This window comes from Leptodactylus fuscus, chromosome 4 (genome assembly GCF_031893055.1).
Source record: "Leptodactylus fuscus isolate aLepFus1 chromosome 4, aLepFus1.hap2, whole genome shotgun sequence".
NCBI lineage: Eukaryota > Metazoa > Chordata > Amphibia > Anura > Leptodactylidae > Leptodactylus > Leptodactylus fuscus.
This window is the reverse complement of record NC_134268.1, coordinates 102,852,539-103,140,896: the sequence shown is the minus strand read 5'-3', so window position 1 is coordinate 103,140,896 and position 288,358 is coordinate 102,852,539. Positions and strand designations below refer to the sequence as shown.

General features: G+C 40.4%; 1 protein-coding gene across 7 annotated transcripts; it reads left to right on the top strand.

Annotated features, from left to right (window-relative positions):
- The first annotated feature begins 52,442 nt into the window (after positions 1 to 52,442).
- Positions 52,443 to 208,471, top strand: NFATC1 (nuclear factor of activated T cells 1). Of its 7 annotated transcripts, none has more exons than XM_075270919.1 (11): positions 52,443 to 52,939; positions 69,518 to 70,595; positions 91,475 to 91,634; positions 102,257 to 102,459; positions 105,197 to 105,369; positions 105,815 to 105,955; positions 131,076 to 131,131; positions 131,767 to 131,899; positions 160,171 to 160,553; positions 191,219 to 191,256; positions 206,660 to 208,471. In XM_075270919.1, the coding sequence occupies exons 1-11, from the start codon at positions 52,810 to 52,812 to the stop codon at positions 206,664 to 206,666; spliced, it is 2,502 nt and encodes an 833-aa protein (XP_075127020.1). In that variant the 5' UTR covers positions 52,443 to 52,809; the 3' UTR covers positions 206,667 to 208,471. The 7 variants fall into 7 exon arrangements, with proteins under 7 accessions (XP_075127020.1, XP_075127016.1, XP_075127021.1 ...); XM_075270915.1 differs by having other exon boundaries at positions 160,171 to 160,860; XM_075270920.1 differs by lacking the exon at positions 191,219 to 191,256.
- The last annotated feature ends 79,887 nt before the right edge of the window (positions 208,472 to 288,358 follow it).

Here is a 288,358-nt window from a genome sequence, read left to right as displayed (position 1 = left end):
ATCAGAATGGGGTTGAAATAGAAAATCTCCAATTGCAACAGTTTCTTCCGAGTTTTTAAGGTGTTTACTGTGTAGCATAAATGACAGGTCACTATATTGTGAGGAACGATTGATCATGGCGGCATCAAAATTGATGTCAACCAAAAAGTCTATGAGTTGCCATATTCTGACCCCATAACACTTCATTTTCTCACAATATGTTAAATATATTTATATGTTTATAGTTTGGGAATTTTCAGAAGGGATAACTAACATATTTATGTTTGTTTATATTATATGTAAATTAGGGAAAGTGGGGGATTTAAAATTTTATGGGTTTTTAAATATTTTTTTTATTTATTTTTTTACATTTTTTTTACTATTGTTTTTAGACCTGATACCATAGGGAGTCTGATGGGCAATAGTACATTCTTCATATAAATTCAGCATTCAGGTGGATATGTGAGAGTTTTACTAGCAGAGATTGTTATTTCTCTATGAATAAAACTCATACGTTTGCAACATATCCGTCTGAGTGCCAAGTTTATATGAAGAAATGATAACGTATACTAGGAAGACATGCAGCTCTATCTCCACCCATACAATATACTGCAATACTTTGCCTTTGGCAGCATGTAATAGAAGCATGGTAAAGACAGAACTTCAAGTCTTCAATAGGCTCCAATCTGACATGGTAATGAACCACCACACCCAGGACTTGCTCTAGGGGAAAGAGAGCCTACTCATCATGAAATTTCTCCAGATGCTTTGGTTGCTTTTGACTGAGGCTTTTTACATAGTTACATAGTAGGTGAGGTTGGATAAAGACATCAGTCCATCAAGTCCAACCTATAACCCTACAATCCCTACAGTGTTGATCCAGGGGAAGGCAAAAAAAAACCATGAGGCTCGTGCCAATTGCCCTATTTCAGGGGAAAAAATTCCTTCCTGACTCCAAATCTGGCAGTCAGTATAAAACCCTGGATCAACGTGTCCTTAAAATCTATAGACCATAACCCATTATATTTTTCTCTTCAAGAAAGGCATCCAGGCCCACTTTGAACTTGTTCAGTGAATCCGCCATCACCACTTCCTGGGGCAGAGAGTTCCAGAGTTAAATGTCTGCAATTAGATATCTTTTGGTTGCAGACACTGCACTACGTAAAAAGGCAGAGACCTAGCAGCCATTTCGCCTGCACAACAAGCGCCATATTTAAAATCCCAACATTTGCCATACATGTACAGTAGATGTGTGGAAGACGTAAAGAAGTCCTACAATAGCTGTTTTCTTACTTTTATGGCCAATTAATTAGATAGTTAATAAAACTTAATTAGTTACAGCTCCAACATCTGTAATCTCCACCATTTCCAAGAACAAGTGATACAAGAAATCGATGTCCGCCGCTTCTATGGTCCAACAATCATTATACTCTGGGTTCTGAAAAGTCCGTATTCACCTATAAGCACAATGATATACCTGTAGTTCACATAAGTAAAACACTTATTCTTCTTTCTGGTGCTACCGTTACTGAGCTTTTATCCTGATATGCTAATGAGCTGTTTGGTGCAATGAGGGTGTCAGCGTTGCTCTCATCACACAATAACTATCTCCAGGCTATGACTGACAGTGTACACGGGAGGGAGCGATGGAGGGACTGAGTGCTGGAAAGCAATGAAAGCAATGGTTATGACCAAAGGCCTATCTTAAACCTCCTGGGCCCGAATGCAAATTCTAGCATTAAATTAGCATATTAGGAATAAGCTAGTATCTCAGTAACAGAGGCACCAATTAGGAAGTGGAGAAAAAGGATTTTCTTCATGTAAACCCTGGCTATCTGCTTATAGTTTACTCTAAGAGGAGTCAGTTCTTCAAGGAACTTAAAGTAGGATAAGTCAAGTTTGCAACTAAATGGAGAATATACCTCAATTTGTTTCACTGGCAATATAACATACAATGGATGCTGGACTATAAGCTGTGCATCTATATCCTAATGCACTGAACAAAGTGAATTTTAAGGAATACTTCCAATTATAAGACTACATTTCATAAATGAACAGTAAATGTAAGAAGCATAGTAAAATATCTTATTAAAGAAAAATACTCAGTTCTTCATTTATTCTAAGACTATGGAGAGGGGAGAAGGAGGAGGAGACTGAAAAGACACACACATACTCCATCTGCTAAACTGCGCTACACTTTGTAACACAGAGCAAAGTTATGCAGACTCAACAGCACCCAAATGTCACATGAAAAAACAATCTTGTTTATTCCACATAAGTGTCCATGCGGCATTTTAGCTCCATCCTTTCGCAACACACAGGGAGGAATGCTGGAACCTACAAATGCCTTTGCTATTTTACTATGTAAGATGAGATATGATCCTAACAAAACAACAATGAAAGTGCTTTTGACAGTCTTCATACTGCCATGTTTTTTCTGCCATAGCTATGAGCTTTGTTCATTCTGTAATTTAGAATGACTTGATCGCAGAGTCAAAGAGTGTCTGAGCTGAAGGCTGGTTATAAAGAAAGACTGATAGGATGAATACACCTTTGGGATAATGGAAAGGGAGCGCTACATCTCCCAAGCATGGAAACTGCTGTATGCCATGACATTTAAAATGATTGCAGGTGGGAATCAGTCTGTAGAGATGTCCAGGGAAGAATAAAGAGATTTCTTACAGACAGACTTGCATCTCCTTCCTATGTATTTATATACTACAATGTAGCTAGAGATATAGAATATCCCAAATATCAACATTGTTTCAGGTTTCTTTTAGGCGCTTTTATTGGTCTAATAATAATGTTTTATGAACTATTTGTTTTTGTAGAAACTCAATATAAACAAAAGAAACAGTGTACAACTAGTATTTAGATACTTAAAGGGAGTCTTATGGGTCTAAAATGCCTCCCAATCCATGATAGTGTCATGTAAGGGCCTTTAAAGAGGATCTTACGTGTCCTCATGCATATGAGATTTTATATACCTCTAGAAAGCCGACAGTGCTCTGAATTCAGTGCACTGTCGGTTTTTCTGTTACGTGCCTGGAGCTGGAGGTATCGGTGCGTTGATTTCAGCACTGATCTCTCTCCACTGTCAGAAGGGCGTTCCTGACAGTCTAGCATCATCGCTGGGCTATGAGGAACGACCTCCCCCAACAGTACTTGTCCATAGACTTGTACCGGGGGAGGCATTCCTCAGAGCTCAGCTTGGTCGCTTGGTGGTACAAGGTTATGTTAGAGTACTGTTGGGGGTGGGGGGCATTTCTCACAGCTCAGCAATTATGCTAGACTGTCAGGAACACCCTCCTGACAGGGAGGGGGGGGGGAGATCAGTGCAAAAATTAATGGCACCGATATATCCAGCCCCTGGTCACATAACAGGAAAGCTGACAGTGCGCTGAATTGTCAACTTTCTAGTGGTACATAAAACTGCATATGCATGAGGACATGAAAGATCCTCTGTAATAGATGCAGAATCTGTGAGGTCACAGACTGATGAAGCAATGCAGCGATAGTTATCTTTTATGGATATCAGTCCGCAAGTGCATTGGGTCTGGGACCAGATTGCTACATTTGCATATAGATAGCTGTGATGCAAGCAGATGCTGAAAATATCATACACTGTGTGATGATGAGAGCCCCAGTTATGTATTTCTAGTCATGTATTTTTTACTTGGGGTAATCTAACTTATTCATATATACCCTTTTGGCTTCAGAAATACAGTATTTCTGGTCTGTAAGCAAGATCTGTCTGTTGTATCAAGACCCTTTTGTTGTTCCAATAGCATACCCATACTAATCTCATTATCACAAGTGGAGTTTCCCGGGATGATGTGTATGGTGACCCTCATTAGCACACAAAACCTAGACTCCATATCTTTTACCAAAACTACAAAGGAAATATGGTGTTATGACATTATTTGCCCAGGAGAACCTCCCACAGTTAAGTTCCTCTAGTCTACAAGATGAAGACGAACGATTCAAATCCAGACATGTTACTGTGGGGCACATGGAAAAGGTCCAGCCACTGAACTCATTATCCAAATGGGATTGGGGTGTCATCCTTGGTGTCTACACAATGGAGGTCTCTCCACAAACCCTTTACCTGACACTACGGTCATCTGGCGGGGAAGTATGACTTTTCTTACTGTTTTGGGTTTCAGGATGGAGGGCTGAGCTTCCCCCCCAATGACATCATTCAGGAAGGAGACTGGGAGTTATATGGTCTCACTTGAGGGGACAAGGGGAGTTCTGTTTCTGGGAAGGAGGTAAGCACATGCTCAGTTACTGACTGAAGATAGCACCATGAGGCCTAGGAGTGAGGCCCCAGCGAACCAGACCATAACTTTGCTTGGTATTATTCTTTTCTATTCTTGTATTGCCTTTATATTTTCTGTATTATATTATGCTTTTACCTGCATTTGCTTGACATCCACTGATATGTATTTCTGTAGATGTTAGTGTCTAGTACCAACTCACTTCGGTTAATAAATATATAAAATTTATAAAGCTTGTTTCATATGAACTATAAACTCAGGCACTCACGGGGCGTGAAGGGAAGGTAAAAATGGTGATCACAAGTGTACCAAGCAGCTTGGCAAATTGAGGTCTTTCACACACTGCTAAATGGGTGAAATTGGGCAGCAATTCTAGGGAAACCAAATTGCAAAGCTGGTAAACCAGGCCCTGCCCCATGTGCTAGCTGCTTATTTGCATATCTTTTGTTCTTATTAAAGACCCCTGCACATTACTACTATTGGTCTGGGGGGCACTTTAGACTTCACAAATTCTCTTTAAAAGGACTAAATACAGAAAGGTAAATTGAAACATAAGATAATTGTGAGACACAGCGGTCCGATTGAAAACTACAAGATTTCAGCATTACTTTTAAATATAGATGGTGACTTTGATTTAGGAAATAGATCTCTTTCTGGTGATATATTAATTATTATTATTATTTATTTATATAGCACCATTAATTCCATGGTGCTTTACATTTGGGGGTTACATACAATACACAGAATATACAGGTAGATATAATGCTAACAATGACCGACTGGCACAGTGGGGTAGAGGGCCCTGCCCGCGAGGGCTTACAATCTATGAGGGAAGGGGGGTAGAGACAGAAGGAGAGGGGGAGACTGTACAGATGGGGGTGCGGTGATAGTGTTATTGGAGGTTGTAGGCCTTCCTGAATAGGTGAGTCTTCAGGGCCTTCTTGAAGCCTGTGATTGTGGGGGTCAGTCTTATGTGTCGTGGTAAGGAGTTCCAGAGTATGGGGGATGCACGGGAGAAATCTTGGAGACGGTTGTGTGAGGAGCGGATGAGAGCAGAGCGGAGTAGGAGATCATTGGAGGATCTGAGGTTACATGTGGGCAGGTAGTGGGAGATTAGTTCAGAGATATATGGAGGGGACAGGTTGTGAATGGCTTTGTATGTTAGCGTTAGTAGCTTGAACTCAATTCGCTAGGCTATAGGTAGCCAGTGGAGGGATTGGCAGAGGGGAGCAGCCGATGAAGATCGGGGTGTGAGGTGGATTAAGCGAGCAGCGCAGTTTAAGGTGGACTGGAGGGGGGCGAGGGTGTTTGCTGGGAGTCCATGGAGAAGGGTGTTGCAGTAGTCTAGGCGGGAGATTATGAGGGCCTGGACAAGCATCTTGGTAGTTTCCTGGGTGAGGAAGGGGCGAATTCGGTGGATGTTCTTGAGCTGGAGGCGGCAGGAGGTGTTGAGGGCTTGAATATGTGGCTTGAAGGATAGGTCAGAGTCCAGGGTTACCCCAAGGCATCGGGCCTGTGGGACAGGGGTAATTGTGGTTCCATTAACTTTGATAGATGGGTCAGGTATATTCTCTTTAAAGGGAGTCTGCCAGTAATGAAATCACTAGTAAACCAGCCCCAGTTAATAATCCACATGCCTTCATTTTTACTAATAGTTGTTCCATTTCTTTGAATATTGTGGCAATGAATATAAAGTACAAGGGGTAGATGAGAGCCTGGATGAACTCGTTTTCAGCTTTGGCTCTCCCCCAAAACCCCACACAGTGCTGCCCTCATACAGTTGATTTACAAGTTCTTCAGAGGTAAGGCTGATCACTAGTATTTCTTAGCTGACACATTCTCTACGCAGTCTAAGAGAACACAGAGAACTTCAGGTACTGTACCAGGGAATGCTAGCAGTCAGCTTCAGAGCTGATAAGGCTGTCAATCATTGGGAATTCCAGAACTATTTAAAGAGGACCTTTTACCACCCCCATCAACTCCAAATCATTGCATCATTCAATAGATACCACTCTGCTGATTCTGAAGCAATTGGAATTTTTCTTCTAGCCCCTACCATTCTTGAGCAATCATTTCAGTTAGTTTCCTCACAATCATACCTTCTATTGTCAGGGGGGTGGTCCTGGGCTGCTGAAGAAGGACAGGGACCACCCAACTAACAGCAGAGGGCATAACTGTGCTGAAACTGACAGCAATGATTGCTTTGGAATGGTAAGGCTGGAGAAATAACAACTGTGTCAAAATCAGTGACGTAACATCTTATGGAGGATACAGAGTTTGAGTTGGTGGAGTATTTGATTCTTTTGTGTCCAAAAGACAAAAGTGTTGTAAGTATGTAGTGTCTTTTTTTTTTACACCAAAGTATCACATATTGTAAGACACTATTTTTCCTAGTTTTGGTGGCGGTAATAATGAAAGGTCCAATGTTGCAATGAGATTGCTGTTACCCTTTGTGCTGCAACTGTTAGGCTAAGGCCCCACAGGCCGTATCCGCAGCACTAAAGCGCTGCGGGAAGAACCGCTGCGTGAACACATTGTGGTTCTTTCTGCAGTGCTTTTAAGAGAAGGTTCACAGAGTTTTCCTTAACATTATACAGTCCTATGAAAAAGTTTGGGCACCCCTATTAATCTTAATCATTTTTAGTTCTAAATATTTTGGTGTTTGCAACAGCCATTTCAGTTTGATATATCTAATAACTGATGGACACAGTAATATTTCAGGATTGAAATGAGGTTTATTGTACTAACAGAAAATGCAGGATTGAAATGAGGTTTATTGTACTAACAGAAAATGCGCAATATGCATTAAACCAAAATTTGACCGGTGCAAAAATATGGGCACCTCAACAGAAAAGTGACATTAATATTTAGTACATCCTCCTTTTGCAAAGATAACAGCCTCTAGTCGCTTCCTGTAGCTTTTAATCAGTTCCTGGATCCTGGATGAAGGTATTTTGGACCATTTCTTTCTACAAAACAATTCAAGTTCAGTTAAGTTTGATGGTCGCCTAACATGGACAGCCCGCTCTCAAATGATCTGAAAACAAAGATTGTTCAACATAGTTGTTCAGGGGAAGGATACAAAACGTTGTCTCAGAGATTTAACCTGTCAGTTTCCACTGTGAGGAACATAGTAAGGAAATGGAAGACCACAGGGACAGTTCTTGTTAAGCCCAGAAGTGGCAGGCCAAGAAAAATATCAGAAAGGCAGAGAAGAAGAATGGTGAGAACAGTCAAGGACAATCCACAGACCACCTCCAAAGAGCTGCAGCATCATCTTGCTGCAGATGGTGTCACTGTGCATCGGTCAACTATACAGCGCACTTTGCACAAATAGAAGCTGTATGGGAGAGTGATGAGAAAGAAGCCGTTTCTGCACGTACGCCACAAATAGTGTTGCCTGAGGTATGAAAAAGCACATTTGGACAAGGCAGCTTCATTTTGGAAACAAAAATTGAGTTGTTTGGTTATAAAAAAAGGCGTTATGCATGGCGTCCAAAAAGAAACAGCATTCCAAGAAAAACACATGCTACCCACTGTAAAATTTGGTGGAGGTTCCATCATGCTTTGGGGCTGTGTGGCCAATGCCGGCATCGGGAATCTTGTTAAAGTTGAGAGTCGCATGGATTCCACTCAGTATCAGCAGATTCTTGAGAATAATGTTCAAGAATCAGTGACGAAGTTGAAGTTACGCCGGGGATGGATATTTCAGCAAGACAATGATCCAAAACACCGCTCCAAATCCTCAGGCATTCATGCAGAGGAACAATTACAATGTTCTGGAATGGCCATCCCAGTCCCCAGACCTGAATATCATTGAACATCTGTGGGATGATTTGAAGCGGGCTGTCCATGCTCGGCGACCATCTAACTTAACTGAACTTGAATTGTTTGTCCAAAATACCTTTATCCAGGATCCAGGAACTGATTAAAAGCTACAGGAAGCGACTAGAGGCTGTTATCTTTGCAAAAGCAGGATCTACTAAATATTAATGTCACTTTTCTGTTGAGGTGCCCATACTTTTGCACCGGTCAAATTTTGGTTTAATGCATATTGCACATTTTATGTTAGTACAATAAACCTCATTTCAATCCTGAAATATTACTGTGTCCATCAGTTATTAGATATATCAAACTGAAATGGCTGTTGCAAATACCAAAATATTTAGAACTAAAAATGATTAAGATTAATAGGGGTGCCCAAACTTTTTCATAGGACTGTATCTATGGGAAAGCTGCCAGTGTTTCCGTAGATATAATTGACATGCTGCAATTTGCAAAACCGCAATGGTGTCCACGCTGCGATCTTTTCCACAAAGTGGGGATGGGATTCGCATGAATCCCATCCACTTTGCCTGCACTGTACAACGCCGCAATTTTTCCCACAGCGTCTCCACTGCGGGCAAATCGTGGCAATTCCGGTCCGTGGGGCCCCGGCCTCATAGGGATGTTCAATTAAAAAAAAATAAAAATCTTTAAGTACATTAAAATAGAAAGTTTGATGCTTTGGTTAAACAAAGTATCCCAATGTCCAGATAGATATGCCTACTCAAGTCCCAACACCTACATTTCCAAACTAGGAGAGCATTTTGAGCAAAGTGTCCACAGTCAACACATAACCAGCTACTGAGGCTTAGGTATCGCATTGAGTCAGTCTGCTTCACACACAGCAGTGGTCATGTGCAGACACAGAAGACACTTTACTATGTCAACTACAACCAAGAAGAGAAGGTACAGGGAGCTGGGTAGGAGCAGAAGTGTAGCAAGTTATTAAAACCTACTCATTTGTGCTTTTCAAGATTTTTTAAAAATGATTTAATAAATTTTCAACAGATTGCATAAATAAATAAATTCTATTTAACAATTTTTTATCAGTTTCCTCTTCAGAATTCAGTTATACATGCGCTTGTGGGTAGAGACTAGTTGCCTAAGTACAAGAGAATCTGCTTTATAACTGTCTCTCTTACATTAATAAACAACCCCAGGAATATAAGGGCCAATTCACATGGGGGGGCGGATTTTGGCACCAAGAGTGACGCGTGGAGCCAAACCCGCCTGCCACGACTGTCGCAGTTGCGTCTCCCCCTTCAGGAGTCGGGTCAAATGAATGGGCCAACTCCAGAGGTTGCTGCCACCAGGCGGACACCGAGGCTTAACAAGCCACGGAATCCGCCTGAAGATAGGGCTTCTTTTCTCCGCTAGCGGCATGTTGGGAAAAAAGAATGCTAGCGGTCTCTATAGACCACCATTGTGAGGGGGCGGATTATAACGTGGATTACGCGCCATAATCTGCCCCCTCTGTGCCCATGTGAACGGGCCCTAAAGGGTATATATAGGGAATTATTTACTTGTACTGATTTGAATTAAGTGTTTTGATTGTGATAGGAATCCCCCTATTTAGCTCCAGTATCAGTCTAAGCCGGTATTACTTCTCATACCTCTCACTTTTCCTGCTCACTGCTCCATCTTTCCTCTCCATAGTTCGTTGATAAACACTGTGGGTAGACATCTATTACCAGTGAGGCATTTACCAGTAGTGTAACAAGTGTCTTGTGGGCCTTGTAAAAACTTTCATTTCATTCAGGGCTCACCCCCCCCCCCCCCCCCATGCCCTTTCGACCACCCCGACCCATCCCCCGCACGCAGTATTACATGCCCAGCAGTGCCCCCCCCCCCCTCCACAGTATTATACGCTCCCAACAGCCCCCCTCCACTACAGTGCTATTATTATACTCTGGTGCCTTCTCAGTGAGGCCCAGGGAAGGTGAATAAAAATAACAAACACTAATACTCACCTTGCCTCACCTTTCCTGGGCATCCTGGCTCTGACTGTCTTCAGCCATCTTCCTGACATCTCTGCTGAGGTCTGTGATTGGTCCTCAGTGGTCATGTGGGGGCTCAATGACATCATTATACTGCCACACCCCATGTGACTGCTGGGGCCTAATTACAGGCTTCATTCCTGAGATGGAAGAGCGCGGGAGAGGACGCTGAGCCCAGGAGAGGTGAGTATAACTATTTATTATTTTATGTCACCTCCCCTCAGCTAGTATGTATAGAAGTCGGGGGAACTAGGCTTTCCCTGACTGCTGTCATAGTTGTACAGGGTCCCAGCCACCTCCAGCTGGCCATGGCCCTGTACCTTGCCGGGCAAGTCATGATCGCACTCTCTGCTTCCACAATCATTACGCCCCTGGCATTTACATCATACTTGGTGCTAATTTTGATTCGTAAATTTCCCAGTTTTAGTATTCAGTTTGTTCAGTTAGGAATACTTGTGACAATTTGTATTGACTTTCCCTAAAGACAACATATGCAGAAAGTTATCTTGTAATATTACTATTAAGCACATTATGGGGCTTTAGTACTGTAAAAAGACCAATATATCTTAATTTATGAGGCAGACCGGAGCTAAACAGATAGAACCTATACCATGTTAAATGGGATCTGAGACTCATAAGAGGGCCTGATGACAAGTCTGGAAAATGTTGGTTTTTTTTCAACACTAGGGGCTCAAAAATAATATTTGGCTAATGACTTTAATAGGGAATTACAACTAGATAAAGTTTCTGATATTCCATGTAAACGGCATTCTTCTAATCTTACCACTAGCTGTCGTTTAAGTCTTGAGAACATTTTCTTTATCGATTTGGCTCGCTTTATGACATTAATTTTTTTTTCTACCGCGACCATTAATAAAGCATTGGGACATATATACAGTTATTTAGGGTAATCATTTCTCTCAAACACGTATCTTCCTTTTCAATGAACAAGCAATGTGCAGCTCCTACTGGCAGACTGTATGGAAAAAGGGATCTGTTACTATATATAACAAGCAAAGATTCATCATAAGAACAGATAGAGAAGCCAGCCAACTGGAGCTAAGCCTGAAGTTAAGTACTTTCACAGGTCAGAGAGCAATTCTGGACTCAGATGCTTGTATAGAAATATACTTTTCCTGATTTTTTTTATTTAGTTGGGTACATAACTTATATTGGGTTGTGCTCTTTGGACAAGCCCTACCTGTTAAAAGGCATCCTTGACAAAGGGCTGATCAGAAAGGGTTCTCATGGTGGCACCCCATTGACTAATGTAAGCTGTGGAAAAACCTTGCAGTCATTGTTAAATTCCCCAGAAGGGCCAGAACAGAGAAATTAAAGTATTACACAGTGCCCATTGAAATACACTGGGATGATGTACAGAATAACAGATGCTTTCCTCTCTGGTCAAGAGGCCAGATCTTGGACACGGGACCCTTAATCTTACATAAAGTGCTATCAGCCTATGAATAATGAATACCAATGCTGGGACACAACTAGCATATGAGTAATAATATACTCAGAGACAAATCACACTTGTAAATCGTTGTTTTTTTTAAGTGAGTAATTTATTTTAACGGGATTGTCTATTGAAATTTTAGATGTCATTTAGGGATCTCCATGGAGGATGTCTACAGACACAGAGCTTAGATTTAGAATATTCTACTGACTTTTATGCTCTTTATTCCCTTCCAGGGCACTATAGAACTGTATAGTCCAATCTATGAATTAATGTGAATTTTAAATTGGTGCCTCTGTTACCAAGATATCGCCTTTTATGTCAATATGTAAATGAGATCTTTGGAGCAATGACAGCGCTTACTGTTTTTTGGAGTAACAAAAACTACAAAACCTATAGTGATATATTGGCAATGGAGCACCAATTTGCATGGGGAGAACAACATTTGATTCAGGTGACCCTAAAATGTCTATCTGCTGTCATCCTGGTGTGTCAATATAATGGAATTATTGTCAACTGAAAACCAAATGGGTGTCATTTGGGACTAATTTTCCAGAACTGTCTACAACAAGTCACTGCCAATTTGCTTTATAATTAGAGATGGGCAATATATCTGCCATTAACTACTGTAAGGGGGTCCAGCTCACACGGTTGGGGTACAGCAATGACACAGTTCAGACAGGCAGTAGGTTTAACAATCCGGAGTGTTTCTTTTAGTTTCTTCAGCATAAGGGCCCCTTCACACGGCGTAAGCGTTCGGCTCATTCTGAGCCGTACACGCGAGCGCTTCTAAACACTTCCCATTCACTTCAATGGGAGCACGTGTAAATGTTTAGAAGCGCTCGTGTGTACAGCTCGGAATGAGCCGAGCGCTTACGCCATGTGAAGGGGCCCTAAAACACAGCGCCAGCAAAGCAAAAGAAACAAAACCTAAGCCTGTCTGGCTCTAACTGAACATCAGGATACCTCTCTAGGCTAGATCAGGTCAAACATATCATCAAATATAGAGGCCAAACTATACATACCGTGCCAGGAGAACTTTCTCTCACACTCTGGCTGCAAACACTGTCAGCCATCATTTTATCAGGTTTCCTTCCTCAGTAATGGCTATGAGGAAGCCTCACCTGTGAGTGCCTGGGTCTAAGAGAAAAAACCCGTGGTGGAGTAGGGGTGTGGACTGGACGGCTCCCACTACCAACCTGCCCTCCAGTCTAGAAAAACCAGCCCATGCTTTGGTAAACAAAGGACCTAGCAGACTACGTTCTGATAAAGCAGCATTTATCCTTCTGGGCTACCTTCACCTCGTCTGGCTGAGGAAACCAGGCTAGATATACACCCCCTCCACCACTTCACCACACTAAAAGACATCATTCTACACTATATCTCTGCCATTAACTACATAACATAACCATAAAGTATTACTGAAATAACAATGAAAAAAAACTCACTGGTTTATGTCTGAATATGAGAGTTAAGATAAATTCTGTTTTACAGGCACACTGCCACTGTAAATCCTTATTTCAAGGACCTAGTATCTTTGAGGACAAAATGGCAAAGTCTGCAATGTTAGTTTTGCCCAATTTTAAAGCTAAGGCCCCACATTGCAAAAATGCAGCTTTTTTGTTGCATATTTTGTTGCAGTATTTTGAACCAAAGCCAAGAATGGCAAATACGTGTAGTTCAAAATAAAGAGCTAAAACTTAACATTTATTGTGTATCACTCATAAAAGATACATAAATAGAATAATAGTGTCATAAAAGCCTACAATTCATTCAGATATATTGACAACAGGATGCTAAGATATATTCCACTTCCCACCTCACATACGGGATTGTTGCTGCTAACTATCACCTGTATCCTTTGCCTGAGTCTGATTTGATAAGATACAGGAGTTACTGGCTGTCGGTACTGTAGTGTAATTGTTCGTTAGATCGGTGATCCCACCTGTAATTACTCATAACAGGTAGGTCTATCACTACCCCTCACTGACTAAACAAACGGTGATCACCTCTGCAACCTGCAATAACCAAAAAACATGAACAGGGACTCTGGAAACTACCTTAACAGCCCTAGTGAGCCTAATACTTGATGAATGCCTGATGTTCATTACCACAATGTACAACCATAAACACGGAGTATAGCTAAACACCACTGCTAGTGGACCTAGGAACACTATGATGGTGTTTCCATCAATACACAGACATTATTTTTGCAATACTGCAAGACCATTCTGCAGGATGCTAGAGGTAATCAACTTTTTGATGACTCTGAATATCAATTTATGTATCCCGGTATAAACCAGCTGGCTACATTTTACAGTATCCCCAAAATACACAAGGGGGTGCGAACGCTTACAGGACGTCCGATCATGTCCATAATTGACAATCTATAATATAAAATAACAGTCGTACCTCACACTCTTATAGCAGAGTTGTGGTGCTAGCAAAAAAAGGTCCTTCGACCTACGTAATCAAGTAGAAATAAATTTTGCTGTACACACTATATTTGCATTGGGAAGGTGTAGTGATTTATTTTACAATAGAACAAACGCCATTGACACAGTGCAAAGAAAAAATTGAAAAAGGCAAACTAGATCAATCAATGTTTTGATGTTTCAGTCGTTAGACCTTCATCGGAATAAATCTAGTGCATAGCATGGCAGGGAGAAGTGTCAGGGCTTTCAATGTGATACGCGTGTATCACATTGAAAGCAATAAGTAAAAAAGCCTCCCAATGATTTCAATGGGGAGCGCCCATATGCCAGCACCCATTCAAGTCAATGGGATCTGTTTTTTACGCCGATCACTCTGAACGAGTTTTACGTTTAGAATGAGCGAGTGTAAACTCCGTGTGCAGGCTCCCTTAGTGTGCTTAGAGTATTCTGTGGGTCTTTGGAAAACTCAGCAAGTCAATTATACCTACTGAAAAGCTGGCGGTTAACATATATGTATAATTGAAGCAGAAAGTCTGCAAATGAAACTTCTGCAAACCTTCTGTGCAAAGTGCTGCAGGAAGAACCATGATGCGTTTTTTCCCACAGTGCTTTTTCTGCTGTGAGACGCCACGTAAGGCCTAAACCTAACTTTAGCATTTTTTAACTTTGCTATAATGTAAATGTATACAATAAATATGCATTGTATAAAATAATGTATATATGAATTGTGCATTAAATCACATGAATTTTGACAAAATTTGGTTTTACCTTAAATTTAAATCATCTTTTTTTGTGTCCAAGGCAGTACAGATGGGTCTGTATCCCCACCTTTACCTCCTAGGACCAACCCAATTATGTAGCAGTGAGACAATTGATAACTGATAGTATAACCCCCCCCCCCCCCCCTCCATTCCACTAATTCTATGCTGTGCTACCTTGGACTCAAAGAAAGTTAAATTTCAGGTAAAACCAAATTTTGTCTTTCTTATTCATCCTGTGGCAGTACAGAGGGGTAACATCATCAGTTGGAAACCGTTTTCAGTGCTACTGAGCCCAAGGGTGGACCCTGGGGTAACACAGTGGCTCAGTGCTTAGTACTGCAGCCTTGCAGCGCTGGAGTCTTGGGTTTGAATCCTGCCAGGAACAATATCTGTAAGGAGTTTGTATGTTCTCTCTGTGTTTGCATGGATTTCCTCCCTTTCTACAAAAAGACATAATGATAGGAAAAAGAAATGTACATTGTGATCTCTATATGGTGCTCACAATCTACATTAGAAAAAAAAAGAGTGCAGACTATAATAGAGGTAGAGGAAGAGCTCCAAGAAGCAGCATTACAGATATCCAGGATAGATATTTGTGTATTTTCAGCCTATGAAGTTGCTGTGGAACGTGTAGAATATGCCCTTGGTGTAGCTTTTAAAGAGAGTCTAATCTGTAGGCCTCCAGAATAGTAGACTTGATCCAACTGGCCAATGTGTCTTTAAAGGATTTTATCCCCTTCCTGGTGTCTGAAAAGATACTGAGGAAGAGGCCCATGTTCATTGTTCTAAATTTGCGACAATAGAAGAAACCAAGCTCTCTGGGGCCAGAACAGTGCTATTATTATTACTGATGGACCTTCCATCAACATTTTCTGCAGAAGTCTCTGGATAATCTGCACTAAAGGAAAGACAGAAAGAAATTTGTTTTTCCAAATCAAGGAGAATTGTCTACTGCATGCAGGTGATCTTGAGGATTCAGAGAACAGAACCCTGGAAGTTTTGCCTTGCTAATGGTTGCCATGAAATCCATCTGTGGAATTCCCAATCTGTTTGTTAGAAGATAGAAATATTGGTGGTTTATTTCTCACTCTGATGGTCTGAGAATCGTCTGACTTTTATATGTAGAGCTTTTAAGTCCAGCAAGGCAGATTCAGCCAATTGAAAAATCTTTTTGTATTCTGTCATCAACAATTTACATAGAATCCCACCTTGCTTGTTCATTTAATAGGCCGCTACCTGGTTGTCTGTTTGAATTAGTACAGCTTTGTTCTGGATCAATGGTTTGAGATGCAGAGGTACCAATCTGACAACTTTCATCTCTCAAAAATTTGAAGAGCAGCATCTGTCGAATTTCTCCCATAGGCCTTGTGCCCATAAGGTTTGTAGATGAGCATCCTAACCTCTCTGGGAGGCATCTGCAGTTATGATGAATGGCTCCTTGAGCTGGAAACTTTTTAAATTTTTCAGGTTGTATGGGCTGAGCCACCATTTCAAGTCCTGCCTTGTGGCCTGGTCTAGACTTATCTTTGGATGCATCCTATTCACATCTCCATTCCAATGGCGAAGCATATTGTCCCGGAGACACTGACTGTGCACCATAGGCCAAGGTACATTCATAGAGGAGATTTGACTACAATTTTTACTGCAGCTTGATTTTTTTTTAATTCTCTGTTGAGACAGAAAAATAATTTGCAACTCTGTGTTTATTATGTGGCCTAGAAAAAATCTTGAAGTTTCTTTGCAATAACTGGGAGCTTCCCTGATTTATCTGGAACCCAAGTTCTCTGAGGAGAGTGATCGCTACTTGTAGGTGATCTTGCAGAATAGATGAACATGGAGCGACTATCAGTCAAACATCTAGATAGGGAAAAACTTGAATTACTTCCAACCCCAGAGCTGTTACTACTACTACTGCTACTTTGGGGAAAACCGTTGGAGAGGAGGTTAGATCAAAAGGGAGTGCTTTGAATTGGTAGGAACTGATTGATCTTAAATGATTGACCGCTATCCTCAGAAATTTTCTTGAAACAGGATATAGAGAACATGCAGGTATACATCTTTCATGTCCAAGGACATGTGCTAGGACTTGGCCTCTTTCTAAGGCTTCTATAACTATCCTCAGCGCGCACATCTAATGAAGCGAGGTGAGGTGCCAGCCTCAGGTGGCGCTCCAAAGAGGGCGGCAGCTGCAGCAATTTTTTAAATTTTTTTATTTTTTTCCCTAAACTGACACAGGAGAGCGGCTGCTCTTAAAACAACCCGAGCAGCCCCTCTCCAGCGCTGGTTTAGACCTCTGCATCTCAGTACAGGCGGCGTCATCACGACACCTACGCTGAGACGAAGACGTCTTACTGCCGGGTGAAGCGGAGGCGGCAGCAGCGACGAGGTTGGTTAGTAAAATTACTTTTTTTTTTGTTTTATAATAGACCGCTACCTGCTGGAGTATCCCCAGCAGGTGGTGGCCTATTTACCCACCTCCCCGAGCCTGCTTACTACCGCTCCCACTTCCCCTTCTACTATAGGCCGTAGAGGGCGGCAGACGTGAGCCCAGGCCACAATCCCACTACTGCTATTATTATACTCGGGAGTCTTTTCAGAACCTGAGTATAATAATTGGAGCACCAGGGGCAGTAAGGGAACATAATAAACAGTGTTACTCACCTCTCCGGAATCCGATGTTAATCCTAGCAGGCCTCGGGCCTGTATGGTAATGTCCCAGACGTACATGGTATGGGATATTACCATATAGTCCCAAAGCCTGTGCTAGCAGTACCATATAGGCCCAAAGCCTGTGCTAGTAGTAATAGCCTGTTACTGCTAGCACAGGCTTTGGGCCTGTATGGCAACAGGCTGTTACTGCTAGCACACTTTTTGGACCTATTTGGAAATATTCCAGACCACATGACGTCTGGGACATTATCATACAGGCCCAAAGCCTGCTAGGATTAACATCGGATCCCGGAGAGGAGAGTAACAGTGTTTATTATGTTCCTTCACCTTCCCTGGGGCTCAGATTATTATCCTTGGTGGGGAGGGGGGGGGGCATCTTTCGATTGTCCACCTCAGGCAGCAGAGAGGTTAGGTTCACCACTGACTAGCCTTATTATTTCCATCTTGAATTGAAGCTTCTTCACGTAAGGATTCAAGCATTTGAGATCTATGATCAATCTCCAAAAACCGCAGACCTTTGAAACCATAAAAATTCTTGAATAAATTCCATAACATTGTTCCTCTTCTGGAACTTCTTTTATGGCTTTTTTTGCCAGAAATTCTTGTATCAGAGGAAAAACATGAGGAATTTCTTGCTTGTTCAGAAGAAAATAAACCTTTGGTTTGGGGAGAATTTCTATTACATAACTTTTTTTTACCCACTTGTCTGTGGTGATACTGCACCAAGCAGGAAAAACATTTTGTATACAACCTCCAACTTGACAACTTCTGATGTCAAAAAACCTGTTTGCCAAATCCTGTGTCCTCATGTTTTTTCTTCAATTTCTCTGAGATAGTGGTTCTGAATTTCTGACAAGGTCTACCCTGGTCAATTGATCTATTATTCCCTCTTTTTTGTAACAATGTGTAAATGCAAATGAGGCTTAAAGCTTCTATTGATCTGAGGAAAGACCAGGTCTCTTGCTTTCTTATTGACTTCCAAAAGCTGATCCAATTTCTCCCCAAAAAGTCATATGGGTTCAAAGGGTATGAAACATAAATTATATTTTGAGGCAGCTTCTTCTGTCCAAGGCTTTAACCATATGCCTCTTCTTGCCGCATTGGTAATTGCTAGATATTTAGCAGTTATTCTTATTGTATCTAAGGGAAAGTCAGAAGAAAAATCTGCACAAGTTTAAGGGAATAAAGTTGCTCCATTAGCACTTCCCTTGGAACACCATTTTGAATGTTTCTGTTAAAAAAAGGATTTTCTAGAGAGGTTTGCTACTGGTGGATCAACTCTGGCAGGCTCTTCCCAAACGTCACATTCCCCAGGATCTAATTTGTACTGGGTTTTAAACCTGGAACCAAGCTCAAAAATTCTACTCCATCTCCATAATGGATTTCAAGATCGGATGCCCTGGAAGGACTTTAACCTTCCTTTTGGGGAAATGAAACAAGTTCTCCTTGTCCAGAGAGGATGGGCAGCCTGTCCTGTTGCCCTATTTTTTTTTTTTTTAGCATTAACTAATTTTACAGAATTTTCTTTTCTTTTTTTTTTTTTTTTTTTTAAACAAATAATTATCTTCAGAATTTGCCATGTCTGAATTTGATACAGTATGCATTTGTGTAGTGTTTGTTTACTCATGTGTATGTGTACAGTGTATTAATATGTGTAAAATGTGTACTGTATTTGTATAGGTGTGTGCTATATAGTTCTAGATATTTCTTGCCAACTTGTACAGACATGTAAAAATGTTTTTTAAAAAATATTTAAATGTAACATTTGATATGGCATTGTGTATGTGGTATATGAAATTGTATCACACATTCCTGAACACCTGATCTATCTATGCTGGGATGTTGGCCCCCTACTGATCAGATATTTATGGGTTATCCTAGGGATTTGAGAAACTATCTTTATCAATACTGTACCACCCTAAATTCACAGATTATGTAAAACTAAGACATACAGAGTATAATGAACTATCCTGTATACCAAGAGTCAGCAACCTCAGGCATATCTACCTGGCGCATTGTTGGAATGTCTCTCTCATGGACCATGGCATTACACTCAGGGTGAAAGAGGTGATGTCCTAGTGTCCAGGAGTAAGCTAGTTTAGTCACAGGACAGCAGGACAGTTCATTTTTTGCCATTACACAACTGCAAGAGTATAATATGGCAGCTAAACATGCTAAAACGGGCATTTATTTATTTCAACAACGCTGTACAGATTTGTATGAATGTGTGTTAGGGACATCCTCTGCCCTGCTTACTGCAGACCCATTGAAGTCCTGTGTTTTAGCTATATGTCATATCCATCAGAGAAGGATCACTTTTCCAATGTAATTCATTTGTTGCAATTATAGTTTGCATTATATGACTTTAATATAGGGCCACCATTACAATTAATGCATGGCACACTGACTGCTTCAGCTTGGATTAAAAAAACACTAAAGGTTGCCGACCCCTGCTGTATACAATTCACAATCCTTTTAGGGATCCGTGTATCAGTATTGCGCATTAGCAATACAATACTGAGCTGGCAATAAGATTACAGGCTCTCTCTGTAATATAAAGAGTTTTTTAGAACATGTTGAAATAGAATTTAGTCTGAAGAATTTAAATCTGATAATAAAGTGATACTATCTTTTACTGCATCTCTACCCAATAATTTTTAGCAAAAGCCAAAAAAACCCTGCAGTTTTGATGTGTTTTTAGCTCATTGTGTGACTTTGCAGCTGGAAAATAAATTTGTTTTGCTTCTAAATTTGGAAAACCTCACCAAAAACCATTTCACAATTGCATGATTTTTTTTTTCTGATATAGTTTGATGCAATGGTAACTTCATTTTTACATTGTGTATGTATTCTTGTATATGCAATTCCCGTTGAATGTAAGGACAATGTAGATAAAGAGGCTGTAAAGTATAAGACAGTATTAACACATGATATGTCAACCTCCAATCACATCAATAATATATGAAGAAGTTAGTCTTTAATGTTGTTCTAGTTGTGTCTGCCAGTACCACCAATATAGGAACTTTCCAAAATGACCATGAAATATTCATCCTATACTTCTTCCAATATGGTGACAAGCTTGCTGGTGTTATGTGAACACGTTTGTCCAATGACCATGAGAATGATTTACAGTTTGACTGAAGTTGTGATTTTCTCCTTGGGGAGTGATTAGATTTGTGAAACCAGACATATATCTACACCCAAAGTCACAGCACTGGCCTCCACCATAGCCTCTAAAAGAAAAGCCAAAGAATAATGTTTTCATTGCACACAGCTGCATAAACAGTGGCAGAGAAAGATAGAGGCTCCAGTTTACTAGAGGCTTCCACTCCAGATGATATAAGAAGATACAAAGAAGCCAAAAAAGTGTCTTCTCCATTGTGATGTAGCATTTATACTACAAAGTAGGAATCTCTGACAAGAACTGGGAATTAAGAAATGCTGGGGGGATTCTCATGAATGGGAGGAGAAAGATATGAGTATTACATGAAGACACAGTTTGGTTGCAGAAAACTGATGGGAAAGTATAGGACAGGGAAGACGAAAGCTGCAGACAACTCCTGCAGACTACAGAGAAAACTCCCTTGTGAACTGGACCAATGCCATGGTGCTCCAGGCAACGGCATTAAACAGGAGGAAACAGACTGGGGATTCCGTCATTTCAATGGAGAGAAAAGGGAAGGCATTGAGAACAGACAGGAAAGCAAAAAATATATATCTGTATAAGAAACCCTTTGCCCTTGACATTGCCTCATCAAAAGAAAACAAATGGGACTAGTCACATAAATGACACCGTTTACATACATTACTTAACACATGTATGCAAACCTAGTGACAAGAGCTGAATTATTCTGTCTGGGCACAATGTCACTGCTGTTTAAACACAGGATACAGAAGAGGGGATCCAACAGGTTAAGGGTCCTTTGTATCATTGACTGATCAGTTCCCCCCTCATTTATCAACATCATCACTTATGTTTATGTGTGCCTTCTGTATACAGATCCTTCATGGAAGAGCACTTGTTTATAAACATGAAAAAACATATGTGACATATCTGTCCATTATATCTCTATTAAAAATATTTATACAGCATGACTTATTCTATTGATAGATAGATAGATAGATAAATAGATAGATAGATAGATAGATAGATAAATGATCTCCCACTCTTATTTTTATGACCCCATTAAATTCATATTTCCCTAGTATTCCCTTTGATGCCACATATAATAAGGCCCAGAACTGCCATACAAAATTTAAATAAAAGTTCTACTCACCTGTCTGCGATCCCTTGCCTAACAGAGCCGCTGCTACCGGTGGTCTCTTCACGTCTTCTATACAAGTCACCATCAGCCTAGACAAGACAACTGCGTCCAGTGCAGGAGGAGCAATGCTGTGAAGTCATTGCACCGTTCTGGGCGTAGACGTCTTGTATGGGGTCACGGAGTCTTGTAAGTGAGCAGTCCTGAAGTGGCATAAGGATTAGAGTGGCAGAGCAAGAAGCCAACAGCTTAATTCTCTACCATTCATTTCAATTGTATTGGTACACCAATATAGTTGAAAGTACTCCATATGTTTATTGAGGCCCCGGGGTAGGCCCCACAGAACCAGTTCCACCAAAACCCTGCCCCCTTCCCCACTAGCTATTCCTCTGCAAGTGGTTCTTCAAAGGAAAATATGCGAATACCAGAAATTCTAATCCAAAAATTGTAATCTGAGGTGGGATACAACTAGAATTTCTGAAGTACCTGGAGGTAAATACATCAAAGGTCCCATTTTATATGAAAGCGGAGCTGAAGGATTTGTGATGAACCAATTTAATTATGTATCATATATTCCACTGAAATTAACATAGACCCTGGATGAATTATGGTCCAGGGTTCATAACGTACATTCTAGGCATAATGATCCTTTTACTAATATAATCCATTAAGACACAGATGATACCACACAGCTGGGAAGCATCAGTGCTCCGAGCTACATAGTTACGAAAGACGGAGTTACAAGACTGGAGCAAACAGAAAAATTATGTCTGCCATTTATTCCCAGGATCTGTTTTGACTGCAGTCTCTGTGACTACTGGAAAAAATCCAATCCAAGTCCAATATCAGGTGCTAAGTGCCAGGAACAGAATATCTTAACTGGTGGTAGATTTTATGCTCTAACAGACCAATCTCTTCATCAGTCCAATTGTACAATGATGCAGTAAACAAAAGTGAAGAATCCTATTAAATATACAGTAATGCCTAGTGATATGACTATACCTACATCTAGTAATGCTATGACATCTCTGGTGCCTCTGCTGCACAAGTACTAGTGTTACCGACAACTGCAGAAAGACAGACAGGAAGCCTGAGAGCCACTTGTGGTTCCTGAACCACTGGCTGGAGAACATACGTTTATAGGAAATGATTTTTTTTTATGTAAAACAGCCTGGCTAAAGGATATTGAATAAGCTCACATAGTACTGGTAGGCGTTAAAATAAAGAAAGAGGGGAAATACTGTTTTCCCTTGATGCTATTTGGATACCTAAAGTACATTTATGTACGGTGTTATTTATGGGAGGGTACCTGGAATGAAATCAGTGGGTAAACTGCTGTAATATTAGAACTGATCTTCACATACAGATGTAGCAGAGTTAACCTGAAGCTTTGCAATTGGTTAAGCTGCTACAGTGTGATATTTTATCACAGAAGACAAGGTATTCTCAGACACGCAGTCCTCCAGGATTCTAGAATTTGTTCACAAGAGTTCCATTGCAAGCAAATACCAAGAGAACACATCAGATATTATACTACACATGTACACAAACCTTCCTAACTTCAACTGTTCTCTTTCAGTCACTTTCACTCCCTCTCAGATTCAACAACCACATTAAAGATTTGGTTATATAAGCACCCAATGTGTACTGTATGTTTTTTTTCCATTCTGCACAACATTTGGATTTATATTGATATTTTCTACAGTGGTAATTCACAGGCAGGGATATAGCTATAGTGATAATAGTCATAGGTGGTCTCAGTTGCCTAAGGTGAGACTAATAGACCACTATGGTACATAGGAAGACACTAGCATTATAAATGGAACATAGTGAATGGCGGGGCCCCGTGGTGAACTTTTGACATGCCCCCCCCTTCCCGTGCATTCCTACACGCATTATTATGCCGCATAGTGGCCCCTGCACACAGTATTATGCCCCATAGTAGCCCCTGCACACAGTATTATGCCCCATTGTGGCCCCTACACACAGTATTATGCCCCATAGTGGCCCCTGCACACAGTACTATGCCCCCCTGCGGACCATCCATGAACAATTATTATACTCAGGAGTCTAATTGGAGACCCAGTGGAGGATACAAACATATAAAACCCTGTTACTTACCTTTCCTGGGCTCTCGCGCACTACCGCTGATGTTGGCCATCTTCATCGATGTACAGGATGTTAAGTGTGCAGGGGTTTGTGGTGCAACACATAAAGACACAAGCCTGGTCAATGTGACGTCTGTGACGTCACACAAGTAGGCCTGAAGAGGTAAGTAACTGTAAGTAAGCCAGGAGAGGTAAGTAACAGTGTTTTTTATGTTCCCTCACCTCTCCTGGGCCTCCAATCATTATACCCCCCCCCCCCCCGAGTATAATTATAGTGTTTGTGGGGATCGCGGTCCCGCGGCCTCATTTACTGATCCCCCACTTGGGATCACAGCCACAGAGATGGAAGGGGAATGTTATACTAGGGCAGAGATGGCAGATGGAGGGGGGGACATGAAATGGGGAAAATAAAGGGGGATATGAAACTGAGGGAGAAATGGAGGGAGGGGGGGACATGAAACTGGGGGTAGATGAAGAGGGCACTTAGACTGGGGGGGACATTAAACCATGGAGATAGCTGGAGGGGGACCTGTCTGCCTCTAGTTGCCCCCAGTTTAATGTCACCCTCCAGCTACCCCTACGGTTTAATGTCTGCTTCCCGATTTTAATGTCTCCCTCTAGTTGCCCCCAGTTTCATGTCCCGCTCCAGCTGTCAATTTATTGCCCTCCTCCGATTACCCCACTGTTTAATGTCCCCCTCCAGCTGCTTCAGTTTCGTGTCCCCTCTAGTTTCCACCAGTTTATACTGGGGCACCAGGAGAGGGACCTAATACTGTGGGGCAGTTGGAAGGGAACATTACAATGTGGAGACATATAATGTACGGGTGACTGTAGGAGGATTATACTTTGTGGGGGCACATGGAAAGATGATTGGGAATGGGCGGAGTCAACGTAGAAGTGGGTGGAGCTAAATTTGCCGTGACGTGGCCCTCTAGCATAGTTTCAATTTCTTATGCGGCCCCATGGGAAAATTAATTGCCCACCCCTGATCTAGATATTTCTTGCCAACTTGTACAGACATGTAAAAATGTTTTTTTTTAAATATTTAAATGTAACATTTGATATGGCATTGTGTATGTGGTATATGAAATTGTATCACACATTCCTGAACACCTGATCTATCTATGCTGGGATGTTGGCCCCCCCACTGATCAGATATTTATGGGTTATCCTAGGGATTTGAAAAACTATCTTTATCGATACTGTACCACCCTAAATTCACAGATTATGTAAAACTAAGACACACAGAGTATAACGAACTATCCTGTATACCAAGGGTCAACAACCACAGGCATATCTACCTGGCGCATTGTTGGAATGTCTCTCATGGACCATGGCAGTACACTCAGGGTGAAAGAGGTGATGTCCTAGTGTCCAGGAGTAAGCTTAGTTTAGTCACAGGACAGCAGGACAGTTCATTTTTTGCCATCACACAACTGCAAGAGTATAATATGGCAGCTAAACATGCTAAAGCGGGCATTTATTTATTTCAACAAGGCTGTACAAATTTGTATGGATGTGTGTTAGGGACATCCTCTGCCCTGCTTACTGCAGATCCATTGAAGTCCTGTGTTTTAGCTATATGTCATATCCATCAGAGAAGGATCACTTTTCCAATGTAATTCATTTGTTGCAATTATAGTTTGCATTATATGACTTTAATATAGGGCCACCATTACAATTAATGCATGGCACACTGACTGCTTCAGCTTGGATTAAAAAAACACTAAAGGTTGCCGACCCCTGCTGTATACAGTGCACAATCCTTTTAGGGATCCGTGTATCAGTATTGCGCATTAGCAATACAATACTGAGCTGGCAATAAGATTACAGGCTCTCTCTGTAATATAAAGAGTTTTTTAGAACATGTTGAAATAGAATTCAGTCTGAAGAATTTAGATCTGATAATAAAGTGATACTATCTTTTACTGCATCTCTACCCAATAATTTTTAGCATTTGGATTTATGCGAGTATAATTATAGTGTTTGTGGGGATCGCGGTCCCGCGGCCTCATTTACTGATCCCCCACTTGGGATCACAGCCACCTCAGCAAAAGGGGAAGTGCCGGCGGCTGTGAGCAGGATCCAGGATTGGTATGTAAAAGGGCCTGTTACTTACTGGAGTTACTCCAGCTGGTAATGGCCTATTAAAAAAAAAAAAATCTGCATCGGTACCCAGTGGCAGCTGCACCCAGTGGCAGCTGCTACCGCTGCTAACCCAGTAGTTATGCCCCTGGTTATAACTTTGGTTGCAGACATCTACACCAGGAGTTGTTGCACAATATTACTACATACCTTAGCGCCTCCCATCATGTTTACCTTTGTGAATAATACATGTATGTAAGTTTTGGGTCTTGCAAATCTGGCATAGCTTTGGCTCTTTTGTCTTAAGTATCTAAGCCTAATTTCATTTGACAAAGCAATAACATATATTTTCTTTAGTACTCCTCCATTCTTTCATTCTCCAGTGATTTCATAATATGTAGCCAAACCTAAACTTTAAGCATATTCTGTTCTCACTTTCATAGGAAAGACACCAAAGCTAAAAAAAAAATGCCAATATCTCTGTAAGTATATGCAAGTACATTAAAAACACTTTGGCTGCTTCTATAACTTCTAATATATGGTCGTTTGTACATTTTGGGAACTTCATGACTGCAATTGACTGGGTCCTAAATTCCATCATGCATTTCTCTTTTTGATTTGATGTGACCTTGTGTAAGAAATATTCTTTGTACATTCGGAGCATTAATCATCATGGTTTTGGTTTTCATGCAGATTTGTGACTGAAACTTGTAATACAGTTCTAACTAAGCAGTATTACATTAAGGGCATACAACACATATCCATCACTGCACGCCTCTCTTCAACAAGAAAACTATTGTACACCAGACCAGGGCAGTAGAAAATCTTAAATTAATATCATAGCGTTGCCTGCATGACACAAAATGAAAGGATGCACTGTGTTTTCCATAAGGATGCTATTTAACAATCAATCATGATGCTAAAAATACATACATTAGATTAAAAACTGTAACTATTACATATGCTATGCAGTTTTAAGTGATCTCTCTGCTCAAATCATCAGAAAACCGGAGTTGTGTATCCCTAGACTTACCTTACTGTACTGCTATGCTACTTCGAGAACACGACAGTACACTATGCATGCCCAGCTAGTCATATTCCAGGCACCTCCACTTACAGGAGTTACAAGTCACAAGGTCAGAATAGAAGTTCCTTTTCCCTGCCGCACTTTCAGCCAGACCACAACCAGAATGAATGTAGGTGAGTGTTGGGGGTAGCGGAGAACTTTACTTTACTAAAATGACATTAACAAAATATGATTATGTGTCTATATGAGATCTCATTTAAGTCCGTACTTAAGATGTGACTATGTGCATTGGCATAACGACTGGCCCTGGTGGGCTATGGGGGCCTGCAGCTGGCCGGAGATGGCCGGGGCCTCGGATCACTATGATACCGATTGGGGAAAGCCTAGTTCATAACATAGTTCAACATAAGAAAATTTGCAATGTGTTATATATATTTGGCTGTGTCTTGCTATGTGGAGCCTTAGCCTAACAGACCTTTTCTGTTCACGTCCATTAGGGCTAGTTCAAACAGAGTTACATGAATTCCGCGTGTACTCATTCTGTCGCAGTTAGCATTCCGCTCTGTATTAGGCCCAAATTAACTGGCCAGAGCCTCGCGCCGCGGACGCCGCCTTAACCGTGGGAAATTTGCAGCAAGATAGGGAAGCTCACTTCTTTTTTATGCTGCTACCCATTGAAGTCAATGGGAGCCAATTTTGGCAGTGGATTTTCAGGCGTATTCCGCGTCAAAATCTGCTGCCAAAAGACTCCGTGTGAACTAGCCCTTACACTTCCATCACTGGATACAAACACATGATTGTTTTTTTTTTTAACTGACATTGAATAACATCTGTTAAAAAATATGACATCTCCTATTTTTGACCATTTTTTCAGACTGATGGCCCCAATAAAATTCTCTGTGTCAGATTTTAACTTCCTTTTTTTGGTAATGTTTCAGTTTTACTGAAGTTAAAAATGGATAATTGGATGAAACATGGATAAAAAGAAATGACGTTCAACAAAAAATTACATTCATTGTTTTTTTTTCACTGACATTTAAAAATGGATGACAAACTGGTGAAAAATGTATGCTAAAAACTGATACACAGCCAGAAAACTGATGAAAAATATGAGACAAACAGATGGAAGACGTTAAGAACTGTCAATTTCATCTGCTTTTAATGTCCATTTTTTTTGCTGCGGTGTATATAAAGCCTTAATCTGCAGCTTGTCAATTATATGCTGTGGGTTTTCATTGCAGATTTTACCCATTAGGCTGGGGCCCACGTGGCATAAATGCCCTGGCAAAAACTGTAGTGTTTTACAGTCACTACATTGCAGAAAAATATTTGCAGCAGAAATACTGCGATTTCCAAAATTGTTGCGGTTTTGGAAATCACAGAATGTCAATTATTCTTATGGAACTGCTGGTGCTTTCTGTATAATGGAAGCAGAAAGTCGGCAGAGAAAACCTCTATGGACTTTCTGTGAAGAGCTCTTTGGGAAAAACTGCAATGTGTTTCTGCTGCGGTTTTTCTTGCAGTGCTTTTATGCTGTGGCCTGCGCCTTAGGCCGGGGCCCCACGGAACAGAAACACCGCGATTTTCCCGTGGCAGAAACGCTGCAGGAAAATTCACGGCGTTATACACTATCTGCAAAGTGGATGGGATTCATGCGAATCCCATGCCCAATTTGCGTTTCAAACTGCAGCACGGACACATTACGATGTCCAAAACCAGTGCGGTTTTGGTAATTTCAGCATATCAATTATATCTACGGAAATGCTGGCAACTTTCCCATAGATTTAATGGTAACAGAAAGTCTGCGGACAAAAACTCTGTGAATTTTCTGTTTAAAGCGCTGTGGGAAGAACAGCAAAGCATCCCCGCCGCAGTTGTTCTTGCTGCGCTTTAGCGTTTCTGGCCCGTGGGACCTTAGCTTTAAAGTGCAAAGGGTAAAAATCGGCAGCAAAAGTGCACAATTTTCTGATGCAGATCTCCAGCAGATATACAGAAGGTGCATAGGCATACCCATACAAACCCTGTTCTGTGCAAAAGTATTAGGCAGGTGTCGAAAAACAATGCTGCAAAATAAGAATACTTTCAAAAATCAAATTTAAGTTAATGAACAAAAGAGAAAACTAGATCAGATAATATATGGTGTAACTGACCTTTGCCTTCAAAAAAAGCATCAATTCTCTCAGGTCCACTTAAACACAGTTTTTGAAGGAAATCAAAAGGGAGGTTGTTCAAATCATCTTAGAAAATTTACCACAAATCTTTTTCTATAGATACAAGTAAAGGCTTGCTGAAATCCTTCTGTTGCTTCATGTAATCCCAGACAGACTCAATGATGCTGAGATCAGGGTTCTGTAGGGGCAACCTTGTAACTTCCAGGACTCCACCTCCAAAGGGAGCTCACACCAAATATTTATTTGATTTAGATTTTTATTTTGTTCATTCACATTGTACATTGTTAATTGATAAAAATAATCAAAGTATTAACCCTTCTATTTTTTAAAAGCATCTCCCAGTCTATAACTTTTGCACGTTACTGTGTAAGGAACAGTCGGAGACAGCTCATCAGAATTGCTGCCACATGTGAACATAGGAAGAAATACAATAAATCACTAACATATATGTATCTCAAAAAAAGTCTAATGCATAAAAAACTTCAGCTTGTCCTGCAAAAAAATGAGATGTTACACAGTCATGTTTTAAAATGGAAAGAAGTTATGGCTGACAGCAAAGATGTAACAACGTAGTGCACCAAACAATTTAGGTATGTTCTGGTAATCCTTTTACAGTAATATTGTATGTAATAAATCAGCTACATTGTTTGTGATGAGTGGCGAAACCTTCAAGAAACTTTGATAGAATCTTCTAGCATTTTCTCATATTATAAGTAGAAACGTAATGCAAGTTTATAGCCTGTCTTTACCTGTCCCAAGAAGATTGTAACATAGCTATAGGAGAACGGTGCTCATGGAAGAAATTTCTGGTAGAAAGGGAAGCAAAATTATAAATGAAGGGAATAAAATATTTTATGCATATCTATAAACTTTTCATTTAAAAGTGGTAAAAGCGGCTTGTACTTGTATAGTAATTTGTATATATTTATGTGGCTATATAGTGATGTGTAGATGTGTATTTCCCAGTACACAATTCCTAATATGAGAACCATGACTTTAAAAAGTTTTTTCCAAGGTGCTTAAAGAGGACCACCTCCACCAACTCCAACTCTTTGCATCCTTTAATGGGGGCAACTCCACAGATTCCAAAGAAATTGGATTTTTTTTTCTCTGACTCCCACCATTCCTGACTAATTGGTGCTGTTAGTTTTAGCACCTGATATACTAATTAAACTTGGTCAAGTGGGCCGTCCTGGAGCAAACAGCCCAGACCACAACTAACAGTAGATGGAAACCTGGCAGACAGTGTCTGCCAGTGAGTACCCATGAGTGTTTTGTGCTCTCCGCAGCAAAACCGGGGTTTTTTAACCGAACACAAAGTCCTGCATGTCTGACTTTGTGTCCGGTTAATAAAAACTGTTTCGCCGCGGAGAGCACAAAACGCTCACGGGCACTCACGGATGGACATTTTCCAAACCCATTCAAATGAATGAATATATGTTTTTTTAAAAAAAATATCTTATACAATGTGATGACAGAAACCCCTCTTTCTTGTGAGAATGAAATATTTGGGGCTAAATAGATGTTTATTGGGAAAAAAAATTATTTTACATTTTCACGTTCCAATGGTAATAAAATCTGTGAAACGGGGCCACACGGTGGCGCAGTGGTTAGCACTGCAGCCTTTCAGCGCTGGAGTCCTGGTGTTCAAATCCCACCAAAGGCAAAAAAAACCATCTGCAAGGAGTTTGTATGTTCTCCCCGTGTTTGCATGGATTTATATTCCAAAGACATACTGATAGGGGGGGGGGGGAAATGTACCTTGGGAGCTCTATGTGGGGCTCACAATCTACATAAAAAAAATAAATAAATAAAATCTGTGAAACAACTGTAGGGTAATAATGCTCACTATACCCCTTGATAAATTCTGTGAGGGATGTACGGTAGCTTCCAAAATGGGGTCACCTTTTGGGGTTTATACTGTATTAGTACTCTAGGGGCTCTGCAAATGTGACATGGCACCCAAAGACTACTCCAGCAAAATCTTCCCTCCAAAGCCAAATAGTGCACCTTTCATTCTGACCCCCACCATGTACCCATACAGCAGTTTATGACTACATTTTGTTGTGTTGATGAGAAATTGTGCAATGGACTGTGGGATTATTTTTTTTCTCTTTTAACCCCTTGTGAAAATGAAACATTTGGGGCTAAATAGACGTTAATTGGAAAAGAAGTAATTTTTCATTTTCACATCCAAATGTTAAATAAAATCTGTTAAACAGATGTGGGGTCAAAATGTTCACTATACAACTTGTAAAATTCTGTGAGGGGTTTAGTTTCCAAAATCTGGTCACTATTTGGGGGGTTTATAAAGTATTGGTATTCCAGGAGCTCTGCAAATGCAACATGGCATCCAAAAACTATTCCAGTAAAATTGGCCTCCAAAAACAAAATAGCACTCTTTCCATTCTGAACCCCACCATGTATCCATACAGCAGTTTATGAACACATATGGGGTATTGCCATGTTCAGGAGAAATTATTTAACAAAATGTGGGGTGCATTTTCTAGTTTAACACCTTGTGAAAATGAAAAATGTGGTGATAATTTGGCAACCTTTTAGTAATTTTTCAATGCCATGCCCCAATGTTAAAATATGTGAAACAGCTGTGGGGTCAAAATGCTCACTATACCCCTTGATAAATGTTCTTAGGTGTGTAGTTTTCAAAATGAAGTCACTGTTTCAGAAACTGTTCCAAAACTGAAAACTATTCCAGCAAAATCATTTTTTTTTTTTATACGCCATGGGGTGTTCCATCCATTTGGTGCACTGCCATGTGAACAAGCAGTAGTTTGGATATTTCCATGCTCAGGATAAATTGCATAACAAATTGTGAGATACATTTCCTACTTTAACCTTTAACTCTTGTTAATGTGTAAATTATAGGGCTAAATGAAAAAAAAAAGTCTAAACTTCCCCTCCATATTGTTTTTTTTTCTGTTAAAAAATTAAAAGGTTAACAAATTTCTCAAATATTGTTTTGAATTATTTAAGGGGTGCAGTATTGAAAATGGGGTGATTTATGGGTCATTCTAATATATAGGCTTTTAAAACCCCCTTCAGAACTGAAGTGGTTCCTAACAAATGGGTTTAGGAAATTTGGAAAACTGCTGTTAGGGCCGTACACACAGAGTAAACTCGTGTGTATTTTAGCAACATACACATGTAAAAAAAAAACACGTGTATTTTGGCATGTATTTTGACGTGTTTTTTTACGTGTAAAAAAATGTTATTGAAGTCAATGGAAGTCTTATTTTTGCACATGTATTTTTTACACATGTATTTTGTCAAAATAAACGCACGTTTACTCCGTGTGAATGGGCCCTTTAGGGTCCTTTCACATGGAGGAAAATAGTGAGGAATTTGGTGTGGAATTTCAGCACTGAAAAAAAAGCGTCCCATTGACTTCAGTTGGTTCCTTTCTCTGCTAACAGAAAAAAAAAACCATTGAAGTCAATGCGAAGCTTTTTTTTTCAGCGCAGAAATTCTGCACCAAATTCTTCACCATTTTCATTCATGTGAATGGACCCTTAGGGTGCATTCACACTGAGTAAACGCTAGCTTATTCTGAACGTAAAACACGTTCAGAATAAGCGGCGTCTAAAGCAGCTCCATTCATTTCTATGGGAGCGGGGATACGAGCGCTCCCCATAGAAATGAATGGGCTGCTTCTTTCCCTCCGTGCAGTCCCATTGAAGTGAATGGGGAGTGCCGGCGTGTACGCTCCGGCATGAGCAGAGCTTGCCGTATACGCCGGCACTCCCCATTCACTTCAATGGGACTGCACGGAGTGAAAGAAGCAGCCCATTCATTTCTATGGGGAGCGCTCGTATCCCCGCTCCCATAGAAATGAATGGAGCTGCTTTAGACGCCGCTTATTCTGAACGTGTTTTACGTTCAGAATAAGCTAGCGTTTACTCAGTGTGAATTCACCCTTAGACTTGTAAGCCTTCTAAAGTTCAAAATAAATTAAAGGAGGATTAAAAGATTATGCCAATTTATAGCAAAGATATGGCAGATATTATTTATTAATGTATTTGGGCGAAATGAATGAAAAATATTAAACATTAAAGTATAATGTGTTATAAACTCAAAATCACTTGGGTAGGTTAAAGCATCTCAAAGTTATTGCCACATAACGTGACACTTCTCAGTTTTGAAAAAACGGGGCTGTGTCCTTAAGATTAAAGCCCCAAGTTACGGAAAAGCTGGGTGGTTTTGCTGCATTTTAATTTTAGCCAAAGCCAGCAGTGGCTACAATCAGAATCCTATTAATATTATAAATGTGAAAGTTTGTGGGTTTGTGAGTTTTGGATGTTCGGATGTTTGTTCCCCAATCACGGAAAAAACGCTCCACCGATTTGGCTGAAATTTTCCACAAACATAGTCACTACACCCGATTGCGCAATAGGCTACTTTTCTTCACAATAGCGCACATACGTTTGTGCCAGGACCCCCACAAAACCCAAACTCACACCACCATCTCTGCAATCTCACACACTTTAGACCATAGCAAGCCCCAAAATTCATATTGCCCTCTACAGCCTCGCCCCTAACCCCACACAATCACATATACATATACTTTACCACCTTGCCCCTCCCCTTAACGATACTCCAGGAGGCTCTCTTTAACGCTCCGGAGCAGCCATGTTTGCCGACCCCCACCGCTCTGACAATCCGCGACACCGCCCACCCATGTCAATACCCCTAGGCGGTCTAATAAATGCAAAAAAAAAGTTTAAAAAAAGTAAAAAAAAATATAAAAAAAATAAATAAAAAGGATTAAAAATTCAAATCACCCCCCTTTCCCTAGAACACATATAAAAGTAGTTAAAAACTGTGAAACACATACATGTTAGGTATCCCCACGTCCGAAATCGCCCGCTCTACAAAGCTATACAAATATTTTTCCTGTTCGGTAAACGCCATAGCGGGAAAAATGGTCAAAAGTGCCAAACCGCCATTTTTTCACTGTTTCGATTCAGATAAAAATTTGAATAAAAAGTGATCAAAGCAATAACATTTCCCCAAAATGGTAGAACTACAAAGTACACCCGGTCGCGCAAAAAAAGACGCCCTATACATCCCCGTACACGGACGTATAAAAAAGTTAAGGCTGTCAGAATATGGCGACTTTTCAAAAAATAATTTTTTAACACAGTTTTGGATTTTTTTAAGGGGTCAAAATGTAAATAAAACCATATAAATTTGGTATCCCCAAAATCGTAACGAAACACAGAATACAGGGGACATGTCATTTTGGTTGCACAGTGAACGCCGTAAAACCAAAGCCCGTAAGAAAGTCGCAGAAATGCATTTTTTCTTCAAATCCACCCCATTCTGAATTTTTTCCCTGCTTCCCAGTACATTATATAGAATAAATAATGGCGGCATCATGAAGAAAAATTTGTCCCAGGAAAATTAAGACCTCATATGGCTCTGGGAGCGGAGAAATAAAAAAGTTATGGGGTTTAGAAGGAGGGGAGTCAAAAACGAAAATCAAAAAATGCCATCGGCGGGAAAGGGTTAACTTCAAATACCTCTGTCCCAAAGTCACTATGTAAAGTTTCTCACAACACCGTATAGCAGCTCAAATACAAAGTAACTTCAACACAAAAGTCTCACGTATTCTCTGATTGACAGCAAAAACAAGATACAAAGTTACATTTCATATCCCATACCTTATACACACTACGAAATCCTTACCCGCGCCTGTATATACCCACTGCTACAATCACCGCAGACGAAGTCGCGGGTACCAGCTAGTAGAAAATATATATGAACTATTTATATTTCTACCCAATTTTCTCCTGACTTTGGCTCAAAAAAACAGCAGCAAAATCTGCAACAAAAGCATCTGCTTTTCTGCAATGTGGGGCCTTAGCCTCAGGTGGTTTTGGCTGTGTCATTAAGGAGTTAATATCCATTTTTGTCAATACAAATTTGCTAATATATTACATAGTAAATCTGAGCATGTGATGTTTCACGTAATAAATATTAAAAATGTTTTGTATATATGGACAATCAGACTTAAATACGGACCAGAGATGGTGGATTTTTTTTTTTTAACTTGGCTTGTATCATACATCAAATCGGCTATCATATATAAGCACACAGGTGGAATTTAGAACATAGAAGCCAAACATTCCCTCCATATAAACTCTTGTCTATTCTGAAGTGGAAAGGGTTTGCTACACACCAGGGAGAAGAGGGACTAGGAAATAAGACAGTTGCCAGGAGATGGGACACTGAGGGCACAGACAGAGAAGGAGAATCCAGCAGTAATCATACAGACCAGGTCATTAACTCACAGAACGAAAATAGAACCACCTAACAGACAGAAGCAAATTCAGGGATGACAACAGGCAAAAGAATTGAATGAGCAGGCAAAATACAAGGGCCATTAAGATGTATGCTTAGTCATAGCAAACAACAATTAACAGCTTTATACCAGGTTCACACAGGGCAGCTTGGCAAAGTTTTTTAATGCATTTTTATTTAGCCAAAGCTAAGAGTGGATCCTAAATGTAAGAAAAGTTTAACCCCTTAAGGACAAAGGGTAGTTTGTACATTAATGCTCAGCGATGTTTTTCCTAGCTTTCCTCCCCGTCTTCCAAAATTCATAACTTTTTTTATTTTTCTGTCGACATAGCTATGTGAAGTGTGAAGGCGTATGCTTTGCGTGATGAAATGTACTTTCATTTGCCACTATTTTGGGGTACATATAATTTTAATTAGCTTTTATTTATGTTTTTGTGGGTCCATGTGAAATAACAAACAATTCTATTGTAATTTTTTGCATTTTGTTTTTACGGTGTTTACGCTGTATTAAAAATGACATGGCAGCTCTGTCCGGCAGGTCATTATGATTACGACAATACATATTTATATTGGTTTTTATTATGTTTTAACATGTTTCCAAATATTTTCGTAGGGTCACCGTATTCTGACTGCTAAAACTTTTTACTGTACTGTTGACAGAGATATGTCAGGAGTCTTTATTTGCAGGACAAGTTGTACTTTCTATTGGTACTAATGTTTGGTATGTATGACTTATTGATCACTTTTAATTGTTATTTTTTGGAGAAAGTAAAGTTAATGTGCACATCGCGGTATATTTTTTCTCACGGCGTTCACCGTATGGGATAAACAATGCTATTTTTGGATAATCCCCCACAAGGGGACTTAAAGCTGGAATCTCGCATCCCCAGTGTAATGTCCTGTAATAGATAATAATGCAGAACATCGTACAGTAGTTCCTATGGGAACCATGCATAGGCAGTCAGGAGGCTGTGGCCCGGCCTCCTGGCTACTGTGGCAAACCCTTAGAACCTGCAGTATTATTGCAGGGGTTCAGGGGGTGACTAGGGGGGTGATCATGGTATCCAGGGGCTGTGTAAAACAGCCAAGAGCAGGAAGTAATGCTACAGACACAGCTTCTTACAACGCTTACAGCTATATGCTAATCATGACGTAAAATAGTATGAAGCAGAGTGAAAAGGGGTTAAAGGGAACACTTACATCTGTAAATCGATACTCTATAAATCACCTGTACAGAATCTTTATTTTTCTGACTTAGATCATTGAATTCCTTGCATATAGGGTTAAAATTATATGATGATATATGATTAAAGTTATATGAACGATCAATGATAGAACTGTAGCTGTCTGCTGTCACAAGACAGGATGTATTCATAATAATAATTTACATTTTATTTATATAGCGCCAACATATTCTACCCACTGTGTGACTTGACTATTTCTTTGTAATGTATCTTTTTTGTCTGTACTTGAATCCTTCAAATAATTTATTTTGTATAGGCATTAGCAAACTCCCACTCAAAAGTTTACCATGAAACATAATTCTAAATTTAACTCATTTTCAACCTTTCCTTAACTATTTATTCAGAGCTTTCCTCCTCTTTTCCTGTTGTGTGGATGGGCAGCAGTGCTGAATCAAGTGACCAATCTCGATTTTTATTGACTTAGGAGTGCATTGCAGTTGGGATCATTGTTATGCCACCTGGTTTTATCCTGGTGTCTCCCCTTCAATGACCTGCATAAAAATAGTCCCCCACATGATCTATTAGAGCCCTCTGTCATCCATCTACCTTTGCATTTATGGTCCATTCAGGGACCTTGCTGGGTTTGCTGATACATGCACTGAGCATGCTACCCTTTCAGGACCCCTGTAATAGGGCAGATGCAGGCTTTTCCCCCACTTAAAGGGGTTGTCCCATCACAAGGATCCTATCTATACTGCTTGATAATGTGAATGACACATCCCTTGACTTATCTAGTCATAAGTCAAGTGATGTATCTGCTGCTCTGAGGGGGGAGGGAGGAGGGGCTAAGTGCACGGGAGCGAGCCTGGAGGGGGGGGAGTAGTTAACCCTTTGGGGGGAAGGGACCGCCAATACAGACTGTGCCGGCGTCTACACTCCCCGGCATCCGCCTCTCTATTACAGCGGATGCCGGGTCTGTATTCACATATGCAAAGCCAAGCGGCGAGATGCCGCTGGCCCTGCGTTCACGCTCATAGACAAGTCTAGCCTTCACAATGTGAATACAGACCCTGCATCCGCTGTAATAGAAAAAGGCGGATGCCGGGTCTGTATTCGCATTGTGAAGGCTAGACTGGTCTCACTATGAGCGTGCATGCAGGGCCAGCGGCATCTCACCGCTGGCTTTGCATATGTAACCCCGCCCAGCAATGACGCAACAAAGCAGGAAGACAGAAGATTTCACAGCAACGAAGACTGGTGAGTATGCGACGTGGGAATACCCCTTTAAGGACCTAATTAAATGCTAAATAGGGACCTTTTCTATTAGTGGGAGTCTCTTCTTGGATAGCATAAAGTGAGCTTTGGTGATTGCATTGCTCAAGGTTTCCTCTGACATTGGGCAGCTTTGCATGACAGAGCTTTATGCAGTATACCTAACATTATTAGCTAGCTACAGTTTACTATATGAACCTACATGCTAGAAAAGAACCAATTCCTATCTAAACATCACAAAAAATCTAAAAAACAAAACAAAAATTTGCAACATGTGATGTTGTGAAGTTTATAATCATGTAATGTATGAAAAACATTGTTATCCTTAGAAGCTGAATGCTAGATATAGTTGCTTATGCTTGAAACTGTAATAATGTTATATGATAAGATGGTGCCTGCATCCAGGATGGGTGCAAGAAAAACAAATGCTTGGCTTGCTGCCAGAAGACAGCTCCCCAAGGTTACCATGCAGGACCGGGAGCAGCTGGCTATATATGAACCTGCTTAAACTTTTTCTGTTTGATTGGGATGTACTATACCAATCAAGAATGAATATGAAAACTTACATTGTTGTGATATCATTTCCTTTCTCTGCTACTATTTAACCCCAGTGTTTTTAATAAAAAGTGCTTCAGCACATAATTTCTTAGCTGAGAGAGGAACGAATACCAACATATAGAGTGATGTGACTTCTTTACCGCTTGGCATTCAGCCTAATTAATTAGGACAGCAACAGTTACCCGGGATTATTGGTCAATTAGTCATAAACGCGACACTGACCTTATCAATATCAACAGTATATAGGCTTTTGATCTTCCAGTGCTCTCAACAATCCTCTCTGTTTTCTACAGTACTGTTTGGGAATCTGATTTGGGCAAACCATTCTCTGCTGGCTAGCAAGCAAAGAGTTTCTATTTGTCTCATCAGGTGACTATCACCACAAATTCTTAAAAGATACACAGACTGAAGGCTATTGTTACACACCTTCCCAGGTTCCTGTGTGGTTCTGTTCCTATTGTTCCCCGCACTCTGCTGCAGCAGAACAATAGTTAATTCTTGCTTGTTCTGAACTCTTCTACAAGTTAGCTGTTCTGGATGATCTGTTCAGGTCTCCTATAAGTATTTACCCAGATCTCTCACTCACTGGTAAATAAGCATTGCTTGCAGTATTTGCTACCTATTTCCTTCATTGTATGATTTAGATCCAGTTCCTAAACTTGACTTGTCTGTTAGCTCCCTTGGATATATTCTTGGTTCTCCTTGTATTTGTTTGGTTTTGACGTTGGTTTTGTTCCTAACTCTGACCACTTACTATGTCTACATCAGACCAAGCGAAGATCACTCTGCACAGAAAACTAATGATTATGACTATGAAGTCTTCCTTCTTTCTTCTTCTGTTCCTTAGCTGCTATGAACACCTAGTATATCTTCTCTTCTCAGCATATGTGTGTCTACGTCTGTAATATATTACTGTGTATTATCCTGTATCTGCATTACTTTGCTGCTGTAACATGCTGAAATTTCCCCACTGTGGCACTATTAAAGGATTATCTTATCCTATCTCTTATGTCTAGTGGCATCTTTTTGACTACCTTTGACAAGCCCTTGGTAGCCCATGACTGCCTTTCACTATGACAGTGTGCCACTTCCACCAATCTGAGACTTCTCTGGGGATCACAACCAAACCCCAGATCCTGTACAAGGGTTAAAGAATCCTTAAGACTCCACACCTCAGTTTAGCCAGTGCCAATCAGATTGTGGTTTCAAGGATTCAGTCCAGCATTAATATAGCAATGGTATTTCTTGCCATTGGAGGTTTGCGATCCCTCCCACCCTGCAAGATTGGAATGGCAACTGACATAGTGAATAGATGAGATCTTTGCCCAGACCCCAAAGGAATCCACTCAATATGCCAATTGTTAGGCCTCGTTCACATCTCCGTTGGTATTCCATTCGGGGGAATCTGCATGAGGACCCCGCCAAACGGAATACCGAACGCAACTGCAAGCGGTGTGTCAGTGAAAACACACGGACCCCATAGACTATAATGGGACTCATGTGCTTGCCACCAGATCTCCACAGGGATCATGCAGACAGGTAAGTAGTTCACAATGTACTTTCCTGACCGCATGGTTCATGTGGGCATCGCGTGGCCAGCACACGGACCCCATTATAGTCTATGGAGTCTGTGTGCTTTTACTGCACATCGCTTGCAGTTGTGTTCGGTATTCCGTTCATGGGGTCCCCCAGCTGGGATTATGTTCCTTTTGGAATAGATTTACTGGTTTGGCTAAACCTCGCATCATAGCTTTAGGCTTGTTGAAAAAGTCATGCATGATGTTTAAGGGGTTGTCCCTAGAGGGCAGCAAGCAGAGGCATTGTTTTCCTAATTACATCCTGGAAAAAAGATTTGCATATTTCCCATAATCCCCCAGTGGAGTGAAAATGGCTTTATAAGTCTCCATACGCCTGCAAAGGTGCTCTCTCCTTAAGGAGTGATATTATCCCCAGATATAAGTGTAATTGAAGCAGAAAGTCCGCAGAAGAAACCTCTGTGGACTTTCTGTGAAAAGCACTGTGGGAAAACCGGAATGTGTTGCCGCCACAGTTTTTCCTGCAGTGTTTTTTTGCCGCTATGTGGGGCCTTAGCCTTAAAGTGACTTCTTTCTAATTTTCCCTCCCCTTCCTTGGGTATAATTTTTTTTTTCCACCAGGTCATACTCATTGCTATTTCTCATTGTGCACTGCTCCTGAAGAATACCAAATTGGTCCAACCTAAACATACAGCTGTCTGTACCTAATGATACAGATAACTCTGACCCCCACCACTTTTAGTATAGTATATTTCAGTTTATAGCTTATTTTAGTTTTATTACATTCGGATTAACAGTTCCAGGAGATAATATACATACAGTCCTATGAAAAAGTTTGGGCACCCCTATTAATCTTAATCATTTTTAGTTCTAAATATTTTGGTATTTGCAACAGCCATTTCAGTTTGATATATCTAATAACTGATGGACACAGTAATATTTCAGGATTGAAATGAGGTTTATTGTACTAACAGAAAATGTGCAATATGCATTAAACCAAAATTTGACCGGTGCAAAAGTATGGGCACCTCAACAGAAAAGTGACATTAATATTTAGTAGATCCTCCTTTTGCAAGATAACAGCCTCTAGTCGCTTCCTGTAGCTTTTAATCAGTTCCTGGATAAAGGGATTTTGAAAAAACAATTCAAGTTCAGTTAAGTTAGATGGTCGCCGAGCATGGACAGCCCTCTTCAAATCATCCCACAGATGTTCAATGATATTCAGGTCTGGGGACTGGGATGGCCATTCCAGAACATTGTAATTGTTCCTCTGCATGAATGCCTGAGGATTTGGAGCGGTGTTTTGGATCATTGTCTTGCTGAAATATCCATCCCCGGCGTAACTTCAACTTCGTCACTGATTCTTGAACATTATTCTCAAGAATCTGCTGATACTGAGTGGAATCCATGCGACTCTCAACTTTAACAAGATTCCCGATGCCGGCATTGGCCACACAGCCCCAAAGCATGATGGAACCTCCACCAAATTTTACAGTGGGTAGCATGTGTTTTTCTTGGAATGCTGTTTCTTTTTGGACGCCATGCATAACGCCTTTTTTTATAACCAAACAACTCAATTTTTGTTTCCAAAATGAATCTGCCTTGTCCAAATGTGCTTTTTCATACCTCAGGCAACTCTATTTGTGGCGTACGTGCAGAAACGGCTTCTTTCTCACCACTCTCCCATACAGCTTCTATTTGTGCAAAGTGCGCTGTATAGTTGACCGATGCACAGTGACACCATCTGCAGCAAGATGATGCTGCAGCTCTTTGGAGGTGGTCTGTGGATTGTCCTTGACTGTTCTCACCATTCTTCTTCTCTGCCTTTCTGATATTTTTCTTGGCCTGCCACTTCTGGGCTTAACAAGAACTGTCCCTGTGGTCTTCCATTTCCTTACTATGTTCCTCACAGTGGAAACTGACAGGTTAAATCTCTGAGACAATGTTTTGTATCCTTCCCCTGAACAACTATGTTGAACAATCTTTGTTTTCAGATCATTTGAGAGCGGGCTGTCCATGTTCGGCGACCATCAAACTGAATTGAACGCGAATTGTTTTGTAGAAAGAAATGGTCCAAAATACCTTCATCCAGGATCCAGGAACTGATTAAAAGCTACAGGAAGCGACTAGAGGCTGTTATCTTTGCAAAAGGAGGATCTACTAAATATTAATGTCACTTTTCTGTTGAGGTGCCCATATTTTTGCACCGGTCAAATTTTGGTTTAATGCATATTGCGCATTTTCTGTTAGTACAATAAACCTCATTTCAATCCTGAAATATTACTGTGTCCATCAGTTATTAGATATATCAAACTGAAATGGCTGTTGCAAACACCAAAATATTTAGAACTAAAAATGATTAAGATTAATAGGGGTGCCCAAACTTTTTCATAGGACTGTAGAAACCGATAGTGTGTATTACCTACCAGGCTACCACTACTGTTCTTTTCTTTTATATTTTCTTTATTAACTTGAAAAAATGAAAACTTTTGAATGAGAAAAAAATAACAAAAAAGATATGTTATGATACTGCATACAGCACAACTTAGACAGAAAAAAAATTACAACTGCTAAAATGATAAGTTGTACAAATGAAAAAATCTGATATCAGCCACTAAGATTAGTCTTTTTTAGTGTAGTTCTTAATGATGTTTTCCATGATTAAGATATTGATGAGCTATCCTTAGGATAAGTTATTATTAAGGAATCAGTGAAGATCTGACATCTGACAGTCACACCAGATAGTAGATATCAGGACTGTAGTCACTGTAACTAACATACTGCACTTAGTAGTGACTGTTTTTGGTTAATACATCTCATCTCCTCAAGTGTATAGGTTCTGAGATGCAGTAACCAGCCACACTCACTACTGTGCTAGTTCTGGTGGCTGCCAAAATCATCTGATTGGTGGGAGTGCCAGTTCAAGGAACCCCCAATGATAGGTCATCAATTAGTAAAAAATTCCCTAAAAACTCCTTTAAGCTAAGGACCCACAGAGCGAAACGCAACAAAAAATGCTGTAAAAGAAAAACCGTGGAGGAGACACATCACATTTTTTTTCTACAGTGTTTTTCATTGTATTTTCGCTGAGTTTTCCTCTGCGGACTTTTTGTTCCTATTATATTTATATGTAAAAAGCAAGCATTTCCACAGGTATAATTGACGTGGGCGTTTTTGAAAACCCAGCTTTTCTGCTGCAGATTTTTCTTCTGCAGTGTGTAGATTGGGTTTAGCCAGAATCCCATCCATTGTGCAGCTACTGTAAAACGTGGCGCTTTAGACTTAAAGGGGTATTCCCATGAACATAATCATATCTATATTTGTAGATAATTAAAAGTTAAGCATTTTTGCAAATATAATTAGTTAAAAATTGCTTAGTACTGTATGTTACTTGTATAGTAGACAAAAATAATTTCAAATCAGCTGATAATAATAATGATATCTTAAAGGGGTATTCCCATGTACATAACTATTTTTAAATTTGTAGATAATTAAAAGTTAAACATTTTTGCAAATATAAGTAATTACACATTTTGCAGAGTTTTATAGATTTTCTCTAACTATCTCAGTGGTGACAGTCTGTTGTCTTGATCGGTTGCCATTGCTTACGACCACTAATGCAAAAACTTTCTATGGTCTGGGACTTGTCAGGAACCCAGCTATGATTTTCGTATTGTAGCTGAGTCATCAGGCGGGGACACTACATGTATGAGAAGATAAGGAAATCATGGCTGATTTTCTTACCTTAGAAAGTTCCTGCAGTCATGGTCGTATCCACTGGCAACCGATCAAGACAACAAAGCTATAACCACAAGATATTTAGAGAAAATCTTTAAAACTCTGCAAAATATTTAATTACTTATATTTGCAAAAATGTTTAACTTTTAATTATCTACAAATTTAAAAATAATTATGTACATGGGAATACCCCTTTAAGATATTATTATTATCAGCTGATTTGAAATTATTTTTTCTACTATACAAGTAACATACAGTACTAAGTGACATTAACTAATAGCTGTCATTAAAAGTTTTCTACAAATTGTGAATAAAACACTCTTTCAAATGCATGGTTGCTTTATATTGTATACTATTATATATATTGTGTGGGTGGGACTTTCACACTTATCTTTCACACTTGATATTTACTACAAGCTTACGAAAATCTTCCTGTATTACTTCGTATCAACTAGAGGAAACTGCACAGGTTTTACTTGACCTACTTATAAAATAAAAAATGCCATGTCAAAATAATTTCTAGTATATAATAACACAAACGAGTACAAAATAGCTTAAAGGGGTTTTCCAAGATTTTTTTTTACTATATTTTTACCAGTCTCCGGTCTCTTAGCGCAGTCCGGTCCTGCAGCTCCTCTGTTTTCGTCCAACTGAAGTTCCCACTGTACGTGACTACTGAGGCCAATCAGCAGCGTCACTGAAGGACACGGGACGTCACTACTAGAGATGAGCGAGTACTGTTCGGATCAGCCGATCCGAACAGCACGCTCGCATAGGAATGAATGGACGTAGCCGGTCCGTGGGGGGTTAAGCGGCCGGCCGCCGTCAAAGCGGAAGTACCAGGTGCATCCATTCATTTCTATGGAGAGTGCTGTTCGGATCGGCTGATCTGAACAGTACTCGCTCATCTCTAGTCACTACCTATGACATGCCATCTCCTTTCCTTAGGCTGCTGAGGCTACTGATTGGCCTAAGGGGTCACATGACTGCTGAGGCCAATCAGCGGTCTAAAGAGAGGGATGCAGGACGCAGGTGAACATTATTGGAAAAAGAAGACAGTGGAGCAGCAGGACCGGACCATGCTGGGAGGACACCGGAGCACCATGGCCTGGAGAGTACGTTTTTCTTTTTTCCCGGGCCTAATATAAATGTATTTAATTTTTATCTTGAACAAACTCTTTAAATACTTAACAAGAAATAGTTTTTTATTGTGAGAAAATGGCAAAGACTGCCACAAAGTAAAAACAAAAGACGACAAACTACCAACTGTAAAAACAGCCCATTGGAAAGTGCAGATTTTCTATACACACCAGAAAAAGGAAGAATATTCACAAGTATTGTAGCTCCATGCACTTGGGGAGAGAAGTAGCAGTGTGATGTTCCCTTGTGTAGATGTCTTCATAGCATTGCCCACATGGTCTCCAGACCAGTCTCTGGCTATCATTAACAAACAGCTACAGTCATCACTACTCAACCTGACATATTTATTATAACTCATGCCAGTTTTCTAACTGTTGTAGAGCTGCTTTTAGGCACATGGATGATTATTAAGAGACTGGAGCCTCTTCATAAATCAGTTGTCCCCTGCGTCAATCGGGGATTTTAATAAGCATGGCGTAGGAAAGGCTAGTTAAAGGGGTTGTCCACTTTCACACCAATTTTGAGAGACAAATACTACTGTTTGTATAATGAAAAGTTGTACAATTTTCCAATATACTTACTGTATCGATTTTTCACGGTTTTCTAGATCTTTACTTACTTTGCTTACTTGTAATGTATAAAGATCAGTCCATGATCATGTGATACACAGTTCATGTTCATATGATGGATAGCCAGGTACACAGCTCATTATCAGGCAGATGTTTAATTATTCTGGGACTATAATGAGCTGTGCACCTAATGGACTGATTTTTATCTACTGGGAGTAAGAAAGAATTACAGAAAACAGAGATCTAGAAAACCATGAGGAATTGATATAGAAAGTAAATTGGAAAATTGTATAACTTTTTATTATACAAGCAATAACATTTGTCTCTTAATATTGGTCTGAAACTGAACATCCCCTTTAATAAATCTGCCACAATGTACCTGAAAAATAACATGGAGACACTCTCACCTCTTGTCCCAAGGAATAGCTCATCCTGCCATAGGTAAAGAGAAGCACAGAACATGTAGTACTGCATTATATTCAGTGAATGCACTTCATTAATACAGGTTATTTACCTGTGAAATGACCGTTGTGATTTGTTGGAACCACCAGTCAAGTTTTGTAGGTTAACTATGGTTTCAACTTACAATGGTCCAGAAAAGTTGATCGTATGTTGAAAATATTGTGTCCTGAGGCCATTGTAATTAAATGGTATTTTCCCATCTAAGGCCCCACGTGGGGCACCAGCCTAAGGCTAAGATCTCACGTTGCGGAAATGCCCCTTTTTTGTTGTTGCAGATTTTGCTGCGTTTTTTGAGCCAAAGCAAAGATTGGCTACAAAAGGAATGGAAAATATAAGTGAAGCTCTTATACTTCTACCTTCTTCACAATCCATTTCTGGCTTTTGCTCAAAAAAAAAAAAAAAAAAAGCAAAAACTGCAACAAAAAAATTCTACATTTCCGCAACATGGGGCCTCAGCCTGAGGGTTTCACCTTCTCTCCTGTCTCCTCCACTTTTTAGTTTCAGTGACAAACTAGTAAGCAAACTCAGCCTGTGTAATATACAGCTCAGGCTGGCATCTCTGAGATTACCCATGTGTTTGAGATTTACATCCAGAGATGTATAAGCAAATATAGCCCTGTGCTGCTCCAACAGAACAGTGTCTTTCCAGCATACTATTCTCCCCATGACCAGAAGTACACCTTCTCTCAATAACTATTGCTTCTCTCAGCACCAAAGAGTCCTATCCCTTAAAGTTCACAAAATGTAACACTCCTTTATGGTACAATCTGTTTGATCTGTTTGTGTAAATGAAACAGGCAGGGGGGGGGGGGGGGGGTCTTACACGTGGCAACCCCACTTATCAGCTGTCTGAAGAGGCTACAATCTTCAAATGAGCGCTGCTTCCTCTACTGTACACTGCTTACCAAGCTCAGCACTGTATATGGTATAGTGGTTGTGCTTGGTATTGCAGCTAGAGATGAGCGAACACTGTTTGGATCAGCCGATCCGAACAGCACGCTCCCATAGTAATGAATGGAAGCACCTGTGACGCCAGCCGGCCGCCGGCAAAGTCAATGTCACAGGTGCTTCCATTCATTTTTATGGGAGCGTGCTGTTCGGATCGGCTGATCCGAACAGTGTTCGCTCATCTCTAATTGCAGCTCATGCCTATTTACTTGAATGGGACTCAGCTGCAGCCAGGCCATATAACCAATGAATAGTCTTTCAAGAAACACACTGATAAGAAACAAATATAACTGGTTGACTCCACAGAAACACCCCATCTTCAACGGTGCACCTGTGGGGAGGGAGTATCCCTCTACTCTCACATGTAGTCACTCAGAGAAACTTGTCATATTGGAAATGTAGCTAGATCTATGGACAGTATGTTGTAGAGCTGGAGGTGCTGAGAAGATTGATATATAGTTTTATGGTTTATACCATGCATGCTGCAGATTGTACTGTATTTTCAATGTAATAAGTTACCTCAAAAGAAGGTGAAGTGCATTGTTATAATGTAATATTATAAATTACTAATAAAAATACTTTATAGTGGACACAGATGTTGGTGTGTCACATGGCGCAGCGAGGGATAGGAAACTGGCAACTCGGTGCACCTGCAGCGCCACAACGGTGCATTTCCAGTCATATGTTCATTAATAAAAAATGCTTCATATACCGGCTAAAGTCCACCCTTTCATTTTGTGTACTTACTTTCTGGACACCCTGTGTTTTAGCCTGAAAACCCCCTTTAGGCTAAGGCCCCACTTGACGTCCAAAAGCAAAAAAGCTCTGCGGGAAAAACTGCGGCGGCAGCACATTGCGGTTCTTCCCGCAGCGCTTTAAAGGGATCCTATCTTTAAAACTCATTTTTTCTGCCTAAGACGTAGGAATAGCCTTAAAAAAGGCTATTCTTCTCCTACCTTTAGATGTCTTCTCCGTTCCGCCGTTCGGTATATAATCTGGTTTTCGTTGGTATGCAAATGAGTTCTCTCGCAGCACTGGGGGTGGCCCCCAGCACTCAAACAGCACTGGGGGCGTCCCCAGTGTTGCGAGAGAACTCTCCAGTGCCGCCTCCATCTTCTTCAGGAACTTCTTCACGTTTTCTTCAAACTTCTAGGCCTCGGGCAGCTGACTGCGCATGCCTGCTGGTCACAAACATATGGCCGCTTACAATACTGTGTAAGCGGCTATTTTCTTGTGGCCGGCAGGCATGTGCAGTCAGCTTTGCCCTAAGCCTGAGGTCTAGAAGTTTGAAGCCAACCCCTGGATAAAGACGCAAAGAAGACCCGTTCCTGAAGAAGATGGAGGCGGCGCTGGAGAGTTCTCTCGCAGCATTGGGGAAGCCCCCAGTGCTGTTTGAGCACTGGGGACCACCACCAGTACTGTGAGAGAACTCATTTGCATACCAACAAAAAACGGATTACATACCGAACGGCAGCGCGGAGAAGACATCTAAAGGTAGGTGACGAATAGCCTTTCTTAAGGTTATTCCGGTGTGGTAAGCAGAAAGAAATGGGTTTTAATGATACAGTGTTGGCCAAAGGTATTGGCACCCCTACAATTCTGTCAGATAATACTCATTTTCTGCCAGAAAATGATTGGAAGCACAAACTCTTTGGTATTTATATCTTCATTTATTTTGCTAGCAATGAAAAAACACAAAAGAGAATGAAAAAAAAGTCAAATCATTGATCATTTTACACAAAACTCCAAAAATGGGCCGGACAAAAGTATTGGCACCCTCAGCCTAATACTTGGTAGCACAACCTTTAGACAATATAACTGCGAACAACCGCTTCCGGTAACCATCAATGAGTTTCTTACAATGCTCTGCTGGAATTTTAGACCATTCTTCTTTGGCAAACTGCTCCAGGTCCCTGAGATTTGAAGGGTGCCTTCTCCAAACTGCCATTTTGAGATCTCTCCACAGGTGTTCTATGGGATTCAGGTCTGGACTCATTGCTGGCCACTTTAGAAGTCTCCAGTGCTTTCTCTCAAACCATTTTCTAGTGCTTTTTGAAGTGTGTTTTGGGTCATTGTCCTGCTGGAAGACCCATGACCTCTGAGGGAGACCCAGCTTTCGCACACTGGGCCCTACATCATGCTGCAAAATTTGTTGGTAGTCTTCAGACTTCATAATGCCATGCACACGGTCAAGCAGTCCAGTACCAGTGGCAGCAAAGCAACCCCAAAACATCAGGAAACCTCCGCCATGTTTGACTGTAGGGACCGTGTTCTTTTCTTTGAAGGCCTCTTTTTTTTTTTTTTTTTTCCCTGTAAACTCTATGTTGATGCCTTTTCCCAAAAAGCTCTACTTTTGTCTCATCTGAGCAGAGAACATTCTTCCAAAACGTTTTTGGCTTTCTCAGGTAAGTTTTGGCAAACTCTAGCCTGGCTTTTTTATGTCTCTGGGTAAGAAGTAGGGTCTTCCTGGGTATCCTACCATACAGTCCCTTTTCATTCAGACGCCGACGGATAGTACGGGTTGACACTGTTGTACCCTCGGACTGCAGGGCAGCTTGAACTTGTTTGGATGTTAGTCAAGGTTCTTTATCCACCATCCGCACAATCTTGCGTTGAAATCTCTCGTCAATTTTTCTTTTCCGTCCACATCTAGGGAGGTTAGCCACAGTGCCATGGGCTTTAAACTTCTTGATGACACTGAGCACGGTAGACACAGGATCATTCAGGTTTTTGGAGATGGACTTGTAGCCTTGAGATTGCTCATGCTTCCTCACAACTTTGCTTCTCAAGTCCTCAGACAGTTCTTTGGTCTTCTTTCTTTTCTCCTTGCTCAATGTGGTACACACAAAGACACAGGACAGAGGTTGAGTCAACTATAATCCATTTCAAGTGGCTGCAGGTGTGATTTAGTTATTGTCACCACCTGTTAGGTGCCTCAAGTAAGTAACAGGTACTGTTAATTACACAAATTAGAGAAGCATCACATGATTTTTCAAACAGTGCCAATATTTTTGTCCACCCCCTTTTTTATGTTTGGTGTTGAATTATATCCAATTTGGCTTTTTGACAATTCTTTTTGTGGTTTTCCATTGAAGACAAATTAAATGAAGATAATAATGGAAGAAAATGAGTATTATCTCACAGAATTGCAGGGGTGCCAATACTTTTGGCCAACACTGTAGGATCCCTTCAAACAAAACGTTTGCTGAGTTTTCCTCCGCAGACTTTCTGTTACAAAGGGAAACTGCCGGTGTTTCCATAGGTATAATTGACATGCTGTGATTTCCAAAACCACACCGGTTTTGGAAATCGTTGCATGTACGTATGGTGTTTTTTTACCACAAAGTGGGCATGGGATTCGCTAAAATCCCATCCACTTTGCCCGTACTGTGAAACGCGTGATTTTCCCACCTCAGTCACATCGTGGCGTTTCTGTCCCATGGGGCTCCGACCTTAGCCTGCGGAAATGCAGCTTTTTTTGTTGCAGATTTTGTGGGGGTTTTCTTAGCCAAAGCCAAAAATGGCTGCAAAAGGAATGGGAACTATATAGGAAGTTCTTATACTTCTACCTTCTGCTCAATCCATTCCTGGCTTTGGCTAAAAAAATCTCAACAAAAAAGCTGATCTTCCACTACGTGGTGGCTCAGCCTTAGGCTAAGGCCCCACAGGCCGTAATCGCAGCACTAAAGCGCTGCGGAAAGAACCGCGGCGTGATCACATTGCGGTTCTTTCCGTAGCGCTTTTAAGAAAAAGTTCACAGAGTTTTCCTCTGCGGACTTTCTCTTAACATTATATCTACGGGAAAGCCGCCAGCCTTTCCATAGATATAATTGATATGCTGCGATTTGCAAAGCTGCAATGGCTTTGCAAATAAGCAGGGTGTCCGCGCTGCGATTTCTTCCGCAAAGTGGTCATGGGATTTGCATGAATCCCATCCACTTTACCTGCACTGTACAACGCCACGATTTTTCCCGCAGCGTCTCCACTGCGGGCAAATTGCAGCGTTTATGGCCCATGGGGCCCCGGCCTTAGGGTCTCTTCACACGGAGGAAAACGGCACTGAATTTGGTGCTGAATTTCAGCACTGAAATAAAAGCCTCCCATTGACTTCAATGGGATCCTTTTTTATGCTAGCAGAACTGAAATTCTGCTAGCAGAAAAAGGAACCCAGTAAAGTCAAAACGCACAAACTTAGTGAATCAGTGAGGATTTTTTTTTTACAGTAACTGTTTTAGATGAGGAACACCATTGTTCCTATGTAAAACCACTAAATGCCTACCACTACTCCCACAGGATCTCGGACTACAGTGGCAGAAAAACAGCGGGGTATGATTCCATACAAAAACAAAGCAAAGTGAAATAAAAGCCAGTGAAGCAGAGCTTCCAGAAAGGTTCACAAAGTGCAAATAATTTCATAACCACAGGCAGACACCTTGGTGTGTTTGGGATTTCAGGTACTACTACTAGCACAGTTATCAAGCTTAATTAACCCTTTCCTCCTAGACACGTGACGAATAGGATATCTTTGGAAAAGCAAATAATGAAATTATTTGGCAATGTTATGGTTAACCTGTCTATCTATTAGCTGCTCCCGTTCCTCAGTGCCTCATATTGTGAGAATGACACTGATTAATATGGCAAGAGTCACAAGTCAGATATTTACAGTGTACGCACAATAATAACAATTCTCAGTGTCTGAAACAAAATCCACTAAATCTGTAAGTAATTTAGCAGAATGGGATTTTCCTTTCCGTTGCCTGCCAGTTGCTCTTCTTTTCCAAATTTCCACAGCAGGGGAAGCCTATGACTTACATAATGACTTTAGCATGCAGGTTTTATTTATATATTTAAAATATATTTTTTCCATTAAGTGTGATTGGCTTTTAATGTAGCGAGTGAATAATAAGGAATACACTCCATAGTGTTAATTGTGTCGGGAGGATTACCGCATGTGGATATAATACAACTAAAAACTGCCAACTCTGTACAGAAGAAATATCGCCACCAATAATATATATGGCCAGAGAATCAGGTAAAGGCTTATATGTGCTTGGACACTGCAAGAATAGAGAATTTGAGACACTGATATGGAGGGGGTTATGGTCCATTGACGTGCAGTGAACTAATGCAACCATTATTGAGCCATCTTAGTGATTATGTAGAAAGCGCCTGAATTAGAAGTGCTTTGGCTGTATGTGGTATACGGTATTAGCTGTAAGATGTTGGCAGACTGTATATAGTAGTCACCGACATATAGTCTTGGATGATAAATACTGTAAATGAATGGCCTGGAATAAACCCATTGCAATACCTCACTGTGCGTATGACGCTGATGACATCACTGGATTTATGTACAGATACTTTTTTGTCACAGTTAGGAGTTCTTGGTTAGGTCACCAAGTTTGGATAAGTGTGCTAGGAGTTAGGAAGGAGCCTTACAGCCTTCTCATCAATGAACATGAGAGAGGGGGAACTACAAGCTGACCAGTGACACGACCTAATCCTCACTCCCCTGAGTGCACAGACACTCCCCCAGCACTCACAGGAGTAGCAGTCTAGGACGTCACTAGTGCTTCTGGGCTGGGGGAGGTGCAGCAGAGGGGAGAGGAAGGAGGGACAGAGGAAGGTGCTGTGTGTAGGGGGTGTTTTCCAGCTTTAAAAAGGCAGCAGACACATAGCAGCTCTGCGTCAGAGAGAGACTTGGAGACTTTACTTAACTCGAAGCTTAACACAAACAGCTAGAGAGAGGAAAAGAAGTCACCCACTCCCTCAACTCCTCACTCACTGCCTGCCACTTACCAGACACTCACATCTAGGCACATGTACCAATGTCAGAGCTCCTGCTGTCACCTGCCTGCAGGACTCCACACAGTTCTGCCCATTGCATTGTAGCCACATAGGATCACATCCCCTCTATCACTAGTGCTAGATCACTGCCAGATCCTTGTCTCTCCTACTGATCAGGTGGAGGATCCAGTGCAAGGTGACACTGCCAGCAGCACATTACAGCTCGGATCACCAAGTGGATGCCACGCACTAGTGTAGCAGCTGCCGCTCCTTGCAGTCTTCCCCTCGGTCCGCTGCTTCCAGCCTGCGTCAGAGACACTGTGGAGTTCCAGCCCTTCTTCCCATTCATCATGAAGTCAGCGGAGGAAGGTACGGTACAGTGCAGTGGGAACACGTGTCAAGTGTCACACTGTCACACCGGGTGGATGGCTCCAGTGTATGCTAGAAGAGTGGCTGTCAGTGGCAGTGCCATCACAAGACAGGCTATTTATAAGTGTATGACAGGTGACAGACTGCTAGGTACAAGTCACTGCCGCAGAGGGGTGTACGTGTGAAGTTGGTGTAAGCTACAGTTCACACAGCTTTAGTTCTCCTCAATGACTCCTAGTACAGGTTACAATGTACAGGTATGTGTGTAGGGCTGGCAAACTACCAAGCGTACCAGTTCTGCCAGTTATAAATACATTTACCCTGGGCATAGAAGTGTGTGTGGATGCAAGTTATATACAGGTTACTGTGTGGCTAGTGTATGTGGTAATATATATATATATATATATATATATATATATATATATATATATATATATGTACATAGAACTTTGGGTGAACTTCAATAGCCTTCCCGTTGTACTTAAGGAACCTATAGGTGTGTGGTTGGTGTATGAGGGTCGCTGTGTGATATACAGATATTTGCACCCATGGTATAACCCTATTACATACTGAGCTTTCAGCATTCATCATACATCCATTACTATGTCACAGTTTTAGAATTGTGTTTATGAAGCTATATTATAAATGGGGATATGCTTCTGAGCAGTGATATAGGTGTGTGGTTCTTGTATGTACTGTATATAGCATAGATCGTTGTGTGATAATAAGTATACTACTATTGTATCTTTAGTGATAACTGCATGTATATAAGTAAAAGTATTTTCTATGAGACTTGTGTGGTGTGTAATTGTGTTCTGAATACATCTGTAGATTATTCAGTAGTGACATATCCCTGCTATCACTGTCTGCTATGTATATCACTGGCTGCTGGTGAGGTGTAGATGATGCGCACCAATGTGCCACAGATACAGCCAAGTATATGAATGAGCTTGTTACTTTGGTAGTTGCTGCTCTACCATCTTTCAGTAGGATGTACCCATTATTGGCATATTGATGACAGGGACTTACTCATACGGTGCAGGTAGGTCTATGTTAGTAGTGAGGAACACCTGGCAGGCATTTAGACTATGACAGAAGGTAACAGTGGCTCGTGCTATTATAACTCCATATAGCTGCACCATTTAGAACTTGCAGGGGCTTTTGTCATTGTTTGGTAAGTGGCATAGCCCCTGGTGCTGGACAGGTGTGTGGCAGACACATGCGCTTATAAACAGTGTTCAGTTTAGCTGCAGGGTATGAACAGGATGATGTAGATGAGGAGGCTGGATCCCTGCTGGTGTCCCCCGGTAATCCCTCACAGACTGGAGCTGCACATCCTGTAGGTGTCTCCTGTGCTGGGATTTGGTCCAGCTAGTGATCCTGCCTGCAGTCCCTGCCCTGTCATGTGTCCATCTCCCCATATCCCCTTACTACACTGAACCTACTGTAGTCGGGGTCTGATGTGCGCTAATCATAATCTAGCAGCAAATAGCAGCCATTAAGACAACACCCATAATTATAACCATCCCTGACATCCCACAGACTGGATGGAGAGCAGGACACATTCCTCTCAAGTCTGATCCGAGTCTTCCACTTACTTCTCTCATGGCTGAGTAGTTGGCAGTGTACACGTGTCAGGGAGCACTTACTACCGCACTGTTTGTACTGCTACCTACCACACAGGGAGCACGTACTACCGCATTGCTTAGACCACACAGGGAGTACTTACTACCGCACTGTTATTATTGCTACCTACCACACAGGGAGCACTTACTACCGCACTGTTTGTACTGCTACCTACCACACAGGGAGTACTTACTACCGCGCTGTTATTATTGCTACCTACCACACAGGGAGCACGTACTACCGCACTGCTTATACCACACAGGGAATACTTACTGCCGCACTGTTTGTACTGCTACCTACCACACAGGGAGAATTTACTACAGAACTACCTACCACACAGGGAGCACTTACTACCGCACTGCTTATACCACATAGGGAGCACCTACTACCGCACTGTTTATACTGCTACTCACCACACAGGGAGAAAACACAACTCCTTAGTGCATCCTGTTAACTGCAACCCAAGGTTGTTCACTTGCAGTCCTATGTAAAAACGCATTCCATTATTCCATTATTATGTTCATTCCTATGTAAAATCACATCACATTTCTATAATCAGTTATGGGAAAATGGCAACCTCAGCGCTACTACACCTTGGTATACAGGATATATGTACACAGTCACTGCATCTCTACCAGCCCTGACAGTGGAGAAGTTAGGTACAGAATATTATGTACAGAAACTTTTTCTACATCCAGGTACACAGCATAGGCATTCATTTAGGTTAATCCCTATATTAAAGGTATATTCATCTGTGTGAGCTGAACCAAATCTGGCAAATCTCAATCATTAACCGTAAAGCATGACACAAGTACAGTAAGTACTGGATATACTGTAGCTATAGAGTCATGAAAAACCGACAGATAGATCGATAGACAGACAAACATCTTATTATTTAAAGAGAGGGTGTAGTTTATAATACAGTATATCTGCAACTGTATCAGGTAAGACCTATGGAACAACAGATTAAAGACTCTAGATATGTGATACAACCAAGTAGTAGTGAGGAGGATCCTGCGATTTCCAGCAGCTATGGCAGTACGTACAGTACATGGCACAAATACAATGCTATAGGTGCCTGGAGAGCAGGATTACTCCTATGTATCTTTCTGTTGCTGTTGTTCATTTCATGTGCATTGCCCTCCGCTGGGTACCACTATGTGCCTCTCCCTGGCCATGAATACTGCGCTTTGTGGCTGGATATTAAATTGCTATCATGTATGTGCCAAATATTTGTATAGTTCCTGCGTTGTTAATAAAACACATAATAAACAGGCTGCAGTCAGGGGAATGAAAGCCACCTTTATTTGTTGTATAAGTCACTTCTATAGATGAATGCTGTTTACCACCACCCCAATGTGCCAGTGTACACCGGGCTCTGGACACATGAATACATTTTGGGTTTTTCTAGAGCCCGGCTTATATCTCAGGTAGTTTACAAATGGTTTGTTAGCAATGATAAAATAATCGCATGCACACATGTAAAATCCCTTGGGTATAATACCCTGGGGTTACACATTGGCATTGCCCAGAGATAGAGAATCAGATATTATCTGGATTATTAAATCATCCACTGCCCCGGTAATATATCATCTAGCCAGTCATTCACAGGGCGAATTCTGTGTCAATGTAGTTTACTGAGAGTATCAAATCCAATGTATGGATGTAAAGCTCGAAAATATCGTGATAAAACTGTACCAAATGAACACTAGAATATTTCTTCTATCATTTCCAATACATTATATAAACTATAACCTATAATAATCGAATTATAATAAAAGAGCTCCATTCAGACTAACATTCTAATATAACGATTGATTACAATTTCCTAAATTATTAGATACATGTATATTAATTTATTTAAGTGACTAGTCACATATTTGCCCATTAAGCACAAACACATATCTGATATCGATATATATATATCCCAAATTAATAAACTATTTTGTATTATTTATATCATTAATTAATATATTACTTTTAAATTATTATTCTCATTTTTTTCTCCCTGCTACTTGAATATTAGGCTAGATGAATGAGATGTGTATAATACTACACAATGTTATAAGACATTTCAGATCAGATATTGCCTTATGGAGCTTAGTATCAGCCACTTATTAATCTCTATTTTTTTTTTATGTTCTTATTTAAGATAAGTGTTATTTGTATAATTTTTTAGAATTTTTTTTTTACTATATGCTGGTTCTTTATGCAACCTGCTGGGTGTGTGCAGACTGGGGAGCATAGGGTAATCTATTACTGTTTTATTATGTTCTTCTTCCAGCAATCATAGGACTAAGGTATAAACACTCTCAGTGGAGGAGGCAGTGCTGCTGTCAGTGTATAAGCTAACACTATACATATACAGAACAGTCACACATCAGCTAACTATATAAGGCAGTAGATTAGTGGACATGCTTAGTCTCCCAGTTGTCTCTGCAGTCATGCACATTTATCTAAAAAAAACTATGTTTAGATTTCTATACATTTCTATAAAGCTATGTTTCTATCACTTCTATGTCTTGGCCTTGCTTCACACAGCAGGATAGCTATGATTTCATGTAGTGTCTTATCAGTATGTAGTTTAGTGAGTGTCACTGACTTCCTGTAAGTACTGTGTGCATAGTATACTATCACTAGTGGGAGCTACAACTAAACACAAACACTTGCTGGGGATTTGGGTGACAAAAGCCAAAGCTATTGCACAGTTATTGGGTTTAAACAGACCATGAAACGGTATTTATTTTATTCTGTATATGAATATGTCTTTATATGAACTTTTATTTATACACTACATGATTTTATTACTAAAGGTCCCAATACAAGTTCATACTGTATCTACTATATAAGCACCAGCCTTATGTATTGGATAAAAAAAGCATTGTGTCAGTACAGTACAATTATTTAATACAGCACCAGATAGTCCAGAAGATCTAATGACACAAATACACACACACACACACATATATATATATGTATATATATATATATATATATACACATAGATAGATAGATAGATAGATAGATAGATAGATAGATAGATAGATAGATCTCAAGCAGAGAGAAATGCATAGGTAGTATACTTTAAAAAAAAAAAAAAAAACTAAAATAGCATGGGTTGTGTTAATATTTCCAGGGGTCTCTGGTGTTCATAAAGATTGCATACCCTTACCAGTGATTTTCATGTAATCCGACATGTATTTTCTAAAGGATCCATTTTAGAAACCTGAGTCAGATTTCTGCCACAGACCCCCATGAGGATTAACTCAGTTCGGCTAAGGCCCTGTGTTGCGGAAATGCAGTATTTTTGGGCCTATGCAGAAATGCAGCAGAAAAAAATCTGGGGTTTTGCAGTCCTAGCAAAGGCAATGAAATTTGATTTAATCTTTTACCTACATTGTAGCAAAAAAAGTTTTGGAACACATTGTTTGTTTTTTTAAAAAAAGCATGTGTTTTTTCAAGAACATAGCATGTTAATTTTACCTGTAAAAATGCAGCATTTCCCCTCATTAACTTTTTTTTTTTTAGAAGGAGGCAAAAATGCAAAATGCAGCGGAAAAGCAATGAAAAATGCAAGCAATTTTATGTCCTGCTTTTTTACTTGTGATTTGCGGTATGGGGCCTTAGCCTTCAATAGTATTAATCTGCATAGGTATACATTCCCTGACTTTTCTATACTACTTGTTACCCACAAATCTCCACTCTGATTTTTTTTCCAGTGCATGTTAAAGGGGGTTCCAAAAACAAGCATTAAATGTGGGCTGTCATCAGATTTTATGTGAATTTAATGTCAAATCTTGAACAGGTGGCATGGGTTTTATAATCCAGAAAGTGTGACAATGCCAGATTAAAGGAATTTTACTGTATATGTAGGTGGACTAGCCAACTATTGTTAGTGTGTGACAGTAGAATTCCATATAAATGCAATGAGTCACACAAAGATGTGACGTACATGTGACTGCAAGACGTTTTTTCCCCTGACACAGCTAGATTGTATTTTTTTTGCAACCTGAGAGAGTTGTGTGACTTAAAAATAGCATAACAAAAATATAAAAATATAATTTAAGTATATTTATATCTAAAATTCTATGCAAGTCCACTGTATGACTGTGATCGGTCAAGCCCTCCTAATCTGAAGCTGCCTATACATGGAACAGTTTGGGAACACACCATTTTTTGTCATTTGTCAGAAAGGGAACAAATAGGAAAATAAATCTAAGAAAGAAAATAAATATATGGAGAATCTTTTGTATCCTGGGTGATATTCCTAGGATGTATTTTACTTGGGGACCTGTGATGTTGGTACATTGGGTGGGTAGATTGGTAGTAATTGATCCTTTAGCACCCTGCAGTTTGGACAGTGCCATGTGGTGACATGACCTGAGCCAGCAGTGACTGGGGCTGTTTACTAGGACCCTGTGTGGCCACCTGAGGCCTTGGCACAGGGGTCCTGCTGCTGCTACTACATGGGATAGAGCTTTATCTGCATATGGGGAATCCAGCTGAAGATCTCTATGTTTATATAAAGCCTGGAAACATCAACATGGAGGGGCTGAGGGGGGAGAGGTGTCCCAGGCTGGAGCCATAAACTAGACCTGCAGTAGGAATGAACATCCCACAGACAACAGCTGCTGGCTAGTAAGAGAGGCTCTGCCCAGCCAGTTGTACCCAGGCAGGCTGTACATACACACCGCGAAACTCCATGTGAGCAGCCTGGCACGCCGGGCACACAGGAGGAGCCATGAAGTGAGTGTAGTTTATGACTGAGGAAGCCGCACTATACACAGTAACGGGGAGGAGGAGGAGGAGGGACCGGCAGCTTCAGCCTCAGCAACAGGTCCCTGGTGAGGAGGAGCCTGTCCTTCTATCGTACACTGCCTGCCAGCCTCACTCAGCGGCACCCACCGCCTGTCACTGCCCGGGAGAAATGAGCGCCCCAGGGGACGACCCGGAGCTCGACTTCGACTATCTGTTCGAGTACGAGTACGACAAGCCGGCGGGGACGGAGGACAGAGGTGGGTGGAGGAGCTGCCCCTCCGGCGTCTGTGTCTGTCCACGAGTGCTCCACAACCTGTGGCTCCCCAGCTGTTTGTCAAACTACAACTCCCAGCATGCCCTGTCAGATTAAGGACGTCATGCCATGCTGGAAGTTGTAGTTTTGGGAGCAGGTTGCAGGGCAGTAGCGTATCTGTAGTATGTTATCTCTTGTCATGGGCGCCACAACTCGTCTAAATTCCCAGGGTATACATAGAACAAGCTGCCGCCAGCACACGCAGGGCACACGGCGCAACCACAGGGGAGTAATAGAGGCAGCACACAGGACTGGCACTGGCATCTCTGCCATACTTGGGACTGGCTGCACACAGCAGGGTTACCTCAGACATCTGCCCTGTCTGCTGGTGATGGGATAGGGCACACCTACCATGTAGAGATAATATGGAGTAGTCACTTGTGACCCACCATGAGGGGTACTAGGACAGGTGTGTTTACTTCTTCTGCCCCTGAAACTGCATCTTATTATAAGGTCTAATAATATATGTATTTAGAAATATTATTGATGCTGTTTTACATGGACGCCTTTCTGAGGTAAAATACTATACAGTAAGTCACATGTTAACAACACTAGATATCCGCCATATTATCGATATAACATATGAGTCCTATAACAGTGACTACATTAGACAGCATACAGTATATTGACAGGCCTGAGCCACATATGGGGTGTCCTTTCAGAGGACAGTTAATGGACGGCCATTGTTGTCATTGCAACGTTCACACGTTGAGTGATATCTGGAGTTATGACTCTAATGCAATATCACATGCCATGTGTGAATAGGGTCGTGTGTACAAAACACTTCTTGTTCATTCTGTGCAATTGCTTGCTATGGCACTGCAATGGCAATTCTACGCTGGCACATGTAACTTTAAGAATAAGATGTAACATGGCATTGCCCCATTATCTTGTATGTAGTGGAGTCTCCACAAGTTTCAGCCACTAGTGTGTTATACATAAGCTGCTCCATAGTGATGTAGCCGCTCAGTAATGTCAGTGCATCATGAACTAAAGACAGATACTGAACTCTCCATCTGCCACATGTCTGCATAGCCTCGTGCTACAATGGCACCACTTTCTGGCTGATGTCCTGATATCCTGATATATCTAATGATAGGGGTCGGCCACACCTCTTACTGAGTAAAATGCAGAATCTAAAGACCTGGACAGACCTCATGTGTCTCACAGCTGAGTTATCTCTCTTCTGTCTTATCACTGTAAGAGTCCATTCATATATAGGGGGTTTCCACCCAATCTGTTTTCTGCTGGGACATGAAGCTCTTAGGCTCTTAGGCCTTAGTAGAAAATAACCTATAGGTCCAACAACTAAGTTCTATTGTTTATAATCTTTTCTTCTCGTATTGAGGAGAGACACCTTATGGGCCCCCTACAGTTCCTGGGCCCGGATGGGACTCCATCCCCTCAAGTTACATCCCTAATAGGGGCTGCTTTGGTGTCTGGTGCTGAAGTTGTGTCCAAAAACAGGATCAAAAATCATTACTTGTAGTGTTTTTGTGTCCAGCTCCTCGCCCATGCCTGGAGCACCAGATGGATGCCGGATGCCTAGTGTCTGGTATCAGTTTCCCTCCAGCTTTTTTGTACCACAACAGAGTAAAACTACAACAGAGCTGGAATATGTATGTGAACGCACCCTAAGTCCGTCTGGAGTCTAGGCCAGTAAAAGGGTTTTCGGCACCAAAAATAAGGAATTGTATACAATTATATAAGAACTAATCCTTACCAATCCTATCCCCCACTCTCTTCTTAGTTCCCCACAATTGTCTCTATGTTGGCCTGTAGTGAAAATGTCCTGACAGTGACATGTGACAGCTGCAGCCAATCACTGGCTGTATTGATGCTGTATTGATGTCAACGCTGCGACAACCAATGATTGATCTTATATTTGTGTTGGGACATCATTGGCAGAGGGCAGTGCACCAATACCTGTGGGGGCCTGGAAAGTGGTAGAATGGGATATCAGATATCAGAAAGGTGAATATTACTTCTTTTATTACTTTATGCCATTGTAGGTGCTTTTCATTTTTCTTTGTTGGGTGGACAACCCCTACTTGTAAGAAACTTATTTGGGTAAGGTGGATTTTATTGAGCATAGTACAGTAAGAGAGCATTACCTGCAGGCTCCGTATTACGCTCAGGAAATCTGGGTCATTTGACAGTCATACATACAGTCGAATAGTACAATACAACCTAAAATCCGACAGTTTTGCAACCATATGAAACTGCCCCTTGATCTTTTTAGGCTTTTGACCTCTAACTGTAACCAACACTGGGACAAATTTATTCATATTGTCTTAAATATTAGGCAAGTAATACTAGATGTGACAAGGTGAAACCAAGCCAAATTTTTGACAGTGACACAATAAATTTGTTGCATCTTATAAGACCTGATAGACACTCCTTGACTGGCACCAAAATAATAGCACATGCCATGGATAAATCTGGCACATTTTACCATTCCACGTAGCCTTGTGCCCTTTCTAGACACCATTCAGACATAACAGTATCTAGAAGCCTATAATAAATCTGGTGCTTACCATGGCACAGATAGAGCCAGATCTCTGATTCATTTTACTTTAGCCACAAGATGTGGCTTTATTCGTATTCAGTCCCTGGATCACAATATTATACAATTTTTTTCAATTATACCAAATTTTTTCATCAGATGATATAGTCATACAGGTTCAGAGACATCAGATGAATTCAGGCCTCAAAGACGACAATGATACTTGAAGGAACAGCTGCATATAGGCAATGCGGAGGTGCCACCTTGTATACAGAAATAAATAGTTACATTTCATGTTGTATTTAGGCCATATGCAGCCTGATATATTAAGAATAGAGATAAGCGAGTAGTATTCGATCAAGTAGATATTCGATCAAGTAGATATTCGATCGAATACTACCGTATTCGAAATATTCATACTCGATCGAATACTACTAGCTATTCGCAGTAAATATTCGATTCAGAACCAGTGTTGATTGGCCGAATGCTATACAGTGTATAGCATTTGGCAAATCAACGCTGTTTCTGCAGCAGGCTCGTCCTTGCTAGTCGGGAGAGCTGGCAGCTTGCTGTTACGAGGGAGCAGACTTTTTCTCATAGGAATGCATTGACCAGCGTTGATTGGCCGAATGTTATACAGTGTACAGTATTCGGCCAATCAACGCTGGTTCTGCCGGAGGCTCGTCTGTGAGGAGGTGGAGTCTCCAATGTGGTCCGATCTTAGACTCCGCCTGCTCACAGACGGGCCTTCAACAGAACCAGCATTGATTGGCCGAATGCTGTACACTGGCCAATCAACGCTGCCAGCTCCCTTGTAACTGCAAGCTGCCAGCTCTCTTCCGACTAGCAAGGACGAGCCTGCTGCAAAATCAGCATTGATTTGCCGCAGGCTCCTCTTTTCTAGTCGGGAGAGCTGGCAGCTTGCGGTTACGAGGGAGCTGACTTTTTATCAGCGCAACTGCAAGCGCTGTGCAGTTAAAGTGCACGGACCCCATAGACTATAATGGGTCCGTGCACTTTAACTGCACAGCACTCCTCCTAAACACTCTCCTCCTGCTACTCGTGGACTTGGTGACTCTCCTTTAGTCGAATAGTGGTTTGCCCTGAAACAACCATAGACTTTGTGAATGGGATTCGATATTCGATCGAGTAGTCGAATATTGAGGCTCTTCTCGAAACGAATCTCGAATAGTTCACTGTTCGCTCATCTCTAATTAAGAACATGGACACATTTTCATGAAAAATAATGTCTAATTCATAAATGTAAAAGATATAACATTTACCCTCTGAAGTACTGCTGTGGAAAACTCTGCCAAGATAGAAATATTCCGCATGACAGTGATTTACCTACTTGTCTCTGGGTTACACAATAGAGAAGGAACCACTTCTGCTCATGGCTTAGAGAGCACATTAGTATTCCTTAGCAGTGTTATCTCATCATTTTATAGTAATGGTCACTGGTTTTAATGTATTAGTAGTATTCAATATATATATATTTTATTCAGTACAGCATTCTTATTGCTTCCTATACTCATAGAAGACTTGGGTCATCTCATCTCACAATATCAGATTTTTTTGTACTCAGCCTGTTTCTTTTCAATTCTGTAGTCTGCTTCCTGCTTGTTCTTATCATAGATCATGTGCTGTAAACTGTTGTATATGCTGTGTATGTTGAGTTGTACTTCTGTGCAGTGTATTTGTATCTGTCCTTTTTATGTCGCTTAGTCTAGTGATTTTGCTTATACAGTACTGTGCAAAGTTTTAAGCAGGTGTAAAAAAAAATTCTGCAAAGTAAGCAGATTTTCAAAAATAGAAGTGTTAATCGTTAATTGTCAATTAACAAAAGGCAAAGTGAATGAACAAAAGATAAATCTAAATCATATCAATATTTAGTGTGACCAACCTTTGCCTTCAAAACAGCATCAATTCTTCTAGGTATACTTGAAGACAGTTTTTGATGGAACACAGCAGGGAAGTAATTCCAAACATCTTGGAAAACTAACCACAGATCTTCTTCTGTAGATATAGGCTTGCTTAATTCCTTCCTCCAATTCTTGTAGTCCCAGGCAGACTTGGATGATATTGAGATCAGGACTCTATGGGGGCCATGTCATTGCTTCACTCCTGAAGCCAGTGGTCATACCAAGTATCAATTTCTTTTAGATTTTTCTTTTTTTTAATTCACTTTAGTTGTTAATTGACAAAAATAAGCTATCAACACTTCTTTTAAAAGCATTCTAAGGCCTGGTTCCTATCTGCATTCGGGTTTCTGTTCGGGAGTCCACTTAGGGGCCCCCCAAATGGAAACCCATACACATAAAAAAGCGGTTACCTAAGGAAACCCACTGACCCCATAGACTATAATGGGGTCTGTATGGTTTCCACTCAAACCAGGCAGAGAGAAAAGTGCAGCTTGCAGGACTTTTCTCTCTGCATGTTTCGTGCGGAAACCACATGGACCCCATTATAGTCTATGGGGTGTGCGGGTTTCCCAGGTAGGGGGTATTCACACTTGTGCCAGCTGTCCTTCTGCTATGATTCCGCTGAAATTGCAGAAAAACAGATTGGGGATGGCTTGCATACGGACAGTTTAAAAACCCATTCATTTCAATGGGTTTTTAAAGCAATCCACTGGTGTCCGTATGCAGCCTCTCTTGCTTTAATGTGCAAATCTCTTTTACTGAAACCTCTGCGTACTACTCTGCTTAAAGGGTTTCCAGGATATATATATATATATATATATATATATATATATATATATATATATATATATATAATTTTTTAAATTAGGACAGGCAAGGTGAGAACAAATATAAAAAAAACATAAACATACTCAATTGGGTCCTCTCCTGCTGCTCTGATGTTTTCTTCTGGTGGAAGTCCCCATCACACATGATAGCCGAGGCGAATCATTGGCCTAAAGACAGGGACCTGGGACATCACAGCCAGTGAGGATGTCCACTGTAAGAAGACATTGGCGCAGCAGGATTGGACTGCACTGGGAGGTACCAGGAACAGGTGAGTCTGTTTTTTTTTTTTTTTTGTAATTTTTTTAACCTCCCCTGACCTAATTAGAAGAAATGACTTCTGAGCCAATCACGGGTTGCAAGGATGACCCACCTCAGCCAGTAACTGACTGTTCAGTATTTTTCAGGACAAACTAGGAAGTAGAAATTTCTGATTGGCAAGGTTTACAGCCATGGCTGCTTGGCTTTTTTCGAATGAATGGTTGGCTGTTGACTTTAATGAACCAACCATGTAAAGAAAGTTAAGTGTAGTCAATAGGAGAGAAGGAGACTGGCACTTGCCTACCTACTTTATTATAAGGATCAACAGCGGTCACAGCAAATTGATCGAATATTGATACCATACCTTAGCTATATGCTACTAGCGTTTAGGGTTGGTTCACATCTGCGTTTATATTCCGTCAGGGGGAGTCCGGATGGGGACCCTCCTTAACGGAATACAAACGCAATTGTAAGCGCTGTGCAGTAAAAGCACACATCTCCATAGACTATAATGGGGTCCGTGTGCTTGCTGACTAGATCTCCGCAGGGATCATGCGGACAGGAAAGTAGTTCACAATCTACTTTCCTGTCCACATGATTCATGCAGGCAGTGCGTGGCAAGCACACGGACCCCATTATAATCTAAGGGGTCCGTGTGCTTTCACGCACAGCACTTGCAATTGCATTTGGTATTCGCTGTGTTGCAAAGATAAAAGTTCCTGGATGCCCTTCCATTTTATGGCTTCAAAATTTTTAGGTACCAAGTATAACACTGAGAAAATATATAGTCCAATCTGCCAACTGGTCCCTATGCAGGCAGCAACATTATACAATACAAAATATCACCATATATATCAGAAAGGAGTAATAGGAAGGTACAGGGGAAAGAAAAAAAATACATTTGGTAATTGGGAAGGTATGGTTAGGTGTGCACCAAAATCTGTGTTTGAAATGAGGTAGGTGTGAGGGAGTGCCAGAATGGTCTCGGTAGGAGAAGGGTCTGACTCGTTAATGCTTGAACAAAGTGATTTTATTCAACATGTGGTAATAGTACTTTGTTCAAGCATTAACGAATCAGTAGGATCATCTTTTCAACAAACTCTGTGTTGGGGAGGGGTCCGGAGTGGTTTCCGATATCAAATATAAGTTGATTGCAAATGGTCATGAATGGTTTTAGGATATGCTTCCTATAACCTTTTATATCCTCAATATTCATATTAGTTAATATGTTTTACTATAGTTCATAATAGTATAAACATTTTAATTTTGGCATTTTCTCCAAATGACCAAACTCATCTCCCTTTTGACATGATAGGAGGTTGAGGATGGCTACCACACAGTGCAGTATAGTTAGTTTGCTGTCATCCTGATTGACATTTCATTAGAATTAAGGAGTAGATTATGGCTTGTTGTGCAGGGTCATTGAGGGATCTTTCAAAGCCACTATGAGTGGTCACTGGTAGCCATGCTAACAAGACCTTAGAATCTTCTGTAAACTTTGACTTTCAGATATTACCTTAGTTCCTGATGGAGATGTTGGTAATCTTGTTTAACCACGTACCTTTAAGGTTCTATTTTACCTCAGCTCCATCCTGAAATCTTTTATCTAGAGTCTGAAAATCAGCAATTGAATCATCTTTCCGATTCTGTTGCTGATAAGTGGATGTTGATTTAACTCACCAAATGGCATGTGGCTTAGTAGTTGTTCCACAGTGGGATGCTGCCATCTGCCATTAACACCCCTGGCAAGCTGAGTACCGCATGTACTGAATGGAAGGAACTCCTGGCGTACAAGACTTAAAATGCATTTACACAGATCTGAAACTCTAATTATAGTCTATTTACAGGGCATCTAAATTGCAGCCTCCATCCCTTTGTTATGCATGGATGAGAGGACAGAAATGCTGCACGAAGCTACACAGTTGCCAGTTTGTTTGGAAGTGTTAGTAGTATCACACCAACCTATTTTATAAGAAATAAGCCATATGATGTCACAGGAATAAAATCAGAGTTAAAAAAAAATCCCAGCCTTCAACCTGAGGAACAGACGACGAGAGCAGCTCAGCTATCTGAGTATATATGTATAATCTTATAATTGTATCCTGTTTTGATGCCTTAAATGTCACGAATAGAGTTATATAAATAGCATGTTGTGATCTGTAAGATAAATCATAAAAAAATATAAAACTTGAAACTACTTAGATCTCTGATGTAATACTGGATCTAATATCTCCTCAGAGTAAATATGTGTAAATCGAAAAAACATTGGGATCTTCAAGGAGTAAAACGCAGACTATGCCATCAATCTTTGTATTTCTGAATATAAATGTAATATTATTCTACAATACGTACACCTCGTAAGCTAGAATTATATGCTTATAATAGTAATTCCTTAACATAATGAGGAAAAGGTGAGGATAATGGATGTTAATCCTCTTGTTAGAGTACTATTGGAATTGTACTGTTGTGGCACCACTTGGTGACCAATACAGATGTATGCAAATTCAGCAATATTTCACTTCCCTACCACCTGGTCCCCCTGCTCAAGATCATCACATTTCAATTCTGTTATGAAACTAGCCAAATAGTAAAGAAAATAACATGTATGTGAATTGCAGTGTACTTATAGCAATTGCTTCAGGCTGAGGCCACACATTGTGGAAAAGCTGAGTTTTTTGTTGCAGATTTTGCTGTGTTTTTTGAGCCAACGCCAGAAGTGGATTCAGTAAAAGGTAGAAGTATAAGAGCTTCTTTTATATCTTCAATTTCTATTGAAGCCATTCTTGGCTTTGCCACAGAATATTGCAGCAAAATTTGGAATAAAAATGCAGCTTTTCCAGAACGTGTGGCCTCATCCTCAGTGAACATTTTAAGATTCAAGTTGTAATATTTTCTTATGTAAACAGTGCAGAATGCAGATGTGTTATCGATGCCATTCTAGTCTGGAGAGAACATTGGCCGTACAAATTCTCTATATCAGACTAATGGGTTAGATTGTGATCATACATTGCATCTATGATGGCACTGCTTATAGTGGAAAAATGCAGTTGTGGCGTATAGGTGTAAAGTGGAAGTTCCTCTCAAGTGAAACCTACTTTATATGTTCTGAAAATTGCAAAACCCATGAGTGAGGGGTCTAGTGATTTTTCAGCATTTCTAGCATATCCTAATATAAAACTCTTAAGCCTGTTAGCTCTATTCATTCAGTAATGTAGTAGGGGAGAGCAGACATAGAAGTCATACTAAGCGGTATGTATAAGTGCAATTCTATTACATACAAATGAAGGTTCACCAAAGGACTTAATATTTCACCAAATAGTTTAACTCTTTGAGCCAGATACTTATTAAAATACTAACTCCATGAAACATCATAGTAAACTTGTACAGCACGCTTTTCTCATGTCTGTTAGCATTTGTTCCCATCATAGTATTATTATTATTATTATTATTAAATCTTTAATAAAATATGTGCAATAAAAACTAATTACATCTGCTTTTGTGTTATTTTAATATATTCACAAACCAGTTGCTTCAGGTAATGTAGATGTAACTAGTCAACTATAGCTTGAGAGTCATATGTTGCCCATAGTAACACATTAGAAAGGGCACAAATCATGGAATTGTTATTGGGGCTGGTCAGCTGCTCTTCCATCTTGCATTGTTAGCTATAGAGTAAATTTATTTAGAAAAGCAACACAAATTGCCTTTTTATGATAGGCATTGAAACCTATCAGGGTAGCAAGCATAGCAGCCTAGGAGCAAAGGGAGCCCTTCCCTGATTTAGGAGCTTCAGTGAGGGATAGACATTGCTGTGGATGATAAAGGGATAGAGATTAAGCGTGCACTCAAAGGGGATAGATGATTAAAAGCTACAGGAAGCGACTAGAGGCTGTTATCTTTGCAAAAGGATGATCTACTAAATATTAATGTCACTTTTCTGTTGAGGTGCCCATACTTTTGCACCAGTCAAATTTTGGTTTAATGCATATTACACATTTTCTGTTAGTACAATAAACCTCATTTCAATCCTGAAATATTACTGTGTCCATCAGTTATTAGATATATCAAACTGAAATGGCTGTTGCAAACACCAAAATATTTAGAACAAAAAATGATTAAGATTAATAGGGGTGCCCAAACTTTTTCATAGGACTGTATATATTTCCTTCCTTCCAAAAATATTATTGTAGAATATTCAACCAGTTATATGCCAGCTTTGTTATGAATTAATATTCATTTTATATGCTTTCATTTTGCATTTTACCATCTTCTGAAACATTGTATTTTTAACTTTGTTTTTAGGTAAAGCACATGCATGTCATTATTTTTTTAACTAATCTTGACATCTTTCATAATTTTTTTTCCAGAAAACTATAACTATGCATCTTCCAATTTAAGTGCCAGCCTATCACTGGGTGTGATGAATTCTTCATTATCAACTCCATGCCATGGTATTCAGTCATCAAACCCAATCATTTCCATTATTCCATCAGCAAGTCATTCATCTGGATATGGAGGGAATCCTGAGAATGAAGCCTCTGGATACTACTTATCTCCGAATGTAAGGCCTAATGGAGCACCATTAGAAAGTCCTAGAATTGAAATCACTTCTTGTCTGGGAATTCATAGTGGCAATAACCAGTTTTTTCATGAAGGTGAAGTGGAAGAACCTATTCCTAAAAGAACACTTTCTACTGCTACATTGAACTTACCAAATGTTGACACCTACCGAGATCCTTCATGCTTGAGTCCAGCAAGCAGTTTGTCTTCCAGAAGCTGTAACTCAGAAGCTTCCTCTTTTGAATCAAATTATTCTTATCCATATACTTCCCCTCAGACCTCACCATGGCAGTCACCTTGTGTATCCCCCAAAACCACTGAGCCAGATGAAGGCTATCCCAGAAACATGGTGGCCTGTAATTTGGCAAACTCACCCAGGCATTCCCCATCTACATCTCCCAGGACAAGTATTTCTGAGGAAAATTGGCTCACTGCTCCAAACTCGCGTCCTACATCTCCATTCAAAAGAAAATATAACATTAATGGCAGGCAGACCTCTTACTCACCACACCACTCTCCTACTCCATCTCCTCACAATTCTCCCAGAGTAAGCATCACTGAGGAGACCTGGCTAGGGAACACTCACCAGTATACAAATTCAGCTATAGTGGCAGCTATTAATGCTCTTACCACTGATCCCATAGATATGAACGATGGCATTCCAATTAAATCCAGGAAAACAGCGTTAGATCACACCCCAAACATGGCTCTCAAAACAGAGCCCATTTGTGATGACCATGACACACTGTCACTAGCCGCTGATTTGCCATCCGAAGACTTCTATCACATCAGGAAAACCATGCCCTGCGATCAATATTTATCAGTGCCACAGCATCCTTATCACTGGGCCAAACCAAAGAACATTTCCCCAACATCCTATATGAGGTAAGACATTAAAATCAAGCCTTGATATTCATTTGTATAAGTGCACATTAACCTGCTGTTTCTGTCAAGATTGCAGAATTACATAAATGGTGTAACTGTAGTTTTGTGTTCTTCACATTTTCTGACTTTTAACTAAAAAGACTCTGAGATAGTCATGCTAAGTACCAGTTTCAAGTCTTTGCTTCTCACTTTTTTCATCTGTGCTCCAGACACACTATGTTTCAAACATCTACTGCAACTTTTTCTATCCTTGAATAGATGTAACTATTGATTCTGGCACAGTTGGAACGGTTTCGCTAGCCCCCTGAGCAATCAGTACTGTTAGTTTCATCATCCAATATGCTAATTAGAGTAGAGTCCCTAATTATCATATAGGGTCCTAATGCTTACAGTACTATTGTTCAGGAATGGTGGGGGCTATAGAAAAAGTTCCAACTGTTCCAGGCCAAGTGGAGCAGTACATATTAAAGGATGCTTTGTCTGCTATCCCATGGATACAGTGAAGCTGTAGTCTATTCACAGTTTTTTGTTGTCCAAGCCTACTAGCTCTCATTACATTTCCTCCATCTCCCTTCTCTGCTCCTACTACATGTAGATGACCACAGGAAGCTGGACCAGGTTTTATATACAAAGGAGTTGCCTTCATAAGATTGTCTTTTTAACAACTTCATGACTGGGTCATATTTGCCAATTCATGATACATTTTTAGCTGTTTTGGTTTATCTGAAAGATATAACATTTTTGGTTCAGATTATTCAAATAATGTTCACATCTTTTTTGGTAATATATAGGGTTATATTTTTATGTAGTAAATTGTTTTTCCTAATAAATATGCATGACTAGTACTTTATCATTAGGCCTATGACGAGTTTCCGTTTTTTACATTCTATCTGACTGGTGACATTTGTGTAGGGACAGGTCATTTAAAGACAGGTTCACCACTAGTTTCTATAGTGGGGCACTGGGGCAGATTTCTAATGAAAATTTACTTGCCCCGTTTTACAGTATCTGCAAAGTGAACGAGATTCTGGCTAATCTTATCCACACACTGCAAACAAAATACGCTGCGGAAAAGCTGCATTTTGAAAAACTCACACATTTTTGAAAAATGTAAATTTTTGTAAATGTCAATTTTACAATGAAAATGGCTGCAGTACGTATTTGCTGTGTTTTATTCCGCAGCATTTTTTATTGCATTTTTTTGCTGCATTCCACAACTTAGGGTCTTATCCTGACTGTTTCTGTGTCTTTTCTCGGGTGGGGCTTACAAAAAGGTGTAAGGGCCCCTTCACACGGAGTTTACGCTCCGTGTATTCGCGTCTACTCATGTGCAAAAAGACGCACGTTATACGAACAAGCCATTGAACTCAATGGCTAACTACATTTTACACGTGTATTTTTACACGTGTAAAATGGACAGAATACACGGAGCGTAGATAGATCACACGGAGCGTAAACTCTGTGTGAAGGGGCCCTAACACCGTGCAATAAAATTTGTGTGAATTTTGTCACAAGCCAACTAATAAGTGGTGCAAAGTCAGATCAAACAGTCTAAGGGAGCCTTCACACGGAGTTTACACTCCGCTCACTCAGACGCGTAAACACATGTCAAAGTGACCGCTGTAAAACACAATCCCATAGACTTCAATGTGTGCCGGTTTTACTCACGCTGCACATTGAAATCAATGGGTTTAAAAGCCTCCCATTGATTTCAATGTGTAATGCGCGTAAGACCGGCACACATTGAAGTCTATGGGATTGTGTTTTACAGCAGTCACTCTGACACGTGCGTAAACTCAGTGTGAAGGCTCCCTAAAGATACACAATAGTTATAAAAAAGCATTAGACATTTTAATAAACCTGGCAGAGTTTAAGACTACCTGACAGCGTTAGTAAAAGTTCCCCACAACCAGGGAGCTTAGAGCTTATTAAATCATTCTAATCTTCTCTCATTGTTGTCAACATGAGGCAGAGATAGAAGTATCCCACTCGATCTTGCCTCAGATCAGCCACAGAACCAGCGATGTAAGGCATGCCGCTGTTCACACCCATTTATCTGGGGCATCAGCGAGTGCAGCGGGGAGCCAGAGGAATGTAATGGAGAGGATCTCACGTGAAAGTCCACCTCAATCCCTCTTCACTTTCTGCTGTATGAATGGGGCCTTATATTGCAGTCTTCTCAGATTTTCTATTATCTCAAATGCTAAAACTCCATGTAGCGAAACGCAGCAAAAAATTTTTTCATTGAGTTTTTGCTGTGTTTTTCTCTGCCTTTTTCTTGCCCAGTTCAGTTCAGCAGCAAAAAAAAAAAAAAAAAAAATTTTTTTTGCTGCTCTTTTTTTCTGCTTTCTGGGGATGGGATTTATTCAAAATCGCATGCACTTTCCTGGTACTGTAAAACGCAGCTATTTTCTACTACATTTACAGAGCAGCCAAAAACGACGCGTTTTCACAACATGGAGCCTTAGCCTAAAAGTCGTTTTTGAAAATGTTTTCTCTGCCATCAGAGCCCTTCCATGTGTCAATTTGGGTCTCTCTCAATTTGATAATACCAAAGTAATATGTTGAAAAAGGTCATATAGAAGATATTTGCCATATTTCGTATTTCATTATTTGTTAGGGTATGAATCCTCCTGGTAAGTGTAATGGGTATTCAGCGCCTTCCTGAGAACGCTTAGCAAAACCTTTATAAGGGTAAGTTCACACGAGGTTTTTTGATCCGGAACCTGAGGCGGAAGCATCAGCATCCAGTCGCGCACTTGCTCCGGATTAGGCCCAAATGAATGGGGCTAGTCAGGAGGGAGTGTCTTCAGGCAGATGTCGCAAGGTGAATCTGCCTGAAAGAATGAGCATCTCGCTTCTTTAGAATTCAATGGGAGCCATCTTTGAAACCCTGTGTGAACTTACCCTAAGAGGTATGTCTGCATGGGACGTATACACTGGAACTACAGTTGAAAAATCTGCAGCATTTACAGGATCAAAAAATAGATTATTAAGATATTAAGAGAATTCATCCGCACACTGTGTAAAAAATGTGCAATAAAGTACACACATAAAGAAACCTGCCACATGGAAATTTATGTTGTTGGTGTCCATTGTGAATCTCACCCTTTGTAATCCATATGATGACATTTTCAGCAAATTCATAGCAATAACTTCCACTGAAAGTCCCCAGTGTTTCAGTCCTGTGTGGACATACAGTAAAGGACCCCATCACAAGTAATATCTTTAAAATCCTTAAAAAAAAGTATAGGGTTTGTGAGATTTTAATAATGTAAATTCACCTGTCTCTAACATTTATTCCACTTATGACATGGTCTGTCTTTATACATCTGCTTTACCAGACAGCTTGTAGCTGCAACATACAGATGCTTCCATTAAATATACAGCATATAACATGTTTCACACAATTTATTAGTTGGAAGCTTTGATATCTGACTGCAGAGCAGATGGGTATAAGAAATACAAGACCAATACGTATATTCTCAATAAAGTCATTTTCCTTAGCCCCAGATGTGATGTCTGCCGAGGTAGACAGTGTTGAAAGTTGCCATTTAGTCCAGGCAGTTGCTGCAAATCATGAAATACATGATGTATGAGGAACATATGAAACAGATAAAGACATTGCATTCTTGAGTCAGAATTAAGGCATACACATTCCACGGCTCCAAAAAAATAATGTATCAAATTTTAGTCAGGTTATTATCCTATTTTGAAGAAGCCCCCATTAGAATTGAAGGCTTGTTGGCTTCAGAACGTACCTTGCTCCCTTTGAGGATATTATCTGAATATTTCCATTTCAGTCCCTGAAATACATAAATCTCCTTCAAGGGATAGAAAAAAAGTATCATGTCAACTGTATTCCTTTGTAACTTTATAATATATTGTCTGGCAGGCTCCCTAGGCAGGGAGGGGGTTAAACAATGAAATGATAGTGACCATAAAGCGGAAGTTAGTTGTATGGTTGCATATTCATGGTGCAGAAGCCGTGTCTCATGCAGTGTTTCAGCTTTTTCAGAAGCCTAAAGTGTCAAATATTTACATTGCTCAAATTGATCTTACTGCATTCCACATCTGGGCCTATGTTGCTCATGCAAACAAGAGTCGTAAGATGTTACATGTGAGAAATAGTTTCTTCTCATGTTCCCATAGTCTTACATATTCCTAATACATGTAAAAAATGATAAACCAAGTTGTATCAAAAAAAGATTACACTTGTAGCATAATCCTTATGGGTTATCTGCCGGCGGCAATTTACACTTTCAGAATAATGGTTGGGATTTAAACAAATCCCATCAACATGTTATGTAAAAAAAAAGCTTGCAACACAAAGTGACCTGAGCTACAGATATTAAGTTATTGCTGTTAGTTTTTCTCTACGGCAGATGAAAATCCTTCAATTAAAAGTTCCAAAGAACATAAGGCTGGGGCCCCATATTGCGGAAACACAGCTTTTTTTGTTGTAGATTTTATTGCGGTTTCTTAAGCCAAAGCCAGGAGTGGATTGAGCAGAAGGGACAATTATAAGAGCTTCCTATATATACTTCCCATTCCTTATGTAGCCATTCTTGTCTTTGGCTCAAAAAAAACGCCACAAAATCTGCAACAAAAAAAAGCTGCGTTTCTGCAAAGTGGGGCCTCAGCCTTAGGGTTAGGCCCAACAAAAAAGCAATGTGGGAAAAACTGCAGAGGTAAAGCATTGTGATTTTTTTCCACATCGCTTTCTGCTTCAATTATACCTAAAGGAAAACGTTTCCATATGTATAATGGTAATGCTACGATTTATAAAAACGCAACGGTTTTGAAAATCACAGCATTTCTGCTGTGGGTATTTGTCTGCAATGTATGGATGGGATTTAATAGAATCCCATCCACTTTGCAGGAATGTAAACTGCGTTTTTTAACCACTGAAAAAAAGAAGCGACATGCTCATTCTTCAGGCGGATTCGCAAGGCCTAATTCATTGGGCCTAATCCGGAGCGGAGTGCGCGACTGGGTGCCAGTGCACTGCACTGGCATCAAGCCGCAGCTACTGTTTTTTGGTTCAGAAACTGAGGCCTCCACCTCAGTTTCCTGACCAACAAATCCCGTGTGAACCCGGCCTTAGGCTACATTCAGATGTTCAAGATGCAAAATGGCCATGAAAAAAAGTAAATTTTTCATGGCCATATTGCACCTGATGGGCACTCGTTTTCATGGATCCTTGATACATTTGAGTGTATGGAGGGATCAATGAAAACAAACAAAAATAGCACATGACCTATATTTTGACTGTCTGGGGCAGTGTAAAGCCCCCATCTTCAGATATTGAATTTAATGCTGCCATGTAACATCCATTAAAAAAAATGCGTGTCATGCAGCCATTTAGTAAAAACACATGGTTTTTCCTCGTTTTTTCAATGTGATTGCAGTTACATGTAAAATAAACTTGTTATACCTGTAAAAACCATAAAATGCCAAAATGACACGTCTTTTTTACTGCAGTATCTGCTGTTTGTCATCACTGCAAGCACCATTTTGTCAATTTCTTTGTTGAAATGTGTGATTTTAGAATATGATCCACAGTAGGCAATTTTACAGAATAAAGGGTTAATTTGCTATTTAAAGGGATTTTGCCATCTCAGGGTTTCTTCTGCCTTCCTTTCTCCTCTCCCCACTGCTTCCTGGTTTTTAGCTCAGGCCTGCCACGCTCTCCAGAGGTGAACAGTTATCCCTGGATTTACATGCTGAGATAACAGAGACACTGCTCAGCACTGTTCTACCCAAAATCAGTGCTCAGCAGCAGAGAGAGAAAGAGAAGACAAGTAGCATGTTCAGCTGTATGTGGAACAAATAGAGCAATGTATTGGTTAAAACACTTCAGGTAGGTATAAGTATAGATATGATCCTGGAGATGGAATTACCCCTTTAAATATAAATTAAGGAGTGCCCGAAATTAAAGTTAGTGATCTTATTCAGTATATACTATAGATGTCATATATCAAAATAAAAGGCACACATTGTGGAATAAAATGTTTATGTAGGATTTTTATATTTCTTTAAATAAATAAGGAAAAAAATTATATATATATTATAAATATGGCAAAAAATGAAAGCCTTATTTCATACAGAAAAATGCAGCTAACCTTAATAAGTTAAAATAAATAAATACAGTTATAGCAGTTTGGCCCCTACAAAATCAGAGATATTGTTCTGGTTGTTAGGGGTTTAAGTAGTACGGATATTCAGGGGTTAAATTGCTTGGTATTGTTTCTGAAACCTGATTGTCAAGAAAGTGGACATCAGGGCCCGGTATCCAGTCATCTTCTCAAAGAATCTGCACTGCACACACATAGCATAGTAAAGGGAATTTAGCAGATTTTACATCAGATACCAGCACACATGAAAAAACAAGAAATTACACACATATTATCGGTTGTATAATATCAGTTGACATAAGTAAACTTCCTTTTAGAGGAGTACAGCAAAAAAAAGTCCACATTGCTGAAGGTATCTCTTGTCTGTGTGTGAGATAAAACAGTGAGACTGAAGAAGAGAGTATGACAGACAGAGCCAGTGTAAAGCCCATCTATACTGTGAGCTGCGTATTACATTATGTACATGAGTACGTCACTAGTGGCTCAGTGGTCTCGCTTACGTGTTAATGTGGGACATGGGATGGAGCAGCTACACTATTTCCACATATCACAGGCGTACTGGATTGGCAGTAAGGCTTGCGAGTATCTGAGTTTGCACCTTAATCTACAAATAAAATGCTGATATGTTAAAATGGCCCTCAACTTGTTTATAAGAAAAGCTGCTTAGTGATCAAATGGCAAGTCTTTTCTTGTAATAATAAATGTGTCCGTTACACTAGGTTCACATTTGTGCATATCTTTCTGTTCTGGTTCATCAGGGGATCAGAAAAATGGATAAACGGACATGAACGTAGCCCAAGGGACCCAATTGACTCTTTTTTTTTTTTTTGTTAACTGAAACTATTGGATAAAAAATGTTGGTCTTGAAGGGCTTTTTCATCTGGTAATAGCTGATGGATTTTAACATAAAAAAGCATATAACCCCCTTTAAAGTAATTTCCTTCATGTAACAGAAGGGTTAACACTGAGTCAGTATCAGAGCTCAGTATGCCTTGTGTATTTCAGTAGTACAGCTTCTCATGTGAATCATATAAGAATTGTTTTGCACAGGATACGGTTGGTAATTAATTCGCACATTTATATGTGAGATAACAATTACCTAAGTAATCTTGGCTCTCCATCTCAGCATGTGCTATGTACTTTTCATACATTTTTCTTACTTCATAATTGTCAAATATTTGGAAGACTTGACAACCTCTAGTCATTTTTGCAAAAACAGATTGTGAAATGTAATAATCCATTTTTTACATGGCTCTGTTCTAATACTGTTTGAACATTGCATAGTGACAGATCTACATGTATGTAAAAATGTTGCATACAGTATATTTGTGTCATGTGCATTAAAAAGGCTTTCTAGGAGATTAAGGACTGATCAATTGCATCATCAATATCTGATCAGTGGGGGACAAACTTCAGGCACCCCCACTGAACAGCTGGTTGTAGGACCTCTGGCATTCCTGAACAGACAGTAGATCAGTCTGTGTACATTGAGTAGTGGCTGTGAATGGTACTGCAAGTCTGGAGGTCAGTCAACTAATCAGCACGGGTGCCCAGGGTTGTATGGTTTTGAAGGAAGTATAGCATGTTAAAAGTCATGCTCCATTTTTATTTCCCTAAAGGCTGTCGGCAGCCTTCATACCCATGAAATTCTCAGGTCCCCATGGTGGGACTTATTAAAGGATAATCTTATCTGCCAATATTTTTGTAGTATGTTTATCCAGCTAAATATTTTTCAAGCTATCATTACCGACATCCAAAATGTTTCCTAACATTTTCTAGTATACAACAACAGTAAGTAAACTCATGTAGCATTACAATGTATATCTGATGTCACAAAATGGCACCATTATACATTATCTTCACTGCCTCCACAAGTGAAAAAAGGATGGGGAGCCCTGAACAACAGTGGCTACACACGGAGCCTGGCGAACCCCATTGATTATAAAGGGGTCCATTGAGTGTCCCTTGTTTTTATACGGAAGAAAAAGTCCTTCTAACAGAGACTGCAGCACGGGATGTGAACATAGTCATAGCTAACAGTAAATTAGTTTGTTTAGTTTAGTTTGCAGAACAGCCAATCATAGACTTTATTTATTTATTTATTTATTTATTTATTTATTTATTTAACTCAATTTATTGAAAAATAAAACCAAGACAAATACAGGGACAGGCAAATAATCCAGAGAATTAGTTTTGTGTTTGCATAATATAAGCAAATGATCTACACATAAGGAACACAATTTGGCGAGGGAACACAAATTTAACAAAACAAAAGTAGGGAGTGCCAAGGCAAAAGGGGTACACATACATTAAAAGTCAAGTAACAGCATCGTCATTCAGACATAGGGAGGCATAGACCCGTAATTTTCAGGGAGGGTAAGTACATGACAAGGGAACATTATATCCATAGGGTGAGTCGGATCTTAAGTTATTCAAAATGAGTGACAATATGTATAGTTTGGAAAAATGAAATAGAGTTGTCGAGTGGTCATGTAAAATGTAAGATTAAAGTGGACCCTCAACTTACAATATTGGAATCGGGACAACCAATGTAAGTTGAAACCATTGTACCTTGAGACTATAACGCTATGTAAAACTAGTAATTGGTTCCAAAGACCCCAAAATATCAACAGAAATATAAGAAAAATCATCAATTAGCTAATATAGAAATTGGCAAATCCTTACACATAAAAGGCAGAAAGATCTGCTGGAGGCTGTAAATCACTTCTTATGATAGTGATAGGAACTTTTTTCAGGGGCCTTAGAAAAATGTAAAGTGCACCTGAAAAATAACATGGAGACAAATCCACCTGGTGTTTATAGAAGCAGCTTATTCTGAAACAGAATGTATAGTACCGCACTATAGTGTAGAGAGACACCACTATGTTACTCGTGAAATTAGACTGATTTGCTGAAGCCTCAAGCCACGAACTGTACATTGAGTTTTAAGTTACAGTGGTCCAGAAAAGTCAATATCATGTTGAAAATATTATATCCTGAGGCCATTGTAACTTAAAGGACCACTGTATGTCACTATGGACACATAATCACTGAGACCTACTGTATACTCAGGCCCAGTAAGGAAAGGAAGGAACATGGCTGGTTCTGTCACAATAAGGTGCTACTGAATGAAAGAGGTCCAAACCCCTGGACCTGTACTGTATATGAATATGTAGCTATATTTAATAACTTCTTTAGCCACGAGTACATAAAGGCTATACCTTTAGAGCCATTTTATAAATCATTAAATGACACATTCTGCAATAGAACATTTCACTTGGCTTCTGCATTAGCTATGTTTTACATTATGGAGTAAGCTGCAGAATGCTGCTCAAAAGAAAATTTGTCATCTTAACATGTTCTGCACCTTCTTATAAGTTGATGAAATCACATTCAACTTTCATGTATTGTACATCAATATTAAAAAAAATGGCTCCAAAGTTATATAGCCTTTAGAACTATTGTTAGGCCACATCAGCGTGTTCAGCTATACCTATAATACACATGGGACTGTCCCTTTTAAGAATTTTCATTTTTTCTCTAACATTAGCTCAACTATCTTGCTTGACAGACAGGATGCTTCAGATCTTTTACATATTTGTTTTCTAGGAAAATTCTAGCAGTGATGAAATTCAGTGGAATGGGCGCTATACAGATTTTGATCTCACAGGTTTCCACTGTTTTGGTCACAATATGTTTCCTGCTCCCATTCAATATGTTTCCATCTGACCTCAATAACTTTTGCTCTGGCCAATACAAGATAGAAATGTGATGTATTTTGTTAATCTGACTTTTTTAGCTATACTTCCTTCCATAGTGAAATCCTATCAACATACTTGTTTGTAGCATTATATGAAATACATTTAATACGTCACTAGGGTCAAAGACTACGCAATGGTGTGACCTGTCTGTTTTGTTTTAGTAAGGGCCTATGACCTGACTTCCTCCAGGTATCCTTTAATGCTGTAAAGTATATTTTACTTTTATTGCAGTTTTTTTTTTTTTTACTTTTGCTGTTACAGTAGAGATAGAATAAACAAAAAAACTGATAAGGGCGGGTTCGCATCTGCGCCTCGGTCTCCGCTTTCAGGTTTCCGTCTTCTGACGACTGGAGACGGAAACCCGGCAGACTGTGTCCGCTTGTGAGCGTTTTGTAGTCTCTGTGGCAAAACAGTTTTTTTTTTTTAACCGGACACAAGGTCCTGCATGTCCGACTTTGTGTCCGGTTAAAAAAAAACAAACAAACAAAAAAAACGGTTTTGCTGCGGAAACCAGAAGACGCTCGCGGGTGCTCACGGACGGACACTTTGCAAACCCATTCAAATGAATGGGTTTGTAAAGTGACTGCCGGTTTCCGTCTCCTGTCCAGTTTCTCGGGCAGAAGACGGAAACCTGAAAGCAGAGATCGGGTGCAGATGTGAACCCGCCCTAACAGTTTGCATGTAAGTAATCTCCAAATAATCATTAAACAGTTAGCAATACTGCTAGAAGTTGGCACAATAATTATCCCATAGGCCCGGTTCACATCTGCGTTCGGGCCATTCTGTTTGCAAGCAGGACTTTTCTCTCGGCATTTTTTGTGCGGAAACCGAGTGGAAACCACACAGACCCCATTATAGTCTAAGGGGTCCATGGGTTTCCTTAGGTAACTGCTTTTTTATGCGGATTGGTTTCCATTAGGGTGTCCCAAGCGGACTCCCAGGACAGTAACCTGAACACAGATGTGAATCGGGCCTTATAGATCTCTTCTTGGGGAATTAAAGGGATTTTCTGGCCCTAAACCGATATTCCATACGACACCCAGATTCCGCACAGATATCTGTCCTAACAACCTCCAATGTCTGAAGATGCTTCTTGCTATTCAAGCAATAGGAGCAGCACAACGTCCCTGTCCACTCCATAGCGGTGATTCCAGGGAACTGCAGCACCACTGCTATTACTTGAATAGGAGCCGTCTTATGGACAGGTCATCAGTATGAAAACCCTTGTAAGATGTTACTTCTATAGTCACTAGATTATATTTACTACTTAACCTTATTTCCCATCTATCAGTAAAGGCTCTCTTCCTATTGAAGTTGTAAGAGAACATGTACTCACACCAATAACTGACAGGTTTTAAGAAAAGTAATGGAAACATCTTTGTTTTATAGGCAGTTTGTATTAAGGAACGGCATTAGGTAAAATACAGTCCTATGAAAAAGTTTGGGCACCCCTATTAATCTTAATCATTTTTAGTTCTAAATATTTTGGTATTTGCAACAGCCATTTCAGTTTGATATATCTAATAACTGATGGACACAGTAATATTTCAGGATTGAAATGAGGTTTATTGTACTTACAGAAAATGCGCAATATGCATTAAACCAAAATTTGACCGGTGCAAAAGTATGGGCACCTCAACAGAAAAGTGACATTAATATTTAGTACATCCTCCTTTTGCAAAGATAACAGCCTCTAGTCGCTTCCTGTAGCTTTTAATCAGTTCCTGGATCCTGGATAAAGGTATTTTGGACAAACAATTCAAGTTCAGTTAAGTTAGATGGTCGCCGAGCATGGACAGCCCGCTTCAAATCATCCCACAGATGTTCAATGATATTCAGGTCTGGGGACTGGGATGGCCATTCCAGAACATTGTAATTGTTCCTCTGCATGAATGCCTGAGTTGATTTGGAGCAGTGTTTTGGATCATTGTCTTGCTGAAATATCCATCCCCGGCGTAACTTCAACTTCGTCACTGATTCTTGAACATTATTCTCAAGAATCTGCTGATACTGAGTGGAATCCATGCGACCCTCAACTTTAACAAGATTCCCGATGCCGGCATTGGCCACACAGCCCCAAAGCATGATGGAACCTCCACCAAATTTTACAGTGGGTAGCATGTGTTTTTCTTGGAATGCTGTTTCTTTTTGGACGCCATGCATAACGCCTTTTTTTTTATAACCAAACAACTCAATTTTTGTTTCCAAAATGAAGCTGCCTTGTCCAAATGTGCTTTTTCATACCTCAGGCAACTCTATTTGTGGCGTACGTGCAGAAACGGCTTCTTTCTCATCACTCTCCCATACAGCTTCTCCTTGTGCAAAGTGCGCTGTATAGTTGACCGATGCACAGTGACACCATCTGCAGCAAGATGATGCTGCAGCTCTTTGGAGGTGGTCTGTGGATTGTCCTTGACTGTTCTCACCATTCTTCTTCTCTGCCTTTCTGATATTTTTCTTGGCCTGCCACTTCTGGGCTTAACAAGAACTGTCCCTGTGGTCTTCCATTTCCTTACTATGTTCCTCACAGTGGAAACTGACAGGTTAAATCTCTGAGACAACTTTTTGTATCCTTCCCCTGAACAACTATGTTGAACAATCTTTGTTTTCAGATCATTTGAGAGTTGTTTTGAGCAGCCCATGATGCCACTCTTCAGAGGAGATTCAAATAGGAGATCAACTTGCAATTGGCCATCTTAAATACCTTTTCTTATGATTGGATACATCTGGCTATGAAGTTCAAAGCTCACTGAGGTTACAAAACCAATTTTGTGCTTCAGTAAGTCAGTAAAAAGTAGTTAGGGGAATTCAAATCAATAAAATGATAAGGGTGCCCATACTTTTGCACCGGTCAAATTTTGGTTTAATGCATATTGCACATTTTCTGTTAGTACAATAAACCTCATTTCAATCCTGAAATATTACTGTGTCCATCAGTTATTAGATATATCAAACTGAAATGGCTGTTGCAAACACCAAAATATTTAGAACAAAAAATGATTAAGATTAATAGGGGTGCCCAAACTTTTTCATAGGACTGTATAAGAGTCCTATTAAATGAGCAGCTGAATTTCCCATACAAAGAACAATGTAGCAAGTCACGTACTTTGATTTTACGTGGTGCAGTTGTAAGAAAAGTTTTTTACAAACCATCCTTCCTGCAACCATTTGTCACCCGTCTTCCTTACAGTTATTATTTTTGGCAACACTTTCCATTTATATAAAAGTATGTCTGACAAGCAATGATTTTTATGTCCCCCTAAAAGATACCAATGACAAACAAGCAAATTATCATTTGTTGCTGGATTACTGATACTGGGAAATTATTGGGATTAATTAACGTTTGGGTGATTGTCACTTTTTGTGAAAGGTCTTTAACCGGTTAAGGACCGCCGTACGTAAATTTACGGCCTGCGGTCCAGGTACCTAAAGACCGGACTATTGTCAAAATACTTCCTGTCTTTAGGTACCTTCTTGGCGGGGGGAGGGGTGCGGGGAGGACGGGGGTTAGGTGTTACTAACACCTAACCCCTTCCTCAATAACGTCCAGTCGGAACTGAGTCCGACTGGACGTTTTAACCCTTTCGATCGCGCCGTGAAACATCACGGCGCGATCGAAAGGCATCCGCCAGCAATTGAATCAGATCGGCACCCCCCGCGGCGAGATCGGAGGGTGCCGATAGCAGTAAAAGGTAGTCTGGGGTCTGGCCAGTGACCCCAGACTGCCCGGAGCCCCCACATACCTGGTGATCCTGCCAGGACCTTCTGATGTCAGGCTGTGCGTCTACACCGCCTGACATCCTGCTACGGAATGCCATGTGGGACACCTGCAGGCTGTGTCTCACATGGCATTCTATATCAGCACAGTATTGCTGATTGAAGTGTCCTAAATGGACACATGAAAAAGTAAAAAAAAAATAAAAAAAAAATAAAATGAAGTGTATGAAAAAAATTAATAAAGTAATAAAGCCCAAAAATCCCTTTTTCTCTATAGAAAATGAATTATATAAAAAAAGAACTAAAAAGTAATAAAAACAATGCATATTTGGTATTGTCGCGTCCGTAACAATCTATACAATAAAACTGAAATAATATTTAATGTACACGGCGAACGCCGGAAAAGAAAAAACCCGGAAAAAACTCGCCGGAAGTAATGATTTTTCGCCGTCTCACCTTACAAAATATACTATAAAAAGTGATCAAAAAGTCATATGCATCCGATAACAGTACCAATAAAAAGCGCAGGTTGTCCCGCAAAAAATAAGCCCTCAACCAACACTGTCAACCGAAAAATAAAAATGTTACGCCTCTCAGAAGATGCTATGCAAAAAACATTGATTTATGTCCCCAAATGTGTTTTTCCTCTGCAGAACTAGTAACACATAAAAAAATAACATAAATGAGGTATCGCCGTAACCGTACCGACCCGCAGAATAAAGGACACATGTTACTTATACTGTACACTGCATGGCGAAAAATGTAAAAGGTAAAACTCAATGCCAGGATTGATTTTTTTTTTTTAAATCCAGCAAAAAAGGGTTAATAAAATGTATTCAATAAGATGTAGACACCCAAAAACGGTGTCATTACGAAATGCATCTCATCCCGCAAAAAACAAGTCCTTATATGACCGCGTCACCAGAAAAATAAAGAAAATATAGCATCTAATAATGTGAAGACAAAAGTCCGCAAAAATCGCCAAATTATTAGAACACTACTGGCTGCGGCAGGAAGGGAATATATAAGCTGTGCGAGCGGATATCAGGGGACACCCCATATTTACAGCTTATGAGGGAACGGACACCAGAAGTGACCCCTAAAGTGACCCCCAGAGTGACTCCCCCAATCATAGGAGCTACTGGGACATAGTACAGAATTTGGTGTCCCCAATGTCCTCCGCACCGCTTATATATTCCCTCTTCGCCATCCGCTGTGCAGTCACATCTGGCATACTAATCCTCACTACACCCCCTGATACATTCTTTGAGGGGTGCAGTTTTCAAAATGGGGTCACTCCTTTGGGGAATCCACTTTTCTGGTACCTTACAGGCTCTACAAACATGACATGGCGTCCAGATACCAAACATCTGAATCTGTACTCCAAAAGCCGCATCGCGCTCCTTCCCTTCTGCGCCCTGCTGTGCGCCCAAACTGCAGTTTATGACACATGTATGACACTGGTGTACCCGTTCTATCGGACGTAATGTCATATGTGGGTATAAACTGATATTGGGGCACAGCCGGACACAGAAGGGAAGAAGGGTTATTGGGTTTTTGGAGCGCAGACGGTTTGGTTTTTGGATGCCATGACACTTTTGCAGAGCTGAAACGCCAGTAACGTGGAATCCCCTGATATGAGATGTTATTTTGGAAACTACACCCCTGAAGGATTTATCCAGGGGTACAGAGAGCATTTTTAACCCCCAAGTGTTGCTATAACTTATTATCCATAAATGAATACGAAGCTGATTGTGAAAGGTGAAAATGACCATTTTTCCAGGAATACGTCCTTTCAGTGCGTAATATGTTATGCCCGACTTGTATCAGAGATGAACGCTCTGAAAGCCGTTGTGCCCAGGATACCCGCTTAACAGTTTTTGGAGTGTCTCTGCTGACATAAGTCGGGCACAACATGTTGCACACTGAAATGGCAAATCAGTAAAATTTTCATTTTTAACTTCTCTATCAGTTGCGATTTCATTTCTGGAAACTAAATAAATGCAACACTCAAGGGTTAAAAAAATCTCGCTACACCACTTGATAAATCCCATCAGTGGGCTAGTGTCCAAGATGGGGTGACATGTCTGCAGATTCCACTTTATTGGCAATTCAGGGGCTTTGCAAAAGTGGCATGGTGTGCTCCAAAAACCAATATAGCGCTCCTTTCCTTCTGTCCCCGGCTGTGCCCAAACAGCCATTTATACCCACATATGGCATTAAGTCCGTTATCCGGGGTACACCAGTGTCATACATGTGGGCATACACTGCTATTTGGGTACCCAGCAGGGCGCAGATGTGAAGGAGCAATATGTGCTTTTGGAGTGCAGATTTAGATTCTTCGTTTTTGGACACCATGTCACATTTGCAGAGACCCTAAAATTGCCCCTACAAAATGGGGTCACTTCTTGGTGAATTCCAGTTTACTGGCACCTCCAGGGCTCTGCAAAAACAACATGGTGCCCAGAGGGTCCCTCTAAATCTCTACCCCAAAAGCTAAAACGCACAGTGGTCCTTCCCTTCTGAGCCCTGCTGTGTGCCCAAGCAGCAGTTTACACCCACATATATAATTTTTTGCCCCTCGGGATGGCCCCTTAATAGTTTTAGGAGTGTAGGTCTCTGACAACACAAAGTGGGTGCAACGTATTGGGCACCGAAATGGCATATTTTTAAAAATTTCAATTTTCATTTTGTACATTAATTTTTGGGAAGCATTTTAGGCTCAAAATGATAATACCCCTTGATACATTCCTTGACAGGTGTAGTTTCTAAAATGGGGTCACTTTTGAGGGGTTTCCACTGTATTGGTACTTTAGGGGCTCAGCAAATGCGACATGGCACCTGAAAACTATTCCAGCAACATCTGCCCTCCAAAATCCAAATAGCGCTCTTTCCATTCTGAGCCCCAACATGTACCCATACAGCAGATTATGGCCACATATGGGGTATTGCCGTGTTCAGAAGAAATTGTGTAACAAACTTTGGGGGGATTTTAATTCTTAAACTATTTGCAAAATTAAAAATATGGCGCTAAATGGACGATTCATTGGGAAAAAAAGTAATATTTCATTTTCACGTCCCAATGTTAATAAAATCTGTGAAACACCTGTGAGGCCAAAATACTCACTCTACCCCTAGATAAATTCTATGAGGGGTGTAGTTTCCAAAATGGGGTCACTTTTAGGGGGTTTCCATTGTATTGATACTTTAGGGGCTCTGCAAATGCGACATGGGATCTGAAAAATATTCCAGCAAAATCTGCCCTTCAAAAGCCAAATAGCCCTCTTTCCATTCTGAGCCCCGCCATGTTCCCATACAGCAGATTATGGCCACATATGGGGCATTTCTGTGTTCAGGAGAAATTGTGTAACGAACTTTAGGGAGCTTTTTCTCCTTTATCCTCTTGTGAAAATTAAAAATTTGGGGCTAAATTGACAGTTTGTTGGAAAAAAAAGTAATTTTTCATTTTCAAGGCCCAATGTTAATAAAATCTGTGAAACAGCTGTAGGGTCAAAATGCTCACTCTACCCTTTGATATGTTCTGTGGGGGGTGTAGTTTCCAAAATGGGGTCACTTTTAGGGGGTTTCCACTGTATTGGTACTCTAGGGGCTCTGCTAATGCGACATGGCACCTAAAATTATTCCAGTAAAATCTGCCATCCAAAAGCCAAATAGCGCTCCTTCCATTCCAAGCCCCGCCATGTTCCCATACAGCATACTATGGCCACATATGGGGTATTGCCGTGTTCAGGAGAAATTGTTTAACAAACTGTGGGGGGCTTTTACTCCTTTAACCCCTTGTGAAAATGAAAACTTTGGAGATAAAGTGACATTTTAGTAATTTTTCATTTACACATCCCAATGTTAGTAAAATCTGTGAAACAACTGTAGGGTCTAAATGCTGACTATACCCCTTGATGAATTCTGTGAGGGGTGTGGATTCTAAAATGGGGTCACTTTTGGGGGATTTCCATTGTTTTGGTACTCTAGGGTCTCTGCAAATAAGGCATGGCGCCTGAAAATTATTCCAGCAAAATCTGCTGTTCAAACACCCAGTGTCGCTCCTTCCCTTCCATGCACTGTCGTGTGCCCAAAAGTCAGTTTATACCCACATGTGGGGTATTTCTGTGCACGGGAGAAATTGCACAATAAACTATCAGATGCATTTTCTCCTTTAACCCTTTGTGAATGTGTTAATTTTAGGTCTAAATGAATGTATTAGTGAAAAAAAATGAAATGTCTAAATTTCACTGCCATATTATTTTTATTCTTATGAAATGCTTAAAGGGTTAACAAACATCCCAAATGCTGTTTTGAATAATTTGAGGGGTGCAGTTTTGAAAATGGGGTAATTTATGGGGGTTTCTATTATACAGGCCTTTATAATTACTTTCAGAACTGAAGTGGTCCCTAAAAAATTGGTTTGGAGAATTTTCTTGTAAATCTGGAAAATCGCTGTTACACTTTTAAGCCTTGTGACGTCCAAAATAAATTAAAAGACAATCAAAAGATGATGCCAATATAAAGCAGAGATATGGGAGATAATATTTATTCATGTATTTGGATGGTATGACTATCTGCTTGAAAAGTAGAGAATTTCACATTTTGAAAATTGCAATTTTTTTCAAATTTCCATCAAATTTCCTAGTTTTTTTATAAATAAATGCAAAAATATTGATTAGTGTTTACCACTAACATGAAGTATAATGTGTTAGGAAAAAAACAATCTCAAAATCATTTTTGTAAGTTAAAGCGTCTCAAAGTTATTGCCATTTAAAGTGACACATGTCAGTTTTGAAAAAAGAGGCCTGGTCTTTAACATACTTTTGGGCCTGGTCCTTAACCGGTTAAAGAGGACCTGTCACCAACTCCATCAACTTCAGTTCCTAGTATCTGTTAAAAGGCACCATTCCCCTGATTCCAGCACAGTTGGAATTTTTTCTCTATTCCCACCTGTTAATTTTGGTGCTTGATGTGACGCTTAGTCTCTATACTGTCAGGTGGGCAGTGGCAAGCAGGACCAGGCAAGGCGTTGTGAATCAGAGCTGCAGTCTAATGTGGATAGTGTTAGAGCTCAGAGTCACACCTCTTGCCTGGTCCTAAATAGCATACCAGGTACAAAAGATACCAGATTGCTCGGGAACGGTCAGGGCTAGAGAGAAAATTCCAATCCACAATCAGTGGACACCACTTACTATATAATGCAAAGAGCTGGACTTCGCCAAAATGGTGAAAGGTCCTCTTTAAGGGTGAGACGCTACATTGTGGAAACACAGCTTTTCTTGTTGCAGATTTTCTACAGATGTTTGAGCCAAAACAAAGATTGGCTACAAAAGGAATGGGAAATATATAGGATATACTTATACTTCTCCCTTCTGCTCAATCCAATCCTGGCTTTGGCTCAAAAAACCTCTGCCAAATCTGCAACAAAAAAAAGAGATGCTTTTCCATAATGAGGTTCACACGGGTTACGGGATGGCGTATTTTGGTCCTGATTTTGACGCGGGAAGAATAGGACCAAAATGCTTCCCGCTCCAGAGTAGGTCTAAATGAATGGGCCTAGTCCGTAGGGCACTGCCGCAAGGCGGATGCCGGGGCTGATTCAGCCGCAGAATCTACCTGAAGAAAAGGTCAGCTCGCTTCTTTTTTCCGTGAGCAGGAACAAAAGTAAGCTCACGGAAAAAGTAAGCTAGCGGTCGACATAGAACTCTATTGTGAGGGGGCGGATTATGATGTGGATTCAGTGCCAAAACTGCCCCCTCTTGCCCCATGTGAACGAGCCCTTAAGGAGTTTCTGCGTAGGTGATACCTATCCTTAAGGTAGATCATCAATATTGATTGTAAGGGGTCAGACACCCAGGACCCCCACCGATCAGTTTTCACCAACTGCTATACAAAGAACAGAGCTAGAAGCAGATAGCTGACAGTGAAGAGTACCGTAGGGATCACTGATCATTCACCATGACTACTATATGTTTTGCTCATCCTGGAAGCTTTTTTTCTGTCCATTTTATGCATCCTATGTAAAACTAGCTCTGGTAAGGAATGTAAGAAGTGAAATAAAGGAGCATGCTGCTTGGAAGGGGTGCAAAGACGTTTTAAAGCAAATCAAGGTTATTTTTAGTATGATGAAAAGTTATACAATTTTCTAATATACATTCTCTATCAATTCCTTATAGTTTTAAGAGATGTGTATGCAGAGATTGAGTTTAAGGAATTGTCTGTCATGGCCAGGACAAATTTCTACCCACTGGGAGTAATGGACGAAAGTTTCCAATGCATGACAGCAAGCAGAGGTCTTCAAATCTGCAGGAATTGTTATAGAAGGGATATTGTAACATTTTATTAGACAAAGAAAACTTTCAGTGCTAAAACTGTAATGTCCTCTTACAAAGGTTAGTGAAGAACCATGTGCTGAGAGAAACATGTATACCGGGGGTCAGCAACCATCGGCCCTCCCACTGCTGTGGAACTACAACTCCCATCATGCTCCAGTCACTTCCATGGAAGTTCCAAAAAACAGCAGAGCAAGTATGCATGCTGGGAGTCGTAGTTTTACAACGGCTGGAGTCCTAAAGGTTGCCTTCCTCTGATCTACACATTGCAAAGTACATAGCTGGACTTATAAGCTGGGGAGCTAATGCACCTCATAAAAATCTGTTATTGAAGCCTAAACTTTTGGGTTGGTTTCTTCTCATGTCTAAGGAGTGTGACTCCTTGACTACTAAAACAAAAATGTGGTCCTGAATTGCTCTAGTACTACAGTACTTCTTTCTTTAGTTCTCCTTGTAGATCCATCTTTCTGTTGACTTCTGTTTGTCCTTTGGACTTTGCAGTATGTTGGCACTGCATAGAGTACAGCGATGTGCTTCTATAACCAGATAGATAAATCCTTCCTGTTAATTCAGTATTTCTCCGTCCGTCTTGCTTATTTATTAATACTCTCACTCCGAAGACAATTAACAGTAGTTAGATTCATGGAAAAGGAAACAATGTACACACAGTTTCCACTGACTTAAGGAGTCTGACTGCAAGTGTAACATCAGTGGCCATTCATCTTCATGAAGGGGGAAGAGGTTTTGGCCACTTCACGGGCTTCTACATTACTTATGACATGGCATTAGACCTATTGATGAAATTTTAAATGTAAGATAGTGAAGGATGGACTGCAAATCATGGTCTCTAAAGTAATAGTGCCAAATTCCTGTGGTGTGGGATAATACACTTTGTGTTAATATTTAATAGCTGTTCTTTTCCATTACAGCCCCTCTTTGCCTGCCCTTGATTGGCATCTGCCGTCGCAGTCAGGACCTTATGAACTCCGCATTGAAGTGCAGCCCAAATCTCATCACAGAGCTCATTATGAGACGGAAGGAAGCCGTGGGGCGGTGAAGGCATCTACTGGTGGACATCCCATTGTGCAGGTATCCATGTGATAGGAGGCATTGTTTATCTTGGCGTGTAATCACAAATGTTCATTTCAATCCATAGTAATGTGTAGAAGATGATAAAGCATACTTTCCCAGAGGTATCATAAAGGCATACATAGCACAGCAGTTAAGAATATGGTGGTCATAAGGGGTGGTGGTGGGGATTTTTAAATATTTTTTGTCTCAGAGAGAAGAGTTATCATGACCCCTAAATCTCTGGCTTTAGATCCCTGGCTGCTATTAGTGTAAGGCACAGTTACTCATAGTGACATAACATTGGGACAGATTTACTAACAAAATTGATCCAGAAATGCGAGGCACATTCACAGTATTGCTTTAAACACTATTCAGTAGTGGTTCAAAAATGGGACATAGCAAGCCAGTCTTGAGGTGGCATATGATAATGTGTCTAAATATCTTCCCCATATCTGCCATAAAGGGTGTGCACTGTGATAAATTTGTCACATCTTCTGACTGCTTCTGCTGTCTATATCTGTAGATATCTATGTCTATATCAGTAAATCTGCCCCATTATTATTATATTATAATTTGTTTGCCCTAAGCATCCAACCTATCAATGGTGGAACGTCAGAACCTGACTTCTACAAACATACTGGGGACTAGGAACACTTGCCAATATACTGTAGTATGGTAGTCATCACTCTTCACCCAAGAAGATCTAGGAGGCTATGATTGACATAAGGTTTTCACTGATGTTATCTGTTCATGTGATTTATATAGACAGGAGCTGACTATTCAGTAATGTAAACCATAGATAGGAAGCTGTCAGCTATGGACACTGTGGTCCAGCACTATAATGATTGGGAACAACATGATGCTTTCCTTCCATGCTTCTGTGACATTCACTGGACTTACTGAATCTATTAGCATAGTGAATGTATGTAGTCTACAACAAAGTTTTCTGTAAATCGTATACAGCACACAAATGTATCTTGTACTGTAACATTTTGTCTCTGCATCTAAAACAGAACCCTGTATTTTGTATGAACACAATCTTGCCCAGTTATACACAATACTGTCTTCCTATAGAGAAAGCACTAGGGCATATTCTACTTGATCAACATTATTTACTCTAAAGAGACCATCTTTAGCACATACTCAGTGTGTTCAGCTGCCATTGCACTCAAGTAATACCATCCAGATGATTCAGTAATATGATGTATTTGTTATTATAGACTAAATATTGTGCCTCCTATCATTCCATCATCATTATTATTATTAGTCTCTTTTTAATAAAAACAAGATGAATGTATCATATACCAAGCACCCAGAAAATAAATCCAGCGTGGGCTGGAAACACAAATTGCATCTAACACATTCTTTGAGGTTTCAACGTGAAGAACAGGAAATGTTTTGAGTCAGAATCTGTTAAAAAGTGTATATATCAAAATATGTTTCTGTCCAAACAAAGAGGAGAAAAATTAAAGGCTGGCAACGTGTTTAGCATAAATGTAATATATTCATTTCTGATATGTTGACAAGCCAAAATTACACAATCGTAAGAACATTTGCCAAGACCTCGATACCACATTGTGCCGACAGCATGTAAATTATGCACTTATCCTTCTTATGTATTAAGTGGAAAAGGAGAACTAGATGGAAATGCCTTATTTGATTAGTGTACATAATAAAGACAATTGCGAGAAATCAAAAGCCTATTTATAAGGCATTGCTGAACTCCTGCGTTCCCGGCCAGCAAGGAATTTCAAGAATGTTTTACAGAAATGATGAGCCGCTCTTGTAGTGTGGTAGGTTTCTAAGGCCAGGGAAATGCTATTGAAGTCAGAATAGTACTTGATCATACTATATGTTGTATAACTATACAGCATGTATGATTCTATACAATAGTAATCAGAATGAATATCCCTAGATCAATTGTATTAGTTTCATGTCTAGTATCTTCTCCAGTCTAGAAATCTACTAAGACAGGAAAATGATCTTCACACAACTACTGCTCTGTGTTATACCGTAATTACTGCTCAGGGTCAAGGAGAAAGTTTAATTGTAACTCATTTCAGACAAGGAGAATATTATTATAGCTGGGACTCAGGAGGAAGTGGAGGTAGAGTTGGAGTAGTAGACCGAAAGGAAACCTTGCAAATTAGTGTCAGTTCCTCCATGTTTTCATTATCCATTACCTACAATTTATGTCCGGGTAATGCACAAATTGCTGGCTCTGTACCCCACCCATGATTCCTTGGCATTCACGCCTGCACACGTTAACTGAAAAAGCCTGTGTCTATTGTCCATGTGTTTCCAAAACGTATCAGAGGTGCAAAAAAAGACATTAACACACATCTGTGAGGCAGGATGCAATTATTATATGTAATGAAGCCAGGCAAACATACCACAAAGCAGACATTTTATAGCTCAATCATAAACGGCTGGCACTTTTTACCAGCAACTCCACACGGGTTATTACAATATGCACATGGCCAGCACTTGCCAAATAATACATTCACACATATTCAACGTGAAAAAGATTACATTCAAGTCAATGATTTCATCAGCTGGAGGCAGTAAGTTGGATTGTTGGGTCCAGGCCAGTTGTCTTTCTGTTTTTCAGCCTTTATACATAAATGAACACATTGGATATTTCAGGTGGCGAAGCTCTTCAGTTTCATTGTCATTCACATGGGCCTCTGTTCATGGTGTGAAGCTCAGTTATATCATGTCTGCAACAGAAAGTAGTTTTAGTGTAACACATAGAACAGATAACATAAGAGCAAATGGTTTCTTATTGCATATGCATTACATCATATGTGATGTCATTATTATACAAACTTTTCTCCACTCACTGTCATGAGTGGATTTTTATGCCAGTTTTCTGGTGCATCTTATTTTATATACATCTTATTTTATGCTAGCCTGTTTTTCTGACAATTTTATCAAAATGTCTCACGCTGGTTCATAAATTTGTCACACATTTCTAGGGGGAGGATGCCAGAGTTCACAAAGGATTTGTGGTAAATTATTTTTTAGTTATAGCCAAGTTATCATTGGAGTGGGCCACACAAAGATACTTGGCAGCTTTATATTTCTTTCTGTTGTTTAGATTTCGTAAAGGTAGGGCCTCGTTCACATCTGCGTTTGTATTCCATCCGGGGGAGTCCGCATGAGGACCCCCTGAACGGAAGACCGAATACAACTGCAAGCGGTGTGCCAATGAAAGCACAAAGACCCCATTGACTATAATGGGGTCCGTGTGCTTGCCGCCAGATCTCCGCAGAGATCATGTGGACAGGAAAGTAGTTCACAATGTACTTTCCTGTCCACATGATTTGTGCAGGCACTGCGCGGCCGGCACAAGGACCCCATTATAGTCTATGGTGTCCGTGTGCTTTTACCTGCACACCACTTGTAGTTGCGTTCGGTATTCCATTCAGGGGGTCCCCATGCAGACTCCCCCAGATGGAATACAAATGCAGATGTGAACGAAGGGTAAGTTGCTTTGAAACTTCATAAAAATGCACCACAGGGAACAATATGTGAGGTTCATTACTGATACTACAGCATTCGATTTAGCTTTGCATTGTTTGCAAATGTTGCAACTTATTACGTACAGCTATTCATATAAACATTGTTAAAACCATAGTCTTTGGCAATCATCAAAGACGGGTCAGAATGGCTAAAAATAAAATAAGAATTCTCACAGATCTCCAATTCTTCTCTTCCAAAGTTTTCTGACGCTTTTTTGTTATCACAATTTCAGCATTTCCCCATATTAAGAATCTTTTGCTAACATCCTTGAGATACCCTAAAACTAAGATCCCACATTGTATATACAGAGCTTCTAGTGAATCTCATCCACACATTGTAGAAAAATATGCAATGTGTGGATGGGTATGTGGTTTTGGAAATCGCACATGTCAATTATACCTACTGAAACGCCGGCAGTTTTCCTATTGGTAAAATGGAAGAAGAAATGTCTGCAGAGTTTCTATGAAAAGCGCTGTGGGAAAATCCATGATGTGTCGCCATCGCAGTTTTTCCTGCTTTTTTGCTGTGACATGCTACGTTGGGCCTAAGCCTAAAGAAGTTTTCAAGCCAATATCATTATAAAAAAGTTGGAATGGTTCAGAATTTTTTTTAAAAAATCACGTTTCTAAACATTAATCTATATATCGGTTAAAAGTCATCAGTATCGGATAATTTTGACCATTTCAGGTAACCATTATTATAAAATGATACCTGACGGCTGATGCCAGACTACTGCCTACTAATAAAGTCACCCTATGCCCTCTTGCACTAATACACTGTTCTTCTTAAACTACATTTGGCTTGGCATTTTGCGTGTGGGACTTTTCTGACAAACAATCTGATTTACAATACATGGGCCGCATTCTGTATTATCATAATCTTATGTGAATGGCCAGTTCAAGATACCCATCTGCTGATCTGTTTTTATTTTCTGTAGACCATGGTATTGATATAAGTAAATCAAAACATTTTTTTAGTAATCTTTAATAAATAAATGATTCGTAATATGCAGATGTCTTGCATTAAAATGTATAGAGCCAGCTTGGCTTCTGCTTGATAAAGAAGAGTAGGTGTAAACTCTGTTTTCAATAAGCTCTGCATGCAGTCATTGTGCAGCCTCTGTCTTGCAGACAGGCACCCTTGCACATCATATATTTTGAAGAGGTGTGAACTATTTTTGTGTGAGCATGTAAAAAAAATCACTTATAATAAACCAAAATGAACAAAGAACAGATGTCCTCAGCACAAAGGACACACCGTTTTATCACTTAGTTCATTTATTTTTGTTACAAGTGAAAGGGATCCATATGAAAACCATACAAGAGAACACATGCAGCTGACCTCTCCGATTTATACAGACGTGGAGAAGCCATGTTTCTGTATAGTTTGGCTCAGCCAGCAACCAGACGCACCATTACTTTCAGCTTACCTGCCAAATGCTGGGTATACAACATGAGGCAAGTGATACATTTTTATATGTCTGGCTGTAATAAAACATCTGGCCTCCATTCTCAATGTAGTATCTTGGCATGAAAGGCTGTTTGCGTTTAACAAGTATTAATGAAACCTGTTTGCATTATAGACACTATTACTAATTATTACAAAACTACATCAACAAAATAAACATCATAACTTACTTTCTAATATTGGACCATATTAGACATCATATAGGGGAACATCTGGCTTGCACTTTCTTAATGATAAATGACAGTAGCTGAACTGCTTAAAGTTTATTCTGTACTTCTTTCCAGGGCAACTTTAAGGGTGAATTCACTTATGGCAGATTTGTTGCAGAAATTTATGTGACTGTCTAATTCATCTGAATGGAGCTAATAGAAATTCACGTGTTTGCTTCAGAAACGACCCTATTGAGAAGTATGGAACTGATTTGCACAAATGTCTAGAATCTGTTACGTCACAACATCCTAATTCCAATTTCTGCAAACTGTTGTGTGTGAATACAACTTAAAGGGATCCTATCATTCAATCACAATTTTTTCTCATTAACACGTCGGAATAGCCTTAAGAAAGGCTATTCTTCTCCTACCTTTCGTTGTCTTCTCTGCGCCGCCGTTCGCTTGAAAATCCATTTTTTGTCGGTATGTAAATTAGTTCTCTTGCAGCACAGCGGGCAGGCCCCAGCGCTCAAACAGCACTGGGGGCGTTCCCAATGCTGCCAGAGAACTCTCCAGCGCTGCCTCCATCTTCTTCTGGAACGAGGTCTTCACCGCGTCTTCTTCCGGCGGTGGCTTGTAACTTCTTCCGGCGGTGGCTTCGGCTTGCAAAGCCGAATGCATGCTCACGGCCACAAGAAAAATGGGCGCTTACACAGTATTGTAAGCGGCCATTTTCTTGTGGCCGGCGGGCATTTGCAGTTGGCTTGCCGAGGCCTAGAAGTTACAAGCCACTGCCGGAAGAAGACGCGTTGAAGACCTTGTTCCAGAAGAAGATGGAGGTGGCGCTGGAGAATCAATTATACTTATGGAATCGCTGGCATTTTCCAGAAAACTCTCAGAACTTTCAATGAAAGATGCTGTGGAAAAAAAGTTATTCATTTCAGCCACGGCCTTTTCTGCAGTGTTTTTTTTGTAGTGATTCAATACGTAGGGCCATATCCTAGAATGGGAAAATCAAGCAACCTGATCGACTTTGAATTCGGCATGGTCATCGGTGCTAGACTAGATGGGGACAGGATTTCAAAGACAGCCAACTATACGGTGTATTCTATTGCAATGGTGTAATGGAGTACACCGAGAATGAAGGAAAAACATTCTATGGACATAAGCATCTAATTGATAAAAGGGGTCAAGAGACTTTCTGATGACAAGGTGTACAGTCAAGCAGACTGATAACAAAACTTGTTCTTTAGTATTAGCTATAACAGCAGAGAACAGTTCAAGTGACATTGCTGTCTAAGGGAAACAGACAGGATTCCAGTGGGCAAAACCCCCCCACAAATTGAGCAGTGGAAGAAGAATTGTTAGTCAGCTAGTCAGACGGATCCATATTTCTGATACATCATGCTGATGTGGGGTCTGAATGTCATGCAAGCAACATGATTCAAAACCTTTTGGTCAGGTATCAGCTCCAGCTGGTGGGGGTGGTGTAATAGGGTTTGGTGGACTGTTTGTTTGCACACACTGGGTTCCTCTATAACTATAGATGATACTTGTGAATTGCAGTGGTTCTGAAGGCCAAACAATGTCTAATAAAGTGGCCACTCGGTGTATTATAAATAAAACTGAGACATTTATAAAGAAATCTTCCCCATGTGCTGCACAAGCTTAGCTACGTCTAGTTTTTTGACAAGTTGTAAGACAACTGGTTGGAGCAAGAGCCTCCTTGTAGTCCTCACCTGCTATAGAACAAGAGTGTTAAGCCCCGCCCATTTTCTAAACGACATCCCTCCCACCGCCTACCACTGAAGATGGAGCAGATCAGCAAGACTAATGTTAACTCTGTGTTGTCTGCAAGGTTTGTAGAAGACTGGTTGTGTCGGTATCCTACAGAAAATTCTACAGATGGATTAACTGTGTTGGGAAGCTATGTTTTTGTTTGCTATTAATTTCCTTTTTAGGTTTAAGATTTTTCTGTGTTTTTCTTTTTTTTTTTACGAAAGTCCATGTTACAGTGGGGTATAAAGGTAAAGGTCAATTGGGGTATATATGTTATTATACTTTTTCTTTGAGGATTTACAAAATGCTAATGTTTGTAAGGGATACCAGTCCAGTGAAGACTAAATGAAACAGATGACATATGAGCTGTCTAATAATCAGTACCCTATTGTATGCTATTCCCGTCCAGCATAGTAACAGAGTAACAAAAATCATTAAGTCTAATTCTGCTCAGTGATTCAGTTAAGTAGTGTGCGCTCACTCTTGTGCGTTCTTTGGCTTGCCTCCCTGTTTTGCTACTTGTTTGGAAGCATGAATGATATCATTAATAATCTGGCAGCTAGAACTGCCGCTTGCCGCTAAAGCAGTATCATCATTCAAGCTGTTATCTTGTAGGACCTAAAAGAAAATTATATATATATATATATATATATATATATATATATATATATATATATATTAGTATTCCATAGAGAAGTGAACAGAAAAGATGGCACATAATATCATACATGTGTCACGCAACCTTGTTTGCATTCCTTCATGCCGTTTCACTATGAGACATGCAACAAGGGGCAGTTTCAAGCTGTTTGAACCTTCCACAAGGCAAACGAGACAAATAGATCTTTTGTAGACACAGCAAGCAGAAAATACCTCTTAATCTTTGCATTTTCTAGCAAGCTGTTCTTTGTTCAGAGGACAGAAAAAATAGATGCTTTGTGTAATAGTTATCAGAAGACTATGATTACAATTCCCAAGGGAGATGGAAGGCTTAGGATGAATTCAGACATGGCAAATTTGTAGCAGAATTTTATGCCACTGTCCCATTCATCTGCATGGAGTCTGCAGAAAACGATGTATTTGCTACCAAAACTCAGCCAGCTGAATGTGGCTGTAACACAATTTGACTAAAATAGATGTCCATGCTGTGTTGCTACATTGACACTCCATCTAAATTTGCAAAAAAATTGTGGCAGAAACGCATCACAGTTTTCCTGTACGGACTTTCTGCCCCTATTATACCTATATGGAAAACGCCAGTTCTTTTCTGCTATGTGTGGATGGAATTAGCCAGAATCCCTTCCACTTTGCAGGTACTGTAATACGCAGCATTTTTATGGTGTTTCTGCTGTTGCCAGAACATTGTGTTTTTGCAATGTAGGGCTCCGGGGCATAGGTGACCTCCTCTCCCCCATAAATTGGATGAGCTTTAGTGTGCAAAAGAACCCCCCCCCCAAAAAAAATAAAAAAAATAAATAAATAAATAATAGTAATAGTAATAAAGAATATAATATATATAATAAAGAATAGTATCTAATTTATGGAATAAAATGTGGTTGAGACGACCGACCATATAGTGGCAGGTTGTCCTATTGCATTAGAGGCTTATTATGGAAATAACAAAAAAAAACAAACCTGAAATAAAATAGCAATGTACATTTATATAATATGGAAAATTTCCTGTTTTTCATGGATGTTTGTGGAAAGCTGCTTCTCTCAAATCCTTACACAATTTGATTCAGTAGTGCCATCTGCAGTGACAACAATACCTGTTCACCTGCACATTCCCATATGGGTGGCAACGCCCTGCTATGGTAGAAAAGGATTTTTCTTTAGGGAGACACAAATTAATCTCTTAGGAGAGCAAAACAACATCCTTTGCTGATATTGCAGTTGAGTTTGCAAATCCACCCAGTTATTGTCCCTTTTTCCACACAAGGCTTCAGACTGAAACTAGCTTAATAAATTGCCTTCCAGTCTTCTATAAAAATAACTAAAATGCTAAAAATACTTCGGCACAATGTGGTTTCTATTTTAATTAAGACACATAACTGTTTGTTTTGCCAAAGTGAAAAGTTAATATTGGTGAATGTAGATTTAGGTCTTAGTAAATTACACAAGTAGCAAATTGACTTTAATCGATGAGCTATGATAATACGTTGGAGCGAATTTACATTCCTTGGGTCTTCCTTGCCATCCCATATGTTAGACCATATTCACTGCTTCAATAAACAGTTAGTAAACTTGATTTATATCTATTCATTAAAAACTGTGATTGCTAGAAGATACATCCCTAAACCAGCTAAGACTGGAGAGGGAGAGGATTGGAAAAAAGTAGGAACACGGAAGTTTGATGATATGACCCCACTCATTGCATAACATTTAGGCCAGTAGTGCGTAGTAGTAGTAGTGGGTTCTTTACATTATAACTTCACCAAGTATGAACTGAATTTGACTGTGACATCATAACACTTACAGAGGACCTTTCATCACCTCCACCACCTCCACGACTTAGCATCATTTATTAGGCGTCCCTCCACTCATTCCAGTGCAGTTGGAATTTTCTCTCTAGACAGTACAGAGTCTAAATTGCAGCTTGCACACCAAATCTAACATCACATGGGGATGATGGGTGCTAGAGAAAATATTCCAAAAGTGTCAGAATCAGTGGAGCATCACCTATTAAATGATGTAAAGAGCTGGACCTTATGAAGGTGGTGACGGGTCCTCCATAAAATTTAATTTCTTGTCTGCCTTCAATAGGACACATTAGATATGTCACTGAGATTTCATCAAATGATGACACTATCACAACATCTGTATAGTCAAAGCAAATCCTGACAAGACTCTTAGGATAGATAAAGTCCTTCTCCTGTCACAGCTATTGACAGCTGTTTTTGTATCTGTGTTTGTATTGAGAAGGTTGACAATGACTCTATGTGTTGAGTAGGACTCTTATGGTCTTTTCTGGAGTCCTGTCAGGATTTTCTGTTTTTTACTCTTCAGTTCTACATCAAATCACAAAAACCTGTATATCATATAGCTCAGCATCTTTACTTCTATCATATACTGCTCCCAGGGTAGTAGAAGTCATATGACAGGTTCACTTTAGCTATCATAGGTAAACAATATGGCTTAGTAAGCATAACTTCCCCTCCATGTCATTTGTTCAGATGGGGCCTTCATTGTGTTTACACTAACTAGAAAATGATCAGACGCCAAGTATACTCATTATACATCACATATGATGGCAGGCACATGATCGCTATCATATTGTTGATATATTTTGGCTTCCTTTGAACTGCACCATATTTAATACAGAGAAATAGTAACTAATTCCAAACATCACTGGTAAATTTGTTTAGTTTTCATTCTGCTATAGAAGGTCTAAAAATGTTTAGAATACATGTTGAATACAGCTTCCCGTTTGTAAAAAGTCAGATCTATTTACTCAGTGCCTGCTTCCATCACCTGAAATGTGAGCTCCCCCAGCCCAAGAGAGATGAAGAGTGTGTCTAAAACTGTTCTAAGAGCATGCATCGGTTCATATAAAGATTAAATCTAACTCCACTGCCTCAGGTCACTGGAATAATGAGACATTTTTCTGACTTACACCTTTTTTATTACACCAATATTGCTGGGCAACCTGATGGTCTAACACTCAGCACCTGTCCTGATTATTTTTTATATTTTCATGCCTGAACCTTTTTGTTCTCTTGCCAGCTACATGGGTATTTAGAAAGCGAGCCGCTTACCATCCAGCTGTTCATCGGAACAGCAGATGATCGCCTGCTGCGACCCCATGCCTTCTATCAAGTCCATCGCATCACTGGCAAGACCGTATCCACCACAAGCCATGAAACCATCATCTCCAACACCAAAGTCTTGGAAATCCCACTGTTGCCTGAAAACAATATGAAAGCCATGTAAGCTTTGAGCCACCTGCTTGCCAGACCTGTTCTTGTATCAGTGACTCAATATGGGAATGCTTTGCTATGTAAATTCCAGAATTTGGCCAGCTTTTCCCTATCAAATTGTTCAAGGTGGCTTTTGAAGTACCTGTACCCATTTTACCACCTCTATAAACCTTAAACAACATTTCTGACAACTGATTGATTTTGGTTATAGTGTTTCAGCCCATGTGTCTGTTGCTTTTTATAAATCACATCTCAGTTACACAGCTGTAAATATCCACTTCAGCCGCAGTGTACAGTTTATAGCATGACACTTATTGGATCTTGTATTTTCAAGTGCCGTACTCTCTCCAGCATGCGATTATACTTCTTTCATGAGCTAAAACAATGTTATTGCTTTAGATTTTGCAGGTGTCCTGCTTTTAACTATAAAAATGTGATAACATATATATGGGTTTCCAATTAGTCAATCCATTACTGCTATCCATATGATAGCACTCAGCACTTCAGATAGAGCGATGCTTATCCATATTTTGGGTAGGGGCTCTGTTTAGCCTGGTAAATATCTAGAAGACTCACAATAATATCTATGAGAATACATCTCACTAGAAAACAGTCAGCTCAAAAGTGTCCTCTAACCCAGATTTTAGTAGTCCCTGTAAAAAGAGAAGCATATATGTAAACATTTTCTTTTTCATGGTTGCATTCTTGACTGCATCATTATTAGCCATGGTCTCATAAGACCCCCTTTCGTTGTAGAATATTCGCTGCAGATTTATGGCGCAGAACAAAAACTGCTTGAAAATGATGAAATCAAAATCTAAGGGCGGGTTCACACCTGCACCCATGTCCGCTTTAGGCAATCCTGCTGGGTTTCCGTCTTCTGCGTCAAGAAACTGGACAGGGGACGGAAACCCGTCAGTCAGTTTTCAAACCCATTCACTTGAATGGGTTTGCAAAATGACCGCCCATGTGCATTTTGTGCCTCTCCGTGGTGAAACCGTTTTTTTTTAACCCGACACAAAGTCCTGCATGTCTGACTTTGTGTCCGGTTTAAAAAATTGGTTTCACTGCGGAGAGGCACAAAACGCTCACGGGCGCTCACTTTGCAAACCCATTCAAGTGAATGGGTTTGAAAACTGACAGACGGGTTTCCGTCCTCTGTCCAGGTTCTCGAGGCAGAAGACGGAAACCGGCAGGATTGCCTAAAGCGGAAACCAGGTGCTGGTGTGACCCCACCCTAAAGCACATAATCTGTGAATTTTCTATAAAGATTCCATTCTTTGCACAGCATACAATAAAATGTGCATTAGCTAAATCATTTAGAACTCCCCTTGAATCGCTGCAGATCTATCTGACCTTTCTTACGTGTACAATAAATTAGGATTAAAAGACACAGGAGTTGTGGTCAAAGTCACCTAACCTAATCCTAGGAATAGGTCATGAATATTCATTGGTTCTCTCTGAGGTCAGATGTTGGAGGGGCAGTGACACTAAGGCAATAACTCTGGCCTCTACATTGTTTGCAATGTGTTTCAGACCCTTTACTTTTAGTATCAGATGTTTAGGGTGTTGCAGTGTTGTCCTATTTACTTGAATAAGATAACAATACAATACCCTAAACTTCCATGACTAAAAATATGTGCTCCAAGTACAGTCAGAGTACAGACCCAATGTAAATAACAAAGAGACCAAAGTTCTTGCTTGGGTGCCATGGCCCCTCCAAGTAGCTGATCAGCGGGTGGTGCTGAGGGTCCAGTATTGATGCCCCATCAAGGTTTGGAAACTATATAGACCCTTTTACTATATATAAGACATTGATTTAGCTTGTATACCATGGACCGCTGAACAGTTAAACACTTTTCAGTGATTCATTAATATCACCCGAGGATCCATCATGCCAAAATCCTCTCTAATTGATGACACATTCTCATTTTGTGCAATTTGCACTGTAGATTACATTATAGGTGGGCGATTCTTCCTCAAGCAAATTTTACCATTGTCAACCTCAGTCATTACATTTATATTATTATTAATATTCTCGGGAGTTCGCACATAATAATAGATGGAGACTTGGGAAAGCTGTGTTTTGTCACTCACTTGGAGGCAAAAGCATGAAATGGTGAGGAGTAGAGATGAGCGAGTACTGTTCGGATCAGCCGATCCGAACAGCACGCACGCATTGAAATGAATGGAAGCACCTGGTACTTCCGCTTTGACGCCGGCCGGCCGCTTAACCCCTCGCGTGCCGGCTACGTCCATTCATTTCAATGCGTGCGTGCTGTTCGGATCGGCTGATCCGAACAGTACTCGCTCATCTCTAGTGAGGAGAACTGATTTTGAATACATAGACATTGACCTGTAAAAATAAATGGTTCAGCCTTTTCCTGTTAACGGTACACTTATTTAATGAAAGATTTTTGACAGGTGCCTTTCAACATTGATAACATCAAATCCCCCTTTGGCAAGTACAGTTCAGTTTTGTTTTAGAGAAACCCTCAAGTGATTTAAAAGATGAGGTTTCGTGTAACACTGAGATATCCGGTCTTCTCTATGTTACCCTCTCTTCCCATTTAGCACTGCAGGGCTGGGACATGGCTGTAAGTCTGGTGTGAAAAGTCTATGGCACCAGTTGTTGACAGAATGTAATTCCCAATATTCCAGACATCTTAGGTCTGGAACAGTATATACAGTTCCAGTGATTGTTGTAGTGAAGATCTGATTTCTAATAGCTTTTTTCTTTTACCAGTATTGATTGTGCAGGTATATTAAAGCTGCGCAATTCTGACATTGAGTTGCGGAAAGGGGAAACTGACATTGGAAGAAAGAACACTAGGGTGCGACTGGTGTTCCGTGTACACATTCCACAAGCCAATGGGAGGACTCTAACTCTTCAAGTGGCGTCTAATCCGATTGAATGCTGTAAGTCAACTTTTCTTTTTACTTTAGTATTCCCAAGGTGACACGAATAATGCTACATGCATAACCACTAATGAAGACAAATATATTTTACTATGGATAGATATGTTTATGTAATGCATGGCATTTAAGTCAAAGCCACACCATGCATAGTAACAATTCTTATAGTACCAAATGTTCTTGAGAACATAGATCAGACCTAATGTAATGTGTTTATACTGTAGTACTGAATACACTTAGAAGACAGGATAGCTAGCAAGCCATAAAACGCTATCAAGCAACATAGTAACATGTGTTAGACACCCTGTTCTTATAACATATCTGTTGCATTGTGTCACCACTGCTTCAGCACTTGTGTGTAATCTATATTGGGAATATCACTATATTTACTCAGGACATTTGAAAACCTGCTGAGTGACGATTGTATTATATTTCATTTTCTTTGTAGCCCAGCGTTCTGCTCAAGAATTGCCTTTGGTAGAAAAGCAAAGTATTGACAGCTTCCTAGTGACTGGTGGGAAGAAAATGATTGTGTCTGGGCACAACTTCCATCAAGATTCCAAAGTCATATTTGTTGAGAAAGCACCAGGTTTGTGAATTATATGTTCTGCAGACTGAGCAAATATTATTCACTTTTCTTACACATCACTATTTTATTGTGTAAGTGCTTTCTTCTAGTTTCCACCTGTGTACACAGAATAGACATATAAAAGTGTACATTTGTTCATTTTTCAACCTGCTACTGTATATGTATATGTCATATGCTGTTGATTGTTGTAAAGAGAATGACAATGTAGTAGCATCTGCTCTTACAGACTAAAGCATGGCCTCAAACATCAACATTCAATGACAGAACAGAATAAAGGCTTATTCACATGACATTGAAACATGGCCATGTAAAAAACTGACGTTCTATATTGGTCTGTTTTGACAGGCATATGCACCAAATAGGAATTACTGGGTCAGGTTTTAATGGACCTAAAAATGGAGCATTACATCTATTAAAAACTGATTAGTGGGTTGGGTCAAAAAAAATAAATAAAAAATCTGCCTTTTTTAACAGTCCATTAGAAACGGACAACATGGCAAGACAGATGACATACCTGTCAAATGGACATGAATGAGGTACATTAAAAACAGACATAATCATGTGAATATATCAGATTGAACTGCAAAGATGGAGGATCCATCTAATAAGGAAAATAATGGATCCTAAAAAATATAATGGTGTCCGTCATGTATCCACTATGTACTCTGTCAGTTCTGGTTGCAGTACTTAAAGAGGACCTTTCATGTCTTCTGACACTGACCGTGTTATAGACCACTAGAAAGCTGACATTGTGCTGAGGTGTGCCCCTCTGCTAGTGCAGGAAAATTGGTGCCGAAACTAACAGCACCAATATCTCTGCAACCAGGGCACATACCGGAAAAACCTGACAGCGTTCTGAATTCAGCACACTGTCAGCTTTCTAGCAGTATATATCACCGCCAAAGTTAGAACACATGAAAGGTCCTCTTTAATCATCCATGACTGTAGATGGAAACTGCGACAAATGCTTCTAACAAAGGTTAGCATAGCCTTACAAGGTTGTTCTACAGTCATAATTTATCAGCTATTCACGTGTCCCACATTCAAGTGGAGTGGGCGTTGTGCATGATTACCACCATAGGTGAGCATTATATGCGGCTGTTGGAGGCAGTCCTTAAGAAGTCAAAAAGCATGGCAGCATACATATGCAACCACTTTATTGAAATGGTATGCAGGACCCCTGTTCTTGTGATCAGTACCTAACACTTATTCTATGGATAGTTGATAAGTTGTGGTTGTGGGATAGCCTTTATATGGATTTGGTTGCAATGCTCTTTGCATCATATCATGCAAGTTACAAGTTTTGTTTCTACTCATGTTTTTTTTTGCCTTCATCTGCACCTACTGATGGCCATGGCCGCTGTCATACACTCATGCAACTTAGTCAATAGGTTGATAGCTTGCTACAGCAAATCGCTGTTTCTGCCAATCTCTTAATAGTTGTTTTTTTTTTTTTTTACATTGATAAATTCTATGCTGTTTAGTCTTCTATAGGTTTATAGTGGTTGAAATGAGTTTTTATGCCACTGATCCTAATATCCTTGCATAGGGAGAAAGTGTGTCCTAGTATCCTGAATTCCTGCAACAGCCGCTAGAGGAGCTTAGGAGTTTGCCCTATAATGCATGTCTCCATTGTTTTGCTATCTGAGTATTATTACACAGGTTACATTGTTGCACTGGGTATTTCATCACCTCAGCACAGATAGTGTGTGCACTGATCAGCGGTTGAGCTCTGCTTTTTTTCATTGTCAGCTAGCCTTAGATAGTATACTGTTAAATGGAAAGTGTTGAGATCCCTGTACATTGTTTCAGTTTTTATTTTCTAGCCCCAGATATTCAGTACAAGCAAAAAAAAATTCTAATTCCAGTAATAATAGAATGAAATACACAATGATGAATAATTAGTGGTCTGCAAATAAGGCAAAGCCAAGATAATATGTTTGTGAATATTTTATATGACGTTGCTGGTACTTATTTTGCTGCAACAAGGCGTCTTTTGTTTATTTTGGTCATAGGACTTGTTTTAAATAGCTGTTTAATAGACATATTTTATTGTATATAAATTACATAAATTTCATCTCAGTCTGAACTTTTCAAATTGTTTTGAGCAGTGTGATGCTATTAAGTGGTTGGTGAAAACATATATTGTGAATAATTATATTGTGTTATAATTAAGTAAGCCTATTCTGGAATAGACTTCCATTCAGCCCACTCAACAGGCATTAAAGCCAAAAGAAAGGAGCCGAGGTGAGGACTTCCTTAGTGGAGCTCTAGGTCTGGTCTTTTAAAACAATGGCCTTTTAAATATCCTGGACTTGAGTCGTAATGCCAATTATTGTTAGACAAAAAATGCCCGAGTATCCAATGGTGATGCATCATTCTACAGTAACTCTTGTTTTAATTGTATTTTGCGCGCAGCCACTTAAATGCAATTGAAATAAAAATATATAATAATAGTAATTTTAGTTAATTAGCCATCTGCAGTATCTCCGACAGCAGGGTGTTTTCTTGTTACCTTCAAGAGTAAAAACAACAGAAGCAGGTACCTGACACCCTGCATATAGCTGCTGGGGGTTCCGCTTTTCTTCTGAAGACTAAGGAGATTTGTTCTTTGAAAATTAAAATTAACATAAAAGTTAATAACATTCCTAGTGGGCTACAACTAATAGAATTAGAGGAGGTTAGTCATTATTATAAACACCTTAGTAAAATCAAGCAAAATAATGAATGCTTCCATACAAAATAAAATAATCATAGTAGGCAGAATCAAAGGGTTGTCGCTTGCTATTTTGCTGTTGTATAAAAAAAAATCAACATTTTAATGGGTAATTATAATCTGTGGCAGCAAACTTTAAAAGCCTAGCAGTGGGTGAGTAATTAACCAAAAAGGGGCACTAGAGAGAGGGCAGTGAAAGAGGTCACCGACTTCCTTTATTAACCAGTTCTATGGCAGAGGTTTTACATATGGTACAGTGGCAGGTATTCATAACATCCTGTCGAGTGGGACCTAGAGGATTGCAATCGCAGACACTCCTGAGGTTTGGAACTGTTTACACAGCACAGACATTACCTGCTTTACATGTGCACATACACAATTCAAGATGTTCTTTATAAATATATATATATATATATATATATATATATATATATATATATATGTATATATCATTGCATGTTGCCATTTTAGTCATGTAGAACATTTAATTGTTGTGTATTGTGTAAATGTTGTTCACTTACTTTTGTGTAATTTTGTTCAGTCTTTCTATAGCTTGTTATGAACTAATGATATAGAGGTTTGACTCAAATTTTGATCTTGACCACCAAATGTCAGGCATTAATGTGCACTCACTGTGGTGCAGGTGTCCTTTATTTGGGATCCACAGTAAAACTAAGCTCAAGTGAGTTTGTACTTTCCTAAAGTACTGCGGCCAGTTTGTCACTCCTTGTACACCCTTTATCTGAAATATATGGCACGAAAAGGGACAATTTATCTTGTACTTACTTTTTTCCTTTTTGCATGTTGCTCGCCACTTTTCCAAAAAGAAAAGATTTTTAAATCACACACAATGGCTGTCAATGGGGAGTTATTCACATGACTAAAATTTTAACAGTCCGTTGTCATGGACTGTCAAAATGTAGGCCATGTTCTATTTTTGTCCATTTTCACAGATTTCAGGTGCAAAACAGCTATGAAAAACTTCATGAGGTTTATAATGTAGGCAGGCCAGGTACACCTGTCAGATTTACGATAACTCACGACAGCAAACTCCATCAATTTATACCAGAAATCTACGACAAAGATTTCATTTTTGGTGTAAGGGACCTCCCACAATGGGCCTGTGTTCTCTCTACAGTGTTCCTTTTAGTGCAGTGGGATTGTGATGCAAATTTATATTACCATTGGCCCTCTATCAAAATGTCCTCAGGCTCGAATCACATATACGGTTTTAATGCAGTTTTCAAGTTGAAGCCAGCGGTGGATCCAACAGGAAGGAGAAATGTAAGGTCCTCCTTCATATTTCCAGTTCCTTTTGAATCGTGATGGCTTTGGCTGAAAAATCTGCATCTTCATCAGCACCGAAAATGGCATATGTGTTTTTAACTTTATGGAAGAAAATGCGCCATTATTTATGCCAGAAGGTTTTTTTGATCTGAACGCCTGGTGAAAAAAGCCAATGAAGATGCCGCAATAAGCACATCAATATGATGGGTATGAATTTATCCTTACATGTCTTTAACATGCTTACCAAAACTGAAACTCTGTATGCAGTCTATGAGTATATGTGGGCATTCATGTCATCCATCAATTTACCTTTCAGGGAGTATTCTCAATGATGAACAAAGCAATATTTAATAAAAACATAATTAAAAAATTGCAGATCACCAAATGGCAAAGTGCTTGGGAACTTGCCACATATCTGTAAGAGAACACTTTGCACCAATAGATTTGACATGAAGATCAGCTCGTAGCCTTTTCTAGTGACACTTGGTCACATTAACAGTTTGTGCTATTGCACTGACACTGCATGCCAGGAAGAATATACACTGGCAGAGAAAGTTATTGGAGGTGATTGTGTACTATTACACCTTAGACTGGTTTTAGCTCCAGGTCTGACATTAATCCATGCCTCTTGCAAGACAAAATCTCAGCTGTTATACCCTCAAGAGGCAGAGCATTATCCTGCTCCTTCAATAGGGAGTCTCTGTTCTAACAATGACTCATTCCAAGGGAATCCCAAATGAACAATCATGTCAGTGCTTGAACTTGAAAGCAGGAGTGCTGCCTTTTCAGATTAACCCTCTGCTTCCTTGTCAGCTCCGTTATGACTGCAAGAAGCAATTTTGTGTTCCCATATGTTGTGTTCTTCATATATATGTGTATAGCACCAAAATATTAATAGTGGTTAAATGTATTCTGCATTTCCAACTTAAAGCCCCATGAAAAACACATTTGTATGTTGCTACATTGACAATTTATTACCTCTTTATTAATTTCCCAACATGCTGAAGTGGGTTTGAAATTGCAGATTCCTTTTTCATCAGTGTTGTAGAAAAGATGAATTTAAAAGGATTGTTCCTTTAAGACACCTTTTATCCATAAGCCCTATTAGAGTAGGTGTGGGATCCATGGACCTGGACACTCTTAAGAAGCCACACAATGCGGTGTTCTTGGTCAGCCAGCATTTTGAAAGCCAAAAGCTGTAGAACTTTAAAGGGGCTCTATCATCACATTTTAGTGTTCTGAGATAAAGATATGTCTGAATAGCTACTGCGCACGCTCCAGTGCCAGCTCGCAATGTTCTCTATAGGAAAATGGCGCTGGAGCATGCGCATGCCCAAAATTTCAATAGAAACTGCGGGAAGGACAATGCTGGAGGCGGTGAAGAAGAAGGAGCAGGAGGAGTTATGCAGCAAAAGCAAGATGACGCTGGGGGTGCACGAAGACAGTGATTTACATAACCATTTCAAAGGTAATTTAAAAAAATGGGGGTGGGGGTCTTTTTAAAAACGACTAACAACACCTGAATAGCCTTTTTAAAAGCTATACAGGCATATCTTTATCTCAAATCACTAAAATTTAATGATAGAGCGTCTTTAAGTGTAAAGAAATAATGGAAGATTATGTGTTTCTTCTGAGCTCTCTATTGGGCTGAGGCATCTTCATCTTTGTCCTTCTTTGCCCTTTTTTTTTTTTTGAATAGTAGCAAACAAGGCACAAAATGCGAAAAATTGCAATTTTTGTGCATAAAAATTTGAATTTTAGACAACACCAGTAAATGTGGGTCATTACGTGCAGAGTGAGATGACACGGCAAGGAAGCAAGTTTAGAACATAGTATAGTGGAGTAGAGACAACTGTGACTACATCAGGTTAGGTGGGAGTCATAGACTATGGTTATAGCAGATATACTATTATGTAACATAGACTACATTGAAGAAATAAGTTTTCAAGGCAAAAATATGCATTTGGAATTGTCTGGTGCAAGTCTAATAGTCCAGGGCAGAAAGCTTGACAGGATAGGTGCAGCATGAGAGAAGTCGTTCAGAAAGGTGTAAATGATGTAATAGTGGCACAGATATGCAGTTTCTTAGTATAGAAATAGAGCTATTAAGCATGCGTCTCATGTGAAAAATCTAAAAATATACACTAGATATGTTAGTTATGTTTTTACACAATTACAAAGTAATTTACATCATTTCTTAGAACTTTTGAGGTTATTTTGCACCACAAATGAAACAAATCTTAAAGTATGCAGTCTCTGAATAGGGAGCTTTATTAGTGTCCTGCTTAGCTGTTTTCCAGTGCCGGTAGAAGAACATACAGTAGACCCAGTAGCAGCCCAGTAAAATGTAAATGATCACATCTGTAGCTCTGAGTCTTCCCACTGCTCAAGGTACTTCCATCATTTTATTTTCCATGATCTACTTCCTTATGTAAAAATAAGTCTCCCTCATATGTACTTTCCGCTTCTCTGTTTAGTTTTCACAGTTTTTAACTGGTAAATACACAGTTCTTCTAGGACATATGTCTGCTATTCATATTGGACCAAATATTTATGACTAAAATCAAAGACATCTAATGTATTGCACATTTGCTCTCAAAGTGCAGTTGGAGTGGAGTATACAGTTGTGGTTCTATATTGGCATGATTGTTAAAAAGCAGCCCATTACTATGTACATAAAACTTCCTGTCCTCTCTAATGTATATGTCAATAAATCTGCCCACAGTTTTGTCAATGCAAAAAAAATATTAGTGCCAACATGAAAAAAACAAATTGAATCTAAACACAGTTTTTTAGGTCTCTGCCTATACCAACAGAAAGTTTTAGAAGGGGGAAGTGAAAAGATCTATAACATAAAATGTAAAGAGTATTATCACAAAGTAGGGGTATATTTGGAGGGGGCTACCTGGACATGTGCAGCAAGTGTTGGGGGGAGGGGGTAGCATCCGTAAGCCTACTTTGCCTTGGTTATGGTATTTAAATAAAGTTAATCCATATTGAACTTTTTCTGTGGGTCAAGAAACTCTAGCTAAATCTTTGTCATGAAGACTCAGCTGGAGACTCCAACAGTGTACAATTTCCAACTACTAAAATGACATTTACTAACCTGTCTCTGACTGGAGCACCAGAAATGGCAGCATTGAGAGACACTACTAATATTGGTCATTGGTTATGACATTAGATCATAATAAAGGATACTGTGCTCATGATCTATAGATCCCCTTATACAGGTAATAACAATAATTAAGATAAAATACAGAATTAATTCACTTTAGTATTGACCTCTGCACCATGGTATTGGTGAACCCGAGGCTGTTCTGTATAGAAAAAGACCTAACAACAGTGTGTAGTGTCTATATAGTAAATACATATTTTATTTCACATTAACAGTGAATAGATTTATCTACAAATACAAAACTAGGAAGAATAAAGCGTGTTAAATAGGGACCTAGGGAGTTTATGACCTTGAGATTTCAGTTTGCTGTGAGATACGCAGGTCCGTTTCTGTCTACTAATCATTAAACTAATAGTTGTTAAGTTCTATCGAGAAAAATCTGCAAAATCTGCAGAAAACAATAAGGGACAAGATAGGATCTATGTGGGTTCGAGAATAGAAATATGACAACAGTGCACGCAGCGTAATACACCTATTTATATATTTGTACTGTATGGTACTATTTATCATTACTATTTTTTAGTGAATGTATGTAGCAAATTTTGGTGCATTTTTGAGCCAAAGGCAGAATTTTTACGTTGAATTAACAAAGGCAGAAGGGAGAAGTGCAAATGGTTCTTTCATAATTCCCATTACTTATGAAATCACTCTTGGGTTTAGCTCTAAACATGCAGCAAAATTTGCAACAAAAAAAGTAGGTTTTCCGCAATGTGTGACCTCATCCTTAGGCTTAGGGATCCATTCACTAGCAGAAAAAGGAATCCATTGAAGTCAATGTGAGGCTTTTTTTAGCGATGAAATTCCACACCAAATTCCTCACCATTTTCCTCCGTGTGAATGGACCCTGAAGCCCCCACATTGTGGAAATGCAGGTTTTTTTTGTTGCAGATTGTGCTGAGTTTTTTCTTTTTTGAGCCAAAGCCAGGATTGAATTGAGCAGAAGAGAGAAGTATAAGAACTTCCTACATATTTACAATTCCTCTTGTAGCAATTCTGGGCTTTGGCTCAAAAACCGCAACAAAATCTGCCGCAAAAAAAGTAGCATTTTCCGCAACATGGGGCTCAGTCTTAGAGGATTGTGAAGAAGATTGAACTATAAGAGCTTCCTATATATTTCCCATTATGTTTGTAGCCATTCTTGGCTTTGGCTCAAAAACCTAAGGCCAAAGCCCCACGTAGCCAAAACCTTTTTTTTCCCGCAGCGCTTTTTCACAGAAAGTCCACAGTGTTTTCCACTGCTGACTTTTTGCCTCTATTATACCTATACAGAAAATGCCAGCGTTTCCATAGGTATAATTGACATGCTGTGATTTACAAAAACACAATGGTAGATGTCTTTTTCTTTTACTACCTTATTCGCATGAATGTCAAAAATGTTCACGTGACGTCCATTTGTAATGGCCATGACAATGCCTATTTTAGAATATGGCCTTTCATCCATTTGTAATAGCCGTGTTCTTCCATGGTTGTGTGAATATATCCTAAGGCATTGGCAACTATCGCAATTCCAGAATTAGTGAATTTGCCATAGGTATCATCAGTTTTGATCCTGTATATATACATATTTATAAGTTATTATATATATATATATATATATATATATATATATATATACTGTGTGTGTATATATATATAATAGTCAATTGCTATATCGATCTGGTACTACATTTTAAGATTGCAGTGTGGTGACTATGAAGTACAGTTTCTGTCCCCACAGCAGAACTATTTGTGTGTTATGTGTTGATCCCTTCTATCATGAGTTCCAAAAACATCAGGTTTATCCTTCACTGAAGAATTGTTTGCAGAATAAGACTGTACTGAGAAATGGAGAACATTTTGCTTCTTTTCATCTCACCTCACTGTAATCTTACCTATTATCAAGTGTACTTGCTCCATCAAGCTCATAGTTTCCATATTTTGATGGAGGATAACAAGCAAATTACAAGTCTATGATCTAAGGCTGGGGCCCCACATAGCATAAACGCTGGCGCTTTACAATACCTGCAAAGTGGATAGCATTCTGGCTATTCCCATCCACACATTGCAGAACAAGTCTGCAGCGTACATGCCTACAAAAGTTGGTTTTTTGGAAATCACAGCATCTCAATTATACCTATGGGAATGCTGGTGTTTTCTGTATAGGTGTAATTGAAGCAGAGGAAAACTCTGTAGACCTTCTGTAAAAAACACTGCAGGAAAAACTACAATGTATTTCTGCTTTGGTTTTCCCACAGCACTTTTTGGCTGCGGCTTTCTATGTTGGACCTTAATCTTAAAAGGGTTTTCAATTTCAACTCAAAAAAAGTCATTTTCTAAGTGATGCACCTTTCCAATTACCATAATTTCTGAATTCAGTGAAATTCAGTAAAAATGTTCATAGTTTATATACAACAACTAAAAATCTGTCCTCATAATGTATTACTGATTGTTGAAATGACTATAACTGCCTTTTTCACACTTCCATAGGTAATCTCATCACATTTGATACATCTCATGTACTTCCTGCTAATCCTCATAACAGCATAAACTGGTCTACAACCATTACATTGGACTGCATTTGAAAAAAGTCCTACATACTAAGGGTGACTATATATTAGATGTATGTAGGCTAAACCCAGTAGGACATATATTAGATATATGTAGGCTAGGTCGACCATCTAATGTGCATGGGGTCTCTCGAACGCTTCCCTAGACAGCTGATGTTGGTTAAAGATTGGGCAGTTGGATTTCAATTGCCTATTTATTTGTATGGTAGACGAGCTGCCATTAGAGTACAAATGCATACCTGACTGAACTAAGCGTGAGTGCATATAGGGGTGTCAGAGGAGACAGTTGTATACTGAGCAAGTATTCTGCTGATTGCATTCTGATGTGTATGGCCATGCTTAGGTTTATAATTTGCTGTTCGGGAGATATGTGGTGTTGATTATTATTATTACATATAATTAGAATATATATTATAATGTTATAATAATATATGTATATTATAATAATAATAATATAAAATGATATATAGATTATCATAATTATTGTACAGTGCATATTAGCCCATCTAACATAAAACTATTACATGCACCATAGTAGTAGTATCACCATTCGTGCCTTTTGTTTATCTGTCTCATTGTGGTCTCTTGACTATTTGCCCATAGCATCCCTCTATGTTTGTTAGACTAGTTTCATCTGCTTGACAGCATCCATTATTTAACAAATCTGGATGCAGATGCAATTGGAGGCTTAGGATTTCAAGTGCTGTTTTGACGAAGTGTGACGCTCGCTGAATTCTGGCCAAGCTCCATTTGGTAAGAGATATTGCATTCTTAGAGGTCTTTCCACACTCTTCCCTTTGCCAGTAGCAGTCACAGTGAAGAGGCCACTGGCCAGGAGCGTGTCATATTACCACTTGTAATCAAAATGTAATTCATGTAAGAAAATATACACAAACACTACCATTAATTCATTGAAGCTGTGCTGTGTCAGTCTCCATATCATATATTGCAAGCTTTCCCTTCATTCCAAAGTAAATATACCAATTTATATAACACCAGTTTGTTAAGCCCAGCATGAAAGGTCATGGATTTAGCCAAAAATGAATCAAATATACATCTGAAAACATTGTAGTTTGGATTGGACATCCTTTCAAATGTTGCTTTATGGATAAAAATATTTTTAATGAATGTTTATATGTTCTCGCTGCCAACACTGACTATTTGTTTTAGGCAGAATCGTATACTTATATATTTTTTTTCTTAAGTTTTATAGCATATTTAATTTCAGAATCTTATGGTGGTGCTTGGCATACATATAACATGGCTGTCCCACTAGAAGCTGTTACTAGAAAAGTCTTCAAGTGATATTATTAGTGCTCTTATTCACCAATGCCATAGCTGTGATATTTTGGCCTGGATTTTGCCTTTAACGGGGCTCTATCAGCAAAATTATGCTGATAGAGCCCCACATATGCGTGAATGGCCTTTAAAAAGGCTATTCAGGCACTGCTAAAGTTATATTAAACTACCCCTCCTTTTAAAATAAAACCCTAAAACAGAATATGTTCAACTTACCGAACATGCACAGGGTGCGGCATTCAGGGTCCGACGTCATCTTCAGCCACGCCTCCTCTTCCAGCGATGTCCTCAGGTCCCGTCTAACTAGTGACTGACATTGATAAAAAATGGCGCGGGTGCATGCGCAGTAGCATGCTGCTTCTACTACTGCGCATTTTAAAAGGGGGGGGTAGTTTAATATAACTTTAGCGGTGCCTGAATAGCCTTTTTAAAGGCTATTCACGCATTTGTGGGGCTCTATCAGCATGATTTTGCTGATAGAGCCCCTGTAAACATTTTATCCAAGACTGCAAAGTCTTATATAAATGGATCAATACTATGTATGGGAAGCAGGTGATACAAAGTTCAGTGCAGAATGTATCTCTATTAACCCTTCCCACTGTTACAGTATGCCTATGGAATTAGGAAGTACTGAGCTCAGAAACTGGGCCTGCAATCTCCGCAACAGAATTCCTGCTGTAATATACAGTCAGGTTCACAATGCAATGGACATAACTGGTGATATCTCCAATCCTGATCATTTACCAATAATAGTGCAGAGTAAGGGCAGAACTATAATTCTGTGGCCACAAACCAATAAAGCTATTCAGAGCTTTCTATATATATGTAAATAAGCCTGCCCAATAATACAGTTTATTATATGTACATTGTACATACACTATCTTGGCTAAATTATATCTTGCCCTGCAAAAATAAAGCCCTTACACAAATCTGTCAATGTTTTCATGGCTTTAGAAAACTGGGATACAGAAAAAACTGATTTGATCATATTCTTTTAGACAAAAGTTTTTTGTCACGATATACTCCATTGCTATCAGAAAAATAATAAAATATATATCTCACACTAGCATGTGACTTTCCCTCATGTCAGTTCTAAGGTGAAGGCTTGACCTCATCTGTTTTCGGCCATGTCCTGGATGCCACATCTGGTAAAATACATTACATTATGAGCAGGCACTCCTGAGGTTCACCATGTTCACACGCCGATTACATTATTTCATCCATTAACAAGTTCTCACATAGTGCTGCCCCTTATGGAATAGTAATGTGATGTTGTTTCAGGTAATTGGACTTGTGTACATGTAGATGAGCTAAAAATCTTTTTAGCCTAAACATTTAGAGCTTTTGCTCAATTTTTAGTGACCCATGACAAAGGGATCATCAGAACAAAGATTCGGGTGCACAGTCTTTGTGTTACACATGTTGTTTGCATAACTCATAACACATAGATCATTTTTAGTAAATAACACATTTTGACCTTAGCTTTTTTTTCAAAGCACAAAACTGAAATTCACCCACCACCGAAGTTACATCTACTGGGATCTTGTTGTTTTTCTCTTACAGCACTGACTGCAATCTGAGCTGAGTGGTGACAAGAACTTCCGATGGACCTTGTAGATGTTGTCATTCTTTCCAAAAGGAATGACAAGGGACAGGGTACAGTGTAACACCCTTGTACCCTTTCACCCTTCAGCTGAAAGTGCAGTTGGATTGAAGCAATGCTTGATGGAAAATGCTGTGTATGCCTCTTTTGATATATATATATTTTTTTATATAATGTAGATTGTGAGCCCCCCATATAGGGATCACAATGTACATTTTTTTTTCATTTAAGTATGTCTTTGTAGAATGGGAGGAAATCCCCGCAAACACTGGGAGAACATACAAACTCCTTGCAGATGCCTCTTCTGATTTGTCACAGTTTATAGCTTTGGAATAACTTTTAGAAGAAATATTAGGGATAATATTTCCTTATGTACAAATTATTTTATTAATAAAAGTTCCAGGCTTGACAGTCTTGACAGTAACCATATGATGAGCACCTTGAAGACAAGCATTTTTGCTTAGATTCGGCAGGAATCCTGATGGCTAACTAATGTCCCATCATGGTACAATCTCAAGTGACATTGACTATACAATAAAGTCATTTTATTAGTCTTGCAATTAAGCAGGCTTCTTCAGCATATTATGTAATTGCAGATATTGTACCATACATGGAAATACATTGGATTAGGCAAAATTCTTATTTCATTTCACATTATTTAAACTGCGTAAACAGCAAAACATTCGACTGCTGCCAAGCACTTGAAGTGAAATGCTGTGTGATCGAAGCCATTAAGAGACAGAACAAGTCACGATCCTCAATCCAGCTTTAGAGGGTACTGATACTGTGTGTGTCCTTGTTCTGCATTGATTGTTTTCTTTTCTCAAGCACACTCAGAGTTGAATTCCCTTTTGCTGATGTTGAGTGGCTTGACCCTAACTAAACATTAGGCTTATCTTGCTCACAAAGCCATTGCTTTGTGAAGCACAAGAGACTTGTTTCGTCTCTTTGGACACAGTTGTTCTAACAGCTTGAATCAGCTTCACAGAAAATTAGATGAGAATGATCAGGATAAGACTAGCCAGACTTCTGAACAACCCTGGAATGCGATTTAGCTTTTTTACTTAGACAAATGAAACCTAACACAATGAAGGTAAATGAATATTTTTAGGTATTTTGATATTACAGGGCTCTTTGATACTGCACCTCAGTATATGAGGCCACATTGATCAGGTATACAGTGTACAGTACAGTATTCTTGAAGCAAATGACGCTGAAAATAAGGCTCTGAAATATGGAAATAAATGAAGTGTTTGCCATACTATAAGATGGCCATAGAAAGGGCACAATTTGTGATGTGTGGGAGTACAATAACATGAGATTACATAAAGCAATCCATATAATAGTGTAAGAATAAAATAACAAAGCAGAAAAAACTAATCAAAAGTAAAGTACCATATACTTTATTACCCTATACTCTACTAGCTATATGGTTTTGCATAATATGAGGTAACGTGTGTCTTTTTTGACATGTTACTATTTTTTAGAAGCTGTAAACCTTTATTGTCTGATACTTGATCTGAGAAATGCAAGAGTCAGAATGTGGAGTTTGCAGAATAGACAATTACCTTATAGAAGAACATTCAACTCCTCTGTATCTTATGTATTTGCTATTCTCTATGCATAATCTGCACCTGACAACCCTCACCAGTTATTGTCAAAGTCATCCGAGGCCATCTGCACAAATGTACGGATAAAGTATAAGCCTGGCAGATCTACTCTGGGATGAACATGTGATTATACATGTCTATATGTGGTGGACTAGATGAATCAATTTAGCTTGGTGTCTTTGCTCCACTACTTTTGTTTAACCTAAATGTCAACCCTAGATCCTCAGATCTCAGGTGCCACTTTATATTATGGACCCATAGACTTGTCATATAGAAAATCATGGTTGAGTGGATCATTGCATAAATATTCTACTTTGAGCTTGTTAGTAACTACTAAACTCCTTTCCCATTATCTGTATTATTGTAATCATTGTTACCATTATGCTGTAGCACATACAGGATATATCAATGTGTGATAGTTGGGAGGGTCTGACCACTGGGACCCCACCATTTATGAGAATAGGGTTTCCAGTGTCCACTAGTGTAAATAACTATAAAGGATTCTTGTGAAAATATAAGGGCAGTATATTGTTTTCAAATGTGTTTATAGGATGCTAGTATTTCTTCTAAATTCCCATTACTTCCTATCCATTTCATTGCAGTGACTCCGACTTGTTGATATAATCATGGAAGATAATATCTATGAATATCTATAAATGTTGATGGTCCTGGTTGTTGTGTGTGACAAGACTTTAACATCTTATTTGTTATTTTAGCTTACTTATAAATAGTTTCTTCTCAAACTACATTTAGAAACTGCAATAGGAAATACGTTTTAAGTTGTTCTAAACTCTAATTTCCCTTGTCTATGATTCTAATTCACTAATTGTAGATTCATGATACTGAATGTTATGATTTAGATATTATGTAATTAAAATTGGGCTACAAGTTAGCTAAATGTTCAGCAAAGACAGGCAGACTACACTTATGACTTCTACATTGATGTTGATCCAACTGCAGAAGGCGTGGTTGTTGAAATTAAAAAGATCACTGCTTAAGTGACCATGTAGCTGTCTATTACTGATCATATAGTACCATAGGACTAAATTAGTTTTACCTCGTTTCAATATCAAATGGCTTTCTAAGAAAGTCATCAAATCAGTGACTGAGGCTATTACGGTATATTAGTGGTCATCATCTACCTAAATAGTTCTAATTTGGCCATAAAGACATATTAATAGGGCACGTTTATGTAGCCATTGGATGATAATAGATAAGAGTGTGACTGTTGGGGGTCCCCCAATTATGAGAACAGGGGTACTGAGCCACCTGTGTGAAGGACCTGTAGTGCTGCTCTATTCAGTTTGGAAATAACCAAGTGCTGTACTCAGCTGTTCTATAAAGCTGGATAGAACTGCAGTACATATGTATGAATGCCACTCCATTCAAGTGGGGGTAACACTGGACCATTTTTGTAATGAATGAGTGTCCAACTACCACAGACAGGAGATAGGAAATTTGTTTCATTTGTGTTACAACCTCTTTAAAGTTCATTGACACAATATTAGACATCTGAACAAAAAAGGGCTTCAGCTGTGAGTAAGAGGAACTTCAACTGTAATAAATGACATGAAATCCAGATAAGACATGACACCATCATGACTTCCTTACGCCTTTCAGTTTTATAAGAAGCTCTTAGTCCTAGCACTGTATTAAGAACCATACTTCTGTAAGACGATCTGTCATTATTAAATGTGTAAAATGCCACTAAAGGGGCTTTAGATGTCACAGTGTTCTGCTGTCATTCATTCTGCTTACTTCCACTGAATAAAAATCAGTCCATGGCCATGTTATGTACAGTCCATGGTCATGTGATGAATATACAGGTACACAGCTTGTTATAGTCACAACACCGTAATAAGATATCTGTGCACCTGTTTGTTCATCACATGATCATGGATTGTATATCACATGGCCATGAACTGATTTTTACCCACTGGAAGTATACAATGAATGACAGCAAGCAGAGATGTAGAAAACTATGAGGCAATAAAACAGAAGGTATATTGGAAAACTGCATAACTTTTTATTAGACGAAAAATAACAAATGTCTCTCAATATTTGTCTGAAACTGGACAACTCCTTTAAAGCTAAGGTCCCATGTAGTCGTCCGCAGCAAAAAAGCGCTGTGGTAGAAACCGCAGCGGCAATGCACTGCATTTTTTTTTCACCAGTGGATGGATGGGATTAGTCCACTATGTAGGGACTGTAAAATAGGGGGCCCTGGCCTAAAAGCTAGAATCTAGAATTGCTTAATGCAGGCAATAGACTAAATTAGTGTTAGGCTAAAAGTAGCAGGCATTTGTTTTTACATTTATGTATGTGTGCTATATTTGGATCAGCATTTATTGTTCCTGGAGCAAAAACAAAATAAACTGTGTAGCCGAAGAAGAGAAGGCGATAACGTAAGCGACTATTAATGCTCCTCCCTCACAGCTTTCCTAGCCTGTGGCTGTATGGTTTGTAGCTGGCTAGCTGACAGTGTCATAAATAAAATATGGAGCCTTTACTTCATGGAATTGCTAAAAATAATTTTATTGGATAAAGTAGATTTATATACACAAAAAAGTATCATTTTGTTATTTCGTAGCCTACAATATTTTGGGTTTAAATCTTAATATTTTGAATTATCATGCTTATATTTACAATGTAACAAAAGTTAAAAGTATGGTGACACTTGTTATGTGTTATAATGGACTATTATTGGAACTTGTGGCTACATGCATAGTAACACTGTAAATCTAATAGACAAAAGCCTTTTTTCTGATATCTACATAATTCTCATATTCCTTTTCCTTTGTTTCTGTCACATTGTATATTGTTCATTGGCTATTCACTCTTAAGGCACAGTCATTAAAGGCTTTGCAGTTGGCCACACATAAGTATTCAAGTGTTATACATTATTAATAGTCAAAGCTGACACCTTTCATTTCACTATGCAACGTAGTAGGAGCCAGAGTTATACTACTCAAACACATGCAACCATATACCCTCACATTTGGTCTACTACTGACATCTATTATAAATAAAATATATAGATATACTTTAACACTTGTTTTGTTATGCAGTCAAAAACTAAGTGCAGATGTAGCCAGCCAGATTAGTACTGAAAAGGACACTATGGTATAGCGGGGAGGCATATAAGGAGACAGAGAAAATAAGGTCCTTGGACAGTATGTATAGTCCGAGAAATATAAGGGGGCTCACCTTGAAGGGTTGTGCAACAATGGCTTATGGGTTACTTCCTTGTCTCAAGAGTAATGGACCAAACCAGACTTGAGATAGTATAGGTCAGGATGAGTGATATGTTTATAAGCCACATAGGGACAAGTACATGCTCTTAGCCCAGAAGAAATCCAATTTGAGCGGGTTAAATGAGCTCCTTTTATTTGGCTAGCTCTTAAAAAGGCAACTTTAGCATGCATTTAACTTCTTGAAGTTTATGGATATTTTACAGTATACTACTATATACCTTTGTTGTAGTCTTCTGAAACATGCTGTCCACTGTATGGAAAGGTGTGGTGCTAAATTAACCTAACTACTCATAATATTCAGTAAATGTTAGTTCTACTCTCTGCAGAGAACCTTTCACTATACAACTATTGCATGCTATAATACGTGCAGCTCTGCTGATTTGTACGCGTTTTTTCTCTTGCCCCCACCAATCCTGAGCAATGAGTACAGTTAGTATTGGTGTCTGATATGCTAAATATACTGTCGGGTGGGTGAAGTTGGTGAAAGTAGTGATAGAACTGGAGTTGTTAGAGGTGTGAAAAGGACTTCTTTAAACAACAGATTACACTATATAGATATAAACTGTGAATCCTCTATTTTTATAGTCATTTTCCCCCAAAGATTTTCCAGCAAAAATCTAGATAATAAGAGGGTATAATATTTCACTTAGGACTAAATTACCATTGGAGAAAAGGCTCTTGTGTACTTTCAGTGGGACAGAGGCAGACAGTGATTTACTATTTAGGTGCAGAATAATTATGAGCATCGCTGGAAATGATGGCAGTGAAGTCAGCTGAAACATAAGGTACATGCAGTCTAAACAGTCTTCATTGAAATTATCCCTTAGAATCACATGATGCAGATCCGTACTGTCATAAGCAAGCGAGTAGGATTAGAACTACTTATATTCTGTAGAAAGGTCTGACTTGGTTAACGCTTGACATATGACCATTCCAGCTGTGTTATGTCTGCAACTTAATTATTTGCATTTGGAAAAAAATGTATACACTTTTCATACTTGGATTTTTGCCAGTCACTGATTTATTTTGGATTGAAGGGGTAGGGTAGGGTAACATTAATTTTTTTTGGACCTTGGAACAAATTTAATAATCTTTAGGATCTTATAGAAAATAGAAGATGTATTTTGGTTTATGGACATGGTTTTAAATGTATAAAAGCTTCAAAGCAGGATGGCTATGAAAGAGGCTTCAAACTTTATAAACACCTTTATATCACCTGGAAATACATAAAATTCTGTTATTTCAAACAATACACTTTTATAATTTTAATCATGGCCAAGAGATTACTAAAGTGTTTCTCCTGCTTTATTAATAAAAAAAACAGTAGCCAGGTTGTACTTACAGTAGCCGGTGTGCCATATACTATTTTGGTGCCTGTATTGTTTAGTTAGAAATATTCATGGCTGCTGCTGTCCCTGGTGAAGTCCTCAAGGTCTTAACAGAGTATACTCCTTTTGTTTCCTTCTACAAGCAGTATATAGGCCTCTAACTATGCTAGTAAAGTATTTTACTCTGTAACTGAATTATTTTCACCAGTAACTTAACCTAGTATTCAATGGGCCCCATAACAGAATGATAACATCCACCTTACTGACAGCCTGACAGCTAATGCTAATAGCTGCATGACTTTAGTAAAGAAACTATTAAAGAGTTGATAGAAGTGTCATATAGCAGATCTTCTGAATAACGGAGAATGCACACAGTGTAGCTACAGTAGACAGCTATCAACTTAACTTAAAGGGAGTCTGAAGTGCAGTACTGAGCAGTATAGATGTAAGTAAAGATATGGTGAGATAGAGAAGATGGCCATAAGATTTCTGGGATATCTATGTCCCTGCTTCTCACTCGCTCCTCTTCCTCCTCCACTTTCCCTCTCCATAGACTTCTGTGAACTGTGGCCTGTCTTCAATGAAGACAGACCTGCCAATACATTGAGCAGTTTAGCAGGCAGGTGCAGGTCCTCTGATAAGAAATATTACAAAATGTCTTAAATGTATCTGGAATATTCTTTTTTTTTTTTTTTTTTTTTATTTAATGAACTGACAGTTACCCTATATGCTTTATTATGTACAAATATATAATGGGCTGCTTTAACTTAAAGAGATTCTGTCAGCACAAAATTGAGATAGAAACTATTCACAGTTCCTTGTAGGGCTGTCAGCACAGTTTACACTGCTGCATTTCTTATTCAGGACAACTGCTTCGTTCTTGTAAAAATCATACTTTTATTTCTATGCAAATGAGCAGAAAAAGGCTTTAAGGGCATTGCTTTCTGTCAATGGGCTTCACTATCTGCTGCTGCTAACTTCTGCTCAGCTCCACCCACTAACTATACTGTGCATGTCTGATGATAACATACTGCACCCCCATCTGCAGCCATCTTCCTTCACTTCCAGATACAGCGTGTCATCATCAGGCATGCACAATACAGAGAGTGGACAGAACCCAAAAAGAATTCCATTGTAAAACATATCTGCAGATAACAACCTTATATCACTACATTGCCACAGAAAAAGAAAGCATTTTGGTTCTTAGTTTGCAATAATAAAAAAAAAATACTTGGTGTTTAAGGCACAAAATCGTCTGGTTCTTATAAGGGTTAAATCTTTAATTATAGTGCGTCACAAATACAGTAAAGATTCTCTTTACACTGTACATAATCAGAATATTGCCTCGAGAGATTTCTTGAATCAGTCTTAGAGCCTGAAATATTTAGGGCAGGCATTACAGAGATAGGATTCTGCCAGGCCAGTAGTGACTACAATGCCGTGTGATTCTCTGACAGAACAAATGTACAATCAGATATTTCTCTGCCAACCAACTTGAACAAGATAAACTAAGCAACTGAAAAATAAGTAACTGTTTCATAATAGTGAATAAAATGAGATTTTCTGAATGGCTCTAATAAATTTAGCTAAGTTTCATTAAATGTTCGAATGTTATTTTTCCCCGCACAGTTAATGCAGTTACTAGCTTATGAGCCGAGTCCAAATGTCTGAGCGTAGCTCTAGCAATGCTCCTCCCCATTAGAGCAGATGTGGCAGGCATACAATGGAAACTTCTGTGGCTTATGTGTCCTCAGGCATATCCTAGTGAAAGAGGTTATCCCACTGAGATTGTGGGCTGCAAAATATACATGGGCAACGAAACTAAATGCTTTTACTGTTCAGCAAGGTCATTTTCATAATCGGGCCCCCGCAAATTGCTCTAGTACCCTTTTTCAGCATTTGTGTGCGATTCTGCAAAACATGTTTACAGTAAGGGGCTGACGTAGTGGTCTAAGGTTTCCCTCCTGGACTTGCTCCCAGTTCATAGGCGTTGAGATTTCCCTGTTGGTTTTCTAGACGTAATATGAGGAATTGTCTACGTTTTTTTTTTCTTCATCTACGTCTGTATCTTAGCAGTTCCTGCTCCTTATGTTTTTCTTAAATAAAATGTCACTACTTCTTAATGAGTAGACTACTCTTTTTATAACTGTAAGGGTCTGGATATTCTCAGAAGAATTCCTTGCAGAAATGAAAACTATTTCTTGTTGGCTTCCAGAATACTGACAAAAGACTAAACAGAGTTCAGGTTTTATTTTTGTATAACTGTGGATTATGAGATATAAATTCATTTTTTGTACCAAGTAGCCCATCTTAGAAGCACTAAAAAAATAGTGGCGCGTGTGAACTAAGCCAAGAAAAACGATTCGCACAAGATCCAAACATATTAAGAATAAGTTAGATGACTTGAAATCTGAACGCATTAAACAATGGTATTCTGAATTATTCCATTGTTGTAAATGATTTATTCTTTCTATATCATTGTTGGTATTATTTGAATGGGATGAAGCAGAACAATCTATTACCGGTATACCTTACGGTACGGTATACCAAGCACGGCCACCAGTATAAGAACCTTTGATTTGATATAATTTGATACCTTGAGTATTATTCATTATCTGTTTTTGTGACTATATATTGATACGAATTATATAAATAACAGAAATATTAATACAACATATTGTATTCTGAATTAAAATAATTCCATTTCGTATGTAGGGTAATTGTATCTAATCAAATAAATAAAACGCCCATCATACAAAGGAAAGGATGATAGGGTTAAATGAAAAGCTCAATTTGCATTGCACGGTCTGATCCTTAATGACCCTCAATATTTCAGTAGAGTTTATGAGCTAGTCTGTTATAAAAGGGGCAAACTCTGTTTAGATCTCATTTCAGTAGTAAGTCTTGTGGATCCTAGACAGAAGAAATAAAACCCATTTTGCCAATGCTTAGAAAAAAAAAACATCTGGTATATAAATTTGAGCAGTGATCCCCAGAAGCCCTTAAAGTTTTGTTCTGTTTAGTTCTGGCAGACCTAATATAAACTACTGCTAGGAAGATTTGGATACTGGCACCACATACACGTTTTTCCCCCAACCACTGCAAAATCTATTCAATTTTTTTAATAGCTTTGAGATTTAAGCAACGTAGGAGTGTAAAAAAAAGAGAAATGAAAAGTCCGCACTTCATCACAAGAAGGCAAGCCTCTTTAGGCTGAGAACTGCAAATCGATTTGCCTGAGAATGCAAACGACCCTGATGTTTCTAAGCTAACACAAATACCTGAGTCCTGTTTCAAACAGATTTCTTGCACAAAGAGACTTCTGTACACAAAATATGATTATTTCAGACATTTGTAATAAATCAGGTTGCTCTGTATTTGAAAAGTCTGTATGTATGGGGCGTGAGACTGGATGCAGAACAAAAAGGGCTTTCACTAAGAGCTCTCGAGATACACTTTTTTTTTTAAGCATGCAAAGGCTGTGCGGTCAAGTTCAAAATAACTAATATTTGCATTGCCTAGCCTGTATGCTGACATACATATTCAAAAGTAGTACTCTGACATTTGATCTCCAGTATGTCAAACTACTGTTGTAACAGGTATCATTCATGAGACAAGGATTGCAAAAATGGAATTAAGAAATATGAAAAAGTGTGATTTCATTTTTATGGTACCTTTTTAATTTTGACATGTGTGGGTAGTACTTTCAATGAGATAGTACCAGATACGTTGGCCTTGAATATATTGAACCTAAGAGGTAACTTGCGATTGGTGGTTGCCCCACCACTGGGACCTCCACCAATCTTAAGCACCAGTTTTCACTGTAGCGCCTGGTCACAAAGTGCGTGCCACTTCATTCATTTGAATAGGAACCGCTGCAGTTAGCCGAGTTCTTCATTTGGACAGTCCCAAGTCAAATGAATGGAGTGGTGCCCCAGTATGACCAGGTGCTCAGGTCAAAGATGGGGTGGAAAATGCCCCAGCTTTTGAGATTGGTAGAGGTCCTAGTGTTGGGATACCCACTGATCAGCAAGTTGCCCCCTATTCTTGATAGTGAGTAACTTGCTGTAAATGAAATACCCCTTTAACATTCAGTACTGCAGCTCATCTCCATTCTCATGATTAAGGCTTCACTGCAATATCGCATTTACAAGCTGTTTCTACAAATATAAAAAGCCCCTTTTTGTAATCCAGGATGAACCTGAGACCCCGTCAGATAAATTTTTAAGCTCTACCAGTATGAGGTGGAGGGATAGAAGCTGAGTTGAGGAATATATAGGGTACTGCTGCTTACCCTTGTCTGTGTACAATCACTGATAGAGAGAAAGCTGTCAATCAGTATGTGTGAGGACTCTCACTTTGTCTTCTAGGAGTCCTCTGCTTTATAGTCAGAAATACTTTTATAAATAAACCCATCAGTGGGCTCAACTTTTCTTCCTATATCACATTATTTTTTTATGTAGCACAGCATAAATCACCAGACAGGTTCCTTTAAGGTCAGTACCAGTCATTTTTTTGTCAGCAAGTACCTTCCTGGTTTTTTTTGGGGTACTTGTTGGGACTATACACTCTGTGGAGCTAAAAGCAAAATGTTCCATAAATTGTGCAATGACAGTTCTGAAGTACCACATTCTCAGCTCTCATTACATTACCAGAGGCTGCTTTTAACACTTGATCAGTGGAGGTGCCAGGTTTGCCTAAGGATAGGTTATCAATATCAAAAACCTACCCACACCTGTAAAACCCTTTTTAAAAAGAATATACCATTTCAGACAACTGCAAATGGAATTATTTTCCTAACAATCCAGCCACAAACAACTTTTATTAATGGCAGTTTTTTGATCTGTGGTACTAAAATGATCATTTCTAATAATAATTCTAATATGAGCACTTTACATTTTTCATTTCATGTAATTGTTATGTGTATTTGGGATCATTAATGATTTGTCTCTGTGAGACATACTAGGCATCAAGCTTCCTTAAAATAATTAGCTGTCAATGAGTTTGTATATTCAAGCTGTTATGCTGGCATTCCTTAACAAAGCATGTGAGCGGAACATTAAGGAACGCTTTTTCAGCTTTGGCTGTGATATTACGTATTTTGAATAATGGTCATTGAGGGAATTGAAATGCAAAATGTACTGTTATTTCTTTACAGGGGCTCTATCATTGGGAAAAGTCATTTTTAACTAAGCACATACTTGCATAGCCTTTAGAAAGGCTATTCCACACGTACCTTTTGTATGTAAATGGACTCAGTAGTTTTTGAATAAGTCCATTTTTACTCATATGCTAATTAGCCTTCTCTGTGCACCCAGAAGTGTCTGTGATCACTGTCTGCTATTCTCTATGTGTATGAGAGCAGGGAGACGAGTCATCAGCACAGCAGCCTCTCTGCTCTCATACACATAGGGAATGACAGAGAGGATACACACTGACACTACCGGGGTGCACGGAGAAGGCTAATTAGCATGTGAATAAAAATGGACTTATTCAAAAACTACTGAAGCGATTTACATACAAAAGGTATGTGTGGCATAGTCTTTCTAAAGGCTATACAAGTATGTGCCTAGCTAAAAATGTCCTTCCTCAATGATAGAGCCCCTTTAACTAATGGTCTGAAGGTGAACATAAGTATTCTCTGAATTATGTTAAATGGTTCCCACCTTACAAAAGTCACTACAACTCTCAGTCACATTGAGCTTGCATTATTCACAGGTTGCTTATTAGAAATCAGATAGTAAAAGATATACTCTTCTGCTGAAAGACTGGAATTGGAAGGCTAAAGAAGGAAATACATTCCATTCGAACCAGCAGTGTTTGATAATGGAAAAGATGACATAAAAGAGATCCCTTTTCTTTAAATGATTTCATACCTTAGTTTGTGCCAAAGGACATTTCCAAAAACCTGGAAAATAAGGTTCACCAAAACGGTATGCAGTGTGTTGACGTCTTCAACTTTGCAAACAAAAAAGTACAAAATTACAGCAGAATATTTTGGCAAATCTAAATTGGCTTTCATTTCTGACCTTTACACGGCCCTAGTTAGAGTGCTGTATGTGACAGTACACGAATGTTACTACATAGTATACAATTCAATTAGTCACGCTGGACCTATTGATGAAAATAGGTTTCATGTAAATAAAATTAACCCTTTAAAAACATATTTTGTTAAATACAACATTAAAGAAAATGTAAAATAAAAAATAGCAAGTTATCAGTAATACTAGACAAAATGTAAACACTTTGTACGTCGTGTGTCAGATGTAGTCTGCTAACAGTAACTGTCTTTTTTACTTTAGATGGCCATCATGTATGGGAAATGGAAGCCAAAACAGACAAGGAAATGTTCAAGCCTGTAAGTATAATTATTTTAAGACAATCATATATGGGCCTTTTTTACATCATTGTCAAGATCAGTTTGGAAGTTCATCTGAAAGTTATTTGTACACTTTAAACAAAAAGTGAGTTAAAGTATTTCCAGCTGTAATGGCAAAGAGAATGAGGACCCCCCTAAATGTACTTCTGGTGGTCTCATTTATTGCTTTACAATTTTTATGAGACTTAAACAATACTGTTAGGCTGGAATTACACGTGATGCAGTTGCACTGGGTTATGCTGGCAGCTAACCCACTGTGATACACAGTACCAGAGTATCAGCCATTTTTGTCTGACTTCCATTTTGGGACGGTACCTGCTGTGGTCCTACTATATGTAGCCAGAAGCTTAGGATGAATTCACATGCAGCAGGATATCTTTGGATATCAGGAAATCTTTGCTACTGTTGGAATCATGTGAATGGATCTTGCAGATATCCATGTACATGTTTCCGAACCGACCCTGTTCAGATAAGTGGAATTGAATGGGACTAAATCTTCAAAAAACATATCTGCCTGTGTGAATATACCCTTAGGCATCTTATTAAATCAATAGATGGAAATACATGCGATGAATTATTAAACATTAATGAACACACTTTACTTGATCATGCAGAACTCGCTGGTTGTGGAGATCCCATCATTTCGCAATCAAAGAATATCCAGCCCAGTTCAAGTCAATTTTTACGTTTGCAACGGAAAGAGGAAAAGAAGCCAGTACCAGCAATTCACCTATCTGCCAGCCAATGGTAACATAATGACTCATGAAAGTGTTTCTTATATATCTGAAGCTGGGTGCTTGCAATTTTGTTAAAGTAGAGAAATGTCTGTTGTAAAACTGTGTTTAAGAAAATCATGGCTCTGCATTTTCTTAACTACTCCTTGTGGATGAAGGAAAGTTGCAATCTTGCTAGAAAGAACTGCTTGTTTTGTTCTGGCTAATCTGAAAAGCATACTACCTGACCTTCCCATTTGCAGACATCCCATTTGGTGCCAAATACACACATACAGTGAAGGTAGCGAAACCTTTTACATGGTACAGTTCCGTAGGGCTCAGGTCTATTGGAGGGCGCAGTTCTGGGGACAATATTTATTTTGCGCGAGACTTATACATTGCTAATGCTTGTGAGCTCCATCAGACAATAGACTTTATTACTTTGGGACTTATTTAGAACAAGTAATCCCATGAAGGATTGCATTTTTTGTGCAACTGGGTGAGCTGGAAAGAAAAGGGTGGGAATAAGAATAAAGGTCTCACCCGCTGTTTTGGCAGTAGCCTATGCAAAATTAGAACAAAACAGCTGTTGCTGATCTGGGTGTGGCTGGGGAAGAAACAAAGACTCTTTTTTTGACAAACCTTTGCAGGGCAGAGGTCTAGCAATCTTCAGCTTGATATTTATTTTTACACGGAGTCTTTACTGGAACACGGATCTATACATGGATCTAAGCCATGCTACCTCATGCGTGTAGAGATTGGTGCATGGTCATTGGCACACTCTTTCCTTGTTGATTGAGGTAGTACAGTCTTGAACACATGAAAATCACTTTTATACACTTCTTTTTATAATATATTCATTTTTGTGTAACAATCACCCCATGTATTCTTTTTTTTTTAATTTGACAAAAAAACATTACGCTGTAAGATATTTTTTTGATTTATATGTGAAATAAATTTATTTTCTCTGTAAACAATCACAACGCATTGTTTGCCGCTCAAATTACTGCAAATAAGAGTTTTATTGTTGCATGTCATATATAAAGAAAATGCAATAGGGAGATATATCTGACCCCTACAAATAAGTTTCAGTCATTTAAGGGGTAACGTTGTAACCAAGAATTATTTAACATCTACAATGAGGTATTGCCATATATTGCCTGAACCAATATTTATGCTATATCATAAATATTGCTCTATTCCAGCAATTTACTGATAGTTAACTGTACATTCTGGGCATTTTAATGATTGTGCTGCTTAGTGTATATTGTATATTTACTATAAAAACGGAACCATATGATTTTTCCAGGATATTGTCCCTTCATCACAGTTCAGGCTACATGGTGACAGGTTGTAAAACAATATTTAAAACATAACTCTTAGTTTTGTGCATTGAATTATACTTTGTGAATGATGTTTGTACAATGGAGATCAAATTGTAAATTTCATTTGTTTTATTAAAATAAACAGGTTGATTTTATAAACAGTTGGCATTAAGTGGATTATGTACAGTAAAAAGTCTCAGGTATGCGCTGAGAAAGGAACTTTGAACAATGTGGTCTTTTTTATGTCTTCCGTGTAAGAATACTCCCTGGTGTATTCATCAGGATATATACAGCGGTATAGAGAAATGAGCAGGTGGCAGTGTGGGGGATAATTTTTCATGGTTTTCTGCAATATATTTGCAATCAACTTGTAATCTCATTAACTATCACAAACGTTACGCATGCAGCATATTACTGAATAATACTGTACTGTCAGGACTGTACAGCGGGTGGACCTTAAGTTGGTATTATCCATAACAACTTTTTATTGACTGTCTTATATCCTAGACAGCTCTAAAAGACTATGGGTTCTTTACACAGGCCAATGTGTGGGAATGGACATTTCTAGGAAAGTTCAGTACCCGCTCCTTGGTTGTATTTACATGCAAATTGTTCACCAGCCAGATACAGTTTGCATGTGTTGGCAGCACATGCCCTTCTGACAAAAGACTGTCTTTAATGCTGCCTATAAAATGCAATCACCCTATAAACAAGCATTTGCTCTTTTGTTGGGTGATTATTGCCACCATGACATGGCATGGGTCAATAACTGTTCCCATGGTAGTTCCTGACAATTAGTTGGTGTAAAAAGGCCTCAGCATATGAATATATGAATTTGTAATGTGTATGTGGCTTTATTGGTGTTTAAACTTCTATAGCACCGCTGTGGGTAGCAATGTACTAAGCTACTGAGTGGTCTAGTCGCTCTTTTCATAACAGTTTGTGTTTCCGTACCTCTACTTACTTTCATATTCCACCTATATACAGGCTAAATCCTGTGCCTCTTTGCTGTACACATTTTCTCAAGCTTATGTGTCCTTTACTTGTCTTTGTGGTTCATATTTTTTTGGGATTCACAATGTTCTTCAGAAGATTACGAATTTTTAATTTCTATAGGGTAAGGGTTATAAATTTGACAAGCTTAAATCATGAAAGCCTGACAAAGGCAAACATTAAGTTACAGTAGAAGTATAAATAATCTAACTATAAAATAACAGATATGTAACATTTGAGAAAGGTGGGGCACATTTAACATTGAACCATTTGAACAAAGGCAATAACTCTAAAAAAGGTAATGTCTTAAAGTAATAGATATGTACTGTAGACTGTGCATATATGAGTCAACAAAAAAAATTGACATAGAAAAAAGGGACGAAGCAGGATTTGTAAATTCATAGAGGGAAGCCTTTATTTCCAGAGATTCTTTGACTTTGGGTCATAGCTCAGTAAGAGAACAGTGCACATAATGAATAAGGTGGTGTATAGACGTACTCTCTTAAACCTGCCAGATCTAAACTTTGTTAGCTGTCTGTTATTACTTAGGCTAGGAGGTAGTGAACTCACAATTGCCCAGTTTTTCTCAACTGATACTGACATTTGTTCAGATTACTTTGTAGTTCTCATTGACCATAGTCCATGAAAGGTTATTCTTCCTGACTAGATTTAAATGAGTACTGTTGTATCTGTAATCAAGAAAAAGAAAATGAACGGCACCTCTTAAATTCTGGACAGGCTTCTTCTTAAACCGGTGAAACAACCAGCGACGGATATATGTCAGGCAAACATGTAGCTCCTTTTAATCAAGGTGGTGCTCACTGCATGAAAAAACATAAAGTCCACAAAAATAGAGAAAAAAAGATCAGGGCACTCACCCAAGCAGACATGTATAAAACCAAAACTCCTTTATTGAAAATCTTCTAAAAGATCGGTACAGCGGGGAGAGGATGGTAACGTTTACAACAGCGACCATCGTTTCATGCTAACCGCATTTCATCAGGCTTGTCCTGGGTGAGTGCCCTGATCTTTTTTTTCTCTATTTTTGTGGACTGTTGTATCTGTGGTCATATGAAAGTAGAAGTCTATGGAGAGGAGAGAGAAGAAAGAGCAGAGTGAGGGAGAGAGAGTAGGAAATATGGCCTTTAGATGCTGCTGGAGCTGAATAGAAATGTTTTAGCACAACCAAAGTACTTTATTCATATTAGTGCAGGCCTATACTTCTATATATGCCTTGCATATCCTTGAGAATATTTCTGAGTGAGAGAGAGACAGAGAAGTTCAACTACCAGTTCACATAGATGAATGAGATGTAGGAAACTGCTAAATAATGCACAATGTAAGTCATATAATGGCCAGAAATGCTGTTACTACTGATGTATAAACACATAGCAGCTCACCCTGAAAAGTTACTTGAAATGACGAGTAGCCTGTCACTGGGAAACTCAGGTTAACATTATTCTGAGCATCATTATAATTCATACACCATCGCACCACTGACTTGAAAAAAGCTAAAAAAAATATGCAAATTAGGCCTAAGTGCAATGGGGCCAGAGTCTCGAGTTTTCAATCCTGAATACAGCGCCCATGGCAGCTCTGACACCCCCATTGCACTTGAGCATTATTTGCATATTTATAAAACAGATTTTTCAAGAAAATAGTGCATCTATTGAAGTAAAAGTATGATGGTGCTCAACACAATGTCCCTACAGTCCCTACAGTGCTGGTTGTTTTCCAGTTTCCTTAAAACAAAGTATATATAGATACATCTCTCACTCTTCATTTTAATGAATTTGACCATAGATAAGTCAACCAATTGGCCAGTATTTTTACAAAAATATACAACCATGTACTAAGACGCTCTATTAGAATATTAGCTTCATATCAAATCATTCTTTCCATAATTTTGCTTTTTTTCTGTATGTCTAAACGGTGTTATCAGTGAGGAACTTGCTGTAAAGTTTACCCCACTGCAAAGGTCTTAAACGTTTATTTCTCATGTTTCTTTTTGAATGCAGATAGATATTGTATATATTAAGAAGTCTACATGTGTCCCATCTCCATATGACTGTTCTCATCCCAGATGAACCTTATATCCTGGCTAGAATTTAATGCTTAGGCGGACAGATGTGAGTTTACAGATGTTAACTAGACTTCTGTGTCTCACACACAATGCCTTGTCAGAGTGAGGCCATGAGGACATCCTGTAACATAAGGAAACGTGCAGGACATGTGAACTGTGTCTTCCCTGAATCTCCCTATGTACAGTTTACAGTTCCAGTCTCCATCTGTTATTACATCACTATTACCAACAGATAACATAGAAGGTGATCACATCACATTTCTCTTAGTCTTCTACAGATTCATTTCTAACCATAGTTAAACTACCATATTGATGTTTATTCTTGCCCATTTTCTTGGAATTATTCTCAAATATTTTATTTTGAATAATTTTCCAAGACGCTGGCTTGAAGTCAGCATTCAGTTTTATACTGCTTGTTAAAGAAGAAAGCGAACAGCCCTTGTTTATTAAGATAGGGTACAACATTCAGTTTCTTTCTGGCAAACAATTGCGATCTACCATATGAGAAACAATATTTTCTCATTGAAAACAAAATAATAAATATTCAATGTCATTGTATTTCTTTAACATAATTTTTTGTGCGTGGCTTTTCCAAAAGCAGATTGTAGTCTATTATGTAAAAGGTAATACTTAGTATATAGAGTAATGTGGTATAATGTATATATTTTTGGTAACAAATCTATAGTCTGGAAACGTTCTTGAAACTCATTATAAATAATACTATGTTTTAAGTAGTTTCTGAACAATAGGTACCCATGATAAATAGTTGAGAGTCTTCAGTAGTTGATACCTTTTTTAACTAAAATGATGACAGATTGCAAGCTTTTGAGGCTCTAGGCCTCTTCCTCAGGCATAGTTGGCTAACACGATACAAAGATATTTTTCCTTATAATAAATAGTGTAATACTAGTTATTACTAGTTTATGCTATTATATGCTATACAATTTGAAGTTTTGTGTTAGAATTTCATTATGATTCCAAATAAAAATGGGATGGAGGTGACCTGTATAGGAAGTGGACATTACTGATCATACAATTATGGGCAGTGATTGAAGCAGAATACAAGAGTAGACACTGTCTGTATCAACAGCCCTAAGGAAAGAAGCTCTGAATATGTCATATAATGGCCACAGTGACACTAAACAACCCAGTGACTTCCAAACATGGAACTATATATAATCAACTTGTCACCAAGAAATCAATAACCGGCACATGGGACTAAGGACTGTTTCTAGATGCAGCATGTACATTCATTTTACCATCTACATATACCATGCCCTTTCTATGTGCACACAGACTTAAATTCCCCATAACAGATTCTTGCATACTGGATATTGAGATAGACACAGAGAAGTAAAGGAACATTTTACCTGAGAATTTTATCTCAGAAAAGAAGTAATAGTATAGAATTCCTGGTTAATAATACAAATCTTTTTTTGGCCTCCTTGTGGTATCCAGTGCTCTTCTGGTAACGTCACAGAAGAGCATAAGACGCCACGAGGAGGCCTAAAAGAGGTAAGAAAGGTGAGTATGAATGTTTTTTTAAAAATTTTTTTACACCTGAATTTTATACTCACTTTGACATAACTTTGACTGTGTTTGCCTTATAGACCTAGAAATCAGATAGATAGGTTTCTAGTAGCTCTGGGAGTGTTCTACACTATGTTTTAAGCATTTAAAGGGATCCTATCATTCAGAAGGTATTTTTTTCTCCATAACACGTCGGAATAGCCTTAAGAAAAGGCTATTCGTCTCCTACCATTAGATGTCTTCTCCGCGCCACCGGTCTGTAGAAATACCAGTTTTCTCCGGTATGCAAATGAGTTCTCTCACAGCACTGGGGGCGTCCCCAGTGCTGCCAGAGAACTCTCCAGCGACGCCTTCATCTTCTTCAGGAACATCCTCTTCCTCTGTCTTCTTCCGGCATAGGTGGTGAAACTTGTAGGCCTCGGGCCTGGGCAGAGCCGACTGCACATGCCCACAGGCCACAAGAAAATGTCCGCTTACTTACTTACTGTGTAAGCAGCCATTTTCTTGTGGCCTGTGGGCATGCGCAGTCGGCTCTGCCCAGGCCCGAGGCCTACAAGTTTCACCACCTACGCCGGAAGAAGACACAGGAAGAGGATGTTCCCGAAGAAGATGGAGGCGTCGCTGGAGAGTTCTCTGGCAGCCTTGGGGATGCCCCCAGTGCTGTTTGAGTGCTGGGGCCCGCCCCCAGTGCTGCGAGAAAACTCATTTGCATACCTATATTTCTACGGAACGGTGGCGCAGAGAAGACATCTAAAGATAGGAGAAGAATAGGCTTTCTTAAGGCTATTCAAACATGTTAGGGAGAAAAAATACCTTCTGAATTATAGTTAATAGCTAATTACGATGTAGTTCCTACTGAACTTATTCGACCCAAAACAAATCAGGGACATAAGCCACCCAAACCTGAAACAAATCTTGAGAGATTTGTCAAATTCTAGCTATAGTCAAAGGTTTCAAGCAATAATTCATTCTTAATTTTGCCCTTGGGCTTATATAACCACTGGGGATACATTATTAAGGTGAGAGTGGCTGACCCAGAGAAAGGCCACAGTGGCAGCAAAATTGTTTCCATTGTAATCTGAACGGTAATCCGTACAGTTGTGAAAAATTCACTTAGATAATATGACAGAAAATGTATTAACCGGCAATACGAAAAATGTTTACTTCTTAGTTCCTTAAGGTCCAAGAAAATACTTTGGTCATTAAAGGGATATACTTGGGTAAACAAAAAACAGGCAGGGGGATTGCCGAACATAATAAAAGAACCATTGTTCACCTATTGAATACCTCCCTGATCTATTACTGTTCTGCATTGATGATGTACCCGTCTACACATCTGACTTCTGCAGTCAATCACTGGCTTCACCAGTCTCACCACTGAGGTGAGTTAATGGCTACAACAATCACGTCATTGCTGCGGCACAGTAAGCAAAGACCAGCGGGAGCACCAGAGAGGTGGAGCTGAAACAGTAACGGACTTAACAGGTAAGTAATGGTTCTTTTATTATTGATATTATTTATTATTCCCTCTCGCTCATTGTTTCCTGAGATTAGAAAAGCCCTTTAAGGGGAGTTTGTCCAGAATATCTTCCAAACCAGTAATATTGTATGTAGGGGCTATTAAGCATACCTCTGTGGCTACAAACCAATGAAGCAGTGCAGAGATAATCATCTGTTTATAGCCATGTCCTTTTCCCATAACTTGGTTGTATTTGATGGACTTGAGTCTTTTTCAACCATACTAAGTATGTAGATTTGTAGGCCTGATTTTAAGACTGATCTACAGACAGTTGTAAATACTCCGGCTCTCCTCTGGAATTGATGGCTAATGTCTCCCCATTAGCGGTGATTGATGGTTTCAGCCTCTGTCAACATCATGGTTGTCTGTAGTCAAATCAAGGTAAATTAGGCCCCATCCCTGTAGGTATATATATATTTCTATATGATTTAGTGGCAAGTAACCTCTTAGTGCTCAGTTTTTACCATTCAGCATGTAATTTTACAGTGCAACCATCTAAGATTCTGGAGAAAATGTATATTCAACAGCTATAAAAGGCTTAAAAACTCCCCGGGAAATAGTTACCATGTGCTTACTTAGTGACATGTACACGTAAGAAATCTTAGGCTTTAAATAATGGGTGCCAAATTATAGTAAACTCCTAAGTCTTATTATTTGAGCACTGCTGCTCTAGACATATGGCTCAGCTGAAAGTCTGTGTTAAAGATTTTCACGACAGCTGAAATTAGAGCGTCTAATTTGAGATGAGGTCACCTTAAGTGACCGGGGGGTGCCAGTTTGGACTCTTGATGATTTAGGCAGAGTAGATTTATTGGTCAGTTTTTACATAGCTATGATCAATAGATTTACACCGTATATTACAATAGCACAGTCTATTACATTTTTATAGCCATAGCAATGAAGAAGCAGACTTTAAATTTTACTTGTGTGTATTTTGGCAAGTTACCTTTACTTATACGAACAGATGGGAATTGCAGTTAAAATTTCTTTGTGTGTTTTGCATGTATGTATAATGCTATAGGTATATGACCAAAGTATGTGCACAGCCCTTCTGATTTAAACCCCTTAGCAATGTCTGATGAATATGTACAGTACAGTACACTACTCCAATATGGGCCAAGCTCGAGAGCCAATGCTTCAGGGATTAGAGATAATGCAGATCCTGGAGATTTAACTCCTCATTTGACCCTCTCTAACCACCAATGCCCTCCATTTCCCACAAGATTTTGTTGCTGATTGGATGTCATTACAACTGAGGGCCTTGTGACTATGTCTTGTGATTACTGCAGTGTATTGTACAAGCGTTTTTTTGTTTTTTTTTATAAAGGGAACCTATTCACCACAAAAACCAACCATCTTATAAGAACTGCTTGTAATTCTCATGCTATCAACAGAGAACCACCAAATGATCTCAAACGGACAATCTAGTCTCTGTATGTAGATATAAATAGACCAAGACACAGCTAACCTTGTTAGTGTTCAGTGAATCTCAGATCTCACCGCTAGCATGTGGGTTTCAAATCTCTATCTCCGTAATGGCTTGGATGGAATATCAACCTTTTGCATGTTGTGGATGGTTAACTGGTTCCTCTAATGGTCTTGTGTATATTTTTTTTATGCAAAAAGTCTACAGGTGGCGGAAAAGTAGCTGTGGCTGCTAGATGTCTTCCACGCGCTACGCCTATAACCATGATTAGAGTATGGGAACCTGAATAGACTGAAGCAACTTTGCGCTACCCTTTGGGCATTTTGAGAGCTGCAACGCTCTTTGTCAGGGAAAGCCAAGAAGTGTTTGGTCTACTTGGGCTTTCGTACTCTACATCTTCTAGCCTGGATTACTCCCCCACCACCTGTGGACTTTATATGCATGAACAGGCATGCACAGGTTTATTAGAGAAATCAGTTAACCATCCACAAGGCGTACAAAGGTTGATATTCCATCCAAGCCAATGCAGAGATTGAAACCCCTTGATAACAGTGAGATCTCACTTATCTTAAGGTTAGCTACGCTTTTTTTTCGATTTTCATCTCCTATACAGAGACTAGACGGTCAGTTCAGGATTATTTGGTGGTTCTCTGTTAGTAGTATTATTATAAGCAGTTCTTGTAAGATGAAATAGTTTTTTGTGGTGAATAGGTTCCCTTTATTATCGTATAAGAGGTGGAGTATGGGTCCATTTATATTAACTCATTTCTTGTTTTTCTAATGTTGTAAGCATTTAAATGCTCCAGCTCAGCAGTTCACCCCTTTACACAGGTATCTAGCACAAGTGCAAGTGTGAATAGTGTTTTGAGGTATACATTTTTTAAAAGTAGTATAAAAAAAATTAACAATATAAATTTTGCATCTCCTTAATCCTCTCTCAAGGATAAAGTTAACATGTCACTTGTTACTGAATTGTAAATGCTCTAACAACTACATTTAAAGAATGAAATATATTTTTCTCCCATTCCATTGCACAAATATTTTTCTTACAATATCCTAGTACATTATATGAAACATTAAATGTACACGTGACTGTGTCAATGAGAAAGTAAAAAGTTATGGCTATTGAGAAGAAAGAAAATAAAAATTAAACAAGTAAAATTAGAAATTCCTTAAAGGGTTTGCCTTACTGGATTACATTATTTCAACAACACATAACAGTTGCACAATTTCAAGCTTACTATTACACAATCTCTATGGATAAAGCATAGCTAGTAGAATAAGTCAAACTGAGCTCAATGGCTTTCAACACTGTAGTGTATTAGGAGGCCATCTTTCCAAAAAGTTTGTGAATATTTTACTCTGGTAAAACTGACAGGGTCTTCCGATACTGTAGAAAGTAAATACCAAAGACCTACAACTTTTCAGATACTTTGAGACAGGCTGCAAAGAGACACAGAATAAGACCACCATGTTATAATATCTATAGAGCATAAAATATTTTTTTCTTACTACTAACTTAAAAAATGCCTCTTAGACCAATATAAGCAAAAAAGGTTTCCTAGCGCATGCATCTGAGCACAAGTCTGAGATCACCATCTGCAAGGCACAGCATCAGTTGGAGTGGTATAAACTGCCATTGGAGTCTGAAGCAATGGAAACTTGTTCTTTGGAGTGATAAATCCCATATATTTATCTTGGCAGTCTGGTAGACGAATCTGGGTATGGCAGATGCCAGTAAAGGGCTGGTTGCTGAAGCTTAGTACCAACTGCAAATTTGATAATGATGGAGGGATACAGGTCTGAGATTCTTCTTGATAATTTGGGCACTTTCAGCATGGGTAAACATTAACACTGCAGTCTAACACAATCTAGGAAATGTGGTTCCACCTTTCTGGCATACTTTATAAGCGGTGTTCAAAAATTCCTAAACTGAGTCCCAACAGACAACTTTTGGATAAAGTGCAATGCCAATTACAATTAATACTAATCATACCCTGATTTCTGAGTTGTACAAAACCCACATCCATCTCATAGGATCTAATGTGGAGGCTGTAATAGCAGTAAAGTAACACTAGGTGCACACTAGTATTCAATTCTCCGTAGGATACTCTGTCCGTGATTCCACTTAAAATCGGTGGAGAGAAAAGCCCTGCAAGGAGGACTTTTGTCTGTGCCAGTTTTAGTATAAAAAGCGGATAGGGTCTCTGTCCAAAACCCAAACACTAGTGTGACCCTAGCATTACAGATACATATTAATGACCGTGTGTTTTGCATAAAGTCCAATTTCTTCTTTTGGTCACATAGTATATTTATATATCTTATAAAATATTAAAATGAGTGGGCCAATTTCCTGGTTCATGACCATAAACATTTTTGTTTTAGTGATACATGGAGCTTTAATTTTAGGTCATTTTCAACTTTGCATGGTTTTTTTTTTTTTTGATATATGGATAAATGTTTAAAAATTTTAACACAGAAAAAAAATGTAGAAAAATTGAACACACTGAAAACACGTCTGTTTTAATAGTAGTAATAATTTTTTTTTTCTAGTTCTCTTTCCATTATAGAGATTTTTTTAGGTAGGTAATACCTTTATTGTTGCCAGGGGAGCAGAGCTTTCTTTTTAATAGTCCTTTGGTGACATTCTTTGCAAATTTATTTGTAACTGGAGCTGATACCCTTCAAAACATCCCTTGGAAATGGTGATTTGTCTATTTAAAGAGGACCTTTCACCACTTTTGGGCACATGCAGTGTTATATACTGCTGGAAAGCTGACAGTGCGCTGAATTCAGCGCACTGTCGGCTTTCCCGATCTGTGCCCGGTGTAAAGAGCTTACGGTGCCGGTACCGTAGTGCTCTATGGTCAGAAGGGCGTTTCTGACCATTAGCCAGGAACGTCCTTCTGCCTCGCGGCGCCAATCACGCTGTGCTGTGGAGCCGGGAGGAACGCCCCCTCCCTCTGCTCACACAGCTCGTCCATAGATGAGCATTATCAGGAGCGGGAGGGGGGAGTTCCTCCTGGCTCCACAGCACAGCGTGATTGGCGCCGCGAGGCAGAAGGACGTCTCTGGCTAATGGTCAGAAACGCCCTTCTGACCATAGAGCACTACGGTACCGGCACCGTAAGCTCTTTACACCAGGCACAGATCGGGAAAGCAGCTTTCCAGCAGTATATAACACTGCATGTGCCCAAAAGTGGTGAAAGGTCCTCTTTAAGGGTAAGTTCACATGGAGTTTTTTGGATCGGATTTGAACGCGGGAAGCCGCCTCAGAATCCGGACCAAAAAAATCTGGCATCCAGTCGCGGCATTCTGCTCCGGATTAGGCCCAAATGAATGGGCCTAGTTAGGAGGGAGTGTCGTGCCGCGGATCCCGCGGCAGGATATGGCAGCTCGCTTCTTTTTTCTGCGAGCGGGAAAAAAACGCTAGCAGAAAAAATAAGTGAACGTCTCCCATTGCAGTCAATGGGAGGCGTTTTTTGGAGCCGGATTCTGAGGTGGATTCCGCTTCAAAATCCGGTCCAAAAAAACTCCATGTGAACTTACCCTTAGTATTTTGAAGACATTGCTGCACTTATTGCTTGGTTTAACATATTTAATGAAGCATTTATATTCTCCTGTATTATGTTATCTGTCGTAGAACTTTCCCTTGTAAATATGGTAGAAAAGAGTTTTTAATTACCGTAGTAAATTTTTTAATTTTCGTAATTATTTCTTAAATTAAGTATATTATTATTTTGTTATGTCTTGCCATTATGTTCTTGTTTTAATATTTTAAATTCTTTTTTTTATCATTTATTGCATCCCTTACTATTTTAGATAACCACATTGTTTGGTTTTTTTTTTACCCTCTATATACCATAAGGTAAATTTTTTTCACAGGTCCTACTAAGGATGTTTTTGAAAATGTCCCATTTCATTTGTGTTTCTTTCTTTTTGAGGACACTTTCCCAGTTTGTGAGTAAGGTCTTCTCTTAGCTGAAGAAAACTGGTCTTCTAGTGATTTTGTTTCCCCTTTCACAAACATCTTATTAAAATATGCATGTAAACATATTATGGTCACTATTACCTAGATGACCCCTGACCCGTACTTTTGAAAATCTTTCAAGTCTTTTTGCAGGTTTTTGCTTCCCAATTTATTTCTTGGTTGTTGAAGTCCTCCATAATAATTATATTTTGCAGCATCTTCCATTTGTCTTATTCCTCCATTATAATTGGGGACATTAATCGGGGACATAATTGGCAACAACCGAATACAGTATTTTATTATTCTTTATCACTCCTCTCATTTCCACCCGTAGGGACTCTTCATACTCATTTGCCTCACAGATATCATCACTTAGGATGAATTTTACATACAAGCAGAACCCTCCCATTTTCTGTATGCAAATTATTTTCTAAAAATACAAAAACTCTATAAATTAATGGGGCTTTCCAAGATAAGCATTTTTTTGCAATAGACTGGGGAAGATGAAAAAAAAAACAAAAAACATGTTTTGGGTGCTTCAGTGTCTCTCACCATGGTCCATTCCTGCTTCTCTGGGAACTTCTTTAGGCAGAAGTCCCCGCCTTGCAACTTCTACTAGAAGTAGATCGAGGAGCAGTAGGACCAGTCCGCAGTGGGAGACACCAGAGCAACAGGGATAGATGAATATGTTTTTGTTTTTTTTCACCTTCCACTGTCCCCTTAAAAAAAAATCACTTACCCTGAACAACCCCTTTAAGTCCCAGTCCAGAAGATTCTTTAGGTTCTTTGATTCTATAGCTACACTATCTTGCTATTTACTTATTTTCGCTCCCCCAAGTCCTTAGTTTAAACACCCCTCCAACTTTCTATCCATCACAGCTGTGCCCTCCCCATTTACGTGTAGATGTCTTAATAAAAGAAGAGGAAAGGGAAACATTTATGTCTTCCCCTGAATGATTATGAACAAAGGCAAAGATAAAGTTATGAGCAAAGGAGATCATTTTAATAACGTTTATCTGCTTATGCCACCTACACTTTTTATTTTTGAAAACAAACACTTCTGCTGATTCTTTGTTTGTACTGTATTATTTGTTATTCAAGATATTTGTGTGTAAAAAAGTGAAATGCACTATTTCTGAAATTGGTTAGTAGTACCAAATACAGATCTTCGTCATCACTTCGCCCACTCTACTTCCTTCCTGAGACCTAAATTTATCTTTTGGAGAGTTCAGTAACAGATTAACAACAAGCACTGTTTCACTGTGACTGCCAGTCAGTGGACACCCAGTATTCTATTCTTACCTGCACTCATTGTCAGCATTCTTCATATGTCAAAAGTGGTCAAGACAACCCATAAAAAGACTGCCAAAGTTACATTTAACTAGGCTCAGTCACTACACAATATATTCGCAGAAAATAAATAAGTATAACTAATGCTATTTTAAGCTGTAGTAACAGATAAAAACATTTTCTCTGTTCCTTTATTGGATCACTGCAGGTAAAATATGCAAGAGCTTAAATAACTACCAGAAATACTATCCCATGTGAGTTTATTCACAGTAACAGTATGGGCGGACATACACAGGTGTACAAGAAGAATAGGGGATCTATATGAAGGAAATCCATTTCCATATTAGCAGAAGTGTGAATCTTTTCACATCTTTTCACATTTACACGCTTGAAAGGGTTTGCCCACAAACATAACCAGATTTAAATGTGTAGACAATTAAATAGTAAACATTTTGGTAAATATAAATAATTAAATAAAAAAATTCAATATTTTTTCTAATCATTTTAGTGGAGACAATCTTTTGTTTTGATAAGTTGTAATGGATACGGCCATGAATGCAGGAAATGTCTATGATCTGGCACGTGTCGGAAATGTAGCCATGATTTTCTTATTGTATCTAAACACAAAACTTCCTTCTCATGTTTCTCATAGCAACCAGTCACAGCATAGCTTTCATTTTGTATTCTGCTCCTGAAGAATTGGTGATTGGTTGCTCTGAGTGACTGAGACAGTTTTTCTTTTAGTGCCCCATTGTGTTTGGAATTTGCAGTCCTTTCCGAGATGATAGGTGGAGACTAGCTGCCATACACTGCACACAGTGAGTACAGAAGAAGTCTCCTCTGCCTCCTACTTGTGATAGGTTTCTGTCTGTCTGCTTTTGCAAGAAAGAAGCAGGGGACAGCAGTGGGTAGCATCAGCTTATGCTAAGTTCACACTTGCGCTCGTGTTTCCATTCTGCGGTTCCACTTGGGGACCTGAGAAACAGAAACCCTATCCACTTAAAAAGTGGTTACATGCAGTAACCCATTGACGTCATAGCCCATAATGGGGTCCGCCAGGTTTCCGCATATAGACTGGACTGGATATTTTGTACACAATACACAAATAATATAAATAGTTTTGACATCCTGCAGCGAAAAAGCGCTGCGGGAAAAACCGCGGCGGCAACGCATTGCAGTTTTTCCTGCAGCACTTTAGAGAGAAAGTTTGCAGGGGTTTCCTCTACTGACTTTCTGTTTCAATTATACCTATGGGGAAACCACCAGCATTTCCATAGGTATAATTTATAATTACCGCGTGTCCGCAGTGCGGTTTTTACCGCAAAGTGTGCAAGGAATTTGCTAGAATCCCATCCACTTTACTCTGACTGTAAAATGCCACAATTTGTGAATTACGCTACGTGGAGAGCCGGCCTTAGAGTAGTTTTATAACTCTTCAGCCAATAACTACAAAGACTTACCTGTTATATTATTTCACTACTGTTCCTTGCATAGAGCAGAAGGTGCTTGAGAAAACTGAATTGGAGGTAAGGTTTCTATTTCATTAACAAAAATGTTTACTTTTACTTCACTTTGAATCACATTGAGATTCCAGTATTTACTAATAGATTGTCACTAAGATCTATATGTAATGTCATTTCAGCCGCAGTTGAATCGAGCATTATGTGAGGCAGTAGGCCAATGTTTATTTCAAATGTCAAGTTACGCAGATTTCTCAGTACTTGTACTTAGTCAGCAGGCTTATGAACTTGATAGTAGGGAAATTGAAACTATCAAGCTTTAGTATACTTCAAACGCTAAACACATATTTACAGCTGTACTAAAATATGCCAGGTCTGGCTATGGCCTGACTGGTCAATGATCCGATTTGCTAGATTTTACCATTACAAAGATACAACCGTACACAGACAAATATTATTAGATAAATGTTACTAGTAAAAATCAAACACCCCTTTGTGTGTCTTTGATGTAGATTTGCTGCATGGTATTCATTCACCAAAGTCTGGTTTATTGAAAAGAATAAATTGACCAATTCATCAACAAAAATAGCCTATGTTTTAGCCAGCTCTATTGTTAGCTCTAGAATACTGGTTGCCTCAAAAGAATAATATACATAGGATCCAAGAGAAATGTAACTCAGAGGATAGATCACTGCATTCACAATAACCTGCTACCATATACAAGACAACTTTCTAACTCACACTTATTGCAAACAAATCTTACAGAAAAATCAAGCGAATTTTTCTGCATTTTTTACATCCACTTTGTAGGGACTTTGTAGGGACTGTAAAACACAGTGGTTTTGCTGCGACTTTTACGCCATGTCCAAGCCACAGAATTTATTCCACGTGGGGCTCCAACCTTAAAGGGTATATAACATGTATAGTTACATCCATACTGTTCACAATATTAAAAAAGACACCCGATTTATAAGCTATAAAGTACTGCTCTCATTATTTGCCCAGAAACCTTGAAGACGGCAGCCACTTTTTCATTTCTTTCTGTTAACGTTTCACACAAACCACCAGCCGCCTGAACGTTTTTGCACCTATTTATCATATAAGCTTTATTTAATGGGCACAGTTTCTTCAAATAACCTTCAACACAGCCTCACTTTTAATCCCATGATGCGTAATGTGTTATACAAACAGCAATAAAGGTATACACAGGCCTACCTGATGAAATACTTCTTAAAAACCTATTAATGTTTTAAGCTGGTCTCAATAAAGAGGCAACACCTGCAGCCATTTGTTTGGCTCTGTTTCTGCACTGAAGTAACTTTCACATGTGTTTTCTTTCTTCAGTAACTTTTACATTACCCGAAATATTGAGCCTGGACTTCTGAGTGGGGGAAGCAGTCTGAATAGGTTCTTTATACTTTGACATTTCAGGCCCACACCCTCATTTGTTGGCTGGCCCGGCTGAACAGTTTGCTGTGACTAAACTTTATACCATATAATGCATTTTACAAATGAGAAAGCACTAAGCAACTCTGGCATATTTTATTTACTTAGCCTTCATAAGAATCGCTTTCTGTCTGCTGCGACCAGAGTTTCTCAGTCATTTTCATAATTACCTCTAAAATGACTAAAATGCATATTTAATAGAGTTTCTTAATCATGCAGGGGGAAGATTTCTCATGAGGGGACATTTTTAAGTCAGTTTTGCTGGAGTCTGCGTTGGCTCAGTTTGTGCCAAATTTATTAAATATTGCTTTGTTTGATAAATTTGATGCATCTATAAGTCTAACACTTCTGTCCTGAGATGCTATTCCGCTTGTCTACGCCATCCGCTTGTTTGAGTGAGATTGTGATAATTTTTGTGACTTTTAAAACAAACTTACAGTTGATAAATATAGAAGATACCCAGACTAACCAGGTCCACCTTGTCACCATTTTCCAAAAGTGGAGTGGAAGGTGTAAAAATGCAAAAATGAGCTCAACAAGTCGCAGATCTTTATCTCACCACTTTTTACACAAGAATTTTGGAGTGACGGGCATAATAAATCCCCCTCACAGTGCAAAAGTGAAAGCAGTTACATTATGATCTCATTTTAAACTATCGATATATCTGGAATATTAGTGGCCACTGTGCATAGCACTGCTCACTTACTGTGCAGTACTGGTTATAAGTTGCCTTCAGTGTCTATAATCTACAGTCTTAGTAGATGTATAAGTCTTAGAACTCACTTCTATCCTATCAGATCATAAGTATGTTTCATTGCTCCATGTTATACACATTATTAGCTAGATGAGGGCTCAACCACTGCAAATGTATTGGATCAAAATAGACCCAAGTGGTAATGGCTCGTGGTATCCTCAGGGAAATTTATATACAAAATAATACAATATTGCCTAGAAGGAATATTCACAATTCAACCTCTGAACCTACTAATAGATGTTATACACATGGGATTCGAAATAGGGGGTAAAGGGGGTAACCAGCCTTTTAAAATTGATGATGTATGATAAGCCATTATTATCAGATTAATGGTGGATACCATTTGTATTTGGATTGTCCTACTTATAGCAGTAGCTGTTCTGGGTATTGTGGCACTGTCCCATTCAAGTCAATGAAACAGCAACACAATACTCTTAGCATCTATTATTAAAAGTCCCATTCACGTCAGTGGACAGTTGTGAAAAACCTATAATAGTCACTATTAAAAGTTCCAGTCAATTGGATGGGACAACGCTGTAATACCCAGTACAGTGGAACTAAAAGTATGGAAGTCTGAGCAGGAACAGCAAATATGGTCCAGTGTAAGGATTATAGGGATTGCAGCACTCACCCTAGTACTGTGGCCCTTTTAAACATGTAATCTAACTTTGATGGCCTATCCTAGAGTCATCAAGTTTAGACATCTCATTACTCAAGAGTAAACACCCCTCCATTAACTTTCTCAGTGAAACATCCATTGCAAAGAAGTTTCACTATCCATTATGCTGAGTTCACATGGGGTATTTTGGTCAGGATTTTGAGGCCGAAATCAATGAGAGCCGGTCAGTTCTTTTTTCCGGCAGCCGTTTGTTCCAGCTCCTGTAAAAAAGAACGGACATGCTCATTTCTTCAGGCGCAGTCGCCACGCGAATCCACCATAAGACACTCCCGACTGGGCCTAATCCAGAGCGGAGTGCGTGACTGGATGTCGGTGCAGTGCAGCTACCCGTATTTTGGACCGGAACCTGAGGCGGCCAAAAAAAAACGTGTGAACCCAGCTTTAGAGTTCTGTCACCAATACGCTTAATAAATCATCTATATGTAGAAAGTTTACATATCTATTACATTTTCAGCTTAACAAAATGACTATAGCCATAGTAATCTGAATAAGCCTTAGATAAAACTAAGTTCAATTAAAATGCAATTTCATATGACAATTAAAAAGACAATATTTATAGTCATTTCCATTTTTAATGTTATTCTGCCCTTTGATCTTTAATATGTTTCGCTGTACTCCATAGCTAAGGCATTTTTTGTGAGAAATATACCAATAATGTTTTAGTTTTTCTTCCTGTTTTTGAAGCTGTTTGGCCATACATGCGTCGGATAATTTACTGCCCAGGACTGTTTAGGTGACTGGGGATCTTAGAGTAGACTTACATTTAAATCAATATGCGGTCTCCTCTGAGAACATAGTATTAATCAAAACTGACAGAAATTGAGGCACCTAATAAGATGATGTCTCCATTTTGAATTGTAATTTAATAAAAATCTGAAATCTTATAGCAGGATGTAGATGTGGCTGAGTTGGGTAATCTATATTATTTCATGTAGTGTAAGTGATCCTCTTAAAATAAGGATGTAAAAGAGTCATATACATATAGACACACATGTCTGGGATTGAACAGAGCTAAAGCTATGGAATATAATGTAATTCTCAGTTACTATAAAAGTTGTAGTTACTGTTCCTTGTCTACCTACATTCATTGTTATGAACGTCTCAAGCCATTGTTATAGGTCTGTGTGGATGTGACAACACCTTACATCCTACTAACTGTATAAAGCTGGCCATACGCATGTGGCCAATTGATACACTGGTTGATCCAAGTATCAACATGTCAAAAAACAATGGATTTGCATAAAGTGGCAATTTTTTAGTCACATTTGGCCAATCATGGCATACTAATGTAGATGCAGGGGCGTAACTTGAGGGGGTGCAGAGGGTACAGTCGCATCGGGGCCCAGGAGCCTTAGGGGGTCCATAAGCACTGGCATCAGTATTGAGATTGCAGCTTCCATTTGGCTCATAAACCAAGGAGATCCACAGATTACCCTAACCACACTAAGGTTAATGAAACTCCTTAGCACCAGGAACCATTTTTAAGCAAGCCATGGGTGGAAATCATTAAAGGTATTGTCCCATTCAGGACACTTATTCTCTATCCACAAGATAGGGGATAAATGTTACATCGCTGGGGGATAGGGAGGCAATTACTGGGTCCCTCAGCGATCAAGAGAATTTTTTAAAGTACCCTTGCCGCTGTACTGGTTGACCACTTCTGCCAGTTATACGCAGATACATATAAACAAATGCTTTGGGTTTTGCTGGCAAAGTTTGCCAACTGTATTAAGTGAATTGTATTTTTTTATGTGACATATTTCCACTTTCCACAAAAGACTGAACATTTTGCCCGATGGCATACTTCAAAATTAGCCTAACTGATTGACTACATTACGTAGCTAACTATATTACTGTGAGTGGATGTGGTTAGGCCCTGATGGGTTATAATGGAGTTCTGCTAATTTGTGAATACACAAACTATATTGTACAGTTACAACAATAGTCCGTTTGCTTACATTTCATAGATTATTTACAGGTGGTTTTTCAGTTACCATTCATGGCATACACTTAAAATGTAATTACTGTACATATGTTATAAAAAAAACCTGTATATAAATTATAAAACAATGTATAAAAATAAATGTATGTAATGTTCACATAACTTTAGGTTTGTGAAATTGTATTTACATTTGCTGTGCAGTTGAATGTAAACTATACTATTTCTCATTGCAGTTTTAAAACCTGATTCTAAATTATTATTATTATTATCATTCTCTAAAATTATAAATTATTATAGGGAGATGAAGGAATATTCAAACAGGATTGAGGGGATGTTTTAGGCTAAGGCCCCACGGGCCGTAATCGCAGCTCTAAAGCGCTGCAGAAAGAACCGCTGTGTGAACGCATTGCGGTTCTTTCCGCAGCGCTTTTAAGAGAAAGTTCACAGAGTTTTCCTCTGCGGACTTTCTTCTAACATTATATCTACGGGAAAGCCACCAGCGTTTCCGTAGATATAATTGGCATGCTGCAAAGTCACAACGGCTTTGCAAATCACAGCGTGTCCACGCTGCAATCTTTTCCGCAAAGTGGGGATGGGATTCGCATAAATACCATCCACTTTGCCTGCACTGTACAACGCTGCAATTTTTCCCGCAGCCTCTCCGCTGCGGGCAAATAGCGGCGTTTATGTCCCATGAAGCCCTAGCCTTAAAGGTAAAGGTGGGTAGTTTGGGTCAAAATGCTTGTAGTCAGAGAGAATTTGAGAAGACACAGCATAAAATCCATCTGGTATATACATAAGGGGGGGTAGGAGATAGAAAAAATAAAACCTACCGAGGCTTTTTCCTTGACATTCTTTGTTAGATAGCTCTCTAGAGAAATTAAAGAGGTTATTCAGCAGTATACTATTAATGACCTATTCTTAATTTAGGAGACTCCTGCGGCCCCTGTCAATCAGCAATTTTCAGTGGCTACAATGTACTGAACCTAGCACAGCTCCATACACTGCTTACGGACATATACAGTATACATAGCTGTACTACCGTGATTCCCCGAAAATAAGACAGTGTCTTATATTAAATTGTGGTCCTAAATATGTGCTATGTCTTATTTTCAGGGGATGTCTTATTTTATTTTTTTGTGCTGCTGCCACCACTGCGCTACGCTGAGATGTGCTTGCTGCTCAAAGGTTGTATGAAAAAAAAAACATTGCTGCTGCTGTGATACCGTACGTTGTATCCACTGTTTCTGCTGCTGTGGGATGAGCTGGGAGAGTGGACCCCCCACCGCATATGATGCTTAGTGTATTCACAGAGGGCATCTCCCAGCTCATTCTACAGCCAAAGGAACAGTGGATACAACATATTGCAGCGGTGTCAGCAGCCGGCATACCTGTGCACACGGAACATCACACACAGTGTTCATCCGGCTGCAATGTTTTTCTTCATACAATCTTTCCGCAGAAAGATTATTATTATTGGGGGATGACTTACTTTCAGGGGGTGCCTTATATTTGGCAATTCAACAAAACCTCTGCTAGGTCTTTCTTTCGGGGATGACTTATTTTCGGGGAAACAGGGTAGTTCTAGTACACTGCAGCCATTGAAAACTTCTGATCAGTGTGGACCCTAAATCATCTTGGGATAGATAATAGTATACTTCTAGACAGCCCCTTTAATATCTTGATTAAGGGGATATAGGTATTAACAGAGCCTTCCTGCCACCTATGGGTGTGATTACCACAATGTAACTAAGGACTTCTTAGTTAAGATGGTACAGCTGCATTTCGAGGCAAGGGATATGTCCTTTAGTAAATGGGCCATAGAAAATTAAAAGTAGATCTGTTGAAGACCAAGAGTGAAACGATGGGTTACCAATTTTGATATGGTGATACATGGCTACCAATTACACCCCTGCCACCACCAATTATACCACAACCAGGTATCAATTCAGTTCAAAACATCTGTCACTGTTTCTAAAAAAAAAAAAAAAAAAAAAAAAAAAAAACCAGCACTCCAAGGGTTAAAAAAAGGAAAAGAGTCTATTTTTTAACCTATGGAGTGCTGCCATTTTTGAGAGATTTAACTATGGATAAATCCTTAACTTGTATCTTCGGATGTGCGTAGTTTTTTATAAGATAGTCTGGCTACTTTTTTGTCACTTTTCCTAGCTTTGTTCCTAATATTCTTCCCATGTATTCCCTTGTATAGCATAGAGTTTGTAACTAGAAGAGTCCATCCTATATTGTAGACAGAATCCAGGCTCATTTGGTCATTGGAAGCCAGCTGATTACAATATGTTGTAACCACAATACTATGTCTGTGGCAAAGTACATAGAAAGGTCTACATTTCCATTAAAGCGATGACTTACAACACAGACATGTTAATGTGTGACATAAGGGGGTCACAGGAGAAATGTCTTTCTTTAACGAGGAAAGTTGAGTACAGACTCAGTCAACGCTGCCTCACAACTCTGACATTTCACATTAGTCTGACCTTCCTGTAACATATATTTCAGGCTCGTAATTACAGAGTTGTGGAAACACCGAGGGCAGAAATGTAACTACTACTGACATCCACACTCAGACCTAGTCCTCACACTCATCTTTTTCATACAGCTCAACTGTTTTATGAATTTCCACAGTTGTGTTGTTTTATGATTTTCTATGTTAACCTATGAGATATCAACTGAAGAGATAACTGCTATGGTAATATTTTGTGAAAGGAAGTTGCAGATGTGTGGTGAACGGCATCTCATCTTCAGTAGTAGAGCTGATAAGTGTGATTATACTAGTGAGGCCGAGGCCGCTTCTAAGGCCTTGTGGTAAATTTTATCATATGCACAGCTTGAAATGCCTCTATGTACATGTTAAAAGCTTTGGACCCATTTGAATCCATTTTTTAAAGGAATGTTTATATGTTTTTAATATTTGCCATTTGGAGCTGCATGAATTACAATACATAGCAAGTTGCAGAATGCAGTTTACAGTGAAATCCATCAGATGATCTCACTGGCAGCTCAATCTTCAGTTGTCCCTGTGTTCTTCAGAGCAATAGTCTTAGCTAAATTATAGTAACTGTTGATGAGTTTCAATTTGATCATAATTCAGTTTAGATGATTATTTGGGAGGAAACAGGAGTGGCATGAGACTGAACAGTCAGTGAGCTGATGGATTATTTATTTTATTTATTACGCTTATTTTTATAGCGCCATCATATTCCACAGCGCTTTACAGACATTGACAGTTACTGTCCCATATAGGGCTCACAATCTATATTCCCTATCAGTATGTCTTTGAAGTGTGGGAGGAAACTGGAGTACCCGGAGGAAACCCACGCAAACACGGGGAGAACATACAAACTCCTCCATTGGATAGTGAACTGTATAACAATGTGTAGCAATACATGGAAGTTACAGAAATAAAACCTTACAAAATTATAAGTAAAACCAATAACAAAAAACGCTTTTTAAAGAAAATAATAGCTTAAGCTTTATAGTAAAAAAAGGTTTTTAGCCCAACGTACCCGCATTAAAAAAATATTCAAATGTATCTATATCCTTGAAATGAAGTTTCACTATATGTTTTATATAGGAGCATGAACATGGTCATGTAATTTGTGGGGTCACTCTTTTACCTCGATATTCCTCTCTTTTTAAGATTGTAGTGGTACGTGCCACCAGTAAATAATAGTGGACTGAGTAGCAATGGACTATTCCATCGAGACCCAGCAGTTATATGAGGAACCTATTTGTTATTATTTGTCTTATGCCAGGGCAGTCAAAGGCAAACATGCTGTGAAATAAGTGAGAGTTACTGTACTGTGTCCAAGGAGGCTTGTAGATTCCACTCTAGTCTTGGGGCTGCTTAACTTTCTTGGATAGTTTGCCAAAGAAAAGGAATAAATGTGTTGTACAATTAAATATTCATTGCATTTTGTTGGAAAATATACTGCCAGTTTCTCATTATTGTAGTTTTATGCACACAAAGAAGACACACAGCTTACAATGTTTTAACACAACTACAAGGGTGTGATTTATTTTGTTTGTGACTAATTTTTTTAATGATAGGGAGTGAAATGAAATGAATTACATTCTGCGTGAAACTTCATTTTTTGTGCTCTACAGAGATTTCTTGGGTCTACGGAATCTCATGTTTTCTCTTCCTATTTTAAGTAGTATCCTTTATCTAATTATATGCATAAGTATGCTGTACAATATAGTCCTATTCCTTCTTATCAAAATAATAGAGCTCAACTACAGATAAGTTGAGGGTAACAACACACACTCAGGTTTCGCTGCTGATGTTTATGAAGGCAATACCAGGAGAGAATTGAAAAAAGACCATCTTCCCCAGCAACAATACAGACAAAAAGACTGAGTATCACATGTAAACCTAGTACAGGCCTAAAAGGCCCCTGGTGCCCACTCCCCCCTCCCCCCACACTCTTCCCAGCAATAGCAGAGTCATAAAAGTTCTTCCCCAGCAACAATACAGACAAAAAGACTGAGTATCATATGTAAACCTAGTACAGGCCTACCTAAAAGGCCCCTGGTGCGTGAATATGGGGTAGTCCCAAAAAAAGGTTGTTATACCGAAATGCCTGTAACATAAAAATATATGAACAACTGGAAATTACTAACGACTATATACCTGAGGAATACCTAGAGTTTCAAAAATGTAACTAAAGTAATTTTACAGAAAATAGAAAACAAGTAACCTGGCAGGCCTGCGAGGCCCCAGGTATGCGTCCGCCAGCCTTAGCTGGGGTCACCAGGAGGTCAGATCCATTACGGAATCCCATCCTGGCGGACCCCAGCACTAGTGGGAATGCATCCTTACTTTGCAATAAACTTTGAAAAGTATTTTTTTTTAGTTATTCCATGATAATTGTAAACAGGCCTAAAAGGCCCCAGGTGCGTGAATGTGTAGATTTCTATGGGTACGCGTTCTAGGGTTAACATAAAAACCTAAAAGACAGCCAATTTTTTTGGCAACATATTCCTTTTAATCAAATGATATCTTTTATCTTCAACTTTTTCAGCCTCACACAGTTTTAGTTGATTGTGTATACAGTGTATGAATCTAAAGTGGAGTTGTGTCTTTAAAGAGGACCTTTCACCACTTTTGGGCACAGGCAGTGTTATATACTGCTGGAAAGCTGACAGTGCGCTGAATTCAGCGCACTGTCGGCTTTCCCGATCCGTGCCCGGTGTAAAGAGCTTACGGTGCCGGTACTGTAGTGCTCTATGGTCAGAAGGGCGTTTCTGACCATTAGCCAGGAACGTCCTTCTGCCTCGCGGCGCCTATAGCGCTGTGCTGTGGAGCAGGGAGGAACGCCCCCTCCCGCTCCTGCTAATGCTCGTCTATGGACGAGTGCTGTGAGCAGAGGGAGGGGGCGTTCCTCACCGCTCCACAGCACAGCGTGATAGGCGCCGCGAGGCAGAAGGACGTTCCTGGCTAATGGTCAGAAACGCCCTTCTGACCATAGAGCACTACGGTACCGGCACCGTAAGCTCTTTACACCGGGCACGGATCGGGAAAGCCGACAGTGCGCTGAATTCAGCGCACTGTCAGCTTTCCATCAGTATATAACACTGCCTGTGCCCAAAAGTGGTGAAAGGTCCTCTTTAAGAGTACCTTTCACCACCTCTGCCAAGTCCAGCTCTTACATCATTTAGTAGGTACTGCTCCACTGATTCCAGCACAGTTGGAATTTTTTGTCTATCCCCCACCATTTGCAAGCAATATGCTCTGTTAGTTTTAGGTGGGTGGTGTAAGGCAGGAGCAGGCAAGGGTGGTGATTCTAAACTCTGACACTGTCCATCTCTGACTGGAGCTCTGAATCATGCCCCCTTTCCTGCTCCTGCCTGACACTCCCTACTTCCCTACATTACCGAGCTTAAGTAGAACTAACTTTACTGAATGTAACAGTGGGAGCTAGAGGAAATACCCCAACTGTACTGGAATCAGTGGAGAGGAGCCTATTACACAGTGGTGTAACTAAAGTCTTGTGGACCATGGTGCAAACTTTTGTTCAGGGCCTCCTACCCCCTCCCTAGAGCAAATTCTTGATAGAGGCGGTTACGGGTGCTGCAGCAATATATCAGATACTTGAAAGGGATTCAACTTTAGTACCCACAACTTCAGTTATTAAGAATACAGTGAGTGTATTACATATTCCACAGTGGCCTCCACACACTATTATGTACTTCACAGTGACCCCCACACAGTATTACATGCTCCACAGTGGTCCCCAAAAAATATTATATGCTTCACAGTGGCCCCCACATAGTATCACATGCTCCACAGTGGCCCCCACAAAGTATTACATGCTCCACAGTGGCCCCCACACAGTATTACATGCTCCACAGTGGCCCCCACAAAGTATTACATGCTCCACAGTGGCCCCCACAAAGTATTACATGTTCCACAACCCTAGAGCCGGGGCTGTTATTATACTCTTGGGTCTCCTCAGACCTCAAGTACAATAAGCAGAGACTCAGGAGAAGTGATTAAAAATAACAAACACTTTATACTCACCTTACCTCACCTCTCCGGAGCATCCTCACTCAGTCCTGCTGTCTGCGGAATCCTCTTTTGTATGGCTACTGAGGTCTTGTGCTCCATACATTACTGCTGGGGCCTGTGATTGGTCCTCAGCGGTCACATGGGATGCAATGACGTCATTACACGTGACCTCAGTTACCAGCCGGAAGAGCCCCGGGGCAGGTGCTCTGCCCAGGACAGGTGAGCATAAGTATTTTTTTTATTTTTAGTCACCTCCCCTTGGCTGGCATCTAATAGAAAAAGACCCCTTCCCATAAACAATATGTATAGTTGTAAGGAAACCAGTCTTTCCCCGACCACTATCAAGGTGGTCTAGGGCCCTGGCCATTTCAAGCTGCGACCACGATCATTACGCCACCGCCATTAAAGGATGTAAAGACTTGGAGTTGGTGAAAAGTCCTCTTTAAAGGAATATCCAGTTTGGATTTCTTTTTTTACCATACTATCACATTTTTTTCTAAATGTCTGCTATTTCTGTGCTTTTCTCCACCCACTCATACAGACCAGCCCTTGTCACAAGTATAACATCACACCCACCATTTACACTTCTTCATATACCAGTATGTGCACAGATTAGAGAGGGGAGTAGTCAGCCAATGATCACTTCTCTTTCTGTTACTAGAATCAGCAGCAATGTAAAGGGGTAAATATAACAAATGGGAATGACATACATTACTTATACATGTATAAGCAATCGTGAGTAGACTGCTCGTTCAATAGTATATGACATGTACTAAATATAATAACCTTATAGTCTTCTGCAGTCTGAAAAGAGTTCATCTAAACCTGTTCAGCATTGCATACAGACCCTCGCATAATCATCATAGTTGCTGGTGACATCATTAACTACAACTGCATTTATTTGTGTATATTTTCTACTTGATTCATTTGAATCTGTTTAGTCTGACAGCAGTTTTACCAAACACACAGACATTTATCAAGTGATCCATCGGTAGCAGCAGAAAAGGCAATAATACATCCAAGTGAAATTTTTTGCTTTGATTAATACAAATCCATGGAGCCCTTGGGTCCAAAGCTTCTTCAGCAACATGGCTATTTGCAAATAGATTTTTATAGCACATTAGTGCTGGAGGAGATTCCAAAGAAAATAGCTCTTTTGAATATTAGAACCAGCTGTGACTTTCTTATGCTGATGACTCATAGTTTTTTTTATTGGGTGGGAGAACGAGGCAAAAGACACACAGAGTCTTATTCAAGACGTTGTTTGTTTTGCAAGGGGTATCCTAGCCACAAGCCAACTTGATCTTACCAAAATGCAACTCATGTTTATTTAATTTTTTTTTTCTCCTCTCCTAACAGTTCCAATTATAAAAACAGAGCCCACTGATGACTATGAGTCAGCTCAAACCTGTGGCCCAATGAACCAAGGATTAACCCAACTCTCCAAGCCATACTACAGCCAACAGATTCTGATGCCCTCTGATCCTGGTTCGTGCCTTGTGTCTGGCTTCACATCCTGTCAGCAGAGAAACACTGTGATGTCATCGTCTCCAAACTCAAGCCCCAAACTTCATGACCTTTCATCTTCTTCATACAACAAATGCATCTCGAATCCAGGTCACTCTCAGCTAGGACTTCAGCAGCCCACTGGAGGTGTCCCCACCATACAGGAAGTGCCACGGTCTATAGTTGTGCACCCAAGTTCACCCGAACAGTCATCCCACATCATGCTGCAGCCGCAGGTGAGTCTCCATCAGAGCAGTAGCTGTTCCCTTGGTTTTCAACAAACAGTCTATCCCAACAGTCCCTCTTCTCCAGTTCCATCTATCACCCAAGAGCCATCCTATTTGCAGCCCTGCAGTCCAACTCACTCATCAGTAATGGGCCAACAGCAGCACCAACAGCAGAAGGTTCAGAGAAATGAATCTCCAACCACTCAACCTCTGTCACTGCCAGAGTTGCATGAGGACAATAATCATAATTTGGCCCCTATTCCTGTAACCATCAAGTGTGAGCCTGAGGAATTGGATCAGTTGTACTTGGATGATGGTAAGTGTTCCGCAGCTGTTGAGGCATTCATTCCACTATATTGCTGTATCAGTAAGTTCTTTATTAACCAGATGCTTTCAGGAGCACTCATAAATTAACAGCACTAAGAAATGGTGCAGAAATATGTCCATTTAGTATTAATAAAAATAAGAAAAGGGAATTGAAAATGTTCCTAATGTAGCATTTCTCATACTGTGTATTTTAAGCATTAAATGCCATTCGTAACCACAGAGGTAGCTTAACCACCAATTGCTACACAAAAGTAATTGCAACCATATGCTCTTAGCTCATGCAGGTGATTTGATAAAGTCTGAGTAGAAGTACAATAAAATGTCTAGCTATGAATAGTTCAGCTCTCTTGTGCAAACACTCCAGTAGCAGAAAACGTCACATTAATCTAAAAGGATTGTATTCATCGCAGTGTTATAGCTGGTTCGCAAAAGTTTTCAGGATATTTATTGCTTTTATGAAACTTGTGCAAATGATATGGTTAATTAAAGAATATATTACCACAATATCATACACTAGCATGGGCAGTGCTGTGCCCATCTACAGTATCTGTCACGGAAAAGTCCTTAAATTAACCTTGTGTGAACTATTTTATTGGTTAACAAATGGCACACACTACAATTCCTTCACTTTCTGCAGACCTTAATAGTGTGTGAACTTCCATATGTAATGTTAATGTCAGTGTATTACAACCTTTTCAGACTTAAGGCACTCCTGGACAAAAATTCTTTGGGCACCCTTACCAAATAATTTTTACGAAGAGACAAAAAGTATCCTAAGGATGCAGATAATGTTGCATTAAGGCCATCTTCCCTACACGCTGCGGCACCCTTGTGGGTTTCCAAGGCATCTCTGTTGGGAATCACTTGCCTAAGCACTTGCCTATCCCTCTAACCTTGGAAATCCAACATGTATTAATGAATATGAATCAGAAATTGAATAAACTTAAACTTAAATTCAAAAATGTTTAATGAGAATGTTAGAATATTGTTATAACATATTCTAACACATTTTAATATGTTCTAAATGTTTAATAAGTATAATTGTATTCTATGCATTGAAATGTGGTCCACACATTGCTGTAGTGTATGGATAGTACAAATGGTAGGCCATTGCCAACAGCCTGGAGAGTATTGTACATTTGCAACAGCCATGTTTCATTACTGTGCACACATCTCAGCCAGATTTCAATGCTGAGGACATCACAAAATAGTTGAGACATCAATCGAAACCTAGGGGGAGGCATTGAGTAAAATTTATTGACAAGATTCAATACACTGTATAGGGGTCCTGGTCCATGTGGCAGTGATGCCTGGGTCTGCGGCCTTGATCCCATTCACTTGGGCGGAACAAAGCTGCTATGTGGCTTATGGAGAGCAGTGCAGTTGGTGGGGATGGGTTCTGGGTGTTGGGCCTTTAGACAGTCTGGTACTGGTGACCAGTGATGTGGCTCATTGGTGTAAATTACCTTCAGGTTCTGGACAAAAATGTTAAAGTTGCTAAAAACTTACTCCTGGCTGCAGCAGGACCTGTATGTGTGTCTCTCATTTGGATTTTCTCCCCCTTTTTCTCTCAAATAAATTTCTATGCACTGCAAAATATATATATATATATATATATATATATATATATATATATATATATATATACACACAAGATCCAAGCGGGCTTTGTACAGCCCTTAGGGCAGTTCATTTACATAATGAATTAAAGTTCTCTTTCTTGGAAAGGGTAAGAGTCTACCTGTTTAACATTTGACCTGACAGATTCCCTATAAATGTTTTATGGATGACGATTACTCAATGATAAGTTATGATTATATATATATATATATATATATATATATATATATATATATATATATATATATATGAAGAGCTCAACGGAAAAATGGCCTAAGTCCAAAAATCAATATTGTGAGAAAAACGAAATTTAAAGTTTTAGCCTAAAGCAAACGGGCATAAATATGTGCAAAAGTCAATTTAGAGCCTTTTAAACAATAAGACAAAGTTTTTACACTAATATAAACAACAGACCGGAAGTCACGATTTCAATGAAAAAATGACCAACGAGAGTGAAGTAAGTAAGTTTGTATTGGACTTAGGCCATTATTCCATTGAATGTAAATTCTTCTGCATTGAAATATATGGACTTAGGTCATTAATCCTAGGTACCTTGTAAACCCAATGCATAGAACGAGGTACAAAGAAGCTTTCTAGGTAATAATTTGAAATATGACAAAATGTGGACTTAGGCCATTTTTCCGTTGAGCTCTTCATATATATATATATATATATATATATATATATATATATATATATATATATATGCTGTATGCCCAGATTATGTTTTTTTTCCCTTCTTCAGTCAGCTTTAGGCTAACACAGATTTTGCTGCATTTTTTATAAGTCAAAGGGAAACGTCTTAGACTTTCCTTTATGTTTTCCAGAACTTTTCAAGCCACTCCTGCCTTTGGGTCACAAAGATGTAGTAAAATTTGCAACAAAAACTGCTGCGTTTACACAACTTGGGGCCTCAACCATAGACAGTTTTCTAAGAAACAAGTGAAAGATTTTTGGTGATCATATTGTCAGACTTTGCTTCTAGGACGATTTATTAGCATATTTTAAAAGGTTAATCTAAAATGTGGTTGTGTGACCTGACGGAGGTGTGATTTAGCACTCAGCACTACATACCCCACAATCCCAGGCCCTCCTTGTGCTGTGATACATGAGCTCTTTAGTCTGAATAGGATTATAATTTACAATTGACTTGTCTGCTTTAACTAATTGCTGCCAAGACACATCTGACTTTGATTGTCTTCTAAGAAAAAATATACAAAATAGAGTTTGTGTCTTTCTTGAGAGTCTTTAGACACAGTTAACTGCAGGATTTTGCTGGATACAGGTATAAAAACAGGGGCTGCTTGGGGCTTGACTAACAAGGAGAGCTTTTTACTATGCAGACGAAAAGAAATTTCCTTATTACCACAGCTGCAAAGCTCAATAAAAATGTCAGACTCGTTCTAATTCTTGACTCCAGTTTGGGATATGATTCTGTACCCTTACTAATGAATTTTAGTAATATAAAACAGGTCACCAGTCATGTCAAGGAGCCTATATGTTTTCATATAAATGTGTGCTTCTCAGTATAGTGACACCTAGACTAGGTAAAAAGATGCAATATAAGATGCAATTGGATTGTCTCTATGTTATTAGAATGTATCTGTCACCAGGGTAAAGCACATTAAACCAGAATTACAGTTAGACAGGTCTGTAATGGGGTTTTTTCCCCATAAAAATTTGCACTTCCATTGCTAAGATATTCCTTTATATCAGAAATGAGCAGTATGGGTCTCTGAGGGCCGCCCCATTGCTATGCCCCACACTACCTTCATTCTTTGAGTAATGGTATTTCAGCATAGTTCCCTGGCCCTGTTATACATAGAAGGGAAGGAGGGTATTCCTGGGCAGTGTGGAGTATAGCAGTTTGGAGCAAGGAAGCCGCTATCGCTGCTTGAGATTGCTCATTTGCATATTCTGAAAGAAATGAATTTCTCTGCAGTAAAGGCATTCATTTTCATGTGAATAAAAGCATTACAACCAGGTGAGCCTGACCTAACGGTGTTGTTGGTTTAATATGCTTCACCCTGATGACAGACTCCCTTTAAATGAACTGTATAGTTATGTTCATATTGCATCCCTGCCACCCGGTTACCATATACTAGTTAAGTTCCTGATGCATATGTTAAATGGCTTCCATTTGGGTGATATTCTGAAGGTTTCAGCTATTTTGCTGCATGGAATAGCAAAAGACTAGAATAGAAAATTTGATCTGACTGTTTAACATATACTGTACCTTGTGTGTATATTTAGTCATGCTCTCCTTATTTTGAGCCCCTTGTTCCTTGTAGGGCTGGAGCAGTCATATGATCAACCTCACAGCACTTTCCTCTCTTTCTGTGATGCTTCATCAGGAGGCAGAGAGAGGCCATGCTAGATGCCAAGTGAGGGCCTTGTGGGGAGAATGAGGCTACATTCACACAACCGAGGTACAAAACAGCCATGAAAAACTTTGTGTGACAAAAAACGGATGTCAGACGGCCACTAATCATGGTGATGTGCTAAGAAAGGGAAGGGCTGTCTGTATCAGACAAAGCTTCAGACAAAGCTCCACTAATGTCCTGCTATATGGTTATAAGTGCAGGCCAAGAACAGTGGTGTTACCTCCGATGGGAGAGGGCCACCTGATCACCTAAGGGTATGTTGACACATCCATATGCCATCAGTCCGTTTGAGTTTGAGACTAAAAATGGATTGATGCACATACTGATTGCATACTGACACTTTTTATGCTGATAGCAAACACTGTCCATCTCCTAGAGGACAGATAAGGGGATTAAAAGTAGCAATTGTAAACAGAGTAGAGATAAGGACATATAATAAATGTCCTTATCTCTACATATAATAAATGTCCTTATCTCTACTCTGTTTACAATTGCTACTTTTAATCCCCTTATCTGTCCTCTAGGGAACTGACAGCTACAGTCCTATGAAAAAGTTTGGGCACCCCTATTAATCTTAATCATTTTTAGTTCTAAATATTTTGGTGTTTGCAACAGCCGTTTCAGTTTGATATATCTAATAACTGATGGACACAGTAATATTTCAGGATTGAAATGAGGTTTATTGTACTAACAGAAAATGCGCAATATGCATTAAACCAAAATTTGACCGGTGCAAAAATATGGGCACCTCAACAGAAAAGTGACATTAATATTTAGTAGATCCTCCTTTTGCAAAGATAACAGCCTCTAGTCGCTTCCTGTAGCTTTTAATCAGTTCCTGGATCCTGGATGAAGGTATTTTGGACCATTCCTCTTTACAAAACAATTCAAGTTCAGTTAAGTTTGATGGTCGCCGAACATGGACAGCCCGCTCTCAAATGATCTGAAAACAAAGATTGTTCAACATAGTTGTTCAGGGGAAGGATACAAAACGTTGTCTCAGAGATTTAACCTGTCAGTTTCCACTGTGAGGAACATAGTAAGGAAATGGAAGACCACAGGGACAGTTCTTGTTAAGCCCAGAAGTGGCAGGCCAAGAAAAATATCAGAAAGGCAGAGAAGAAAAATGGTGAGAACAGTCAAGGACAATCCACAGACCACCTCCAAAGAGCTGCAGCATCATCTTGCTGCAGATGGTGTCACTGTGCATCGGTCAACAATACAGCGCACTTTGCACAAATAGAAGCTGTATGGGAGAGTGATGAGAAAGAAGCCGTTTCTGCACGTACGCCACAAATAGAGTTGCCTGAGGTATGAAAAAGCACATTTGGACAAGGCAGCTTCATTTTGGAAACAAAAATTGAGTTGTTTGGTTATAAAAAAAGGCGTTATGCATGGCGTCCAAAAAGAAACAGCATTCCAAGAAAAACACATGCTACCCACTGTAAGATTTGGTGGAGGTTCCATCATGCTTTGGGGCTGTGTGGCCAATGCCGGCATCGGGAATCTTGTTAAAGTTGAGGGTCGCATGGATTCCACTCAGTATCAGCAGATTCTTGAGAATAATGTTCAAGAATCAGTGACGAAGTTGAAGTTACGCCGGGGATGGATATTTCAGCAAGACAATGATCCAAAACACCGCTCCAAATCCTCAGGCATTCATGCAGAGGAACAATTACAATGTTCTGGAATGGCCATCCCAGTCCCCAGACCTGAATATCATTGAACATCTGTGGGATGATTTGAAGCGGGCTGTCCATTCTCGGCGACCATCTAACTTAACTGAACTTGAATTGTTTGTCCAAAATACCTTCATCCAGGATCCAGGAACTGATTAAAAGCTACAGGAAGCGACTAGAGGCTGTTATCTTTGCAAAAGGAGGATCTACTAAATATTAATGTCACTTTTCTGTTGAGGTGCCCATACTTTTGCAGCGGTCAAATTTTGGTTTAATGCATATTGCACATTTTCTGTTAGTACAATAAACCTCATTTCAATCCTGAAATATTACTGTGTCCATCAGTTATTAGATATATCAAACTGAAATGGCTGTTGCAAATACCAAAATATTTAGAACTAAAAATGATTAAGATTAATAGGGGTGCCCAAACTTTTTCATAGGACTGTATCAGCATAGAAAGGTGTCAGTATACAATCAGTATGTGTATCAGTCCGTTTTAAAGTCTCAAACTGAATTCAAATGGACTGATGGCATACTGATGTGTGAACATACCCTAAGACTAGTGGACGGTAAGTGGGTAGGATGTACTAGGCTATAAAGAATCATGGGACATGCTAGCAGAAAAAGGAACCCACTGAAGTCAATGGGAAGCTTTTTTTTTTCAGCGCTGAATATGACACAGATGCCATACCACACCAGTCTGGAAGTGTACTGTTGGGGGAAAATTCCTCACCTCACAGCGATGACACTGAGCTGTAAGACTGGCCAGTCTGAAAGTGCAGTGATATCGGTGCCAAAACTAAAAGCACCTATATTACTTCAACCAGGACAGATATCGGCAAAGCTGACAGTGCACTGAATTCAGTGAGCTTCCACTGGCATATAACACGTACAGAGTTAGAGGACACTAAAGGTTCTCTTTAAGAACAACCGTACTGGCTAAAAAACAAGAGCCAATATTAGCTTATCCTCTGGATTTCCATCAGTTATACCAATGGTCAGCTGATCAGAAAGGTATTTGGTGAAAGTCCCCATCAGACGTGGGCGCTGAGGCCAATCAGCACCTCCAGCGAAGGACCTGTTACGCTAGGTTCACACTAGCGTTCGGGTCTCCGTTCTGTGGTTTCTGTCTTCTGCATGCAAGAAGACGGAAACCATAGACCGGGTCTGGCCGTGAGCGGCGGTGAGCGTTTTATGCTCTCCGCCGCGAAACCGTTTTTTTTTTTTTTAAACCGGACACAGAGTACTGCATGTCCAACTCTGTGTCCGATTTAAAAAAAACGGTTTCGCAGCGGAGAGCATAAAACGCTCACCGCCGCTCACGGACAGACATCTTTCAAACCCATTCAAATGAATGGGTAAGAAAGACTCCTGCAGTTTTCCGTCTCCTGCCTCTGTTTTGTGCAGGAAATGGAAACCTGCAGAATGGAGACCGGGCACAGATGTGAACGAGCCCTTAGATCCCTGGGTTCTTTCCAATCAACAGCCACAGTTGAAGGGACATGAGACATCATAGTGTCGACTGCCGCAAAAGAAGACAGCCCAGGAGCAGGTCTACACCGCATTGGAAGGACACTGAAGCACTGGGGCAGGTAAGTATGTTTTGTTTTTTTTGTATTTTTTTTTAACTCACTTGGCCTAATTAAAGACATTTTTTAGCCTGGACAACCTCTTTAATTCCAAGAAGTTGATAATATTTCTAAGTAAAAATGCTCTTATGGTGTTTATAGGCTTGGATGTGGCCTCTAACTTTACAGTAGCTTACTAATAATACAAACACAACCTGGTCTACTCATTTCCTTTTGAATATTATTTTATATATTAATTTATTATCATCATTAGTCAAAGTCTGAGCTTGCATTATAACCATGCCTTTACATTTTATTTGTGAAACAATACTATATTGTTCTTCATTCTGAAGTTTTACCTACTTTGGAGCACACTAGTCTACCATGTTCCCCAATGCTTTGACTAGTACAAGAAGCACTGACCTGAATGAAATTAAACAGTGACTGTGTGTAAACAGTAGCTCATGTTTCTTTTCCTTATGGGATTTTTCAATCATAAGAATGTGTTGTATGTTGAGGTTGACCAGGCTAAAACACATGTTTATAGAGCTGGTAGATTGTGTGCATATGATCTGAGCTTTCAACAATTGTTATAAATGAATATGGAAATATAAAAGAAGACTCATCAACCTTAGAGGTGAAGTCACTATAGAGTAAGTGAAAGATGACATTCAGACGCTAATTTGAAGAAAGGACAAAATGTCATCTCAGAGCCTGGTCTGTGTTACCAATCACAAGGAGCTGTAGAACGTTTTAAGTGAAAGATGAAAGGGCTGCACTTCCTTCCAAATGTTACCCTGAAAAATATGATAATGTTAAAAGATCCCCGTTTTGACTTCATAAGTTATTTTGTCTGTATTCTTCTATGTAAAGTTACAAAATTGTCAGTTTTAACTTCATTAAAATGGGGGGATGGGACGTGGCCTGCTTCATCAGTACATGAAAGTTTTAGACTGGGACCCCACGTAGCAGAAGCACCACGGTTTACCCATGGCAAAAACGCAGCGTCTTACAGCATAACAAAGTGCATGTCAATTATATCTACCGAGATGTCGATGGTTTCCCTATAGGTACAGTGTTGGCCAAAAGTATTGGCACTCCTGCAATTCTGTCAGATAATACTCATTTTCTTCCAGAAAATGATTGCAATCACAAACTCTTTGGTATTAATATCTTCATTTATTTTGTTTGCAATGAAAAAACACAAAAGAGAATGAAAAAAAACCCCTCAAATCATTGATCATTTTACACAAAACTCCAAAAATGGGCCGGACAAAAGTATTGGCACCCTCAGCCTAATACTTGGTAGCACAACCTTTAGACAAAATAACTGCGAACAACCGCTTCCGGTAACCATCAATGAGTTTCTTACAATGCTCTGCTGGAATTTTAGACCATTCTTCTTTGGCAAACTGCTCCAGGTCCCTGAGATGTGAAGGGGGCCTTCTCCAAACTGCCATTTTGAGATCTCTCCACAGGTGTTCTATGGGATTCAGGTCTGGACTCATTGCTGGCCACTTTAGAAGTCTCCAGTGCTTTCTCTCAAACCATTTTTCTAGTGCTTTTTGAAGTGTGTTTTGGGTCATTGTCCTACTGGAAGACCCATGACCTCTGAGGGAGACCCAGCTTTCTCACACTGGGCTCTACATTATGCTGCAAAATTTGTTGGTAGTCTTCAGACTTCATAATGTCATGCACATGGTCAAGCAGTCCAGTGCCAGAGGCAACAAAGCAACCCCAAAACATCAGGCAACCTCCGCCATGTTTGACTGTAGGGACCGTGTTCTTTTCTTTGAAGGCTTTTTTTTTTTTCCTGTAAACTCTATGTTGATGCCTTTTCCCAAAAAGCTCTACTTTTGTCTCATCTGACCAGAGAACATTCTTCCAAAACGTTTTTGGCTTTCTCAGGTAAGTTTTGGCAAACTCCAGCCTGGCTTTTTTATGTCTCTGGGTAATAAGTGGGGTCTTCCTGGGTATCCTACCATACAGTCCCTTTTCATTCAGACGCCGATGGATAGTATGGGTTGACACTGTTGTACCCTCGGACTGCAGGACAGCTTGAACTTGTTTGGATGTTAGTTGAGGTTCTTTATCCACCATTCGCACAATCTTGCGTTGAAATCTCTTGTCAATTTTTCTTTTCCGTCCACATCCAGGGAGGTTAGCCACAGTGCCATGGGCTTTAAACTTCTTGATGACACTGCATACGGTAGACACAGGAACATTCAGGTCTTTGGAGATGGACTTGTAGCCTTGAGATTGCTCATGCTTCCTCACAATTTTGCTTCTCAAATCCTCAGACCGTTCTTTGGTCTTCTTTCTTTTCTCCATGCTCAATGTGGTACACACAAGGACACAGGACAGAGGTTGAGTCAACTTTAATCCATTTCAACTGGCTGCAAGTGTGATTTAGTTATTGCCACCACCTGTTAGGTGCCTCAGGTAAGTAACAGGTGCTGTTAATTACACAAATTAGAGAAGCATCACATGATTTTTCAAACAGTGCCAATACTTTTGTCCACCTCCTTTTTATGTTTGGTGTGGAATTATATGCAATTTGGCTTTTTGACAATTCTTTTTGTGGTTTTCCATTGAAGACAAATTAAATGAAGATAATAATACCAAAGAATGTGTGATTGCAATCATTTTCTGGAAGAAAATTAGTATAAGGGGGCGTTCACACTACCGTCAGTGTCCGACATGTAGTGTCCGCTCCTAGTGTCCGCTCAAAATCTGTCACGGACACTAGGAGCGGACACTAGATGTGTCCGTGACACCTGTCATTCACTTGAATGGGCATCGGGTGCGTTCTTTTGCACTCCGTGCCCGTCCTTTCCTGTCCGCAAGAGAAGATGTCCGACTTCTCAAGCGGACAGAAAAACCCTGCATGCAGGGTTCCTCTGTCCGCTTGAGAAGTCGGACATCTTCTCTTGCGGACAGGGAAGGACGGGCACGGAGTGCAAAAGAACGCACCCGATGCCCATTCAAGTGAATGACAGGTGTCACGGACACATCTAGTGTCCGCTCCTAGTGTCCGTGACAGATTTTGAGCGGACACTAGGAGCGAACACTACATGTCGGACACCGACGGTAGTGTGAACGCTCCCTTACCTGACAGAATTGCAGGGGTGCCAATACTTTTGGCCAACACTGTAAAATGAAATTAAAACACTTTTGCGAATAGTCTACATTTTGTGTCTAGATCTGATATGCAGTCATAACAGGCAGCAAGCTTGGGTTTTACTGCTCTTACTGTAAAGAATTATTTTTGCAATATGTATCTTTGTTTTTATAGAAACTGTTTGATTTTTTTTTTTGTAACATTTTTCCCAAAAGTGCACTTTTCTGTCTGTTACACAGGTGACATATGGGCTTCATTTGAGTTAACTTGCGTTTTGTTTCAGACTGTCAGGGCTGTTTGTAGGAAATAATATCACTGTTAAGTATGTTTTAAGCTGTAGATACTGTATGGTTTGGAAAAACATTCTAGATCGCCGAGTGCCGTCACTTTCAATTTCACCACATGTTGCTACAAGAGACAACTCTTTTGTAAATGGGAAATCTTGACAGTGAAGCATTAAAGTAGGTACAAGTATCTTTTATGCAGCAGGTATCCTTTTGTTTGTTGCCTTTAGATAACACAATTGGCAGGTTCAGCCTGAGGTTGACACATTTACGGTATGTCTTCTGAAAGGCCGTGTGTGCACTCCAGTTTCCAGTAGCTGTATGTCATTACAACAACGTGCGTGCAGGTAGTTTATAAAGTTCAAGACTATTGTCTCTTTTACCGTCTAGATGCCAATCCTACTATTTCCTCTTCATCCAAAATAACCAGTCTTGGATGAAAAAAAAGAGATTTCCTCATGGAAAGTTTTAGTAATCTGGCTCCATGCCCATACCTTGGGCCCACCACATTTCTAATGATGATTGAAAGAGTACATGCTGTGATAAAACGTGCTGAGTTGTTAACATTTGAGATGAAGCTTTAGATATGACGGAGAGAAAGAAAATAATAAATAAATGGTTAGAATAATTCATTACAGTCAGATCTTTAATGGATTGAAATGTTTACCCCTGCAAGGCAGAAAGCTATACAACAATTCAGGCCATCAGGATATCATGCTTGCCTCTCCCTATTTAACCTGTGCCCCTTCCCCTGAACATCTCTCCGGGGGCTCCCAGAAGAGATTGGTCTGTAAAGCTTAATTGACAAGGGCAGGTGGCTCACACATTTGCAGGCCAATAACTTGCTCTAAACACATTGCTGCAATGAACTTTACTTGTACTTAACAGCTTTTTTGGTTGGAAAGCTGGATGTACAAATGTGAAGTTCACGCTCATCTTGTTTAGAAAAGAATTCACTTACTATTCTTATTACTGCAAACAATATGATGTATGGTCGGTACACTTGTTTTTATGTGTATACATTTCCTAAAAAAAGAATACGTCATTTATTGGTTTGATCAAATGTTATAGATCATGTAATATGACAAGTATGTTGGTAGATGGATATGCAGATGAAAAATCCTGCACATAGATATTTAGTTGTGATGTATGCCTTTCTATAAGAAAACTTTTTGCGGCTTCCACCTGCCCTAGTGGTATTACTTTTTCTCTAGCCTTCTCTGAGGGTTAGGGCAGTAGTCCCCTGGGTTGGCATAGTGTTGAGGGGGTAAATGTGAAGTGACAGAGTAGGGTCCCATGGGGCACGTTTGCTCATTGTCTCCCATATGATGGTATTATGGGGTGTTAGGTGTGAATGAAGGCACAGGAGACTGGATGGCAGTTGAAACAGGTGAGCCTGCAACTCAGTTTCCAAAGCCACATAGAGGCATATTGGTGTAAAGCAGCAATGACTCCACCCATATGGTAATATACATACACTGACAGGAGAGGCTATTGCTCTTCATCTCTTCCTTAGGCCGGGTTCACACGGAGTATTGTGGCTCGTCATTTGGTACATACACGCCACGGGATCTTTTGCGGGCCATATACGCTCCCATTGTTTTCAATGGGAGCCGGTACCGTACACGCGGCACTATTTTGCGGCCACCGCAAAATCACGGCCGCAAAATAGCGCCGCGTGTACGGTACCGGCTCCCATTGAAAACATTGGGAGCGTATAACAAAAAGATCCCGTGGCGTGTACGGACCAAATGACGAGCCACAATACTCCGTGTGAACCCGGCCTTAGTCATCTGCCACTTTCCACCATGGTGATCTGGGGTGAGCCCTGGATCCTTAGCCTCCTCTGCAGCCACTTTTGGGGAAATCCATTCCTGCCACGGGCATGTAAATTCCTCATTGGTACAGCAGTGGAAATGTGAGCACGGAACTGCCTGTTAAACCTTATCTGCCACTAGCTAGCTGCAAGAGCTAGCCATAAGAGCTAGCTAGTCCACAAACTAGTTCCCTCTTCTACAGCTAAATACAGACCAACTGAAAAGGTCTCCCAGCAACTGTTATACTCCACATATCTTATAGGAACCTGGAGCAGAAGCCTCTCCTCTTTGTACAGCAACACAGAAATGGCTTTTTACTCCTGAGGGTCCACAATAAAATTGCAAATAGACAGTATAAAACAGAATGAAACCTATTGAGCATAACTATAACAGTTCAGTCTTTAGTAATGGTGTTTTTGGTGGACGCTGCTTATTCAGTTGAATTCTGTAGGGTCTACAGCTGATGGCTGGAATGTTGTCTGGCTGGCTACAGCTTCACCCAGTGATAAAAGCTGAATGCAAGTCGTTTTTAGAAGTGGGAGACACGACAATCAGTCACTGGGTCATTTTATAAAGAGGTTTACCTTTATTAGACAGCCCATATAACTGCTATTTAGCTTAAGGGGAACCTGTCAGTTTAAAAGTGCAGTCATAGAGCAGGTGGGACTGAGCAGACTTATATATGGCTTTTTGAGTAAGAATTCAGTATAACTTGAAATCTACTGCTCTAAGTCTCTTCTCTTTCTATACCTAGAAGTCCAGTGTGTGTTCCTACTCTGTGATTGACAGCCTTGTATGAGTGTACATGCAGACATAGCTGCCAATCATGAATTTGGACAGCCCACTGGACTCCTAATAATAGAAAGATCAGAGATTTACAGCAATAAAGTAAACATTATACTATTATTCTTCAAACAAACCTAAACATCAGTATACATAGGTCGTTCTGAATTAGAATGTGCTGAATACAGATTGCACTGCATTTTTAATGTCTCTGGTTCGCTTTAGTGGGCATTTACAGCAACATCCAGCATATCTCCATAGTTAATACAATATATACTACAAAAGAAAGTATAAATTATATTCCAAGAAATGAAAGTTGACAACTGCAAAATGCAATCCAGGATAAAGCTTTAACATATGTTGTCATTTTCTGTACTGAAGGAATCTTTTTCCAGTTATGTCTTTTAAACATCTGAACTACTTACTTTGTAGTAATAACTTCTGTATAAGGGACTCTTCATGATGTAACATTTGAATGTGTAGTTCCCTTTAAAGAAATAGCACATACCGGTAACTTCTTCACATTATTAATCCTGCTTTAAACATGGCCCATGTCCACATTTGAGCGAGCCAAGAAGTCCAAAATATGCCAAGGTAAAGTCCTGGCAACCAGTGTCGGACTGGGGTGTCTAGGGCCCACCAGTGGAATTATTTCTAGGGGCCCACCATCAGGATCCCTGCAAACCAGCGATACCAAGACAGTTGACCAGTTGAAGGTAATAACATATCAGGAGCCATGCTGCTCACCCGCCATACAATGTGCAACACTGCACTACCTAAACCTATTGCTACATACTGTATGGAAAGTGAACAGTGTGGCTCCTAGAAATGTTACCATTACCTATAGCCGCGCTGTCCTGGAACAGCTGATCTGCAGAGGTCCTGGCTGTTGTGTCATCACAGATGTAATATTGACGGCCTATCCCAAGGACAGACCATCAATATTACAAAGATGGATAAACCCTTTAAAGATTTGTCCAGGAATTGGAGCGACCCATGTGCTGGGAGGGAGGTGTAAAATAAAAAATAAAATAAAAAGCGCCTTCACCTGTTCCTGTTGCTCAATTGTCCGCTGCCAGTGTCCATTCAGTCCTGCACCTCATGGGGTCTCATTTCTGGAAATCCTGTATCTAACAGACACAGGCGGGGACAACGGAGTGCTGGGGACAAAAGCTCAATGAAAAACACTGTGGAAAAAAATATATTGGGATTCACTGCAATTTTTTCCCACAATGTTTTTTTAGCTGTATCTCGCTGTTGCGCCTAATCCTTAAAGAAGACCTATCACGATCTGGGGCACATGCGGTGTAATACACTGCTAGAAAGCCAACAGTGCGCTGAATTCAGCGCACTATTGGCTTTCACGTTCTGTGCCGATACCGTAGATCTTCATCGTCAGAAGTGCGTTATGACAGTCAGTCAGGAACGCCCTTCCTCACGGTAGCGTCTATAGCGCTATACTGTGAGAGGGGTCGTTTCTTACCTGCCAGCGATGACGCTGAGCGCCTATACCACTCTCACAGTACAGTGCTATAGGCGCTGCTGTAAGGAAGGGCGTTCTGGACTGACTGTCAGAAACGCCTTTCTGACAGTGAAGCGCTACGGACTGATAGCTCCTCACCGGGGGCATAGAATGGGAAAGCTGAAAGTGTGCTAAAATCATCACACTGTCAGCTCTCTAGCAGTGTATTAAACAGCATGTGCCCCAGGAGGTGAGAGCTCCTCTTTACCATCTCAATATACTGTACACCACACTATAAGGACAAGGTCTAACACTGCGTCCCACAGCAAAAAAACGCTGCGGGAAAACCCCCGGCGCCGACACATCAGTTTTTCCTGCAGCGATTTTGCAGAAACTCCACAGAGGTTTACGTTTCCGCGCTCGTTTTGTACACGACACAGGACTGGGAGCAGAAAGCTTCATCCACTGTATAGTTGCCTGGCAGATTCACTGCAGCTCAGCTCCCATTGACTTCAATAAGTGCCGAGATGCAGAGAAGGTGCCAGCTGATATACAGTGGACAAAGCTTTCTGCTTCTGGCCCCGTATTGTGTACAGGACTGGTGCCAGAAGTGGCTCCATACAGCTGATCGGTCTGAGGCCTGGGTGTGGGCCCCCTACAGATCAGGCATTTATAGCCTATCCTGACGAGAAACCATAGAAAATTGTGCCTGGACAACCCCTTTAATTTTCCCCCCAAATGCCCCAGACTTTAAAGAGGTTGTCCAGCATAATTTATTTTTTTTGGTTTATAATTAGTCCTGGGAGGTGAAAAACAAATTACACATAAAAAAAACCCCGCACTCATCTGTTCCTAGTACTCCGGTCCTGCAATTCTGCTGGTAGTTACATGCCGGACTGGACCGCACTGGGAGACACTGAGACAGGCAGACTTCCTCCTGCACACTCCGATCGGCAATGTGCTTAAAAAAAATAGAAAGTGTTTTTAAGGGCTCGTTCACATCTGCGCCCGGGGTCTCACTGAAAAGTGTGCGTCCATAAGCTCCTGTGAGTGTTTTGTGCTCACCGCGGCGAAACGTTTTTTTTTTAAACCAGACACAGAGTCGGACATGCAGGACTTTGTGTCTGGTTTAAAAAAAAACGGTTTTGCTGCAGAGAGCATAAAACACTCACCGGCGCTCACAGCCAGACTCGAACCGATAGGTTTCCGTCTTCTACATGCAGAAGATGAAAACCTCAGGATGGAGACCGGACTCTGGTGTGAACCCAGCGTTAACTGTGTTTTGCTCAGTAGGGCCTAATCCTTAGTGGCCCCTGCACACAGTATTATCCCCCAGAGCGGCCCCTGCACACAGTATTATGCGCCATAGTGGCCCCTGCACACAGTATTATGTCCCTCAGTGGCCTCTGTAGACATTATTATGCTCCATAGTGGCCCCTGCACACAGTATTATGCATCACAGTGGACTTCCCGAAAAGGGAAGATGTGAATCGGGCCTAATACATATAACACATTTACACACACATACATTCATATACATACACACACACACACACACACACCAATCTACAAATATACAGGACTCACACAGTATATCAGGAAAAAACACAAATAGCACCGCGCCGTACCTAGCGCATTATCAGTGCCGAAGTAGAAAACCAGATGGTACTTGCAGCAGGTGCTCCAGGGAAAACCAAGTTGTTCTTTAAAAACCAAGATGGATATTCCCTTTTCATTTCCTTTTCACACAGTATATTAGACACTTTACACAAATATACACACATTAAATATACATATTTTACCCAAAAAATGTACTTATCCCACAGAAAGGCCCCTGCACATACTATTATCCCCCATAGTGGCCCCTGCACACAGTATTATGTCCCATAGTGGCCCCTGCACACAGTATTATCCCCCATAGTGGCCCCTGCACACAGTATTATCCCCCATAGTGGCCCCTGCATACAGTATTATGTCCCATAGTGGCCCCTGCACACAGTATTATCCCCCATAGTGGCCCCTGCACACAGTATTATGCCCCATAGTGGCCCCTGCACACAGTATTATGTCCCATAGTGGCCCCTGCACACAGTATTATGCCCCATAGTGGCCCCTGCACACAGTATTACCCCCATAGTGGCCCCTGCACACAGTATTATCCCCATAGTGGCGCCTGCACACAGTATTATGCCCCATAGTGGCCCCTGCACACAGTATTATGCCCCATAGTGGCCCCTGCACACAGTATTATGCCCCAGAGTGGCCCCTGCACACAGTATTATACCCCACAGTGGCCCCTGCACACAATATTATGCCCCATAGTGGCCCCTGCACACTGTATTATTCCCCACAGTGGACTTCCTGAAAAGGGAAGATGTGAACCAGGCCTAATACATATAACATACATTCATACACACACACACACACACACACACACACACCTATCTACAAATATACAGGACTCACACAGTATATCAGACACTTTACACAAATATACACACATTAAATATACATATTTTACCCAAAAAATGTACTTACATTTGGCTGTGTCCTGTCTGTCCTGTCTGGCTGTGGTGAAAGCTCTTTGTTTACAGCAGCCGGCAGACTTCCCCCTGCACACTCCAATCTGTGTGGGGGAGGGGCAGCACAGCTCCTGCTAGTGACGGCAGTGTACAGTGCAGGGAGCAGAGACACACACTCCCAGCGATTGGTACAGCGGCCCATTTTGGCACGGTCAGGATCCCGATCGGGCCCCTGAAGATCCCGATCGGGCCCCTGACAAGTGCATTTAGATAAAACTAATAGTCAGGCTCGGGGGCCCACCGGGGGATCCCCCGGTGCTCCGGTGGGCCAGTCCGACCCTGCTGGCAACTGCTCTATTTTAAGGTCTATGACAGCCATGTTGGCACTGCTTCTGACCAACTATCAATCATTTAGGAGCATCTCCACGACTATGCTTTTAATAAGCTATCTATGCAATATTGTCACAGTCATTGTGGGTAGTTAGGGCCCCTTCACACGGAGTAAACACGCGTGTATTTTGGCAAAAAACACGCGCATTTACTCCGTGTGAAGGGGCCCTTATACATAGTTACATAGTAGATGAGATTGGATGAAGATCTCAGTCCATCAAGTCCCACCTATAACCCTACAGTCACCTACAATCCTTACAATAGTAAACATATATATGGGATTATATGAATATCTGTATAAATATCACTATTCACAAATATAGACCTGCTGTATGTATTTCTTCTAAAGACTTCCATTACATATGTTAAATAATGGTTTCATATATTCCCCATATCATCACTTTTAATATGAAATGATGAAATGTCACTAGGCTGGCATAATAGTAGCTAAACACAACCATATAATATATTGAATATGGACCTGCACTAAAACTGTACTGTATGCACAGAACAATGACATAGACCTTTTACTATGATATGGATACAACGATCAGAATCCAAGTTGTTTGTGAGTATAAAAGGATACTAACATAAGGTTTGTTGGAATAGAAAATAGCGGGTAGCAGAACAACACTGTCTGTAACAGCACAGAGTACTACGAGAGGTTGGGAATCTTTACTGTAATACATTAGTTTGTCTAATGGTTAGAGTAATTGTCTTGGCACAAGGGATGGTAGAGGAGATATCTATTGAGAGCACCTGATAGGGGAATAAAGAGTAGTCGAAGCTGTCCTGTGCAAGTATTCTGAGGTCAGCCCTATAAAGCTTGGTCACATTGAAATTAGTGAGTAACTAAAAGTTACATGCAGGAAACAGCAAAGTATTTACTGTAAAATATTTTTTTACAATTGCTTCTAAGTGTCTCATAAATGACATATATAGAACCTGTTAATAGCTGACCATACATAGTGTGATGATGTAATCATTGGATCTATAACTAAACCATATATTGAGAAATGTTAGCTGCCACAGAGGGAGATTTTTTGGCATGTTCCATAGTATCCCTCTAAATATGCCAGGCTTCTCTTCTTCCAGTATAAGGCAGCCAATGTTCTGATTCAGTGTTTGCTTTCACTACACATATAGAAGATCTGTATTTATAGCAAAATAGATAGATAGAGATAGATACAATAGTAATGTAGGCAGCAATGCACACAGTAGTGATATACAAATACTGCATAAAAAGATGACTTGAGAAACTTTGACATAGCGGCGGTTAAGAATGTCATCCTACTAGTCTGATCTCTACATGACAGGCCATAATAGAAATGTTTATGCATAACACGTCTGCAAAATCTGTCTGCTTTATCTTGTAGCATGGGATTTTCTGTAATCTGTGCTTGATATGTAACACAATAGGACTTGTCCACAGTTACTCTTTTCTTGTTATCCTTGTGTGCACTCAAAGCTATCGTTCCCATGTCTGTATCACTGTGGTCTTTTCTTTGTTTGTAGACATCAGGGGACCATCATATCTCCGCTATTAGAAAATCTGATGTTGTGCCCACGCTATCAGCTCCCTTTTTAACTGTCCTGCTCTCCTTTCCCAAACCCATTTGTAGCTTTCCTTCTCATTTGTAAAAGTCATTACCCAGGGACTTCTCTATCAGACCCATGCAGCTGCTGTTTTTTTAGATATGGCAGGAAGTAGGCACCGGAAAGTAGTGAGAGGATAGAAAAAAAGGATAGAAATTCCTCTTGATTTACAAAAGTTCTGGCTCCAATCAAAGCTAGTTGCAAAAAAAAAAAAAAAAAAAAAAGAAAAGAAAAAAACGAGAGTAGACATCCCTGTCTGGACTGTTGATGTCAGGACGGAGCATTAAGCCATCACCTTCTGTAGGGTACTCTGGAGTTATATGATACTTCTCTGTAAATCTTGAAGCACTTGGCTCCATGAAAAGTTCCACTTCACTTGCGCTATAGAGGTGGAACTGACACGTGTGCAGTGGGGAGACTTCTGCTTGCTCAGCCTTTTAACCAGCTGAGAAAACCCCTTTGTATATTACATGGTGGAATCCAGGGCACTCCCGTTCACACTCCTTTTTAATAGCAGTTCTGTGCTCCAGCATCCCTCAAAGCTTCGAGGCTCGGATGACTTCTAAATAACTGTTTGCTATAGGGGTCATTATTAAATACATACACACATTTTTGGTTGCTCAGTTAGCTTTTTTTTATATTTGTGCACTTGAAAATCAGCTTTAGGTTCAGATATTACCTCACTACTAGACTCTGTAAAAATGTAACCAGTGTATAGTGAGAAGAAAGATTGGATAATAGCAAAGTTTTTTGAAGTATGAATGATAGAAAATGGAATTCTAGGATATTAGACAGTTCTACGGTAGGTACAATCTAGACTCCAGGTTACCTTTTCAATGCCTTCTGCTCCTTTAATGATGGCTCCATTTACCCCTGATGACGTGTCATTGTGAAATGTGACCATGCCAGCCTGTCCCTGGCCCCAACTTTAAGGCTAAGGCCCCACAGAACGATACGCAGCGCTAAAGCACTGCGGGAAAAAACGCGGTGATAACGCTTTGCAGTTCTTCCCCCAGCACTTTGAACAGAAAGATTGCAGAGTTTTCCTCTGCGGACTTTCTGTTACCATAATATCTGTGGGAAAGCCGCCAGCGTTTCCGTAGATATAATTAACATGCTGCGATTTACAAAACCGCACAGATTTTGGAAATCACAGTGTGTTTGTGCTGCGGATTTTAACGCAAAGTGGGCATGGGTTTCGGATGAATCCTATCCACTTTGCTGTTACTGTATAACGCCGTGATTTTTCTTGCGGCGTTTTCGGCCTGTGGGGCCCCAGCCTTAAGGAGTATTCCCATGAAAATAATCATAGCTATATTTGTAGATAATTAAAAGTTAAACATTTTTGCAAGTATAAGTAGTTAAAAATTTTGCAGAGTTTTAAAGATTTTCTGTACTATTTTAGTGGTGACAGTCTGTTGTCTAGATCGGTTGCATATGGATATGACCACAAATTTAGGGACTTTCTATGGTCTGGGACTTGTCAGAAAGCCAGCCATGATTTTCTTATTGTAGCTGGGTTATCAGGCAGCGACACTACATGTAGGAGAGGATATCCTGGCCACATTAAGGAAATCATTGCTGATTTTCTGACCTTATAAAAATCTTGCATTCATGGTCGTATCCATTGGCAACTGATCAAGACAACAAGACTGTGACAAAAAGATATTTAGAGAAAATCATTAAAACTCTTCAAAATATTTAATTACTTTTATCTGCAAAGATGCTTAACTTTTAATTATCTAAAAATGTTAAAATAGTTATGTTTATTGGAATACCCTGTTAAAGTATCAAGAAGATAAGTCATTGCCAGGGTGTCTTAGGTTAGGTTCACACTTGCGCTGGACTGACTGCTAGAACAGTGGTTACTTGCGGACAACCACCAACCCCATAGACTATAATGGAGTCTGCCAGATGTCTATCGGGTTTCCGCCATTTTTCCAACAGTTTCTGCATTGGAGTCTGCAACGGAGACTCTGGCACAGATGAATGTGAACCTAGCTTTACACAATACCATCAGAGAACAGTGGGTACAGGGAAATCCCTTTTAAAATAAAATGTCCATTACCAGGAATGATGGTTAAAGGGGTCTTCCAGGCAAAAAATAAATTTTCAAAAAAGGCCTCTTAGTGCTATTAATAGGTTAATAAGATAAGAAAATCCTTTAATAGTTCCATCATGGGCAAATTTAGTGTTTTACAGGAGCTTGGATAATACAGTGATATATTTAATAAAGAACACATACAAGCTCATAGCAGAAAGAAAAGATACTAGGAGTCATGGCAAGTTAGAAGAAAATGAAAGACTCAGGATCATTTAGTTCTCTGTGCGGAGTGAATAAATGCAGCCAAATACCATTAGCAGTGTTTTAAGTGCTTTTTGGGTTTCTCTATAAGCTCCTCGCATCTTCTGCATTTGTATACATAGACATCTTCCTGTTCTTTTTTCCTATAACTACCATGATCCCTTGGGCCACTAAGACTTGACTCACACTATCTCCCTCTTTCACTCCATCCCTATCCCTTTCTCACTCCCTCCCCCTCCCTTTCTCATTCACTCCCCCCATCCCACTAATAGCCCTTCCTAACTATCTCTACCTCCCCCCCACGCCACCCCATCATACTTACCTACCTTCCGAGCAGGACCTTCTGAGCACGGAACATTACTTCTGGGCTATTGCGCATGCACTCCAGCTCTATTATGCATGCCCAAAAGAAGTGACTTCCCGTGCCCAGAAGATCCAAACCGGAAGAGAGGTAAGTATGATGGGGTGGGGTAGGTGGGTTAGTATAGGTGTCATCCCATTTTCCCCCTTCTGGAAATGGAACGTCACCAGAAAATTGGAAAATTTGCCTGGGGCAGTCACAAGACAGTTAGAAACCTAAGTAATTTAGAAGGTAGGCGGGGTGGGGAGACTATAACAACTAAGACTATTTCTTACAGATGAAAACTCAGACTATCATGGTAACCGGGAGGGGGATTTTTCAGGGAGGGAGGAACGCCCCCTCCCTCCCTGATAATGCTCGTCTATGGACGAGTACTGCGAGCAGAGGGAGGGGGCGTTCCTCCCGGCTCTCACAGCACAGCGCGATTGGCTGTGCTGTGAAGAAGGACGTCTCTGACTGAGTGTCAGAGACGCTCTTCTGACCATAGAAGAGCTACGGTACCGGACCGTAAGTTCTTCACACTGGGCCCACATCGGGAAAGCCGACAGTGTGCTGAACTCAGCGCACTGTCAGCTTTCCGGCAGTATATAGAACTGCCTGTGGGCAAAATGGTGAAACGTCCGGATTCAACTTGGATCCGGCGTCCCTAGGCTTGTGCAGGCCGCACAAAATTGTTCGGGGGGCCGCATGCGGCCCGCGGGCCGCGAGTTTGAGACCCCTGTTCTAATGTGTTGTGTATATGAAAGCATAATAATGAGTATTATACATGTCCCTTGCATTTGTAGACCCTTGTCTTAACACATCTAACCCACATAATACCCACATTTAATGCAAGGTAATGCCGCCATATACTTACCACATGAAAGTACCAGTGCTTCTATATTTGTTTTTGTTAATATGTTGAGAATAGTAAACCCATGGAGATGATATCAGGTCTAAGATCTTCAGAAGTGATTGATTTATCTACATGCCAAATTTGTTGCACATTGGTCCAGTCCTTTGGCTGTTTTTTATATATACAAGACCCTATCTATAACCCAGATTACCACTAGTATATGGTATGAGAGTAAGATAGAGTCATTGCCGCTGAACAGTAGCTCTATTGATGTATCAAGCACTGTAACGTTGTTTCATAAGGCTAAATCTCTTTGATGCCTGAAGCACTCCTATGTGGTACTATTTATTTAGCTTGCCTTCAACTCCCTTTCTGTGACATTTCCTAAAGATTATTTGCCCTATGACAAAGTGAAAGCTACCCCTCAGATACCCTAAATTACTAGACGCATACTCAAGCCAAAAATATTTACCAACAAAATAATGTGCAAAATCTATTCACATTTCATCACCCCATTCTTCAATTTTACACCATTCCACATCTGCAAAACGTTTAAGTGGAAGAAATGACATTTTAAGATGTTTTCATTTTCATTCCAGTCTCCAGATGATATTTGTCAGAGCGGGTGAGTGTATTCCATAGTGACAGATGTCAGTAACCAGCATCCCATGCTGTAGCCAGCTATGATGGGGAAGCCGCGCTGTTTGCTGCTCTTGGCTCGGCTTCCTGCTTTAACAGTGTCAGGCTCAGAACTGCCTTCATAGGCAATATCTGACTTTTTTCTCCTTTCAACAGTAGCTCCGGCCAGAGAGCTGTATACTACTGTATATTACCCTGGTTTAAGAACTCAAAGATTCAAACAAATGAATCTCTTGTTGACATTGTAATAAAAGTAAGAATAGACGCAGGGCTTCAATTATTTTAAGGAGCTGAGATAGTTCCCTAGGAATCTCAGACTCCCAGTGCAGAGAAGTTATTTCCTTTTGGCCGTTGACTGAAAAAAGGTTTGGTTGTATTAAATGATGTGGCAGATGTACAGCTTAAGTCAGCTGGGAGGAAACGGTGTCTCCCCATTACTTATATATGTTCTGCTGAACTTAACCATTTCTGTACTAGAGTATATGATAGCTTGTAGTGCCACTAGCCTTGTATCTCTCAAATACAATATATCTGCTGGTCTGTTTATGAATATGACATTGTAAATATAAAGTGAAGCTCTAGCTCTGAAGCTTTATTAACTATAATGGCAGGCAATTATCTATTTGCTGAATCCGCCCCATATAGCAATGTGGGTAAGGACTTAAGTAAGTACATAACTATTGTATATTCCATTATACACATATTATGGTTCCGTACATTCTCCTAGTTACAGCTCCATACACTTCTGTGGAACTCCACTGCACCAACATATAACTCATCCCTGAAGGATTCTGTATTGTGCAGTATACACTAGAAGCACATAATTCTATAATTTTGCAAATACAAATACATATATTCATATAGACCCAAATTAAGATTATTTTTATATATCTTTCTTTTTTAGGTTTCATTGCCTTTTATATACAGACCATAAGGCAATATATAGTAATACAAATTACACACCTGCAGAAACATTGCCACCATACAAGTATTACACTAGGCTCGCACTAGCATTCAGCTTTCCGTTCTATGGGACCCAAAGAACGTAAACCTAATCCATTTAAAAAGCGGTTACCAGCGGACCCCATAGACTATAATGGAGTCTGTCGGGTTTCCGCCCGGTTTCCACCTGAAAAATGCAACATTTTTTAAGTGGATTCGGGGATGGAAACCCAGAATGAAGTTCAGACTCTAGTATGAACCTGGCCTTAGTGTTTTATGTAAATTTGGTCTTTATCTTATACTAGCATTTACCCGCGACTTCGTCAGCGGGTCACGGTTGGGGACGTGGTGCGGCACCCGCGGACCCCCGCTGACTCACATATCCCTCTTTTGCGCCAGCCCCTCTCGCACGGCACACCGTGAACTCCTCCCCCACGGGACGCACACCACTGTAGTACGTGTGGGCCACCGAAAGTCGTCTTGCCTGTCCCCGAAAACTATGCTCCGTGTCCTCCCTTCTCCAAAGCCCTGTGCACCCCACTGTCCCCCCTAACCTCTCTCCCCAAAGGCTCCACACATGCCCCTCCACCTCTGGCAGGGCCGGAGCTTACTCCAGGTGGCGGGTAAGAGACAGAAGTTGGCGGCATTGGGAGACAGGATTACCTAATATGTATTTAATAACTTTTGTATGTGTTCTAGGGATAGCGGTGGTGAATGTTTTTGTGTTTATTCTTGGTTGCTGTTTTTACTTCTTTTTTTTTTTGTTAAATTTGTTTGTGCATTTCCTATATTGTGTTTTGGGGTCTTGAACCCCAGGGTGTCTGATGAGCAATGCAGTGCATTACAATGCTTATGCATTGTAATGCATTTCATAATACCGGGGCTTCTATTGCAGGCCACGTAGCATAGCCCGCAATAGAAGGACTGGTTTAATGCAATGCATTGCATAATACCTGTCGGTGGCCGCAATGATCGGCGACATTAACCATTCCTGTGCCTCGGCCAGCTGTCACTGAGGCGCCGGAAAGGTTAATGTCACCGATCGTTGCGGCCACCGACAGGTAGTATACAGTTCCTCCGGCAGCACGTGGGTGCTGCCATGATCACTGCTATCGCCGGCTCCTGGAGGTTGAGGCGGGTGGCGGCGTCACATTGCTATGGCAGCTGGGAGCCTTGCACTGGCTCCCCGGCCTGTCAGTCTTTCACTTCGATTGCAGCCTATGGCAGGTAGACTGCAATTGAAGCGCCGGTTTTATGCAATACACTGCATAATACCGGCACTTCTATTGCAGGCTACACAACATAGGCTGCAATAGAAGCGAAAGACTGACAGGTCGGGGAGCCAGTGCAAGGCTCCCGGCTGTCATAGCAACCTGACGCGGGCCCCGGAGACTCCTTCGGGTGCCGGCGTGGAGAGGGGACATGGCTGCGCACACGCGCCGATGGAGGAAATGTGTTCAAGGTGAATGTGGTTGATCCCTTGGAACACCGACCTGGGGCAAAGGGAGGTATTTCATTGAATACTTCTATTCAATCGAATACTATTCGCTCATCTCTAATTGCCATCAATATTTTCTATAATTTTACAGACAGAAATACATATAGGATATGGACCCAAAATAAGATCCTTTTAATATATCTTTTTTTTTTTTTAGGTTTCATTGCCTTTTACATACACAGTATAGCTAGAATGAAACAATTCATTGTTCGGAACTTATATTATACAGAATAAATATGGATCCAGAATATGACTTGAACTGCTTCTGTATTCTGATAACATCTCCACGAGAGAAACTTCTGGGAATTTTTACTCTCTGCAGCTGCTTTCACTTATATGTACGGTTTTCACTTTTCATCTGTGTAAAAACCTTCCGTTTATCCATGACAATATCTGGTTTTCATTAGTTTTCTGTCCCTTTGTCATCCGTATGTCATACGTTTTTTACATCCATTTAAAAAAATGGAAGGAGGTCTGACCCATTGGACGAGGCCACATTACTTCATGAATGCAATTTTCAGAGCATCTCTTACCAACCATCCATGAAAACCGCATAGAAGACTGTACATGTTTTTCACAGACCCACTGACTTGCATAGGCTCTTTGGTCTGAAAAATGGGCAAAATTAGGAAATCATTCCATTTTGTTTTCTATGGAACCATGGCCTGTGAAAAGAAGACATTCTGACTGTACATGAAATGGTTATTCCCATCTCAGCAAATTGCTACCAAGATGGCAATAACAGCTCCCATGTTCCAGCCCCCATGGCAGAACTTACGCGAACATCCCAGCAGGGGTGCTGTACACTGTTACTGTAACTCTCATTGAGGAAAATGAGATCTACAGAAACAGCATTGCATATCTAACTACGCTGTTTCGGTGAAGCTCAGCTGTGCCACACTGTTTTCGGAGCTTTTAGTCTCCTCTATGGGAGTTACAGTAACTGTGTTCCCATAAGTTCCAGCCTTGGGAGTTGGGGCAAGGAATAGTTATTCCTATCATGACAGTGTATTATCACTACTTCCTGGTGTACACTTTAGACCACTTTCACACAGTCAGTATTTAACATCAGTAAATAAAACAAAACCAGAACATTACAGATTTTTTTTGGGGGGAAGCTTGCATTTCTGCTTTTGATTTACAAGTAGTTTAGCAGATTACTGACCAAAGACTTTGTGAATGTGGCCATAGACTTGGCCATAGACTGCTGTGTGTGCCTTTATATGTATCCCAATTATAAACAATTAAAATGTAGCAAAGAGTATACATGCCATTTCCCCCTATGAATCATGCATCCATTGGCAAATACAGACATTTCGATATGTAAATGAGTTATTTGCAAAAACAAGGGCGCGAAACACCTGCATTGCACCAAAAAGTTCCTTTGCATAGTAAGAAAAATGGCAATATCTCAGCCACAGAGGCACCGATTCACTGTTTGATTCAGGTGAACCTAGCCTATCTATGGTGTTTGGTTAATATGGTGGGTTTTTGTAACACATTTTCTTTAATTCCTCATATTTATCATAGCAACAACCCCTTTCTAATACTTTACTCTATGTATTACCCATAGTGCCAGTACCATAGTGATGAACAATACACTTTACCTGTAGCACATAGTGACTCCCACATCGATGAAGCTCAAGTAGCCAATTGGCAGAATAGCTTCTTCTTCTTTTAAGTGATCTCTGCCATTGGAGACACCACAGAAAGGCTCTTTACTTCTAACCACTCTTAGGCCTGGTTCACATCTGCGTTCGGTATTTCGTTTGGGAAGTCTGCTTGGGGACCCCTGAATGGAATGTCAAATGCATTGACAAGCTGTAAGCAATGAAAGCACACGGACCCAGACACAGACGAGTCATGCGGAGAGGAAAGTAGTTAATGGAGTACTTTTCTCTCCGCACAGTGTCCGCAAGAAAAACACATGGACCCCATTATAGTCTATAAGGTCCGTGTACTTTCATAAGCTCACCGCTTGTCATTGAATTCAGTATTCCGTTTGGGGGGGTCTCCAAGTGGACTTCCCGAACAGAATACCGAACGCAGATGTGAACCAGCCCTTACTGGTCAGGGGACAAACATGCCGTACCTGCCATAATTTGGGGTTAGTAGATGCAGATACTTTATTGACATCAAAACAACAAACATGACATTAAACAATAAATCTGTTGTGACTGTTGACAATGAATATGTAACACGTTTCTAGCAACTAAAGTATGTAAATGATAATTGTCTTTTGCCAGTCATAGACATGTTTCCAGAAATGTATTCATCTCTTCCTGTTTGTCACTGCCAGGGTAACGCCTGCTGGATCGCCAATAGCAAAAGTTCCTGTGTGGCTCTATCTTAATGTTAACATTTGCATTCATCCGTGTATAGCCTTAGTAAAATCTAAAAAGAAATCAAAAACATTTGGAATCACTTTCACGCGGAGTAAATCCTGATCCATATTGAAATAATCTCAGCCAAATCCATACCATTTGTAGGTAGTTTTATCATTTCCCTTTATTAATGAATGTATATCTTTTGATATATAATGCCTCACATGAATTAGCTTTTGTCAATGAATTAATCTAACAGAAGTTTTTAAGGAATAATTTGAGAACGATAGGGATTTTGCAAATATTTATGTTCCCACTTTACTCACATAAAAATATCAATCTGTATCTGCCTCTGGGAAATATTAGTTACAACAAACAAATTCCAATTTACGAAAGGATATTAAATCTTTGGCCACATGCACAGTCTATGGTACAATATGTAAAGTCTATTTGATGGGGAGGAAATAAAGGTAATATTTCAGGAAGTATAAATACGCTATACACTGAGCAGCCATTGTGCAGCAGTACCACTGTAGTGAATAGGGTTTTAAAAGTAGTGGTAATGCAAGTGTTAATATAGTGCATGTAGACACAGACTTTATTTTTATTATCAGATATGCTCTGTTGTTGGGCAGTGATTGTTTCAGCTCATCATATTCTGTAAAGGAGAAGCCACACCAGTTATCACACTTATTGCAGGTGATACCCTTATAAAGTAAATGTAATATTGTATAACAGGCCACTTATTCACCAGGCACACCCACTAGAAGTGATAAAGTAATACTAATATATAACATGACAATTGTGTATCATTCAAACTCACTGGGAGAGACACACTAATACACTAATATACGACAGAGCGCTTATGCACCATTGACACCTACTGGGAGCGATAAACTAATATAATAAATATACTAATATACTAAGTACCATGATGGTCTTATAAGCTACAGTATGTATAAGATGGTTATCTATAAACATAACAGTCACTCTATAGCTCATGTCACGTAAATGCCAAATATGGTACTTTAGTTATTTCTAGGAGCACAATGTGAGTTGTAGGTGTAACACATGTAACCCGGTTCACATTAGCATTCCTCCTCCATCCGCAAGGAGTCCGCATGGAGACCCCCCCGGACGGAATACCAACGCTAATGCAAGCGCAGTGCAGTTAAGCACACAGAGCTCATAGACTATAATGGGCTCCGTGTGCTTGCCACGCACTGCCCGCACAATTCATTCGTGCGGGCAGTGCGCGGCAAGCAGGGGTGAACCTGCCCCTTTCGCTGCCCAAGGCGAACGACAGAAAGCCACACCCCCCCCCCCCCGGTTAGGAGGGGCGGTGCGGAGGGTGTGTGGTGGAGTGAAGGGGCGTGGCAAAGTGAAGGGGGCGGGGCTTATCGGCGTTCGCAGGCAGAGAGCAGGCACGGAGAGGAGAGCGCTGCTCCAGCGGCCTCCCCAATCCACCGCTCGGTGCTAAGCCCGCCCTCCCTGGGGCCCTGGCATAGCGCCGCCTGAAGTGGTCGCTTCAGGTCGCCTCATGGGAGGTGCGGCGCTGGCGGCAAGCACACGGAGCCCATTATAGTCTATGGGCTCCATGTGCTTTGCAAGCACATTGCTTGCAATTGCGATTGCATTACGTCCAGGTGGTCTCCATGCGGACTCCTTGCGGACGGAATACAAGCGCTAGTGTGAACCAACCCTTAGCCTGTGAAGGAATGACAATAAAACAGAAGTACATGGGGAAGAACGATTGCAGTAGCTTTATATTCAGCTGTATGAATTATTGGTAACACATTGCTGTTTACACGGGGCGATAAGTAGATGACAATCTTTTATTGTACAAACGTCAGTATGTCAGCTGGTATGTCAGTACAATTAACTGCATCCACACTACATCCAAAGCCCTTCCCACCCATGAAGCGCCATGGCTGTATGATGTCGGAACGTGTGTTCACCTTTACACAGATCAATTGGGAATGAGCATCTTAGAAATGCTTATTCCCAATATTTGGCCTGATAACCGGGCCATGTAATAAGCCCTTAAATTTAGCTTCAGACAAAATGATTTAGAATCAGTCTTGTCATGGCATTCTATTGTGAATTGCCAGGAATCTGCAACTTTCTGTGAACAGAATGCCAGCAGGGGTGCACAGAAAAGAACAGTGCTGAGTGCTGTATTCATTAAAACTTGTTCTCATGGTTTTGCTACAGATGTCTTCCAGCTGCTGTGAGCGATCCATCTCACTACCGTAAGTTTAGCTTGTGACCTTTCATAGCTTGTTACTGTGTGGAATGCTGGGCATGGCTTTCGGTGCATTGCCGTATCACAGTGGAAATCTGATGATGCCGTATCTGAATCATATACAAATTAATAGGAAGTGAAACCAATACAATGTTCAGAATGCATGGTACAGCAGGGCATGGCCTGAAGACATTAATATGCACTGTATGATATATAATAGTAACTGTGGGCCTATAGTCTATTAGGTTTAGATGAAGCTTTGACTAGGGCATAACTACCAGGGTAGCAGGGATAGCGGCTGCCATAGGGCCCGGGACATTAGAGGCCTGGCGACAGCCACTACTGCTGCGTTTTTTTTCCCTGTTACCAGCTGGAGTTACTGGAGTTATTCCAGCCAGTAACGGGCCCTATTTACTTACCGATCCTGGCAGGGGCCGGGATCGGTAAGTGATGCCACGGACCCCACAAACATCATTATTATACTCAGGGGTCTTTTCAGACCCACGAGTATAATGATCGGAGGTTCAGGAAAGGTAAGAGAACATAAAAAAACATGTTACTTACCTTTCCACGCTTCGGGCAGGTTCGGGCCTACTTCTGGACGCTCCCTGATGTTACATGAGCCGGGACGCAGGGCCCGGTCATGTGACGTCCCGGGTCATGTGACGTCCCAGACATCATTGAAGAAGGCCGACACCACTGAGCACTGTAGCGGAGCTGGAGATTGGTAAGTAACATTGTTTTTTATGTTTGTATCTCCTCTCAGTCTCCGATTATTATACTCTGGGGTCTGAAAATACCGCAGAGTGTAATAAATGCTCATGGGTGTTCAATATGGGGCATAATACTGTGTGCAGAGGCCACTATGGGTTATAATACTGTGTGCGCAGGGGCCACTATGGGGTGTAATACTATGTGCAGGGGCCACTATGGGGTATAATACTGTGTGCAGGGGCCACTATTGGACATAATACTGTGTGCAGGGGCCACTATGGGGTATAATACTGTGTGCAGGGGCCACTATTGGGCATAAAACTGTGAGCAGGGGCCACTATTGGGCATAATACTGTGTGCAGGGGCAACTATGGGGCATGCGGTGGGGAGGGGCGGTCGGGGTCTTCAGCGGGCGTCGGTTGGGGGGGGGGCATGTGCAAAAGTTTACCATGGACCCCCGCCGTTCCTAGTTACGCCACTGCGCAGATGTAAATTTATGCATTAATCAATTTCTCCTCCAGTTATTTGGATCACGATCTGATACCCTCCTGATTTCTGACTCCCAGTGGGTACATCTCATGTCTAGTGAGTGCTCACACCTCATATACTATTAAAAGGTCCATGGGCAAGTCACATGGGAGCAACTCTATGCATATCAACATGCACACATGAGGTTTAATACTTTAATACATTAAGCAAATGTAAAAATAGCTTGTTAATCCAAAGAGAATGGCCAGACAGGAATATGCTAGAGGAAAGGCAATACTATATCAAATAATGACAAACATTTGTAATGCACTTTTCTTACATGGACTCAAAGCGCAGGGAGCATTGTGGAGTTATTGGCTGCCATACAGGCACTCATCCTCAACACCCACAAGGGTTAGTTGTTTGTAAGTGAAGCCAATTTACCTGTCAGTATAATTTTGGCATGTTGGAGGAAACCCATGCTATCCTAGGGAAGACGTACCTACTCCATGCAGATATTGCCTTTGGTTGGATTTGAACCACTTAGATCAGATTAATAAATAGTAATAGAGTACTACTTAGTTTTACAATAGATCACAAAGAAATATTCATCTTTTTCTAAAAAAAAAAAAAAAAAAAAAAAAATAGACTTTTTCTGGTAGGCCTTCTTATTTCTTTTCTAAAAATATCCCCTTCAGTTCTTGAAAGTTGAATCTCTTGCAGGATGAAATAGTCACATGCTGATCCTGCAGTCTAGTATCTGAGAATACACATGCGAATAGCTGGGACCTGTCAGAAGGGTATAGCACAGGAGTGAAAACAAACAACCAGGGTATTAATAGAAATGGAATATCTTCCCTGCTAGTCTTCTTTTCTATAGTGAATGTGTAACATAAACAGGCTAGGCATGTGTCAGGAAACTACGAGGCCCACAGCAATTTCACAACGGGTTATCCCAGCTATGTTACTTACTGTGTCTTCTCCCTGGATTCCACCCTAATGAAACCTCTGATGACATGTATGTCTACACAAAGTCCAACCTGATACCATACAGATTTGGCTCGAAGTCTAGGTAGAAGAAGGTAGGAAAATATTTCTGCCCCATTGTTTGACAGTCACATCTGACAATGCTAGTTATGGCTGCCAAAACCACATGCTTAGGGGAGGATCGTGTTTTATTAGAACTTGCTACTTGTTGTCAGTTAACAACGCCTCTATCCAGTCTACCATTCCAAAAACAGCATGGCCTACAGCTATAGATTATTATGATTAGACAGATACAAATGCTTCAACTTTAAACAAATCCAATGCACCTGAAGTAACAAAAAAAAAACAGATGAACTCTTGCAAGAATGTGTTACGATACATTTTCCATTACTTCATGACTTTTCCTATGTACTCTTGTGCTCATGTTATAACTGCTTACATGCCTTTCAGTGCTCACCCTCGTGATTATGTTGTAGAACAGGGGATCTCTTTTATCTTCAGATCTTTTATGTATTATAGGATTACTGTCAAACACTTAAGTTGTCATGTTTTCTAATTTTATCAAGAAGTGTCATTGCACATAGTTACTTAGAGGAGGAGAGTCGATATATGATTATAATATTACTTTTTGATGGCTCAAAGAAACCATGAAAACTGAGTCTGACTACTGTGACCCCAATAAATGATACAATAAGGTGACAATGTCTAGTCAGCTCAGCTAGGCTTTCTTGGATGTCTGTGCGGTCAGCCAATTACAGTCAGAAGACTATTTAAAATATAATGTTCACAACGGTTTGTGTAAAGTTTGTGTTCACGCTACCATCAGAGGTCCGTCGTTCTGATCCAGTAGAGGATTAGAACAACGGACATTACATTTTGTCTGATTAATGGATACAAATGGAAGAGTTGCCATTTGTATGTACCCTGATTGAATACAAGGTCCCTTTCATTGGTTTTCAGTTTTTTTAACCTGACTAAGAAAACATCTACCAATGGAAGAGACCTTCCATTTCTATTATAACATTACAGTCAATGAGGAAGGATATAACTGGAAAGTCTTATGTTTCTATCCATCATTCAGGTAAACATTAATGTTGACAGCTGCATTGAAAAGTAGGGACAATAGCTATGTTAAAGGGGATAACAGCAGATGATGTGTTCCTTGTACTGTTTACATGCCGGTAGCTGTTTTGCTCCATATGATTTTCAGCAGCGGATTTCAGTAGAGCAGCACTGCCCTCTTGAGGTCTGTATAAACAATTATTATTTAATTATATAGTGCCTTTAATACTATAGTGCTTTACATTTGAGGGTTTACATATGGTACACAAAGTATACAGATAATACTAACAATGACCGACTGGCACAGTGGGATAGAGGGCCCTGCCCGCGAGGGCTTACAATCTATGAGAGAAGAGGGATAGAGGCAGAAGGTGAGGGGGAGACTGTTCAGATGGTGGTGTGGTGACAGTAGTGTTATTGGGGGTTGTAGGCCTTCCTGAATAGGTGAGTCTTCGGGGCCTTCTTGAAGCCTGTGATTGTGGAGGTCAGTCTTATGTGTCTTGGTAAGGAGTTCCAGACTTTGGGAGATGCACGGGAGAAATTTTGGAGGCGGTTGTGTCAGGAGTGGATGAGAGTAGAACAGAGTTGAAGGTATTTGGAGGATCTGAGGTTACGTGTGGGCAGGTAGTGGGAGATTAGGTCAGAGATATATGGAGGGGACAGGTTGTGGATGGCTTTGTATGTTAACGTTAGTTACTTGAACTTTATTCGCTGGGCAACGGGTAGTCAGTGGAGGGATTGGCAGAGGGGAGCGGCTGATGAAGAAAAGGGGAGAGGTGTATTAAGCGAGCAGCACAGTTTAGGGTGGACTGGAGGGGGGCGAGAGTGTTCGCCGGGAGGCCATGGAGAAGGGTATTACAGTAATCTAAGCGGGAGATTATGAGGGCATGGACTAGCATATTTGTAGTTTCTGGGGTGAGGAAGGACCGGAGGAAACAATTCCAGGAACCGCACTGCCCCAGGACAGCAGATCTACTGGGGTCTCATCTGTCACACCCCCACAGATCTATTCTAAAGATAGGCCACAATTCCTTTTTCCAAAGCTTGAAAAGTATCACAAAAAAGTGGTGTGACCTCTAATAGGGTCTCTTTACCACTACTTTTTTGTTTAAGAGTAGAGATGAGCGAGTACTGTTCGGATCAGCCGATCCGAACAGCACGCTCGCATAGAAATTAATGGACGTAGCCGGCACGCGGGGGGTTAAGCGGCCGGCCGCCGTCAAAGCGGAAGTACCAGGTGCATCCATTCATTTCTATGGAGCGTGCTGTTCGGATCGGCTGATCCGAACAGTACTCGCTCATCTCTATAAAGAGCAATGTACCACAACAGGCACACCAATTACAGCCCAACATGCTACATAGAAAATGAATACTGGCTTACTGAGTATGTGTAAATGTGCCACATTGTATTACTTTTCCTGTACAACCCAGAGCAGCAGTCACCATTCTGCTGGCTGCACAACCCTAATGCAGTTGGACAGTTACTGTACAGAGCCTGGTGTAAAGACTACACTTCCCAGAATGCAAATCAGCATAGCGGGTTTTGCCCAAGTCTTGAGTCAGTCCTGAGAACAAAGCTTTTCACATATGACAGGCTGAGGAGCTCGATGATCCTTAAAATTTAGTATATAGAAATGTACCTGCTGTATTTCAGATTCTGCCATACACACATGCTATACGATTGGTGAAAATAAGCTGTGTACAATGTATCATTTTATTATTACTAAAAGCAGAATGATATATTGCTATTATAAATTGGTATCTCAAAGAAAGCCAAATAATAGAAAAACAATATATTGTGGGAGTAAGAAAAGTGAAGAAATTACATGTATGTGGACAAAAAGAGGAGAATATCATTTACAAATATCAGTTACCAGATCATTGTGGTTGGCACTATGAGCTAAAAATAGCACGCCAGCGAGATGCTCACATACAGCTTCTATTTGTGGACACAGAGGAAAAACAATATGTTAGAATCATGTCTCACTTCCTTTCAGTGCTCTGTGCACATGACTCTACCTGGACAGTGTGAAAGTATTTACCACCCTGCAGCCTTGTAGACCATAGATATTAGGTATTACATCAGAAACACAATCCACTTAGAGCAGACATTTGTATATTGCTGTTATTATTGTTATAGAAAATACATTCTTCCCAATGTATTAGGACAATGCTATTATTGGTCCTGTCTGATATACCTTCATTAATAAAATATTCACTTTCTGAAACAGAGTAATCGTAGGGCTGTGACCGGCCCGCAGGAGGATTTCAGAATTCCAGAGGCCGCTCATCCACCTCCAGCTACTGACACTCCTGATTTATAGGCTGCAGATGTAAATTCAATGGGAGATGCCAACAATCTAATATATATGGGGCAACCGAATGTTTCCCCACATCTGCATTTCAAAACAGTTAAGACTTTGTCTCCTTCAGTGTTTTGGCCAATTCAAGCGGGCATGTTTATGGGGGAGTTTGGGGATGGAATGATGTTTGCCTGATAAGAAGGTGCCATCTTCTCCCCAACTCCCACTCTCCCAATTTCATACAAGCTCTTCCGCTCTCTGACTGCGTTGGACTTTGATTATGATGATGAGCATTATCATTCTCATGAATGTCCTGGCACCACAACAGAGATCAGGAAGCGGTAGATGATCAGTGCATTCCACTAGTGTGCAGTCTACTAGTGTGCACCAATCATCTTCCTGCACCCATCTGGATGTGCCATTACTTTGTAGAACTATGGTCATAAGGGGACTACTTAAGGGGCCATAAGGGGATGGATTTAACTGTGTAACACCCCCGTACATACGCTCCTGCAATGGGCTACCAGCTGTCTAATTTGTTTGACCACCCCTACTCCAGGTTTACATTGTGGCATCAGTGTGACATGGTCGCTCTTTGGCTAAAAACACAGCAGCATACTAAGGTTTTTAGGGTGATTAGGCATTTGTTTTACCCGTTTCACCCATAAAACTGTATAGTTGATTGTAATTTTCACACAGTTTTGTGGGTAAAACAGACGTTTCCTGGTAATATCATGGGTCACTTAAAGATCACTTAAAAGACCAGAAACACCATGCCTCTGGTAGCCTCACAGCCATGTCAGCGCCGCCCTGTGCTCCTAGTCTCATACTTCAACTTTTTGGTTTTATAAGATACACATGAAGACACTACCCTGGGTGAGCTCAACCTTCATAGGTACTGCAGTGTATAAAACAGGAAATGCAGATAGTATAGTTTAAAAAATTACTATTCTTCAAAGTCACATTTTGAGTTATTTTCTATTTAAAATAATACCCTATAAAGTTTACTCAGAATAAACAAGTCAAAATGAACCATTTCTTACCGTATCACCAATAAAAGTGTTTTTGGTTGGTGACTGTGACAATAATAGCATACATGAGTAATATGAATGCACATGTGTATCTGTTGTTATTAATATCCACTTTCAAAGTGAAATAGAACACCGTCAGTGAAATCAGGGTATGACCAAGCTTCACATAATGCTGCTGTGATTTTCTGTTCTTGAACATTGAGTTTCCATCTTCTAACTTGAAGAAATGAAAGACGTGGGAGTGCAGAAAAAAACATGCTCAACTGAGTACATTTATGTGTGGTCTAACAGCTCGCCACATCCTGTTTTACTATCTTTTTGATAGTTTTAAACAAGCAAGCAACTTCATCCTCCAATTCTGTATAATACGTGGTGAATGTCATGGGTTACCTGAAGTTCTCAGCTATTCAACTGATCATGTTTTTTTGTTAATGGAAAATCTGCATATGAAAATGGAAAAATAATATTGTTGATTGCGATTGCTGGATGAGTTAGCTGGAAAATAACAAAGTAATTGTTGAAAAATAAAAAAAAAAGCTCAATTGGTAAAATTGGTTTAGGAGAGTTTAAAGAGGTTGTACAGAATTAGAAAAACTTGACTATTTTCTTACAGAAAAATCAACACCTCTGTCCACATAATGTACTGGGTAAGTTCAGCTCAGCTCCATTTAAAATTAAAATTTAGTAGGTTTAAAAAATTGTCTATGTTATTTTCTATATTTATTAAAAAGTCCAAAAAATCATGCAATTCTAACTCTGGCAACTAATCCAAATGATATGCTGACATTTCCTGTTTTCATTAAGAGGTGTAGAAGTCACCTCACTTATCAATACATTGGAGGATTCAGTGTTTTATTGAAATGACCTCTGCACAGGTCACAGAGTATGCCTAGAAAACTCTTCCATAGAAGGTTTTTCCTCTATAGGCCCAAATGCACAAGACAAGAAATTAAGCATTACACAATTCAACTGCAGGATTCAATGAGCTACCTAATGCATGTATATGACATCATCACAAGCACAATAGACATTTACTGTACTCGCTCTTCACTATGGATATTGCATTACAACTTTGAGTCTAATATTAAATTTGCAACTAGCTATTTGAAACTAGACAATCAACCAGATTAGAGGGAATCTACACTCATATTATGTTGGGTTAACACTCCATACTAGAGTATAAAAAGTTCTTTCACTTTATAATTTATATGTACATACTGTATAGTACACTTCAGTCTACCACAGTGTGTTTGCAGATACTCTACATAAAAGCTATTGTATGCAACATCCATGTGCCAAAAAGTAAGACACAGACCTTTAAATGCTCAAAGAGGTTGTCCAGGCAATTACATGATTTTTAAAATGGGCCGTGGCAAGTGAAAAAATAGGAAAAATCCATACTCACCTGTCCTGGGTGCTCCAGTGTCCTCCTCGTTTGGTCTGGTCCTGCAGCTCAGCTGCCTTCTTGCTCTGTAGTTTCTTGCCGGCTGTGACATCCTTGGTTTTTTCCTGAGGCTGCTGAGTCTGCTGACTAGCCTTCAGTGGTCACATGCGATCGAAGACAACAACTGAGCCGCAGGACAAGAAAGGACCTGGGAAAGGAGATTTTTTAATTTTTTTCACCATCCCCAGCCTATTTAAATAATAATTTTGGTGTCTATTTTTGCCTGTACAACCCCTTTAACCTATGGACTGATTTGTGACTGCATCTACAGTAAATAAGGCTCAGTTATTACTAGTTTCAGAGAAATCCATTCTTGCTCCCATACTTACATCCCCCACTATTTCCTACTAATTCTTTGTTAGGCCTGGTTTGCATCTACGTTGGGTATCCTGTTCGGGTAGTCCACTTGAGGACACCCCCCCCCCAAATGGAATACTGAACGCATTAAAAAGCGGTGACCAATGAAAAGCACACTGACCCCATTATAGGTTTTCTGGTGGTGTCCACACAAATCTGATTTTATTAAAGTTTTCAAATATAACAGAAAAAACAAAGGCATAGTCGCTCGCAGGCCTCGCCTATGAACAAGAAGATGGAGGAGACACTCCAGACTGCATTATAAAACATGCTATGATAATAAAGGGATGGAAGGCCCAAAAGTACAGGGCCACGAAAACAACATTGATACAGATATGGGGGGAAAACAAACAGACAAGGGAACACACATGAAGAACTGCATAACATAGTGATTTTTAATACGTTCAGTATTCCATTCAGGGGGTCTCCAAGTGGACTTCCCGAACAGAATACCGAACGCAGATGTAAACCAGGCCTCACAGGGAATGTCTTTTTCTTTTTTTTTTTTTTTTAAGTTAGAAGGGTCCCCACCAAAAAATAAGCTGATCACAAGGTGATCTGATGGGACCCCCGGCGCTCAGCTGCTGTCTGCAAGGGACGTGACAGTAAGACATCTTTTTCTTTTAGAGCCATCACATAGGAATTATGGCACTACATAATTCTCATTGATATATAGATGTGAGCGAGAGATGAACTTTGTAGCTTCTCTCCACTCTGACTAATAAAAGATGGTCAAGACCAAATAGTCCCTCTTATTAACTGAACATTCCTTAATAAGGTTTATAAAAATTTATTTTCTTAGTCAGACAATGACTTTAAGGGAGACTATTATGTATATAGCCCATTTATGCTACTGAGAATGTAATGTAGGCAAGAAAACTTTTTTTATTGTCAAAACTGCACAATGTAATATAGGTATTCAACACAGAATAATAAAAATTGTGTGGAACCGAGTAGATTGCTGAAGTTTATAGGGGTTTTCCTGACTTTTATATCTAGCTACTCTCAGAAGGAAAAAAATATCTTATTGTATATATTTTTCTTAAAAAACAAAAACAAAAAACCCCCTTCCTATTGTGCAGCAGCACTCAGGTCTATACAGGGAACCCCTTTGACTAAAAGGGTGTCCCCTTTGTGTCAGTGTTACAAACAACCTCCATTGATCCACTTGAAAACCTTGATGGCAGTGTTTTCCAGCCTTTTCAGACTCCTGACAAAAAAATTCCTTTTGGCACTCCTACCAAATAACTTTATCCAATAGGCAAAAAGCATCCTAAGCATGCAGATAGTGTTGCATGAAGGCATGGGGTCATCTTCCCAAGCAGAATGTTGTGGTCCCTAGAAAGGTTTCCAAGGCACCCCTGTTGGGAATCACTGTTATAAGGATATGTGACACAGTTTGTGTAAATGAACGCTTCTAAACTAGAGTTAAAACTGTTGTGCTCTATGCCGTGTAGTAGATACTATTACTTTTAGGCCGCCTATTCAACTCCCTTCATATGAGGCAAAGCAGGAAGAGAGAGAGAGAGACTGGGTAACTTTATTATCTTAACCAAAGTAGGAATTACAAGCTATCTGTGTGCCTAAAGAAGGTGATGACTAACTAATACAGTCCTATAATTACTTTATATTTAGGCTGTGATTCAATATGAGGCAAAGTAGGAAAAGATGGATGGATAGATGGATAATTTAGATATAGATAGATAGATAGATAGATAGATAGATAGATAATTTAGATGGAGAGATGATAGATAGATAGATAGATAGATAGATAGATAATTTAGATGGAGAGATAGATAGATAGATAGATAGATAGATAGATAGATAGATAGATAGATAATTTAGATGGAGAGATAGATAGATAGATAGATAGATAGATAGATAGATAGATAGATAGATAGATAGATAGATAGATAGATAGATAGATAATTTAGATGGAGAGATAGGAGATAGATAGATAGATAGATAGATAGATAGATAGATAGATAGATAGATCAAATATAACTTTCTTATCTTACCCAAACTAGGAACTACAAGCTGTATATGTATGGCTGAAGACGGGCCTTGACTAAATAATGTCGTGTGATTACAGCAGCATCAATCCTAATGCAACCAGGCAGTCACTCTCACTGCAATGTGTAAATGGTGAAGGAGGGTCAAGAGAGGGGTCAATATGAGATTGCAGGATCATAGAAAGAGGGAACAAAGCTGTGCTGCACCTCAGCTTCTTGTTAGTGAATAAAGAAGAAAGAAAAGTCTGCAGCACAAATGGCTGAAATTGACTGAAAAGGCTCCACATTCTGTTGTACACAAATACTGGGCTTATATTTTTTTTTTCCTTTTTTTAAAAAATGTGGTTTGTGAGCTCCATATAGGGATCACAATGTACATTTTTCCTATCAGTATGTCTTTGGAGTATGGAAGGAAATCCATGAAAACACGGGGAGAACATACAAACTCCTTGCAGATGTGTTCCTTGGCAGGATGCAAACCCAGGACTTCAGTGCTGCAAAACTGCAGTGCTAACCGCTGAGCCACTGTGTTGCCCCATACTGTGCTTATATTTTTAACCAAACATGCTATACAGTTTTAAAGACAGAAAGTACAAACAGATGATTGAACTGGCTTCTCTTATATTTTACTTTACTTAGTTAAATACTTGTAAGATCATTTATATTGTGAAGGAAATCCCTTTTATTATAAACTGAGTTTCAGAATATTGTGTAATATTTTTAATTTCTAAAGTGCACAATAAGTAATTTGAAGATGACAACTGGAGAAGATCATGACTTTGCATAAACTACTATAATATAATAATGGACATTTGCCAATGTGAAGTTAGAAGCTTTATGTTAGAATAAGATGGGCTCATAGTGACAATTAGCCAATAGGCCATTATGAGTTATGGAAAGTGGGTAATGAAATGTAACCAATAAGAATGGGGCTCTGAGAGTGTGTTAACCAACTGAGTGCTACTTTGAGATGTTACACCCTGTTATAAGTTTATAAATAAAGGGCTTGACCCACCCCAAGTAGGAATTTTGCTGGATCCCACAGTTGCTGGTAGGCTCCATTATTCCTCCGTTGCAGTATCATTGACTGACTACACAAGATCATGAGTATCCCTTGTGGATGGCATTAGGCTTGCCGTGACAGTATGGTGCATCAAAACCATACATATAATAGCCAATGCAAACTGCAATCTCCGTACATCTTCATGGTTTAGACACATTCAGCTGCACATACAATGTTCCTGTGGATTCATCTGTTGTGGATGATGATATTCATCCTAAAATGTGCCAGTAGCTATTCACGAGCAGGCAGTGGGGTCTTGTCTGGTGCAGCTTTACTTGTCACAAACATATGGATAGCTGTTCCACTGACGCCCACCAGGGTATTCCCTTTGAGGCAGCTTTCAGGTGCTCTGGTGGGTTGTGCTGGGGAAACCCATACTGAGAGTCTTCAGTATGTTATTTCTTCCTCTTTCTCATTTTAGCAGATGTTTCTCTGTTCATACGTTTATTTTAGGGAGCTGACAGAGTTACAGATGCATCAGAATGTATGTACAGAACAGTGTATAGCGGCACAATAGGCAGCGTAAAAATAAATCAGCTGTAGAATAAAAACTCTCAGCACTTCTGGGAATCTTGACTCTGAACCATCTTGTGATCACCTCCCTTTAATATTCAGTAGTCAGCATAGCCGCTGCATTATCTTCTCAGACTTATCCTTGCTGAGGCTACCTGCTGCAGGTATCGAAGGTTTGATCATTTGCTGCTCATACATCTTATCAGGAAGCTTATGCTGCCACATCCTAACATTCTCTTATCATTGAGCTAGATTATTGTTCGGGTGAGAAGATAGCTATGGGGACCCTTTTACTTCTTCATAACAGAACTTTCTTTGTGTCCGAGGAGAAGATTGGGGTGTTTGCATCTTCTGACATTTAGCATATCTCTGTGGTAATCAGGTGCTTGTGGTGGCAGAGGTGGTATTGAGTGGGTGGACTGCGGAGCGATGGAAACAGGAGGGATGTTGTACAGCTTGCTTTAGATGGCCTTTGCCAGGTTCAGTCATTTCCTGTCCGTCTGCCAAAAAACACAGGCTGATAAATTGACATGAAATGATGAGTGTGGGAACTGTATAGCCTGACAGTATACAGGACAAGACGACAATGACACAAGAAGCACCGACTAACAAAGTCTTATCTGTCCATCTGAAGATCGTGTTTTTGTAGAATTATTGCTTCTACTTTGTTGTCTTGCTACTTTTATAACACATAGTTGAAGAATTAACATTGGAAAATGGAGAGGAGATGAGACGTAGCAGCTGAGAGCTGATGTCTGTACTCGGAAGTCAGGCTGCTCCCAGCTGTGCTCAGATCCCAGGCCTCGCTGCTACATTGTTTGGAAATTTTTAGCAGTTTCCTAGTAGGAAAACATACCAGGGGTCATGTTTGAAAGTGTCAGCTTAAGAAAATGGCTAAAAAGAGATTAAACAATATAAAACAACAACACCGCTCATTTACATAAAACTTTTTTTTCTAAAGCTCTGGGACTTTTTTTGGTTTTGCCTATGCAAGCCAAAGCAAACAATTTTTCACATGATGCGAGGATGTCTCCATGTGGTTGCCTGAAGCAGGATGGTGTATGTTTTCCAAACCCCCACGTGGCGAAACTGCAGCTTTTTTGTTGTTGTAGACTTTGCTGAGGTTTTTTTAGCCAAAGCCAGGAGTGGATTGAGCAGAAGGGAAATGTATAAGGGCTAGTTCATACAGAGTTTTTTGGAATCCACCTCAAAATCTGCCTGCAAAAATGGCTCCCATTGACTTCACTAGGAGTTGCTTGCTTTTTTTTAAAATTAGCTAGTAGTGGAAAAAAGAAGCGACAGGACCTATCTTGCCACGGATTCCACGACCGAGTCAGCCGTGGTGTCCAATACCAATGCTACATCGGCATCCCGTCACAGCTAGCTGCGCGGAATTTTCACAAGGCGGAAAAGGTTTCTGAGACCTTTTCCTCCATGTGAACATATCCTAAGAACTTCCTATATATCTCTTATACCTTTTGTAGTGATTTTTGGCTTTGGTTCACAAATCTGCAACAAAAAAGTTGCGTTTCCATAATATGGGGTTTCAGCCTTAGGGCCCTTCACACGGTGTAAGCACGCCGCTCATTTAGATATGTATACACGTGTCCGAGCGCGGCGCTTCAAAATAGAGCCCATTGATTTCAATGTGAAGCGCGCGTATATCGGCATATACGCGCGCTTCCCATGGAAATCAATGGGCTCTGTTTTGAAGCGCCGCGCTCAGACACGTGTATACGTGTCTAAATGAGCGCCCCACTTACGCCATGTGAAGGGGCCCTTAAGCCAGATTTATCAAACAACATCAGACACTTTTTCAGGTCGCACTGTCTAGCTTTTAGTCTGTATTAGTCTGCCCCAATGTCTGTAGTCTATATCTATGATATCTATTTCTTATTTCCTGCCAGCTGGTGATACCGACCCCCAAGACTAATATTAGCTGATACATCATATCTATATGTATAATATCTATGGTATTGTCCTGGCATGGAAACATAGCACAGCTTTAAAACATAAAAGGAAATAAAGCAGTTTTGGTTTATAGACTTCATTTTATCCAAGTCCTCAGTTTTTGCATCCTTACTATATCTGACTACTATACATGCTTGTTCTATGAACAACCTACTGGCCAAAAGAATCATTTTCTTTCAATGTCTCAAAACTTCGAGTCTAGTTCATCTTAACCATTGTTATTCTCTCCTCTCTGTCCAAGTCTCACTTTAATCCAAGATCACAGTTGTGTCTAACGGACATTTCACCTCACAAAGATTGTATTTTGGTGTAAATGTTGTTTCTCTGATTTATTATACCATGAATATCCTTTGTATGTTACTATTATTTTCTATTCCGATGCAGAATCCATTTTATCTATGGTTGTGGTTCAGTGTACATACTCTGTTTCTCCAAAAATAAGACAGGGTCTTATATTATTTTTTTCTCTGAAAAAAAGAGCTAGGGTTTATTTTTGTGGTAAATCTTATTTTTCTGGGATTTTTTTTCACAATTGATTGTGCAGGGTCAGTGGGTCTTAAATTTACTGGCACTCTCTCTCTAAACACTTTGTGTGGCAGTGGCCCCCGGCCCTCTCTATCTCCTCTCCTTTACGCTAAGAGGGAGGTGCTGCAGTGGAGTGGCTGTGTTTGTGGGAGTGACGCTGGGTTCACACCAGTATTCGGCACTCCGTATTAGGTTTCCATCTTCTGCCGGCAGAAGACGGAAACCTGTCATGCCGAGTCCAGCCGTGAGCGCCACTGAGCGTTTTGAGCTCTCCGTGTCAAAAACGTTTTTTTAAACCGGACACAGAGTACTGCATATCCAACTCTGTGTCCGGTTAAAAAAAAAACGGTTTCGCCGTGGAGAGCATAAAACGCTCACCGGCGCTCACGGCGGAACACATATGAAACCCATTCAAATGAATGGGTTTGAAAGATGCTGGCAGAACGGAGTCCTGGGCGCAGATATGAATGAGCCCTGAGCAGAGGTGGCATCTGACATCTGGTCGCGAAGGTACCCAAGCCCACAGTATAGTAGCGGCCAGGAGGTGGGCTCGGGAGGCAGGAAGCAGGACTCTAGAGCTTAGGAACAAATGAGCTGATTTTGCCCTGGTGTAGTGGGAAGTAGCGAGACACTTATCCAGGACAGTTGGGAGGTACAGTTTACCTATTATCCATCACTGTGATGTCAGATAGCCTAGCACTCGAGGCACTGACTGTAACAAGTGGGTAGGGCTTATTTTTGGAGAAACAAGATATTCTTTGCACCAGATTATTATGCCAATGTATCAGCTTTATAAGAATGTATACTATAGTATCCTTAGGTACATGTAGTTATTACTGGTTACAGATGCTCCTACTCTGCCAGTACTGTTTATATAAGTATTTACCATAAGACTGTAAATGTATATATTTCATTACTTTACCGGGTAGCTTCAATTTTTCCCTTCTTTTATTTTTGCAGTAAATGAAATCATAAGGAATGACTTGTCCTGCAACAATGTCCACACATAGCTCTGACAATCCTGGACTTATCAGACAGAGACATCTGTCCGCTCTCTGCGCTAAAGTGAAGACTGGATTGGACTCACCGCCAGGCCCTTTCTTCATAATATGGAGTTTCTATCTCCGCTACAGCAGATGTGTTTAGTCTTCAGCAGAATTATCATCTCAAGAAAAAAAACATGAAACAAACATTCTGACTATGTATTGTATGGAATCTAACTGAAATACTTGACAACGCTGAGGGCCAGGAACCGCGACTGATTCTTATGGCACCACTGGATGCCGGCAGTGCCTTAAATGTTCATATTTGTGGCATTAGGATGAATCAAAAAGCTTTCTGTTTGCTACCAAAAGAAGTATTTTCGGTGCAATGGACTACAAAGCAATTGTTAGACTTGCTGATTTGGGTGAAAGCAGACTTTATTGTCAAGAGGAAGAAAAAAAAGGCAAAGATTGGATGTATGTACAAAAGATCCAGCAAACTTGCCTTAAATCTCTGCGCCTCAAAAATCACCAATCTTACTCTTTCTATTCTATTTAATCCATATAAAGAAATCCATTTCAATAAAAGAATGTTCTGTTCTTAATTTGGAAGCAGAGCACACAAAAGATAAAAGCACATAAATCTAATAAACATACTTGCATGTTAAAACATGATTTAATCCCTAGATGATGCTTAATAGTATCAAACATCTGTTCCTGCCATTGACATAACTAGCTCAATTTTAAGGCATATTGGGTTACAGACAAATTAAGCAATGCGCCTCTCTCCTCACCTAGCAAATTATCAAAGGCAGTTATATATTAAGCTAGGATGTTGCCTGTCATATAATAACACCATGCATTGTATTGGGTGTTCATCGTGATCACAGCCAAGTGCAGTATATCGTATGCATTGTGTTGCTCAATCCTGAAAGCAAGCACTTTAGATAAAATACAACACATTTCAGTAGAGTAAAAGCAACAAACTAAGTGTAATTTGTACATAGGTGACTATAAGATTGTAAATAATTGTTTGGTTTCACAAAAAGCCTTATATCTATAATTCTTCTACAGTAGGGGTGGTTGACATGTGCCTCTGCAGCTGTTCTTAAACTACAATTCCCAGAATGCCAGGTGGCAACGCATGCTTGGAGTTGTCATTCAAAAACAGCTGGAAAGCCACAAAATTGCCTCAGGCTGTATGCCGGGAATGTTACCAAAAATGGCTGACAATGCAGTGCTATGTGAACTGTGTCCATATGTGTTAATATAATTTGGAGTACAGTAAAGATATGTAGTATGATCCTGTTTATTATCTATTGTACAAGTAGCAGCTAAATACTAGTGATACATTTTTACGACGTGTAACCAAACTCTAGCATGGTCTAATTGAGAATACAATGTAACTAATGTTGTGCCTTAGTAATCAATGCCCTCTTCTGGAAAAATGCCTGAATTACAAGCTGATTGAAGGTATCTGGCTTGAAGAAATATAATGCTGTGTATTATGTCTTACTTTTTGAAAGAAAATATAAAAGCCATATTTAATATTTGCACATTACTGTGATAAATGGAATAGATAATATGGCTTTTCTGTACAAACCGGGCTTTTCATAATTGTAATAACTATCTTTTAACTTTTCATGTGTAATCAAATGATGTTTACCCATATATAGCACTATAAGATTTGCATGATATATGTATAATAGATGACCAAGTAGACAGTTCAGTGCTCAGAGACTTCGTATGCTGGCTATCCCTGAACGGTATCAATAAAGCAATATTATGGAGCCAGTATTGCCTTGTTTTCTCTCTCTGCTTTGCATATTCTTCACCACTGTATAAAGATTGTCATCAGTCCTGGTTACCAATGGGGTTGCCATTATAATTGCCCTGTTTTACACATATACACACACTAGGTGACATTTTATAGGAGACTAATACCACTTTGAGTATGTCGTGTGGGGGAATGGGAGAAAAAACATTCAAACTTGGCAAGAACATAAGAACTCCATCTAGGTACCGACATAGGTTAGATTAACACCCAGGATTCCAGAACTATAAGACAACCATCATGCCCTTGGGTTACTATTAGGTTCGGGTCATGTTTATTTTGACAATAGGTTCACCAATAATTTGGCTAATCTAAGCTATGGACTAAGACCAAAAATGTTCAGATGGAAATCTATTCAATGGGCCATGAACCATACCAGTCCAGAATTTATTCCCATTAGAAATGGTCTACCAAATGTAGCTCCCAGATGTTTTTATATAGTTGCATACATCTGTAATGACTCACCAACATTAATAAAAAACAAAAAAAACAGCCCTTTCTCTTGGGTATATAACTATAGATTGGGAGATTTGCTTGACATATACGCAGAGTCTTATCGGTACAGATTTTTAGAATATGGCCTCATGAGTGAAGAGCTGGTTGACCTGGGTATCACTCTTGGCACCCCTAGCAAATATCTATTTTTATGTCAGATAAAACCTTCATCAGCCAGACATTTTCTTTGCAGGGGAAATGTAAAATTACATGTCAGTCATTCACACTCATGACAGCCCTTGTAATATAGAGCAGGGTACCCTCCCCCGTTATACTTTTCATATACCCTAACAGGACTATGGACAGGGTTTTCCTTCATGAAGCAACTTCAGGTCCATACTGTTGTGGCTTCCTTCCAGTCTCTTATACTGTTTACACTTTAATTGGTCATCTTTAGACAAAGCAAGAAGGTTTCTTTAGGTTCTACCAATGGCTTTGACTTAAAATGCACCAAAAACTGCCTGTTCTGTACTGTGGGAACTTGTGTGCAGAGTTTTCCTTTTTTTTTTTTTTTTTTAATTTCTTGAGCACACAAACTCAAAAGATACTAAAAGCAGGACTATTCCCCAACAATGGCTGATTATAGTGTGGCTAGTTAAGGTGGCCACTCTGGACTTAAGGCCACATAAACTGCCCACTAACTTTGTAGTCATGGCAGGATTGCTGTACTAGAATAAATCTGTCCTGGTCCCTAGACATAAATGTATGCAAAAGTCATTCAAGAACCTTCTCAGTGAAGTCACATGAAAACAAAGAAAAGAGGCACTGAGCTGGCCCTAGTGTAGTATTTGGAGAAAATGAGTCAATCCAAAGGAAAGCAGTAAGAGTGGCTGCTCACCTGGCGAGGTTGTGGGGAACACAACAACCTCTGTAGTATATAATAAGGAGGATGGCACAGATAGGATAAGCAGCAGCTGAATACACGTCTGGAAGACATCAAAGCAACAGTATTGGAGGTGGACCTTCACCCTCAAAGGGAGAACAGAAAGACCACGCTCGCCCATCGTGGTTTTCACTGGAAACTTATTATCGAAAGGTGATCTGTATGCACTTGAAAAAGAGCAATATAGGCTCGAAACGCGTTGTGCGAATAAAGTTTGTTGTATCCATCTGGGCGAGCGCGGTCTTTCTGTTCTCCCTTTGAGGGTGAAGGTCCACCTCCAATACTGTTGTTATGAAGTCTATTAAGATCCTCAAGAAACCACTTTGGAAGAGATGCAAACAATGTGTGAGGTTAGTGTATGTGTACTGTATAGAAATCTGCTCTTAGTATGTAGATATACAGTGTTGGCCAAAAGTTTTGGCACCCCTGCAATTCTGTCAGATAATACTCATTTTCTTCCAGAAAATGATTGCAAGCACAAACTCTTTGGTATTATTAACTTCATTTAATTTGTCTTCAATGGAAAACCACAAAAAGAATTGTCAAAAAGCCAAATTGGGTATAATTCCACACCAAACATAAAAAGGGGGTGGACAAAAGTATTGGCACTATTTGAAAAATCATGTGATGCTTCTCTAATTGGTGTAATTAACAGCACCTGTTACTTACCTGAGGCACCTAACAGGTGGTGGCAATAACTAAATCACATTTGCAGCCAGTTGAAATGGATTAAAGTTGACTCAACCTCTGTCCTGTGTCCTTGTGTGTACCACATTGAGCATGGAGAAAAGACAGAAGACCAAAGAACTGTCTGAGGACTTGAGAAGCAAAATTGTGAGGAAGCATGAGCAATCTCAAGGCTACAAATCCATCTCCAAAGACCTGAATGTTCCTGTGTCTACCGTGCACAGTGTCATCAAGAAGTTTAAAGCCCATGGCACTGTGGCTAACCTCCCTAGATGTGGATGGAAAAGAAAAATTGCCGAGAGATTTCAATGCAAGATTGTGCGGATGGTGGATAAAGAACCTCAACTAACATCCAAACAAGTTCAAGCTGCCCTGCAGTCCAAGGGTACAACAGTGTCAACCCGTACTATCCGTCGGCGTCTGAATGAAAAGGGACTGTATGGTAGGATACCCAGGAAGACCCCACTTCTTACCCAGAGACATAAAAAAGCCAGGCAGAAGTTTGCCAAAACTTACCTGAGAAAGCCAAAAACGTTTTGGAAGAATGTTCTCTGGTCAGATGAGACAAAAGTAGAGCTTTTTGGGAAAATGCATCAACATAGAGTTTACAGGTAAAAAAAAAAGAGGCCTTCAAAGAAAAGAACATGGTCCCTACAGTCAAACAAGGCGTAGGTTCCCTGATGTTTTGGGGTTGATTTGCTGCCTCTGGCACTGGACTGCTTGACTGTGTGCATGGCATTATGAAGTCTGAAGACTACCAACAAATTTTGCAGCATAATGTAGGGCCCAGTGTGAGAAAGCTGGGTCTCGCTCAGAGGTCATGGGTCTTCCAGCAGGACAATGACCCAAAACACACTTCAAAAAGCACTAGAAAATGGTTTGAGAGACAGCACTGGAGACTTCTAAAGTGGCCAGCAATGAGTCCAGACCTGAATCCCATAGAACACCTGTGGAGAGATCTCTTGATGGCAGTTTGGAGAAGGCACCCTTCACATCTCAGGGACCTGGAGCAGTTTGACAAAGAAGAATGGTCTAAAATTCCAGCAGAGCATTGTAAGAAACTCATTGATGGTTACCGGAAGCGGTTGTTCGCAGTTATTTTGTCTAAAGGTTGTGCTACCAAGTATTAGGCTGAGGGTGCCAATACTTTTGTCCGGACCATTTTTGGAGTTTTGTGTAAAATAATCAATGATTTGACTTTTTTTCATTCTCTTTTGTGTTTTTTTTACTGCAAGCAAAATAAATGAAGATATTAATACCAAAGAGTTTGTGCTTGCAATCATTTTCTGGAAGAAAACAAGTATTATCTGACAGAATTGCAGGGGTGCCAATACTTTTGGCCAACACTGTACCTTATACATTGCTCGATATGATCATATGTTGTATACATGGGTACTGCGCAGTACCACTTATCCTGTTATGTGTACATGAGCACTGCAAAGTACCACTTCTCTTATCCTGTGTATACATGCACACTGCACAGCACAGTACCACTTCTCATATTATGTGTAGCGGGGAGGGGGATTTGAACCACAAATGCACATAAATTTAAACTATATCATATTGGTGTCTACAGGGCACAATGGGAGTTGAAAATCATGGAAGAGCAGGAAGCTGTTGTCTACAGGACACCACTGTAATTGAAATACATGGTAGAGCAGGAAAATGCTGTCTACAGGACATCATTGTGCTGGAAATACATGGTAGAGCAGGAAGCTGTTAGCTTCTTGCTCTTCTATTCTATAACCTAAAGGGCACAGGCATGTAGTAGCTTGCAGCCTCTAGGTTCCCTAGCAGCAACTAAGACATCAGCATAATGAAGCAGGCAAGTGAGATGACGTCACTACATAGTTCAAAATCAAAGAACTCAGAAATATATTCAAAGCATCCGAGTGAAATTTATTACAAAAATACACAGTTCATCAAGTGTGAGAGAATAGTGAAAAAACAACTTCTCAGATTGACAGTTCGGCCAATAGTTGCCTTTCACAGAGGATATAAACAAAAAATATATGCAAAATTTGATACAAAGTTTTAACAAATCATATTACAGACTTTACAAACAAGATAAAAATGGAATAATGGATAGAGAGAAAGTGATATTAGGGTTGGTATATAAGTATATAGTATGCCATATTATAATATAATGTCATATTATATGCATAATGGCCTTTGGGAACTGTATAAGTACAAGCATAATTCTGACATCAATAAGAGGACATAATATTGAGCATATTAAGTATATAATGGCAAGGAGTAGCTGTATAGAAACAAGCCTAATACTATTGTCAATAGGATGACATATGATAGCAAGAATAGGAACATAGTATTATATTAGGAAGGAACATAAGTGTCATATTAAATACAAAGAGGAAATGGGGAGCTGTATCAACATAGGTATAAATCTGACATATGTGGGAGAACATATTGTGGCAATAACAGGTACACAAATGGATCAGGAGAAATTCATCAATAAGCCAGCAAATAGTTATATGGAGTGGATGGTTCAACCTCCTCCCTCCAAGGCCCATTTGGAACCGGCCTGTTTGAAGAGAAATAGAACATTTTCCAGTATGGCATACAGGAATATTATTAATTAGTGGTCGCAGGGGGCATTATTCATTGAGGGCATTATTTATATAAGGAGGGCCAGCTGTTACATTTGTATAGAGAGGTAGTGAGTAGTGATGTCATGAAAGCCTTTCAGGATTTGGTCAAAAAGTGAGGTATCTGGAGCAGGTGTAACATAACAAGAATAACATATTCCCTATTGCTTTAGTGTCTGCTGCTGCAGTCCATTTGCTGGTGCACCGTGCCTCAGTCCTCAGAACCCATGCACCCCACATGACCGCTGAGGCCAATCAGCAGCCTCAGCAGCTGCTGGAGAGGGACTGGTGAGGTATGTGAGTGACATCACTGGTACTTGTCCAGCAATCTCCACACAATATAATGACTTATTGTGGTCCCTCCACATACTATTATGCCCTGTAGTGGGCCCTGTACACACTATAATGCCCTATAGTATTTCCACACACCATAATAACCTATAGTGGCCCCTCCCCACAATATAATGTCTTACAGTAGCCCTCCACACACTATAATATCCTATAGAGGCCCCTGCAGTCTTCTTTTTGAATGTTCCGAAAAGAGGGACAGAATGTGCAGCGTGCGATGTGCAGCACAGCAAATTTGACTCCATCCACTTCTATATTGACTCTGCTCATTTTAATCCATTTTTCTACATGCCCTTATACAGTATAATCCTCCTACAGTCACCATAATACTATATGCCCCCAACATTATATTGTTCCCCTGCAATTGTCCCAAAGTATGACGTCCCCCTTCCTCATGCCCCAGTTTAAACTGGAGAAAACTAGAGGGGAAAAGAAGAAGGGAGACATTAAGCCCTGGGGTTAGCTGGCAGATATGGTTTAATGTCCCCTTCCAACTAGCCCCCAGTATAATGTTCCCATCCATTGACCCCCACTGTTTAATGTCCCCCTCCATCTGCCCCCAGTTTAATGCCCCCTTTCAGATACCCCCAGTTTAATGTCACCCTCCATCTGTCTCCGTAGTTTAATGTTCCTCTTCATCTGTTCCCCGTTAAATGCCCTCTCCATCCTCCCCCAGTTTATGCTCCCTCCATCTGCTCCCAATTTAATGTCCCTTCCATCTGCCCCCAGTTTAATGTCCTCTCCATCTGCCCCCAGTTTATTGTCTCCCCTTTATCTGCCCCCAAGTTTAATGTCCCCCTTCATCTGCTGAAAGTTTGATGCTCCCCTTCATTTACCCTCAGTTTAACATAATAAAGCACTGATACTCATCTCTCCTCACTCTCCTGCTGCTTTGTCAAGCTTCTACTCCCAGACTGTTCAGGGAGCTATAGGCGCAATGTGAGTGACATCATCTGGGATCGGAGCACACAAGGATGTGCTTCACACAGAGCAGTGAAGCAGGAGCTGTCTGTGGATGGCTCCTCCTTCACCATTGTATTTAACTCATCCGCATCCGGACAGGATGCAGATGAGTTGATACTGCGACATACCTCCCCCTGACCGCGACAATGGGGTACGACCTGGATTCTGAGATGGTTAGGAAGTATGCAAACAGTGTTACTTACCTTTCCTGGGCTCTGCTGCATCTCTTCCAGTATCTTCTGGTCTTATAGATGTTATGAATGACGTCAGTGACCACTGAGGCCTTTGATTGGGGCTCAGTGCTCACTTCCATGTTATTACACAAAATAATGTCATTTTGCGTCATAATAAACCCCACTGTATAATAGTAGTTTCATTTCGGACTTCTTCAGTCCATATAAAACTTCTGGGAGGTCATACCCTAAGAATAGGTCCTCAATTAATGAATTAAGTCCCAGAAAACACCAGAGTCTCGAGTTCCACAAATCTTATGTAGTATATTCTGCAGAATAAAACAAAATCATGAATTCTTGTGTGGGTCAGCATGCTCACTTAAGTCTGAATTTTCTGCTGCGGCAGCTATAGATGTGAGCAGCGCAAACAAGTATTAATTATACGTCCAAGCTAAATAACTGTATGATTAGTTGTTCAGCTCAAAGGTAGGGAGCAAATGACTGGGAAATAAACCTCTGTAATGAAACTGTATACATTGCACACAACAGTAGAGCTACAGGCACAAAAAGTTGCAGAAAAGAAATATACACACATTTGGAGACTATAACAAACTCTATGGCCAAATGCACATACTGTATATAGTCAGTCCAAGTAGTTAAACAGATTTGGTACATACTGTAAGTGTTACAAACATTGCAGCATGGAATAGGCTCCCATTTTAACAACATTACTTCTGGCCGTATGTGACAGGACTAAACAGTGATAATAGGAAGAGGGAACACATAAAAAATATATTTCTGGTCAAACTTTTCCAGTTTTAAATCAATTCTTATCACTTCTCATGCCTGACTCTATTCAGCGATAAAACGCCTGTTGGCTACTGCACAGTTCTTGCTTATGTTTCAATCAAATATTCTGGGAGAGGCCTGACCACACACATACCAAATGTACATGGCAGGCGCTAGAATTCTTTAGGAAGCACTACAGGAGCTTTCCTTACTGCGGCTAGCTCTCCAAAAGACTTGCTTGTATTGGCTGACGGACCTTTCTTTTCTTTAACTAAGTACTTTTGGAACAGTGAAAAATTGTGTTATTGTGTAAACCATGAATTTCCTTATTTACTGCATATTATCACTAATACAAAACTAATGTCTGTTAATGAAACTGATTCATGTTAATATCAGAGAAAGAAAGAAAGAAAGAAAGAAAGAAAGAAAGAAAGAAAGAAAAAAGAGAGAGTGAAAGAAAGAAAAAAAGAAAGAAAGAAAGAGAAAGAAAGAAAAAAGAAAGAGCGAGAAAGAAAGAAAAAAGAAAGAGAGAACGAAAAAAAGAAAGAGAGAAGGAAAGAAAGAAAAGAGAGAGAAAGAAAGAAAGAAAGAAAGAAAGAAAAGAGAAAGAAAGAAAGAAAGAAAAGAGAAAGAAAGAAGGAAAGAAAGAAAAGAGAAAGAAAGAAGGAAAGAAAGAAAGAAAGAAAGAAAGAAAGAAAGAAAGAAAAGAGAAAGAAAGAAAGAAAGAAAGAAAGAAAGAAAGAAAAGAGAAAGAAAGAAAGAAAAGAGAAAGAAAGAAAGAAGAGAAAGAAAGAAAGAAAAATAAAGAAAGAAAGAAAGAAAGAAAGAAAGAAAAGAGAAAGAAAGAAAAGAGAAAGAAAGAAAGAAAGAAAGGAAAGAAAAGAGAAAGAAAGAAAGAAAGGAGAGAGAGAGAAAGAAGGAAAGAAAGAAAGAAATAAAGAAAAGAGAAAGAAAGAAAGGAGAGAGAGAGAGAGAAAGAAGGAAAGAAAGAAAGAAAGAAAGAAAGAAAGAAAGAAAGAAAGAAAGAAAGAAAGAAAGAAAGAAAAAAAGGAAAGAAGGAAGGAAGAAAGTAAAGAAATAAGGAAAGGAAAGGAAAAGCAGAATTTTAATCTTGTCACAGGGCATTTTAGAAACAATGTGATAAGGACAATACCAAGTACTGTATACAGCATATATACTGTTCAATAGTGACATAATCAAGTGTAAATACGTAATAAATATTGTGAAATATATAGAAATGTATAATTTCTAGAAAAATGTTGTATACAATAAAATGTCCTACTTTTATAAAGTATCAATAATAAATCCGTAAAAGCAAGCAATAAATAGTGACTGCTTTGTGGTTACTTCACTTTATTCTTTATTTCTCTATTGTCTCTTCGTAGGCCTTTTTCACATGCCCTTTGGTAAAGTCTTTTGCTTTGACAGATCATATGATCAGAAGAATGAAATTGACAGTGCTATTCATCACTGCATGATCCAAAGCAATCACTCCATTTTCTACAAGAAAACAATGGCAACAGTCGCAATAGAACTACAGAAAAGTAGTAGTAGGAGAAGTAGAACAAAATCTAGTCGGATTTATTCAATAACAGACAGATAGATAAATCATAGGAGTGGTGGGTGGGAGAATTTTTGCACTGTGCTTGAGTTTGTGTACATTGCTGGGTCACTCTCCCTGCGAGTTCATGTTGCTGTGGTGGTGGTTGCTGAGTAGTGCCGCACCCAGTAGAATATGGCTAGTGGGCTTATTTACGTTGATCAATATGTATACTAAGAACATTGTGTTTAGTTTTCGTAGATTTTGCAAAGAGGAATAAGATTAATGTATGATACTGCAATGTGTGAATTATGTCTTTTTTTTCCAAAATGTTGCACAGCATTGATCTCTATGTAGACAGATGGCCATCATTAGCATCCATTTGTGCCTGTTTTTGTGTTTATTAAATGAATATAAAGAATTGATCTGAATGCATAAGAATGCAAGCTAGCATCACCATTGACTGTACAGCTGACCGGTTCTCCTCCGCTAGTCCCCAATGAAAGAACTTGTGTCCCGAAAAGGAGTCTAAATGAACCGGTGATTTGGTTTGCTGCATGGCCAATGGTCATACTAACATGTAGACTTACATTGCTGTGGTTTGTGCAGCAGACCAGCCCTCCGAATGGGACGAATTATATTCTGTAATGTATGAAAGTTACATTAGAACCTATTAAAATGAACAGACTTGCTTAATTTGATCATGTTCCTATGAAAATGGTGCACATCTGCTGGGGTAAACTTCTAAGCACAATGGTATCAATTAAGCTTTAGGATTTTCAGTCTTCAAATTGATTCTTCTTTGGGATTCAGAACATTGTACAGGATTTCTCTTCCTTTTTGGTCTCAGTTTATCACTGTGTAATTTTTCCTGCCAGATACTGGAGACATCCTGATCCTGGAGCAAGACTCCACTAAGACATGATGTCATTGACTCTAAATAACAAAACATTACAGCCCTACAGTAATATGGATGAGTCACAAAACAAAACAAGAAGTGGCTATCAATGACCCTCTGGAAAAGTGCAGACAAAGTAACATTGGGGTGAAAATAAGCACACATTACTGGTAACGGCTCGTTCACATCAGCGTTGTGAACTCCGTACTTCAGATTTCCGTTTCCTGCCTAAAACAGAGACAGGATACGGAAACCTGCAGGAGTCTCTCTCACCCATTCATTTGAATGGGTGAGAGAGATGTCCGGCCGTGAGCGGCGGTGAGCGTTTTATGCTCTCCGCCGCGAAACCGGGTTTTATAATCCGGACACAGAGTCGGACATGCAGTACTCTGTGTCCGGATAAAAAAATCCGGTTTCGCGGCAGAGAGCATAAAACGCTCACCGCCGCTCACGGCCGGACCCGGTCTGTGGTTTCCGTCTTCTGGCATGCAGAAGATAGAAACCACAGAACGGACAGGAGAGCGCTAGTGTGAACCTAGCATTAGTGATATATACTATTGTGTAGGGTTTCTACTACTTATTTATAAGATAAATATACAGGCATAGAGAATCTTAAAGTAGAACCCAAGCAGGAAGATAGTGGGAAAGATGCATATAAACTAATTCAAAGAAAAGATACCAGATGCACTATATCAGACATTGTTTGGAATTTACCATTGATTCACTTGTCACTGTCAGTTTTGTGGCAGGTAGGGTTGAGCAGATCTTGAGATTGCAGGATCGATTTTAAAATCCGATTTCCGATCATTTTCCAGCCGATCCCGATTGTGATATTTGCTCGATCACCAATCGGAATCTGATCTTTTCCGATCCCGATTGCTCAACCCTAGTCAATGCTTCTCTATGGGAAAAGTCACTTTTAGGGTTGAACCGATCTTGAGATAACCTCTTTTCCGATCTCGATCACTCAACCCTAGTGGCATGGATGATATTCTGGCACATATTTCTTGCAAGGACCTTTCCTGCGCCAAATATGTGAAAGCCGTGTACCGAGGTGGGCTCCCCAGGATACAGCGAAGTCACGAACAAAGGAAGTGAGTCCAATTCAGTTTAACCAAGATAGGACTTTACTTAGTTTAGATAACCTCTTTTGTCCAAAAGAACACTCCCAGGTATTACATTTACACAGCCTAGAGGCTGGGACCCTGGTGTTATACAGCACGGTGCCCACTAGTGTGGCCTTCAATATACTCCAAGCTTTTACCTACCTGCAAGCTGCGCCTATGCAGCTGCCTGTTACCTGTTATTACCCTATTACACAGGAACAATTCAGTGTGTGTGACACAGGCATCCGGCGGTGTAACACCAGGGTTTACAATCTTATCACAATACTACTAAATTCCCCCCAAACCAAGTACAACTAAGCAAGTATAATGGTTAGTTAGCTTGCAAGCCAAACAGTGTAAAGTTAAACTAAATGTTGCTCCCAGACTTCCTTACAAGTCCCTCTCTGGGAGATATAACTCTGTAGAAATCCTCTGTGACTTAGTCCTTTTACCAGACAGGTAGATAGTTCACCAGTATTACAGCCTGGGGTGATGATTATACCTAACTAACTAACTACAGGCTTTTTACTCAGTCCCAGCAATATGGTGCAAAACTTGCAGTGTGGTGCGTGCACGCTTACTTCTGTTGGGTACCTTTTAGTCTCTGTTAGCATCAGGGTGAAGAGGAGCTCCTCGGACAGCATGTGGTCTCACTGACAGTCTCACTTCTCAGCCAAGTCTCTGACAATAATCTTCTCCTTAGGATGGTGTCTGTACAGACTCTGAAAGTCTCAAATCCTCAGCTATTCTTGCTGTGGCTTCTCCCTCCAAGGACCCTCTCTGCACAGTGATGTCTCCACAGCTCTCTCTTCTCCTCTAGAGTCCAGCACACTCTGACTCAAAATGGCTCCTAGAACCTTCCTACAACGATCAGGGTTTCCACATCAATCTTCCAGGGGCATACAGCCTTTTTCCTTTTACTTGTTATCTTGCAACAGCGACCTCTCGTGGTCAAACAACAAAATGTCAGGTTATGAAAACACCAACTCAATTACACATTGCACATTCACTACACAGGGGCTGTTTCACCCTCTTACATGCCACCCCACTAGAGGTTGACGTCCCTGGCAACCTTTCCCATATAAACTCATCTTGCGCATAGCACTGTGGGGGTACCCCAGCATTGGACCTGGCTGTCCTACGCAGAGTCACAGAATCAGGGGCACCCGGCACACCCAATGATGGCTGTTCTGCAGGTTGTACAACTCCCTCCCTGGGCGGCAAACTAGACTCGACTTGGTTCCCTGGATCGGATGGGGCAGGGACAACCCACCACTCATCATCTAAGGGAGTTTCCCTGGTAACAATGCTAGGAGCCTGTACCACCTCGTCGGCCACCGAGTGTTCAAAATTGCAGCGTCTTAACATGTTACGGTGAAGGTTCCTTGAGGGTCCTCCAGTCCCTACTGGCTGTACCTCATACACTGGAATATCAGGGTCTACCTTTCGCTTCACAACATATGGTACCGCCTCCCACCGCCCATCCAATTTTCCCGTTGGCCTCTTGGCCCTGACAATCACACGATCACCTGGGGCGTACTCATCCCTCTGCACCGGCCCTGGGTTGGGGTGTACTATTTGTCTCATGCGTTCACCCACAACCTTATGTACTGCTCTCAGTCGGCGACGGTGTTCTTGCGCCCATGCGGTAGTGCTCCTTGGAGGAGGCTGCATTGGATCTGGCATGTGGAGATCCTCAATCTCTTGACCTGCCCTCCCAAACATCAACATGTGTGGAGAGTAACCAGTGGTGTTGTGTACTCTATTGTTATAGGCCCACATCAGTTCAGGTAGATACTCTGGCCACCGAGCTTTTTGACTATCCTCTAGCGTCCGCAACATCTGTATCAAGGTGCGGTTGAACCGCTCACATGCCCCGTTCCCCTGTGGATGATATGGGGTCGTGCGAGAACGTTCGATCCCATAGAGTTGATACAATTCACTCATCAAAGCCCCCTGATCTGAATGGATTTTCTGTGGACACCCAAACACTTGTATAAAGTGTTTGCAGACCGCTTCGGCAGCGGATTCAGCCGTCTGATCTCTGGTGGGTACAGCTACTGCATACTTTGTAAAATGGTCCGTCATAACCAAACAGTAAGAATGTCCTGAGGTAGAGTACCCAATCTGTACATAATCAATCATTAGAATTTGCAGGGGGGCAGATGTTTGAATAGTTTGTACAGGGGCACGTTGTTCGGGACTTTTACTCAGCCCGCAGGACCGACATTGAAGACATGCCTTGGACACCATCTTTCCCAAATCTGGACAATACACAAATCGTTGGAGCCATTGGTACGTTTTGGCACTCCCAAAATGGGCCCCACTTTCATGGGCTTCCTGAGCGGCTACTGGTCCCAATGACATCGGGATGACAATCTGTTGCCGGTGCTGCAGCTCTGACTGTATGTATATGGTCCGACATAGGAGTCCTTGGATGACAACCAGCTTATCCCACTGTCTCAGTAACTTCTGACCCTCTTGGGTTAAGCTAGCCCGCTCATTCGGCCGTGGCCAGATCTTAGTCCGGATCCACTCTTTCACTTTACATAGGTCCGGACAGCTATTTTGAACCCTTTCCCAATCTTCCAATGTCTTCCCCAGCACCATCGGCATCCCTGAAGCCACCCCACTTGAATGGGTTATGTTCTGGAATGGCGGTATTCTGCCGAGGTGTGGGATTTCACTGTCTTCTAGCCCTTCCTCTCCACTCTTGGTTGGCAACCCCACAGGGACTCGGGAGAGGGCATCAGCATTGCCATTCTCTCTCCCTGATCGGAACTGGATACGGTATTGATACTTGGAAAGGCGGGACATCCACCTTTGCTCAAGGGCACCTAACTTAGCGTTCTCTAAGTGTGCTAAAGGGTTATTGTCCGTCATCACAATCACTTCTGCACCCGTCAGATACTCTGTGAATCTTTCAGTCATGGCCCATACAAGTGCCAAAAGCTCCAACTTAAAGGAGCTGTAGTTGTCGGGGTTACGCTCTGACTCCCTTAAGGACCGGCTGCCATAGGCAATCACCCTCTCACGTCCATCTTGAACACAGCACAGCTCCCAGACCATGTAGACTTCCATCGGTGTACAACAGGAATGGCTTATCAAACTGTGCATAGGCCAGGATCGGGGTACTGGTCAGAGCTTTCTTTAACCCCTCAAAGGCTTCTTGCTGTCGTGGCCCCCACTCAATGGGGCGATTCTTGGGTCCACCAGCTGTGCCTCTCAGTAGTTCATTTAGGGGGCCAGCCCGATGAGAGAACTTGGGTATGAATCTCCTGTAATAACCGGCCAACCCTAGAAAGGCTTGTACTTCACGCAGGGTTCTTGGTTGGGGCCACTTCTGGACGGCCTCCACCTTGCTGGGCGCAGGTTGTACCCCTTCCGGAGTGACTACATGTCCCAAGTACTCTATTCGCTGCTGGAATAGTTGACACTTCTTGGGCTTGATTTTTAGCCCATGATCACGCAATCGCCCTAGGACCTGCCGCAGCTTTTCGAGATGATCTTCAAATGAGGACCCAAACACTACAACGTCATCCAAATATATCAATACTGACTCAAAGTTTAGGTCACCCAAACAGAGCTCCATCAACCGCTGAAATGTCCCTGGGGCATTGGACAGACCGAAAGGCATTCTGTTAAACTCATAGAGTCCCATGGGTAAGATAAACGCTGTCTTGGCCTTGTCCTTCTCGGCCACTGGCACTTGCCAATATCCACTGGCCAAGTCAAGCGTTGAGAAATACTTGGCATGACCGAGGGAGGATAGTGACTCTTCAATCCGTGGAAGGGGGTATGCATCACGGACGGTCTTAGCATTTAGTTTCCGGTAATCTACGCAGAAACGGAGACTTCCGTCTTTCTTCCGCACCAAGACCACCGGAGCAGCCCATGGGCTCTTACTCTCCTGGATCACTTGATTCTCCAGCATGCTAGCCACCATTTCTTTCACCTCCTGATACATCTTGGGGGGAATCTGCCTATACCGCTCCCGAATAGGCGCAGCGTCGCCAGTGGGGATTTCGTGTTCAATGGCGGTAGCACACCCGAAGTCTTCATCGTGTCTTGAAAACGCCTCCTGGAATTCCCACAGAGTGTCCTCCAGAAGCTTCTGTTGTCCCGGGGTCAGAGACCGGCGATCTACTCCCATCAGAGACATGATCACTTGGCCATTCCACTCTGCCGTTGGAGGCTGCCTTTGCTGGATCTTCACAGCATAGGTCCAAGACGACCTCCCATCAGGCTGCAACGTGAAGCTCTTCCGGCGAAGGATGTCACCCCCGGGCACGTGAACTTCAGCCAGCAGGGTATTCCCAGGCACGAACAACTCACTGTCCAGAACGTTGAGACAGCGTATAGGCACACACCCATCCTTCACAGTGGCAAGTGCTCGGGCTACCAGAGGGCGGGTCTGCGTTTCTCCCTGCAGGGCAGGCTCTATCAAGACCTCTAGTCCATTTAATGGTCGTCCAGCCCCCACCGGAAGCATCACAATATTTTCCTGTCGCGGTGGAATCTTCATTGGGGCACTCAGCGGCACCTTCACGTATCCAATGGAGCGCCCTGCCATGGTGCTCTTCTGCAAACTACAGCTCCTCACCATCTGCTGTAGGACCTTCTGAGTCGGCCGGTGTGTGGTGGCCCGCTGCCAGTATTTAGGTCCTTCCTTTGCATAAAGGTGATGATCTAGGTCTCTCAGCACGTTCATGCCCAGCGTCACATCGAGTCCTCTCCTGGACGGATGGTCTATCAGCACGATCCCCTTTTTGCCAATGTCTTGCCCAAACAGCCGGACCCGCATCCAGACGATCCCTTGTACGTCCATCGCACCATTGTTGGCAGCTATCAACCGGATGACACTTCCATCCTCTGGCTCCATCATATGTCCGAAGTGTCTCTCGAAGAACTCCAGGGGCATCAGGGTGCACTCCGATCCAGTATCAACTAAGCAGCGTACCTTCTGGCCCTCCAGCTCAGCTTCCATAACGGGGCTGCTAGCATATAGGTCGCATTCATCACGTATGGGGCTTGATTGTTGGTGAACCGCCACAGGACGCCCCGTTACTGCGGCGGTCGGGAGTTTAAAGCCGGCTCGGGTTCCACCTCCCCCTTACACTCTCTGGCGATATGGCCATACTGTCTGCAACTCCAGCAGAGGGGTCCCCTTGATCCCTGCCCAGCTGATGAGCCTCGGTTGGTGGGTCCTCGGCCACGGTGTACTCTCAGCGGGGGAGAGTAGGACGATGCGGTCATTTCTGGAACCATGGATTGACCTGCTCGCATCTGGGACACCTCCAGTCGGAGTTCTCTCATTTCTGCCCATAGAGCCTGGACTACATCCTTTAAGGACCCTGGGTCTTCAGGACCTCCTCAGGTCCCTGTCACTTGGGTGCTACTCACAGCCTTCACATTCACAGCCACGGGCGCTTCTTCCCTCTCTACAGCAGCCAGGTAAACATTATAGAATGTCAGGTTGGCATCTGCCCGGATCATCTCTTGCAGTTTATCCTGTAACAACTTATTGGATAACCCTAGGATGAATTGATCTCGTAGCAGCCGGTCCACTTCTTTGAAGGCTCCCATAGCCTCTGAGTCCCGTCGCTGCACTTCATTCAGCATCTCTTGTAAGGCGTTAGAGTATTGCGTTAAAGTCTCACCCTCCCTCTGTGACCGATTGAAGAAGTTGCTCCGCAACTGCGCTACCTTGGCACACCCTCCCTGAGCTCCCTCTAGCAGAGCAAATATTTTTTCTAAAGTGTCTCTTTCCGATTCGGGCCGTACCATCACTGTCCGTCTAGCGTCACCTTCTAGGGCCCCTAATGCTATCTCTGCACGCAGTTCCGGTATCAGGTTGCTCAGTCTAACTATACTTCGTACCCTTTCAGTCCAGTCCTGCAACGTCATATTATTACCATCAAACTTTGGCAGATGCTGCATTAGTGCCCCGGCCGATAAGTACCCCACTTGGGCCGGCATTACCAGCGCTGGGGCCTGCTGTGCAGGGGCACCCTGGACCACCACAGCTGGTGCCAGGGGATTCTCTCCCACCACATTCCCGTCCATGAGGGTCGCTGTATCCTGCCGACTACGCCAAGTTGTAAGCCGTGTACCGAGGTGGGCTCCCCAGGATACAGCGAAGTCACGAACAAAGGAAGTGAGTCCAATTCAATTTAACCAAGATAGGACTTTACTTAGTTTAGATAACCTCTTTTGTCCAAAAGAACACTCCCAGGTATTACATTTACACAGCCTAGAGGCTGGGACCCTGGTGTTATACAGCACGGTGCCCACTAGTGTGGCCTTCAATATACTCCAAGCTTTTACCTACCTGCAGGCTGCGCCTATGCAGCTGCCTGTTACCTGTTATTACCCTATTACACAGGAACAATTCAGTGTGTGTGACACAGGCACCGGCGGTGTAACACCAGGGTTTACAATCTTATCACAATACTACTAAATTCCCCCCAAACCAAGTACAACTAAGCAAGTATAATGGTTAGTTAGCTTGCAAGCCAAACAGTGTAAAGTTAAACTAAATGTTGCTCCCAGACTTCCTTACAAGTCCCTCTCTGGGAGATATAACTCTGTAGAAATCCTCTGTGACTTAGTCCTTTTACCAGACAGGTAGATAGTTCACCAGTATTACAGCCTGGGGTGATGATTATACCTAACTAACTAACTACAGGCTTTTTACTCAGTCCCAGCAATATGGTGCAAAACTTGCAGTGTGGTGCGTGCACGCTTACTTCTGTTGGGTACCTTTTAGTCTCTGTTAGCATCAGGGTGAAGAGGAGCTCCTCGGACAGCATGCAGTCTCACTGGCAGTCTCACTTCTCAGCCAAGTGTCTGACAGTAATCTTCTCCTTAGGATGGTGTCTGTACAGACTCTGAAAGTCTCAAATCCTCAGCTATTCTTGCTGTGGCTTCTCCCTCCAAGGACCCTCTCTGCACAGTGATGTATCCACAGCTCTCTCTTCTCCTCTAGAGTCCAGCACACTCTGACTCAAAATGGCTCCTAGAACCTTCCTACAACGATCAGGGTTTCCACATCAATCTTCCAGGGGCATACAGCCTTTTTCCTTTTACTTGTTATCTTGCAACAGCGACCTCTCGTGGTCAAACAACAAAATGTCAGGTTATGAAAACACCAACTCAATTACACATTGCACATTCACTACACAGGGGCTGTTTCACCCTCTTACATATGTACCACAACTCATGTTCTCCACCTTGCTGGCCACATTGTGTGAATGACAGGCGTGATAATGGAAATCTATGCCAGTTCCTATCTTGGCATATGGGAGTGCGCCTGATTTATGATGCCAGAGCTTCTTCATAAATAAACTGTGCCCTCCACTTGTCCTTTATTAAAACTAGCGTATGAAATGCCAGCCATAATAAATCTGCCCCACTCTCTGTATTATGGGTAAAACAAAGTAGATGTGTTAAAAACAATAAAAAACACATAGGGCTAGGTATTAACCAACTCATCAGACCTATTGGGCACCAACCAGAGCAGCATTGCTTTCTATGTAGCCTTCATACATTTTTAGCATTTTTGAAATGCTTGAAAAAATGCCAAAATGAAAAAACCTAGACACAGCTCACCACTATAGTCTGTATACAAAGAATCCACACAGGTTGTACAGATCAAATGCAAAGAGAATACCTAAAAGAATGCCATGTGATGAAAACATTCAAAACCAAAAGGGAATAAATCCAGCACTGGCAACATATTGTCCGCAGAGATGAAAAATACATTTTATTCCAGTATTTTAATCATTATAGGTATGTTGTCTTTTCACCCACCTAAAGTGAGGACCATGTGCAATTACTAATTAATAATCCATTCACACAACCAAGTTTCAGCTGGGAAACTCAGTAGGGTGTGTGTCGGATTTATCATCCTGCATAGTATACCAGGAGAGGGACTCTTACACTGGGTTCACACCAGCGCCTGAACTCCGTTTTCAGGTTTCCGTCTTCTGTATGCAGAAGACGGAAACCTGTCATGCCAAGTAATGCCGTGAGCGCCGTTTTATGCTCTCCGCAGCTAAACCGTTTTTTTAAACCGGACACAGAGTACTGCATGTCCGACTCTGTGTCCGGTTTAAAAAAAAACAGTTTCGCCACGGAGAGCATAAAACGCTCACCGGCGCACACGGCCGGAGACTTTTCAAGCCCATTCAAATAAATGGGCTTGAAACATGCCGGCAGGTTTCCGTCTCCTGCCCCTGTTTTGTGCAGGGAACAGAAACCTGCAGAACGGAGTACGGGTGCAGATGTAAACGAGCCCTTAGCAGTATAGATATCTGTGATGTTAGAAGTCACTGCCTCCCAGTGACATACTGTCCTGTACCAATTACAATATAGCACAGTACATCCCTGTAGGGTCGGACTGGCCTAACGGGGAACCGGTGAATCCCCCAGTGGGCCCCGACTGTTAATTCCTCATTTACCCACAGCAGATGCATTGTTCAGGGGCCCGAACGGGATCCTGAGCAATGCATTTGCCTCAACACACAGGGGTCCCTATTAGCTGATGCAGAAGCTGTACATGGTGCCCTCCCGATATATAGGAAAAGTATATATATAGGAGGACACCAGGTAAAGCTTCAGCATTAGCTAATGGTCACTTGTAATCCTCTCACTTATCTGCTGTAGGGATCGCTCCTTTCTTCCCTGTCCGTGCTGCCTGAAGTTCTCCCCTCCCCCTCATAAACTATTGCCTCATCTCTCACATCGGAGCGTGTGGGGAAGACAGGGACAGTCTGCTCCGATGCTTCGCTTCTGACAAAGGTGAGTATATTCTTTTGGTAAAATATATATATTAAATATGTATATATGTGTACATTTGTTTAAAGTATGTGTCTTGTATACTGTGTCAGTATTGTGTGTTTGTATACAAGTATGTGTGAGTATATACAGTATGCTATAATAATGTGTATGGGTGAGTGTATGTACATATGTGAGTATATATAGTATTCATACATTCATAGAAGTATATATATGGTATATGAATGTATATAATTGTATATGTGTGAGTATACTGTATATGCTATAATGTATATGTGAAAGTATATTTATGGTATATGAATGTATATAAAGGTATATGTGTGAGTATATGCTATAATGTATATGCAAAAGTATATATAGTATATGTATAAGGCCAGGTCCATATCTACGTTTGGTAATCCGTTCAGGGAGTCCGCATGGGGATACCCCTGAACGGATTACCAAAAGCATTAGCAAGTGGTGTGCAGTGATAGCACACCGACCCCATAGACTATAATGGGGTCCGTGTGGTGTCCGCATTAATCATGTGGACAGGAAAGTAGATCATGAAGTGCTTTTCTGTCCGCATATTCTCTGCAGACACCGCACGGAGAACACTTGGATCCCATTATAGTCTAGGGATCCGTGTGCTTTCACTGCACACCATTTGCTAATGCATTCGGTAGTCTGTTTGAGGGGGGGCCCATGCGGACTCACCGAACGGATTACCGAACGCAGATGTGAACCAGGGCTGAGTGTGTAGGTATATAGTGTGTGCGGTCCCATACACACATTGCAGAAAAATACACACAGCGGACACACTGCAATTTCTAAAACTTGTGGTTTTGGAAATCGCAGCATGTCACTTATACCTACAGACACACCGGCAGTGTCCCTATACGGTAGATATAAAGGAAGCAGAAAGTCCTCAGAGGAAACCTCTGAAGTTTCTGCAATAAGCAGTGTAGGAAAAACTCATGCATTGCCGCCGGGGTTTTTCCTACATGGGCCTTTGCCGTAGTGTCCATTTACATTGAGGAAAATGGCAGTGAATTTGGTGCTGAATTTTCAGCGCTGAAAAAAAGCCTTCCATTAACTTCAATGCAATGAAATCAATGGGAGGCTTTTTTCAGTACTGAATTCCACACCAAATTCACCGCCTTTTTCCTCCGTGTGAATGCACCCTACAGTGTAGTACTAGTAGTATATTGAGATGATCAGGATGAGGCCCAACAGCGAGACTCAGCTAAAAACCCTGTGGAAAAAAATAGCGGTGAATCACAATGTATTTTTTCCACAGTGTATTTCATTGTGCTTTTGATGCATTTTCTGCCACTTTCTCCCGATTGCGTAGCTGAAGGTAGCCGGCCATGTTTTTTGAAGTGCACACATTTTAGAGGTTGCGGCTGTTCCACATCTTTTTTTTTCCTGTAACGTGTGGATGAGGTAAATTTCATTCACTTTGTTGATTCTGTAAAACACTTTTTTTTTCTGTAGTAGCCAAAGACGTTGTGTTTCTGCAATGTGGGGTTTCAGGTATTTACGGCCTATACTGACCATAGGCCATAAAAAAGTTTAACCCTGGACAACCCCTTTAATATGCCCCACACAGTTTAACATCCCCTTTCTGCACAGGATGTTACTCCATCACTGCTCCCACACAATATAATGGCCCCATCACTGTTCCCCATACATTATGGGGGACCAGTAGAGAGGCCACTGTATGATGGGGAGCAGTGAAGAGGCCATACAAGATTTGGCCCAGACAACCCCTTAAAAGAGGTTGTCTATAAACAGGAGTTATCGCTGTAGCGGCCACCAGAGAGGTGTAAAAAAAAAAGTATACTGACCTGTCCCCAGCACCCTGCTGTCCCCCGCCTGTATCTGTTCAGTCTCATGGCGGCGACTCATTTCTGGAAATCCTGTACCTAATTGGTCTCAGCGATCACAGGACTCCCAGGAAGGAGGCACCAGCACGAGACTGAATGGACACTGGCGGCGGACAACGGAGACAGGTGAGTATGCTTTTTTTGGCTGCATTCACACTGAGTAACGCTGGTGTTTTTTGTGCTTATTTTTGCACATAGCGCCGCGTTAACGCCGCGTATACGCCGCGTTAATGCTGGGCAATGCCACCGCAAAATAGCGCGGCGCAAACGCGGCGTATACGCGGCACTATATGCAAAAATAAGCACAAAATACGCCAGCGTTACTCAGTGTGAATGCAGCCTTAATTTGTTTTTTATTTTACACCTCCCGCCTGGCACATGAGTTGCTCCAACTCCTGGACAACCACTTTAAAGGATTTATCCATGTTATCCTAGGATTTATCCATGTTATCCTAATATTGATGTCCTGTCCTTAGGATAGACCATCAATATTACATCTGTGATGATACAACAGCCAGGACCTCTGCAGATCAGCTCTTCCAGGACAGCGTGGCTACAGGTAATGGTAACATTTCTAGGAGCCGCACTGTTCACTTACCATACAAAGTGTAGCATTAGGTTTAGGTAGTGCAGTGGTGCCCATTGTATAGTGCGTGAGCAGCATGGCTCCGGACATGTTATTACATTTAGCCGTCGTGTCTCGGTACCGTTGATCTGCAGGATCCTGGCATTGGGCCCCTAGGAACAATTCCACTGGCGGGCCCTATACACCCCAGTCCGACCCTACATCCCTGGGAGGCAGGGACTCCAAGCAGCAGAGATAAATATGATTCTAGGAGTCCTACTGGAAGTTCAAGCCGGTAATTTCTGTGAACACACAGACCCAGTTTCATGGGTTACCTACTCAGTTGTGTGAATCTAGGGTAACAACTGACATACGTCACCACACAGTATGCTATAATGTAGCCACAATCCTAGAGTGTGTCATAATATAATAACGTGTGTTTAAGTGTGGGCTTCATATACACAGCGCAACTGAGATATGCCAGTGAGTCAGAAAAACCACCTATACCTCCATAAATATAAACTACACAGCAGGCTTGTACAGTAGGTCCCGTGATCTAAAGGGACAGGTCCAAACCACATGACCCAAGCAAGCCTATCAGATTGTGAAACACAGACTGGTGCTAATGACACAGTCTTTGATACCCCTACATGAATATAACTTTCTGAAGGCTTTTACAGGATATTGAACAAATAGAAACATTCAGAAACATTAACTCTTTCCCGCCAGTGACATTTTTCAATTTTCTTTTTCACTCCTTGCCTTCCAAGCCCTATAAGTTTGATATTTTTTCGTTCACAGAGCCATATGTGGGTTGAATGTTTGCAGGACAAATTGTTCTTTATAATAGTACCATTTATTGTTCTGTACAATATACTGGGAAGCTGGAAAAAAATGAAATGGATAGAATCGGAGAAAAAATGCATTTGTGCAACTTTCATATGGGCTTCGTTTTTACGGCGTTCACTCTGCAACCAAACGAAATGTCACCTGTATTCTATGTTTCAGTACGATACCAAATTTATATAGTTTTCTTTACAGTTTAACCCCTTAATAAAAATCGAAAACTTTGAAAAAAAAAATGTTTTTTCTAAAACTTGCCATATTCTGACTTCCATAACCTTTTTATATTTCCATGTATGGAGATGAATAGGGGGTCTTTTTTGAGGGATCAGGAATACTTTTTAGTTATACCATTTTGGGGAATGTCTATTGCATTGATCACTTTTTATTCAAATTTTTATCAGAGGGAAAACACTGGAAAAATGGCAGTTTGGCAATTTTTTTTTCCCCCCACTATAATGTTCACCGTACGGGAAAAATATTTTTATCGGTTTGTAGACTGGTCATTTCCAGACAGAGGGGTGTTTAATATGTATGTGTTTCACGGTATTGAAATACTTTTATATGTCTTCTAGGGAAAGGGGGGTGATTTTAATTTTTTAGATCTTATTACAAATAGGGGTCTTGTACAGGGCCATTTTAACACATTGGTGGGCCCAGTGCAAAGGTTTCATGAGTGGGACCCACTCCTTTCATCACCACCAGCTGTTATGCCCATCTGAAACCTGTCAAAAATTGAGAATTTATATGGTGACATTCAATGGGTGATAATGTGTTATCTGACTAATCAAACTTCTCTGCCTGTCAGAAATATTTTATACATTCATCTCTAGTGATAATCGTTATTGCTAGTGAGTGGTTTGGTGTGTTTCTCTGTAAGGATGAGGTATGGACAGGACAAGGACCGTGAAAAAATGTAAACTTTATTGATCATTTTGTGTATGTGTTGTATAAGTTTTTGGTGTGACTGTTTTGGAGCTGCGACCGCAATGATGGTAAACATATGGGTTACAATGCCCAAAAAATTATGTTCAGAGGGATATTACACAAGAATACCCCTGTGATTAGGCTCAGTGGGGTATTACATTATTTAATACATATATACTGCATATATATATATATATATATATATATATATATATATATATATATATATATGTATACTGCTCCTCCTACTACACAAGTATAATAATAATGCTGTTTCGGTCCCAAGTCTTTAGGGAACTGTAGGCGCTATGTAACTGACATCATTACATCACACCCACAGATCCAGGAAAGGAGATGATGAGTGACAAAGCAGGGAGCGCATTTCTCTCTACTTCATCATTCTATGCAACCGGGGAAGGCCGCCCGAACAGCCAGGGCTGGCAACAGGGTCATGTGGGCCCCTGGGAAACAGACTGTCAGTAGGCCCCTTTGTGTTGGAACTCATATGGCAAAGAGAATGACAGAAGCCATAGCCACCAAATGTAGATAGACACAATTAGTCTGATGTTAATGTCAAAAAATTATTCATTATGTCACTTTCATTGCACAAAACACACACACACACACACACACACACACACTAATATAATATAATACAATACAATACAATACAATACAATACAATACAATACAATACAATATAATATAATATATATGCACCCAGAAGACATTACAGGTCACATGGAAACAATCCTTTATTGCCCACTTGTGATTGCTGTGTACACAGTACAGAGGCTGCTGCTTGTCTTTTGTACTGAGTAACTATTAGGATTACTTCACACAGAGTTTTTACAGACAGATTTTTGAGGTGGAAATTGCCTCAAAAAATACCTGAACTCAGTCAATAGTGGGCTTTCTTCCTCTGCTTTTTTTCAGCCTTAGATAATAAAATTAAAAATCATGATCTATCTTCAGGCAGGTTTTTTTTTTTTAATGTAGATTGTGAGCCCCACATAGAACTCACAATGAACATTTTTCCCTATCAGTATGTCTTTTTTGGAATATGGGATGGAAATCCATGCAAACACAGGGAGAACATACAAACTCCTTGCAGATGGTTTTTTGCCCTTGGTGGGATTTGAACACCAGGACCCAGCGCTGCAAGGCTGCAGTGCTAACCACTGAGCCACCGTGTGGCCCCAATCTTCAGGCAGGTTTTGTCTTTAACGGGAGATAGAAAAAAACGCTCCATTAAAATGCTAGGATGTTTTCTGCCTCCCATTCATTTTAATGCCTGAAGATATATCATTATGCTTCTTTTTTCCTTTAGCTTAAAAATCAGAGTAAAAATCTGCTACTGACTCTCAATGAAATGAATGGAAAAGTTGTGAGGCATTTTTGAGGTGGATTTTGAGTTGGATTTTGCCTCAAAATCCACCTGCAAAAAAGTTAGTGGAAACATACCTTTAGGGTGTATTGCTCACATAGTGGCAACCACATACTGCCAAAAATCTTCCTGGATTCTGCAGCTAGTGATCGCAGATTTATACTAGTCATGCTTTGTGTGATTATTGGTCACCACATGTGGCTACCGCTATATAAATATACACCCTAAACAGTCTGTACACCCCTCATGTCTTCCTGCTGCTCTGCTGTGCAGTTCATAGGTCAAACTACCAGTTCTGACTCTTATTTTCTGCATCCCAACTCCTTCAGAAATAGCTCTCAGCATTCACCCTCATGTTAAAAACATGACTGAAGCTTCTTCTGTCCTTTCTTCTCTCCTCTCTGCTGTCTGTCCTTCTGTCCTTCCTTCCTGCCCGGAATTGATAGGGTTGTCTAGGGTATTGTACCAGGCAAGAAAATTGATTGGAGGGCGGGACCATATACCAAGGGGGAGTAGAGGAAGGGCTATGGAAGAGGAAGAGCAGCAGCCAACACTGGAGAGTTACACGGGCCCCGGGAAGTCACAGCAGCCAATGTACAGTCCTATGAAAAAGTTTGGGCACCCCTATTAATCTCAATCATTTTTAGTTCTAAATATTTTGGTGTTTGCAACAGCCATTTCAGTTTGAAAAGTGACATTAATATTTAGTAGATCCTCCTTTTGCCTCTAGTCGCTTCCTGTAGCTTTTATTCAGTTCCTGGATCCTGGATGAAGGGATTTTGGACCATTCCACTTTACAAAACAATTCAAGTTCAGTTAAGTTTGATGGTCGCCGAGCATGGACAGCCCGCTCTCAAATGATCTGAAAACAAAGATTGTTCAACATAGTTGTTCAGGGGAAGGATACAAAACATTGTCTCAGAGATTTAACCTGTCAGTTTCCACTGTGAGGAACATAGTAAGGAAATGGAAGACCACAGGGACAGTTCTTGTTAAGCCCAGAAGTGGCAGGTCAAGAAAAATATCAGAAAGGCAGAGAAGAAGAATGGTGAGAACAGTCAAGGACAATCCACAGACCACCTACAAAGAGCTGCAGCATCATCTTGCTGCAGATGGTGTCACTGTGCATCGGTCAACAATACAGCGCACTTTGCACAAGGAGAAGCTGTATGGGAGAGAGATGAGAAAGAAGCCGTTTCTGCAAGCACGCCACAAACAGAGTCGCCTGAGGTATGCAAAAGCACATTTGGACAAGCCAGCTTCATTTTGGAAGAAGGTCCTGTGGACTGATGAAACAAAGATTGAGTTGTTTGGTCATACAAAAAGGTGTTATGCATGGCGTCCAAAAAAACAGCATTCCAAGAAAAACACTTGCTACCCACTGTAAAATTTGGTGGAGGTTCCATCATGCTTTGGGGCTGTGTGGCCAATGCCGGCACCGGGAATCTTGTTAAAGTTGAGTCGCATGGATTCCACTCAGTATCAGCAGATTCTTGAGAATAATGTTCAAGAATCAGTGACGAAGTTGAAGTTACGCCGGGGATGGATATTTCAGCAAGACAATGATCCAAAACACCTCTCCAAATCGACTCAGGCATTCATGCAGAGGAACAATTACAATGTTCTGGAATGGCCATCCCAGTCCCCAGACCTGAATATCATTGAACATCTGTGGGATGATTTGAAGCGGGCTGTCCATGCTCGGCGACCATCAAACTTAACTGAACTTGAATTATTTTGTAAAGAGGATTGGTCCAAAATACCTTCATCCAGGGTCCAGGAACTGATTAAAAGCTACAGGAAGCGACTAGAGGCAAAAGGAGGATCTACTAAATATTAATGTCACTTTTCTGTTGAGGTGCCCATACTTTTGCACCGGTCATATTTTGGTATAATGCATATTGCACATTTTCTGTTAGTACAATAAACCTCATTTCAATCCTGAAATATTACTGTGTCCATCAGTTATTAGATATATCAAACTGAAATGGCTGTTGCAAACACCAAAATATTTAGAACTAAAAATGATTAAGATTAATAGGGGTGCCCAAACTTTTTCATAGGACTGTAACAGTCAGCACCCGGCAGCCGAATTGGCTTCTTCAGGAGCATGGCACCCAAGAACTTTCCTGGGTATACAGGATGCTGATGCTGGCCCTGAAGACAGCTTAGGGAGCGATCACACTACCTTCATTGTCCGACAGGTAGTGTCCGCTCCTAGTGTCCGTTCAAAATCTTGCACGGACATTAGCAGTGGACACTAGCTGTGTCCGTGACATTTTTCATTCATTTAAATGGCGATCAGGTGCGTTGTTTTGCACTCCATGCCTGTCCTTAAGTGTCCGTTCCTAAAGATGTCCGACTTTTCAAGCAGACAGCAAAACCCGACATGCAATGCATTGCAAAATAGCAAAATATCGGCACTTCTATTACAGGCTGCATAGACTCTGGTTGGCGATCCACAGCAAAATGACACCTCGGTCACCTTTAACCAAGGCAACAGGGGCCTTGATGCCCGCAAACAGTGCGGGAACTGATCATGGGCATTACCATCGAGTCTCTCCTGTATAATACAGCAGGGGCTCAGCAGCTATGGCAGCCGCTCAGCTCTTGCTGTACTAATACGGCGGATGATGGGAAGGGGTTAAAAACCATGATAGAGGTGGCAAAATTGTTAAAGTTAAGACCAATATCAAAACTGTGACCTGTGACAAAAGAGAGCTGTTAATTTGCATAGCTCATAGTAGTATTCATAAAAATAATAGTGAGTTTAATAAAATTAACAAAGCACAAAATCATTCTAATAACTTTTAATTGTGCAAATGCACTGGAGATACTACAGATTAAATTTTAAATCAAAGTAAAAACTAAATGTACCCAGCTTGTATGAATCCTTTACTGAAAGGAAAAAAAAGGAATATTAGTCTGTCCAAAAAATAGCAGTGCCGGCTATTTTCCTTACAAACATTTAGGCCAGATCTACACTGTGACTTTCTGTAGCGTGACAAATTGATTTTAACTATTAATTGTCAGCTGCCGCCCAGTAGATTGCATACAACCCAATGCATTCATTTGGACTGCAACTGTAGATCAATGGTTAAAATCAATTAGTCGTGCCACAAAAAGTCACGGTGTAGCTCTGGCTTTAACGTATAAACTAAAAAACATGAGATTTCACTTTAATTTGAACTAATATTTCCAATGTTTCTGAGAACTGCTAGACATCTGTGTTGCAAGGAGATGACCAACTTCTGGCACCTTTGGCAGGTATTCCTGTTAAGGAAGATTGGACTGCATTCCACAGTTCTGCATATTTGGGCTTTGCCTCATAAACTGCATTTTTGGTGTTACCCCACAAGTTCTCTATAGTTTGAGGTCAGCAACTTGGATTGGCCATTACCTCACTACTGTTTGTCTATAACCAAGATATTGTTTACTTATGGGTGTGTTTTGGGGCATTGTCATGTTGAAATAGTCATTTCAAGGGCATTTCTTCTTTGGCATAGGACAACATAATCTCCTGAAATATTTCAATAAATTCATAGTGATCCATGATCCCTTGTATGCGATAAATAGGCCACGGTATGAGAAACTTTTTTGCACCACCATGCTTTACTGTCTGTCTGGAATTCAGTGCTTGGAAGTCATCTGGCATACGGTCTTCGGTCAGTGGACCCAAAAAGAACAATTTTGCTTTCATCAGTCCATTTCTCTTTGGCCTGTGAATGTGTTCCTTATCAAATTTTAACCTATTTAGAACATGTCTTTTTTCAACATAAGGACTTGGTTCCTTTTACTCATCTTGTGACTGTAGCAGTACTCATTGGTCATCTTTCTGGAGGTGATCATTGGCTGAGCCTTTGTCATGTTGGCTATTCTTTGATTTATTCAAACAGTAATTCCTCTTTTCCTTCTACATCTTTCAGCTTAAGGTTGCAATTTCAGGTCATTTTAGCTGAAGGTACTATCTTGTGCCAAACATGCATCACAACCCTGTTCTGTGCCTCACTTGTGACATTGTGCAAATGTGGCCAAGTGGTGTCCGCACCACCTTGGCTCCACATAGTTATTAAGAAAACTGGCATGAGTTATAATGGAAATCTATGCCAGTTCCTAGTTCCAGTAGATCTTCACTGTGGCCGCTTTTCCCACTGTTCTATCTTAAATTAGGACTACAATTGATAGCTGCTCTTCCACAGAATGAATGACATCACCAATTTACCTTACTCCCTATTATTTTGGACCAGCCTCTTCCAATGAATGATTCAGTTATTCAGAATGAGCGACATGCATGTCCATATTCTTGGCTCAGTTCTTTTTTCTACTATTCTGCTACACTTACAGCTATTTGTTATGTACCAATCTCACGTCTACCAAAAACATTCATTTATGATGTTACATTCATTTTTAACACTACTGTAATCGTAACCACAGCGTTATTGTCAAAGTGACATACACGTGTATGCATGTAAGACAATAAATAATTGTACATTGGCCCACACAGGCCCACATTTATCACATTAACCTAAAAAGTGGCCAACAATGTGCCTCAATGTCACATTGCGGCAATGTGGAACATCTCTGCCTCTGACTGGAGCCTCTTAGTAATTCTGGCCATTCATACACTCCCACAGTGTGAATACAGTCCTATGAAAAAGTTTGGGCACCCCTATTAATCTTAATCATTCTTTGTTCTAAATATTTTGGTGTTTATAACAGCCATTTCAGTTTGATATATCTAATAACTGATGGACACAGTAATATTTCAGGATTGAAATGAGGTTTATTGTACTAACAGAAAATGTGCAATATGCATTAAACCAAAATTTGACCGGTGCAAAAGTATGGGCACCTCAACAGAAAAGTGACATTAATATTTAGTAGATCCTCCTTTTGCAAAGATAACAGCCTCTAGTCGCTTCCTGTAGCTTTTAATCAGTTCCTGGATCCTGGATAAAGGTATTTTGGACAAACAATTCAAGTTCAGTTAAGTTAGATGGTCGCCGAGCATGGACAGCCCGCTTCAAATCATCCCACAGATGTTCATTGATATTCAGGTCTGGGGACTGGGATGGCCATTCCAGAACATTGTAATTGTTCCTCTGCATGAATGCCTGAGGATTTGGAGCGGTGTTTTGGATCATTGTCTTGCTGAAATATCCATCCCCGGCGTAACTTCAACTTCGTCACTGATTCTTGAACATTATTCTCAAGAATCTGCTGATACTGAGTGGAATCCATGCGACTCTCAACTTTAACAAGATTCCCGATGCCGGCATTGGCCACACAGCCCCAAAGCATGATGGAACCTCCACCAAATTTTACAGTGGGTAGCATGTGTTTTTCTTGGAATGCTGTTTCTTTTTGGACGCCATGCATAACGCCTTTTTTTATAACCAAACAACTCAATTTTTGTTTCCAAAATGAAGCTGCCTTGTCCAAATGTGCTTTTTCATACCTCAGGCAACTCTATTTGTGGCGTACGTGCAGAAACGGCTTCTTTCTCATCACTCTCCCATACAGCTTCTATTTGTGCAAAGTGCGCTGTATAGTTGACCGATGCACAGTGACACCATCTGCAGCAAGATGATGCTGCAGCTCTTTGTAGGTGGTCTGTGGATTGTCCTTGACTGTTCTCACCATTCTTCTTCTCTGCCTTTCTGATATTTTTCTTGGCCTGCCACTTCTGGTCTTAACAAGAACTGTCCCTGTGGTCTTCCATTTCCTTACAATGTTCCTCACAGTGGAAACTGACAGGTTAAATCTCTGAGACAACTTTTTGTATCCTTCCCCTGAACAACTATGTTGAACAATCTTTGTTTTCAGATCATTTGAGAGTTGTTTTGAGTAGCCCATGATGCCACTCTTCAGAGGAGATTCAAATAGGAGATCAACTTGCAATTGGCCACCTTAAATACCTTTTCTTATGATTGGATACATCTGGCTATGAAGTTCAAAGCTCACTGAGGTTACAAAACCAATTTTGTGCTTCAGTAAGTCAGTAAAAAGTAGTTAGGGGAATTCAAATCAATAAAATGATAAGGGTGCCCATACTTTTGCACCGGTCAAATTTTGGTTTAATGCATATTGCACATTTTCTGTTAGTACAATAAACCTCATTTCAATCCTAAAATATTACTGTGTCCATCAGTTATTAGATATATCAAACTGAAATGGCTGTTGCAAACACCAAAATATTTAGAACAAAAAATGATTAAGATTAATAGGGGTGCCCAAACTTTTTCATAGGACTGTATAACTCAATGGTAAAATACTCAGAAAGAACACAAACACGTATGTGAAATCAATCAATAGTAAGTACTGTGGCATAAAGATTATTGTATATACGGCATGATGCAGTTTGTACAGAAACACAACATTTTTGACTGCTGCAGAAATACATTAGAAAGAAACTCTGCATTTTACAGTAGTGAGATTTTATTTAATCTCATCCACACATTGTGGGCAAAAAAAGCTGAGGAAAAGCTGCATGTTCAAAAACACATGTACTTCTTTTGTAAAGAATGCTGCTGAAAAAAAAACAAAGTTAATTTGTGCAGCATTTTTTTCCCAGTTTTTTTTTTAAAGGCTGTGATTCACTACATGGGACCTTAGGAACAAAGAGACATTGGCAAGAGAGACCACACAATTTGAATAATCTACCATAATGTACATATGCTAAAGTGAAATATACATTTGCAATGTAAAGAGCAATTCACGTCATGGTTTGCTCATCATTTTAACAAATCAGTTTTGCAGAGACAAAAAACTGATCCGAAATATGGATGAAAATAGATGGAAAGTGATGACCCTCCATTTATATAAAGTCAATGTTAATTAAAAACGGATCAATTACTGTAGGATGAAAAGTAGGAAAACCACACTTTTTTTGTCTCAGAAAAGAATGAATAGAAACATCCGTTTTTATTTAACACTAGTATATTACCGGCGGCTTCGCTCGCTTAAAATATGTAAAATTGTTGGTTATGCTAAAGTAAATTTTCAGTGTCACAGTGAAATTGTCATTCTCAGAGCTACAGTAAATCTTTTTTTCCACTTTAAATTTTTATTATTTTGGCATTTTCCTAATTTGTCGTAACATTGATGTGAACAGCAACTTTTTCTTTAATTTCAACGTTTTTACTGATTTTACCTATTCAATATATATTATGTAGTATAAACTAATGCAACAATTTTTTTAAACTACCGTATTTTTCGGACTATAAGACGCACCTAGGTTTTAGAGGAGGTAAATAGGGAAAAAAAAATTTGAAGCAAAAACTGGTAAAATATTTAATATATGGGAGTTGTAGTTTTGCAACAGCTGCAAGGCCACATTGACAGGTGACCCTGCAGCTGTACGGGGACGCATAGAGTGTTTTTTTTTGCGGGGCCAGAAGTACTTTTTAGTTATACCATTTTGGGGAATATCTATTGCTTAGATCACCTTTTATTGAAAAAAAACCCGGTGGTTTATGATATATGATTTTCTACTTTTATATATATATATTCTAGGGACAGGAGGTGATTTAGAACTTTTATTTATTTCATATTTTTATTATATATTTTTAAAGCTTTTTTTTTTTTTTTTTTTACTATTTTATTCCCCCCCCCGGGCTTGAGCCTGCGGTCACTTGATCGCAAGTCCCATAGACGGCAATACAACTGTATTGCCGTCCATGGGACATTCTGTCTATTAGTATTACGGCTGGTCATAGAGACCAGCCGCAATACTAATACAGCAGTGACAGGCCTGGGAGCCTCAGTAGGCTCCCGGCTGTCACCCGAACAGGTCGGCTCCTGCGATATCGCCACGCAGGAGCCGGCCTGCAACTTTACAGGTACGGGGCCGGTGGGGACCGGCCCCGGGGGAGAAGGGGCCGCTGATACTGACCCGGCATCCGCTGTACTAGAGAGGCGGATGCCGGGGAGGGATAGACGCCGGGGCCTGAGACATCGCTGCCCTGCCCTGCATGAAGCCAGCGGCGGGGGGACGGAGGAGCGGAATAGCATCACTCCTCCCGCTGCTGGCTTCATGCAGGGCAGGGCAGCGATGTCTCAGGCCCCGGAACCTGTAATGGCGTCTATCACTTGCCGGCTTCCGCCTCTCTATTACAGCGGATGCCAGGTGCCACATTCGGCCTATAAGACGTACCCTTCTTTTCCCCCCAAATTTGGGGGAAAAAAAGTGCGTCTTATAGTCCGAAAAATACGGTATTTTGTTTATCAAAAATTAAAATGTCTACCTCTTACACAAACATATAAAACCTTTACACCCAATTAACAACATAATGCAGCCCTTCCCCCTCCCTCCAGTGTAATCTATAAGTAGTTCACAGACCAAAGAGTAAAATTGGTTTCCAGTTACACAACTATCTATTGTAGTTGCTTTTTGCTAAACAATGTTTCTTGTTTTACCTTCAGGTGCATACCTGAATATGAAAAGATTTTGGGGGGTATGCCGGCTACTTTAAGTGATTGACCTTGTGCTTTGTTTAGGATAAGTTCACACAGGGGTTTTTTGGACCGGAACCTGAGGTGGTCAAAAATACGAGTAGCTGCGACAGTTGCGCACTCCGCTCCGGATTAGGCCCAAATGAATGAGCCTAGTTGGGAGTGAGTGTCTTCAGGCGGATGCCGCGAGGTGAAACGGCCTGAAGAATTAACATCTCGCTTCTTTTTCCAGGAACCGGAACAAACGGGAGCCGTCTTTTTGGTCAGGATTTTGAGGCGGATACGGATAATGGGTTTGGCTAGCTTTTTTTTCCACTCGTGAAATTTTCTGATGTGATAGTGACGTGTCTGGTATATTGAGGGAGACAGGGCACTAGTTGGAGGGACTGTCAGGTGATACCTTGGCCCCTCCATTTGGTCCATTAAGCCCTACCATCACTACCTGGACATAGATTTTTTTTTGTGTTATATCCTATAGGATTGCATTACAGTCTTGCTTCATATAGAAATGACGTTACATTGCGACTCTTTTTATTTTTTTCATTTTTAAGAATATTTATTAAAAGTGAAGTTTTAGAGAATCTTTTTCTTCCAGTACCTCCCAAACAGTGAATTGTTCTTCAAACTTGGAAGAGCTATATATCTTTTGAGACCAGTGAGTCTTGAGTATCAAAATAGCGTAATGGCTCTGAGACATTGACACTGGGCTTCTGGTTACAGAAGATAACATGTTCTGAAATTCTCACCTTGATGTTTAGTATAGTAAAGTCCATATGTTTCAGATTGCAGATGGTCCATTCAATGATGTTAACAATGTATATCCAGTTCAAAAAATCTGAAATAGTATATTTGTGTGTATTGTCACTGGACTTAAGGTTTGCAAAGTTGTTCATTTTACATCTCTTTAACCAAAATTTAAAGTGTGTCTGAAAAGCCCAATGATATACATCATGTGACAGGCAACATCACCCAGAGCATATTGGTGTTTTGTGTCTCCAAATCTGTTCAACCATTCTATAGATATAACCCTTTTAGTGTTGATGCAGATTGAGCTATATTAGCCACGTGTGGTTTCTTTGGTTACGGGTTCTCTGCGTGCTATATGGCATGCAGTGTTACCTCCCATTTGGCTAATAGACACTCATTTCCATCAACAATAAAAGGGCTTATATCTGAAATGGATGAAAGGTTTGAATAAGGAAAACACCAAAATGCTGAGGATGACAGTACCTATGTGAGGATCTATATCATTGGGCTTTTCAGATCTGGTGACAGCCTCTCTTTTGATGATTCCAGACAACTTGTTGACTATATATATCCAATATATACAGTCCATTCATAACCCTGCAAGTACATCCTGGTCCGTGAGGTCCTCAGCAAAAATAAAAATAACCTATAAATAAAACGCTATGTCACTGAAAAAGGATTCAAAAAGCATTTGAGTAACCCAAACGAAAAACAATGTTATAGCCCTCAATACTTGTGCACAAAAAAATCTCCCAAAAATCCGTCTGGTCCCGAGCCAGGGAAATTGGCCCAGTCCAGAAGTGGTTAAATAACTCAGTGATATGTAGCTAAGTAGTGTAAGGACTATCACTGGAAAATTGCCAATAGTGCGGCTGAATTTGGCCACAAAACAACATCCCTGGTAAAGAACCTGAGCTAAAGTATCTTGACAGAGAATAAGTATGTTTATATGAGTATAACAGTGACCTGCTTATATTCCTTAGTGTTCTCTAAGGTAGTCTTAAGAAATATATACATACATATATAATACCTAGATTTTAGCAACAAAAGCTTTTTTGAGTTTGATTGGGAAAAAACTCTCTGAGTCTGTCAAAAGTCTGTTGAGATATGACTGTCTACACTATATACTCATCTCGTAGAAGTGCGGCGTGCACGAAACGGCCCATTGTTGTCCTGGTACCATTGATGCCTGTTTTTACTAATTTCAATAAAGTCTGCTTGAGTGCTGCCTCTGCCTGTCTTCTTTCTTCAGGATATATGGATCTGTTCGGAGTTTGCCCCCATGTACAGCTAAGCAGACTGCAGCTAGTTAGGATCAATGTCAGCCATTATATCCTTTTTGCTATTTGCTGTATACACTATGTTTGCTGATTTGAACATACATGTATTTTCTTAACTCACTAACAGGAATCAATCTTAATGTATGCCAGGGGTGGTTACTCATGATCTTTAATACAGTGTTATCCATCATAGGCGTAACATGAAGCTCCTGGGCCCCAGTACTAAGTGTGTACCAGGTCATCCCCAAATATAATGTATAAGTACTGGTAATGTACTGGTCTCCTCACATTGGTATGAGCCAACTCATAGGTCATCCTAGGCCAGAGTGTTCAGAGCCAGTGAACCTAAGGTTAACCTCATTGTCATTGATATATAAGAAGAAGGCAGGTATGGACACCACATTGAATGGATGCTCCCGTAACACAGTCCTGAGACTATTGCAAAGTTCCTTATTTTGGAACGTCTTACGTGCAATGGCAGTAGTCTATTTCTTTTGCTGTACAGCAGAGAAACATCTGTTGTTGACAAGATGGATGCATTTGGTGGCGCAGGTTCTGAGTATTTTGGGGATGGATAGATCATTCATCACTGCCAGAGTTCTGTCTATCTATGACTAATCTAAAGGGCTGTATCACACACAGTACCTGTTATAATAATCATCAATGACATCCACTCAAAGCAGACTATTCTGGCCAGTCATAGAGAATGAATTTACTGTCATCTGTAAATAGCTAGAAACTGGAGAGATTCCATGAGTCTCATACATTTGTAAGGTAATACTTCATAATTAACAATACATACAAGAAGATGTTCAGACTTCACCTCAAGAGTGTAAGAAGATGAAGGTTAAGCAACCTCAGGCAGATGACAGTTTAGCATGACCTGAGAAATGATGTGTATTTGAGGTTATTTGTGACTGTAGGCTGGATGTGTTGTGTAACGGTTCATTATGCGAAGTGTATAATGTTGTGTTTTCTATGCAAGGATAAATATATAGAGGTGGAACGTTGGTTACTGATAAGATTAGTAAAGCTTTGGTTCTGGTATTAAAGAGTATCTCATTGCCTTCTGATATGACTATACTACTCCACTATTACTGTGTGTGTCTGTGTGTGTGTGTGTGTGTGTGTGTGTGTGTGTGTGTGTGTAGGGGGGCTTGGATCAGGGGACCTACAGCTTACTTGGGTATTACAATAACGTTACCAAAGTTCACCAAAGTACCCAAGGAACTTAATACTAGAAGACTAGAACTTAATACTGAATACTAGAACTTACCTACTACATAAACAGGGCCCCAGCATCTTCATATCCCCCAAAAAATGTTTAGTTATCAGACTGCATGCTTATTGGAATCAGAATTGACCAGATTTTTCCCTTTTATGAGTTTGACGTTAATTACGTAGCTAAACTTTGCTGTTACTTTCTTTGGCATAGGAGTGACTTTCTTGTGAAACTGCTGATTCACTTTTTCTCTGACATATTTTCTTTTCTTACTTAAATGAGAAAATTAGGAGTTAACGTGAGGATTCTTTGGCAGTACATAAGAGTGGACTCCCTTTTAGGTCTAACATGTCAAATGGAAATCTTGTATTTCAGCCCCCACCTGTCCTGCCGACTCTTGATCATGTAACTAACCCCACCTTACTCAGTGGACAAGTAGGAAAAGTAGAAAGGGGTTTGTGTCAGGAAGAAGATTAAAAGCTTTACAAATGGTACAATGGAGATGCAGAACATATATTAATAAGTAGTAAGTGGAGCCCTCTACTTTATTTAAAGGGATCCTATTATTAGAATCCCTTTTTTCAGGCCTACTATGTCAAAATAGCCTTAAGAAAGGCTATTCTTCCCCTACCTTTAGAAGTCTTCTCCGCGCCGTCGTTCCTGTGATATTCCCGGTTGTCACCATATGCAAATGAGACTTCAGACTGCACTGGGGCAGGTCCCCCTGCGCTCACACAGAATTGGTGGTGTCTTCTGTGCTGCCTGCAGACTCTTCAGCGATTCCCTCCATCTTCTTCTTGAGACCGAGACTGCCTCTTCTCTGCCTCTTTAACCGAAAGCACCAACTGCACATGTGCGGCTGCCATTTTCCTGTGGCCGAACAGACAATCGTGTCCATGTCAAGCTAGAATTATGTAGGTCAGCTGTGTCCAACTATATAAGGCCTTATATTATATCAAAGGAAGACTATAGAGTACATTACAGTGATAGACAACATTTGTTATATATGTCACTTTTATAGATTGGGAGAAAAACAGTTTTCAAGTTTTATGCAAAATAGGCAGTTGTGCACTGGGGGAGGGCCTTCAGCTTCCTGGAGCACTGGTTTTATTAATCAGATCCCTCCCCATGTGCAGTGGGAGTTGATTCCCCCCAATACCCATCATACTTCAGAGCAGTGCTCCAAGGGCCTGTCCCCAGTGCACCAACTGTCTCATTTTCATAGGACTTCAAAGTTGTTTTACTTCCAAAAAAAAACCAATAACAGTGAATGTGGGTGCTGTGACCACCTGACTGGTGAACATGACCCCACCAATTTACCATGGTAACACCATTATTTTTCATAACTATTCTGAGTCTTTTTTCCTCCTGAAAACACCTCCCATAATAATTAAAATCATATCTGCTCATCTAGTTAGTCTAGGTTCCAAATGTAGTAAGTAGCTAAAATGGAGCTGTGATCTCTTTGTATTACTACTAGAGATGAGGGAGTAGTGAAATATTTGAGATTCGTTTCGAGGAGAGCCTCAATATTTGACTACTTGATCGAATATCGAATCCCATTACAGTCTATGGGAAAAAATGCTCGTTTCAGGGGAAACCACTATTCGACTAAAGGAGAGTCACCAAGTCCCCAAGTAGCAGGAGGAGATTGTTTAGGAGGAGTGCTGTGCAGTTAAAGCACACGGACCCCATAGACTATAACAGGTCCGTGCACTTTAACCGCCCAGCGCTTGCAGTTGCGCTGATATTCCGTTTGGAGGAGTCCTCCTGCGGACTCCTTCCAGACGGGAGGCAAATGTTAATGTGAACTTACTCGTCCTGCAGAACCAGCATTGATTATCTGAATGCTATACAGTGTATAGCATTCAACCAATCAACGCTGGTTCTGCAGCAGGCTCTTCTTTGCTAGAGCTGGCAGCTTTCGGTTATGCGGGAGCTGACTTTTTCTCATAGGAATGCATTGACCAGCGTTGATTGGCCGAATGCTATACAGTGTACAGCATTCGGCCAATCAACACTGGTTCTGCTTGAGGCTCGTCTGTGAAGAGGCGGAGTCTAAGATCGGACCACAGCAGTCTCCATTGTGGAGACTGCTGTCTGAATCGAATCTTTACTGCGAATAAGAATAGTATTCGAACGAGTACGAGTATTTCGAATACCATAGTATTCTATCGAATACCTACTCGATCGAATACTACTCGCTCATCTCTAATTACTACTATTGTATACAGCAACTTTGGCCTACAATATAACTTTTAATAGTTATCATAAAGTCAATCAAATAACAAAATTAAAAATATAATAACACCTAGAATAAATCATAAAAAACAAAGCCAAATAAGCTCACCACAGTAATACAGAACGATCTTATCACGGATGCGTTGTCAGTCTGTGGAATCCCAGATATAGTGATAGCCTGCGTGGTGTGTCAAATACATATCAGTAGTAGGTTGGGAGAAAAAAACAAGGGTCCCTCTAAATAAAGTACTCTACCACAGAATGTGGGAGTCACTAGGCCCGGAACTGACCCTTTAAGGGCTTTAATCCGCTGTCCTTTTACATTCCAGTTATAACTCCTGCCTTTACAAGGGCAGGACCCAAACTGGCCCTACTACAAATTGACCGTATTAAGACCCTATCCCTATGCACATTTTATTGCAGGGGTACCAGGACTCAGCAGGAGAACTATCTAAAGGCCAAAGAGCATCTGAAAACACTACCCAAATTGATGAAGGGGGACTAAGCTCATGGGGACAAATTAATGTGAGCCAAATGTAATATGCAGCTGTCTGTTACTAAACAAACATAAATGGACCATGGGTATGTGTATGAATGGTACGTCAAATAGACTCATATACCCTTAACCAGTACTTACCAGGTAACCGGAATTGTCTGAGCAGGGAACACCAGCATACTGCTCCCCCATATCGTGTAGAGCAAAAGACAGTGCTGGCCGGCGCTGCCACCCATAACAGTACAGCCTCAACTCTACTTGTGATGTCACCCTATGGAGAGTATCGCCAGGACATGTTTAGTGATCTCTATGCCAGCCATTAGGCTTCCATATCACTTCCTAGCAAGACAGGGTTTAAAATAAAGTGACATCACCTGTAAGCCAAGTAGAGGTGCCAGCAGGTAGTTCGGCTTATAAACTGGATAGCTGTATACACAAATAGTAAAATAACTGAGGTGAAGGGTAAGTAAGAGACAGATATACGGACTATGATAAGATAATAAGAATGATCTATTACCGGGCAGGAATAAGGTTAGCCAGATAAATATAGGCCATTGATATGGTTGATCCTTATAGATTTTTTATTTACTGTCATTGGTAATTGACCACTTTAGTCTGGGTATCAGTATTAACATGCCACAATTTAGGGGTACCATTGTTATCTGGCTAACCGCGTTCCTGCCTAGGAATACATCAGTCTCTCTCTGTCCCTGTTGTAGTATTACCACTGTTATGTGAATCTAGAGGGTGTTCAGACTAGGGGCTATGTGGTAGTAAAATAAGTTTTAGAGTAGAGCTGAGCGAATAGTATTCGAAACTCTAGATTTGCAATACCTCGCTCCCATAGGAATGAATGGAAGCAGCTGAACACCAAGGGGTTAAGCGCCGTCCGCTTCCATTCATTCCTATGGAGCGAGGCATTTGAAACTAGAGTTTTGAATACTATCCGCTCATCTGTATTTTAGAGCAAAGGATGATATCACATAAAGTATGTTATATTGGCATCTGTGCAGTTCAGTAATATACAGCAGTAGTTGTCAGTGCCTGTGATGTCAGGGATCTTTTTGTAAGAAGAAAAAATAGAATAGAAAAACTAAATAAAAATCTATGACCAGAAGAGGGGGCTGAGAAACGTCATGTTAGAGAGCCTTCACACGATGTAACGCTGCGCTCATTCTGATCGTAAAAACATGTTCAGAATGAGCGCATAAAAAGCAGCTCCCATTGACTTGAATGGGAGCCGGCATACGTGCTCTCCCCATTGAAATCAATGGGAGGCTTTTTTCCCTATGCTTTCAATGTAATACGCGCGTAATAGCTTAAACATATTTACCTAATGCAGGGTTCTCAAACTCGCGGCCCGCGGGCCAACTGCGGCCCTCGGGACAATAGTTAGCGGCCCCCACCTCAATTGCTTCCAACCGTCCCGCATTTAGTGGGAAATTCCCGCTTTTATACTCCTGTCCCGCAGTCCCGCGCAGCTCCCTGCATGTCCCGCTATGTCCCTTTAGTGTTGTACTTAACAAAGTTTCCTCCAATCACCACCCACTCTTATAACAGCGATAAAAGCGATGGGTGATCAGTGGAAAGCTTATACTACTGTAAACTGAAGGACCTGTGTGTAACGTCAGAAGTCACATGACTAGGGAGGCGTGTCTTAGAGTGCCGGCTTGAAGATGAAGGGATGTGCCGTCTAAAGGTACTGAGAGGGGAGGGGAATGTGAAATGCAGGGTGGAGAGTGTGTATGTGTGTGCCTCTGTCTGTGTATGTCTGTATGTCTGTTTGTGTCTCTGTGTGTGTGTCTGTGTATCTCTCAGTAACCTAGGGGCAGAGATGGAAGGGAAACAATATACTGGGGGCAGAGATGAAGGGGGGACATGAAACTGGGGGCAGAGATGGGGGGCATGAAAATCGGGGAAGATGAAGGGGGAGACATGAAACTGGGGGCAGATGGAGGGGGGACATAAAATGGGGCAGATGAAGGGGGATATGAAACTGGGGGAGAAATGGTGGGGGGAGATGAAATGGGGTAGATGAAGGGGGACAGGAAACTGGGGGCAGATGGAGGGGGACATGAAACTGGCAATAGATAGAGGGAAACATGAAACTGGGGGCAGATGGAGGGGGACATGAAATTGGGGGCACATGAAACTGGGGGCAGGTGAAGGGGGATATGAAACTGTGGGAGAAATGGTGGGGGAGATGAAACTAGGAGTAGATGAAGGGGGCACTTAAACTGGGGACAACTGGAGAGGGCATTAAACCGTGGGAGTAGCTGTAGGGGGACCTGTCTGCCTCTAGTTGCTCCCAGTTTAATGTCACTGTCCACCTACCCCTACGGTTTAATGTCTGCTTCTAGGTGCCTGAGTCTAATGTCCCCCTCTAGTTGCCCCCAGTTTAATGTTCCTCTTTAGCTGCTATTAATTTAGTGCCCCCTCTAACGAGCCCCACTGTTTAATGTGGCCCTCCAGCTTCCCCAGTTTCATGTCCAATCTAGTTCCCCAGTTTAAACTGGAGCACCAGGAGAGGAACTTAATACTGTGGGACAGTTGGAAGGAAACATTATAATGTGGGGATACATAGTGTACGGGTGACTGTAGGTGGATTATACTGTGTGGGGGTGTAGCAGTCAGTAGCCCCTATTGTCTTAACAGTGTTGTTTTGCTGCCACCTACTACTAGCATGGGACTGTACTAATGTGAGAGACAATAATCTCTCTGGTTCTGCCTGCTTAATGGTGCAGTCCAAAGGAAGTGACATGGAACAGGAAGCTCAAAGCAGGCAGTTTGGGCCCAGATTCTGTGCTGTGAGGACCTGTTAGAGGCCATTGCTGATTTAGGGCACAGTAGAAGGCCTGAAACCTGCAGAGACTGACAGGAGAAAGCAGCAGTGTTGCTGAGATTGTTCTAGAGACGAAAGCCAGGTTGAGAGACTTTCTATGGACGGCTGAAGCTCAACGAAAAGTTTGCATAGACTTTTTCCTGGAATTCCCTTACCATTATAGCGGATTGCTGTGTTACAGAGTGTGCCTTAGACTGCCATCACTGTGTTCAAACCTTTACCCAAGACAGAAGCAATATAGAGTCTGTTGAGTTCCTGGACCCAGGCCTGCACCGAGGGAGCACCGCAGAGAGCTAAGAGACTGTATACATCCGGTACCGTACAAATATCTCAGGGACAGATAGGGCCAGTTTATATAGTGTGTTATTCTCATATTGTTATGCATAACTTAGTTGTTTCCCTTGTTATTTTTGTTATTTAATTCCCATTTCCCATAAGTAAACTCTATTATATACCAGCTAGTGTGCGTCTGGCTCCTAGTTGCGGATCCTCGTTACCTGCTGGCCCTGACTTACAGGGGCACATGAAAAATTAATGAGAATGGGTGGAGTCAACTTAAAAGTGGGCACAGTTAAATTTTCTGCGGTGCACGTAGCTTGTGGAAAACCTCATGCGGCCCAGCCCCACCCAAACTCTACCTCCAGCGGCACCCGGGTAAATTGAGTTTGAGACTACTGACCTAATCTATTCTCAGCTGTTTTCTTCAATACATTAAACTTTAGGTGGAGTGTCAGGGTGACATTCATTTAAAACTCCTCCTTGTCACAGTTATCTGAAAGTCAAACAGTGAGGAGTAGAAGTCCCCCATTATATTCATTGGTAGGGGTCCCAAAAAAACAGACGCTCAGTGGTTTAACATTTATCATTTATTCAGTGCCAATAGGATAAATGTTTTAGGTTGGAATACCCCCTTAAACTGCCACATTACCGGTGAATAAAATGTGGCCATATCTAAGAGTCATATGTAGGACACAATATGAAAGTAAAGCATGGTATATGTAAACCAATGTATTAAAACATCTTACTCTCTCTCTCTCTCTCTCTCTCTCTCTCTCTCTCTCTCTCTCTCTCTCTCTCTGTATATATATATATACATATATATATATATATATATATATATATATATATATGTGACATGTGTCATGGGGCCTCTCTAAATTAAGCTAGTTGTTGTAATGTTACAGCCACTTGTGATATCACAGCTTCAATTACAGAAATAAAGTTGTGATGTCACTACTATTTATGTAACTGGAACCCTCTTATGACATCACTGTAGCTTAAAGTAGTTTTCCCATCTCCCTTTCTAACCAGTTTGCCTGCTCTCTCTTCTTCTAACTTCCTGTATTCTTCAACAAGCTGGTGGGTGGGCTTTGACTGTTTGATGGACAAGACACTATAAAGTACCTCACTAAACATAGACAATGCCTTTGATGTACAATATTCTTTATTATGATTGCTAGAAATCTACAATAATGAAAATAATATGCACAGTAAATGTATATTAAATTACATAGGTTTGGAGATTAAAAAAAAGTACATCCTACTAGGACAATAGACTTGGAGTAAACTCAATATTATCTTTGTCTTTACATAGAAAGATAAGAGGCACTGTCTGAGTCTTTATTGGTAAACTGCAATTAGCTGACCTGATTGCCTGGAGAAGAGCAGGAAATCTAGGAGAAGAGCTCTGAAAGTAGTCCAGAGAACTCATCTTCCCCCTCAATACAGCAGTGAGTCATGTCATTTGTCCTATAATGCTAGATAAGTAGATAGAACAGGCCGAGGACCAAAGAATTATGTGTAAACATCATTAAAAAAAGACAATCGCCACATGGTAGACGCCAAATGAGGTTAATGGCTATAAAATCGTATGTAAAAATGTTTTCTTTGTAGTTTTAATCTAATTTCATAATGAATTGTAATTATGGAAAAATAAACAATGTAAGCTAATTGTTTCAGTGGTTTAAAGAGATCATTTCTAAAAACCAAGACATATGGAAATCCTAACAGGAGGCTTGTAAGAACAGCAGAATATGGTTAGTACTACTAAGTCCGTATCCTACAGGCTGCCATGTCCCTGGATATAGAAATAAACATGAAATGTCCAATGATTCCTTCCGTGCTGTAAAGATGGAATGGTTTTGTATATGACATTTAAAGGGACTGCGATTTATTAGGTACAAGACCATTAAGGCTGTGTATTGGCACACACTTCTTAACCCTTTCCCAATATTTGCTATACTATTGCACTGGATGTCGGGTCTTTCAGCAAGGAGGCTGCTCAGGAGCCCAGGGGCTGAGTGGTCACCATAGCTGGTGGGTCTCCATTGTGTTATATGATGGCAGGTACCACCAGGTAACCTTCCTGATCAAGGCACCATTTTACCAGGAGTGCAAGGGCTCTTCTATTTTCCCTGTGATTCTCATGGCCAGAAGGAAAACCAGGGGCAATGGTCCGTTGCTATGACAACTGGGAGCTATTGAAGGTTCCCAGGCTTGTCATCAGTAAATTTCTATTACAGGCTGCATTAGAATACAAGTGCATGTATATTATAAATGATTGCAATGCTTTATGGAGCCCTGTATATGGAAATAAAAAAAAAGTTACATATGCCAGAATATGGTGATGCCGAGAATTTTTTTTCAAAGTTATGGATATTTTGAAATTTGTTAAAATATAACAAAAACTATATATATATATTTGGTATTGTTGTAATCACACCGACCTGCAGAATACAGGTGAAAATGTCATTTTGGTTGTCCAGTGAACCCTGTAAAGATGAAGACTGTAGGTTTTTTTCTGATTCTACCCCATTTTTACAGTTTCCCTTTACTTTGTTCTAAATGTTAAATGCTACCATTACGAAGTACAATTTGTCAGGCAAAAATTAAAGGGGTTGTCCGGGATAAAATGGAATTCATAGACTAATCTAAACACCCTCTCCCACTTACTATTAAAATTACATAATTTAGCAAAAATGTATATATACCCATATCCCTGGTGTGGTCATGTGACTGCCCAGGGACGTTTTCTGGTTAGCAGGGTTCCGTTTACCAGTTTCCGAAAGCGGAAGGTCACCAATACTCCCCCACCCCATCATACTAATGTGTCTTAGTTCAAGACTTCCCTCTGCCCGAGGTTCCTTCCCTTCCTTGACTTCCTTGCCAGTGCTTGTGCAATAGTTCTGTGGAAGGCAATCCACTTCTACTGCGTAAGCATGGGAACAGTGGTTAGGAAGGGCTAGTATTGTGTGGGATAGCTAGGGAGACAGGGAGAGGGCGTGAGAGAGGGAGGGTGAAATAGTGAGAGGGAGGTAGTGAGAGGGAGCTAGTCAGCCTACAAGTACCATGATGCATTGCATTTGCTAAGACAGAAGGATGCTATACCATTTAAACAAATGCAACAGATGCCAGGATCTCCCAGAGAAACCCAGAAATCACCTAAAACACTCAGGGTCGGACTGGGATGTCTAGGGCCCACCAGTGGAATTGTTTCTAGGGGCCCACCGCCAGGACCTTGCAGATCAGCGGTACCGAGACAGGGCGGTTAAAGGTAATAACATGTTGGGAGCCATGCTACTCACCCCCTATACCATGTGCACTACATATACCTACTGCTACAGCCTGTATGGCAAGTGAACAGCATGGCTCCTAGAAATGTTACCATTACCCGTAGCTGAAGTGTCCTGGAAAAGCTGATCTGCAGAGGTCCTGGCTGTTGTATCATCGCAGATGTAATATTGATGGCCTATCCTAAGGACAGACCATCAATATTAGAAAGATGGATAAATCCTTTAAAGTGGTTGTCCAGGAATTGGAGCAACTCATGTGGTGGGCGGGAGGTGTAAAATAAAAAAACAAATAAATAAAAAAAGAATACGCATCTGTCCTTGGCACTCCGTTGTCCGCCGGTAGTGTCTATTCGGTCTCGTACTGGCACTACTTTCTGGGAGTCCTGCACCTCATGTGATCGCTGAGACCAATTAGGTACAGGAACGCCAGAAATGAGGCCATGAGACCAAACAGACACAGGGGGGACAACAGGGTGCAGGGGACAGGTGAGTAGGCTCTTTTAAAAAAAAATATATATATATTTTTACACCTCCCTGGCGGCCACCACAGTGATCACTCCAGTTTATAGACAACCTGTTTTAAGGGGTTGTCTGGGCTAAATATTTTATGGCCACTTGACTGGTCCCCCATAATGTATGGGATACAGTGATGGGGCCATTATATCGTGTGGGAGCAGTGATGGGGTAACATATTGTGCGGAAGGGGGATGTTAAAATGTGTGGGGCATATTAAAGGGGTTTCCAGGGTTAAACTTTTTTATGGCCTATACTCTGGATAAGCCATAAATACCTCAAACCCCACATTGCAGAAACACAACGTCTTTGGTTACTACAGAAAAAACCAGCAAAGTGAATGAAATATAATCACATTTACCTCATCCGCACACTGCAGGAAAAAAGATGTGAAACAGCCACAAACTCTAAAATGTGAGCGCTTCTAAAAACATGGCCGGTTACTTTCAGCTGCGCAATTGGGAGAAAGTGCGGGGAAAAAAACACTGTGGAAAAAATACATTCAGATTCGCCGCTATTTTTTTCCACAGCTATTTTTTTAGCTGCGTCTCACTGTTGGGCCTTATCCTTATTATCTCAATAGACTGAGCATTATACTACAAGGCTGAATTCACACAGAGTTTTCTGGTCAGGAATTTGGTTCTATTGGGTTAGAGTTCTATTGGGAGGCTTTTTTGGAGGATGATTTTGAGGTGGATTCCTGACCAAACAACTCCGTGTGAACTCAGCCTCGTGTGAACTCAGCCTCGTTCACATCTGCGCCCGGTCTCCGTTCTGCAGGTTTCCATTTCCTGCACAAAACAGAGGCAGGAGACGGAAACCTGCAGGACTCTTTCATTTGAATGGGTGAGAAAGATGTCTGGCTGTGAGCGGCGGTGAGCGTTTTATGCTTTCTGCCATTAAACCGATTTTTTAAAATCAGACACAGAGTTGAACATGCAGTACTCTGTGTCCGATTTAAAAAAAAAACGGTTTTGTGGCGGAGAGCATAAAACACTCACCGCCGCACCCGGTCTGACAGCTTTCCGTCTTCTACATGCAGAAGACGGAAAGCTGAGAACGGACTGCCGAACGCTAGTGTGAATCTAGCGTCAGCCTAAAGCCCCATGTAGCAAGACAAAGCAAAAAGCGCTGCGGGAAAAACCCCGGCGGCGACACATCAGTTTTTCCTGCAGTGCTTATTGCAGAAACTCCGCAGAGGTTTCCTCTGAGGACTTTGTTTCCTTTAGGGTAAGTTCACGCGGGGATTTTTGATCAGGATTTTGAGGCCGTATCTGCCTCAAAATCCTGACCAAAAAGACGGCTCCCATTGAAATCAATGGGAGCCGGTCAGTTCTTTTTTTTCCGGGAGCCGGTTTGTTCCAGCTCCCAGAAAAAGAAGCGTGGTGCTCATTCTTCAGGTCGTTTCGCCTCGCGATTCAGCCTGAAGACACTCCCTCCTCCCATCTAGGCCCATTTATTGGGCCTAATCTGGATCAGAGTGCGTGACTGGAGGCCGATGCAGTGCACCGGCATTCAGTTGCGGCTACCCGACTGTGAACTTAGCCTTATACCTATAGGGAAACTGCAGGTGTTTCTGTAGATATAAGTGACATGCTGCAATTTCCAAAACCGCAACAGTTTTGGAAATTGCAGTGTGTCCGCCGTGTGTGTTTTTCTGCAATGTGTGGATGGGATTGCACTCACTGCGTTCAGTAATGCATTCGGGGAGTCTGCATGGGGACCCTCTCAAACAGACTACCGAACGCATTAGCAGACGGTGTGCAGTGAAAGCACACATAGACTATAATGGGGTCCATGTGCTTTCCGTGCAGAACATGCGGAAAGAAAAGTACTTTACAATCTACTTTCCTGTCCACATGACTCATGCGGACACCGCGTGGAAAGAACACGGACCCCATTATAGTCTATGGGGTCCGCGTACTTTCACTGCACACCGCTTGCTAATGCGTTTGGTAATCTGTTCGGGGGGAAGGGGGAGGGGGTTCCCATGCAGACTCCCCAAACAGATCACCGAACGCAGATGTGAACCAGGCCTTATACATATACCATATATACTCACACATATACAATACAATATACAATATACACATACAATACTATAGCACATATACATTTATATACATTCATATACCATATAAGTCATATACTGTATATACTTGTATGAATACTATATATATACACACACACACACACATATATACATGCACATTATTATAGCATACAGTATATACTCACACATACCTGTATACAAACATACAGTACTCACACAGTATACAAGTCACATACTTTACACAAATGTACATACAGTCCTATGAAAAAGTTTGGGCACCCCTATTAATCTTAATCATTTTTAGTTCTAAATATTTTGGTGTTTGCAACAGCCATTTCAGTTTGATATATCTAATAACTGATGGACACAGTAATATTTCAGGATTGAAATGAGGTTTATTGCACTAACAGAAAATGCGCAATATGCATTAAACCAAAATTTGACCGGTGCAAAAATATGGGCACCTCAACAGAAAAGTGACATTAATATTTAGTACATCCTCCTTTTGCAAAGATAACAGCCTCTAGTCGCTTCCTGTAGCTTTTAATCAGTTTCTGGATCCTGGATGAAGGTATTTTGGACCATTTCTTTCTACAAAACAATTCAAGTTCAGTTAAGTTAGATGGTCGCCGAACATGGACAGCCCGCTCTCAAATGATCTGAAAACAAAGATTGTTCAACATAGTTGTTCAGGGGAAGGATACAAAAAGTTGTCTCAGAGATTTAACCTGTCAGTTTCCACTGTGAGGAACATAGTAAGGAAATGGAAGACCACAGGGACAGTTCTTGTTAAGCCCAGAAGTGGCAGGCCAAGAAAAATATCAGAAAGGCAGAGAAGAAGAATGGTGAGAACAGTCAAGGACAATCCACAGACCACCTCCAAAGAGCTGCAGCATCATCTTGCTGCAGATGGTGTCACTGTGCATCAGTCAGCAATACAGCGCACTTTGCACAAGGAGAAGCTGTATGGGAGAGTGATGAGAAAGAAGCTGTTTCTGCACATACGCCACAAATAGAGTTGCCTGAGGTATGCAAAAGCACATTTGGAGAAGCCAACTTCATTTTGGAAACAAAGATTGAGTTGTTTGGTTATAAAAAAAGGCGTTATGCATGGCGTCCAAAAAGAAACAGCATTCCAAGAAAAACACTTGCTACCCACTGTAAAATTTGGTGGAGGTTCCATCATGCTTTGGGGCTGTGTGGCCAATGCCGGCACCGGGAATCTTGTTAAAGTTGAGGGTCGCATGGATTCCACTCAGTATCAGCAGATTCTTGAGAATAATGTTCAAGAATCAGTGACGAAGTTGAAGTTACGCCGGGGATGGATATTTCAGCAAGACAATGATCCAAAACACTGCTCCAAATCAACTCAGGCATTCATGCAGAGGAACAATTACAATGTTCTGGAATGGCCATCCCAGTCCCCAGACCTGAATATCATTGAACATCTGTGGGATGATTTGAAGCGGGCTGTCCATGCTCGGCGACCATCAAACTTAACTGAACTTGAATTGTTTGTCCAAAATACCTTTATCCAGGATCCAGGAACTGATTAAAAGCTACAGGAAGCGACTAGAGGCTGTTATCTTTGCAAAAGGAGGATCTACTAAATATTAATGTCACTTTTCTGTTGAGGTGCCCATACTTTTGCACCGGTCAAATTTTGGTTTAATGCATATTGCACATTTTCTGTTAGTACAATAAACCTCATTTCAATCCTGAAATATTACTGTGTCCATCAGTTATTAGATATATCAAACTGAAATGGCTGTTGCAAATACCAAAATATTTAGAACTAAAAATGATTAAGATTAATAGGGGTGCCCAAACTTTTTCATAGGACTGTATATACATATTAAACATACAGATTTTACAAAAAGAGTTTACTCACCTATTCCAGCAGTAGTGAACTCAGCAGTCGGCTCCTGTCTTCCCCACACGCTGCGATGTAAGAGGACTCCGTGTGAGGAGGTGGGGGGAGGGGGAGGAAGTGCGTGCGGGCAGCAGAGGAAACCTCACAGGAGAGCAGCATAGCAGCTGCAGGTAAGTGAAGGGAGCGACCGTTAGCTGATGCTGAAGAAAGACACGTCCTTCGATGTGTACTTCTTCAGCATCAGCTAATGGGGGCCCCTGTGTGTGGAGGCAGATGCATTGGCCAGGTGCCCGGTTGGGGCCCCTGGCCATCCCGATCAGGCCCCGACCAATGCATCTGCATTGGTAAAAATCAAAACTTTAAGTCAGGGCTCGGGGGCCCACCGGGGGATTCCCCGGTACACCGGTGGGCCAGTCCGAGCCTGAAAACACTGCTAAGGTAATAATAGCTCTAACAGACCTTTTCTTAAAAAAATATGGTGGCAGGACACATAAAGTATACCATCCAACTTTAATAGGCCAAAAAGAGGAACAAATATTGCTGCACACATCCCCAACTAATGTACATATGTAGGTATACACTTCTAACACAGCCAATACCAGTTCCTATATGCCCCCATATAATAATAACGCCCTTCTCTAAATAACATACAGTACAGTAATGAAACCTTCTTAGTTTCCCCCACATTTAGTGTTCGTTCACAGCATAATGTCCCTTTAGTGCCCATACATAGTATAATGCCACCTTATTTGCCTCCACACAGTATAATGTTCTCTGTAACCCATTACCCTAGAGTAGATCATCTCTACTTTCTGCTATCAATAGCTTGGGACTACTGGAGCAATGTAATTATGTCGCCCCACCTTGCGCTCCAGGTTGCTTACAGCAATGGCATAGGATGAATGGAGAAGCAATGAGTTAGAGTATCCTGTCTCTCAATTGTGATCAACTCTATGTATGCTTTACGGACACAGAATTTAAGCCAGGGTGTATCACTCATAACCCAGAATACCAGGATAGCACAAAAATCTGGGACTAACCCACTGAATATGAAATGGAAGATATGTGCAAAATTACAGAACAGGGTTGCAAGTGCTGAAACACATAGTACATAAAAGTCACCAACACCCTGCTATTCAATAACAGCAGAGCTCCAAAGCTCACATTACGTTCAGCATCTGTGTGCTGGGAGACTCATGGCATGGCTTTCCATGGCCAGCAGCTGAATGTAAGTCTTACATCACCAAGTACAATGACAAGCTTTGGATGGAGTGGTGTAAAGCACGTCACCACTGGACTCTGGAGCAGTAGAAACGTGAAGCAAGTCTCAGCTTATCACGTGCCAAGAGAACATGCCAGAATAAACAATATCATTTAAGAATAAATAATTTATGAATATACTTTATTAACAAATTTTGGCTTCTTTATTTGAGCTGCAGTATTTCTTTATTCTTTTCCTTGCTTCTGTATGTAGAGCTGTATCCTTCTTCTCATTATGTATATCCCAGTTATGTGAAATGAACAGAAAATGAGGGTAGGAGATGGTCACCTGAAAATGTTATATCTCCAGCATTATAAAACTGCATATACAGCTGCATTTAAATATCCCAATCCCAAATGTTTCTACCCAGTCATATCGTACAGGTAGAACTACAATCTTGGTGTTATATGAGAGATGACACCCTCCATGGAGCTGACAGCTATGCTTCCCTGTTTCAGGGCTGCAGCAGTAATGATGCTGGGCAATGACTCTAATAATAACCCAGCATGCTGCTTCCCTCTGGGACTGCACTGGTCACACTCTCAGTAATGGTGGTGTGTTCTGCTTTGTTCTGCTCAGAAGATTTAGCTAGACTACTCTGTTAAGAATCACAATCTCCTGCGCCTGCCCCAGCCAACGATTAGTTGGACTAGTCCAAACTTCCCATTACAGTGGTGTACCATCTGTGGTGGAATATCCCTGAGAAAGGGGTCAAACATATGGTGAAGCTAAAGAATTTGTAAAATATATACAGTAAAATAAACTAAACTATAGCAGTGTCCATTGGGATGCTGCAGCAGGATTAAGCTGCCTGCTCCGACTTTGAAGCCTCCTCCTTCTTCTCCACTTGACAGTCTGTGCCTATTAAATATATAATGTGTAGATAGGAAAGACTGGGAAGCGCAGGCGTAAAAATTGTTGCAGATTCTCCAAGCCTGAATGATGTCTCCATTGTACCTCAAAATGCTGCCACAGTGCAGCTTCCAGAGTTCTACAGCTGCTTTAATTCAAGGTAGAGAAGGAGGGCCTTCACTGTGAAAGGTCAAATGGTTTCCTCACTATGCCTGGAATTTGTATACATTATGCTCGTCATTTTACTTAATGGCAGTTCGCGAGTGAGCCTGCGCAGTAGTGCTCCGGAGGGAAGCGCTACTACGCAGGTACGGGATTTGAAGAGGAGAAGCCGGAAGAAGACACGGAACCAGAGGGCGTTACTACAAGAAGACAGAAGAGGCAGACGTGTCCGAAGCTGACGTCACATTGTGCATCCCCGCCCATGGTGCACGTTCGGTAAGATTTGCATTATATATATTTTTTTTAATATATATGTTTTAATGCTTTTATTTAAAAACGGGACGGGGGTTTAATATAACATTTACGGTGCCTGAATAGCCTTTTTAAAGACTATTCACGCATATGTGGGGCTCTAGTAGCATAATTTTGCTGATAGAGCCCCTTTAAGCTAGTAAGAGATATAGGCAGGCATGGGCCATATTATAATCCAATAATGAATTCACTTAGAAAAGCCTGTTCTTGCTATGCTGTTTCCTGTTGCCACCCTGGTTGCCTCCTGAGGTAGCCTGAGTATCCATCTAGGCCAAGGGCATGACATCTCAAAAGTCATCCAGTCTAACTGATCAACCAAACAATTCAATCAGAATGTTGTGTATCCAATTCAAGTTTTCTTATCCATGTGCTCTGTGCTTGTTATAACCTATATGTATTGTGTCATCTTGTGATAGCTATTGTTATCGATATCTGACCCTTGGATTGACTGTGACTACCCATCTGAATTTAACCTCTGCTATTTATAGATTGCTTTGCACTCAGAATGTACATAACCCATTTTAGGACCTTTTGTTCTATAACTTGCTCTCTGCTTGCCCTGGACCCTGAAAGTGGATTTCCATTTGAGCATGATGAATCTATTGAATTCCCTGTACTGGCCGTTACAACATACAGTCATGTTCCCTCCTGTTTGCTCCAACAGTCAGTGACTACTCTGCGGGCGCAACCTGGAGATCTGTATTGGCAAAATCAAAATCCCTTTATAGGGGTTAATGTGTAAAAAACCTGTGATTCCTTAGACTCTGCAAATCAGAGTGGTCCAAACCAAGTCTGACGGATAAAAGCCCTCTTAAAAACAGTCGAGTTACCCACAGTTATAGCTTGTTCAGCTAATTTTTTTAGAAGTGAAAGGTGGTTTGTTTTTCCAACAGATTTCCGTTGTTTTGACATCACAACTGTGTTACAATCAGGAAACATCTCAGGAAACAGCTTCTTCAATCACACTTGCACTCAGAGCTGTTATCTTCTGCTCTTATCAGGTCAACTTATTGCATTGTCCATCAAATGGTAAAAGCCCGCCCACTAGCTTGTTAAAGAATACAGGAACTGAGAAGAAGAGACAGAAGGCAAACTGGTGAGAGATGGAGATGGGAAAACCCTTTTAAGCTATTGTGATGTCATATGAGTGTTCCAGTCACAAAACAGTAGTGACATTGCAACTTTATTTCTGTAAATGAAGCTGTGACATCACAGGTGGCTTACAGTCTGCTAAGCTGTCTATCCTCTTTCTGGTATTCTATTGTAAAATAACAACAACTAGCTTCAAGAGGTTGTCCAGTATATAATTTTTTTAAGGAGGCTGGGGAAGATTAAAATACAAAATAACCGTTAGTCACTTGTTCCTGGTGCCTGGCACAGTGATCAGTTCTTGCTTCTCTGCGTCTTATTTTGGAGGAAGTCCCTGCTACACATAAATGCTGAGGCCAATCAGTGGCCTCAGCTGCCTAAGGAAAGGGCACAGGATGCCACAGGTGATACCGAAACAAGACCCTGGAGTGAGTGGACTGTAGTGGGAGGCATTGGCGTACGAGGACAGGTGAGTATGTTTTTTTTTTCTTTTTCACCTTCCCTGGCCCCTTGCAAAAAAAGGTTTTCCTGGATAACCCCTTTACGTTAGACAGGCCTCAAGACAGATGTTCCCCATATATATATATATATATATATATATATATATATATATATATATATATATATATATATACACTCCCACTGAAAAAAAAAAATCACACACCAATATGTAAGTGATTACAATAATTACTAACATAATACAAGATGATAAGAGAATAACATTGTCAAAACTGTACAGTTAAAAGCATAAAGGCATGCAGGTTCCATGTGGTATCCTTCGGCACATTTCTCCACCAATAATGCAGTTGGACCTCCAGGTCCTGTACTTTTGAAGGATGCAGAGACTAGCATCCCATCTGATCCCATAAATACTCAATGAGTGATAAATCTGGCAAGCAGGCAGCCAAGGAAGTGTTGCAATCTGGCAGAAACATTCCTAGGAAAGCCCTGCTATGTGTGGGCAAGCATTAACCTGCAGAAACATATCAGTTGGAACCCTGCCATGAGAGGCAACACATGTGCCACAGGATGTCTTACACTTATCAATGAACTGTTAGTGTCTCTTATGTGACTACTATGGGTGGGTGACTGTCATATGTGGTGGTTCTTCAGATCATCACCCCGGGGGTTGGGAAAATGCGACCTCCATACTTGAACATGATTCTCATCAAAGAGGATATTGTTCCAGTCCATAGCAGTCCAAGTTTCTCATTCACATCACTGCAAACGAAAACGATGGCAGCTGGCTCTGACATCAAATGTCCTTCTGCTGAGCACTTGGAAATGGTCTAGGCAGAGACAGGGATATGGTATGTAATGAAGGAGCCACCTGTGTCTGTATGGTGGATACGGAAAGTATGGGAGCCGGTCATGATTGTTGGCAGATCCAATGATCCTCTCTATTAGTGCAAACAGACTACATTTACAGCATTCACTGCATCTGATCAGCTTTAAAAACTTACTGAAAAAGAGAGTGAGAGCAAGTGAGTGTGTTTGGATCCCAAGCGTGTTCTATGTTAAAGGAAACCTGTCGCCATGAAAATTCTTTGTATTCTAAAGCAGCATGTCTTAGAATAGGAGCTGTTTGTATAGTTGTATGGGAAAAGATTCAGTAGAAATTGTCATTTATCCATTTATTTCTCTGTTGTTTCTATGTTTAGAAAGAGTAATTGAGTCCAGTGGGCGGTCCTAACAGTGATTGACAGCTATCTCTGTATGTACTGTCACTGTTAGCACCGCCCCCTGGACTCAATTACTTCTTCTACTTATAGTAACAGAGAAATAAATGAATAAATGACAGGTTACCTGGAATCTTTAACCACAAAATTATTTATTTGTAATTTTAGATCTTTTTGTATAATAGATCCATTAGGTAAAATGTGTTCCATGATTAACAACGTGGTTTAGCGTACATCTTATGCCATGTATGTTCTGTTCTGAGCAGCCATTTGTGGGGGCATACTTGGTGTACAAGATGAAAGCACATTATGCATTGGAAAACCAGATCATGGATCTAAATGAGCAAATTGTAAGATTGAGAGCCATTGATAACTTGAAAAGAAGTTTATTTTTGACAGAGCAGGAACTCACAAGGGTAAGCGCAGAGAGGGATAGTAGCATGGAGGTGCAGGAACAGGAGGCTGCTAACTGGGTAACAGAAAGGAGCAGGTTAGAGGGGAGAGTGTCAGCGAGGTCTGAGTTCTGAACTGTCAAACAAGTTTGCTAAGTTGGCAGATGAGGGGAATGTTAGTACATGGGTAATATTACTGCAGCCAGTAAGTGACTATTCTCCACTCCAGTAAGAAGGGGAATAGGTGTGTAAGGCTTGGCAGACAGGTACTGGTAGTGGGGGATTTAGCAGAACAGACAGGGCAATCTGTCACAAATACTGAGAATGCTGAAGGTGTGTTTCCTTCCTGATGTGTATGGACATCCTGGATCGGTTTGATGTATTACTGAGGCTAGTCAGCGTACAGCAGTCATGGCACACATTGGCACACATGACAAAGCTAGGGTTAGGTGGAAGCCCCTTAAAAATGATTTCAGGGTCCTAGGGTGCAAACTGAAGGCAAGGTCCTAAAAGGTGGTGGTTTCTGAAATGCTATAATATATCACGGGCCACACAGGAGAGGCAGCACTAGATAAACAAGTGGCTCTGGAATTGGTTTTGGAAAAATGGGTTCAGGTTTTCAGAGAATTGGGATGACTCTTTTGTGGGCCACGAGTTTTATGGTAGGGATGGGCTACATCTAAATGGAGAAGGTGCATCTAGGCAGTGGTGTAACTAGGAATGGTGGGGCCCCGTGGCAAACTTTTGACATGCCCCTTGACCGATGCCGAAGACCCTGATCAACCCCCCATTACTGTGCGTTCTATTATGCCCCATAGTGGCCCCTGCACACACTATTATGCCCCATAGTAGCCTCTGCACACACTATTATGCCCCATAGTGGCCCCTGCACACGCTATTACGCCCCATAGCGGCCCCTGCACACACTATTACACCCCATAGTGGCCCCTGCACACAGTATTATGCCCCATAGTGGCCCTCACTTAATATTACACCCCATAGTGGCCCCTGCATACAAAGTATTTTGCCCCATTGTGAACAGCCATGAACAATTATTATACTCTGGGGTCTTTTCAGACCCTAGAGTATAATCAAAGACCGGTGGGAAGAACCAACATATAAAAAAAAACACTGTCACTTACCTATCCCCGTCTCCGCTGCAATCCTCGACGGTGTCGGCCATCTTCAATGACGTCCGGGACGTCACATAACCTGGCACGCAGGTCTCGGTTATATGTCGTCATGGACATCACACAACAAGGCCCAAAGCCTGCCCGGAGAGGTAAGTAACACAGTATTTTATGTTCCCTTACCTCTCCCAGGCCTCCGATCATTATACTCGGGTTTGAAAAGACCAACAAAGTATAATAAAAGTATTTGTGGGGTCCACGTCGTCACTTACCGATCCCGGCCCCTGCCGATTTTTTTTCACTTTTCTGGTGTGGAGGTGAATAAATCTCCCCTATAGCACATTACTATCTTGATAAGGGCGGGTTCACATCTGCGCCCAGTCTCCAGTTTGTGGGTTTCTGTCTTCTGCCCGATAGACTGGACAGCAGACGGAAACCCGGCAGTCAGTGTCCGCCCATGAGCACCCGTGAATGTCTTCTGGTCTCCGTGGCAAAACTTTTTTTTTTTTTTTTTTTAAATGCACACAAAGTCCCGCATCTCCGACTTTGTGTCCAGTTAAAAAAAACGGTTTTGGCATGGAGCGGTAGAAGACGCTCAGGGGCGGTCACTTTGCAAACCCATTCAAATTAATGGGTTTAAAAACTGACTGCCGGTTTCCATCTCCTGTCCAGTTTCTCGGGCAGAAGATGGAAACCTGCAAAGCGGAGATCGGGCGCAGATGTGAACCCACCCTAAGCAGTAGACTTCCTTATTCTCAATAACTAAGAATATGTAGTATAATTTATTTATCGAGACCTCAACAAAGCAAAGAATGGTGATATATTCATAATGAATATTCAAGATATCCTGATACTGAGTTGATCTCCTCTAAATCAGTCACAGCTGTTCACAGGGCACTCCACAAAATCACTTCAGCATATGGAATAAGCAAGGGGTGGAAAGCTGAGCCGATGGGCCACGTATAGGCTATACACATACACTCTCTTAATTTGCATAGTAATTAGGATTATCTCATAGGAAAAACAAATTGTGATGACTGAGACTGCATAGTATGGTAAATGAATTTATTTGGATTCTAGGAGGAAGGTTTAGAATTGCATGGCGTCAGCAAAACAAATACATAACCTGAGATACATCAAGTTTTCTAAATTATAATGGCTCGGCCAATGTATTTGTAACACTGGCTCTGCCCAGCTTCTGCTTAACATCTGCCTCTTATAGGATATATTTATATTCATATATATACTATATGTTCAGTTCATTATTTCTATTATAAGAAGTTGTGCAGATTTCAACATTTCTGTGTGCTGTTATTTAATAGGAGCCCTCATAATTTACTTGCATAAAAAAAGCTTAAAAACCACACCAGAAGTTTATTTTTCTTTATGGTGATAGTGCTGCACATAAAATGGAAAAAAAGTGATCAAAAGTCATATGTATAGCAGAGTGGTATCAATAAAAAGTACAGTTAGTCTCACAAAAAACAAGTCCCCAATAAGCTCCATTGATGGAAAAATAAAAAAAGCTATGGTTCTTGAAACATGGTTATGCAAAACAATAAGGGGTTTATACTTTTTAAAATGAGTAAAGCACAAAAAAAACTGAGTAAGTTTGGTACCACTGTACGCACGCTGATCCATGGAATAAGAATAAAGACAACAGAGTATGAAAATTGGCACTGTCATAAAAGGGAACAGGTCCTATTTTTGTCCGTTTTCACTGGAATATATGACTGATCCATTAAAAAAGATGGTCACCAGGTGCAAAATGGCCACTTTTCAAGGCCATTTTCACTATCGGTCATGAGGACACAAATTTACCAGGACTGGTGTCTTTTACTCCAGTGTTAATCCACTTTCCTGCTAGTGCAAGATGAACCAGAATTATTTTAAGAATTTTAATTATTTTAATAATTCTGGCATTCCATGGGAGGTCTTATACACCAGAATTGAAATCAGTCAGGTACTGGGGTTGATCATAGGTACAATTTACCAATATTCTGGTGTAAATTAGATTAAACCTGACAGGTTAAAGCGTACCTGCCCCAGCCTGCCTTGTTCCCCACCACACTGTCCATGATGAGCAGGGTGCAGACAAAACAAAATGGTCCATCTTAGGAGAAACATGAGCTGTGTTCTACATCTATGCCAATTCTCTGATGTAGATGATATAGTAAATTATTTTCATTTAGTTTTCGTAGTTTTGTTTGGTGCAGATTTTGCTGTGTTTTTTTGAGCCAAGACCATTCTTTTTAAAATTACTCCAGGTTTTGGCTCAAAAATTGTAGTGATTGATTCCCTTGTGTAACTAAAACAGTTTTTCTTTAAGACATTTTTCATAAATCTGCCTTATAGTGTCGTTGGGCTATGGAACATACATGTGACCTTTCCTATGCCGTCCTACTTGCCTGAAAGCTTCAGACCATCACACATCCCCACTGGAAGTCTCATTGAACTTTGTTTATATGTATATGGTATGTTTCAGGATCAGATATCACAGATAATCCCCATGTCCAGCATTTTCATTTTTTTGGAATGTATTTTATACTTGCTCTTGGCCTCATCTGACCAGGCCAAATGACTATGGCTTTGTCCCATTGCCAACAGTAACCAGCTCTGATAAGTGTTTCTGTACTTTGGTTCCTACCAAATTTATGAAAGAACTTAACCCCTTGAGAAGCATTTGATATTAAAATGTATTGGCAAGCTACTTGGCCTATAATGATATGGTATCCCCTGCTCATCTCTGTACATAGTCATGGAACACCTACAGCCAATCCATGCTTGCCAGGGACCAGTATGGTGTCTCCTTTTGCTGTTTTAGAACCTGCTAAACTGTTTGCCAATATTTTTTTTGGCACTGAACAGCCCCCTTAAAGTCCTGAGGCTAGCGAAGCATCAAGATTAAAATCAAAGTCATAAGAGAAATGTGTTCTATAGTAGTCGGCAAAAAGAAATTTTCTCAAGCTCTTTCTCTAGATATAGAGCAATGAAAGATTCTTTGAATCGTGTCTACAGTTGTCAGCTAAGCATGATGGAGGATGAATGTATCCATAACTGCATGAGGTCACCTTATTGTAACAGATGGTCTCACAGAATGTGATGAGACTGTACACAAAGAACCTCATGTTTAAAGGGAACTAGTGTTTACAATGCGGTGCAATCTGCCTGCAGTAACATATAGAACAGGAGGAGACTGAAATTGATAATATTCAGAATAACTTACTATGTTGCCATTTTATCTTTGCTCTTTCTGGGCTTAGGAGTCCAGTGGGTGGTCCTACTGAATAAAACCACCTACTGGACTCCTAAACCCATAATATGCACGGAATTGCATGAATAAGGTTATACTGAATATTTTCTCACAAAACTATATATATATATCAATCTGTTCAGAATGTGGCAGGTTTCCTTCAGGGTACAGCACAGTTTCAGATTTTTTGTACATTGTACATTTTCAGTCTGTCTTGAACAGCTGAGGGCAGTGACTGCCTCCATCTTTGACATGTCTAAGGATGTTCATAAATATGATAAAATAAAGCTGATTAGTTCACCTTTTTAGAAGATGATGACTAAATGTGTATTTTTCGGTCATAACGTTATCCCAGGAGATAAAACATTTAATTGAACCTTGAATAAGTGGACTCCCTTAGGCTAGATCAACCCGTTGTGAAAGCAAAGCGGCAAAAAACACTGTGTATTATATAGTACCTGCAAATTGGATGGGATTTTGGCTAATCCTATCCACACATTGAAGAAAAAAATCTGCAGCAGAAAAGCTGTCTGTTCAAAAATGTCCACGTTTTTGAAAATCGCAGCACATGTATTTTTTAATGCTGGTGTTATCCATATAGGTATAATAGGGGCAGAAAGTCCGTAGAGAAAAACTCAGTGTACTACCGATTACTTTATTTCACAGCGTTTTTGCTGAGTTTCGCTACACAGTGCTTTAGGCTTATGGTGTCATTTTCAGTAGCGTTTTACTTTAAAACAGCAAAGAGCCCATAGCATAAAAGGTCCATCTATTTCTGTATGTTCATTTTCTATATAACTCAACTGAAGCTATAAACCATAAGACAATACTGTCTTTCCTTGATCTAACTACTGACTGCAGTTACATATAACACTATATCATCTTACTTCAAGCTTAAATAGTGAAGTTGAAAACGCAGACAGATCATAATAGAATAGACGTAATGGCAAGCCCAGATGTGCCTGCTGTGTGAAAGCCAGCAGGATAATATTTTCTAATCAATGTATATGAGTGAGCTAAAGAACATATGATACGTTTTTATGTTAACACAATGATATTTAACTAGTCTTCCTCCTTACCTTTGCCATACTTTCCCTTATATTTCCATACATTATAATAATCTCGCTATTAAACATCACAGCTATGAACTCAAGGACATTTCTATAGCTAAAATATAACTTTTTGACAAATGTTATAGTTTAACAAATATATCTTCACCGATGAGGTCAGGAAGGCTGTGGTCCAAATGTTCTGGTGCTGACAACATAAGAGCAGCTTCAAGAAAAAGATATAAGGTAATACTGTATAGGCAACATTACATGACCAGACCTAAAGATTTACTTTTCAATAGTAATTAGGTACTAGTAGTTTAACCCCTTACAAACCAGACCTGAGCAGGCCTTAATGACCAGGCATTTTGAAGTACATTTGGTATTTAATCACCATATCTTGTTTAGTTATTAGACCACCAAATTATTTTGTGACACTTCTACATTTGTCTTCCCTTACCCTCCTTATGGACATGTCCAGATATGTGTGTTATGAGATGAGTAGTCTATTAAGACAATATAATTTTGTGATATTATGTCTCAAAGTGATATGCTATATGTTTATATATGTGCTCTCCAGTTTTAATTGCAGTTTTTCAGGAATTATATTATCATATGACAATATTGTATTGCATATGTTTCATGAGAAGTCCTTAAAACCTAAACTTTGCTAAACTCATGCTGTTTTCCGCGCAGAAAGTCTTTTTTTTTATATATAAAGGTCTGTTAGTGCTAGCAATGGGTTAATAAGTACACCCATATACCTTTAGCAGCCTTTTGAGTGATTTCTGGGTGTCTCGGGTTGCTGCTGGCATAATTTGCATTTGTTTATTAGGTGTTAGCTTCCTGCTGTGTAGCTTCCTGTGTGGCTTCCACGCTAGTTCCCTCTCACTCAGTCCACCCTCCTCTCTGACTCTGTTACATCCACACCTCCCTGTCTCCCTAGCTAAGCTATCCCACCTACTATTAGACCCTCCCACCCTCCCCCAGTTTCCCTACCTTAGCGATTCCACTGACTACTAGCAAAGAGGAAGAGGGTAAGGCTGGTAAGTATTGATGGGATTGGGGGGCAGTAATGGTCACGTTCCATTTTAGAAGCGGTGAAATGGAATGTAACCGGATTATCAAAAAGTTTCCCTGACTGCTCCAGGGATATGGGTAATTACAGATTTTTCTTAATTGAAGTAAATTAGAAGTTAGGTGGGGGGAGGGGTTTAATTTAGGGGTTAATTCTTTGTTTATTCTGGACAACCCCTTTAATAAAACTGTCATATTATTAGCCTGTTGTAGTCTAACGTTACACTTTCTTTTAGTTATCATAATTTGCATAATAACAATGTGCCACATTTCACACCAAACTTCTGGCACATTTTATTTCCCCCTATATGTAAAAGGAATATATTGCTGTTTTTTATATTTATTTATTTATTTATGTATTAAAACCAGATTGTAAAATACCTCTAATTTTTCTAATCTGGTTTTAGTTTCTGACTGTAGGATATTTGTTCTATTTTCTTCATATGATTATGGAGACTGCCATCTTGCCTGAGCTGTGTTAACAGTATTTAGTGATCTGCTTTACAGCATAGTCAAGGCTATAGGCAGTAATAGGTTGAAGCCAACTCAACTGAGGCATGGCACTAAAATGGCTTTGCTAGAGTGGCTACGACGGTGTGGCTTCAAGAACTACTTTCCTCTCCGAATAATTCTTGCAGACACCGTGCGAAAAACACACCGACCCCATTGTATTCTATGGTGTCCGTGTGCTTTCATTGCAAACCGCTTTTTAATGCATTCGGTATTACGTTTGGTGGGGTCCTCAAGTGGACTCTCCGAATGGAATACCGAACACAGATGTGAATCGGGCCTACGTTCTGTGGGAGAGTTTTATAGGCATGCTCTTTGCAGGGAGGAGTAGAGTATTAGGTGCAATGATGGATGTTATGTGGTGTTATCTATAGAGGGTTTATTCTCTATTTTAATCCTTTCTGCATAAAATCTCCTACAGAATTGGCAAGGGTCAGTCTATTATTAGACTTGGTGACCAAAAAGGATAAAGCAGGAATTTTCAGGATATAGTAATTAAAATAAAGAAAAAGGAATAAATCTTTTTTTTTCTAAGAAATTCTTAAAAAAAATATGTTTAACATAAAAACTTGGCTTAAAAAAATACTTAATTTACTTGCTGACACATTCCCTTTAAATCTTTATAAAAGAATATTGCAAACGAAATATCAAATTTCAAATAAATAAAATACAATGTTCCATGTTGTGTCCTTCTATCCAATCCTTCACAGTCCAATGTTTTTCTAGCACAGACCATTTTGCAAATAAATAGGAATAAAATATAACAAATGTGTCGATTATTGAAAAAAATGGGTAAAATAAAAAAGTATTTGGTTTATTTCATAAAAAGAATAGAAGAAGCAACGTTCTCAGAAAGGACATGCTGGAAACCATAGTCCGGCAGTGGCTGGAAAGACGTTAAATTCCCGAAACCTTAAAATCCAAGCCTGAGGAATGTATTTTAGAAGACTGAAGGAAGGGAACTCTTTGAAAATATGCACTGGCTTCAGTTACTGTGACATTTAGAAGCCAAACTAAACTCAACCAAGTAATGTGTGGGCGAGGCAGAGCCGAGTCTGTCCTGTTACTCATACATTACTTTGGCTTTGCCTATCAAGGTAAGTTTTTTCTTTTTCCGAAAACAACAGAACAATTTTACTGTCAGTTGTCGGTTTTGTTCCTCAGAAAGCAATTGCTGGCTTCTATCCTACAAAAAGGACTATTCCCAGCTTCTCATACTTACTCACACCCTCGTAGCCACTCTGGCAAACCAATCTTAATGTCAGTTTTTCCTTATACTGGTAACAAGATGTATTAAAAAGCAGCTTTTATGCCACTACTTGATTTCCCAGCCAATTTTTATTTTAACCCAGTCCCTGCTGTATCAAGCATTTCAACTTAAAAAAGCTTAGAAAAAAGAAAGAAAGTAACCTTTGGATGTAAAAGAAACATTTTCAGCCAATGAGAACATATTTTTGGATCGTGCAAACTTTAGCAAATTCAACATCTGGAAAACACTGTGTCCTAGATTTAGAACCAGCGTTTCAGAAGCAGGGAATCAACATTTCTAACTTCTGAGGTAGGGGTGACAGTGCTGATATCAATATTACCGATCCTGTAACTCAAGCATAAAACAGTAGTAAATTGTTAGTCAAGATAAACTGGGGGTCATCGAGATAAGACGGAATTACTCATAGATCACAAAGTTTGAATATTTTTGATGCATGTCATATGGCCATAATATATTTTATAAGCAAATATTTCCTGTATTGTATCACAGCAAAAAGGGAAATATCTCCATAAACAATAAAAAAATAACTTTTAATACATTACTCATAACATAGCCCCCCTAAAACATATTGGTAATAATACCAAATCCAAATACTCAGTATGATACAAGGGTAGTAAAGAAGTTAACCAAATATTCCTCTACATGGAGTAAATGTCTCCTATATTCCTGTGTAGAAGGAGAATCTCACTCATCTAGATTAGCCAGTAAAGCCTCCAAATAATAACCAGTATGGTTACACAACAAAATAGCCTGCACAGCCCCCTATAACAACCATTACTATAATCAACGCAGCTCCCCATAACAGTCAGCACAGCCCCCTCATAATAGCCAGTTCAGTCAGCCCTCAAAACAGCCAGCAGAACCCCAAAATATCCAACCCAGACACCATAATAGCAAGCACAGCCAACACAGGCTCCAATAATATCCAGCACAACCCCTAATAATAAAAAGTACAACTTGAAAACAAACAGAAACATCTTCTCCATTATATATCACACTGTAATGAGCAGTTATGCAGATATGAACAGGGGAATAGCTTGAGGGAGTGCAGAGGGTGCAGTCGCACCGGGGCCCAGGAGCCTTAGGGGGCCCATAAGAACTGGCATCAGTATTGAGATTGCAACTTCCTTCTGGCCCATAATCCAAGGAGACCCACAGATTACCCTAACCATACTAAGGTTAATGAAACTCCTTAGCACCCGTAATCATCACTATCAAGAATTTGCTGAAGGGATGAGGTAGGTGGCCCCGGATAAAAGATTGCATCGGGGCCCACAAGACTTTAGTTACACCACTGGATATGAAGATGTATATTTCTCTGCTAAGAGTGTGTATTCACACATAAAGACCCCCATCTAATACACATCTTCATATTGGCAACACACAGAACTTTGTATTCCAGTGTGAGGTGTGTTGTTGGGTAGGGAGTGTCCCATGTCCTCCCTCTGTGCTTTGCTCACTGTGCTGTATCAGTCAATAGGGTCAGCTCCGAACTCTAGAAGTGAATACACATTGTCTGCAACCTACACAGCTGCCATTCCCAGCTTGGAACAAAAGCTCTGCAGAAAACATCTACCCCATACATCAAATGAAAAATAGAAATAAAGTATACCCAGAAAATATAGGTTAGTAGTTTTATAAAGACATTTAATTAGTAAAAAAAAGCAAAACATTCCCTTTAAAGGGTTTACAAAAGTTTAACTATCTGATGGGCAATCTGGATCTCCTATGTTTTCTGCCCCTTTACAGTTGCCTCACATTTTGCATTTCTGTCTCAGGATATATGTGTGTAATACAGAGCAGTCTGCCCCCCATCCATCCATTATTACTACTAGTGGATTCTTTATATGTAATTCTGCAGAAATAACTGTAAAGTAGCAAACAACTGAGAAAAGCTCAAGTGAACACAATGCAGAAGATCCAGGGACACTGGACTGCAAATACAGATTATGATGCTACTAATGTTCCTGACACAGAAAAAGAGAAATCTGAGCACAATCAGGCAATCTGCTTGCTGTCTATGACTTACATTCAATCACCAATAGCACAGGAAGGTGGTCATAAGTATAGATGGGTGAACCGATTTCTCATGAGCCAAATTTGACCCCAATATAACCAAATGCAGTTTTTCTCAAATATTAACCCATTCTGATTTTTTTTCCCAAGCTTCCCAGTACATCATATGGAATATTAAATGGTACCATCTCAATCACAGGAGGATATTGCATGTGAGAGTGGTGTGATCTTGAGTCAGGTTTTTGTGTGTTTCTCCCCTTCCATAACATTACCACAGGGCCCTTCTTTATCAAGGGAAGTTCTTTTCTCCCATGTTAATTCAGCAGCAGATATACAGGCATACTGTCGCTCCATTCATTCTCTATGGGACTGTTGAAGATAGTTAAGAACGTAGTTTACTTTAATCCTGCCATGAAGATGTAATGTAAGTTAACACTGAAAGTAAGGAAAACATTGACACATGCTCTTTAACCACTTTGTAGCCAGGCCAATTTTCCTGGTGCATAACTGGACACATTTTTCAGACTCATTTTTCTATGTGGTTTTGATGGCCATAAAATTATTCAAATAATTTATTTTCTTATAATCTTTTTTTGATGATAGGTAGGGCTTTAATTTTATTTCATTTTTATCTTTGCGGGGTTTTTTTTCGTTTTTTTTTCAAAAACAACCAGTGAAACACAGTTTGATGTCATGGGGGATGGGGCTAGAATGTGTGATGTGGGCATGGTAGAGACACTATTTTTTTTTAATTTTACATGATTATTTTTGTGTTATTTACCGTATTTTTCGGACTATAAGACGCATTTTTACCCAAAATTTTGGGGGAAAAGAAGGGTGCGTCTTATAGTCTGAAGGTGGCGCCTGGCATCCGCTGTAATAGAGAGGCGGAAGCCGGCAAGTGATAGACGCCATTACAGGTGCCGGAGCCTGAGACATCGCTGCGCTCCTCTGCCTTGCATGAAGCCAGCAGCGGCAGGGGCTCCTCCGTGCCCCTGCCGCTGGCTTCATGCAGGGCAGAGGATCGTAGCGATGTCTCAGGCCCCGGCGTCTATCCCTCCCCGGCATCCGCCTCTCTAGTACAGCGGATGCCGGGTCAGTATCCGTGGCCCCTTCTCCCCCGGGGCCGGTCCCCACCGGCCCCGTACCTGTAAAGTTGCAGGCCGGCTCCTGCGTGGCGATATCGCAGGAGCCGACCTGTCCGGGTGACAGCCGGGAGCCTAATAAGGCTCCCCGGCCTGTCACGGCTATATTAGTATTGCGGCTGGTCTCTATGACCAGCCGTAATACTAATAGACAGAATGTCCCATAGATGGCAATACAGTTGTATTGCCGTCTATGGGACTTGCGATCAAGTGACCGCAGGTTCAAGCCCCCGGGGGGGAATAAAATAGTAAAAAAAAAAAAAAAAGCTTTAAAAATATGAAATAAATAAAAGTTCTAAATCACCTCCTTTTTTTTTTCAATACAAGGTGATCTAAGCAATAGATATCCCCCAAAATGGTATAACTAAAAATTACAGCTGGCCCCGCAAAAAAAACGCTCTATTCATCCCCGTACAGCTGCAGGGTCACCGGTCAATGTGGCCTTGCAGCTGTTGCAAAACTACAACTCCCATATATTAAATATTTTACCAGTTTTTGCTTCAAAATTTTTTTTCCCTATTTTCCTCCTCTAAAACCTAGGTGCGTCTTATAGTTCAGTGCGTCTTATAGTCCGAAAAATACGGTAGGTTTTACTGTGCCCCAATAAGGACATAATAAACATTTAGGGTTTTTTTAACATTACTTTTTTTGTTAATTTCCCCTGTAACTGAGGCTGAAACATCAGAAATACAACTTTCTAGGCTACCCTACAGAGTAGATCTGGATCCCCTAGAACTCTGCAGGAGAGAAGGGAATGTGCATGATGTCAGCTCCCATACCTGTATACACAGTGCTCACAGCAATATTGTGCAGTGGCTTAACTCTGCAAGGACAAAATTGGGTTTTACTTGAAATTTTACTTTCTTAGAGTGCAAAGCAGCACAGTTGGATCTTTGACCCCACAAATAATTAATTCTAGGACGGCACATCTACATAGCAATGAGACAATTGATTAACCCCTTCCCGCCGATGGCATTTTTTGATTTTCGTTTTTCGTTTTTGACTCCCCTCCTTCTAAACCCCATAACTTTTTTATTTCTCCGCTCCCAGAGCCATATGAGGTCTTAATTTTTGCGGGACAAATTTTTCTTCATGATGCTACCATTAATTATTCTGTAAATGTACTGGGAAACAGGAAAAAAAATTCAGAATGGGGTGGATTTGAAGAAAAAATGCATTTCTGCGACTTTCTTACGGGCTTTGGTTTTACGGCGTTCACTGTGCAGCCAAAATTACATGTCCCCTATATTGTGTGTTTCGGTACGGTTCCAGGGATACCAAATTTATATGGTTTTATTTACATTTTGACCCCTAAAAAAAATTCCAAAACTGTTAAAAAAAATTTTTTCTAAAAGTCGCCATATTCCGACGGCCGTAATTTTTTTTATACGTAAGTGTACGGGGATGCATAGGGCGTCTTTTTTGAAGGGCCGGGTGTACTTTTTAGTTCTACCATTTTCGGGAAATGTTATTGCTTTGATCACTTTTTATTCAAATTTTTATCAGAATCAAAACAGTGAAAAAACGGCGGTTTGGCACTTTCAACTATTTTTCCCGCTACGGCGTTTACCAAACAGGAAAAATATTTTTATAGATCTGTAGAGCGGGCGATTTCGGACGCGGGGATACCTAACATGTATATGTTTCACAGTTTTTAACTACTTATATATGTGTTCTAGGGAAAGGGGGGTGATTTGAACTTTTAATACGTTTTATATTTTTTTATATTTTTTCTTACTTTTTTTAAAAATTTTTTTTGCATTTATTAGACCCCCTAGGGGTGTTGAACCCCAGGGGGTCTGATCACTAATGCAATGCATTACAATGCTAATGCATTGCAATGCATTGCAAAAAATCATCCTCTCTTTTGCAGGCTGCATACACCAGCCTGCAAAAGAGAGGATTTGCAGACAAGCCTGGGAGCCTGTACAAGGCTCCTGGCTGTCATGGCAACGGGACGTCGGCCCTGGAGCATGCTCCAGGAGCCGGCGATCTCGGGCAAAATGGCGGCGCCCATGCGCCGCCGGGAAAATGGCGCCTCCGGCGCCTTTGACCGCGGCGCCGGAGGGGTTAATGCCTCCGATCGGTCCGGGGATCAATCGGAGACATTAGAGCTGGTTGTCTACTGCTTAAAGCCAGTAGACACCCGGCGGCTATGGCGGCCGCCCGGGGTTAACATAATTGATGGTTTAAGAACCCTCCCTCTCCACTATCTCTTTGTTTTTGTCTTAATTTTAAGTTGGGAGGGTAGGCTGTGCTGGCTTGGACTCAAACAAAGCAAAATTTCAGGTAAAGCCCATTTTTGTGTCTCTTATTCATCCTGCAGCAGCAAAGATGGGACCTAGCTAGCTATTGAAGGGGAGTAAAATCGTTATTTGGAAACCATATTAAGTACTGCTATGCCAAAGGCTGGACCCTCAGAGTGGATGTCCAGAAGATGATGCTTGATAAAGGTAGAGGAAGACCTCCAAGAAGCAGCATTAGAGATATCCAGAATAGACACACATGCATTTTCAGCCTATGAAGTTGCTGTGGAACATGTAGAATGTGCCCTTGGTGTAGTTGGTAAAGAGAGATTTGCTAATCTGTATGCCTCCAGAATAGTAGCCTTGATCCATCTAACCAATATGTTTTTAGAGGATTTCATCCCCTTCCTGGTGCATGAAAAGAGTACAAATACATTTTCCTGTTTTTTTGAAATCCTTGGTTTTATCTAGGTAGGTCAGAATACCTTTTTTAACATATAAGGTTTGGAGACGTATCTGTTCTTCTGTCTCTGGATGAGAATAGAAAACTGGTAAGAAGGATTCTTTATTAATATTCTGAAAAGAAGAAATTTTAGGTTTGAAACATGTAAAAGTTCTGAAGAGGATGTCATTGGGCAAGAAACTTAATCACTGCTTCTTGGAGATAAGGCCTATAGTTCTCCCAGGCTTTTAGCAGATGTAATGGCCACTAGAAGAGACACTTTACATGATAACTAGAGATGAGCGAACACTAAAATGTTCGAGGTTCGAAATTCGATTCGAACAGCCGCTCACTGTTCGAGTGTTCGAATGGGTTTCGAACCCCATTATAGTCTATGGGGAACATAAACTCGTTAAGGGGGAAACCCAAATTCGTGTCTGGAGGGTCACCAAGTCCACTATGACACCCCAGGAAATGATACCAACACCCTGGAATGACACTGGGACAGCAGGGGAAGCATGTCTGGGGGCATAACAGTCACTTTATTTCATGGAAATCCCTGTCAGTTTGCGATTTTCGCAAGCTAACTTTTCCCCATAGAAATGCATTGGCCAGTGCTGATTGGCCAGAGTACGGAACTCGACCAATCAGCGCTGGCTCTGCTGGAGGAGGCGGAGTCTAAGATCGCTCCACACCAGTCTCCATTCAGGTCCGACCTTAGACTCCGCCTCCTCCGGCAGAGCCAGCGCTGATTGGCCGAAGGCTGGCCAATGCATTCCTATGCGAATGCAGAGACTTAGCAGTGCTGAGTCAGTTTTGCTCAACTACACATCTGATGCACACTCGGCACTGCTACATCAGATGTAGCAATCTGATGTAGCAGAGCCGAGGGTGCACTAGAACCCCTGTGCAAACTCAGTTCACGCTAATAGAATGCATTGGCCAGCGCTGATTGGCCAATGCATTCTATTAGCCCGATGAAGTAGAGCTGAATGTGTGTGCTAAGCACACACATTCAGCACTGCTTCATCACGCCAATACAATGCATTAGCCAGTGCTGATTGGCCAGAGTACGGAATTCGGCCAATCAGCGCTGGCTCTGCTGGAGGAGGCGGAGTAAGGTCGGACCTGAATGGAGACTGGTGTGGAGCGATCTTAGACTCCGCCTCCTCCAGCATAGCCAGCGCTGATTGGCCGAATTCCGTACTCTGGCCAATCAGCGCTGGCCAATGCATTCTATTAGCCCGATGAAGTAGAGCTGAATGTGTGTGCTAAGCACACACATTCAGCACTGCTTCATCACGCCAATACAATGCATTAGCCAGTGCTGATTGGCCAGAGTACGGAATTCGGCCAATCAGCGCTGGCTCTGCTGGAGGAGGCGGAGTCTAAGGTCGGACCTGAATGGAGACTGGTGTGGAGCGATCTTAGACTCCGCCTCCTCCAGCAGAGCCAGCGCTGATTGGCCGAATTCCGTACTCTGGCCAATCAGCGCTGGCCAATGCATTCTATTAGCCCAATGAAGTAGAGCTGAATGTGTGTGCTTAGCACACACATTCAGCTCTACTTCATCGGGCTAATAGAATGCATTGGCCAATCAGCGCTGATTGGCCAGAGTACGGAATTCGGTTTTAGCGCTTGAACCCTTGTGCACACTCTGCTTCATCAAGCTAATAGAATGCATTGGCCAGCACTGATTGGCCAGAGTACGGAATTCGGCCAATCAGCGCTGGCCAATGCATCCCTATGGGAAAAAGTTTATCTCACAAAAATCACAATTACACACCCGATAGAGCCCCAAAAAGTTATTTTTAATAACATTCCCCCCTAAATAAAGGTTATCCCTAGCTATCCCTGCCTGTACAGCTATCCCTGTCTCATAGTCACAAAGTTCACATTCTCATATGACCCGGATTTGAAATCCACTATTCGTCTAAAATGGAGGTCACCTGATTTCGGCAGCCAATGACTTTTTCCAATTTTTTTCAATGCCCCCAGTGTCGTAGTTCCTGTCCCACCTCCCTTGCGCTGTTATTGGTGCAAAAAAGGCGCCAGGGAAGGTGGGAGGGGAATCGAATTTTGGCGCACTTTACCACGCGGTGTTCGATTCGATTCGAACATGGCGAACACCCTGATATCCGATCGAACATGTGTTCGATAGAACACTGTTCGCTCATCTCTAATGATAACCATTTAAGGTCTATATCCTGGATTGGTTTGAATGGATAAGATGTCAGAGCATTGAGAACAACAGAAAAGACCTAGTCAGGAACAGGTTTCACTTCAGTTCTCAGATTCCTAGTTGTTTTGAAAAATCTTGATACTAAAGGATGAACAGAGAATTTTCCATCAGTCATAGCATTAATCGCTGCCACGTGAACTTTGAGAATATAAATTTAAGACTTTTTTTGAAAGCCGTCTTGCAGAAATTGTAGAACGCTTGGTGTTTCTACTGAATGAAATTCTGAGTCGCTGAGCCAAGAAGAGATTTTAGACCATGTTTGTGATAAGTTTTATATACAAATATACTCTGCCAACAGAGTATTAATTACCGATGTAGATAACCCTGTATTCTTCGGTCTTGACCCCTCACAAACCAAACTGAAAGATGAAGTTTGCTCAACTCTGGATGGAGCAAGTCTTTCTGGATTAACACATCTAGATACTGAGGAAGAGGCCAATGCTCATTGTTCGAGATTTCAAATAATAGAGGAAACCAGGACCTCCAGGGCCAGAATAGTGCTATTATTATCACTGAGGAACTCTGAGTAACCTAGACTGGAGGAAATACGTAAAGAAATTTGTGTCTCCGACTCCAACTCACTTTTAATGCATACGGGTGATCTTGAGGATCCAGAGAACAAAACACTGGAAGTTTTTACATTGTTCTTGGTTGCCATCAAGTTCATCTGTGGCATTCCCCTTCTGTCTGTTAGAAGATGAAAATGTATCGGATTTAGTTCCCACTCCAATTGTCTGACTGTTGTCCAAATAAGAAGATTCGCTCTGGTATTCAGAGATCCTTTTATATACAGAGCTATTAAGCCCAGTAGGGCAGATTCTGCCAATTTAAAAATCTTCTTCCATTCTGTCAAGATTAAGCTGTTTAGGGTTCCTCCCTATTTATTCAAATAATAGGCCACTGCCTAGATGTCAGTTTGAATTAAGACATCTTTTCCTGAATCAATGGTTTAAAATGCAGAAGGGCTAACTTGACAGCTTTCATCTCTCGAAAACTTGAACAAATACATCTGTCCAATTTGTCTCATCGGCCTTGTGCCTATAAGGTTTGCAGATGAACACCCCAACCTCTGTAGGAGGCATATGTGGTTATGATGAGTGACTCCTTGAACTGGAACCTTTATTGCTTCTTCAAGTTGTGTTGATGGAGCCACCATTTCAAGTCTTTTCTCAGTAGCTTGGTCTAGACTTATTTTTGTATCCTCCTTAAACAATGACAAAGCATATTGTGTTGGAGACTTCAGATGCGTTGTATAGCTGAAGGCACTGCATGTATTGCAGTATGTGTTGTGTAACAACCCCAAAGTCTTCATGATTTGGTGTAGCAGAGCTTGCAATGCAGATGTAGCAGAGTCCAGTATACGACACAGCAGGGAGGAAACAGAATAGTATAGTCCACTAGAAACAGAATAGTCCACTTAACTGCACAGATCCGCTACAGCTGTCGCTCCCCGTTCTTCTAGGTCTGGTTCTCTCTCATTTACAGGCCCTGTCATTTTCCGTGCGCGCCCCTGCCTCACAGGTTAGTGTTACAGACCTAGGAAGAAGGCAAGGCTTGTGGCTTAGGAGAGTGTGGGCGGGTACTGGGAGGGGTGACGTGAGTGATGCACAGCGCTCTGCAGTCCTGTGAATGATAGAGGAGAGGACCGAGAACAACGGGGAGCGGCAGCGATTTGTGCAGGTAAGTGGACACCAATGGGGACTAAGTAGCCAGATCACTACATCTACACTACAGATCACTACATTTTTAATCACTACACAGCGTGGAGTCTAAAAATTAAAGTGTTCAATTATTGGACACCACACTGTGTAGTGAATAGGATCGTTTTTAAAATCCGATGTTCGATTATTAAAAAAAATCCCATTGACTTGCATTGGGATCGGAATTGGGGTCGGGATCGGGTTCGAATGGAAAATGATCAGAAATCAGATTTTAAAAACGATCCTGAAATATCAAGATTGGCTCAACTCTAATCCTAAGTAATCCTAACCCTGGTCACTGATTGATTGACCGCTATCCTTAGGAATTTTCTTGAAACAGGGTGGATGGGAACATTCAGGTATGCATCTTTCAGGTTCAAGGATGCTGGGAATTGGCCTTTTTGTAAGGCTGCTGTAACTATCATTATTGTTTCCATCTTGAAGTTTCTTGAATTTACTTCACATAACAGTTCATGGATCTGAGATCTATGATCAATCTTCAGGAATCGCCAATCTTTGGAACTAGAAAATTCTTGAATAAATTCCATAACATTGTTTTTCTTCTGGGACTTCTTCTATGACATTTTATTTATCAGAAAATCTTTAGAGGATAAAGTAAGTGTTAGAGGAAAAACATGTGGAATTTGATCCCTTGGTCTTTGAAGAATTTCATATCTTTTTTCTATGGGGTCCCAAACCCACTTGTCTGTGGTGATACTGCACCATGCAGGGAAAAAAAATTGACAAGCAACCTTCAACTTGACAGTGGTTCAGAATTTTTGATAGGGTCTACCACGACAATTTGTCTATTAATTCCTCTTATTAAGAACAATTAGTATCTTATTTGATAATGCAAATGAGGCTTAAAGCTTCTATCGGTCTGAGGAAAGACCTGGGCTTTTGCCTTCTTATTAGTTTCCAAAAGCTGATCCAATTTCCCCCCCAAAAGTCTTCCAGGCTCAAAACAAATTAAATATGAATTATACTTTGAGATAGCTTCTTCTGTCAAGGGTTTTAGCCATATGGCTCTTCTCGTGCCTTGTTGACTGCTAGATTTTTTGTGCAGGATCTTAATGTAGCTAAGGGAAAGTCAGAAGAAAATTCTGTAGCACATTTTAGGAACACTTTTCTTGGAATACTATGTTGGATAACTCTGCTAAACTGGACACTGACTGACTGGAATTGCTGACACAGCGGCTTTAGAGTTTTAGATAAGGCTACACAAGATACATATCATTTTTAAAGAAAAATGTCAGCTCTGCGATCGATTGGATACATAAGAAGATATGAATCATCTGCTGGAGAAAAGAATTTCCTAGCGAGGTTTTCTACTGCTGGATCTGGGCAATCCAACAGAGGACAATCCCCTCCATGACGTGACATACCTGCATCATCAGGAAAATCCTTATTCTAAAGGTACTCAATTCAGACTGTGAATGTCTCCTGCTGCTTACTCCTCCTTCAGCACATGCGTACTAGATACCGGAGAGCACAGTGCCAGAGGACTCTGGCTGGAATAGCCACATTAGCTGCACCCTTGGCTTCTTCCTTTCCATTACTAGCTAGCACATAACTAGTCTTACAGCAACTCTTTCTTACACCAGAGGATCCTCCTGGCATGTTTAAAAACAACTATCTGAGAACCTCAGATCTGAAGTCTATGTAAAAGAAAAAAACCCTGTGGGCCACTTTAGGAAAAAAAAAAGGGCCACTAAAAACTCAAAGTGATAGTGGGGGAAGCTTCTATACCATCAATTATGCTAATGAACTGTCTCATTGCTATGTAGGTGGGCTGGTCTTAGTAGGAATTAAAAGTAGGGATAAAGACCCATCTGTGCTTCCGCAGGATGAATAAGAAATATACAATACGTTCTTGTAGAGTTAGGAGTGGACCAAGCAGCAAAAGTGGTCCAGAAATAATTAAAGTGAATTTATAATGATTATTTTTATTTATTTTTTTGGATTCAGCCTTCCAGTCTACACCAATTGCACATAGTCTTATGTGCAATGTATGAGCTTTTAATGATTTTACTATACTTTAGCCTTTGGAAGTAAACTGAAGCAATGTATAAATCAATTAAACACTAAAACATTGTAAGAACTACACAAAACGTGGAAAATTAAAATAAAAATACACAAATATTATGGATATACTCCTTGGCATTTGTCTTTGAATGGAAAGAATTTGGTGATACTGTTTATTTTTTTAACTAACTGCTTGTCTCTAACCGAAGTTGCAATTAAGTAAAGTGAATGAGATAAGGAACACACGGGGGCAAACCTAATTTCATTGGCATTGGTGGTTGGATCCCAAGCCATTCTGCTACTTAATCATTCATGACAAGAAACCAGAAATGATTTATTATATGTTTCCATTGCTTTAGAAGCAAGGGCAGTGGAACGCTTATGCAGCTATTACCACAAGGTTACGTCAAACCATATAGGACAACACCTTTGAACCCTTTCTAGGCTTGTGATTCTCTGGAGAACAGATGTGTGGACAGAGGTTAAACAGTGTCACCCATTTATTCCTTCCACTATCTGCAACATCCTTGTCACTTGTACTTGAAAAAAATCTGGATCAGATTCCATATTTGATAGTGTAGCTTAGAGCAAACCATGACAAATAGTGGGAGCATACTACTTCCTACTACTACATTTACAACTATTACAAAGTACGTAGAGTTAATTCTAGCAGTAAGTTATGTTATTATAGCATGAACATCATATTTTTAAGTTAGCAGACATTTCTGTACTCCAGTATACAATATAAAATATTACATTAAAATTGTCTAATGTTTCCATTTTGTTATGAAACCCAAATTGCTCCATGTTCATGCCCATTGATCTGCTCTCTTCTGTTGCAATAAGCCCAGCTTCTCCCTATTACTAAGCTTGTTGGCTCACTAGGATTACATTTTCTAATGCTGCCTTTCTCTTATCTTATTTCTCTTCTTAAATTAAATTATATTTACCTCCTGTCCGCCATTTTTTACCTCCTGTCCGCCCATAAGGTGGATTATGTGATCTATCAATCATGTGATTCTCACCCAGCATATTTTCCCTCCAACCCATAGTAGTATGTCTCCATGTCTCCTATCAGACAAGGATCAGATGATCATAGGTAGAGGTTTGTATTGAACTGGATTTGATCTGAATCAAGTATCAGACTTGTACCAAAACATTTGGAGTTTATCACTCACAAGACATTATTATACACTTTAGACCCCAGGTTATAATAAGTGAAGACCCAGCAGAGGGTCAATAATATAAAAAAAAACCTGTTATATTCTCTTTTCCTCGCCTCTCTTGGGCAAACCTCGATGTCCTCCTTCAGCCTCTGTCTGGTGTCACATGTACCATGGTCATTGCTGAGGCCTGAGAATGCAGTGTTTTGGCTGGACGAGGAAGAAATAAGGGGTAGAGTGCAGTCGCATGTACATTAGGGTCTGGCGTCCAAGCAAGTAAGTGTCAGCCAGTAAGCCAGTGTGATTCATTGTACATTGACTTTAGCTTGTTTTACTCATTAATCCCTTGCTTTTTGATTTGGCTGTATCTGAACTATCCTGGACTTGACCTCAGCTACATTTACTGGTAATTCCTGATTACAATCTGACCTTAATCCATATTCTTCTCACTAGAATTTGCCTAGATTGATGACTCTTCTTTGCCTCTATTCCCCCTTTTTCCTATGTGTCTGATTGTTCATTGCTGTGGGAATTTTTATAACAATGTTGATGAAGTGAAGGATGTAATGTAAAGTGTAGGATTTATGCCTTTACTATATGTTATGCTTTTTGCTATTCAGTATGCGTAAGATATTTATTGCAAAACATTCCAGACTTTATTACATCGCAGTAAACTGTATGTATGAAATTTAATGACTGATAGCAAATATAACTATTTAATCAACCCAAAGCAGACGTATGCAGATAGATTTCTCTTTTTTTGGACATTCTGGTTTGGCTTTATCCACAAGTTATGTTACTAGCTTTCCTGACATTATAGCAACAATGCTCACCATAAGGGCATAATTAGTAGCAATACGTTTCTGGCAGTAGGCAGCACATATAGTATGGCATAACATGTACAATGTACAATAACTAGAATACAACAGTTTCAGTGCTGAACAGTGGGGTCCATAGCAAGTTTCCATTTTACCCTTCGTTCACATCTGCGTTTGGTAATCCATTTGGGGAGTCTGCATGGGGACTCCACCAAACGGAATACCAAACGCATTTGCAAATGCTGTGCAGTAAAAGCACACGGACCCCATAGACTATAATGGGGTGCATTTGCTTGCCGCGTGCTGCCCACACAAATCATGCGGACAGGAAAGTAGATTGTGAACTACTTTTCTGTCCGCATGTTCTGTGCGGAGATCTGGGGGCAAGCACGCTGACCCCATTATAGTCTATGGGATCTGTGCGCTTTTACTGCGCAGCACTTGCAATTGCGTTTGGTATTCGGTTTGGAGGGGTCCCCATGTGGACTCCCCCTGAAAGGAATACCAATGCAGATGTGAACCAACCCTTACATGTAAACAATTAAGCATTATATAATACATTAGTCAAGCATTAATAAGTTAAAAAGCAAACTGAATGATTCCCAAGCTATATGGAATTGTGTTCTTTAGACAAGGTACCTCTTTAGACAAGGCACCACTATACTTGGCATAATGCAAATACAGCATTCCCTAGTACCATGGTGGTAATAGGCTGATGGTGTAGGGATGCTTTGGTGACTTAAGATCTGAGCAATTTGCCAGCCGTGAAGAAAGTAATTCCTTGCAGGCCCTGCTGAAATGTCTCCTGCTTAAGGCATCTGTTACCAAAGCATAGCATGAACAAAAATGAACAGATGTATCTAAGTATATAAAGTCACTACATAATACTGTCTTTGTAACAATTCCTACTTAACACAAATATGAATATTAATGAATACTTTTTTTGACAATGTTTCAAATATATGATGCCAGACTTTAGAAGATATGTAGAATAGCTGGCTCTGTTATGAAGGTACTAAGGTACATGGTCTCTGGCTTATATGGGATTACTGAGAGTGACTATTACAGTATGTCCAAAAGGCAGCTGCCTCCTATAGCGCCACTGCAGCTGTCACTGTTTTTGGAATACTCCAGATGTGTCTCCATAACAAGCACTATGGTTCTCACTGTTGTAAGTCACTGTGGCTGCCGCTCAGAGAACCACTGTACTGGTTATTGTTACACTAGATTCACATTAGCATTGCCTCTCTGTTGTTCTGGTCATCAAAGTTCTGGCACAACCTCTTAAATAGCGGTAACACACATAGTCCAGTGGCCCCTATTGAGTATAAAGGTCTGTCAGCAATGCAGGACTTTTTCCTCCACTGATGTTCAGGATGGGGACTCCATCGCAGATGTGAACATAGCCTTAAGGGGGCAATGTAGCTATTACTTTTATTTGGTAATATTATGGGAACTCTGCAGCTGCCATTACTACCAGGGCACCGTGGCTGGCTCACATTCAGCTACACAAATATCGGGCTACTTTACATTGCTAGAAGTGCACAGCCGCTATGTAATGGAAGCAAAACCTGATTCCTCAAAAACCCCTTCAAGTACTGGAGTGACCTAATTCAAATGTTAAAATTTTTTAAAACTAGCAAGGGGTTGCATAGATAGCAACCAGATAGTTTGTATATAGTATTGTATAATAGCGAAAAACAAGCACCCCCAAAACACATCCATATGAATACATTACATAACGTACAGGAACAGGTCCTCACTAACTTGTTGTTGCTATATCTGTATGTAAACTTGTATAGTGAAAGAAGTCAATCATTGAATGAGACCCACTAGAAG

Excerpts from the sequence above, each read along its gene's own strand:
- NFATC1 (XM_075270914.1), top strand. The coding sequence starts at position 52,810 with ATGCCACGCACTAGTGTAGCAGCTGCCGCTCCTTGCAGTCTTCCCCTC. Across the intron at positions 70,596-91,474 it reads TCCCCAACATCCTATATGAG|CCCCTCTTTGCCTGCCCTTG; the intron begins GTAAGACATTAA and ends TTTCCATTACAG. Across the intron at positions 131,132-131,766 it reads ACAAGGAAATGTTCAAGCCT|AACTCGCTGGTTGTGGAGAT; the intron begins GTAAGTATAATT and ends TTGATCATGCAG.